The sequence below is a fragment of the Lissotriton helveticus genome, chromosome 1_1 (assembly GCF_964261635.1).
Source record: "Lissotriton helveticus chromosome 1_1, aLisHel1.1, whole genome shotgun sequence".
NCBI lineage: Eukaryota > Metazoa > Chordata > Amphibia > Caudata > Salamandridae > Lissotriton > Lissotriton helveticus.
Window position 1 is genome coordinate 1,101,128,237 of NC_136057.1, and position 288,358 is coordinate 1,101,416,594.

General features: G+C 44.8%; 1 protein-coding gene across 1 annotated transcript; it reads left to right on the top strand.

Annotated features, from left to right (window-relative positions):
* Positions 1 to 70,766: 70,766 nt before the first annotated feature.
* RAB21 (RAB21, member RAS oncogene family) lies at positions 70,767 to 230,811 on the top strand. The gene is made up of 7 exons (XM_078678257.1): positions 70,767 to 71,018; positions 86,670 to 86,729; positions 138,333 to 138,440; positions 148,588 to 148,651; positions 196,387 to 196,441; positions 218,548 to 218,636; positions 228,358 to 230,811. The coding sequence occupies exons 1-7, from the start codon at positions 70,872 to 70,874 to the stop codon at positions 228,495 to 228,497; spliced, it is 663 nt and encodes a 220-aa protein (XP_078534383.1). The 5' UTR covers positions 70,767 to 70,871; the 3' UTR covers positions 228,498 to 230,811.
* The last annotated feature ends 57,547 nt before the right edge of the window (positions 230,812 to 288,358 follow it).

The following is a 288,358-nucleotide window of genomic DNA, read 5'->3' on the forward strand; positions in this document are numbered from 1 at the left end:
TGTTTTGTTGAAATGCACTGTTAGGATAACATGTGTGCATGGGGACATACGTACCTATCCTCTAGCTAGTTTGAATATAATAACAGAAAGGGGTGCACAAGTAACGTGTGAGGTAGGGGTGCTCCTGAGGTTACCTGAAGCCCATATTATTGGGACCGATAATAAGTGTTTCACCACTCTTATGTCAGAAGCCCTACAAAAGAGTAGATCACGAGAAACTAGTAACCATGGTCTCCAGGTAGAAGAACCGTGGGCCACCGACACCAACTTTCGTGCTGCCCAGTTGAACGATGCTTCTTTAACACAAGCCTGGCAGAATGCCCAGGAGAACAAGGACCAAGACAGTTTACACTACCCCTGTTTTGTGGAAAAAAAAGTGCTCCTGTAAAGGTTAGGTGATGCGAATGCTACTCCCCTGAGGTTCCTTGATTTTGACTCCATTTTACATTTGTCATCATTTTATGTTGCCTTTACACAGGCTGCATGATGCACGAAGTGTCTCTGCCCTTTGGACTGCAACGTGTTGAAAACCCCCTCTGTCCTTGTCTTGAAACTCATCTCAGACACCAGCTGGCCTAACTAATTCTTGTCTGGACCACCTAATCCCTGTATCAACTTTCTGTTAGCCTTTAGCATTCTTCTTGTGCTGTATCTTATCTTTTGGCCTTCGCTATTCTCTCCCTGTGTTTTCCTCTTCCACAACCTTTTCCTTTGAAGCACGCAAACATGTTCTGCCATTACTGATTGACCTATAGGTGCTGTCATAGATTGACTTATCCGGTTGGGCAAGAGCACGACTCAAGGGGGATGTTCTGGTTACATGATGCCTTGTTTTCCTATTCGCTAATATTTGGCAGATCTTGTATGACCATATTAGGTATTTTGCGAGTTTGCAAAAGCTAGGACTGCCCCTTTCTTTTATGCTGAGTTTGTAACCCTAAGCATATAAAAGGCCTCTGTGTTCTATACTCTTTAGACTACCTCATTCAGTTGCTACGGCTTCTGTGTGACGTGGCCTCACTTTATTACGTTTAATAAAGATGTATTTTCATGTTTCAGCTTCTGTGCCAAGTTCTTTATTATCAAGTACCCCTGAGAATGAAGATTTAAATTTCTTCAAATGGCGCGGCCAACGCGGGCCTCATCAGAGAAGTGACTTTCTGAAGGAGTGATCTTGTCAGGAGACTGAAATCTACTGAGGAGGACAGGACGGGACTCTACTACTCTGTGCACAAGGATTCTGGAGATTTTTCTGTCTCTGCAGCCCAGTATATTTCTGATCTTCCTGATTTTGATCCTCCACATGATGTCACTCCTGACTGAGAACCTTTTTGGCGTGAGTATTCTAAAAAAGGGACCGTTAGGTCATTTAGAACTTGGCAGTTAGAATTTGGATAACTTTTTGATTGGTAAGAGTAAGGTAGTTTTAGTAACCCTTACTGTAGCTTTGGAATTTTGGAATTTGTATTGACCAACTTTGGATATGTCTTTGATATGCAAATTGCAATTTGTGTAGACAGGCAATGAGGAGATTTTTCTCTATCTGGTTTTGTTGGAACGGTGCACGTATGAAAAGTACATTAAGCACTACTTTGATTATAATACTTGCATATTCAGCAGTATTTTTGGCATGCCTGTTTTCAAGCTCACATTGAAGAATGTGTTGTTTTATGTGAAGTAAATTAGCCGGCTTCCCTAGAAGGAATACCTAAATAGGTTTAGGTATACAAACATATTTCTTCCTTGGTGATACTGTATCCCCAGGGAATTAAAATATGGACATAATACAAAACAAGGATCCTTTGTTCTGTGCAATTTTTTTGATATGTAGAACGATTTTTGGTGTTCTGCTAGCCAAAGCTAGTGAATTGAGTGTATTTTCGCTTCTTGGACATACATCAGTCTGTTGGGCTGTTTTTGAAGTCTTTTGGAACACTATTCAGAAGCGCTTCTTGTAAATATGACTTACAACTAGTATTTGCAAATGGTTTGGTTTAAGTACAGTCTGTGGGCTGTCCTTGGTTTCTGTCCTGAGTATTGATTTTTTTTTGAGTCCTCATATATTGCCACCAGAAATATAACTCTAGAAAGGCTTTCTCCGGGCCACCACTTCAGACTTAATTGTTCCCGCCCTGGAGTAGGCAAGAAACCAACGGAAATCACCCAGAGGTAGGTCATTTCCCATCCCACTCCCGTTTGCGGTGATTCTTGCCCTGCGGGAGGATAGGACCAAAAGAACCTCTGGCATAATCATCGGGCTCGGTTCCGAATTAGCTCTCAGACCATGCTATCAATGGAGACCATACCATACTTGCCTTCTCTCCACCACATAGCAGATCCAAACCACTCACCACCATGATGTTTCTAAGGCAGTCCGCAAATCTCGGAGGACTGGCGGACTTCCACTCCCTACATATTTCTCTTCTAGCAATGACTAAAACGTAAAAGATCAATTGTGTAATATTATCTCTGATATCATAGTCTTGAGGGAGGCCGAAAAGTATTAATCTGGTATTGCATTCAACGGGTAATGATGTTACCTGTTCTAAAAAACTAGCAACCTCCTCCCAGTAAGTTTCCAATATGGGATACTCCGCAAACATATGCCTATCATCAGCTGTTACTGTCTTACATCTGGGACATAGATACTCATCTGCAGATATCTTTGAGAGCTTTGATGGAGTCCAATAAGCCCTATATGCTGTATAAAGATGATTTCTCCTTAAATTGGAGGGCTTAATAACATTCTGTGAGAGAACAAAGGAATCCGTCCATAATTTTACCATTTCCCCCGGGTCCTCAGTTATTAAATCTCCCCAGAGTTTAATTGTTTCTGCTCCCAGATTGTCTTTCTCGTATAACATTGTAGTGTACCAGTGTGATATCTCACCCTTCCAGCCCCCTCCCCTGTTAACATGCTCCAACATTACAATCTCTTTTCTATTTCCCTCGCATTGCTCTTCCCACCATGAGGACAGCTGATAAAACTTAAACCTTGAAATGGCACCTCCTGTAAGGTTGAGAAGAGATTCCCAGCTTAATAGTTCTCCATGATTACACAGGTCACCCCACTGCGAAAAACCTGCAACTTTCAATGGAATAGCTAAACGATCCATTAAGCATTCTGGGGTACCTGGAGAATCCCAAATGGGGGCCAAATAGTGATAATTGGGAATATCAAAAATTCTTCGCATCGCCTGCCATACAGCGAGCGCGGTTTTCAGGACCTTCAGACGAACCTTTTAAAACAAATTCTGGTCTCCAAATTTAAACAAAAAAAAATCTAAGCCTTGTGGCAAGTCTGTGAGCATGGCTTGAAAAAGTTTACCATGGGATGACGAGTCCAATTTATTTGCCAGGAGCCTAAAAATTTTAAACTGAAGAGGATAACAGTAAAAAAGCAAATCTGGTAGATCCAATCCTCCTAGTTTCAAACCCCTCCTCAATTTTCTCCATGCTATTCTAGGGGATTTAGTAGCCCATATGAATGATCCTATCCGACCTTGGAGATTAGCTATATCTTTTTTATCGAAGCCCAGGGGAATTGAATTAAATAAAAAAGTTAACTTTGGTAAAATAATCATCTTAACCAGATTCACTCTGCCATAGATATTAAAAGGCAGAGCGTTCCATCTAGTCAAGAGTTTCTTAACTTCTTTTAATACTATGTTCCAACTTGTCTTCACTACCTCATCCAGGGTTTGAGTAATATGAATCCCCAAATATCTTATTTTTGTTTTCGCCTCTAATATGGGGGACGGGCAATTCCAACACATGATGTCGGTTTTATCTTGATTTATTCCGTACCCTGACACTGTACCAAAATCTTTGGCCAGTTCTATTAAGCGTGGAATAGCCTCATCTGGGTTTGATGTATAAAGTAAAAGATCATCAGCATAAAGTGCCGTTTTAAGCTCCAGATTTCCCAACGCAAATGGTAAGATATTAAGGTCAGATCTTATAGAACAAACAAAAGGCTCTATGTATATTTCAAAGAGAAGAGGCGACAGGGGACAACCCTGTCTTGTTCCTCTTGAAATATATAGCCAATCTGTTAAGCTTCCGTTAACTAAAACTTTAGCTCTAGGTCGTTTGTGCAGAGTCTCAATCCCCTTGATAAATGTGTCCGGGAATCCGAATTTTTCCATAGTTTTCCACAGAAACCTCCAATTTACTTGATCAAAGGCTTTTGCAGCGTCAATCGCCACGATAGCCAGTGGAAGCCCGTTCTTAGTTGCAAAGTCTATGGCCCCAATAACCTGATAAGTTAGTTCATTTAATTGGCGTCCAGGTATAAAACCTCTCTGATCTGAGTGTATGATTGATTTAATTACTTTTGCGAGTCTAGTCGAAAGGATGCCGGAATATATTTTGGAATCTGAATTAAGGAGGGAAATAGGCCTGTATGAAGCTATTCTTTTTGGATCCTTATTAGGTTTTGCCAGTAATATTATTGTTGCCTCAGCCCATGTATCCGGAATGGATGTACGACATTACAACGCATGCTTTTACCACGCATGCTTTTACATCGCGGTTTTTACAACGCATACCATTACAACGCATAGTGCTTTGGGGTGCTGGATAGTGAATAGTTTAATTTACTATTCCAACTCCAGTCCCCGTGGACACTAGGGAAGGTTATTGGATAGTAAATTAACCTATTCCCTATACTAGAGCGCCCCCCAGCGCAATGCGTTGTAATGGTTTGCGTTGTAAAAGCTGCGATGTAAACGCATTGCGTGGTAAAAGTTGCGTTGTAAGTGATGTTTCCCATCCGGAATACATTCCCCCTCTATAAGAATCCTATTAAATAATAAAACAAGTGGGCCTACTACCTCCTCTGCGTTATCCATATAGACTTCGGTTGGCAGCCCATCCGGGCCTGCCGCTTTGTTTCTAGCCATTTTTTTCAGTTGGGTCCTCTCCTCTCCCTCCGTTATAGCTGTAACTAGGTAAAGTTTATCAGATTCACTCAACTGTGGCAGTTCTTTCTCCATCCACCAATTTTCCAATGCATCTTCACTAGGCATATCTTGTTCTTTGTACAGTTCCTCCATAAACCTTCTTGCCTCATCCCTTATTTCGGAGTCCTCTGTTAACTTTGACCCTGTTCCCTCCTGAATTAACAACATAATATTATTTCTGCTTCTCTCTGATCTGGCCTTCCATGCGAGAAGCGAGCCGCATTTTTCCCCATATTCGAAATTACGAAGCTTGCTCACCTCCCACCTATCCATGTTAATTTTATCAGTACGAGCCTTAAAACCTGCCTGTATCTTACCCAGTTCCTTTTCTAATTCCTGGATCTTACCTCTATCATTTAATGCTGCCCGTTTGAGTTGCCGTTCTTTATTTTTAATCTCTTCTAGATCGTGGATGTCTATTTCTTTTCTACATTTTATTATTGAGGCCTTCTGTGACTTAAAGACCCCCCCTTAAGAAGGATTTTAATTGCATCCCATACAATTTGCACTGAGGCTGTCCCAACGTTAAACCGAAAAAATTCAGAAAGACTTTCTTTGATATTCAATTTAACTTTTTCATCTAAGAGCATTGTTCTATCCAGGATCCACCGCCGCATTGTATAGTTAATTTTAAGATTCATTTCCAACTCCACTGCAGAGTGGTCTGACAAACCTATTGGCATATAAGATGCAGACAGTATGTCTGAAAGGAAAGTTTGATCTATCAGGAAAAAATCAATTCTGGAAAATTGTTTATATTTTTTGCTAAAAAAGGAGTACTCTCTAAGATTACCTTGCTTAATTCTCCAGACATCCACTAAAACAAATTCTTTAATAATACTATTTAGTACTGAGATAGACTTATTAGGAGGATTATATTTCACTTTCGAGGTACGGTCTAAATCTTGGTCAAACACTAAGTTAAAGTCTCCACCTAATATGACTGGCGCTGTATACTGTGTCAGGTACTCTTGTAGCTTCTGAAGAAACACTGCGTTATCTTCGTTAGGACCATAGTATACAGTGCAAAGAAAAGTAAAACCTCCAACAGACAGTACTGCTGCCAACCACCTTCCCGACTGGTCAGTACCCCAACTGATCACCCTTATCCCTTTATATGCCCGTACTATGATGGCTACACCTCTATTTGACCCTTTCTGATTAGAGCACAGAACTTCCTGGACCCAAATATATCTAGTAAAGATTTGTGCACACTCCTTTGATTCTAAATGTGTTTCCTGCAGAAGATACAAAGATGCTTCAGAATTCCTTAAAAACTCGCATATTCTCTGTTGTTTTTTCCGGCTTCCCAATTCATTTACATTCCATGATAGGATTCTAGTATTCGATGCCATACATATATTGATAAAATAATGATATTTTAACTAATAATTGCATACACTTGTAGTGGTATTCCAAACCTTTACAACATAAGATTCTGGAAAATTTCAAGCCAGAAAAGAGGGATTGAGGCTACTATGCCTGCACTGGTAACACAGTCCCTAGAGTATGCATATATGTGGGTGCAAAAGGTCTGGGATACAATCCCCTAAATCCCAAGGTTAGAAAACAAGAGATTGTTTTACAAATCAGATTTACAAAAGTGACCCTGCACACCTCAAAAATAGTAAACAAAGCAGTTTAAATGCTATTTATGCATATGATCACAATCACTCCATTAGTTCTCCCAAGAATTCCAAAGTCAAATTTCTTCTGTAAGCAGATTCTTTTATTCAAAGTTGATGTTTAAAACCAATAGCCAACGCGTTTCGTCCGTGGCCGGACTTCTTCAGGGCTACATTTAAAACACAAAGACTGTATATATAAGCATATTTACATCAGGAAAAATATACTCCTTTTCAAAATTATACATACAGTTATTTACAAAATTAGGGCAAGAAAAACCAGACACTTTAAAATAAGCATTATTCAGAAATAGACCATGGATGTATATTTTCCTTATTCTTTTCTCAGGGAGAACAAAATAACATGACTCGTACTAGGCATATATACAGCACACATGTTTCCAAGAATGTATATCCGAAAAAAGTTTTCAAATCAAATTTTGACACTTATTTAGCCCGTTTTAGTTTGGCAAATATGATCAAGAAAAAATGCAGAGAATCATTCAATGAACCATGGTGTATCCACTCAGTCATGGTCAATTAATAAAACAAAAAATACCTTTTTATCGAATTTTCTATTTGGTACTGCTTCACATTGGTCTTCACACTTGAAATTCAAATATCCTGTGAACGGATATTTGAAATCTTTAGTATTTCAGATTATTTCATTGGTAAAGTATTACCACTAACTTGCTTTTCTATCCTACATCATTTTGATGGATCACAAAAGAAAAGAACACAATATTGGGCACTCATTACTAGACATAAACGCATTATCATAGTTAAGTCGATTAACCAAACTGTAAAAGGCCAAAAAGAAAATCATCTTTGATCACTTACTTCAATAAATAAGGAGATCATATATGAAAGATACACCAAGTTTTCAATTTTTCAAATAAGGAATGGCAGTTTGTTAGCCTACAAGAAAAACAGTTTTTAGAAAATATTTACACATACCCATAAACTTTCATATTCTGTTTGCATTGGGTTAAGAGAAATTCTATACATAAGTGATTTTTTTAAAAACCACAACTCATTTTTGATTTATGTCTGTTGTGGCAGTTCCCAAGTTGTCTATCAATGACAAACATATGAGTGGCCGCCATCTTTGAAAGCCATCGTTTGTTTACTATAGCTTGTCAAATAAGTCATGATAACCCTCAGACTCCCCGGTAACAATAGAGAATTTCTGTGCATAACTCCCCCATAACAGGAGAGAATTTCTGTATATAAAGACCAAGACTTATTTGTATTGTATTGTATATCGTTTTGCGTGGAGTCCTGCCAATAAACTCTCCCACTCCCACTTTACAAAGTAATTTGCTGTTAAAATTCCCGAGTTATTGGAATATCAAAAAGGTCGATGGCTGCCATCTTTAGAAACCGACGTTTGTATAATACAAAGCATTAAATAAGTGCCGGTAAAACTCTCCGACTCACTCATAACACAAGAGTTTTTGATCACAGTTCTCAAGTTCTTAGGAACTGACAGAAAAATAGCCGCCATCTTTAAAATCGGCGTTCGTATAACACAAGGTTTCATTTTCAAACACCCCAAAGTATATACCAAAAAATCCATGGCCATTATCTAAGAGACCGACTAGTTTTTAAAACGGGAAGATTTTCGAAGGTCAAGGATTACCCCTGCACGCAAAACTAATATTATGGTTTCCCTTTGGATTACTCACCAATAGTGGAAATTCTGCGTCTCGTATTACATGCGGTCGTCTGGTATAAGATGGGAACCGCGAGAACACGGTATATATACTCTCAATAATGGTTAATGATTGTCAATTAACACCGTTAATTACCAATTGGAAAAAGTCGGAAATAGATGGTATACAAATCTACCCGATAATGGCCGCCATCTTAGATATTATTCAAATGCAGTATTGATTTTATCACCGGAAACCTCAATATTAAACTAAAGAAGCCGCTAGTGACCGCATACAACTATAAGTTGATAGCGAAACATACTTGATTTTAATAGTATCAATGTCACTTTATCGTGTACATATTTTATTCGCGAACTCGCGTAAAAGGCCGACATTTTGGAATGGCCTAACAGATACATGAACGTTTGCAGTAATACTCGCCGCCATCTTCGTTTATGTAATATAGAGTACGAAGATATGTTTCCTAATCTTCTCCTCACAAAAGGAAAAGAAAAGAAAAGAAAATAAAAGTTATATATGCGTTTCACTCTGTTCAACAATACGAACATGGATAAGCGCTCTGTAATTTGTCCATTTCTAGAATAGTTATGTTGTTTACGATGTATATAAACATTCAAAAATGGCCGCCATGTGTTATAGACACAAACGACAGTAAGACAAAAAACCCAAGTTGTAATCAATGGATACTGTCACTAAAGCAGTCGCCATTTTGGGCTAGTAAAGTGAACATAAAGACAGATTGCGTTTCATGAGTTAGTACCCTCGCATCCTAAAAAATTTTTTGTAGAATATAAATTAACAAATTCAGATGCGATAATAAAGGGATATCACGGCTATAACTTCGAACACGCATCCCAGTTTTTACATACAACTATGGAATTTGAATTAGTTTGTTTGAGGATCTTTATGTTAAATATGATTTTATGACAGAATACAGACAGAAACCTCTCAATGAAATGTCCACTTTCAGCTTTTTGATACAGGCATGAGGATTTCAGAAAAAATTATTTTAGAAATTAATCATAAAGTGGCAGCAATCTGAAGCAAATTAGGACACAAGAAAAGGTAATATCATACATTCACTGCACAATCATGAGTGGAGGCTCTAAAAGATAGAGTATCATATTTCTACAAAAAATGATGGAATTCATTATTTATATTTAAGCCCAGATTCAAAGATCTCAGTCTGCATATCCAGCGTGCCTCTAGTTGTCTAAGGCACTTTGTCCTATCTCCACCTCGTTTGCCTGGTGGGACTCTATCGATTGCATGAAATCTAATCTCCTTTTCATTAGGATGATTCTGAGAAATATGTTGTGCCACAGGACTGCGGGTGTCATTATGTCTTATGTCTCTGATATGCTCTTGAATTCGTATTTTCAGGCATCTAATGCTGCTGCCCACATAGATCATCTCGCAAGAGCAAATAATGACATAAACAGCAAAGGTTGTATTGCAATTTATGAAAGAGGTGATCCTATGTTTCTTCGGACTGTTGTAACTATAGTTGACCATCTTATTCATTCCATATTCACATACTGAGCAATTGCCACATACAAAGAAACCCGCCGGTTTCTCAGTTAGCCATGCAGAACCACTCTTCTTTGGTGGATTTACATAACTAGGGCAAAGAATGTTTTTAAATGTTGTCCCCTTCTTGTAGACAACCCTGGGTTTGTCAGAAATAACACCTAAGGGCAATGTGTCCGATTTCAAAACATGCCAATGTCTCCTTAAGATGTTATAGATGTGACTGCTATACATGCCATACTTTGTCACAAATGCACATTGGGTTAGGGAGGTATCTGTGTTCCTTTTGGGTTGTTTGATCAAAGTCTCACAACGTTTCTTTTTTCTAACTTTGCTCTCTGCCTTCACAATGTCATTTTTCGCATAACCCCTTGCCAAAAAATCAGTTTTCATCCTAACAATGGTGTTATCAAAGTTGGCCTCTTCACTGCAATTGCGACGTGCACGTATCATCTCACCATATGGGATGGCCACTATGGTATTTCTCGGATGACAGCTATCAGCGTGCAGTATGCTGTTGCACGCAGTCGGTTTTATATGCATGTCACTTTGAATTGTGCCATCTTTTGCATAAAGTTTTAAGTCAAGGAATACAATTTCCTCTTTAGAATGACTGATGGTCAGTCTGATATTGCGATCATTTCCATTCAAATACTGAAAATAATCACTCAATCCCTCAGGGCTTCCCTTCCAAATTAGGAAAATATCATCAATGTAACGGACGTAAAAGATTATATCGTCCATCCATTTCGTGGCGCCATGGCCCCAGGCATGCTCCATCTCATACAAACCCATGAAAAGGTTTGCATAAGATGGAGCAAACCTGGAACCCATGGCAGTACCCTGCGTCTGTAGATACCAGTCATCCTCATGCAGGAAAACATTGCGTGTCAAAATTAGATCAGCCATAGTCAACAACATCTGAGTATGTTCAAGGTGGCTGGCGTTTTGTTTATAAAGAAAATGCTGTAACGACCTTATCCCATTTCTCAATTCGATGCAGGTGTACAGGCTTACCACGTCCATAGTAACGAACGTGAAAAGCCCATCCTCCCACACTACATCTTCTAATTTGCAGAGAAGTTCCCTGCTATCCTGTAAGTAAGATGGTAGGTTCCGTACGAAAGGCTGGAGAAAAGAATCTACATATTCGGCTAGACGTTCCGTTGGGCCCCCATTGCCCGATATGATGGGTCTTCCGGGAGGGAAGTCGCCGCCCTTATGCACTTTGGGAAGTATATAAATACATGGGAAGCGGGAATTTTCTGTCCTCAAGTATCTGTATTCAGAATCAGATACTAAACCAGATTCCTTCCAATCAACCAATCTCGCATTGATGGCACATTCAATGTCCCTAATTGGATTGGCACGTAGCATGGTATAGCAGGTGGTATCGTTAAGCTGTCTGCGTATTTCATTGGAATAATCTTGGAAATCCATGATAACAATATTCCCGCCCTTGTCAGCCTCACGGACTACCAAGGACGGGTCATCACGTATAGTGTGAAGAAAAAGTTTGTCAGATTTACTTATGTTATAGGAATGTCTGCACCCATGGTTATTTAGGTGCATGTCTTCCAATTTGTAAAGATCTTGTGTAACTCTAACAAAGAAATCATCGATAGCAGTTTTAGGACTAGATGGTATAAATTTTGAACGATTTTTTAAACCACTATCAATTGTAGTGTCTTCATAAATTTCAAGATTTCGCGCATGCATAACTAAATCTCCCACCAGCTCATGTCATCCAATGTCGCAATCGTGTGCGAAACATCAACTTCAGCAATCGTAATTTCAGAGACATTTTTTACATGTTGAACAGGAATGCGGACATCAGGTTGTTCTGCAAAGTATTTTTTTAATTTGAGATTACGTGTAAAACGAAAAAGATCAACATGTACATCATCCAATGCTTGTTTGTCGGTTACACAAAAATTTAAACCTTTTTTCAAAATTGAAATTTCTTGAGCAGTAAACATCCTCGAAGACAAATTGATCACATTTACATCATTCTCTTTATCTCCACACATTTCCCTGTCCATATCATGGTTCACAATCTGATCGCAAGGGCCTATTTGTTGTTTCCCATTTTTGCCTTGGTTGTGGACCTTGTATTTCTTGCCACCCCGCCTGGTTCTTCGTTTTGCCCTCTCTTTTTGTTGTTTCCCAAGCGGTACCTCTGTACCTCTTTTAAAAAATCAGACTCCGGGTTTGGGTTAAGAGTAGATGTACTCGTGCCTTCACCTGGGTCAGTCTCAATTGAGGAGACAGAAGAAACTGAAGTGCTGCTCGATGAAATGCTTAAAGCTCTTGTTTCAGTGATTGCGGTTGTGGTGTTCTTTGTTGCCACATCATCAAATTTACGTGAAAATGTAAAGATGCGTCCTCTTTCATAGTCACTGCGATCTCTGAGTGGATACACCATGGTTCATTGAATGATTCTCTGCATTTTTTCTTGATCATATTTGCCAAACTAAAACGGGCTAAATAAGTGTCAAAATTTGATTTGAAAACTTTTTTCGGATATACATTCTTGGAAACATGTGTGCTGTATATATGCCTAGTACGAGTCATGTTATTTTGTTCTCCCTGAGAAAAGAATAAGGAAAATATACATCCATGGTCTATTTCTGAATAATGCTTATTTTAAAGTGTCTGGTTTTCCTTGCCCTAATTTTGTAAATAACTGTATGTATAATTTTGAAAAGGAGTATATTTTTCCTGATGTAAATATGCTTATATATACATTCTTTGTGTTTTAAATGTAGCCCTGAAGAAGTCCGGCCACGGACGAAACGCGTTGGCTATTGGTTTTAAACATCAACTTTGAATAAAAGAATCTGCTTACAGAAGAAATTTGACTTTGGAATTCTTGGGAGAACTAATGGAGTGATTGTGATCATATGCATAAATAGCATTTAAACTGCTTTGTTTACTATTTTTGAGGTGTGCAGGGTCACTTTTGTAAACATAAGATTCTGGCATATGAGGAATTTTTTTTGTTTTTACCCCCCCCCCCCCCTTGGACCTTCATCTCCCCCCACCCCCTGAGGAACCCTCCCTTCACAATTGGCGTATCCGACGCTCTAGGGAGCTCCCAGCCCAAAGCACATCTAGTTAAAAATTTCCCCGTCTCATTTTGTTCTAATTTTCAATGCTTATACACCTTTACCTATACAACACCTTTAGCTTGTGTCCTTTCCCCCTTTTTTTTCCTCTCTTTTCCCCCTTTTTTTTTGTTTATTTATTTATCTTATTTATTTATATATTTTTTTTTCTTCCTCCCCCCTACTTCCCTTCATCACGTCACATCACCCCTCTGTCTATCGCTTCCCTCTCGCCTAAAGATAAATATATTAGAAATAAGCTTATTACCCTACTGCTTTCTCATCCCCACCAACAATTCATCTACATTGCAATTATACATTCTGTTGTTCCACATTATCTTTAGTAGTGCGGGGAATTTCATTTGGACCTGTGCGCCCAGTGATCGGAGTTCGGGCATCCTAGAACCAAACTCCCGTTGCCTCTACGCGGTCTTCCCCCCCAAATCTGATCTAATTTGATAAGGATTAGCACGGTAATGGAGAGAAGAACGTGCAAGACATCTGCTGAGGATAAGTTCCTTTACCGCATACGTTTGAAAATAAACAAGTATTTTCCTCGGAGCCTTGCGGTCCGGATGCAATCTGAAGGGGTCTCGGTGCACACGCTGTCTGTCTTTTAGTACATCTTCGCGTAGCAGACGGCATACGAAACCCTTAATATCTTCCACTTCTGCGCCCTCTGGAATTTTCAGAATTCGTAAATTATTCCGTCTACTCTGCATTTCCAGCCGTTCCAAGTCCATAACTAGTTTACGGTTTTGAACTTTAAGAGCCTCTATATCCTTAGTGTTCTCCACTGATATTTCTGACAATGAGGCTACCTTTCCCTCTAACACACCTGTACGAGTAGCTATACCCTCAATTTTTGCTTCCAGAATGTCAAATCTGTCATAGAGCCCTCTTTGGTAGTTCTCCGATGTGGCAAATTTCTCCATCAAATCCTCCCTCAGTGAATTGAACAGTTGACCAAGCCTGTCCTCCTCCGCTCCTCCTTCCGCTAAATCTTTGACCTCTCTATTCAAACACGGGTCACTTTGAGTTGTACTAATTGCATAACTAGTGGAGGAGAGGGGGGAATACATGGGGAAATTATGTGAGACTCCAGGGAGGGGTTTGAAGGCGTCAGTAGTACCGGCAATGCTGTGGACAGATCTGTTAGTGTGACCGGGGTTAAATTTTCCCCCTCTACGGCTGGAGTTGGAGTTGAAGAGTTGGAAAGATTAGAGGAAATGGCCCTGTTCCCCACTCCCCCCTCTGCCAATGAGTCAGATGCAGTTGGTGTCAGTGACATTGGTGTTGGTATAATTGGAGCAAGTATACCTGGGGTAACAGTTTGAGATACAGTGGTAGGTGCCACTCTCCTCTCTACTCTCCCCTCTGACACGGAGTTTAAAGCAGGAGTAACTACCATGGCTAGAGGAGCCGGGAGGAAGGTTAAGACAACCGCTGCATCTGCTGTAGCTGCTGTAACTGCTGTAACTACTGTAACTGGAGGGGCAGGGGGAGCAGACGGAGCAAGGGTAGGGGGTCAGGGGGAACTGAAGAAACCAATGTATCTGGCTCCCCACTCTTAGAAGTGGGAGCTAAGTCCTGCTCTGGGTCACATCCTAATCCCTTTGGGATTGTCTGGTCCCCCCCGCTCTCACAAGGTATACTTTCCAGCACAGAATACCTATTCTCCAGCGGCAGAAGGGAGACGGTAGCTAATACAGGTGTAAGTGGGAAGTTGGGGGTTGTCTTTGTTTGGTCGACTTTAGTTTGATCGGGTACAGCTATCTTAGTTGTCTTTGTTTTTGTGTTGGCCTTGGTGTTATCCTTGGTGCCAGCACCAGTATTAGTGGTTATATTGACAACTTTATCCGCAGGCCCCCCATCTTTAACTGCTTGCTCCATAATCTTGAAAAAGCTTTTAAGCGAGGGCGTACTTCTCTGAGCCTGAAACTGCTTATTGCCCCTGACTGCCCCTATTTTCCTGGGACCCCCTCTCTTCCTCTGCTTAGGAGATATCGGTATTGGACCTCTCTTCTCACTTAAATCCCCCGACTCCCAAAGCCCCTGTTTCTTAAGTACCTGTTTGGACCTTAACTGATACCTATTTCTAGTCTCTCCCAAAAGTCCAGCAGCTTCACCAGAAGCTACACTCTCTCTCAAGTTCAATGTTACGTTGGGGGTTGCTACTGTACTGGAGGGCAGGAGGACAAAATCAGTGCCCACAGACACACTTCCAGCTTCAGTATCAGCTTTACCTGACCCCACAGCTTCAGATGATATTGGCTTCAAACCCTCTACCTCTATGCAAGCCCCCCCAGGGACCTCTTACCGACAGTTGTTTTACTTTTCTCAAAAACAGAAAGCCCCCGACACACTGGACCTTTTACGCGCTGTATTAATGCTCCTCTTGACCGCTGCCAATGCCCGATGTAAAACCCACAACTACCACAGCCTCTGCCTCTGCCACTGCTCCAAATGCGGGTCTCCTGCAGCCGGACTCCTGATTTTACTGATCCCACCGACTGTTCCGACTGTGACGGGCAGCTTGAATGGGGAACGCAGCATCTTCCTCCCAAAGCTCTCCACTGCTCGTATTCCTGTGTGAGCCGTGTCAGCATCTCCTGAACCGCGTCTACAGGGTCCTAGTGCCCCGGAGCGTCTCCACAGAATCTCACGAAACGCCGAAGGTGAGAGAAAGAGAAAACCAAAGCACAAGTTTACTCTCCAAGCCTGACACGAAAAAGGGGAAAAGTATTCGTATCCTCACCGTTTAAGGTGTTGATATCCATCTTCTAAACGGGAAAACGACCCTCTGAAACTGCATTGTGCTATCTTGGGCGAGGAGCTCCGCAGCAGCCGTTAGCCTGCCGCCGCCATGTTCCTCGCTGCGTCTAGCACCTGCATTCCAGCCCTGAGTATTGATTTGTGGGTTAAATGTGTGTTTACATGTCTATGTGGTTTTCCCATTAGTGCAACTTCTGTAAGTGAATAGCGATGGCGCTATTCACGAAATAAATGGTTAAAGCGCGCCGTATTGTGTGTCCTGAGTGTTTGACCCCTTTCTGTTTATGTCTGAAATGAGCTCAATGTGTGTTTGCAGTCTTCTTGATGTTTTCAGTCTATTAAGCAAAATGTCTAAATGCTTAAAAACTAAAATTAAAAGTTTACATTCACTAGGAATAAAAAAGCCTCAAAAACGAAAATTTTGTGTTATGTAGAAAAATAAACTTATAGCATTTTCTACATACATTGTATTAGATATTAACGGGCAAACACTTAAGCTGAAGTACATTTTTTGCTAAACTCAGACGCATTGATATGTCTTCATTTGAAAAAGACTGTCACCGTGCTCATGTTAAAATTGAGAGGAGATCTTTTATTGCCACTGAGCAACTAGCTGTTGTCTTTGCAGGTCACAGAATAAACAGAAGTATTTACTCAGCCAGGACTTTGCCCTTAGCTAAACACGGGTGAATCTTTGCATTTCAAAATAGTGTTTTAAAAAGGTTCCAAAACTAAGGTTCATTATTTTGTATTACAGGAAGACATTTCAATTAAGGGTTTTCCTCTCTTTAATTTCAAATTTGTTTTATTGGTTTTAAGGGTAAGAATGACAAGCAAAGCAAGGTAGCAGGTATGTAGTAGGCATATATAGCGAGCGAGACAGACAGGCAAGTCTTCTCTAAGAGTCTTCAGGGAAGCAAATAAACCATGCCCACGCAGAAACGCATTGTCGACATTTTGGTAAAAGTGCCATGCAAGAAAGTCAACCGAACAGAACAATAAGACGAACCCAGCCCCCCACCCTCTTCCCAACAACCCCCCACCCCGACCAGTATGCCATTTATCTGGAGCCTCTGTTAAAGCACGTTCAGAGTGGTATGTTTCAAGGTGTTCAAGTTCGTGGGGGATCTTGTGGCGGACCTGTAAGCCGTAGAATGCGGAGATATTTCGGGCATGTGATTTCGTGAAACTCCCTGGACAGGAGGGACAGAAGCGGTTGCCAGACCTTCTGAAATGAGTCAGCCGTGTGAGTGAGCGTAGCTTGGATACGTTCCATGCCCAACGTGAACCACAGTTTATGCAGCCAGCCAGTGTGGGTGGGTATGGTGGTGGATCCCCAGAGTGACAGGATATGTTGCGACGCTGCTTGCATGGCAATGCCCATCTGTTTGCCCCGGGGAGACCTCAAAGGGAATGTAAGTGGGTTTTCCTCTCTTTAAGCATTTTTGTACGCATATTCTTGGCTCTGTTGCTAAATAAAAATTGTCCTTTTTAGAAAGAAAAATGTGGCGCCAAATTTTGTCATGTTTCAAATTAGGCTTCTGCGCTTAGACTTATAAATGAATGTCATCTAAAATGATAGGCAAGGGATGCAGCTTGATTTTATATGTGAAATTATCAAAAATGATTGGGTTTATTAAGAAAAAGAATGATTAATTATTAAAAATAAGTGCTACAAAATTAGTTTTTACTATTCATGAAGCTGAATGCTCATACTGTGACCTCCTAGCATTATAATTTAATTTAAGTTGTGTTGCACTGCATAACGAGGACATTAGCATATGAAATTTCACTTAGCGCAGGTGTAAATAAATCATTTTTCTAAGGATTTACATGAGATATGTCTAATGTCCAATCTCTGCAATTTGTAAAGAACATTCTGAGGATGATTAATATGTAACACAATTATAGGATATTTATTTTTAAGTGCCTCAAATATCAAAGTCGAATTTGGATAAAATGGACTATTTAAAAAGCATTCTTGCCAATTAGAATAGCTTTAAAGTGCCTTAGGCTTCAGTAAATGCATACATTTAGGTATAATACAACTTTGTTCTCATTTGGGGTTGCTTTTAATGGCTCAGTCAGCCAATGTGCCTGGTGCAGAGGTTTGAGTTTAATATCAGGGTTGAAGGTTTTAACTCCAGCTGGACTTACTGAAACGTTCACCTATTTAAGGTTGATGAGCTGAGTACTGTTGCATAGGGTAGTAGCCACATTTGTTCTAAAGCTGGTATGTTATGTTATTATGTTCTGCGAATTATTCACAGTAACTGTTTTAATAATCTAAGTATAGAAATAAATTATAGCCCCTACCAGGAGTAATATACATAACATGTGTTGTTTTTAAATAGAGTGAATTATTGCAGGTTAGGAGGAATTAGGAAGGCCTTTTGTCTTTGACAAACTTCTTAGTGAGCAAAAGCTGGGGGCTAGCTGCGGAGGCTGGCTCGAGTCGCGCTGAGGTGTTATCTTTAGTTTCCCCGTACACAATGGTAGCAGGCTGTCATGTCGACATCTGTGACCTCGTAAATTAGGGCCTTGTCTCTGCGAAGTTCAGAATGACCTTGCTAAACGGGCCTCTAAAAGGGGGGTTTCTGGTTTCTCTATAAGAAGATCAATACAATAAAGAACTTAATTCCAAAGGAAAAATATGAAAAAAGGGTTTCTTTGAAAGTCCCAACATCATGCTAAATGCTCTGCAGAAAAGATACATTTGTATTTCTGCTCTGAAAAGATAATGTCTGCTAGTTGCTTTTATTCGACAGAAAATGAGGTATTGCATTAAGTTTTAGACAGAAAATAAGACAAAGCTCTTTATTAAAATTTTGAAGGCTACATGCCTAAGTGAGAACGATTTGTCAATTAAGAATTATTTTTCGCAGTGGAAATTGTGGCGCGAAGCTAACATGGAGTGTCAATCAATTTTACTTTTAGAAAGTTAAAATGGCTTAATGTTGCAAGCTCACTGACAAGATGGTAACAGTTAAGTAATGGAAATTTATTTTTGTGTCTGTTAATGTGTATCATGTTTTGTCTTCTGATTACAAGTTATAAAGGATATTTGTTTGTTATGAGAAATGTCTCTCTTTTGTGTGTTGTGTATTATTTTTTTTTTTTTTGCTTCTGCCCACAGATCATTCATGGATTGTTCTAGGTGATTTTCAGGCTGACAAGACACGTGAGTTTGGTTGGTTGAAAAGACATGTGTTTTTGCGTAACTCCTTTGGAAAGGAATGTTCAGGTGGTTTTCATGTATTTGTGTATTTGGTCCTATCATGAATTGTTCTTGATGGTCCTGTATGTCAGAAGTGACACAGTAGATTGTATTGCCAGCCGATCACGACTGACTAGTGATCAGCTGTCAAAAGGAGGGTAAGGAAAGTAAAAGAAAGTGTGAGGAAAGTAAAAGAAAGTGTGTAAAAAAATTTTTTTTTTAAAAGTGTGTACATCACCGCTCATTCACATATGCTATTGTTTTGTCTATGTTTTTTGTGCTTGATATACAGCAAGTATATCTGATGGCTTGACATGTTCGTTTTGTGCGTTTTTATTATATGCATGTTTTTGTTTTATGTTGTTGCTTTAGATACTATTACAATTTCACCTGTGTTGTGAAGGGTTCTACATGACGATGTATATCGCTGCACAACAGTTGGGTGAATTTGCGCTGATACTAAATTTCACAGATATGATATTTTTTCATCCTGTGAGCAAGACAGACAACACTTCATCAGTGTATGTCAAATTTGGCTATAATGGTATTTGAACAAAAATAAAAGAGATATACAGGATCAAAGTGTGTCACCTGCTGTTAGTCACGTTACTGCCCCCTTCCCTTAAAGGAACAGGCAGCCCTAGATTTATGTATCCTGATTGGACATAAGGATAAATTATAGATCTGTGACTCTTGTACATGGTGACCTAATTTCTATATTACATTAGTCAGTTTCGTTCTGCTTCCTAAGTAGTGTATGGCTTTGTACCATAAAGGAAACAAGGTTTCATTTTTTTCCCCTGACAAAGGAACTGGAACAGTAGCTGAGATTACCGTATATGGTGTAGCGGCCAGCGGTAGAGCTAACATTTGTGAACTATTTTGATTTTTGTGTATCACCCCCACTCTTGGTGTTGTGTCACAGGCTTGACTATCACCCAAGTAATTTCTTGTTCTTCCTATAGATTTTTCTTTTGCCGCTTCTCCCCTGATTGATGTCGCATCGTGCCTAGCTATTGGGGATTTTAGCTGTGACCTAGTCCCATTTCTCTTTTCCATATTCCTTTCACCAGTCAGCTTTTATTATTGTTGGTGTATTGTTCAGGTTCACACTTCCAGATTGCAGTAATGTACTAGGAACCCCCATATTATGTATAATTCTCTTTTGTATGACCAGGCTGGTTTTTAAGAATTTTCTTTAGGCCTACTTTGATGTTTTTCAGTCTGACCGTCATGGTAGTGATGGACTGGTTAACTGACTCAATGCTATTATAAGACAAGTTTCCACATTTGATCATTAGCCTGTGTATTGCATAGTGCACCTGATGCACAGTTATTAAAAGGGAGGTATCTACATGTCCCTGATAATGCATATTATGCGATTTTTCTTTTGAGATGTTCTAGATAAGGAATTTAGGAACACCTCGACTTAACCATTGAGAGAAAAAATAAGTTTATCCCATGAGACGATGTCACCATGTGTGAGGACATCCATTCAGATAGAATTACCATGTCGCTATCTACCCTTAGATGGTAGAGGATATGCTCTCACATGGAAAACCAATTGAAGAGGCTAGAGGCACTGTTTTGCCTACTACCTTTGTCTTTGTATTACCTTTGAGAATGACAGTGTGTTCTAGACAAGAATTGTCTCATGGCGTATGGCCACTCCCTCACAGATTGCAGGCCACCTGCTTGCAATCCTCTTGTTAAAAACAAAACTGTTTTTGTACTAAATTGAAGGAAACTAACAACTGTGTCCCATTTCCTACGTCACTAGGTTCTAAGGGATTAAGTCATAATAACCTGCGGACCTTTGATGAAAAGCTAATTCCCATCAATGACAGTCCCAGCACCCAGAAAGCAGCAAGGCTGGACAACGATCGCCAGCGCACCATCGATGGTATCTCTAAAGCATCAAACTTGCTCCATCAGACGGCATTGGACATCACAGAACCAGTTTCAGTGCAAAAGAGCAAAAGAGAAGGATCCCTGTTGCTTCGAGGCTTCAGTTTTTTCACCTGTCATGTGCTGGTAACCTCTGACAGTGTGCAGTCCCTTGAGCCCCTTGGCCTGAGTTTTGGCTACACACCCCTTTTCTTTGCTCCAACGGAAAGGCAGTGCACCGGAGGATCCAAGATTGGCAAAAGGCACTACATTGTGGTACCTATGATTAAATGAAGGAGCAGCCCGAGCATCCTCTGACACTGAAATGCGAGTGTTCGAGCCTGAAAGTGTAATAGTACTTGAGTCTGCATGAGATGATCTGGGCCCATGACTAACGAAGACCACAATAACTGTAGTGCCTGCAGCACAGGAAATATTGGTGCACTGCATTGAGACATTGAGACTTTCAAATTGAGCTGTGAGTGTTTGTCAGGAGGGCACTCCAACGGATACTGAAAAACACTATTTTTATGAAAGGCCTGAATGAAGAGGCCCATGCGGAAGAAAACAACAGAAGCGGATTTGAGGGACAATAGAAGCCTGCCAGAGAGGCTTAGACGGACTTTGGGTATAGTTATGGTTGTACAAGCAGTTACCGTGCGATTGCATAAAATGGGTGTTAGGAGACTGATTCTTGTTGTTTTGCAGGCATTGTTTTAAAGTAGTATTCTGTTTAGTAAAAGCAGAATAAAATCCATTCTCTGTGGAAGAGTATCCCTTTTCATCTGAGAGCATTGATAAGGATCGCCACCGTTTCACCTGAATATATAATAAGTTTCTGAAATACATACGAGCCCTGAAAATGTTTGCTAAATAATTTTAGGATTTGCTTTTGCCTAGGGTTGTGAAAAATAATGATAATCCTATCTGTAATAGTGGTCATTACTTTCTTCTGCTATTCAATGTTGAATGCTTTGTTCTCTTTGTATTCCTGCTGATAGCTTACATATAGCTGCCTTTATGAAATGAGTAGAATGCTCACCTAGCAATGAATTAGGATTTGCCTGTGTAATGGCAAAAGGAGGGGCTGAGGTTCCTTAATTTTGACTCCATTTTACATTTGTCATCATTTTATGTTGCCTTTACACAGGCTGCATGATGCACGAAGTGTCTCTGCCCTTTGGACTGCAACGTGTTGAAAAACCCCTCTGTCCTTGTCTTGAAACTCATCTCAGACACCAGCTGGCCTAACTAATTCTTGTCTGGACCACCTAATCCCTGTATCAACTATCTGTTAGCCTTTAGCATTCTTCTCGTGCTGTATCTTATCTTTTGGCCTTCGCTATTCTCTCCCTGTGTTTTCCTATTCCACAACCTTTTCCTTTGAAGCACGCAAACATGTTCTGCCATTACTGATTGACCTATAGGTGCTGTCATAGATTGACTTATCGGGTTGGGCAAGAGCACGACTCAAGGGGGATGTTCTGGTTACTACCTCATTCAGTTGCTACGGCTTCTGTGTGACGTGGCCTCACTTAATTAAGTTTAATAAAGATGTCTTTTCATATTTCAGCTTCTGTGCCAAGTTCTTTATTATCAAGTACCCCTGAGAATGAAGATTTAAATTTCTTCACCCCAGTTGATTGTACCCACAGCATTTCGTGACCAAGTCATGTTTTATGCACATGCACACCTATTGGCAGGTCACTCTGGGGCTAAAAAAACCACTCATTCTATCACCCAACATTTCTATTGGCTGGTGTATACACACAAGTAAAGAAGTATTGCCATGAGTGCCAGATTTGCCAAAAACGCAATCCTTACATTCCGCCAAAAGTTCCTCTTGTCCCCCTTCCTATTATAGGAAAGCCTTTTGAAAGGATCGGCGTAGACATAATAGGACCTCTCCCTAAGTCCCATCGGGGTTACCTGTACGTTATGGTTGTCGTGGACTACGCTACCCGTTATCCTGAGGCGTTTCCCCTACGAGCAGCCACGACCAACGCCATTTCCCAAAAACTGATCGAGCTGTTAGCTAGAATGGGTTTCCCCAAGGGCCTTATAACCGACCAGGGAACCCCGTTTGTTTCTCGTCTTATGAAACAAGTCTGTGCCCTCTTAAACGTTAAACACCTGCGTACCTCGGTTTACCACCCGCAAACCGATGGGTTAGTCGAACGCTATAATGGCCTGCTAAAGACCAGCTTACAAATGTTGCTAACAGGAGACGGAAAACAATGGGACCAATTGCTTCCATTAGCCCTATTCGTCTTAAGAAGCCAATACCAGAGCAGTTTGGGGGCCTCACCCTTCGAGCTCCTTTTTGGAAGGAAACCCCGTACTCTATTGGAGATCACTAGAGACAGTTGGGAAAAGGAAGGGTCCCAGGACGCCCAGGAACTATTGGATTATTCTCAACAACTGAGGAGCCGTTTGCATAAACTAAGAACTCTGTCCTATGAAACCCTGGAGAAAGCCCAAATAAAACAGAAAACCTTCTACGACAAAGGTAAAAAGTGGAGAGAATTGTCCATAGGCGATTGGGCCCTTGTTCTTCTCCCCACTTCTACCCACAAACTCCGCAAGGAGTGGTAGGGACCATTCCCCGTGACAAGAAAAATAGGAAGAACCACCTATGCTCTAAAACTATCTCCCACCAGAACCCAGATATTCCACATTAATATACTGAAGAAGTGGCTGGGTCCCCCACCCCGGACACCTGTCTCTGTATCCCTGGCCACGACAACCCCACATACCGTAGATCAAACGGTGGTGAACCCTGATCTTCCTGAAACAAGGAAGAACTGTTGAACCTGCTTTTAAAACATCAGTCTATATTCTCTGATCAACCCGGCAGGACGACATTAGCTAGGCACTGTATCCCCACCCCAGACGGTGTCACTGTAAAACAAAAACCCTACCGGGTTCCAGAGGCCCGCAGGTTGTTACTGAGGACAGAGGTAAAAAAAATGTTGGAAGCAGGCTTTATAGTGCCCTCTAAAAGTAACTGGTCGTCCCCGGTGGTCCTGGTGCCAAAACCCGATGGGAGTACTAGGTTTTGCATCGACTTTCGGGCCGTCAACAAGGTGTCCAAACAAGACGGGTACCCATTACCGAGGGTAGATGAGCTGATTGAGCGCCTTGGTGAGGCTCAATAGATAACAACTATTGATCTCACCAAGGGCTATTGGCAGGTGCCACTTTCCCCCAAGATCAAGAAAAAACAGCCTTCACAACACCTGAAGGTCTGTTTCACTTCACAGTATTGCCGTTCGGCTTACATGGAGCTCCCGCAACGTTTCAACGTCTTATGGACTCTCTCCTTGCTCCCTATACCCAGTTCGCGGCTGCTTATTTGGACGACATTGTCGTTCATAGCCCTAACTGGGAGACACACCTACATCACCTCGATCAGATATTGACGGCCCTGGAAAATTCGGGATTACACATTAACTCCAAGAAATCCCGAATAGCCTTTACACGGGTTAAATACCTAGGGTACGTCCTGGGTAATGGTCAGTTATACCCCCAACAAGAAAAAGTGAAAGCCATTCAGTCACAAACCTTTCCAGCCACTAGAAGGGATCTCCGCGCTTTTCTCGGCATTGTCAGTTACTACCGCCGTTTTATACCTCACTTTGCATCAGTCTCTGCCCCATTAACAGACTTACTAAAGAAAACAGCTAGTTCCTCACACTTTAGAAAGCCTTCCCCTCAGGCCTGTGCAGCTTTCCAAACCCTTAAGGATGTCCTGTCCTCCGCACCTGTCTTGGTGACCCCTGACTTTCACAAACCTTTCTATTTACAAAGCGATGCATCAGGTGTTGGACTAGGGGCTGTGTTATCACAACTAGTCAAAGAAGGCAGGGAAAAACCCATCTTATACCTAAGTAGGAAACTGTTCCCTCGAGAGGCGGCATACCCGACAATAGAAAAAGAGTGCCTTGTGGTGAAATGGAGTATTGAGAAGCTCCGGTATTACCTAGATGGCCGCCATTTCACACTGTTTACCGACCATGCCCCCTTGACGTGGCTGCAACAGAACAAAAGCCGGAACGATCGCATTCTGCGTTGGTTCCTTTCACTCCAGCCATACGACTTCGAAGTTCCTCATAGGAAGGGATCCAACCAAACGAATGATGACTTTCTTTCATGTTATCCTCTTTCCCCCGAACGGGAAAAGCCAGGGGGGGAGGATGTGTCACGGGGTCAAGACATGCCCCGTAACGGACTCTCAATCTCGCTTTCAGGACTGGTCCGGGCCCTTTAAGGATGGCCTGGACTTCCCAGACTGGAACTCCACCCGTCTGATGGCGGAGTCCGCAAGCCTATCAGATTTGGGCACAGGGAGGACAAAGGCGGACCCGGAAGACGCGGAGTTGTGGATGGCGCGGCACGAGTTGGAGCAGGGAAGCCGAAGCTGACGAGAAGCCAACCACCTTGGAGGACTGGACGTGGAGGACGCCGGAGGAGGGAGATCCGCCCGTGGAGCAACGGCACAAGAAGAAGCTGAAGTCGGGGAACCGGTATCCGACCTCTGGACCGAGAGAGCGATCCGGAGGCGTTATCCCAGGAGAAGCCAGGAGGCCAACGTACCCACGCATCGCCCAGCCACGCGCAGGAAGAAACGTGGCTACACCAGGTACAGGAACGCTTGCGTACGTTACTGAGTTTTAAACGAGCAGGGACCAGGTAACTGAGGGAGGAGGGAGGAACTTGGCCGGGCACTGCGGTCTATTGAGCACAGCACCCTGCACATTCCGGGTTATACTCACTCTCCGGCATCTGGTGACGGTCTTTTGCCTTCCTCACGAGTGTTACCCTCACTCCCTTTTCCCATGCCATGAGAGATATCAAGCTGTGAACTAACGGCCACGTTTCTTTTCCTTTTGTTTTGGGTTCGGGCGAGACGGGCCGAAGAGGAGGACTACGCCAGCCCGAGAACGGAAGCCAACCCCCCTCCCGCAAGGACCATTGTCCTATGGATACAATTTGAAAATCGGACATTCTTTGACTTTGTAGAAACCACTCAAGAAAACAGTTATACCACACTTCAGTGTTGGCTCCTTCCCTCCTTGTGAACCCTTAAGGTTACAAATATCATCCAGCATGATGATGTCAGAATTAGGAAGTGACCACGTCCATGCTGTTACCTGTGTGCTGAGAGTGAGGAGGAGGAAGCAGACTGTTGGAGAGCAGCATACTTGGAAACTATGGAACTTTAAAACCGATGCAGTTGCTTCAGAAACACCACAGAAGGAGCACAAAAGGAAAAGGAAATTTTGTGAAAAGGAGTTGGAGATACTGATAGAAGAAGTGGTGAGGAGTCATGAAAAACTGTTTAGGAAAAAGTCACTGCAGGTCCCAGAGCTGGAAAAACGAAAATTGTGGCTGGGAATGCAAAGAAATATAAATGTGTTGGGAGTTTCACGGCGCAACATTTCGGATTTGCGCAAAAGGTTGTGACCTGCGGAGTCGTGCCAAAGAAAGGGTTGCTGAAAGGCTTGCTAAAGCCCAAAAAACAGGAGGCGGGCCATGCACCCAACCATCACCCACAGCCATGGAGGACCTTGTGGAGTCCACCCTGCAGCCGGAGGACTGCGTAAGTCTGATTTGGCTTATTGTAGGACATAGTATTCCAGACCATGTTTTACTTGTAACACACAAATGCATTATGGGAATTGCAGTCAGCAAGTCCACAATGGAAGGCTGGTGGGTAGCAAAACAGAATAGTTTCATTCAATTGTGACAGGCAAGTCAGTCTCCACATACTGCGTATATAAAAAAATACATTCTTTAACAATACAATGGACAAAAGTGAAAACATGGCCAAATATGCTAACTAGTTATGCACTGTTCCATTTCACAGATACACGTGAGCAGGAGTCAGAGGACAGTGAATGACATGCAGCCCCAGAGAGTGAGTCTCAGACAGGAGAAGACATAGCAGTCTCACCAGCACCCATCAACACCAGCTTCAAAAAGACGCAGGATCATAGTGGCCCCATTACCTGCACTTGAAACAGGGGAATGGAACAACCTGAGCCTACAACAACACAGCCTGTGAATACACCCATAGCAAGACCACATGTACAGCTGCAACTTAGGAACATGGGAATCAGGAAACGCAGGGCAGCTGCAATGATGAGTGCTGAAGAAGGCGAGAGTTCCACATCCTACGCTGGTCTAGAGAATGCCATGTTAAGGGTACAGCTCCTGCAAGTAAAACACATGCGGTTAATGCAGGCAAAACTTTCAACTCTTGCAAGCAACATGGGGGAGATGAGTGACAGTATCAAGCATCTCACAACAGCTGTGCAGGAATGTCGCAGGGAAAGCAATGAACAATTTGGTTAGATGACTGTTGAACTCAGGGACCTATGCAAAGTGTTGAAAGATGATCAGGTGTCTCATCGCAAAATACACCACCTCTTTCTTGGACGCTTGTATGGGTACACTAGGGCCATCAACCAGCTTAGCACAACAACTGCACAACCATCCCGACGTGCAATAGGCATGCAGTTGGAAATTACCCATGGCTGCAGAGATGTCACCAGGGGACTGATCCAAGTCAGAAATGTTGTGGAGCAGATGCAAACCAATTCTGTTGCTGTCTATAATGGCATGGGTCGGGGGATAGTGAGGATGCCTCCAGCCGCTGTAGCAGCTTGGCACCAGTGACAGAAAGCAGGAGGCGCAGCACATGAAATACACCAGCATCAGAGAGCCCTCGAAGGGATGTGCCTGAGCACCCAGAACGGGCAATGGGAGTGCGAGGATGCAGGAAATAGTGTGGACATGTCCAAGTGATTCGTTTTTGGTGAAGCAACCAGAAACTATATTTGTCTGGACTGATGTAAAGTACCATGACAAACATTTATGTCTACCCATCATAATGTTTAGGCCTCACATGTGTGCACTAATACTACTGTTTGATTTTGGGTTAAATAAATCTAGTTGTCAAAGTAACAATGTTGTGTTGGATTTGATAAATACCCACCTCAAAAATAATTCCGTGTAATATCTGCACGTCGCTGTCTTCCTTCAGTTGCCCTTGATGCACTTCCTGCTTGTTGTGGTTGTAATGTCTCCTCATCCTCGTCAGGTTCACTATCCGATAGTTCAAATGGTACGCCTCTGCCAGTCGCTAAGTTATGCAACATGGCACAAGTGGTGACTATTTTACAACAGGTGTCTGGCCTGTAGTGCAATGCGCCACCTGTTTTATGTAGGCAGCGAAATTGACTTTTCAGCAGTCCAAAGGTCCTCTCAATCACATTGTGCGGTGTCCTGTGTGCTGCATTGAACCGTTGTTCACTTGGTGTACCTGGATTCAGGTATGGTGTTAAGATGAATGGGCGCACAGCATATGCACTGTCACCTATGGAAAAACAGTTATTAGTCACTGCTATGTCTCACACGGAAATGATTATCTGCATGAGAGAGTGACATGTGTTTCCCAAGCAGAAATCCTTCACAAAATTCACCCCCAAGGAGACGTGTATATATGCTGCTGTGCCTGAAGATCTAGGAATCATGCGTACTCCCTGGGTATCTTGCCACTATGTCTGTGAAGATGTCCTTAGAATTGCATATTACTTGTATGTTCAGTGAATAATAACACTTCCTATTCCTGAAAATGTACTCATTCACTGAGGGGGGTATATAGCTACATGTGTCCCAACTATGCAAGCAATTACATGGGGGATGTTGGCTATCTGGTAAAAGTACATTTTAGTTTCAAGCAATTCCTGTGGGGGTATTTGGGAATCTTATGTGGTGGTGCATCTTCAGCAACATAGCGTCCAGAAACGCGTTAAAGAAACGCAATAGTGAACTTTGGAATACACCCCTAGCTGCAGCTATTACCCCTGGAATCTACCTGACGCTAGGAGGTGCAGGGAACACAGGACCTGCACATGGGTGGGAATGTCATGTGTCCTGCAAGTCTGACACTGCAGTAGTGGATCTAATTCTACAATCAGATATTGTATCATTGCTACATTTAATCTATACTTGTCATAGATTTCCTCCTCTGTCTGCCCCAACAGAGTACCGTGCACTCTGAAAATGCGCTCCTGCGTCTTCCTTCTCCTCTGTGCTGCTGCTCTGAGCCGCATCCTCCTCGTCATGACGTAGAGCGCTGCTATTGTGAAGCATTCTGGGGCCTTCTGGGCCTGCTTAAATACTTTCCCAAATATTTTCCAACCGATTTGATTGTTTTCACCTGGTTACCACCTAGTTTGATTTGGTGGTATTTGCGAATGCAAAATTGCGATTCCTTAACTATTCGTAATTTGCGATTTTGAATGCAAAGCTTTGCGACTTTGAAATAGCGATTCGCAAATAAGGATTTGCAATTTTGGCTATCGCAAAATAGGTAATCGCAAAAAATTGCGAATTCCTGAAAGATTCTGCGAATTTTGCTTGATGCATTGCTTATTGTTATTTTGCAATCGCAAAAACCCGTTTTTTGCGAATTGCACAGTTTAAGATCACAAAATAGTTTGATGCATCTGGCCCTTACTTCTTAGCAGAGAGGCTCTAAATGCTTGCATGAATACTCTGTTCTCTAATTCTACAGGCAGACTGCAGTTCATGTGATTTAGTGATGGTTGGCCCCAGTCAAGGAGTTCATGTCTGGGTCTCTGAGATGACACACTATGGAATTAATCACTGGCAGCTAGCTTGCGGATGGTCGGACAGGCTGTGCTGCTTCTGCGGTTTAGATTTCTTTGCCAGGTGGAGTTGGTGACTTTATCTGGCCAAGCAAGCACATTTACAGAGCTCAAAACCAGAGGTTTGCTTTGCGCTAGAAACTTAGCGGTGGCACCCTTGACCAGGTCGCCTTCCCGGATCTCACAAACTCAGGCCACACAATTTCACGTTTATGAAAGAATTGAGGCTGCAGTTTATTAGGCAATGTTTAACTTATAAGCGATCCGTCAACTATCATTTCTTTCTTTATCCAACAAGCCTGTGCCTGCCTTACCATAGCCACAAGCACTGTGCCCTACAGTCAGTGCCGGCAAGTCAGTCCAGGTGACCTATCACCTTGGGTGTAACCATTCCCTCCTGTTCCGGTCAAGAGTCTGCTTTCAGCCCAGCTGGATGTCCCTCCATTGCCAGCATAACCATACCTTTCCTTTCTGGAAAGCTTCTGCTTCTAGCCCAACAGGTTGACCTTTCCCTTACAGTGCAATCACACATTACATTTCCTTCCGGATAAGCGTCTGCTTCGAACCCAGCCAAGTGACCTTTCTCTTCCGGTTTAACCAACCTTTTCTCTTCCTGGCAAACGTCTTCTTCCAGCCTGCCAGTTTACCATTCACTTCCGGTGTATCTATTTGTTTGCCTCAGCGCAAGTGTCTGTTTCCAGCCCATGAATGGATTGATATCCTGGGTGAAAGTCTTCACCCTTCCTTGCAAGGCGATCCAGTCACCTGTCCACTACTTCTTCTGGGCCACAGGCTCTACCCTTGATTGTTTCCTTTTGGTTCAACCCATAAGGCCATTGTGGTAACCTGACAGTACACCCTGGGTCCTGGCCATCACCTGTTTGTGGCCTGTTCTCCTCCGGAAACCTACCAGGTGTCTGATACCAAAAAGACCTCCTGTAAGTCTCCTATGCCACTGCAACAGATATTCCTTGGTGTACCCAACCTCTACTCCTGCCTTCTCTGAGGGTAGGTGGGTCTCCACTGAAGAATCCCCAGGAGAAAGGAGGCCTCTGCCAGGCGCCTGCAGTTAAATACCTTCCACCCAAGGCCAAATTCCTATCAGTAAATTTATGACTGGGCTGAACCCAATATTCAGCCCAGTCCCATGCCACTGCTCACTAACTTCCCTACCTTCCTATATCCCTCTCACTACCCCTGCCCAGTCCGGGTTCCGTCGAACTAAGGTGCACAGTGGCGGCTTCCCCCCACCTGGACGCCCTCCTGGATCCCACAAACTCAGTCCACATAATTTCCCATTTATTGAAGCATTGAGGCCACAGTTTATTTGGCAATTTTTTACCTACAAGCAATCCGTCAACCACCATTTCTTTCTTTATCCAACAAGCCTGTGCCTGCCTTACCATAGCCACAAGCACTGTGCCCTACATTCAGAGCTTGTAAGTCAGCCCAGGTGACCTATCACCTGTGGGTAACCATTTCCCCCTGTTCTGGGCAAGCGTCTATTCCAGCCCAGCCGGATGACTCTCCACTTGCAGTATAACCATACCTTTCCTTTTGGGTAAGCGTCTGCTTACAACCCAACCGTGTAACCTTTCACTTCTGGTGCACCTAGACATTACATTTCTTTCCAGGTAAGCGTCTGCTCACAACCCAGCTGGGTGACCCTTCACTTCGGTGTAACCAACCTTTTCTTTTCCAGGCAAGTGTCTGCTCCCAGCCTGCTGGGTGACCATTCATTTCCGGTGTAACTATTCATTTCTTCAGGGCAAACGTCTGCTTCCAGCCCATGAATAGATTGATATCCTTAGTGAAAGTCTCCACCCTTCCTTGCAAGGTGACTTGGTCACCTGTCCACTACGTCTTCAGGGCCACAGGCTCTGCCCTTGAATGTTTCCTTCTGGTTCAACCCATATTGCCATTGTGGTAGCCTGCCAGTACCCCCTGGGTTCTGACCCTCACCTGTTTGCAGCAGGTTCCCCTCTGACAACCTGCCATTTTTGCTTAGGATCGCATTGTGAATAATACCATGCCTTGCTGGGAGCTTCCGCTGATGGCAAGGCCCCCCCCACCATTGGTGCGCCTCAATTCATTCAATCTACCCACAACCCCTTGCATTCAATGTCGCCTTTGTGTTCTATAAAAATACATCCATTCCAATATCCGACCCATCTGGACCCCATCTGGACTGTAATAGTCTGGTTGTCGCAAATTAATTAAGCTGTGCTTAATCACACCTAAGCGCGCCCAAACATGAATTTGGCCATGAGGCTGTTTAGTCTCATTCTTGACAACTTTATACTCCCTGGAAATCGATCCCCTACCCAGGACCTCCTGGGACTGATCTCTGACCATACAACTTCTGTTACAGCCATGGTCCTGGCCAACTCAGTGAGGGATTCCTTCTTAATCTGTAACAAGAAGCCCCTACCCTTAACTGGGAGGTCATTTCCACCCAAGTGGATGATCAACACATCTGGGTTTCTTTCCCAAGTTCGGCATGCCTGAATGACACCTTCCAATTTCCTTTGCAACCTTTGCTTCCCAAACCATTCCACCCTTGTGGGTTGAAAATGGAATGCTGTATTCCCACCATTGTTCCCAGCTCTTTCTGCGGCCCTGGACACATAAGAGTGCTCGATGACTCACACGGTTTGGCCATCTGTGGAGTAGAAAACAAAATACAGAAAGAGGGTAAAGAATGAGCCCATCGTAATGACTTTATTACACTTGTCAAGCATAACATTTCAGCATACATCATTGTGCCAACTTAAAGTCATTCTCTGAACCTCGATCCTAGTTGCCCATTCCTTGACGTTTGTTTGTGTGTATATATACCTGAAACCTATCAGATGGGGTCCCACGATTTTCTTAATTGCATTTGCAGACAGTCCTTCCTGGAAGGCTGTTACGGCTGCCCCAATATGAAATTAATGTGTAGTAAAGTGATGCCCTCCGAGCCCTGCTATCTCGACTTCTGCTGTCAACTCCTTTTTTAAACTGATATATTGTCAAAGGTGTCCCATCTTTGTGGGTGAGTAGTTATGCCTCACCTTCGCCCCTACCCATGCCAGGAGCCTAACCGGGCAATATGGGCTGTACCCTTCCTTCGTATTCAGTGTACTAATCTGTCCTCTGCCCATTTGATCTGTATTAGATTGTCTGACTCATAAGGCAACATTGCGCTGACCCAATCGGATATCCTTTACCAAAAGGCCCCTGCTGCTTTTGTCACCCTTGGCGCTGGCTACCAGCTCGATATCCTGGAAAGCCCAAAAAAAGGCAAGTGAAAAAAGCTGAATTAAATAGCGTAGTCTCGAAGTATGAGTGGCACACTAAGGGCAGGTAGGGTCCTCCAAACACTTCAACTTTGCATTGTATGCTTTTGCCGCCAGATGCTGTAAGACCCAATACCTGGATTGCCTTTGACCCCTGGCCCACACCACCAATGCCTCATAATCCTCTGCTGGCACTAGAGAGGACAGATGCAATGTCTGCAAAAGTCTCCATTCAACGCTGATACCGTTGCTGTGTTCCAACAGCTGGAGCCTTCTCCACCATGCTCTGTAATTGGAGTTCTAGCGCATTAGTTGCCAGAACTTCGCCTTGAAGGGCACCATCTCCTCTTCTGCCTCCACCCACTCTGCCTGGAACTTCTCCCACTGCAAGCGAAAAAGAGCATAAGCTACTTTATTCTAAACCTCCTGCACATGCTTTGCCCTAACTTTATACTGTCCTGGAGACATGTGCACACCAGATGCCTTAACAAGCCCAATACAGTGGGGCATGATGCCGCTCTTTTTTTGTTTTAATTCAACAACACATTACATTTCCTTCCAGGTAAGCGTCTGGTTCTAATCCAGCTGGGAGACCTTTCACTTCCAGCATAAACATTCTTTTCCCCAGGTGAAAGAGGGCCCCTTTCCAGGCAGCTGCGGTTAAATATCTTCCACCCCAAGGCCAAATTCCTACTGGTAAATTTATGATTGGGCTGATCCCAATGTCCAACTCCACTACCTAGTAACTTCACTGCCTTCCTCTGGCCCTCTCCTTACTCCTGCCCAGTCCAGGCTCCACTCCCTGGGGGTGATCTCTACTAAGGCCCATGGTCCAGCCATATCCCCAACCCTTCAGGAAGGTGGGGGGCAAAATCACGAGATGATAAGCTAAATATTTGGCACATGAATGGCTCAAGTATCATCGTGTGAATATGATACTCCTTCTTGAACATATGTGTCTCACTTCATGAATTTAAATTGCTGCTCTGACGTTTTAAATCTTAACTTCCGCTTGTGGAATGACCTTCTGACAGTGACTTGATAGAACCTGAACATGTCAGTCTTTCATGGACATTGTTCTATGTAGAGCATGGGTACTCACAAACATTCTCCCGGGGGCAGCAAAATTTGGTCCTTGGTGTGACCGAGTGGTGCACTGAAGCCAGCGGGGAAGGGGGGATGTAAAGTGTGTGGGGAAGCAAAGCATGTATATCTACTGGCTGAATTCAATTGCACAATGTGAAACCAGAAAACCTGGGATGAATCCAGCTTCTCCATTTCACCAAATTGTGTCACCTGGGCAATTGTTCTATTTCAAATTCCCTCCTTTTTCTTCATCATCACATATAAAAGTTCCTTGAAATACATGACTTCAGTATGCAAGCTGTACACAACCATCTCCTGTGCTTGGATGTATTCACTAATGTCATTGTTGTCAGGGTGGGAGGAGGTGGGGGTAGAAGCATGAACGTGTCTAAATTCATGCTTGAAAACCATCACTTAAAAACATACTTCTGTTCTGAATGCACTGCTATATTTTGATTTACTAAGGTGAAATGGTTCTACAGGTCAATGAAATACACTTTATGAATTTTGAAAAGACTATCATATTTTACATGTTTGCTGTCTTTAAAAATGAAGGTGTTCCTAAAGTTAAGGGCCTAGTTACTTCCTTTTTAGGGCTCGCACTGCGACGCAATCGCGAAAGCGATTGTCGCAGTGGAGTCCTATTGTAATCATTCTGGCTTTCAAGGACTAACGAGGTTTGGGACAACAGACTGGCACGCGCACGCATGCAGCCTGCCAGAATCGGATCAGGTCGCGCGCTCCGATTCCGGCAGGCTCTTCAGTCACCATGAATCACGCACGCACACAGAGACACACACACGAGCGCACACATACAGACACACACCACACGTCCCCAGACCCCCCCCGCCGCCGCCCCCGCCCACACACACATGAGCACACACATACAGACACACACCACACGTCCCCAGCCCCCCCCGCCGCCGCCGCTCCCGCCCACACACACACGCACACAGAGAGACCCCCCAACTAACCTCACTCACCGCATCGCCGGACTGCAGCCTCCGTGGGGCTCTCCCTCGGACATGAGAGCCCCGCGTCACCACTCCTCTGGCCAGGCACTCCGTGTGCGCGTGCGCGGGCTTCTGAAGACGGAAGTCCCGCCCCGCACCAGATTTCAGTTTCGCTCTTCTCTGTAGTTCAAAACTGGCCCCGTCCAACAGCCGCCTCTACAATCACAAGCCGCCCTAGGGTAACGAGGATCACAACCCCTACCCCTCCAGACGAAAATGAGGAGGAAGAAGAGGACGAGAACGACGAAGACGAGGAAGATGTGGGTGTAGAGGAAGTGTCAAACTGGAGCCAGCCGCCCTCAGGCGTAAGATTTAAACTATTGAGCGCGGGCGAAGCCAGTTGTGGAGCACAATTGTGCAGCTCCGCAATTACCCGACAGCGTCTCAATCCTGGCATGCATCTCCGGTCTACCGAGGTAATAGTACAGTCTCCTTGCTATGCCTGCCATCCCGAGCAAGGCTGCGTCCCTGTCCACCTCTAAGCTCGCAGGTGTCTCTGCCACCCCCAGGTGCTCAGTTGCCCCCAATGCCCACGCCCCGAGGGCCCTCCGCATATCATTCCGAAGCGGCGGGGCACTCTGGGGCCCGGGCACTCACTGTCCTCACCGAGCCTGAGTCCAGCCTTCCCTACAGCTGAAAGCCCCCAGAGCTGGCAGCGGGTCGTGCAGGCCGCGCCATGAAAGTCTGGCTGAGAAACACCCCCCCCCCCCACCCCCTTCCTTTGTAATTAGACTCCTTGCGGCCTTTTCTTCGGCTGCCAAACGGATGGCCCTTTGACATCGTACCCATAATGCGACTCCAGCATTGATGCTCTTTACCGGAGCACCCATAGCGCACGCCAGGACCATATCCATTTTCTGGTACTTCGATGACATTTATAAATCTGCCCAGGATCACAAGATGCTGTTCAGGCTAACAACACCCCCCCTCCTTCCCCCAACTTTGTAATTAGACCCCTTCCTTCTTACCCTTGGGCACCCGACTCAGCTATTGCTGCACTTTTCTTTAACACGTGCCTGCCCCTCCGCCCCCCCCCCCTCTGTGCCTCCACCTCCCCCCACTGTCGGCCAACCAAGCCCCATGCTTGTGCAAGCACTGCGCTGCTGCCTGGCCCCGCTCCCTTTCCTCGGGCAGAACTGCGCTGTGCTACCAAGAGATTCTCGCAGACGGGCTCCTGCCCCTGTGGGATGCCCGCCCTGTGCGACCCCCGCATCAGGCCCGGCCCCCCAGCGCCATCCTCTCCCACAAAGCACTACCTTGCTCCCTAACATACTATCCATCCTAAGGGCCGAGGACATGAAGACTGGGCATCTAACGGTGCACAAGGGACACCAGCTGCTCGCTTCATCCTCTCCTTATGTGCGGGTTCGAGCCACTAACTCGCTCTGTGAGGGAATTTAGACTGGGCCTCGCACCGCTTTCCAGGGACACCAGTGTCTCCTTCCTCTCGTGCGAGTTACTACCCGACCACCAGTCACTTCAAGAGCGGAGGACTGACTACCTTCCCACTCGTCCCACCGGCCTATCCCATCTTGTGCCTGCGCGCTGCCCACCTCCCTGCATGCCCTCAATACCCCCGGTCCATCAGCCTACTCTGTCGGTTGCCCAAGCATCTTTTCTATTCTCGCTCCCTTGTTAACAGCGCCTCCCAACAGGCTAAATTATGCTGTTAGAAAAGGCAGATTATGCGTCACATTTGGTGACAGTATTGGGACTGAGGGACCGCTTTTGGCGCGTTGCGTTTGCGGAAAAGGCTGCTGTATTGAAAGAAAGCAAAGGCCAGATACACTGCAACCCAGCTTTAAGAGTCGCCGGCTCCGCATGCGGTAAATAACAATACGCGTCTTACACGTCCGTGCATTAATAGGCTTAGAGACAATAATGTGAGCAGCGGCCGGGGTGCTGTGCCTGCGCTAATCTAAAGCCGGGGTGTGAGGGCAGCCCCAGTGCGTGTGGCCACCTAGAAATGCCTGATGCATGAGGGCACTGAGGAGATGCTGGTGCGCGTGGGCACCGAGGCTTCAGAAGTACTTGGGGGCACCAAGGCAACATAGTATATGTTTTGAGGCAACGCTAGGGCACATGGGCAAGTCCACGGGGGCACCGGGGCAGACTCAGTGTATGAGGGCTCCGAGGCAACGCAGGCACACGGTCACCGAGGATGCATCGGAGTATGTGGCCAGAGCTAGTTAGTGCTGGAGGGCACCGAGGCCAGTCTCAGTACATAAGGCACAGAGCATAATGGTGCCGAGATAACCCCACTGCATGAGGGCACAGGGGCAGCGCCAGTGTGCGAAGTCTCAGAGACAGCGCAGTGCCAGGGCCGTAGCGCATTGTATTCGTGTTTCATCCACCTCTTTCTTTTTTCTGGCAAACACAGTGCGTACAGTGCGGACTGCTCTGTCCTCCTGCTGCATCCAGGTCCTATCTCGTACAGCCCTAGTGAGTGCACTTCCGTTTCTGCTCACAGGGAGGCACATTGACTGCAGTCCTGCCCTGACAACCAACGTGTCTCTGTGCAAACCGTGCTGCACGAGGCAATGCTTCCGACACTGGCCCCCTGTGCCCAGGCAAGGACCAGCTCTGGTGCTGTGGCGCCTCCGAGAGGTGGTAATACACATCAGTGGTAGTGCACTGGGACACTCGGCTTCCTCGAGCAGCCAGCGCCTCCCACTCCACAACGTGCTGCCTGGCGCAGTCCTGCTCACACGAGCCCATCCAGCTGTTGTGCTGTGGTACCTCCAGGATGTGGGCATGAACACCAGGGGCAGTGCACTAGTCCAACCAAGGGGTAGCTGCACACTTGCCCGTACAGCACTGGTGCCAGGAGGGGTCCTCCTCTCCAGAGGGGGCAGCGGGTTCCGTTTGAGGCATGTGTTCCGAGAGGTCATTTAATGATTTCCCATTACAGCTGCAGAAACAACTCTCGCAGCGTGAGTGGCACACATTCAGCGCAGCCCAAGTTTAGACCAGGCAGGCAGGGGTTTCCCTTTATAACCGGCCCCTTCACGCAGGCGATGACACTGTTCGCCCACAATTTTCTGTCACGTCCAGGACTAAGGTTCCAAGGCCTCCAGTCTGTCCTGCAACACTTACTTGTTTTTTTAGAGGAAACACTGAAGGATTAAAGCAAGAGTAATTACTGGGCTTTCAGCTATGAAGGTGCATCATAACTGAAAGAATTGGCTCAGCAACCACGCTGAGGAAGGAGCGACCTTAGTAGCAAAGAGCTCTCCAACACCCCTGGCAGCACACTGCAGCTATTGCAACAGAGCAGGGCTGTCCCAGACAGGGCCCGCTGTACGAAAGCATCGATAGTTCGAATTTCGCATACAAATGGACTACTTTATGTACTGCAAAATTGCGGAGGGTGGGAATCAAAGTTCCTGAGATGTGTGTGCAATTAATCAGCTCCTGTGTATTACTCTTTACCTTCTGTCTTTGTACACCTCACAAGAGAGCTGCCAGTAAGTCACATGCAATCCCTGCTACACCCTCACACACCCTCACGCTCACATACCCCCAACACTCACACACCCTCACCCTCCCTCACCCCCCTCACACCCCCTTTCCCTCACACCCCCTTTCCCTCACACCCCGTCACCCTCACACCCCGTCACCCTCACACCCCGTCACCCTCACACCCCATCACCTGCACACCCCGTCACCCTCACACCCCCTCACCCTCAAACACCCTCACCCTCAAACACCCTCACCTTCACACACCCTCACCTTCACACACCCTCACTCCCTCTCGAACTCACACACCCTTACTCACCCTTACACCCTCGCCCTTACACCCTCACACGCCCACCCCCTCCCTCACACACCCCCTCACCCTCACACACCCCCGCACCCTCTCGCCCCCACATCCTCACACCGCCTCACCCTCCCTTACACCCCCTCTCACCTTCACACACCATCTCTCACCCTCACACACCCTCTCTCACCCTCACTCACTCACCCTCACTCACTCACTCACACTCACCCTCACCAGCATAGCATCACAAAACATAGCATAGCATAACAAAACACAGCATAGCATAACAAAACACAACATAGCATAACAAAAAAAACACAGGATAGCAAAAGATAGCATATCCTAATTATTCCCAACTCTCCTTATTATTAAGCAACATCTGAGAGTTTGCAAATCATCTTTATACACTAATTCAGAGTTTTCGAAAAAATGTATGCAATGCATTGTCATTCACAATGCCAATAACTCAAACTTTAATGCTGCGAGACCTATTGCATTGTAAATGCTTGTGTTTAACTGCAATTAGCCTCTAAATAAGTGCTTGCTGTATATTTAACTTTTTTTAATGTTAGTGCTAAGTCGAGTAAACAGCAGCCCAGTGCTGTTGCTGCTCAGGGGGCCGCATGTAAAAGACAGGAGGGCCACAAGCGGCCCCCTGGCCGTACTGTCAGTATCAATGATGTGGGGCAATGCTATAATCTATTAAACTGTCAACTAGGAATCTTTTTACGTAGTACACACCCTGAACTGATTGAAGGTGCCCTCAGATTTAATCAGTGGCGGCTGGCAGGAAACCGGGGGATATATATATTTTAAAAAACACTTACTTCCTCACGACTGCCTCAGTTTCTCCTCCGTTGCTGCTTCACTGTCAAGTCCTAGAAGCACACAGGCTCTCCTAAGCCAATCACAATGCTGTAATGTAGCGTTGTGATTGGTCTGAGCGCCGTGATTCGGTGCTCAGATGGCGACAGGGAGCCTGGGCATTTTCTCCACCCAGGTTGTTTATTACAGCTTGGTGGAGAACATGCTAAGTGCGCATGACTGCTTGGCCAGCCCAATAAAGCCGGGCAAACTGGCATGCGCACTTAAGTGCATGAACCACTCCTCCCCCTGTGGCACCAGCCCCGCCCCGCCCTAACCCAGACCCGTAGCTCCGAAAAATAAAATGACCATAACTATGTTATTATAACTTTATTTTTCCTGCTCTGAGAGCAGTGGGGTGACGCTCCTCCAACTTAGCGGAAGAACCGCCCCTGGATTTATTTCTCCATCAAAATGATACACAGTAAAATAAAGTGAATTGGTAAGATCACTCGATTTGGTCAAGGGGGAGCCACGTTTTGAACCCCGGTTTATGCTTACACACTGTGTATATTATTCACTGGGAGAATACTCCCTTCTCCCTTCCTTTTACCAACAAAGTACAGTGTTTGTATACAATTATTTTTTTACTTCCACTAGTGCACTATGTTTAATAAATACAAGTATCCTGTGGTAATTTAGTCAGACCAGATGTGAGAGTCCATGTGTTTTCCAGCTCTCTTCGTTGTGTGCTTTTCAGCCCCTCCGCATTGCTCTCGTACCCCACCCAACTTTTACTCTCCTCATGTTGCTTCTTCCCATGCCATCTGTGTTGCTTTTCCCCGGCCCATCGAGTTGCTTCACCTGCTCCCGCAACTTGCTCATCCTATATATTTATTGGAATTGTTTTTGCACTCATTCAAAATGTACTGATTTGTCATGGATTGATAAATAAACAAGCATTTGCAATGCAACAGGTCTCGCATTAGGAAAGTTTGAGCTATTGGTATTGTAAATGACAATTTTTTTATTTATGTGTTGGTTTTGAAAATAGCGAAATTAATAGCTTTGTCATTTACGGTAAACAGACATAATATCGATTCCAAAATATCGACTGAACATAATATCGAGTTAAAAATATAGACTAGACAAAATATCGACCAGACATAATATAGACTACAAAAATATCGAGTTATATCGATATTAATACCCAAAATATCGAATCAAAAATATAGGCTAGACATAATATCGACTAGATAGAATATAGACCAAAAAAAAATCGAAAATAAGGTACGTTTTTAATAATTTGTAATAATTGTGTAATATAAATCTGTAGCGGGTTGTGGGTTTATAGGGGAATAGGGTGGGAAGTAATTTAAATATAATTAATTAATTATGTAAATTAATAATAATTGCTAATTAATTATTAATTGGTAATTAATTAAAATATAATTGGTAATTAATAATAATTGATTAATTGATAAATAATTAATTTTTAGTAAATTATTTTCTGTAGCGGGTTGTGGGTTTATAGGGGAATAGGGTGGGAAGTAATTTAATTATAATTAATTAATTATGTAAATTAATAATCATTTTTTTAATAATAATTATTTGGTAATTAATTAAAATATAATTGGTAATTAATAATAATTGATTAATTGATAAATAATTAATATTTAGTAAATTATTTTTGTAGTGGGTTGTGAGTTTATAGGGGGATAGGGTGGGAAGTAATTTAATAATAATTAATTAATTATGTAAATTAAAATAAATTGTTAATTAATTAATAATTGTCCGTTAAATAAAAAATGTTATTGTTTATTTTTTTTATTTTTTTTGGGGTGTTCAAACTGCTTTTATTGGAAATTACAGACAGTACACAGCTTTCTGTGCCTACAACCCGGAGGCCGGCAGCATGAAATGCATCAGAGTGAAAAAGACATAATGGTAAGAACACAGCTGTGGAACTGACATCCCGGGGGCTCGGTAGCGTCAATACTGTATCATGCCAGGTATGAGCAGCAGCTAGTACTTAAAGCAAGCATTTCTGGATGTGCTGCAGCAGAACAGGTTTTTGTAAGGTTCGTGTACTTGTAGGTCAGTGAAACAGTTCACAACTTTAGAACAGAACTATAGGGGTGCACGGCCATACCCGGGGGTAGAGTCCTAGGGCATATTCGTAACAGCAATCATCGAGAATCTACTAAAGCAATGCAATGACAAGTGAGAGTAACAACGGGATCTGGTTACCTGAAGGCAGGAAATGACGTGAAGCGCCAATGGGTTGTGTCGGGCCTGAAACTAAAGGTGTATGGAAGTGTTAGGTCAACGGAAAGTGCATGTTTATCGTGGATCCAATGGCAATATCCGTGTATGCAACGTCAGTGGATAGTCTGCGGGAGGGTGGTATGCATATATACTACCAGTGTGGCAATGAGTGAGGCAGTGTGTCAGCGATATTAGCTAAGAAATGCCGCGTCCATCTGTGGATAGCAGTCGGAAGCCCCTGTCGTCTTCGAATTAGTTAATCATCCACAGGTTCTCCCGCAGGGACATCGTCGTCATCTGGCTGGGCAAGCAGATAACCGACCAGCGGGCTCCAGATATCTTTGGGATGGCTAGAGATCGGTAACAGCTCAGTAAAGGTGAGGTTCTGTTCCTGACAATAAGTTAAGTCCGATAGCCACTCCTTGAACTTGGGGGCTCTGCCCCTGCCCCAGCGGCATGCCACTCGACGTTTCGCCAAGAGCAAGGCCACGTCCACAAATTTCCTGCAGGCTTATGAGACTTGGGCTGTGTGTCCGAGTAAGACAATGATCAGTTCCGCAGCAATGGTTCCGCAGTCATCGCTGTGAGGGCATCTGTCACTTGTTGCCAGTACAGACGAACCGGGGGACAAGCCCAAGCCAGGTGAAGGAAGTCCGCATGTTCAGCATGACAGCGCTCGCAGCGGTCATCGTCAGTCAGATGAAACCGGTGTTTCTTCACCGGGGTATAGTATAACTGGTGTAAGAATTTGTAGTGTAGTAACTTGAACCTGCTACTGGCTGATATCCGGGCCGTTAGGGCGCAGCAAGATTGCCAATGGTCATCAGTGAGGTCTGTATCCAGATCAGCACTCCAGCGCGCCCGGGCCCCTGTCTCGGGCAGCGTGGCAACAGACCTGAGCTGGCGATCGAGTCCAGCAACCAGATGCTTTCCTTCCCGCGAGCATAATAAGAAGTGGAGGGGAAGGAAAATCTCAGGTTCCATTGGGAACTCGGGCAAGATGTCCTTCATGCCCTGACGCAGGCGCAGGTAATAGAAGACATCTGGTGGGGTGTGAGCGTGGGAGGCAAAAAAAACATCAGCAGTTTTAAATGTGCCGTTTACAAAGAGCTCCCCCCAAGATGTGAGCCGCAGACGGTCACAGAGCAGTCGAAAGCCTCGCTCTTGTAGAAGGGGAAGGGAAGGATGAAACGTCAGCAGCAGTTTGGGGGAGTATGGCAGGGAGCAGGACAGCCTCTTCGCCATGCGGCGCCACGCATCTAGAGTGCAGGAGACAGAGGTATTTGGTGTCTGTATCAGTGCCTCCGGGCAGAGGAGCAGGCCATTAAGGGGAATAGGATGTACAATCCAGTCCTCCACCGCCAGTTGTGGCATGAAGGGCGTCGGGACTAGCCAGTGATATCCATACTGCGCTTGTGCGCACAGATAATAGGCCTCAAAGTCAGGGACATCAAAGCCTCCGACCCCATAGGGTAAGATCAGAGTGGACCACCTCAACCTCGGATTCTTACCCCCCAGAATAGTCGACAGAGCTCTGATTTCAGAGTTTTGAAGAAGAACGCCCCTGGATAGTACGGTATGTTGAGGAAGAGATATAAGTACTGTGGCAGAACCACCATCTTGATAAGGGATGCTCGACCAGCCATGGAGAGCGGAAGAGCAATCCAGCGGTCAACCATGGCTGTAAGTTTTGTAATGGCCACCCCGTAATTAGCCCGGAGCGTTTCATCTTTATCGCGCGAGATTTGGATACCCAGGTAACGAAGATCCGTCCGACACCATTCGAGTGGGTAGTCAAGGGGGAAGTCTTGCACCGCGTCAGTCAGAGGGAAGAATTGTGATTTGAACCAATTTATGTAGATCCCGGACATTCTACCAAATATCACAAATTCTCGTAGTAACGGATTAAGGTGGATGTCCGGGTGTTTAACATAAAGGGTGATGTCGTCGGCATATAATGACACATCTATTTGGCGCTGCAGGCATTGTACCGCGCCCGCTCGGTGCAGCTGACGTATTCTGCAGGCTAGGGGCTCAACTGCGATGGCAAAAAGGAGGGGGGATAGAGGGCACCCCTGACGCGTGCCTCTGGTGATGGCGATGGAGTGAGAAAGCCGGCCATTAATAAGAATCTTCGCAGTAGGTTGTGTGTAGAGTAATTGGATCCAGGAAATAAAAAGCTTGGGAAACCCCATACGTGCCAGGACAGAGAACAGATAGGGCCATTCGACAGAGTCGAATGCCTTGGTGGCGTCTAGGAAGACGGCCGCTACTGGCAGGTCGGGGTGAACCGTGCGGAGCAGGGAAAAAAAGGTGCGAAGGTTGTGCGAAGTAGAACGACCGGGGATGAATCCGGCCTGATCAGGAAGGACGATCCTAGTCATAAGGAGGGACAGCCGGGTGGCCAGGACCTTTGCTAGGATTTTAACGTCGCAGTTCAAAAGGGAGAGTGGGCGGTACGAACCGCAGGAGCCAGGGTCTTTGCCCGGTTTCAGGAGTGAGGTAATGACTACCTCTCGCATAGAGCACGGGAGGAGGCCGTCGGCTAACGATTCCTCGTATACCTCGCGGAGGACAGGAGCCATGATGTCGATGTAGGCTTTATAGAACTCTGCGGGTATGCCATCTAGGCCTGGTGCCTTACCATTTTGCAGGACATGATGGCCTCACGGATCTCGTCAGTTTCGAAGGGAGCGGCCAGGAAAGCCCTGTCGCCATCACTGAGCCAGCACAACGCTATATCTCCAAGGAAATCCGAATATGGTACTTCATCCGATGTAGCAGAGGTGTAAAGTGCATGATAGTGAGATGTGAAAGCCTCTGGGATTGCATCAGAGTCTCTGAGAACGTGACCATGATCATCAGTGATTTCTAGGACAGTGTTGTGGTCTTGTGAAGGCTGTGTAAGGACCGCTAGTGCCCTCCCTGGCCTGTCCCCCTCGCAATATTTTCTGGCCTGCCAATGTTTCCCTCGAAATTTCACCTCTCTGTTAGCTTCGTCTTCATATTTCGACAACTTGTCCCTGAATTCCGCATGTAGTTCTGGGCCACCGCCCTCAGCCATGCGGAGCTCCAGCGCCTTAAGCTCTTTGTGTAGCGAATGAATACTGGTTCGTATGTCCCGTAGGACCCCAAAACTCTTGGACATACAGTACCCCCTTATGGTGACTTTGAAGGCCTCCCAGATGCATTCGACTGAATCCACAGACCCCTTGTTCCTGGGGAAGAAGGCGGCAATTTCATCCCCCAGTTCCACTCGGAACAGGCTATCTAATAGTGCCGCCGGTTGTAATCTCCAACCCGGTCTAGGGTTGTCCCATCCAGGGATGCGTGTATGCAAAAGTACTGGGCTGTGATCAGAGTATGTTCGCGGTAGGTGTGATACCCCCAGAACCTCCGAGGCGACCCCCCTCGAGATGAGAAAGTAGTCCAGCCGTGACCATGTGCCTGTGTGTGAGGTGAAGTGTGTACCTTCTCTCCGAGATGAATGTAGGTGTCTCCATATATCCACTAGGCCACCCTCAGCCATGACGCCCTCTAGAGCCTCTCTGGCTCCCAGTTTGTAATGGGGTGTTCCGTCTGATCGATCTAAGTGAGGCGTAAACGCTAAGTTAAAGTCTCCCCCCCATATGACATGGCGGGACCCCACATCCACGACCTTGCCCCATAATGTGGTGAAAAAGGAAGGCACATCTGAGTTGGGGGCATAGCAGTTTACAAATGTAATAGTATCGTGGCCCATGCGTCCCCATAGCAGTGCATAGCGACCCTCACCATCCAGTAGTTCTCCGGAGCTGCTATTCTAGCTGCCTCCCTTTCATCTTCACTTTCCCCCATTTTACTGGCAGAAAGGTTTTTGTTTGCAGATCAAGTTTCAAGGAAACAAAGATTAGGTGCACAATCTTTTGGAACACTGTATCCTTCAACGTTGAATAAACCAAAAACTATACATAGAAATCTCTTCCTACTAAGTTCCGGCAGATTTTTAACCTTTTACCCACTCCAGACGTCTTTTGGAGTATTTACGGGAGAAAGGGTCTGTGTGATAAAGCACGACTGAGTTACTCTAACGTCTTGCGTTAGATTTATCGCCTTACCAAACGTTGGGCGCCATGTAGTGTAGTTCCTATAGTCCCAATAGGCTCTGCGCATTGGAATAATATCTTCAGTAGTGTAGACGTAGGACTGAGGTTACCTAGGTGTCTACTGACTATATTAGACTTAAGTTTTTTGCCAGCTAGCTCAGAGTTCACTAGAAACTTTCTCGAATAAGCGAGGAGGAGTTTAAACACCCTGGATAGACAAGAAGGGATACAGGCCCAGATGTAGGTAAAAAATATTTACCGATTCTTAATTACCGAATTTTACCGATTCGGTAATTAAGAATCGGTAAATATGAAGGGTGGACATGTAGGTCCATCCAGATGTGCATTTTACCGATTCGGTAAAAATCGGTATTTACCGAATCGGTAAATACCGACCGGTAATGCTCCATTCATTCCTATGGGCTTTGAAGCCCATAGGAATGAATGGGGCATTACCGGTCGGTATTTACCGAATCGGTAAATACCGATTTTGACAAGGGTGCAGGGGGTGTCACTTTGACACCCTCTAGCACCCCCAAAAAAGGGTCGGGGGCCATATGGCAGGCATACCTGCCCTAAGGGCAGGTCTGCCTGTCATATGGCACAGGTGTGCATGCACACATGTGCATGCACACCTGAATCGGTATTTCACCATCAAATTGAATTTGATGGTAAAATACCGATTTCTTAGGCCTTGTGGGACTCATAAGAGTCCCACCTACATATCAATTTTAACGAATCTGTAAAAATACCGGTCGGTAAATATACCGACCGGTATATTTACAGAATCGGTAAAATTACCGATCGGTAAATTTACCGAATGGTAAATTTACCGATTCTGCCCCCTACATCTCAAAATCCTTTTACCGGTCGGTAACGGCCGAATTCGGCCGTTACCGACCGGTAAAACCCTACCTACATCTGGCCCTTAGTTTCTGACAACCATAAAACATGACAACTTTGCTCTCCCTGAATAAGAGTGTATCTCTAGAGTCATGTGAAAACAAAAGACAGCTATTTCACTCAGTCAATAAGTGCGTACTTAGTTTCACCAGATTGCAGAGAAAAAGAGAGACGGGCGTTTTCAATAAAAGGTATTATTTATTGAGCAGTCTCTTTCCTCATACAAGAGAAATGAATTGCTACAATTGCAATACTTATAGTAAAGTAAAGTGCATACAGTAAAAGCAGGAGTATGAAATAATACTGTAAAAGCATTGATATGGTTTCTTAGCCATATGATACTTTAAAATGGATAAAATAGATACATACATATATACATTGACTAATCGTACTCAACTGGTGCTTCTAACTACGCCTACCCCTGTGTACCTGACCTAAGCCTAATACGTGGGAAGGAGTAAGTAAGTAGCAGTTTAAGTTAAGTTTGTTTTGCCAAGAATCTGACTCAAGAATTCTATGTAAGGGTTTAGTCAGTTCAGTACCCGGGTATTAGAAGGCAGGAGGGCTGGTATCTCTCTCTCAGGACTCGATATCCCAGTCACCCGCAAGGGTAGGCTGGAAACGCCGGAGATGGATTTTCTCGGCAGGAGAAAAGACAGCGTCTTTCTCAGCGCGTCAAAAGGGAGGGGCAGCGTCCGTGGGCTCTCGCATCAGCTGGGCTCTTCGGAAGTAGATAGCTGCTCTGCTCCAGGATTACCACCGTGTCGTTTGCTTAAGGCAACGTTGGTATATTTATACCTGAAAGGTGCCGGGTTTGACGTAAGGCTGGACATAAGACGTCAATAAAGATGTCACTAAGAACTGGTCGTTCTTACAGTGTTTTACATGAGTTCTTGGACGAAATCAAAACAACAGTAGCGGGGATTTCCCAGGTTGCTGGAGGCTTGGATTTGCTTAAGAACTCTGTGTGCTTTCTAGGGGGCTGGAGGAATAGGCTTGCTTAATTTGACAGCATGCGCTATGACTGAATTATGAAAAGGGTTTCTATGCCGTTGTAGGGATATTATTGTTATTTATAACCAGACAAAGGCAAAGAATAGGAATATTGATTCAGGTACCTAGATAAACACACTACATTTTATTCTCACAGCACAATATAATTTCCTATCTCACCTTTGTGCACCTTGCAATCCTTTTCTTCCACAGTATTCTCTGCCTAATTGGGGAAAGAGAAGCCGCCAGCAGCTTGGGTTTAATGTCCAAGTGACCCACCTGGCAGCCGCTTGGGTAGATAACTCTCAAGCCCCTTGCACAATGTCAGCAGTGAAATGCCTGTTGTAGTGGTGACCCGAGCAGCAAGACCAACATGGACACGAGGCCGGATGATTGCTGGCACAGGACACTTCGCTGAGGACACACACTCTATAAATAAATAAATAGGATACTGCTGTAGATTCTGCTCAGAGCAACAGGCAGTACCTTCAATTATCCCAGATGCCATGCCCGGCCTCAGACTGCATGCAGTAACTAGAAGACTGCCTCACTGCATACCTTCAAACCATGAAAGTTCTTTTTTTTTGGTAAATCTTTTTTTTATTAACAATGTGCAAGAGACCGTTCAGTTCAATACAGCATTCATGAGGCATATTTGGAGATATCACAATAGTGAACCATATCATCAGTAATTGGGAACAGCAAGGCCAATCAACCATCTTCATCCCTCTCACTCCTCCAAAGTCGCCCCTGAGTTTCTGTATTTCTGCCAGGGCCCCCACACTTTCTCCCATTTCTTGGTTCATTCTCAGCTTTTGTATACAGTTTCTCTGGTACCAGTCAAGGTCCTCCTCCCACTCCTCCCACTGCGGGGGTATCTGCGCTCCCCATCCCCGAGAAATATTCTGTTTCGCCACTCCCACTGCCAGAGATAGCCACATTTCCGTTTATCTGGACAAGTCAGTGTCCCCTTTGATCATTAGCAGAAGCCACTTAGGCTTTAACTAAACCGTCTCCCCCACCACCCTAGACATTACATCAGTGACCCTCGTCCAGAAGGGGAGGATCTCTGGACACTCCTACAATGTGTGAAAGAAAGTGCCCTCCTGTTGACAACACCTCAAACATAGCGCAGAGGGGCTCTTGCCCCATGTAAAAAGATGTGTACGGGGTAGTATCTGCGGGGAAGGATTTTCAGTTTCACCAGTTGGAACCTTGCGCGGATCGCGATTTCCCTAGGACTCTGTATCGCATCTTGCCAGTCCTCTTCATACCTTTCTCTAAGATCTTTGGCCCAGGTCGACCTAAGCGTGGTCAAGGGGTCGGGTAGGTTGTTTATTAGTTTACGATCGATCGTGGACATGGGTTTTGCCAAAATGGGGTCCAATAACAACCTGTTTTCCATTGAGAATACTCCCGAATGTACGTATCACTGGGTATGTGTGACCTAAGGGCGTGTAGGAGTCGCATATGATGATAGAACCATGAAAGTTCTTGAAGGAACAGGGTTGGGTCAGTCATCTATTTGATTAAGTCCTTGAGTTGGGATGTAGGTGAGATGCAGGTGGTTGGATCTCAGGCTACACCCTGGGGGCATCGTTGCAGGGATCGGTGAGGGAGCGTGCGCTAGGAGTTATTCTGGAGTATGGATTGCTGAGTCTTCTTCTCTGTGTGCAGTTGGGCTTGGTGACCATGATTCGTCATTTTACTCCTTTCTGTCCCTGCCCAGGCTACCCCTTTCTGCCTCGCAGGGTCGTTTGCTCAGCAGTTGACAGTACTTTCTTGAGCCATGACACCTTCCTGGTTACTACTTCTCTTCCTTTTTGGTCTGTGAACATGGTTCCTTGTCGGTTTACGATTGTCCATGACCATTTATCATAATGCGTCTTGAACTTTGAGCCTGGGCGTCTATCCTTTACAATTACTTTGTCGCCTTGTCAGAGGTGAAAGTCCCTTTGTCTTGGAAGAGTGTTACGGTTGTTGTTGATGGCTCTTAGTCTTGCGGTATGCCATGTTGGTACTGTGGGGGAAAACTCCCTAAATGCTTCTTCCTAACATGAGACCTGCTGGTGTGCACTTCGTAACACAGTGAGGTGTGTTGTGGTAGGCCATAGGAAATTGTGGTATTCCCATTCTGGGTCTTCCTGTTGACCAAGGCTGATCATGAATGCTTTCGTCATGGTGCGCTGGAACCTCTCTATATCTCCGTTGGTTTGTGGCCATTGAGGGGTTATTAGGCGATGCGTGATGTGAAGGCTACAAGTGAAGTCCTGAAAGTCATTCCCTTGAAACGGGGCTCCATTATCCAATCTGATGGTTGTTGGCAGGCCAAACATAGCAAACATTTTCTCCAGAGCTGCCTTCAAGTGGCAGAAGGCGGTAGACCTCACCGTTCAGCTACTGAAAATGTGGAATAGCCATCCATGGGAACAAGGGCTTATCTGCCATCCAGGAAATTCCAGAAGGCATTGCTGACAAGTTTCCACGGCTCTGAACAATAGTTATGACGGGTGCAGGATGGTCTCCTGTGCTGTTGCATTGACATGCTCAGACGTGAGTCCGGTGCTCTCCAGGCCACTGGAATCAAGCTATCCTGGCTGATGACGGCTGATAGCCAGAAACCGGTCCTAGGATGCTTGGTTCCGGTCAAGGAAAGACATGGCTTGGCAGTTCGAGCTGGACTGTTCCCATGAGGCACAGGGTCAAGACTGATTTGCATATGGCCATGTCTGAACTGGGGTGGTCTGGTGAGAAAAATAACGATGGATTGAACCCAGATCTGTGACTGGGGGTGAATGTCCTGCCATTGTGCAACATTCCGTCCATCAATTGTTGTTTTTGCAGTTGCATTGACATGACATGCATTGAGCCACTCACGTGTCCATGTGAGTGTCCATTCCAGGAACCACAGTTTTCCCTGTAATTTGGCTTTAGTTTTTGTTGCAGCTTGGTGGGCTAACTCAACCACTATGTCTTGCAGACTCATAGGGATTACAATCCTCTATTCTCGAAGGATTAGTCCTTCTTCAGTCACTCTCAGTTCTGTTCGAACTCGCCGTAGCTGGTTGAGGTCTTAATGAGCACAGTGTTCCAAATGTCAAGACCCTGCCAAGAAGGACACCTACTTGTTCTGCTTTATAGCGTTAACTGCCTTAGAGAGATGCTCATGTTGACTTTTGCCTCGATAAAGTCTTGGAGCAACAGTGCCCTTGGCCACGCTGTTCTCGAAACAAACTGTACATAGTGCTCTGTGTCTCTTGTTTGTTGGCCTGCAGATGTGGCATGGAGCTGAGGATGTCTGGAGAAGAAATCCACAGGGTTTCCTGATCCTGGCCTGTAGAACACATCAAACTGGTATTGCTGGAGCTGTATGACTCATTTTTTTTATGTAGGCTGTGGGTGGTGGGATATGCCCCATAATAAGTGTCTAGAGGCTTGTGGTCCATGACCACTCTGAATCCTCTTGGTATCATGTATAGATGAAAGTCGTTACAGCCCCATTTGATGGCTAGGGCTTCCTTTTCAGTTTGAGCGTAGCATGTTTCAACAGCTGACACGGCCCTGCTGGCAAACGTTATGGGAACTTATCGGTCTGGGTGCTGATTTTGCATAAGTACTGCCCCGAGCCCGTGGGACTGGCGTCGACTACAAGTTCAGTCTCCATGGAGAGTTGAAGGACAGAACTGAGTGAGTGTATCATTCGTTGTCTTATGGTTCAAATACGTTCATAGATTCTGTTGTCTAAAATTTAAGGGATGATTTTTTATTCTTTGAAATTAAACATGGTTTAAAAAGGTGAACTAAAGTCATATAGTATTAAGAGAAAGACACCAAAGAATGTGCACGGTCAGCCATGGCAGTTGTAGGGCACCATAAAAGAATTCCACCCCAGAAGGTATGGCGATCGATAAACCCTACCTAAAAGAAAGACAAAGGAATTTTTTCAATGTGTATAAGGTAAGGTAGAGTGTGAACAGCACAGGAATCAAATGCATTATTCATATAATAGTACAGTTGTTTTAGTATGAGGTTCCAAGGTATAGCATTGTAGTAGGATGCAAGCATTATTATTAATTAATATACAAGTAGGACATTTGCAGACAGAGTCCAATGGATATACATATAAGTTCAGGGTTTAGCACAGTAACATAATACAAATATCCAAACATATATTGAAAGGTGACGGAAAATACATACAAGATCAGGCAGACGGCAGAGGTCAGGGATGTATTGAGGTCAAGATGAAATCACCAAAGGGATCAAAAGAAGCAAATAAAATAAAGGGAATATGTTAGACCAGGAGTACCGAGGACGGATATCTCATGATGGAAGCGTGCCCGTGAATCCCATGGTAGTTGCAGTATAATAGTGCAGGGTGATGAGCAGGACCAATTGAGTCGAAATAGTAGTTTTTACCCCTACACTATCCAATACTTACCCCACTATTACCCTAAAAGTATCATAAGTTGTAATGGTATGGGTTGTAATAGTAGTTTTTTTAAAAATGCGTTGTAATGGAATGCGTTGTAAAATCATGCAATGTAATGGTCGTTGTGATGCAAAAACCACGGTGTAAAGGCATGCGTTATAATTGTTTGCGTTGTAACATCATATAGTCCTGTATTCTAAGCCACTGCTCTGTGCACCTCTCTACTCTGCAACACTCTACCCTGCACCACTTTTCTCCTTGCCAGTTCACTCTATGCCACTGTACACTGAGGCACTTTACTCTACTCTGCACCACTTAACTCTATGCCACTCTAATACACTCTATACCAGTGCATTCTACACTGCACTCTGCATCTCTCCACATACCTTTAATCCATTTTGCACCACTACACACCACTCTACCTCTGCAACCCTGTACTACTCAACGCTAGCTACCCTGCACCACTCCACAATCTACTTTATGCCACTGCACACTGTGCCAATCTACTCTACGTCACTGCGCTCTACACCACTTTACTGTACATCATTTCACTCTAGGCTACTCCACTCTGTGATACTCCACTCTACTCCACGTTATGCCACTTCACTCAACAACACTACTTCACTCTACGATGTTCTTCTCAACTCTCTCTATGCCACTTTACTCTACACTCTTCTACGACAGACTGCTCCACTATTCCACTCTTCACTGCTCCTCTCTATGCCACTTCACTCTATGACAGCCCATGCCACTCCTCTCTACAACACTGTACTCCACTACACTATACCCCACTCTATGTCATTCCACTCTCCTACACTACCCCACTCTATGCCACTCCATGACAATCTACTCTGCTCAGCGCCACTCTACTCTATGCCACTTCAATGAAGGTGACAGGGTCCTGGTCAAGCAGAAACTAAAGCGGAAAACAGACACTCCATTTGCTGTCGATCCTTTGAGGGTTGTGACGTGTGAAGGACAAATGGTGACGTTGCATCGTCCCAGAAAGTCCATCACATGGTACTTGTCCCACTTTAAGCAACTCCATCGACGTTCGTCAGTTCCTGCAATTATGAATGAGGCGATCCTGCCTAACAGTCCAGATCAAGCCTCAGAACCTGTGCCATGATTGTGAGTGACTCTTGGCTATGCAACGGTTTAGCAGCAGCCCACTTGTATACCTTTGCATTTGACGGGTTGAGACTTGGCAAGCAGCCAAACCTACATGTGCCTGTCATTCCTTGGTCGATACCATCATTGCACATCCATCTTCTTCACTGGGGCTTGATTATGATATTGGAGAGCCTTTGTAGGATGATCTTGATGGCGATCAACTTTGTCTAGTTTCTACCTGTCATAACTGATGTTGCTTTTTGGCTTTGTGGGTGTGGCAAGAATGCATTTGAAACCTTCTGGTGCCCATTTTCTCTTCTCGCTGTGCCGTATTTGGTTTCTCTTTCACTTTGTAAACCGTTAGAAAGTAGTTTCCTTTCCCACAAATTTGCACATCTGTCCTATGGCTGGACATTTGCTTTCAGGGGGAAATGAAAACTGACATTAGAAACACAACTTTTTCTACCTTTGAGACGTCGACTTGCATGCATCTACCTTGTGCATGATTTTCATGAACGGCGATGGATTAAACCCAGATCTGTTGACTGGGTGTTAGTGTTTGATTGGTTCAGATGCTCCGTCCATCACCACCCCCTTTTGTACCGCTTTGTCGCCATAAGTTGGCAGGGTATGCTCAGACGTGAGTCCCTTGCTCACTTTGCCACTGGATTCAAGCAAGCCTGGCTGAAGACGGCTGGAATGCCAGAAACCGGTCCTAGGAAGCTTGATTCCGGTCCAGGAAAGGCATGGCTTGGCAGTTCGGGCTGGACTGTTCCCATGAGGCACAGGGTCAGACTGATTTGCATATGGCCATGTCTGAACTGGGGTGGCAGAGTGGGCTAAAGAACGGTGATGGATTAAACCCAGATCTGTTGACTGGGTGTTAGTGTTTGAATGGTTCAGATGCTCCGTCCATCACCCCCCCCCCCTTTTGTACTGCTTTTCATGACCAACACTTCATTTTTTGCTGTTCCAGCTTCCATATCAGCAGCTTGTCAATCTGCTCTTTCATTGGCCCTTGCAGCCATTATTAGTACTTTCTCAAAACTGAGCATCTCTCTCAACATGCCTCTTCTGAAAGAGTGTGAAAGACAGCCATAGATGACTCTTAGGTGTATGGCTTTGATAGAGCAAGCTTCGCATCGCGACTTGCTCGAGTCAAGAACCTCGCCTGTGTGTAATCAATTAATAGAATTTGTACGTCTTATTAATCTTTTATTTTTATATTCAAACGAGGTAGAGGAAGCTTCCGTACGTGTATTTCTAATACAACTAATCCATGTCTCTAAAACATGGACGCCGCTTGGAAAATTTGCTTCTGCGCATGCGTCAGTCACACTCACGTGACCTGACGTAGTTATAAATTTGGTGGGAAAGGGTGCGCATGCGTAATACACAGCTTTCGTGAATAACGTGGTGATGCTCTTGTGACAGTGTATATGTTGCTAACATTTAAACTGCATAGTATATTTTTATAATGATAAGTTTGAAGTACAAGACCAATGATGTGTTTTTCATACCATCACTTCTATGTATTAATTTGTTTTCGCTTACTTTTCATGTATCCTCGACTCGGAGGGGTGCTGGGCTGGGGAGTCCATCTTGGAGGGTATTTCTGTGCAGAATCTAGAAGCAGCCATTGGCATTGAACTCAGGCCAAAGAAGGTTGATGCCAGAGCCACCCTGGGAAAGAGCACCTTCACCCAGCAGAAGCATCATGATTATGTTCTATTGTAACGAAATGAATTCTTTCCATTGTATTCTGTGCGGCTTTCTCATGGGAACCCCAATTTTGCTAGGCGGTGCCCAGAGATGTAAATTAGGCCTCCAAATAGTCTATTCTGATTGGTGTGTTACCCAAAGCCTACCTTAGGACCAATCCAAATTGAGGGATTCTGACACTTTGCAACATTGGGGGGTGGTACACCGTCCCAAAACAGTATATCTACCTTGGGTTCACCTAGGGAAATTGTCCGACTTGTCTGGTTTAGCTGACCTGTCACTGACCCAACGCACTCAATAGGTGACTGAAGATACAGAGAGCTGCGGAGCACTCTGTCCGAAATTTGACCATAGACTAAGGTTTTACTAAACCTTAAAGTGCTGGCGGAGCACTTTGCTGGGAGTTCGCTGACCCAATCGGGGTCTTGATCGATAGCTGCAGAGAGGGTGGAGCGCAGGCGTTGCTTCCGAACTGCGGGTGCTGGTCCTGTCCTGAGGGTCCTGTCCGAGAGGTCCTGTCCTGATTCCTAATCTGAGGGTTTCCTGTCCTGTCCTGGGTGTCCATTCTGCACCTGCTGTCCATTGAGGGGTATCCTTCCTTGAGGGTTTCCTGTCCTTAACTGACCCGTGGCCAGGGTTTTGGTTTCCACACCAGTCTAGGTAAATATCACTCTGAAAGCTCTGAACCTTGCACCTTTCTGAATTTCTGTCTTTTGCTTCAATAAAGACATACCTTTGCATATGTTAATTTTCCATGCTTTCTCCCGCAACCATTGAATCATAAAGTCATTTGCATTTATTTCATAACGCGTTCCTATGTTACCCTACTTGTTAGAAATAATATTTTGCATTGCAGTTTGTCATTTCCTGATATGGTCTAGAACCTCCTTACTTGAACTGTCTAAAGAACTTTTGCCTTAAAGCATAGCGTGTCCTTCTCCATAGACTCTCCTATAGTTATATAAATGCCCCGAACTCATGTCTCATTAGCTTGAAATAATTCTAGAATACTAGTCTTGATCAAAGCCTATCCCATCTTTAGTGATTCATCTTAAACGTTCTAATTCCTGATCCTTCATTTAAGGGTGTCCTGGTTCCATTAGTTTATAAATGGTTGCACTGACTTATTTGCTATTCAGCTATGTACTTTCTGTTATTCTAATTATCGATTGCTTAATTACTGTGAATTTGATGATTTCTGAATTTTACTAAATTAGATAAAGACTTTAAAACTTCCAGTTGTCCGTGGTCATTTTACAAAGGTATTGAATGATATTTGTTGGGTTTGTATTTTGCTGCCTTTCCTTTTACAGCTAGCTCCCTGATCCATTGTGGTCGTAGGTACCCGCATCGGTGGATGGTAAGTCGGGTACGCTGAAGAATAACGAAAGGAACTCCCAAATTATTGATAGTAGACCGTGAGGTCATCTGATCAATGTATATGGTGATTTGAAATATATGGGCCCGAAGCCGGAAGCGGCGAAATTATTGGTCGGGTGACCCGCGCGCTCTATCAGTAATTTTCTGGTAGCAGAGTTATGGTTAGGGAATAGTTAAAGGTTAGGTAGGACTAGTTAAGCTAGTCAAGTCGGTAGCTGCTAAACACTATTGCTGCTATAAGAGCGGCCATTTCGGGGGACTTGATCACTCTCTTGAGAACGCGCTGTTTTTGAAATTTATGAATTGTTTGAAAATTATTATTCTTGTTCTTATATTGTTCTATGTATTAATCCATGCGTATGTAAACCGTTTTGTTAAATGTTGTTGGAACTCCCCGGGGAATTGAATGGCAAGTGGTGAATAGAATCCATTTGCCTTGAGGTCGCAGGCTCAAGGAAAGTTAGGTGCAGGTTAGGAAGAACCGGAAGCACTAACTAGGGCTTTTCTGAATACATGTGTGAATAAATGTTAGTAACGAGGTTCATTGGCAAAATTCTCATAGTGGCGTAACCTAATAAGGGTCACATCGGAAGAGTAGCAGGTTCATAGGAGCTTGGGTGAAAGCAAAGGGGTCCGCTGGGAAACCTTAGACTCGGATATATCCCGGAAAGAGTGGATGGGTCTAGGGAAGTAACAGGTTCACTGATGCTAGAGTGAAGGGTAGGCGGAAGAGATCTACCCGTAGTGTGTGAAAAGTAAATGGAAGTAGTTTACTTGCAGTAAAACAACTCTTTCCTGTCTAGACACTTGAGCACTGTGGCGAATGTGTATTCGTTGTAAAATAACCAAGTACTAAGCACTTTTAGAAAGAAAGAAAGTTTCCGTTACCTTGCGAAGGGAGGGAGTCAGTCGCGAAGCGTCTCTGACGTCACTCTGTGCCGCGCTGGGATTGGTAGAAACAGCGGGCGGGTAGCGGGGCTGGAATTGTGAAGGAGGGGTGAGCGCCGAAAGCGTGAGAACTGTCTCGCGAAAAGGCCGCGCACCCATTGGCCGAAATTATTTGAACGCGTGCACCCCATTGGTCGCACGGAAGTGCAAGACGCATTCTGATTGGAGGTAATTTGTAAACAAAGTTAAGCGTAGAAATCGTATGTGGCACTCGTATACTCCAGAGACTAGACCCGATCCAAAAAACCAAGGGTTTGAAAGGGATCAGTGGAAGGCTAATAGATACGATATTATGTACGGAACTAAGAGAAAAATGTCCCTTGTAAATAAGGTAAAGAATTACTTCAAAAAGGACAAGCCGATTAAAACTAGAGAGGGCATTGTTATTCCACCACCAAATACTCCTGCCTCTTTCATGATGTTTGACAGAGGGTACAATACATGTGTATGGTTAGAAAATTGGGTGAAATACACAAAAGACGACGGAATAATGGCCTTTCCGTTAGAAGGTACTTTTAATGGTAGGATCCTATTCAATTTAAGAACCCGAATGAATGAATTACATCCCAGACCGAGACTAACGCAGTATGAGGCATTAGAGGAATGGGAGATTGAGGCTTTCCAAAGAGAAAAGCCTCGAATGGATAAAGGGCTGACTAAGTATTACCCAAAACTGAGACAAGAAACCCGAGACAAAAAGATGAAACAATGGAGACAGAGCATGATTGTTGAGGGACTGTTTCCCATTATGCCAGCAGAAGATCCTCCTGGGGGGGGGGAAAAGAACAGAAAAGACCAAACATTGGGGGCCCCTGGGAGAATCAGATGACGAATTATTAGATGATATATGCATGAGAAGTCCGCCTCCTTATAATGAGGGACACCGACCTTCGAGTGCAGGAGATATTCCCCGGAGACCCCTACAAAGGGAAGAGGTCAGGTCCGCAAGTGTAGGAGGGGATTATCTAATTCCTCCTTATACTGAGAATCTAGGACCCATAGAAACCCGAAGTATTTACCCCAGGAGACCTGTAGGTGGGGAAATGGGATATTCACGTGAAGGAGATTTTTGCCCTCGTCCCCCTTACGGAGGTGAGGTCCTTAAGTTCAGGAATGCCATTATTACAGCCACGGGATGAAGAAGATCCGAGAATCCTAGGCACAGGAAGTTTGTTTCAGAAACCTAATTATGGCGGAGGACCGAGTGAGACACATCCCACTGCCCCGAGTTATGCTCCCATTCTAACCCCGCAGGTGTTACATTGAAACACTTTGGACAGGTTATTAGCAGAAAAGGAACGAGAAGCGTTAGGAAATCAGAGAGCGGAAATAATACAGAAAATGTCACAGCTAAATGCAAGTCCTGAAGCTTTGACGATCCCAGTAACTATCGGACCGGTGGTTCCGTTGTATGGGGACCGTCAAGGAAGTCCGAAACCTCCCGTAATTACTCCTGTCATTGCACCGACCAGACCAGAACCCTTAATTATAGATGACCAGACAAGTGAGTGCGAGTCGGAGGTCTCGCTACTAGATCTGCCCGTTAGAAATACAGGGAAAAGGATACAGAAAAGACATAATCCTTTTAATGCGAGGGAAATTCAAATGGAATCGACCTCAGTTACTAAGAGTGTCACATTGGTGACTCCTGAAGAAATCGAAAGATGGAGTCAAGAATTTGAAAAACAAGCGTCCCCAACGAAACCTTTAGATCTCTACAAGCTGAGAATAGAAATAGAGGAATTGATGGCAGGAAACGTAGGATTAGACCGATTAAATACCTACTCTGAAGACGAAATGCTGTTTATCTGCAAGAGTCTCACCCGAAGTACCAGAGTACTTCATGAAAAACTGACACGGCTGCTAGCATGGGAATAGATATTTCAAGATCGAAACCGCTGCGAAAACCATACAGGGCAGATTTCTCAGACAAAGATTTGGAAAACTTGAATATGTCGGGGAAGAAAGCACAGGTCAAAGAACTATTGACAGTATTGGAAAAATGGGGAGATGTGGAAAGGTGGAAAGCCAGATGGGCCAAGAAAAAGGATGAGGCCAGGTCTAGGCAGGCAACTCCCGAATTCTTGCTAAAAGAAGCTGAAAAACCAGAACAGTTATGCCCTATGCGCGAAGTACCAGGTGGAAAGTATGTGCACGTTCCATGGTCCAGACAGGATATTGTGTCCTTTACTAACGATTTCCCAAAATTGCGCGAAAAGCTAGTTGACTGGTATAGGCAGGTGGAAAGGTTCGTAAAGGTACAAAAATGTCTGTGGAAAGACCTGGATGGGTTTTTCGACATTGTGGTCCCGGTAGATCTATGGACCGAGTGTAAAATAGCCATAGCTTGGCCTAGTGAGGAATACCCGAGAGATGACAAAACAGGGGAACCATCGAAAGAAGTGATGAGAAAATATGAGCAAGTAATTCAGCATCTGAAACTAAAAGTGCCAGCAAAGGAAACTGATTGGACCAAGATAGACAGAACCACGCAGGAAAAAGACGAGACAGTGCACTCCTTTTATGAAAGGCTGTTGCAGGTGTTCAAAACATACAGTGGTATAGATAACATCGAGATGAATGATATGACACATTTTATTTACAGGTTTGTAAATGGTTTAAGACCCGAAATTTGTCAGTGGATAAAAGATAACAAAATCTGTTGGCATACAAAAAAGATGGATGAGGTCCTACGGTACGCAAAGTACTGTGAGGACGAGATGGCAGAAAAGAAAAAGGCTCTCAAGGAGAAGGTTATGTGGGCTCAAGTGAAGCTCGCAGAACAACAGGAAAAACAATTGAATAAAATGGCCAAAACTACTCAGAACCAAGGTCCTGGGGGTGGGGGAGGAGGAAAGCCCCGGCCCAAAATGAGCAGGGAGGAGGCTAAGAAGAAATTTCCCTGCCACCAGTGCGGAGAAATTGGACACTGGCGAGACGAGTGTCCCTATTTGCCGGATGATAACTCCAAAACACCTGATTTAACTCCACAGACGCAGAATGAAAGACCAAGAAAGACCCAACAACAGGTAAAAACGATTCAGTTGCCCCGAGCACCAAAACAAGTATTTAAGCGAAAATCCACGCAGGGTGATGACATAGAGGTCTGGGAAAGTAATGAGAACAGAAATACAGCAACTTCGCAGTATTTACTAAATGATACCTTCCTTTGTGATGACCAGTACTGACGGGGCCTGAGAGGGGAGGACGAGGAGTGCGTACTTGGCGCCTCCTTGCCGGTAGACCAGTCCGGGCCATACATTGAAGGAAAGGTTGACGGAAATGATGTCACTTTTCTGTTGGACACTGGCGCTACCCGTTCTACTGTGAGAACAGTGGACGTTCCAAACCTACCCCTCTCGGGAGAAGCAATCCAAGTAGTGGGGGTATCTAATCAACTGATTAGTACTCCTGTTACCGAGCCCATGGAGATCTCAATTGGAAACTTTAAAGAAATGCATAGATTTGTCGTTTGTGACACCAGTCCAGTGAACTTACTGGGACGTGATTTGCTGTGCAAAATGAACTGTACCATCTTTTGCACACCAAAGGGTGTTGAAATTCAGACCCCAGATGAAGATGGCATTTATAAATTGATGTTAATCAGACCTGACTCAGAAATTAAGCGGATGACTATGCAGGATTTGCCCAAAGAACTCCAAGAAACAGTGAAGCCAGAGGTATGGGATTTTACCGGAAAAGATGTAGGATTAATGAAAAACGTAGACCCCATACAGATAGCCATCAAGGACAATGCAGTATACCCTAATACTAAACCTTACCGAATGAATGCAGAAGTGAGAGCAGGTGTTGCCCTGGAAATACAAAAATTGTTAGAAGGAAACATCATACAGGAAGTAATGAGTAGCCCATGCAACTCACCGATTATGGGCATCAAAAAGCCTAGTGGCAAGTACAGAGTAGTGCAGGACCTAAGAAAGGTAAACAAGATAGTGGTTCCCTGCTGCCCTATTGTCCCGAACCCAGCAGTGATTCTGTACCAGATTCCCTGGGATGCTGAGTGGTTCACTGTGATAGACCTGTGTCATGCATTCTTTTCCATTCCCTTGCATCCAGACAGCAAATTTCTTTTCTCATTTGCTTTCAACAGTCATGTGTATGTCTGGAACAGGGTCCCCCAGGGGTACACAGAGAGCCCCTCTATCTTTAATCAGATCTTGAAAAAATGCTTGGAAACTTTGGTCTTACCTGGAAATTCTGTTTTGGTGCAATACATTGATGACCTCTTGGTGGCGTCCAAAAGTCATAAGGATTGTGTGATTGACACCATTGCCCTACTGAATCACCTGAGTGAGAAGGGACATAAAGTGGCCCCTGAAAAATTACAGTTCTGTGCAAAATCAGTGAAATATCTGGGGCACCAGATAGAGAAAGGCATCAGGAAAGTAACATCAGAAAGAGTGAGAATAATTCAAAAGATGCAGTTACCCCGTACTCAGAAAGAAATCAGAATGTTCCTTGGAGTGATAGGATACTGCAGGCAATGGATTGTGGGATTTGCAGTCCTAGCTAGGCCCTTGATAAAAATGACCAAGAGAGGAACACCAGATATTGTAGAATGGGATGATGAAAGCTTAACAGCCTTCACAAAATTGCGAGATTGTCTGTGTACAGCCCCTGCGTTGGGAATGCCAGACTATTCCAAGGAATTTGCCCTGTTCTGTGACACTCGCGATAATTGCGCGTTGTCCGTCCTAACCCAAGAACATGGCACAACCAGAAGGCCAGTGGCATATTTCTCTGCCACCCTGGATCCAGTGGCTGCTGGATTACCGGGATGTCTGAAAGCAGTAGCTGCTACTTGCACAAGTTTAGAGCAGAGTGAATCCATTGTCATGGGACATCCTGTAACTGTGTATGTTCCACATGGAGTGGTAATTTTGCTAACGAGAACGAAAACTCAGTATCTCACCCCTAGTCGGCTGACTAAATACGAGAGGATTCTCGTGGGTGCTGCAAATATAACGATTGTCAGGTGCAACATTCTGAACCCCGCCACTCTGCTTCCCAACTCAATGGATATGGAAGATGGGGAGGAAAACGAGCATAACTGCCTTGATTTAACAGAATTCTGCACAAAGCCACGCCCAGACATTAAAGAAACACCTTTGCCTAAACATGACATGGAATTGTTTGTGGATGGTTCATGCCTAAGACATGAACAAGGAGGCCTGAGTGCTGCCTATGCGGTAGTCTCCTTAACTAAAATTGTAGAAGCAGGTTATTTATTTGAAGTAAAGTCTGCACAAGTAGCCGAATTGATCGCTATGATAAAAGCTTGCAAAATTGGGAAAAATGTACGCCTAACAGTGTATACTGACAGTCAGTACTGTTTTGGAGTTGTGCATGACTTTGGCCAATTATGGCTACAGAGGGAGTTCCTGACTTCATCAGGTACCCCTATTCGAAATGGAAAAGTTGTTCAAGACCTTTTAGAGGCAATCCAATTACCAAAGGAATTGGCAGTGGTCAAGTGTGTTGCCCATAAGAAGGACTTTGACCCTGTATCTTTGGGAAATGATTTTGCTGATCGAGTGGCACAATTATGCGCCAGGGATCGATTGATCATAAATCCAAAACGGGGGGGGCCTGGAAACAGCTGCCAACTTCGAGTGTTTGAAGAAGTGCCTACATGGGATGAAGTGAGAGAATGGCAGCAGGCGGCACCATGGCAAGAGAGAGAGAAGTGGAAGGAAGAAGGGTGTAGACCCAGACGTGAGGATGGTGTCATCTTGGGCCCAAATGGTATGCCTGTGTTACCCAGACACTTGCTTGGCACAATGGCAAGATTGATACATGAGGGATCACACATTGGTAGGGACGCCATGATTCTGGTATTCCAACAGACTTGGTATAGCAAAAAGTTCAGGAAAGTAGCAGAGTCCCTCTGCCAGAGGTGCCTGTCATGTCAACAGATGAACCCAGGCAGGAGAACAATGGTGGAACTAGGGAAAATTGGGAGGTCAGGGGGTCCCTTTGTGAGAATACAGGTTGATTTCATCACCATGCCACGTTGTGAGGGGAAGCGTTATGTCCTTGTCATTGTCTGCCTATTTTCAAAGTGGGTGGAAGCTTTCCCTACTCCCCAAAATGACGCACTGACAGTAGCCAAGTGTTTACTGAAAGAACTGATACCTAGATTCGGGGTTCCAGTCACTATTGAATCAGATAGAGGCCGACATTTTCAGAATGATGTGATCGACCAACTCTGTAAGGCATTTGGGATCTCGCAAAAACTCCACTGTGCATATCATCCAGAGGCTTCTGGAGTGGTGGAACAAATAAACGGGACTATCAAAACAAGACTAGCGAAATTGTGTGATGCATCTGGCATGACCTGGGTAAAGGCCCTGCCTCTGGTTCTGATGGGACTCCGAAGTATTCCAGACCGAAAGACAGGCCTGAGCCCCCATGAAATCCTGATGGGAAGAGTGATGAGACAAGCATGGGTACCAGGAAGCAAATTGTTGAGTATTACTGATGATTTGGTGCTTGAATACTGTAAGAGATTAGGTGACCAAGTACGTTATATCTCTCGCCAGATCGGAGAAGACGCCGTCACCAATCCAACGACTCCTCTTCACAAACTGGTTCCAGGGGACTGGGTCAAAATAAAGAAGCATACTCGGTCGAGCTGCCTGGCACCAAGGTGGGGACCGAAGCGCCAAGTGATCCTGGTAACAACCACAGCAGTGAAGTGTGCAGGTGTTCCCCATTGGATTCACGCCAGCCATACCCAGAAGGTATTACCAGACGAGGAGCCTGGAGAATGAGGCCGTCCAGTAGAGGGGCCTGCAGAAGCCAGACCAGAAGTAGCTGACGACGTACAGCCCAGTACCAGTCAAGCTGAGGGGTCCGCAGACGTTGGTCCAGGAGTAGTTGATGACGAGCTACCAAGAGTCCAGCCTGCTGAAGGGTTCCCAGAAGTTGGTCCAGAAGTAGCTGATGACGAGCTGCCAAGCATATGGCCAGATGAGTGGATACCATTGATTGACCTCACCGAAGACCCAATCAGAACAAGAGAGCGAATTTGTGAAGGTAGAGAGTGGAATAGAGAGGAAAAGCAAGGCACAGGCGAAGAACCTCAGGCTATTGAGAGTCACGTCAAAACTGAGGAAGAAGAAGGTCAGACAGGGACTGAGCAAGTAATTGATACACCTCCACTGACTCCTGATGTCGAAAAGGGACAGACTAGACATAGTGTAATAATTCGAGCAGAAGAAAGTCAAGAGAACGAAGTGCTCGAACAGGATCAGACAGGGTTAGAAGAACGTGTTCAGGAAACAGAAACAGAGACATTTGAAAAGCAAAAGCAAAACTCTTCTGAACAAGGCCAGATTAGTAACCAGGCAAAAGAAATAGATGCAAGTCCTGGAACTAGTGAGATAGGAAGGGAAGAAGAAGCAGAATTGCCACAAACTAATGAAAATAAAAGGGCAAAAGACGAGAACGAAGTCTCAGTGCCAACTAAAAGACTTAAGAAAAGAAAGCATATTGAGCCCGGATTCATAAAGAAATTGAGACTGAGGATAAAAACGGTAGAAGAAAAACGTGCAGAAGAAAGGAGAAGTGCTCGCATAGCAGAGCAACCAGAAGACACTTCCAAAAGAAGGAGTGATCGAATAAAAAGACAAAACAAAAAGTACAAGTCTCCTGAATGGACGCTCGTTTTGGAAGAATTTGAGGATCTTGATATAACTGACGAAAGCGATGGAGAACCAGTCGCTGAGTACTCTGCCGAAGAAGAAGACGAGCCACCGTGAATTTGCACAAAGTAAGCTACTCGTGTAAAGACACAAAGAGGGGTCGAGAAACTTCTTCTGAGCCAAAATGTCTGATTCAAACGTGAATGGTAGACCTAGTCGCAGTTGTTGCAAAACATGCTGCAAGGTATGTGTATGTAGTATAATTATAGTGATATTAGTTTGGATAGGACTAACAGTTTTCATTCCTTTTGCGGTGAGCAAAAATACTAATGTTGACCCTACTGAGATTGTAAATACTGACAATGAAGAACTGACAACTCAGAGTGTAGCAAGACATGAGAAAGCACTCAGACAAACAAAACGAGACCTAGAAGCATCAGATGAGGGAGGACTACATTATCATGGAGTTAAGAATAAGACACATTTAAATGTTTTCGCAAACTTGTTAATACACTATGTAGAGACTATGGAAATCGAAGATTGCTATGTCTGCATGAAGCTACCTACCTCTGTGGCTGAAGGCGTGACATACCATCACCTGCCCCTGACATATGGAATATCCTGTAGCATTTTAGCAAGCTTATTTTACAAAAGAGGACCGTTACAGTACTATTACTCTAACAATGACGTGATCTTTTCTGAACTTCCTATACGTGGGAACCTGAATCCTGTACATACCAAAAGTGACGTTACTCGCTACATGGGCGAATACTTTCTGACTATAGGTAATATAGATATAGGTGACGCACACAGAGATAACTTGACCTGCTCTTTGCGTGAGCAGGAAAAGATTTTCCTGAACATGGCAGAGAAGAGGAGAATAAAAATAAAAAGAAAGGCAGATGACGAAAAACAGAAAACGCCAAAATGGGCTGAGGACATGGAGGGCACCTCAAAGGGTGAGGCGGGACCTGCTCTGTTGCTGGATTTTGAAAGGAAGGGAAAGCTATGTCTTCACCACGAGAAGACTAGCTATTATAATAACATTTTCATTGGTTCCAGTGAATGTGAACATAATTACAAGGTAATTGGAGGATGGGGTTTCAAAAATGGGTCAGAGCCTGTGTTTCCTGGAATTTATTATATATGTGGGGACAAGGCTTATTTCAAATTGCCGGATCACTGGTATGGAAGCTGCTATTTTGGCATTGTCTTCCCGAAAATATACCATGTGAATAAAGTTGCTGGAAGCGATGAAAATACTAATGGCTTAGTGCGTAGTAAAAGAGAAAGCGTAGGTGAAATAATGGGTAGTATTTTCAGTGCACTGATACCTGGAGTGGGAGTGGTTCTGAACACTCACAGAATTTGCAAATTATCCACCATAGTGGATGTGTTGTCTACTGACACAGCTCATGGATTTCTGCTGGTCAATACCGAAAGGGTTGCGATCAGATCAATGGTTTTGCAGAACAGACTTGCTCTTGACACCTTATTAGCAAAAGAGGGCGGAGTCTGCCGGATGTTGAAGGCGCAACATTGTTGCACTTATATTCCGGACAAAAGTGTGCAGCTCAAAAGATATGTGAAAAACATTACTAATTTGGAAAGAGAACTCAAACCACTCGAGGTTGACAGTGCCTGGAAGAGACTGGTAGATGGTCTCTCAAATGTAGGTCATTGGCTTGCTAGCTTAGGTAAAAGCTTATTGTTCAAGGTACTGATGCCAATTGGAATTATAGGTCTTATCCTATTTTTCATATTTGTCTGTTGCAAGTGTCGTAAACACACCAGAAAGCATCAAGTGAATGCCAGAGGAGTGAAACGAAGTGTGGATGAGCTTGAATTAGAGGAAATGAATAATCAGATATACAAAAAGGTGAAAAATTCTCACCCTACCAAAAATGAGAAAGAGAAACTGAATCGCTTGTTGGAAGAGATAGAGATGTATAAAGTGTGAAGAAGTTGGCATCTGGTTCCATTATTTTTGTGATGATAGTAAATATCATCAAAGAGGGGATTGATAGAGCAAGCTTCGCATCGCGACTTGCTCGAGTCAAGAACCTCACCTGTGTGTAATCAATTAATAGAATTTGTACGTCTTACTAATCTTTTATTTTTATATTCAAACGAGGTAGAGGAAGCTTGCGTACGTGTATTTCTAATACAACTAATCCATGTCTCTAAAACATGGACGCCGCTTGGAAAATTTGCTTCTGCGCATGCGTCAGTCACACTCACGTGACCTGACGTAGTTATAAATTTGGTGGGAAAGGGTGCGCATGCGTAATACACAGCTTTCGTGAATAACGTGGTGATGCTCTTGTGACAGTGTATATGTTGCTAACATTTAAACTGCATAGTATATTTTTATAATGATAAGTTTGAAGTACAAGACCAATGATGTGTTTTTCATACCATCACTTCTATGTATTAATTTGTTTTCGCTTACTTTTCATGTATCCTCGACTCGGAGGGGTGCTGGGCTGGGGAGTCCATCTTGGAGGGTATTTCTGCGCAGAATCTAGAAGCAGCCATTGGCATTGAACTCAGGCCAAAGAAGGTTGATGCCAGAGCCACCCTGGGAAAGAGCACCTTCACCCAGCAGAAGCATCATGATTATGTTCTATTGTATCGAAATGTATTCTTTCCATTGTATTCTGTGCGGCTTTCTCATGGGAACCCCAATTTTGCTAGGCGGTGCCCAGAGATGTAAATTAGGACTCCAAATAGTCTATTCTGATTGGTGTGTTACCCAAAGCCTACCTTAGGACCAATCCAAATTGAGGGATTCTGACACTTTGCAACATTGGGGGGTGGTACACCGTCCCAAAACAGTATATCTACCCTGGGTTCACCTAGGGAAATTGTCCGACTTGTCTGGTTTAGCTGACCTGTCACTGACCCAACGCACTCAATAGGTGACTGAAGATACAGAGAGCTGCGGAGCACTCTGTCCGAAATTTGACCATAGACTAAGGTTTTACTAAACCTTAAAGTGCTGGCGGAGCACTTTGCTGGGAGTTCGCTGACCCAATCGGGGTCTTGATCGATAGCTGCAGAGAGGGTGGAGCGCAGGCGTTGCTTCCGAACTGCGGGTGCTGGTCCTGTCCTGAGGGTCCTGTCCGAGAGGTCCTGTCCTGATTCCTAATCTGAGGGTTTCCTGTCCTGTCCTGGGTGTCCATTCTGCACCTGCTGTCCATTGAGGGGTATCCTTCCTTGAGGGTTTCCTGTCCTTAACTGACCCGTGGCCAGGGTTTTGGTTTCCACACCAGTCTAGGTAAATATCACTCTGAAAGCTCTGAACCTTGCACCTTTCTGAATTTCTGTCTTTTGCTTCAATAAAGACATACCTTTGCATATGTTAATTTTCCATGCTTTCTCCCGCAACCATTGAATCATAAAGTCATTTGCATTTATTTCATAACGCGTTCCTATGTTACCCTACTTGTTAGAAATAATATTTTGCATTGCAGTTTGTCATTTCCTGATATGGTCTAGAACCTCCTTACTTGAACTGTCTAAAGAACTTTTGCCTTAAAGCATAGCGTGTCCTTCTCCATAGACTCTCCTATAGTTATATAAATGCCCCGAACTCATGTCTCATTAGCTTGAAATAATTCTAGAATACTAGTCTTGATCAAAGCCTATCCCATCTTTAGTGATTCATCTTAAACGTTCTAATTCCTGATCCTTCATTTAAGGGTGTCCTGGTTCCATTAGTTTATAAATGGTTGCACTGACTTATTTGCTATTCAGCTATGTACTTTCTGTTATTCTAATTATCGATTGCTTAATTACTGTGAATTTGATGATTTCTGAATTTTACTAAATTAGATAAAGACTTTAAAACTTCCAGTTGTCCGTGGTCATTTTACAAAGGTATTGAATGATATTTGTTGGGTTTGTATTTTGCTGCCTTTCCTTTTACAGCTAGCTCCCTGATCCATTGTGGTCGTAGGTACCCGCATCGGTGGATGGTAAGTCGGGTACGCTGAAGAATAACGAAAGGAACTCCCAAATTATTGATCGTAGACCGTGAGGTCATCTGATCAATGTATATGGTGATTTGAAATATATGGGCCCGAAGCCGGAAGCGGCAAAATTATTGGTCGGGTGACCCGCGCGCTCTATCAGCTTCTTCATCATTAAATTCACTAAACTTACAGTGTTTTATAAGCATATCAAAGTTCATCCATTGTTTCACCAGCTTGCTGTCTCGTTTGATTGAAAACGTACCTTTCTCAGTCTACAATTGGCATTGGATTGAACTTGGAACCCAATGCTTCTTTGATCTGACGGTACAATATTGCATCAGTCTGTTAGATTTTCTACGGCACTTATTTTACTCCATCACCAGCAAGGTTCTTTATATACTTAATGATTATCTTATCATCTACTTCATCTAAGGCACCTATAAAGTCATCAAATGTCTCAATCCATGCAGTCCACCTGGCGCCAATATTGTGCTTCTTGGCAGTGTAGAGCGGCGGATGTGATTTCAGAAACACAGCTGCATCCTACTGTGCACTCCCTTCTGTAGCCATTGAAAATATTCACTATTTTGATGGCTTTCGTTGCACAGGAGGCCACTTGCCGTTGTGCGCACATCATCCTCTCAACTTTGCCTGGGTCCTCACACCTGATTCGAGGTTGTGGGGCACTTCCCTCGCTCATGCTGGTAAGTATGTTTGTACTTTCATACCGGGTTATCACTGTGTTTAGCCTTTGATTTGCATGGATGATGGTTCTGTGTTATGGCGCGACACAATATTTCTTCTTTCAGCCTTTTCAATTGATTCTGGTGGGTTTTTCGAATGCGCTCTTCCACAGGGCCTTCAACTTCTTCGAGGGCCATTTATGGGCTAAAGTGGAGCTTCGACTCCACACACACCAACTGCTTCTCATCGATTTGGGTGCATGTGGCACGCACAAGCAGTTTGCTGTTTCACTGCAAACTATCAGGGAGAGAAGTTTTGTTTCTTCGAGGCACGTATCCCCTGCTCATCGCCAATTGTAGCGATCTAACAAGCTTGGGAGAATGCAAATGAACACGTCCAACACGGAGCTCTGTTGACAGACATCTTTAATACTCAGCATACAATCACACATTAACCTCTGATTATATCACAAACGTTAATAACCACACCTTAACACCTCCCAGCAAGTTACGTAATTCCTCTGGTGAGTCTGCCTTGAACCACAAGGGCCGTAGCGCAGTCCCACAACACTATATTCACTGTTCTTTGCATTCAACTGGAATAATGGTATACATGGACCCAGAGAGTCCACCATCAACTGTACCTCCTTCCCATTTACATTGAAATCAGATTTAGGTCAATTTCTTCTGCCCAACGTCTCTTTATCCTCACCTACACTCCAGATTCTGTTCTCATGTTCCACTAAGTCAATGCCCTCATCTACAATTTGCTACTTTAGCTCTGCCTGTCTGTGTACACACTACTGCAAAGTGTCCTGTGCTACCACATTTCCTACATACGCATAGTATGTTCCTCTGGTCTTGCCATACAATTACAGGCCATGTGAGTGGAGAGCTTGGGACAATTACAGAAACTCAAAACGAAACATAGCACTGAAAAGTAATTAATATGAAACTATGGAGCGGGCCCTCTAGCACTTGAGGACCCCAAGACTAGCTTAAAGCGTCACTCTCAACAGCCTTCATGGCCTCTCTTCGGCCGCACTTCTGTCACCCCTGGAGTGCTTTTCACCCGCTTCGTGCAGTCATCAAATCACTGTCTCTTTATTTCTCCCGCTACGAGAATACCACAAACCTTCCAACCCACCAGCAATCACACAATACAGCAAATAGAGGGCTCTGGGCATGCGCAGTTCCGAGCGTTGACGCTGGTCACGTGACGGGGACGTCTCAGCAGGTCGCTTCCTGTGATGGGAACCAGTCGCTGCTCTGTGCTGTCAGATCCCAGGAAGCGGCGCGCGAGATGACGATGGCGGCGGCTGGCGGAGTCGGGAACAAGGCTTTCTCCTTCAAAGTGGTGCTGCTCGGGGAGGGCTGCGTGGGCAAAACCTCCTTAGTGCTGCGGTACTGCGAGAACAAGTTCAATGACAAGCACATCACCACACTGCAGGTGAGCTGAGCTGAGCGTGGGCCGTGCCCACTGGTGCGAAGGACTCCAGCTCCCCCCCGCCCCTCCTCTAGGGCTGTCAAAACAACTGAGTGCCCTTCCAGCCGTGGCCACTCAGACACTACTTGTTAAACTGTTACACCACTTCCGGTTCTTGTAAGACCTTCTGCCCTATTTACAAGTGCGGAGTATGTGTAATTAAGAGCGAGCACCTCTGGACAAGAGAGGAGGCTTATATTAATGCCAACTAGGGTGCGGTTACTAGGTATATATTGATTGTCCAATAAAAAGGTAATCTGTTTCTCTAGATAGAAGCTAAAGTGATTGAGGGCTGTCAAGTGAAGAGAAGGCCTTGTAGCTCCAGATGATGCGGAGTAAATCATTCGTGGGTATCAGTAAGTGTCACTTAAGGGTGACAACAGAGTTTGGTGTAATCGAAAGGGGAACGCGGTCATGTTTGCTGTAAAGGAGATTAGGCGAAGAACGAGATGCTGACATGTGTTTAGTATAAGACCATGGCGTTCTTCAAAGGGTGTATTAATCAGTGCTTGGAATGAGAAAAGTAAGTGCAGGTACTTCCCATCTCAGCGCACCGGTCTGCTACTGAGAAGTGCTGGTACTCTCTAAGTCAAAGTCTTGCACCCTTGCTGACAAGTTCATTTACTTTTTGTTTCCAATTAAGAAAAAGTTAAAGTACTCCGTACCAGACAATGCATGTCCATTTAAAAGCATTGATATTAATGATAATAGTGCTGGAAATGGAACGTATGGACTCCGTTAACCTCCTTTTTTAAGTTGAGTGACAGAAAAGAGGTAGGGAATGGGGAGGCTTAGCCTTTATGAAGTCAGTGTCGTGAGTAGAAGCAGAATAATATGGTCTTCCGGTGCATAAGCATTCTTTTTACAAACTCCGCCGTCCGAAGCATTAGACAAGGAAAAACATGAGTAATGTTGTTCTAGGTTACTTTGCCACTAACCGGGTGCAGTTTAATATATTTTAGGCAAATGATATTATAAAGAGATGTATGTGTATCCAGCACGTCTCGGTGTAATGTTGGTACGATGGTTTAGGTAGTGAAGGCATCCCTGCAGCTATTTCTTTGTAATCTCTGGTCAGACGTTTGAATCGTCATAAGAAGCTTAGAAGGTTAATGTACCTGCTGCAGAGTGTTGCGTGTAAGGTAAATCGCATAGTTGCTTTTTATGTAGCATAGCGTAGTGTGTTAATAATAAATATGTTTATTAAATGGCACAAAATAATTTTTTATTGTGTACAGGACTCCATAATTAGTAAATTAGCACTGGTTTGACCGTTTCACTGATAAATACATCGATCTACTTATCTTAAATGGTTACAGAGCTTGAGAAAGTCCAAAACACTTTCATATTGCCATTTAACTTTTGTTAATGTCGTTTTGCTTGCCCTGAATGGATACGTCTGGCGAGAAAACAGTGCCCGAAGAGCTAATTTCAAACTGCTCCACAATTAAAACTTTTGCTATTTGTTTATGAAGTGAAATACTTGTTTGTGGGCAGCGAGCTGGAGAGCAAGTAAGTCTTACATGCTCTCTCTAAGCCAGAGGTCTTCAAACTTTTTGATGCCGAGTCTCCCCTGTCAAAAATGTAGGCGTAAAGACCCCCTCCTGACAAAAATGTCTAGAACTTTGTCTTCCTCATCGTTGCCAACTATTGAAAACCATAAAGGCCCCCAATTCCAACAGCAAATCATGTTTACATTGAGGAAATAAATTAAACAGTGTTTAGCAAACCAAAGGTCAGTGAGCTTGGGGCGTGGTCAAAGGTGTGGCCAAAAACGAGCTTCATTTTTGAGGCTTTGGCGTAGGGCAGTGCCGCAAGTCTTCTTTCTCCGCTGCCCTATGCCTATGTGAAAGGACAGGAATGCACATTTATGAAATATGGTCCACTCCTGTCCTTTCCCCCTGCATTGGCGCACAAATTGTTGCCTAGCGCCAACATATGCAGAATTGTTTTCGTGCAGGAAGGGGCACCTTCCTGCACAAAAACAATACATGAAAAGAGGAAAAAACAAGGAGAAATTAAAACATTTCTCCTCGTTACGCTAGCTGTGGGGAGGCATAAGGTTTTGGTGCTGCCCCAGGTTTACTTGGTTTTGCAAATCTGGGATAGCGTCAAAATCCATGGGTGTTGCTTGGTAACACCCAACTTGACATTGAGCAAGGCAATGCAGCGACTTGTGCTGCTTTTTCTTACTCCATATTTATGAGGCAATCCAAAGCCACGCAAGGTGACTTTGCCTCAGCTCATAGATATGACTGAAATGCTTGTGTCGTTAAAGCTTCAAAAATAGTGATGCTCTGGTGGATCAAACTTCTCATAAATCAGGCCCAAAATATTTTTTTTGTTTTTTAGGTCTTTCATCACCGTGTAGCTACATGTAAAATAATGGGTAGCTTAAATTAAAAATAAATTTAAAAAGTTGTTACGCAGTGGGAAATGCACTATGTAGTACAATATGAAACCTCTATTATTTAATGCACTGCAGAGGTCTGTGTGAAACCAGAGAGCCACAGAATAAATTTGGTTGATGCATTGGAGAATAGTGACTTGTGTATTTTTAGTGCTATGAGGTCATAGCCTGTGACAGAAAGCACTGTGAATGTGTACATCATTATTTTATACTTGCATTACACACATTATAAGATAGACTGCTACAAACTGTGCAAATAGTTTTAGGATAAAATGGAGCTTTCAAAATGTAGATTTGAGTAATATCAGACCATAAGTAATGCTTTTTATTTTGCAAACCTGTCTCTAACCACCTCTTCAGGGGTACTAAGCGATATGTAAATACAGTTATTATTAAAAGCACGCAATTTGGATCCCAGTTTTTAACCTCAATGTAAAAAAAAAACCAAAAAACACATCTGTGCCATCACAATGCTTGGGGTGATTAGAGCAATTAAAGCCAGAACCCCTCCCAAGCATCCTTTACATTTGCAGATTAACTCCTAGTGCACATTTGCATTTCATTCAGGCAAACAGGCACTTTGACTTGAAGGCTTGTTTGAAGAATTGGTTTACCTGTCTGCTGGGCCTAATTGTTTTACAGCACATGATACTCAATTAACTTCAGATCAAGCATTTTAAGGATGGAATGAAGGGTCCGGGAGGTTGTATTTGTACAAAAGGAAGAGCACATGTTTTGTACTCCAGGCAGAAGTTAGACCTGGAAATGCACGACCCCTTCCTAGGACTCCACGTTCTCCCTGGAGCTTGCACCCCACAGATTGAAGACCTCTGCTCTAGGCTGATAATCACATACACACAAAACTATTAAAGAGTGTGAGCTTTGCCGCATATATCCCAGTGTTGACACGGTGCACTGGAACAATTCACTGGGACCAAATGCACTGGGGTTTGACTCAAGAAAACTTTTAAAATCAGAATCCATCTGATTTCCACTCTATTCCAATAGTGAATAACAGGACAAAATGTCATAAAAGTAACGGATGGAAGTCCACTGGATTGCTTTTAGTTCTTGTTACTAAGAAGTAGATAAAGAAAGAAGAGCATGTAAACATAGTTGACAAAATAATAAACATTTGAAGCTCTTTCCTCCTACCCTAATCTTGTAATTAGATTGGCTTTTAACGTTCTGTATTTTAATAGATCTTCTCTTGCAGATTTCTCCAGGTTCCACCTCCTTGGAAACGGAGGTGAAGGGAGATGAGGAAAATGAGTGAAATGCCTATTGTATTACTTCTGGCAATTAAACTCTTTACAGTTAAGCCTTTTGCCCAACTGAATAGCATCAGCATTATACTCGCATTAAAAAATAACGCACTAGTCCTACCACAGCTTTTCAAAGTTAAGTCATGAAGTGAAAAACAATGTTTCTAAACTTGCAAATAAGTTTTGTACTCAACTCCTTTCTTCTAGGTTTGCCGAATTAGTACCTTTTGGTGAGGAGAGGATGGGAGAAGAAAACAAACTCCACAGGATAGTGGCTTATTTATGGGTACAGATATGCTAACTATAGGAAGTTTAGTCATGGTGTATGTCTGTCTCTTTACTTTGCATTATGGGGTACTCGCACCACATCTCCTTAAATGTGGATAACACCATGTTGCTTGGCTTTACACTCACTCTCTCTGCTTCTTATGTTGCATTTGCTGGTAGGCCTTAGCACTCTTTAGTAAAACGTCAACACCCCATATAGACTGTTGCTTTCACCCTTTGGCAGGCTTACTAGCTTCAGTGGGGTCCTGGCCCCCATGCAGCAACTGCATGAAAAGGGCTGCTGTGCAAGTTTCTCCATTCTGTTAGCACAGTGGGAAGAACCAGACACCCTGCTGTCGGGATACCACTACCTTCTTTCTGTAAATGTCAATTTGACATCTCTAGACTAATCATGACTTTTCTTCCTCAGGCCTGCACCAGTGGATCTTCTCTGTAGTCCATTTGTGAGCCACCACAACTGTGCCAAATGCATCGTGTGCTAGAGCATTCAGAAGAGATGTCTAATTGGTGTCACTCACCTTATTGAATTGCCCTGTAGCTCTATTGTGCCATTAGAATTGTGCACCAAATATACGTAAATCAATTGTCGTTGAGCCTGAGCTTCTAGCTTGCTTCTATTCTGTAAAGTATCACAATCAACTCTAGACTTGCGTCGTTCTTACTGAATCTCGTTTATGAGTTGCTTGAGTCGCAATTGCAAGCTGAGATCAGAGCTCTTTTGTGCATATGACTCTTGCTTAGGGTGATTCACTTTGATTTTTTATAAATGAAAGGCGAAGTGAGTCTTCATGACAACATTGTCTCATTTGAGCTTGATGACTTTGATGGATGCTCACATGAGTGAGACGTACAAGCACAGTGAAGAGGGTTATGATGGAAATAGCAAGGTTAAGATGAAACGATTGCAGTAGCAAGGTCAACATGAAGGTGATGAGGATAAAGTGTGAAATGATGGTTGACATATGTAGAGACGATGATGATGGGAGGGCCAAGTGGTTGATGTTAGCAAAGTACAGTTGGAATGATGTTGACTGTGAATTTATACATGGGGATGACTAACGTAAACTGTGTCATGTGATAATGACAGCATCAAGTGAGGGATGACAATTATGTTGGGTCACGTGGGGTGTTATATTTTTGTGTGATGGAGAGCCATAGAGTGTTATGTCAAAGTTCTGATAACCGATTATGGACTAGGTCATGCTGGGGAAGATTATTGTGGTGGTTAGAAATGCTTGGTTTTATTATTAATTAGCAACCTAAATTGGTTATAATACCAACTATGGTAAATTAGGAGCTGGCAGTTGTGTGGATCGTATTGGGAAGAAATGACTAATGTCCCTCTGTGTTCTGGTTAGGGAACCTAATCAGGTAGTCATCCCAATGACTACATAAAACACCTTTAAGCCCGGCTGATGAAATGAGCACCAGGCCCTTTGTTGATATCCTTTTTTTTTTTTTTACCGTAATTTTAGAAAAGGGGTGACCAGATTTCTGTACAAGCGTCTGGAGGAGAATTCTCGTTTGGGCAGTCAACAGTCAGGGTTTCGACCACATAGCAGTATGGACCCTGCGTAGCTGGACATTTGTGAGAGTATGCTCTAGATGGAGGAGCAGCACTCTTAGTATTCTCTTCTGCGTTTGACATTGCGAAACAAACATTCAATCTGTAATTGTCACAGCTGTTACCATTTTACACGATCACAGTATATGTGGTTATACCAGAAACCACAATCTTTAGGGTTCAGTTGTTCATTGTACAATTCTCATGTATAATGTCATGGTCTCACAATAAATATTACGCGCATCAGACAACATCCCCATTTCATTAGTAATGTCATGTAGGACTCACTGTTATCCCATTTCTTCATTAGGTATCCCTTCAACAGGTCCATATATTTTTCTTAGTTCTTTGGGCTTCTTTCTCTTGTGTGTTCGCCCCCTTAAACTCTTCGCAGGCATACACTAGTCCTTTCCCTTCTCCTCCTCCACGCAACCCCATGGTTTAAGTCCAATCTATCCAACTGAACCACACTATTGCCTAAGTCATAGTGTTCACTCCTGTGTTGGCACTGATGTATGGAATCAGCAGATTTAGTGAGTCATATAGCAGCTGGACTTTGGATAGTTCAATTATCAATCTCCCCAAGGAAGAGATTTTGGCCTTATGAGTTATGCTAACATTATATCTGCCTATTCTCTTCATTACAGTCTTGGCTGTCTGAAGAGCACGGAGTCACTGTTGCTCAAGCAATTCTGGGCTTAGGATTGGACTACTGTGGTACTATCTGGGTAGGCATCTTCAATTATATTATAAGTCGACCATAGAGGTCTCAGAGCTTTATGACTAGGGTAGCAGCCTATTTCAGCTGTCACGATCGTTTGATTTCAACTCTGCAGAAGCAGATTGGCTTCTATTAGCCAACAAATTATATTACAAGCCTAAATTGTGAATTAACATTATGTCCTCCAGGACAGCCTTAACAGCCGGTGAACCAGGTATGAACTCCGTGTTCCTAGTAGAACAGTGAGATTCCCAGGAAATGGTTATTATACATGCTGCTTACCTTGTAGGGAAACTACAAAATGTCATATAGATGCTCCAGTTCAAGAGTGTGCTGAAAACACATCTTTACTATTCCCTTACTGCTGGTCAGTGGGCCAGCATTGCTTCAATCTTTTGTTGTAAGTAGTGTTTGTATACCCACGGATTTTGGTGCCTTACATTTGCTAGTTAACTTGACTTGTGGATGACTGTGGAAGCAGAGCTGGGAATAACGAGTGTGCATGAAATAAAAAGGCAAATGTCCCGTTGTCCTGGACATAGAGAAAAAAAAATAGTAAGGTACAACTTAAGCAGAAATGGGGATCATGTTCGGTATGGAAGAGTCTCGACAGTACCCAATCACGAATCTGAGAGACACAACATCTTGCTTTTGCATTCGCCCATTTCCACCACTTGCTTCTCTTAAATAACACACGGTGTATCACTGGAAAAGATCTAGACGAAATAGCATTTAAAAGTGATACAGACCAGCTTTTTAGGATTGGACTGTTTCTACAATTAGTAAAATGATTGTAACATGTAACCCTAACCTATTTGCAATTCAGATTTGTTTCCAAGTTTTTTTAAATAGATAAGGCAGTCAGTCTGAACTAAGTTGGTGGGGTGGAACATGGTGACATACTGTCACTTTTAGGAGTGTCTAAAAAGGTTTTTATGTGCACTGTTTTTAAAATGTATTTTTTGTTATACCTAAAATAGGGGTTCTCAGTGGACTAAAGAACTAAAAGAGGTCCCAAAACTATTACTGTACATGTTGCTGGTACATTACAGAGCATTACAACAGAATATCTATTGACTGCAGGTCTGCATGTTTTTACTGCGTTGTATTTTTGAGAGGTTCTATTTGGAATAGATTTACTGGGTTAATAAAATTAGTCTAGTACAACCTTTTTTTTATGTGCACCAATTCGACGGGGGGCATTCCTGAAACCAATCGCTAGGCATCACAAGATTCGTTTGACAGTAAACGGGAGTGTTCTCGTTCAGTCAATGAATCTTTGTTTAACAGCTCTGTAACACGAAAACAATTACCTTGGTGGAGTAGCTACATTTTCGTGTTCAAAATATATTATTATACTTGTTTGCTTTACCAACAAAAACGTATTGGCATTGTACAAGCTCAAATATACAACTCTTTGAATACCTTCACCACCATATTCATTATTGGGAGTCGGTTGTACAAAAGTAGAGAGGCAGATAAAAAGAAGCACAGATGTGCGTGTTTTGCACATAACATGTGACCCTGCCTCCACGTCATATTTTATCCCTTGTGACTGGCCTGTTTTTTTTAGAATACTGACAATGGCAAACATGATAGTGGGCTGTGAAAAAGGCTGGCATTCCTTACATGTAGCAGAGTACGTAAAGGGTAAGAGGCAGACTGCAAGAGGTCAAGTTTTGTGGGACCTGCTGGATCAAGATACATTTTATTGCTATTTTTTTGTTTTTTGTAGTGGCTTTACTGTAGTCAAGCTCCGAGTTGATGGCTATGATTACAATAGCACCACGTAATATGGATTTCTAAAACCCCAACCAATTTGTTATCTTCTCTAATGGAGTGTACACGTACTTTTTACTCCGTTTCTTAATTAACTCTTATCTTAAAGTTTTATGTCTTTGTCCCTATATATCTTTTGTTTTTACTTTTCACAGGTCATTGTTACTACCTTATGTACAAAATACGAAAGCTAAAATCTATGCTGGATTCAGTAAACTAAACTTCACTTTACAGTTGTTGTCTTATTGCTGTATTGGCTTTCCACAAAACAAGCACTGGCAAAGTCAGAAGATCACATCTTTGCGACTTATTGGCTTGGCCAATAGTTTTTAACCATGTTGCACAGCATCTGCTGTGCAGCATAGCTAAGGTGAAAAAAAAAGGAAAATGTTGCCCCTTTAGTTAACATATTGCAGTAAATGTACGCACTACAGATACAAGAAACACCTTTGCTTAATTAACACTTTATCAAGAGGGTAAGATATTTAAGTATAAAATAATTTGAAACTATTTTGATGTATCAGACCTTTCTTGAGTCGGGCTTGATTTTCGGCATCATTCCTCAGTGTTTGTAATCATCCGACTTCTGCTCCAATTGTAACCTTTTTATGTACTCTCTGCAGAACTTGTGAGATTTTCAGGCTCTGAATAGGATTTGAAGAATGTTCTTACCTACCCCTATGAAATTACTGCCCTGAAGTTCATTCCCTAAAAGCTGTTATCCCAATTTACTGTAATGTGTCCTGCTGTTGTCTGATGAGGTGTTGCATAGGAATTATTAGGACCCTTTTGTTGAGAAAATAAATATCTTGCTATTCTCTACTATTTAAATTCCACAAGCTTTTACAAAGGCAAGAAACGCTCATTCGCAGAAATGAGATATTGGACTGTGACATTACTGAAGCAACCCATTTGAATAAATCTTTCTGCAGTCCTTAAGTAGATACATCATTCGTTACATATTCTTCTTGTAGAATCCTGTTAGGATCCTAGCATCGGGCTTCCCTTCTTTGATAAGAATATATAGAAGTTTGTTGACTCTAATATGGAACTTAGCCTAGCATTGTAAGCACTACATTATTCCATCAAAAAGATCCCAGCAAGCTGAAGTATCAGTTTCTACCAAAGCATGCTTTTTAGGACCATTCTTGATACCTTCCACAACCTGAACACCTCCTTTCCTCATCATCATGACGTTAAGCTGCTATAACTGCTTCAGGCATTGGCACTACAAATAAGGACTACTGGCAAGAAGCCCTAGACTTTGGGGTCCGAAGGTTGGATGTTAAGTATTTCTATACACCCATTTGGATTAACTAGAGCTGCTGTCAAAGATGAATACCATCAATTAGGAGATTTAATGAAGTTGAGGAGGTGACTACACTGAATGGCCACAGCTTAGTGACATTCCTGAAGATGTTAAAGAGAACCATTGACTTGAAAATATCACCAGGAGCTTTGTGGCTAATTTTCTTCCTGGTGAACTGGACACTAAGATGCACTGGTCATCTCCCTTCTTGGTTGTGTCTGGCACCCTCTAAGAATAAGGTGTTTGTTACAGCTCGGAAAAAGATAGCCAAGTCATTTTGAGGGATACACATACTGTTGTTTTAATTGAATATCGGGATCCCAACACTTCATTATAACCCATCTCTACACTAACTCATTCAATGCTAATGTGAATGTTAATAAAAATGCATTCAAACTTAAACAACTCATAAGTGAGAGACGAAGGTGTACCACAAGTGTTTGAATTTGGGTCCTCTCTCTTTTTTTTTTTACCACCTCAGAAATTTTTATTTGTAAGTAGGAGGGAATAATCTTGGGTTCTTAAATTATTCAGCAAAAGAACAGATTGGCTATGTTTAGAAACAAATTTGACAGTCATTAAGGATTCATCTCAGTTGTGGTATGTCACTCAAGATTATGTGCTTTCATTAAACTAATTCCATGTCCTTTTTGTTGACTCAACAGAATTATTCTTCCAGCAGAAAATGATAGATTGTAGAACTCATTTGAGAGTGTCTGATTTTAAAGGGCAGACTGAAAGGTCATGTAATATTTCTTCTGAATGAAGAGTTAATAAGACGAACCTCCAATGATTCGAAGAATAATATACATGGGCCGCTTTCTATTGGCAAGAATGAAGTACAGCTTCTGCTGCAGACTGTCTATAAAATCAAAGAAGACCTATTATTATTATTCAGATCAGTACCACACAATTCCTCAACATAAACTGAGGGAGCCAGGAATAAAGTTATCCTCTGTCAGCTCTATAACCTAACTTGTTTTTTAGGTTTCGCCTGGCGTTGCAGCTCACATGCGCTGCTCGCTCTGCGAGGGCTTCTTGGAATCAATACGGTTTCAGAAGTCGAGTTTGCGCTCCGTCCCTAATTTCCATTGGCGTGCGTCATTTGGTGTCTTTAATTATGCTAAACGGAGTGTGATGATTGTCCTGGAGGCTTTTTAGTCCCTCCTGGTTACCACCCTGTCCTCTTTTGGCACGCCCGCCCGGACTGGATCTTTAACTATTGTGTACCGTTTAACTTATTTTAATTATACGATACGCTTGGGGCTTGGGCTGATATGTACGCACAGAAGTCAAGGACATGCACTTGGAGCTTATGCCGATTGTTATGTGGGTTGGCTTTGCCAGAATTGAAACCCGCAACACGGCCGTTCTCTAGCGTGAATAAATACGTCCTCGAGTTTTATAACTCACTAGCCCGCCTTTCCTTTTGTTGTGCACGTTTTGTGTGTGAGTGTGCCCCAAACCATTCGTGCCCGGAGGCTGCTCTGGAGAGCCCAGTGCGCCCGCCGGCGGTAAGTGCTGCCTGCCTGCATGCCTCGTCTCTGCTGTGCTGTGTCGGCTTTCCGACTAATTCTGTGTAATTTTTCAATATCGGAGCACCATTATATTTTATGTTTTTAATAGGCAGCGCAGCACATACACCATGCAGTGCTGCTTACTAAAAGCATAAAGTATTACAAAAATAAAGTTTAACGCGCCGCGCCTTTCTCTTACACGGCGCCGCTCACCAAACTCCTTTTGGGCTCTCTGCAAGCCCCGCCTAACCTCACTCCAAACAAAGGTGCTGCTCGTCAAACTTTACTTTTTCAGAAAATTTTATTCTTTTAATAAGCAGCGCTGCACAGGCACCATGCTGCCTGCTTACTTAAAGTATAAAATATTGAAAAAAAATTGGTGAGCCGCGCCTATTTCTTTAGCAGGCGATCGGGACGGGACAGCAGAGCAGCGTTAGCAGGGCGGGGTTGGAGGGGGCTCGGAAGGGGAGGCAAGGGCTGGGTTGGGTCGGAGCCGAAGACATGAGTAGTTACTACATGGGGAATGCATGATGCTGCTTCAGTTGTATTTTTGCACTTAGTCACACACGTTGTTAAATGATCAATGTATACCGCTTATTATTGTGTGTCTGCGGTTGCTTCACCCACTGTGGTTTTGGCGCACAGTACTCTATTTTTATAATATTTTATGCTTTCTGTTTCTATCCAAGCAAACACAACAAACCGCCTTTTTACCAGTACCACTTAGTTTAGTTACTTACTGCCTGTCCCTTTATTTCTCTGCAGTCGGAGAGAGTGTGTATGTGTTAAAACAAAATGTGCACTTGCCAGGGAAGGTCAAAAATCACTAGAGACAAATAGAATGCAGTGCGGTTTCGTGCAGTTTTTAAAGAGGAATCTGCATATTTAAATTAATTGAACACATCATGGACGGTGTCTGCCACCTATAACGTCCGTATCCTTTTCCCCCCAACCACCCCTCCATGCAGCTCTTGGGTGGGCAAAACTGCGCTCGGAGTCGTGTGTTTAAGTAATTGAGGTATTCAGGATATTTATAGCTGTTTTGACAACCCCAAAGAGGCCCCCTTCTCTCTCTCTCCCCCTCGAAAAGTTGTCCTACAGCCGTGCCGGACCTGTGAAGTGCCTGTCGGTTTGCCACACTGCGATGAAGGGGCCTCTCTGCTCTCCAACTTGCTTTATGTTTTGCTTCCGAATAAGGGGTGAATATTCCTCTGCAGCTATAGAGCCCCCGTATTCTTCCCCTGGGATGGATTTGCAATTCATATTGCGCCAAAATGGATAAGGCGTCGCAGGCCGTGTTTAATGGACATATCACCCCTCTAATTGATCGCTTTGTGCGAGGCTGCCTTTGAGAGCCCCAAACCCCCTTGGCCACCCCCGCGGAGAGCCCCAAGCCTCTGTGCTGAGGAAGGGTCCGATCACTTTCAGCCTGAATGGAGCATGATGGGGGGCCTGGGTGGTGAGGGGCAACAACACTCGGGGAATTCTCAGATTACAGGTATTGGCACACATTTTGTTTACACTTTTGGTCCTCCCGTCGGTCCCCAGAACGGGATTTTGGATTTCCAATGAGGCCTTTTCTGTGACTGTGCAGTAACAGATCTGTGCGCTTTAACTACAATGGCCGACCGGGCACATAACAACACACCCAGCCAGCCACATAACACCGTGCCTGCCAGCAGCGCCAGCGAGAACCCTCCCTTGTAGAAGAATACCTTTTTGAACTCCTTCCATTGATAATGTCTTGCAAGCGTGATGCCATATAATTTTCTCTTTTTGCCATGTTTGATATGGATGCCATTTGCTTTAATGTTATACTTACCGTACTAATACAATGCCAATAGCTCAAACTCGTATAAATGCAATTCAATAGGTCTGGCATTTACAAGGTTTGAAGCTACTGGCATTGTAAATGACAATGCCTTTTATTTATGTTTAAAAAAAAAAACAAAAAAAAAACATTGTCATTTACAATGTCAATTGCTCAAAATAATGTAAATGCGAGACCTATTGCATTGGAAATGCTTGTTTATATATCCCATTAGATTAAGTCTAACAAATCAATTTATCGAAACAGAAGCTGTTAAATAAAAACACCAACTTTCATCGGTCCCTTCAATCAAATTTCAACTAGTTGTCTGAGATGAATGAATGAACAAATCGGAAATCTCTTGTACACCCAGTGCCTCCTGCTGATTGTCCACAGTTATTTTACTGTTGTGTTTACAATGGTCGTTAGTGTAGTCTCTATCTGTTTACAGCAGGGTTTTGTTTTTTTCTACCCATCTAACCCTCTCCTCAATGTTTTCAGTTTTTTGCAGAAAAGGTTTGTATTATTTTAATCTTAGCTGATCAGTTCTTCTATCTTTCTTCCTTGTGTTTGGCATCACCCAACAGTTTACATAGTGTCACGTGGTGTTTCTACCAACACAGCTTGGTTGGTCAATATTCTTTGCACAACGTAATACATTACAAGATCTATGGAATGTAGTGCATGTACAACTCTCTAGATATAAATGAGGAAGAATGCATTGTATTCTCACTGTGTATTGAGAAGTCCTTTTACACAATGTGATGACAAATTGTTTCAGGCTTTTCATGTACAACTTTGTTCCTACCAATTTGAGTTGGATATAGCTATATTGTACTAAATAGTCTGCAACTGTTAGAACAGGCACTGGTCAGGGTTTCCCCTGCCACCCTTTTTGTTGGCTCTAGGGATGGGACGTTTATTTGGACAGTATGTCAAGGATATGGCTACAGCATTGAGGAATTCAGATGGGTACCACTATGCATATGGCCTTCCAATAGGCAGATGGCTCCTTGGTGTTTCTTGGAGAACCCACCACATCTGTGGAATGCCCTACGTAAATTCGGATGTCTCTCTGAACGCCACACTAATTGGTCGAAATCTAGCTTATTTCGATTAGAATTGTGGGTGCCAATGAAGATTCCCTTCTTCCAAGCAATTGGTAACCAATGGGAAATCACAGTTTTTAAATACTTGTGTATTTGAGTGACTCACAATTGTGATATTAAGGTGTCCATTGTTCACATACTGGAAGGTGTTTCCTCTGTATGATACAGCGAGTAGAACTGCTCAAAATTGTGGTGCTACCCAGGTGATTATGAGATTTCCAGGAGAAAATTCTGCTTCATCCCCATAGGCTTTTTCCATGAATTTGACATGGTTGTGACATATCTTATAAGGAGAGATGCTCCCCACAGAATAAGGTTTGCTATCTTAAATTGTCTTATGAATATGGAGGGCTAGCTGCGATAGATATGAAATATTATTACATGGCTGCTCATCTGCAACAACTTCCTGACTCTGCATACAGCCTAATAGGAAATAGATACTATAAGAGGGATTTCTATGTGTACCTGGCCTCTGTGTCCGACAAGGGAGTATCATATCAAGTGTCATTAATGTTGCAGATTTGGGATAGGATGTGCCAGACAATTCTAGAAAAAAACACCCTTGTGGGGACATGCAGGTAATATCCTGAGATTAATCCAAAAACCTGGTTAAACAAAGGTTATGTGAATATGGTTGGTGTATATCAATATAAAATGCTATTCATAATCAAAAAGCCAAGGGCACAATTTGGTGTGAGAGCAGGACATTTCCTGCTGTATTTCACATTGCCAAAAAAAAACTTGTACGACTTGGGATGTTTTCGCAGGCAGGTCCCCGAAACCTAAATACACTCTTGAAAGTCATAGAACTGGCACTGTATAGCAACCTATTGTCTGCTATATACAGGGCCATCTGCATGGCTCGTTCGCGGCAACAACTCTGTGTGCTAGTGATAAATAGAGTCGGGACTAAAGAGGACAACTTGTAGACACTGTATCCAAAAAATAGCTTTAGAATATATTAAAATGTTTTCAAGTAATGCTCAATTTTGCCTAATACACGTTACATATCTTTACAGAACTTACCATACAACTGTTATTCCACAAAAAATATTACCAGCTCTCTAGGGGAATGTATTGAATACCAATATGATATTGAATCATATGATTTTGGCATGCGCAGTAGTCCAATGTTTTTGGGAGTGTTGATGGTTTTCCTTAAACTAATGTTTGTGAGGGTCATGATGAATAATAAATATTGTGGACTAGGCTTACACACATATCACAAACAAAAGTTCATGCAATAACGAATGGTGTCCCTCTGCAGGACAATGGAAAAATAACCAATGTCATTCATTGGTAACAAGGTAGAGGTCCTGTTTTTGCCAAGTGGTATAATTATATACGTGAATTGCTGCTGGATGAGGATAAGCGTATGTATACTGTGATCATTAATACCAAACTGGAAAGAGACTTGAATAGTTGGTGAGAAATTCTGGCAAGTCTACAAGATCACATAATCAAACTCCAAGATACTACTTACCTACACACCACGTAGTTAATGTACTCCTTATTCCCTGGTAAGACAGGGTCATGGAAATGTTATTGTGTACGTGATTTCTGTGGATTCTACCTTTCTGCACTGACCGTTGATTAATTTTGTATATACCAGCCAGGTGTATTATTCATGTAAAATACCCATGAAAAAGGAATAAATTGGTATGTGGCCACTATAGCTTGCTAGAAGTTTGATTGTGGGAATATTCTGAGACCTCTAAATGCATTTTTCCTGGCATTAAATATTGTTTAGTCCATTTTATCGTTTGAGATTCAGTGGTACAACAGCAATCTGCCCTATGTTTCTTGACCTGTTGCTCACATGAATTATTTTCCTTTTCTTTAGGCATCCTTTCTAACAAAAAAGTTAAACATTGGAGGAAAAAGAGTGAACCTTGCAATATGGGTATGTCTTTTCTATTAATCTATTTCATTGGGTTTCTCTGATACAGATTGTTGGATTCGAAAAACAAAGTGCTTAATTTTCTTGCAGATGAAGTTGAGATCCATATTGATCATTTTGATTGGTATCATTTTGCACCACGGTATATTCATTAATATTTGAGAACAGCTGGCATGTAGAGAGTTAAAACGAATTAAAACAAGTAGTTCTACTGGTTGAAGTGTCACATAAAGGCCAATGTCTCAGTTTAAGATAATTATCTTGCAAGCAGTTAGGACTGATGTCCATCCTGAAGGACTCAACAGTGTCATGTGGACTGTCATCTGGTAGCTCTACTGAATAAGCATAGCCCTGGAAAATGTTGAGGAGAGATTTGTTTTTTAATGCACATAAACCTATTTCTTTCTTTTTTTTTATTAGTAAAAAGGTAGTCCATCAAACCTCTAATCTGATTCTAATAGAGGTAGCTACATTGGAAGCTGCCAAAGACTTTCGTTGTTTATTTCTTAAAATAGAAGCAAATGGAAATATAGGTAGAGACAAAAAGCTGCACTATATCTACAAATCTCCATCTCATCTTACAAATGTGCATTGCTGTTGCAGTTGATTGTAAGTTAATTTTTACTCTATGAAATTAGAATCTATTTATGCTGGACTCTATCTGTTTTCTTGTTTTTGGTATAAGACATTCTTATTTTTCTTTATCTTTAGAATACTTTAAGCGTTGGTTGAGTTTTTAAGCTTACTTTTAGATTAACTTTATTTCCTGTATAATAAATCGCCTTTGCTATTTATGTAGTGGAAAAATACATTTGAGAAGGATCTCAGAGTTCTGTATCTCCTGTACTTTCCTAATAGCTTTACTTTTGAGGAATGTCCAGTTTGCTATAAAGTGCCATGAGGTCTTTTGATTAGCTTTAACCTGCATAGACACAAAGCTTTCAGCGACCACCTTTGATGCCTCCTTCTTCCCCTTTCCCTAAACCTTAACTTTGGAGAGTTAAAGCGAAAGAATTTGCATTACCACCGTTTCAAATCATCTAGAGCAGGTGTCTCCAACCAGTTGATCACAAACTACCAGTAGCTCACAGGTGCCTTCAGAGTAATTCACAGCCTTAAGTTCATTTTTAAATAAGCACAGGGTCACATTTTCCTTTCAAAATTAATTCTGTGTTTATTTTGTTGGAGTCAGATTTATGACCCAGGGCACATAGGTGAAGTACTGAAGCACTGAGGTATTTAAATCTTAAATAAATGTCTTTGCCAAGTCCATATTGGAGCATGAGAACAAACTGATGTTTCTAAATGCTTTGAAATGTGAGAAAATTAAGAGTTAACTTAAAGGTTAAGTTACCTCTTCATTTAAAAAAAACAAATTGATACTCCACTTTTTTGGGTTTTTCAAGCAAACAAAAATTCACAACAGTTCATGGTGATGGGCCCCCTCTGTTTTCATTTTAATTTTATCGCATTTCAAAGAGTTGGATGTACAAACAGCTCTTGCTCCCAGTGTGCCATATTTATTGCCGATAAATACTGCCATTATTTTGAAATGGGAGCAATTTTAACTGGATACAAATATTTCTATGAAACATTCAGTCAATGTTTTTACCCACTTTAAAATAAGCCAATTATGTCTTAACTTATTAACATCACTTTAAATTCCTTCCATTTAAACAAATGGCTGTATTTTTCTGTTATAATTATGACACCATGTCTACAGGCTACTGGTTGCAAGATGCCTGCTGTTTGTAAACGCAACAATTTGAAATGGGTGAAAATTGAAATGAGTTTTATGGGATCCATATAAGCGAAAAGTTTACTCTTCAGTTGAATTTCCAGCCCATTTCAAAGTATTGCATTTACACACAGCAGGCATCTTCCTCCCATTGGCTGATAGACACAGTGTCATATTTATAACTGAAAAAAGCAATTTCTTTAAATAGGAGAAATTTAAAGTGCAGAAAAATGTTCCATATTAGGAAAATGTTTTGTAGAGCATTTTTCTGCACTTTAAATGTCTCCCTTAAAAAAAAACTGTTATGTTTGTGTTATACATGTAAAAGTGCTACTTATGGTGAAAGTATGTCCTGTCTCACAAGTATGTACAACACAGGCTCTCGTTCACCCATTCATACAAACACATATTCATACATCTCCAAAGACGGCGTTCTCACTGACACCTGATAGCCCTGTCATAGTGCCCCTTGTAAAAATATTTTGTTCAAACCCTAGTCTTTGGTTCTATGGACAATAGGCTTAGATTAGGTGAAACTGGGCATGTGGGTGTCTGGTAACATTGTGTGAGTGGCTTGACCATCATTACCTCACAATGATTTTCACTGATCAGAAGTAGCTCTCACCTCAGAAAAAGGTTGGAAACCCCAGATATAGAGGCAGATGCAACCCAATCGGAGGCCTTTCAAGTATTAACCATCATGACGAGCGTTTACAAAAAAAAAAAACGCTGCCCTTGCAAGAACATGGATTTTACCAATGTTGTTGTCCAGCAGATCCATGTTCTTCTTTCCTGCAATATCGATCACAAGCCCTTAAAGTTGATGTAAAGCTGGTCATTGCATTTTTCAAAAGACAACACTACTTGATTTGTCGCAGGAAGTGATTCACCAAGATCTGTTTACATTTACTTCTGTGTCGATTCATCCAATACTAAACTGTATTCCACCTCAATAGGAAACACTTGGAAGGGCAGGCTTTGATAACCACCCAAAGCAGAGCTCATATTGGAGAAGAACTTTAGAACCAACAGGAATATTGTGCTTTTATTTCTCCAACTGAAATAAATGTTATGGGAATACCTTGTGGACAATAGAACAGGCTTTACAATAGTTTCTTGAGGAAAGTGCTATCAAATTGAACCTCTTCTGTGATGCTCCACAAGCCTAATCTGCCATGAGATTTGTGACTTATGAGCATATTTGCTGCAAAGTCACTGGTACCATTCGTTATGGTATCCAACCAGTTTATCGGTGCCACAGTAGATGTTGTTGTGAATCCATCGTTTTCAGCTTCTGTGGCTGAGGCCAATAGACCTGAACCAAATATTAATAATCTGTTTTGTTTTTGTTGAAAATCACTCCCTATGGGATGGTGTCTAAAGAGACACAATGAAAGTAAATAACAATACTGTTAAAAATAATTGGATATTACCTATACATTATTATTTGATAGTACACACTTAGATTAAATAATATTCTAGGCATCACTGAAGGGCACCCAAAATATGCTACCACCATTCATGTATTCTTCAGCTTTACAGGCACCAGGAACACCTTAAATCTCATTTCCATCAGAAAAGCCTACTGATAGGATGATGAGTGCAGCAACCAACCTTGGCAGGGAAACCATGTTGGTGTCGACACAGGTCAAGTGGAATGGGATTCACACTCCACTTATACTCAAGCATTTTGTGCACGATTCGGGTACAGGTTGTCAATTACATCATAGCCACTTGTCATTGTATGTTGTGGTTTGATATCACTGGTCTTCCTCTTCGAATTTGGGGCCCTCTGTAAGGCTTTTGGGTGGTGGTGAAACATGGGCGAGATAGAAAAAGCAAATGTGTCCTAGAGTGCTCTCCGTTTCCTTTTCTAAGATGCGGCTACTACCTCTCCTTTTTATAGCTCCAGTATGAGGATAACCCTTGACCCCAGGCCATAATGTTACAGGAAAGCTTTACTTCAACCACACTCCTCTCCTTTGATGAATAATGCGAATATAACTTTGGAATCCTTTCCCCTTTAAAAAGCTGATGTGGTACCGCTTAGGACTTCATCTGCCTCAACTTATTTCAGTATGCACTAGTCCGTTGGAAAATGAGTGAGAACAAAGAAGGTGATGCTAGCAAAGGTGGCGATTTTACAGTCCAGTTCATGCAGGGCCCTTCGAATTCTGTTGAGCACCTGAGCCCCGGTCACAGAGCAAATGGACAATTATCGGAGTACCAAAAAAAACAACTAAAGATAAATGATTAATATCTTTTTATGATGAGTGACTGGGCTCTGTTCTATCTTCTGTCTCCAACCGTAGAACCCCAAAAGCTCTCTTTTCAAAATAAAAAATAGGTGCTGAGCAACCACCCTTTTCTCATGAGCAAAAGCTTTTCTCTACTCTTGAATATTTGACTGGTCGAAGACATTTAGTTAAGTTTCCCCACCTTTATTTTCCTCTCTGTTGACGAAAGGATTGTCCTGCTGATACTGGTGTTACCAGTGGTGGTTCACCCATCTCCCTCAACTGTTAGAACACAGGAGACTGCATACAGTTTAAACCTTTTATTTACAGCACAACCACTGAAAGTGCCATTGGCATCCTACTTTCTGAATTCCTTCAACATGGATAGTTAAACCTGGCACCAGACTGCATGGCTATTGTAATGGAAGATCAGATGCTTTTTGTTATAGCATCACATTCATTCAGAAAAAAAGTGTTTTACTTTTGTTGTGTGGGGAACTCCACTGACTACTTTGTTTTTGAAAGAAACAGCATTTCCTTTTTCCCGTATTTGGGAAAGCCTAGCTTAAAGTTCTGTTTAACAAACAATTGTGTAGCAGCTGTTACAGCTTACTGAAGGAACCTTTATGGAATTTGTATTTACTTTACAGTAACAAAACGTTTTTCTGAACCAAAATCTTATGTCTGCTTAGGAATTTAACATTGTTCTGTCTCGATCAATGGGTTTGTTCTATGAGCCCTTGCATACTCAATGTTGCAGGATAAATATTTGAAAATTACTTTTGTAATTGCTATCTGCACACAGCGTTAGCGGGAGCCAGTCCCGTTCTTCTGTGAGTCTTTTGTGTATTCTAATGGAGCTAGATCTTTAAAATAAACCATTCAGCTTTTTTTCTTAGTGTTACATTATTTGGATGTGAATCAGTGTTCCCTACCTTATACCAGACTCTTGTGCCTTTGGGAGGAAGGTAGGCTCCTACCCTACCTCCATTATTGTTACACATATGCAGGGCCCTAAATGGAATATTCGTCTTTGCAGGGCACTGTTGAAACACATTCAGAGGACATTGATGTAGGCCAGTATGCTTGTTCTACCCAAACCGTAAATAAACTCTGTTCTCACATTTCTCTCAGACCAATCATCCCACTTATCATTGAGGCAAAAAAGAATTAAGGCACTTGCAAAACATTTCCATGAGGCTCTGACATGATTAGTACATCCATTCTAGTCAGGAGTTGTCTGAAACTGGCTTGTAATAACACACTTCATCTTATTTCAAGGGAATTTCATACACTGTGTGTATCCTGTCCCTCATGGAAAGTATGTGATCAAGGAACCTGCCTAGATAAACATCTGAGTTCTTCAAGGGAAACATTGGTAGCGGACCCTTCAGCACCTTTGACTCTTATGAAAAGGTGCACTTGGTTACTTGACTCGGATAGGAAAGGCTGAACAGGATGGCTACGTTTGTAAATAGTTTTAAGGAAACTCACCAGACATTTGGAATCGCTTTAACAAGTTTTGCGGAGAACTATTTCTACCCTATGTGGCTTATTCAACAGTTTTTTGTGCCAGTAACAATTATTCGAAACACAATTCCAGATGAGTGTTTCAGGTGATGTATAGGCAAGGATTCTCATTAGACCTGCCAGCGATGACTCTTTTCGCCTTCTTGTATCGCCATCTTCATACATTTTCTCGTTCTCTCTCGGTTTATCTCTTTATGCTGCGCTTTCTCCCTTTCTGTCTTTTCTTCAATATTCCCTGCCATTCCACCAAGTCTTTCCATCCCATGTATGCAATGGATCCCTTTATCTTCCACTTACCCACACGGCCCCTCTGTCCTGGGTGTACATTTCTCTGCCTCTGAAATTTCTCCTCTTTGACATCAGTGTTTTCTTTTTCTCATCAGACTCTGCTCTCTCACCTTCCATTTATTTTCCTCTGCATTAAATCTCCTCTCCCCATCTCCTGTGTCTGGTCCTTTATCCATTTGTCCTATCGTAATCCTGTTTCTTCTATCCAGCACATTTCTCCGCAGTCTTTCACCTGCTTCTTTCACTTGCTCCCTCCTTCCCCTTGTGTTCTTGGAACACTGTACATTACTGAAGGTTAATGAAAGAATTTTGAAAGGTTTGAATCACGCTGTCTACCAACTGTGACTCCCACCTCCACTCCACTTATATGAACTGCTGAATCCTCTATTTTTCTTCCCCATCTTGCGTATTCCATTGGTGTAATAGCTGGGTGTCCAATTGCTTTACATTCTATCTGACAGAGCAATTGTCTTTTAACTATATAACACTGCATTCAGTGGATGGAAGCTTAGATGAAATAATCAATTTCTAGACGCATGTTTTGCTGGATTTAGTAGGGTAGCACAAGTTTAGCTTGAGCAATGCCTATTGTACCTTAAGTGGTATCACTATTTTATCCAAAATATACAAGGCTCTCACTCAAGTACTTGTGTATCATTTCACAAATCACTTCTTTGTGGATCTTGAGTCATGAGTAGACGCATTATGTGGCAAGGCAGCCTTGCACACTTTCTTTCATTTTTTTTTAAATCTCGAAGATAGCCGGTTTAGTAGTGATCATTGTACAAGAGATTACCTAGTAGGAATAAACAGCTGCTGCAGACACCTTTGAGCAGCCTACAGATCACACTGTTGTAAGCTTGAAATTTTAATAAGCCTTTTCCTCATTTGGTGGTTGACCTTTGTACCTCTGGGGTGTGTAGTAACACTGTTGTTTCAGTGCCATGAGATGGTTCAGTTTGTGCTGTGTAGAACATAAACAGCCATTATTATTGCATCAACCGACTCTATTACCATAGGTTACAACTAAGTAATTTGTGGTTCCTGGTTGAACTTGGATAGGTCTTGAAAATGAGAAACGGATATTAGATAAAGTATACTATGCTAGAAAAATTTGAAAATCTGTAAGTTGTTAACCTGTTTGCTGGTTGTATGTAGAGGAAATGCTGCACTGGATTTTTTATTTTATTTGTTTTTCTATTCTTCTCTGACCATCATTGTGTTGAAGTGGGCTTCAATCCACCATGTAGAGAATACAATCAGAAAACCAAGAGTTCTCCGTCACACACTGACCGTTTAGTATAATAAGTGTCTTGGGGTTTGTCTGCTTCTATTTAGTGAGCCTAGATTTCAACTTTCGTGTACTAAGTTCAGGATGCTCAGGTATATGTTAAAATCACTACATTCAACCGTATCTCCAAGTTGACTCCAATAGTATGCTAAAATAATTTATCAACCTCTAAAACTGGCATCTCTCTTGGGAATCGAAAAGTGGGACTCTTGTACTTCTACTGTCTCATCAAATTCCTACCCCAAAGTTTAAGAGTGTTCCAAATCCTGGCACTAAACTGTAAGATTGCTCCATCATGAGTAGTTCACATACAATCTGATTTATCATAGATCCTTTTTACATGGGCAACAAAATTGGCTGATTAAGAATCACATCAAACAGAGAGTGTGTGTTGTTTTACTTAAAGCTGGCTACAGGGAGGTTTAGCGTTGTACTACAGTTCATATCATTATCACAATTTCTAAACTGAGTGGGGCCTTGAGCCAGCCCCCCCCCCCCCCCCCTCTCAGCCTTGCTTGTTTGAAGCATTTTGGATCAGCTTACAGTGTTATTGTGCATGTTTAAATTTTGCAGTGTTGATTGGCAAAGGTTGCTGCAAAGTGAAACTATACATTATTTTGTTTCATATTTGTCAGTCAAGTCAACTCTGCAACTAGATGGACCTACAAAACCACCAATACAGCACTTACTATCCACCGCTCTAAAACAAAACAACTAGCACTGGACATTGGGAAATATTCAAACGATTCTGTAAATTGAGCATCAGTTGATGCATCTGTAATGGCCACTCCCTAATGCAAACCTATAAACCTCCATTGAACTTCCAGTTGACAAATATTCCAGTTGCCCTGGCAGCATATTCCAGTTGCCCTGGCAGCTTAGCTTACGCTCTCTCGGAATTATACTCTTTTGCCCAAAATGTCTAAGTAGATTACCGATTGCTGCCCTGCCATCTGTCTCTAACCACCTTCTCCTGCCTCATGTTACTTTCCAATCCCTCTCATACTCCTTCCCTCCTTTCGCACTATAGCATATTCATAACTCCACTGTTAATTGTAGTGAGCAGTTATTACTCCCTGAAGTGATCACTGCATCATCAACTTGGGCCTCAAACCTCTCATCACGCCCACTCCCCATCAGCCTGCTACGTGATTACACTGACCAGACTTTGGATCAAATCTAAACCTAAATGCATTTTGGGTAGTAAGGTTGTAAGAACAACTTATGACTGTCAGTCAATTCCAGTAATAGCTGCCTGAGTTTTTTCAGAGTTGTTCCCCTCCGAATCCTCACAAAACTGACAACCGCATCGGAAAGTGGGTTGGCTCAACCTGGATGTAAAGCTACAAAAAGCAGAACGCTTAAATGACTGTGGAGAAAAATAGTAAAACACTTTGCTTTAACATGAAAAACTAACTACAGCAACAGTACAGACTATATATGTGCATGTAGATATTGTAGCATTATATAGCGTTTACTGTGTGTGAAGCTGAAGTGCTTGGCTTCATGGATACATGCTATGCAATGTAGGCGTGTGCTTTGGAAAGCGGTGTATTAGTATTGAACCCATGTGGAAAGTGTTATGTGCATGATGACCACAGTTACCGTTTAATGGGACGCTGCTTGTGGCATTGTGATGAATGAAAGGAGCGTGAGGGCTAGACAATCGATTCATGTTTTGTCTGATGCTGGTAGCAATAATAAGCTCTGCTCGCTCCTTTTTGCAGTTATTATAAAGGAGCTCCTAGCCCTATTTTAATATTCGTTGCTGCATTAATGTCAACCATGTTGCTATCTTATGAGGCTGGATGGATATTAGGAGGAAAGAAGTGAGTTTGAAAGACGTGCATGGATGGGCTGTGATAAAAGCCTCCGGTGTCAGACTGTGTTAGTTCTCTGCTGGCCTGCATCGTTTGACAGATCTTTTATAGTATGCTTGTCCAGTTGTTGTAGGGTGGTTAGGTGCTGCGCTCTGAGATGAACACTGGCTCATAGAGTTGTTCTGAAATCATTCCATCGGATGTCTTCCTATTCTAGGATGGGATTGGTGTTTATCAGGTAGGCATGTCTTCCGTTACAAACGCCTAATGAGACCCCCGGTTATTTAACTGTGCAGTAGACCAGGAGAAGCGTAGTTGCTCTAACGTTTGAGAGATGTAAAGACTGTAGCCAGCAATGGTTATTATCTATTGGATTATGATGTTCCAGGCTGTTGGACTGTCCATTGTAAGTTTCTTGGGAAAAGCCAGGTTGTTACGTCTGCTCTGAAACTTTGGTGGATCTTTGCCGGTAGAGAGTTTTTAAAAGTTTTGCTACTTGTACTGGAAGAGAAGAGAAGATCTGCATATTCTTTTTTTTTTTGTTAGGCAATATTTGATGTGAGGAGGTTTATTTTGAGTGGAGATGTCTATTTTGTTTGTACTGTTGACATCTTATTTGATGGTATAGTGGTCCTTTTCCTTGGCAGACTCTTGGTACTATGCATAGTGCTTTGAACATTTATAGTCTTCCTACCGGTAGCCTGTGGAGTTCTCGTAGGATTGGTGATGTGTTCCCTGGAATGTAGGCCGATGGAAGGTCTTGCTGTAGTATTCAGAGTTTGTATTTTATATATAAGGATTCAGAGGGTGCCAAGATGGATGTCACTGGCATATTCAAGTTTGTATATCATGAGTGTGAGATTGACCTGCAACTTTTGTTGGTGTACAAAGTGCTGGAAGATCCGACGCATGTTTCCCATGATGTGGAAGGTGTTTCCTGTGACATCAGTGACGTATGGTACCAGGAATAAGTTTGAGTCTATGATTATTCCTATGTTTCTCACCTCACTTGAAGTGGTTGGATGGGCTTTGGGTTCGTTTGTCAACATGTCTATAGAATGATCTTTGTGCCGTTGTTCATAGGTTGATCTTTGTGCCATTCTCCCCCGGCCATGATCTCAGTTTTTGCTGTGGTAAGCTTCAGGTCATTATTCATCATCTATTTATCTATGGTGCAGAGGCAGTCATCCATTCCAGATTTGTGTTGCTCTGTTGGGCTGTCCATTTTAGAATGATTTCAGTATCACTTGCCTAGTTACAGCATAAGTGATTGAAAGATTTGATTTGGCCCAGTAAAGACGTTTGGTAGATGTTGAAAAAGAAAAGAGTATATCACAGTGAAGGGTATGGGGAGCTGATGTGTAAAGAGTCAGGAAAACTAAGCTTTTTTCTATCCTAGGGATAGGAGGCAATCCATTTTAGTCAATTTCCCTGTATTTGAAGTTGACTGATCCTTTGTAAAAAAAAAGTATGATGATGGACTTTATTAAAATGTGGTTGATAGAAGGTGTAGTAGTGCTGCAACCCCATTTTAGTACACTCGGTTTTAGATCACCCCATATAGATATCCAAGAATATTCTGTGTGCCTATATAATATGAAACAACTTTTCTGATTTGACCGATTATTAGTTTCAGTGAAGGTGGAGAGTCGTGTAAAGACTGGTCTTTCAAATAGTTTACCCAAGAAGTCAAGGAGACTCGAGTTCTCGCACTTAGGGTTGCAGAATTATGCAAGGATCTTATGGAGTTATTTCGATTTGATAGGCAGTTGACTTCCATGATATGAATGGAGTAGTGGTGTCTTTTGGTGGTATCAAAGCTCCGAGAACTCATTATGCAGAGTACATTTAGATGTTTTATACAACACTGAGAAGCATCAAAATCATCTCTGAAGTCTGTAACCTCTCACCTAGCGAAAGAGTCCACATAATTATGCTTCCTATATTCTGCATAAAGCATTTCCCCCATTCACCCACTATGTAGGTATCTCTCAAGAGTTCATGATCACCCCATACTTTTTGAATGTTTATCTGTCCATACTTGCACAAATAGACATGTCTGAATTTAGACCGTGCTTGCGGGCAATAAGTACTTTGATACTACAAAGTCACCTGATGCTCCTCAAAAACATATTCTAACTTTCAGAGCGGGGCACAAAATTTGACCCCACTGCCATCAGACGTAAGGAAATTTGACAGCCCCCAAACAGAACCTAGGCATGATTATGGATTTCAGCCTGTTTCTCAAACCACATTGTAACTTGGTGGTCAAAATGTGTTCTTCACCTTGAGAATAATATGCAAGATATTTCCTTGCATGGGGCTTTTCCACAGGGATCAAGTCTCTATAGCGCTAGTATTTTCATGCCTCAACTATGTCAGTGGGTTTTATACATAAATAAAGGAAAGTTGCCTTTACTGCAGAAATGTTTGAGTTCCTGCATCATCTCCTAGGTAATGCTACTGTTAGTATGCAAATGTCCGCTGCATGGTATAAAAGCTTGAAATACTGCGGTCATTGATCCCACTGTATGTGAAACTGAGATCCTGACTTTTTATTGGCCTAGCTAGTACACTAATCTAGCGTCTGTGCTAAGGCCTAGGCCTGAACATGGGAATGCCAAAGTCCAGAATCTGTTCTGTGACCTGGAGCGGCATACCAAGTGGGCCTTCTTTTGTCGACTTGGGACTACTGTCCATGTCTGGGTTTGTTGACCTGAATTGATAGTGGCAGTGTACTGATTTTTGTAAATTAGCCGTCCCTAGCAGATCCTTGTTTTTGGGTACTGGAGCAGTGCAAAATACTTGCCCTTCTCACTTCCATGTAACACTCAAACCCATGTGATGACCCTCTGAGAGTCAAATGAGTATAGACCTGTTGGATGTATGGCACTCACATGGCAGCTCGATTTCGTTAGAGGAGAATATTTGATGGAACCAGTGGGACCCATTTTGGATTGCCCCTAGTTTAGCATGGCACAAGTGGACAGTGGTTACAGCTTCCCAAAACCGTGAAATTGTATTGCCTGCATTCCTGTTGCTAGATCTGTGGAGGCTCAGACACTAAAGTGAGTGAGGATAAATACCAGGTTGCTACTAGCAACCTTTGTAGCTAGGGATTTGCTGATTAGATTTTCATAAACACGGCCTTTTGGTGTATGGTAGGGGAGAGGGAGGAGTCGACAGATCCCTGAGGACGGTCTCTAGGGAGATCCTGTCCCTGATTGCTTCTTGAGGAAGGAAGGCTGATGGCAACCAGGTTCAGAGACTTGACCCATCATTGTGCCCATGTTTCAGATATGTCTCCTTGGAAACTGCATTATTGCTATGAGAGCCATCACCTTGCTCTAAGGCTGTGTCTATGCTGCAGCCAGAAACTGACGTTTGAAAATAATCCAAACTGGTAACAGGACCTCAGGCAATGGAGCCACATCCATTGTCAGTGAAATTAGCATATAAGTGACAGCAGCAACCACACTGGTAACTAGTTCCAAGTTCTTCTTGACTAAGGAAGGGATGCTCTGCATATTACTCTAAAGGTTCATCTGCTTCTTGCGTTACAGCCTGTCTCTGAGGTGATGGGAGATCACCTGAAGTCTGTTCGACTTGCTTGTGTCTGCCTGGTACCAAAAGTCCTGATTGCCTGCCTGCTCTGAGAGGCAAGGAGAGCATCTAGCCCTAAAGGGACATGCTGTTCAGTAGTAGAAGCCCAGCAGTGTTGTAGCTTGAGGAACATCCAGAAGCCGACTGCCATCGTGAGTGAAGCCAGTGCTGACTGAGTTGTTCGTGACAATTTGGTCTCCCAGAAAGTGATTCATATGGTGATCTGCTGTCTCTGCTGACGTGGAAGAACTGCCCCAAGGCCTGCAGGTCACAGCTGTAAAAGACAAGCACTCGCTGATCATGCCTGCCAATGCCGATCACCTATGCGGCACGAGCCAGGCACAAGGTTGCCATCCTTGGTCCAAGAACTGTCATCTCCACTAAAGTGGAAAACCTGCCCCAAAGCAGCAACTGCTGAAGGCTATCGCCGGTGAGATCACTGCAGCAGCACAAGCGGTCCCATGACCCAGACTGCAATCCTGAAGAGTGCACTGTCCAGCTCTGCAACCGCCCAGTCTCAAAATAGTAGTAGATCATGAGGCCTGAACTCGAAAGACTGTGACTGTGTCGTTTAATCACAAATATAACCATGACTTTAGAAAGTGAACATTTTGTCCGTGTGAAATCTTTGACTCCAGAGCTATTTGAACAAACGTTATGAATGTCAAAGTGATAACTTCATAGTGTACGCATGACTGTGCCTAATCTTAGCTTACATCCATATCTCTAAGAACTCGCCTTAGCTATTGAGGGGACACCCTAGAGTGGGAGAAGGCACCCCAGAGGGTGTAGTGTTTAACTAAGAATATGTAGGATAGATCTTATAACCTGTAACTATACCTCCATCTAATTGTTTAGTAATTAATTTGCTGTGATAATAAAATATTTATTTTCTTACACTAAGTACAAGCTCTGAGTTAGATCGTGATAATATCAGAAGAATAGGTATAATACCCTATTTCATCCCTCTTCTATTGTATCACTAATTACCCATGTACTTAATTTGTCAAGCATAACCCCCCCCACACACACATACACTCATTACACCCATAAAACTTATCTTACGAGTTATCCACGAAGCGGACCCTTCAGGACGTGAATGTTTTGTTGACCCTATAACATTGTGGATAGCATAACAATGACCCTACAGACACAGCAGCCAACAAAACGAAATCATACTCTGACAAAAGCCATCAACCTACAAGGCAGAATAGTTGGCTGAAATGTTGGGGTTTGCAGGACCTCGATACCTTCACCGAATATATATATATATATATATATATATATATATATATATATATATATATATATATATATATATATATATTCCACAGATTGCAGTTACCCAATTTGAGTGAGACCACACGAGAGGAACATCTCCGTTATTTTATTGACTGCCTGCTGACATACAAACTCAGCTGCTTTCTCTCGTAAATTAGTCTGCTGGACGCGTTTCGGGACCAAGTCCCTTCTTCGGCAGCATAAAGTTCAATGAAGATCGCAGCGCTTTGCCACGCCACTACCTGCTTTAGTGCCTGCCTCCTGGGCGTGGCACCGCATCGCCTTCTGGATACTGTAGTGCGCAGCTTGATCCCCCCATGTGGGTGCGCTAAGCAGTCTTCTGAATCAAAACATAAAATCCCAAGTGGGTCGAGATACAGTCCTGCTGCACTTGTATGCCCCGCTCTGTGTTGGTCAATCCGGACGGGCGGGCCTCCTACTGCCAAGGTGCCAGCTCCGCTCTCGTTCCCAAACCGCAAACGCCGCTTTGGCGCTGACTGGGAGCCAATTGCTGTGGCGGGTCTCACTGCACGACCGAGGCCAGCCGTTACTATTCCACAGATTGCAGTTACCCAATTTGAGTGAGACCACACGAGAGGAACATCTCCGTTATTTTATTGACTGCCTGCTGACATACAAACTCAGCTGCTTTCTCTCGTAAATTAGTCTGCTGGACGCGTTTCGGGACCAAGTCCCTTCTTCGGCAGCATAAAGTTCAATGAAGATCGCAGCGCTTTGCCACGCCACTACCTGCTTTAGTGCCTGCCTCCTGGGCGTGGCACCGCATCGCCTTCTGGATACTGTAGTGCGCAGCTTGATCCCCCATGTGGGTGCGCTACGCAGTCTTCTGAATCAAAACATAAAATCCCAAGTGGGTCGAGATACAGTCCTGCTGCACTTGTATGCCCCGCTCTGTGTTGGTCAATACGGACGGGCGGGCCTCCTACTGCCAAGGTGCCAGCTCCGCTCTCGTTCCCAAACCGCAAACGCCGCTTTGGCGCTGACTGGGAGCCAATTGCTGTGGCGGGTCTCACTGCACGACCGAGGCCAGCCGTTACTATTCCACAGATTGCAGTTACCCAATTTGAGTGAGACCACACGAGAGGAACATCTCCGTTATTTTATTGACTGCCTGCTGACATACAAACTCAGCTGCTTTCTCTCGTAAATTAGTCTGCTGTACGCGTTTCGGGACCAAGTCCCTTCTTCGGCAGCATAAAGTTCAATGAAGATCGCAGCGCTTTGCCACGCCACTACCTGCTTTAGTGCCTGCCTGCTGGGCGTGGCACCGCATCGCCTTCTGGATACTGTAGTGCGCAGCTTGATCCCCCATGTGGGTGCGCTAAGCAGTCTTCTGAATCAAAACATAAAATCCCAAGTGGGTCGAGATACAGTCCTGCTGCACTTGTATGCCCCGCTCTGTGTTGGTCAATCCGGACGGGCGGGCCTCCTACTGCCAAGGTGCCAGCTCCGCTCTCGTTCCCAAACCGCAAACGCCGCTTTGGCGCTGACTGGGAGCCAATTGCTGTGGCGGGTCTCACTGCACGACCGAGGCCAGCCGTTACTATTCCACAGATTGCAGTTACCCAATTTGAGTGAGACCACACGAGAGGAACATCTCCGTTATTTTATTGACTGCCTGCTGACATACAAACTCAGCTGCTTTCTCTCGTAAATTAGTCTGCTGGACGCGTTTCGGGACCAAGTCCCTTCTTCGGCAGCATAAAGTTCAATGAAGATCGCAGCGCTTTGCCACGCCACTACCTGCTTTAGTGCCTGCCTCCTGGGCGTGGCACCGCATCGCCTTCTGGATACTGTAGTGCGCAGCTTGATCCCCCATGTGGGTGCGCTAAGCAGTCTTCTGAATCAAAACATAAAATCCCAAGTGGGTCGAGATACAGTCCTGCTGCACTTGTATGCCCCGCTCTGTGTTGGTCAATCCGGACGGGCGGGCCTCCTACTGCCAAGGTGCCAGCTCCGCTCTCGTTCCCAAACCGCAAACGCCGCTTTGGCGCTGACTGGGAGCCAATTGCTGTGGCGGGTCTCACTGCACGACCGAGGCCAGCCGTTACTATTCCACAGATTGCAGTTACCCAATTTGAGTGAGACCACACGAGAGGAACATCTCCGTTATTTTATTGACTGCCTGCTGACATACAAACTCAGCTGCTTTCTCTCGTAAATTAGTCTGCTGGATGCGTTTCGGGACCAAGTCCCTTCTTCGGCAGCATAAAGTTCAATGAAGATCGCAGCGCTTTGCCACGCCACTACCTGCTTTAGTGCCTGCCTCCTGGGCGTGGCACCGCATCGCCTTCTGGATACTGTAGTGCGCAGCTTGATCCCCCATGTGGGTGCGCTAAGCAGTCTTCTGAATCAAAACATAAAATCCCAAGTGGGTCGAGATACAGTCCTGCTGCACTTGTATGCCCCGCTCTGTGTTGGTCAATCCGGACGGGCGGGCCTCCTACTGCCAAGGTGCCAGCTCCGCTCTCGTTCCCAAACCGCAAACGCCGCTTTGGCGCTGACTGGGAGCCAATTGCTGTGGCGGGTCTCACTGCACGACCGAGGCCAGCCGTTACTATTCCACAGATTGCAGTTACCCAATTTGAGTGAGACCACACGAGAGGAACATCTCCGTTATTTTATTGACTGCCTGCTGACATACAAACTCAGCTGCTTTCTCTCGTAAATTAGTCTGCTGGACGCGTTTCAGGACCAAGTCCCTTCTTCGGCCCCATCAAACCCTAACGGGGATTTTATTAATTTGGACATTTGAAATGGCGCGCTCACTGTAGCAAGACTATGCGCACTACAACATCCAGGATGCCGGGCGGCGGGCTCCGCCCTACTCGGCAGGTGTTATTAATCAAGTGCGCATTTGAACAGCTCTTTCAGAGATCCAGTAACAATGCCACTGAAGAAGAGAGTTTTTACTCTTGAAACGCGTCTGGCAACAGATCTTGTTTGATGAAGCCTCAGCAAGCCGCCTACCAGCATGCTGCCATGCCTTATTGTGAACATGTTTGCTCCCTGTGGCCGCCCTCGCAATGGGTGTTCCTGCTTTGTTGGATATATATATATATATATATATATATATATATATATATATATATATATATATATATATATATATATATATATATATTACCTACTGGCGGTCGCCAGTAGGTATATATAGTTAGGATTTTTTCTCTATGGGTTTTTTGAAAATTCTATGTCTAATAACTTTGGCGTTTGTGGACGGAATTGGCTGAAATTTTCAGGAAAATGGCACATTTTGTTTCTGAGCAGCCCTTGAAAATTTGGGGGGGGTTCGTCCAGTGGGGGCCGAGAAAAAAGGGGGGTCCCAAAACGTGTTTTTAACATTGAGTTTTCCATAGGGCGGTTGGCCTCACTTTTAGCCCGAACGGCTGAATGGATTTGCACGAAACTTGGCAAAATTGTAGGGACTGGTAGCCCGATGTGCCTTTTGTAGGTCTCAATATATGTGCTCCAGTGGATTTTGAGAAATTAACGTTTAAAAAAAGATATATATCTGTAACAGCGGACCGGTTAGCGCTCTGGTTCGCGGACTTTTCGCGCAACGGAGCTTTGTGAAGCGAAGCTGATTGGTTCTCCGGCGTCTGTCAACATTCCAAACAGTCCGTAGCGGCCGCCATCTTGTCTCTCGGTAGGATCGAGAGACAAGAGGAGGTCAAAACAAAGGGGGAAATAACTATAAGGGGGCATAGTAGATCCTCGCTGACCCCCTAGGTTTGATGTGGAGGTTTTAAAAGGGCCCCGCGGGGCAAAAAAAAATAATAAAAATAATAATTGAACGGCTGAATGGATTTGCACGAAACTTGGCAAAATATTAGGGACTGGTAGCCCGATGTGCCTTTGCTAGGTCTCAATATATGTGCTCCAGTGGATTTTGAGAAATTAACGTTCAAAAAAAGATATATATCTGTAACAGCGCTCCGCTTCGCGTAACAGAGGTTTGCGAAGCTGATTGGTCATTCTGTCACTGGGCTATAGTTGGGCTACATCTGGCTGATATTTGGGCTACATTTGTTTTTTTGTGTGTCTGGCGGCCATCTTTGGGCTACATTGGGCTACATTGGGCTTCATTGGGCTACATTCGGCTAATTAGCAAATAGCTCATCGCAAACTAGGAATGGTAAAGAATCGCTATTTATTCCTTAAAGTTCGCTATTTAGGAAATGCAAATAACTTTGATGATACATATGGCGGTTCATCTCTAACAAGATAAGAAGCATAGGGATAGATTTATGATGACTGGCGCATCACCAGGGATGTGTTAGTCATTCTGTGCCGCTGTTCCGTCACCTATGGTGTGCTGCATTTACAATGCGGCGCATCATGGGGCAAAAACAGCACAGATGCGTGATGTATCTGTGCCGTAAAGGTGGCGCATTGCTGGAGTTGTATCGCAAGTGTGATGAAGGTCCAGCAAGGGTCGGGGGTGCCCCTGTCGCAGGGTTTCTGTTCTCACACAGAACTGTGGACAGAGGATTGGAACCTCGGCGAATTAGGGTGTCCCAAAACTCACGTTAGTAATCAAAAACTATTTAGCAAGCTAGGTACAGTGTCACATTGGATATAACAAACTCTCAATGTTTAGACAATCCAGAATATGAACTTATAGTACCTCAGGATACGTGGAACTCATGAACAGTCGGTCGTTATATATTTCTTAGAAACCAGAACATGGAGTTAAGAAGAACACATGTGTATTTGAAATGTTTATTTACTAATGCCGTCTTCTCAGGCGTAGTACCTTAGATAATAAAAGTACACATATTATCAGTAGCAAAATTACCAGCATAGTTACTAGTACATAAAAAGTGAATGGTGATAGTATGTTAACATGCTGTAAATGAATAAGAGTTAGCAACACTTATAAGCAGCCGCGGGCCGTGGAGGGAGTTACGGTGAGGCAGGGAGGCGGGGAGGGGGAGAAGCAGGGTGGAGAATACAAGTACACATATTATCAGTAGCAAAATTACCAGCATAGTTACTAGTACATAAAAAGCGAATGGTGACAGTATGTTAACATGCTGTAAATGAATAAGAGTTAGCAACACTTATAAGCAGCCGCGGGCCGTGGAGGGAGTTACGGTGGGGCAGGGAGGCGGGGAGGGGGAGGGGCAAGGTAGAGAGGGCTCCACCCTGCTTCTCCCCCTCCCCGCCTCCCTGCCTCACCGTAACTCCCTCCACGGCCCGCGGCTGCTTATATCTCACCCTCCCTAATACACATATTATTATATTATTTGCTAAGAAGGTCTCTTTGTGTTGGTTTAGGGCGTGCCCATACTTTAGTGTCTTAGATTTGAAGGAATCACATCAGCATACACCAGCTCTCTCTTCATGTGAACCGCATCAAGTGTTGTGTATGTGTGTTCGGCAAAGCAATATAAAACCCGCCTCATGCCCAGAATTGGCAGAAGTTGCACTTATGTTATGAGTATGAAGTCGTGGAGATCAGACCTCATAACAATTCTGTATCGTGTTGTTCTTGAAACTTTAGCACTCGCTGTACAGATATAGTTTAACAAGTAAAGCAGATAGTAGACCAATAACATATTATTCTCATGTAAACCACGATGAACTACTAGGTGGAAAGCTAAAGCAACAACTAAGTGTCGTGTGCAGAAGTTGCAAAAAAGGAAAAATGGCGTTTAAACCGGTAATGAGCCCATGCTAACTTAACACGGTGTAAAGATATCCAGGACCTAGATGACACCTCCTCATGATCCGGAAACGAACTGAATAAGATAATAGAAGTGCCATCTCATGAGAGCAGATTGCAAGTTTATATGTGGACGGTCCGCAAGGTAAAGCATTAAAAACTAGGAAAATTCAATGCTAAAGAAAAATAAAACAGCCAAGTACTTTATCGAGTCTTAAGCCAATAGGCAAGGTAAATAATAAAAACTTGACAAATAAGTCAATGAATTGTCAATGAAATGCTAGTACTCAGCATATGAAACATGAAAAAGGTCTATGACATAACTGTGTATGCAAAATAAGCTGCAACAGCCTCCAATAGGAAGTCACCGTCTTCATCCGAAAACAGTTCAGCCATCCAATTTAAAAGCGGAAAAGAACATACGTGCTCTCCCAGCACCGGATCCTCTATCACCATCAGAGGACAGCTCGGTGGGTTTTCAAGAAAGCTCTGTTCCAAGAAAGACTGTGCTGCCGCCAGTAAATTCCAGGGACCAAGTAGTCCATGCATCAATGCCACAGCCATAATCCTTTCGCCAGGACAAATCAACTCGTGAGTAATGATAGGAGTCATCAGCTGATTAAAGTCGACGTCAGGAGAAACCGGTCCGCAGAGACACAAATCAATGGCCCAATCGAAATCACAGGTCAGGCAGTGAAATACAGGCTGGACACAGGTGAAGTAGGAGAACCGAAAAGATAATCCATATGCCGTGCTTAATATCGCCAACGGCATTGTGCCATAATATTCTAGCATGCGATTGCGGAACAGTGTCAGCAGCTGCAGGGTCGGAGGTTGCATAGGAGGGACATCCATATTTAAAAATGTAAAAAAGCACAAGAGCGTCCGCTGGTAATGCAAGTAAAAATGCAATCCACGAACCAGAGTGGAGAAAATGGAATGAAAGGGAGCAGGGATGACTCCAAAGATTTTCTCAAATGAAGTCACGAGACCACTGGTAACAACTTTAAAAAAGTGTGCCAGGGATTTTGTGGAGGATGCGTTAAAGATAGTCGGAAACATGTTGCTGAAATTGAAAGGCAAACCTGTGTACGGGTGTTCGCTATGTGAAGTACGAAAGTTTCACGGGCCGAACTCAAGGCCACCTCTCTCTGAGACAAAAGAGCTCTTATTCTTGTCATGCCGTTGAAACGTGTCCCAAGGTTGGTATTTGTGGCCAGATTGAAAACTCCCTATGTTCATGTGTGGGAGGAAATAGAACATTTCTGCAGCAAATAACCCGTTCACTTACTGTTACGATAAAAGGAATACTTTTAATTAACTCAGAACAATCTTCATTATTGAGCATCAAATAACTACCATTTTCCAACAACTTGAACGTGGGGATGATAGCAGGAACTGGCGTGCCTTGCAACACGCAAGCCATATTTGGTCGGTGTTTGTTGCATGAATCGTGTAACTGTATGTGCCTACACATTAGTGAATGATCTGGCGTCTCAGTGCATTCCTCTCCATTCAGATAAACTTCTTGATCATCTTTGAAACATCTGTATGTGTATGGAAGCGACCAGACCTCATGAACAAAAGCACTACCTAAAGGTTCATAAAGACCTATTGGTATATATTTCATACAATTTGAAAACTTATATAAAGCAAAAGGCAGCGTTATTAAACCGTGGATAAGGCATGTTGCCAAAAAACCCGCAATCCTCTGCTGATGATGTCACTGAGCATGTCATGAATGATGTAATATGTGACATCATCAGTAGTGGATTATGGGTAATAGTATCTCTAGTTTACTCCCCTATAGGTGTCTTTCTTTTAACATAAGTGTGTGTTTCCTTCCCTTATACTTACTGTTTTTGGTTCGCTTCCAGTTCGCGTACCAGCGAGCGAACTAGGAAGCGAACTAAGAGAAATAGAGGTTGGCACAGTTCCAAATATTGTACCAATTTTTTAATAACGGGGAGGTAGTTCTGAAAAGAACTTTTTTTTTTTATTTTTCTGAACATTTTTTTACTGTTTTTGAATTTTTCGGAACAGTTTTATATTTTTTGGGGTTTTTCTTGGAGGGGGCAATGAAAACGATTCATTGTAAAGGGCTCAACAGGAGCAACAAAACAAAAAAAAGAAGTATTTATTATTTTGGGCGTTTCGGACAAACTTGCATATGATAGTCAATAGCTCTGTTGATCAGAGTGATGCTTCTTTCTCCGTAGGAAATGAATCCATCGCAAAATACGCAGGTGTGTTTTACTTCACCAAATCTCATTTGTATATTTGGCACCATCTCCCTGCCCTCTGGTCCCGTTACTTCCGGTACAACAGATCTTCTGGCCATAATAGGGAGATTATCTAGGTCGTTCCGAAACTGTGCAGCACTGTAGTTGTTAGGATGCCACCTAGTCATATGGCGATGCATTGTGTAGTTTCCGAAACTGTATTTTTTGTCGGTCCCTCTGGACAGTCTATCTTGACATATAAGGCAAGTTACGTATCTTGCATTTACTTTTTTCTGACCTTTGGGAATTTTAAAAAATTGCCAAATGAAGTTTTCTTTCCGGTGAGACGTCTTGGGCTGCTCAGGCAAAAACTGCCTCTCTTCGTGCTCGTCCTCCTGTTCCTCTTCTTCTTCTTCTTGTTGAATTACAACTTGAGCAGGTGGTCCACTCTTCCTTGGATGTGGTGGAGGTGGTGGGGAAGCACCAGCTGAAGCTACTAAAGAAGCCATTGCTCAGTGATCACAAAGGGTCTTTCTCTCACAATGATGAAAGTCAGAGTGAGGAAAGAAGGAGGGATTTTCATCATTTGGGAAAAACAAGAGTTCTCAACCAATCAAAAGTGTTCATTTTAGATTATATGACCTAGTCTTACATCATTAGGAAACCAAAAGTGAAATGAACCAATGAAAAGTGTTATTACCAAGTCACATGACTTGCTGTGTTTACGTTAAGCGCTTTGCAGGGCCTCCCTGTTTGCTTCCAGAAACCTGCGCTTTGGCACTCGCTTCGCGTACCAGTTCGCTAACGTAGCACGTCATATGACGTATCAAGCGACAACGTGGAACGTCATGCGGACGGGAGGCGTCACGATGTTGTTTTCTAACGCGGCACTTGCGGTAAAGAAACGTTTACCGGCTCGCGGTCTATTTCGCGGCATCAAGGTCAGCTAACGGGAAGCTTCCTGATTCGCGAAGCGGGAACGAAGAAAAAAAAATATTTTAAAAAAAAAATATTCATAAACATATAAAATATATTTTTGGATTTAAAGAAGAATACATTTTACAGCTACAGATATTAGCTGTTAAAAAACCAATGAAATTCACAGAAAAAACCATAGGTTATAGACCATATATAGTTAGGAATTAGCATTTACAAAACCTTGAAAATTCACTGAAAAAACCATAGGTTATAGACCATATATAGTTAGGAAATAGCATTTAGAAAACCTTATTTTACTCACACAAAACCATTGAAATTCCATATATAGTTAGTTGCACTAACTATATATCGCGCACCTGCAATCCACTGCTGATGATGTCACATATTACATCATTCATGACATGGTCAGTGACATCACTGATATCACTGATGACATCACTGATGACATCTCAAATGACATCACTGATGACATCACTGATGACAACATCCAGTGACTGTATGCTTCTGTAAAGTTAAAATATGTCTTACATATTGAAGAATGAGTGGATGTATAAGTGTCTGGATGAAGGATTTAGTAGGTGCATGACTGACTGTATAAGTGAGTGATTAAATGTGTCTCACTGAGTGCATGGGTTAGTGACTAAACTGTTTTAAATTGTGCATCATTGTGTCTGTTGTTTTGTAATCTGATGCATGTGTTGATCATTAGCTATATGACTAACTATATGGGTTATTGATTAGTTGCCCAAGTATTTGTATGGGAGACTGAGTGTGTGTGTGGGTGTCTGGGAGGTGTATGACTCTGTGCATAGATGTGTGAGCAGTTGATTCACTAGATGTATGGGTTCAAAAGTGCATGTGGAAACATCTATATGGGCGGTTGACTGTGTGCATGAGTGTATTGGTGAGTGAATGGATATCTCAGTGCTACATGTCAAAGTAAGTACATATGTAAAACACAGTACATGTGATAGTTGACATATATAAATAACTGTGCATAAGAGCCAGTGAATGTGTGAGTGGCTGTATGGATTATTGTGAACTTGTATCAGGGATTGTATAACAGAGTAAATATGTGTTATTATATGTTCCAATAAGTAAGGTGTGTATAACTATATAGTTGAGGAAATCGAGGTGTGATTGATTCTTTGCAAGACTGACTAGGTGTGTGAGTAACTCCATGGATGAGTGACAGTCTGTGAGTGTCTGTTTACACTGAGTGTATCTAAGGTTATATTAGAGTCTGAAGAGGTTCATTGTATCATCACATGAATGATGTCATCAGTGATGTGATCAGTGATGTCATTTGAGATGTCATCAGTGATGTCATCAGTGATGTCACTGACCATGTCATGAATGATGTAATATGTGACATCATCAGCAGTGGATTGCAGGTGCGCGATATATAGTTAGTGCAACTAACTATATATGGAATTTCAATGGTTTTGTGTGAGTAAAATAAGGTTTTCTAAATGCTATTTCCTAACTATATATGGTCTATAACCTATGGTTTTTTCAGTGAATATATATATATATATATATATATATATATATATATATATATATATATATTATTTTTTTTTAAATCTTGTCCGAAGAGTCCAAAATAAGCAATAATTGAACTATTCCTGTAAGTAATGTTGCTCTCTCCTATTTTTCTCAATGCATTGTATCAAGAGCTCCTTCTCTAGAGATTGATCCCACACTGGATGAACAGCACCTGGGTGCAACCCGATGATGAAGCCTGTCACTCTAGTAAGTGAGGGTCACTTAATCAGAAGGATTGTCTTTTACTTACCGTTTTCTCACAAAACCCAAAGCTTTGGCTGGTTTTGATTGGTCTTGTAACTTTCATTGTGTGTTTTTCAAGTAAAATCCAGTATTTGTAAAGCGTGTACAGTCACCAGAAGGCATCCTGGCGCTGGGGGCCGTCGGGAAGATTAAGCAAGCTATTGCCCAGAGTCGCATGGTGATGGGCTGGCCTGCCGCCGGGATCAAACCGTGAGCCCCAGATTCCAGCGCCAGTCGCCCTGGCCGCGGCGCCACAGTAGGAGTAGCCAGTAGTCTTGGAGGGTTTTCGCATATCTACAGAAGACTTATATGTACACACTCTCCCACTCTGGTTTTTACGATGCAATATATCTGCCAGCTCAAGCTGATGCTTTATATTTTGTATGGATTGTGAGGCCACTGACCGACATCTGACTGAAGAGGTGGAGTTATCCATTGTGAGATCTAGAATAGTGTTAAAATTGCCCCCACATTGTAGAACAGAGTTCAGTTTGCATAAATGCTGTGGTCATGCCTTATATGACTTTGGGTTGTATGTTTTAAAAAAATGTTGCACATTTGTTACTCAAGTGCCTACAGTTTACCAACCAGAGAACGTTCATGAAAGAGTTCCGGAGTTATCCCAGTGATATGGCGATGCTTTGCAAATGGAGGGAATAACTAGGGTGACAACGAAGAGGAAGATTCTAACTCAGGGGCTCTAGAATGCACTGATTTTTTTTCCTGAGTCATGTAACATTAGGAGATAGGAACTCCAAATGCTTGAGAACCTACGTACGCTGGACTGTGACGCTTCTGTGTGGTTCTTGATCAAACTCTGAGTCTGCGAGTCATTTTTTTCTAAACTCGGCACAGCTAGAGACAACACGGATGACTTGCTTCAACCATAGTTGGGTAGAGTTTCCCGATTTGTCCCAAGACTGAGACATTTAGGTGTTCGCATCAGTCGACATTAAGTTTTTATTTTCTACTGTGATCATTTTCGAGTATTCGAGGGTAAAACAATGGGTGAGGACACAGTGTATTTTTATTGCTATATCTCTGTGCCTGATGCTTGTGTGTTACTTTCGACTCTAAATAAATTTAAACCTAAGCGGACGATTGGGTACTTTTCATCTTGGCCTTTGTTATAAATCTTTCACATTGATGCCATTTTAAACACATTTCACCAAGTTCTCGTGGTAAAAATCAGCTTAAGGCCATTTATATGAGACAGTTTTGTGTGTCACCGTATGTAGTGAGGGGGATCCAATGTGGATACCAGCTTGCAGTTGAAAAGTGGCAGTGATCCAGGAAACTCTCTGACTTACGCACCAGTGTTTACTCATATCCACATGCAGACAATTCGACCTATGATGTAATTGTGTATTTATTGCAAACACAGCTATAACTGTTGCACTTCAGAATCATGCCCCTGATGAGCAGAAGAGTCAGGTTAGTTTATTCGTCCTCAGTGCGCAACTATTAACAACAAGCATCGGCAGGTTTGCATTAATTTAAAACATTTTTAAAAAATGTTAAAGGTTTGACGTGACCGTCCTCTTCGTTTTGTAGGTAGGTGCACGCAGTCAATTTTTTTCTTCTTGTATATCGATCTGAGTTGGATAGGAAAATTAAACACAAAATGAAGCACACACTTTTTAGGTCAAGCCTGGGCAGCACATGTGCAGCTCTGCAAGGCATACGTCGGCTCTTTCAGCGCTCTTCCTCTTCCCCTTTTGGTCTTCATTTTCCATCTGAGACATAAGAACATTTAACCTTCCCGCCATGACCTTTGCAAGCAGCTTGTAGTCTGCGTTTAGCAAGGAAATGGTGCTATACAAAGCTACTTTTTTGGGGGATTTCCCAGGCTTTGGAATTAACGTTATAATTGCCTCTTTACAAGATTCAGACAGGGCAGTATCTGTCAAAAATATTGGGTTGAAAAGTTGCCTTAAAATAGGATTTATAGTACCAGCCAAGGCTTTATACACCTCAAGTGGAAGGCCATCTGGCCCTTAAGCCTTCCCCCGCTTACCACCCTTTATCACCTCTTCAAGCTCCTCTGCCCAGATCTCCTCATTTAGTACCTCCATTGTCTCTTCGGGAACAGGATGTATGTGCTCCAGCCATGGCAACACAACCTCCTCTTTTATGACCAAATCTTCTTTATATACTTTCTCAAAGTGCCTAAAAAAAGACAAACTAATCCCTTGGCTGTCACTCAGCACTGTCCCTGTCTCTTCACAGCTGATCTCTTTTATAAAGTTTCTGACTTGATCACTCTTCGCCTTCCATGCTAATAATTTACTGCATCCTTCGCCGTACTCAAAATGTGCCAACTGGCTGGCCTCCCACCTCTTTCGGACACGATCACTTATAACTCCCAACAAACCAGCCTTTAGCTTCATAATTTCGGCCAGCTCCCTCTCGCCTTCCTCCGATCCTCCTAAATTGCTCAATTCACCTTCCAACTTCTGGATCTGTTCTTCTAATTCCAACACTTTTCCAAAGTAAGCTCGCCTTTTACTTGCAGCTAAAGTTCCTAGTCTTCCCCTTAAATAAGCTTTATAAGCATCCCACACCGTCCCAATCGTGGCTGAGCCCAAATTACTCTCAAAAAATTCTTTGGTCTCTTTTCTTAAAATCTCAACAGCCTGATCCTCCAATAAAATTGTGCAGTCTAGCGTCCATCTAGAGCTTACACTCCCTTCTCCTAACCTCAAATGAAGGTGAATAGCTGAATGATCAGACAGGTGAACACCTATGTGTTTAACTTCCACTACAGCGTCCTATGGAACCCTGTCAATTAAGAAATAATCAATTCGATATTATAACAAAAAGTATACACATAAATAAGTGGAACCATGTTGCGACCCTGCCATGCACCTCCATATGTCACAAAGACCCCACTGGGCCTTCAACATTCGTACCCTATCTGACATTTTGAGATTAAACACAGCTCTACTGTGCTGGGATCTATCTAATTTATGGTCCAAGACTGTGTTAAAATCTCCTGCCTTAATAATCTGATCCGGGAAACCTAAAAGCTCATTTACCAACACATCCAATGGACCTGTTTCGTCCTGATTCGGTCCATAGTACCCCACCAGAGTATAAGTCTGACCAAAGATTTTTAACTTTGCTAAAAGCCATCTTCCTGCTATATTTGAGACACTTCTTTTGATTGAAATATTTGTTCCTTGCTTAACCAGTAATACTACTCGTATCGTAACCATTTTCTGCTTCGTATAAACAGCATGTTCAACCCACCTCTGCGATTTAAAATACTTCCTACTTTCTTCTTCTGTAAGATGTGTCTCTAGCAAGATAATAATTTGTGCTGGGCAGTCTTTCACATATTGCATTATCCTATCTCTCCTACTCTTCACCCGGAGCCCATTTACATTCCAAGCTCAAACTTGTATCTTGTTTGCCCTATTCCTAGACATCCCCTAAAAAGCCGGCATTGCTGACTGATTTGGTGTAAAAACAAGACATTTGAGGTATTTATTTGTTTTTTTCCCTTATGCTCCCCACCCTGTGCTCCCCACAACCCACCCATCCCCCCACCCTTGGAAAACCCTAACCAACTTCCCATGGCAAAAGCCCTATGGGAGAATCTCAAGGCGTGCAAACTGAGGTTAACCAAATAAATACACAGTGGAGCAACTGAAAGGGACCTTATTAATGAACCTCCGATTGGAGCTCCTCAATAAATTTGTCAACCTCCTCCACAAATCGGTAAGCATGCATTTTGTTGTTTAACATCACTTTAAGTAAAGCTGGAAATTTCAATTGAACTGAAGCTCCCAACTTTCTCAAAGGGTCCATCGTTTTCTCCAACTCCCATTGTCTGTTAGATGTTACTACTGAGAGATCCGATCTTATTTCAACTTTTGCTCCATCCAGATCTAACGACTTAATGTTCAGGGACTTAGCCAGGATCTTTTCTTTTAAGGAATACGAGAGAAAATCAACTAAGATTCTCCTAGGCTTAGGTCTATTTACGTTTAACCTGAACAGGTCTCTATGGATCCTTTGAATGTCTCTGGCAATTTCTTCTTCGGATTCCTCCAGCTGAATCTCCCTTTTGAGCAGTTGAACCACAAAACTCTTGATATCACTGCCTTCCTTGCCCTCAGGGAGTCTTAAAATGTTTGTTATTTCTCCTCTGGAAATTCTCCAACCACTCCACTCTTTCATCCGGATCTCTCCCCCTTGCCTTCAGGTCTTCTATCTCTTTTCTGTTTACTTGCGCCACTTCTTTAAGGTCTCTTACTTCTGCTTCTAAAGCCCTTCCACTTAAATAATTTATCTTCTTCTCCAAAACCTTGCAAGCAGACTTTATTTCTCTCTGATTCAGCTCTGAGGTTTCAAATCTGTTACGAATCTAAAGCGTGAGAGAGGCAAACAAGCTACGATTGGGGGATTCCCGTTCTCAGGGTTTATAACAACATTACCCATCTCTTTCTGCAGAACCCTAGAATTTTCCCAAGGCATTTGCTCAAGCTGGCTCGCTTTACTATTTCAGGATCCCCCCCTGTATGTCTGGGGGAGACTGACTTAAATAGCCCGTAATGGTGTTTGAGGAAACTTCCCCCTCCGTAGAGTCCTCCACTCCCCCCATCTCTGAGGCCAACACCTGAAAGCGGTTCCAGCTCGAATGCTCTGTCCATTCCACCAGATTTGGACCTCCACTTATAATCCCATCTCCTACTGATTGTTGTTAAGTGGGGTGAGACTCAGTTGCCGCCATAGCAGGATTTCCCCTTAACACTAGGGTTTTTAGTATTCCTTTAAAGTAAGTCCTTGGAGAGGGGGTCACTTTGATCTTCTGCTCGGTACTACCTCTTTTTAGATTTTTCTTCTGAACTGTAGCTTCATTACTTAAAACTCCTCCCCTAGGTTTTACTTTCTTTACTTCTTTCCTTCTCACCCTCCGCTCTTTAGCACCTTTAGCAGTATTCTCCTGTAGCTCGGGGATTTCTAACCTTCTCACCTTACCCACACTCCTCAACGCGTATCTGGAGATTCCCTTTGCAATAGGTTTTAAATCAGTATAATTGCCCCTTCCCCACCTTCTGCGCTTGCTTTGTAAAATGCGGCTCATTATTCCTCACCATTAATCCTCAAGTCTGGGGCCTCTGTGGATGAAGACACCACTGGTGCATGTAGTTTCACCTCTGTTATGCCAGATCCAAAGTATTCTTGTGATAGCTTGCTGTCATCAAACCCCCTCTTGCAACTCCCCACTTCTGCAAGCTCCTCCACCGTTTCCTCGGAAGAGAACCCTTGCAGCTGCTCCGCGCAGCTCCAGAGCTGCTCTCCGCCACGGCTGCTCTGCCGTGGTTGCTTTCTCCCCAGGCTACCTCCACCTCCAGTTGTAAGGAACTAATGAGCTGCTCTCCCCCACCTGGCGGCCCGGAAGAACAACTGCACCGCACCAAGGATCTGTGCTTCCCTGAGCATAACCGTCCAACACACAGTAAGATTCGCGCAACACCTACCAGATTCCACTCGCTACTTGCTGCTGTCTTAATTATGGTCCCATTCTTGACTGCAATCAGTCGTGGCTCCGATCTCCACGTCAAACGCCCGCTGCACGCCTCCCAGTTCACCCGCGACCTGCCTCTAGCCGGCTGCCATGTTTTCCCGAACTCGTATGAGTGTTATGGCTCTTATGTTCTCTTTCAGTGAAGAGAAATTGGGCAGCTAAGCGAAATCGCATTTAAAAAAGGCCTTACTGCGTTGTGTTTACTACACTGAACACGAAGGCATCCACACAGCTTTACTTTGACTTCTGAGTCCTTGAGATATTTGTGCTCACCACTTGTTGTCGCGAGGAAATTTCAGTCTTTTCTTGAGCTTCTGTAAAAGCAGAAAATTAATTGACTCCTATATTCTTATGTCCTGATGCCATGTGTAATTGTGCGCTTTCTGGTGTTCTGTAAAAGCAGCTGCAAATGTGTAGAGAAAAGCTGTAGTTTGAGCCTCTGATCACGGTGCTAGCACCAGGGACACCCAAAGTGATCATGTCTCTGAGAGATCCCCATAAATTGTAACGGTCTAAACACTTATGGAGGTAAGTTTTCCTGATATATTCATTTTACAGTACTCTATAGAAGTGCCTGTTGTTACTTGCCGTCCGCCCCCGTGGCCTCTTGTGTTGTATTACTGGAAATACCCGCCGACCCTATGTGGTCGTGGGCGCTTATTCCAGTACATCCGAAGTGTTTTAAATGGACATTGGCAGGGAGTGGACTTTGTTTTAGTATGCATTCTGCCATCTAATGGCCAACCTTTAATTTAATATATCTCATTCCACAGCTCCTGGGATTTTTAAGATGCTTTTACATATCACTCAGGCGGCCCCTGTGGTGTTGCTGATGGACAACATAATATTATAGCTACAAAAACATTCAAAACCTTTATTTACATATTTATAGAGGGCTTCTTAAAGACAAATGTTTATCAAAAACGGCTGATGTGCATCTTCCTCGAAAATGTTAACGTAAGATAAGGTTGGTCACATTTGCATCGCTGGCGCTTTCATGGCGATGTTTTCCTGTCCTACCGCAGCCCCAGAGTTACGTTGGGCCTAAGACTTTTAAAAGTAATGCTAGAATATGTCATTTAATGCAGAGATTGTGTGTACAGCAATAGCAGCTTTTTACATTTAGCATATCCACCCAAGCACCCTTTGTGATGTTAGTTGTATATGCCTATAATAAAATTACCTTGTCTTTTGGGAATCTCTCTGATATGAATCTAGACTCTTATAGCATGCATATTTGTGCTTGGCTTTAGCTCGGTACAATCCATGCAACCATTAATCCTTTCGCAGCAGATGTTGTAAATCATATGCCAGGCTCACTGACTTCTGGGGGTGGAGGGGACAAACCCTGTTAATTTTTAAATGTCCTCGCGGGCGCAAAGCCTGGATGAAGGACAACCATAGAAGTCTTGAAAGTGAAGCCCGGTGATAAGCATGCTGTTTTTGTGTAACTGAGACACGTGAGAAAAGGATTGAATTTAATTGCAACCGTTTTTTTTCCAGAACAGATACTAAATCGCTAATGTTGGGCTAGCTATCAGTCATGCTCTGTAAGTGCAGATATTCAAATTCAAATTAAGCTTTATTTCGATTTAAGTTGCAAATCATAAAAGCATACAATAAACAGTTATATGCAATAAAAACGTACATTGTAATAAAAAGCAGAGTATTTACAAGTTAAAAATATGAGGCCAACCTCATTGGTATTAGTCCAGTAATTTGATAACATTCTATTTAAAGAAAATAAAGAGTAAAACTTTTTCCATTGCAACTTATTGTCGCTTAATTAAGACAATTAATAGCATACAAAAGAAATAAGTTAAAAACTTTCCGTATTTATAATAATATAAGTAAAAAAACGGACTTTTGTGGAATATTCAGTCTAGGTTCATACGATGACGGACAATATACTTAAGAAAACTAACTGTTATGAGGACCATCCGCTCTCCCTCCAACCGCTGCAAAAAAAGTAATGCCGGGCGACATTGTCTATAGCCAATTTGCCGTAGCAGTGGAACAAGCCATTTTTTCCTAAAATCATTATAGTATTTACAGAAAAGAATTGTGTGCATAGTAGATTGCATAGAGGTGTCGTCACAAGCACAAAACGGGAGATCTTTAGCCCAGTTGTTTCGAGTAGGGAGTGCAACCAGTCGATTGAAAAAGATTCATCCTGAACCTTACCAAAAGATAACGCTCTTAACTCGTAATGTTATATGTAAGGTACGGCTGTATAGTGGCTACCGTTTGTATCATCAGGCTGTGCACAACTGATGGTTTCATAACCTCATTCATCAGTCTCAGTTCTTCAAGATGAGCAAGACATCAGTCTCAGTTCTTCAAGATGAGCAAGACATTTCGCCTTTAGTGCCTTCCTCGGTACCTCACGAATTAAGGAGGGATTAAGATAATATTTGTCCCAACCCAAATCGTGAAAGAACCTTCTAATATACCACAACCACCTAGATTTGTGCGCGTTGTCCATGGCTAAGCAATCGGAAAGAATAGACTGTGTCAGAGTTGCTTTGTCCGATGTCCAAATTCTGCGCCATAATAAGAGGGGTTCAACTTTCGCTAAGTCCGTCACGTGTGAAAGTCCCAGCTCTGCGTGAAAGGCAAAGGTACCCGTGCTCCTAGGACCCGCGAGAAGGTACCTCAGAAAGAAGTTTTTCACCCTCTGTATACTGTCCGTGGCCACAAAACCCCAGAGACCCGCCCGTACAGGGCCACAGAGAGGCATTTAGCTTTATAGATCGTGATGATTTCAGGGGGAGCTCTCTTACCCAACTTCCTGGAAAAGTTAAAAAGGGCTGTAGTAGTCTTTATAAAGAGGAGTTTTCTAGTTTCTACTGCCGGTTTCCAGGATAGTTTGTGATCTATCATTATGCCCAGATACGGGTATTTCTGTGTGGTCGCTAGTTTTTCCTGCTTCAGATAGATGTCCCTCATTTTACATTTATGACCGGTACCTGCCCTCATGACAAAGGTTTTACTGATATTAATGTTTAGGTCAAGGCCTGCCATAAATGTGGAATATCTATTCAAACTCTTTTGGAGTTCAAGGGGGGTACGGGCTAGTATAACGGTGTCGTCTGCGTAGAGTAACGCGGGTATTGGGCAGTTATCCACCACTGGAAGGTCCTGGCAGCCCTTGATCATCTCTCTTTCCAGTCCGTTGGTATATAATGTAAAGAGGAAGGGGGCCAGGACACAACCTTGCCTAACCCCTTTTTCTACTGCGAACTCCGCCGTTAACTCACCTCCCACCCAGTAACGCACCCTTGCTGTAGCATTTGAATAGAGTTCCCTCAGAAACTTGACCAAGTTCGATGGTGCACCCATGTCCACAAGTAGTGTCCAAAGTTTGGAAAGGGAGACACAATCGAACGCAGACGATAAGTCCACATAAACCATATACAGGTCTCCTCTTTTGATGTGAATGTACTTATCTATCAAGAGTGACCGGTTTAAAGCCTGATCAATGGTCCCCAATCTCTGTCGAAACCCGTACTGCAGATCTGAAATAATCCTACCATCGTCCGCCCAGTCTTGCAATTGCTCGAGAATGACTCGACCCGCCACCTTTCCAAGGGAGTCTAGAAGAGAGATTGGGCGATAGCAGGTTACCGACCCCCGATCCCCTTTTTTAAAGATGGGAACTAGTACAGATTTGGACCATGATTCCATAAGGCCTATAGTACATGTTGCATTCAGGACTCTGGTTAGAAGAGGGGTCCAGAGGTCCATCTGGGCTTTAAAGAGATCAATGGGGACACCATCTGGACCCGGTGCCTTCCCATTTTTACTTGCTCTCAGAGCCAGAGCAACCTGCTCCAGTGAGAACTGTAGGTCAATGGGGTAGGGGCTATCTGAATTGTCTCGGGGATTGGAGTTCTGGGGGTTGGGGTCCTGAGGGTTGACAGCCTCTGGACCAACCGCAAAAATCCTGGAGAAGTGGTGGACCCAATCCTTTTCCTCTATTTCTACCTCTAATTTTGGATGGTCAGTGTTATCAACTAGGAAAGGGGACTTGACCACTTGCCAGAAAGCAACAGAGTTTTTATGGGTACAGCTTTTATGGAGTTGGGCCCAGAGTTGATTATTTAACTCTTCTTTCCTGCTCTTTAATACGGAGTTGTATATTTTCCTAAGACTTGTTATCTCGTGTGGTATCCTGACTGATTTCCTTAGAGCAGTTTTTAGTTTTGAATAAGCAACTCTGTAAGTGCAGATCTTCAGAGTAGCACTTCATTAATGGGTTTTAAATGCACTGCTTAATCGTGTATCTTTCTCCACGGTACATTCCTCAGTAAAGTTGTTTGTCATCTTATTATGTTAAGCAAATCTTGCCCGACACTGTTCCTTCAGGCTGTTCAATACTCTAGTGATGCAGTTGTGCACAAAATGTTATAGTTCTGTTAACTTGCATCGAGGCACCTGTCTTTCTGTCTGCGATAAAATCTTTGTAATGTGTCCATAAATGTTTTCTGAGGCTCGCATGTATTCCTGAATCCTATTGCATGCCCAGTGTGGAGTAATTGTATAGCTCTTCAATCCCTGGTGGCACAACATGCAGGATAATGTGCTGCATGGCTAAACACGAATAAGTTCTCAAAAGCGAGACCTATTGTCTGTGCCAATGCATGTTTTTATAGCGGATAGGGAGCTGGAGCAACACTAGGAAGAATCCTCTGGGGACAGAGAAGCACCGGGGGGGGGGGGGGAGGGGGCGAACACCATAGCACCATAGGAGAGGATGCAAAAGCCACAGTGGGGAGGGCTGGAGAGGATGAAAGCAGCAAGAGGATTAGGGGAAAGCAACACAAAGGGCATGTGTGGGAGGAAATAATGTGTAGAAGCAAACAATAGTGAAAAAGGGAAGGAGCAAAGATAACCAGTCAGAGAACAACATAGAGTGCAGGGTGAGAGACGTAAACGAGGGAGACGGCTCAAAAACAACACACTCAAACGGAGTGCTTAACAAAAAAGATACAAGTGGTGCTTCAAAAACAGAATGTGGAAGCAGTGATGCCAGCCAGTGAAAGCGATGGTGAAGAGGCAATGCTCCATGAGAGAAACACTTACAAGACTGACAAGTCAATAGATCGAAGAGAAGTACGCAAATGAGGAGGACCAGGAAAGCCAACCAATGGTAATCAACGGATGAATGCCAAACCTCGTTGCGTTTTTGGTAAGACACAGTATGCCTCATAACAGATAGCTCATGCACTGTCTATTAGGTTTGACCTAAAAATGGCACTGTTTCAGTAGTTTATCCTTCCTGCAAGAAGTGATCTGTCTCTGGATCTAAGATCACATGAGTTATCTGCTTCCTTGTAATCCTGTTTGAGTTAGAGATGGAAAGGTGCATACCTACTTTCTTACAGTTTCATAATTCGAGTGAAATGGGTTGGTGTGGCAAACGTTTTATTGTATGTACAGTGTGTCTCGGCTCCATGTCCGGTAATGTCAAATTCGAGCTCGGCGAGAAACGCATAAGCTGCAGGCTCTGTTTGGTGCTTCATCCTTTGTGACCCAGGCAAGATGTATGTGAGGGATGATCCAGCTGAAGGAATGGCCCCGGATAAGCTGTCAGGGGTATTTGTTTAACTTTTCGAACACCCGTTTGATAAAGTTTCGTTGAAATAATCCAGTTTTTGAGTCTTAAGAGTCTTTAAAACGAGCACAGTGTGCACTGCACAGATCCAGCTTAACCGCTGCTGGGAAGAGGATTCTGTTTTTTTACATTTCTGTAACTTCGATTTTGGGGAAGGACTCAATGTCCGTTCCACACGTTGTGAAATAACGTTTAACGTCTCTGGTTACGGAAACAAGCTGTATGAACTGCTGCAAGCAAGATTTACTGTGCCGCCGTTTGTAACCGTAGCAAATGACCGTTGGCGTATTTTTTCAACCAGATGCATCGAAGAGAACATTATCTGAAAAAAGCAAATGCAGAAACCTTACAGTTTGGAGCAGGCACCTGTATTTGTAGTTATTAATTCTAGCACCTTTAACTAGAATGCTATGCATAACAATGAGAACCGCGGTGCATAAAAAAACACAAGAATAATAATAAAAGGTTCGGTTGATCGCATCAAGGTTTCTTAGATAACTTTAATCTGCTGATTTTGCTGTGCTTTAAACCTATATAAGGTTGTTCTCCTTCCGTGGACAGAAAACTCATTCTACAGTTCAAGCACTAATTCAATTGAATGCAAGAGGGACGAAGCACAAGGTCTCGGAATGTATAAAAGAAGTAGTGATAGGGCGAAGAGTTTGAGAGCCAGTGTTTTATGAAAGAGCCAGTTAGTGAACACATTTAAACCCAATACTGACAAAGTGAGACTTCAATTGAAGAAGCACAGGTAGCCGGTAAAGTATAGCAACATGCGTGCGGTATGCGGAAGCGAGAGTAACACGATCACATGAGTTTTTATTAATTATTTAGATTGGATCAGTGCTACATTTGGGAGACCAACTAAAGCATGGCAACATGAAGGCGAGATGGAATGAGTTTTTCATCCAAGTTTGCTCGTTTGCCCATTGCATTTTATACGCACAGAATGCCCTTTAAATTGTTATGAAATGTGAATTGGCATTCCTGTTCTGGTTGGGTGAGCTAGTTAATGTTGCACTTTGATATGTTTTCTTCTGTGCACCAAAGTGTATAATGTATTTTTATATTGACCCCTGCTCTCATTTTGATATCAATAACGCTTCTATTTATTTATGCTCGCTAAAAATAAAAAAGGTTGGAAAAAAAATGGAATGAGTTTATACCAAAAATTTCAATGAAGACAAAAGAAGAATCGATCTGATTTTACAGATGTTGGCTTTAGAAACGGGAAATGTAGAGAAGAAAGTAGTACGAAACATGTCCTGCATACTTATGCCATCTAGTGTTGGGTCACGATTTCTGCAAGTTATTTTTCTTCAAAGAAGTGTCACAAGGTAAAGTGACTCCTCCTCTTGGTGATATTGCGCATGGGCTCGACTCCTCTGCCATATTGTTTTCTTTCAACCCATCTGATTTGAACATGTTCTTCGGTGCTCCGGTTAAAGACCACTTTGGGGCTCCTTTCGGTTCGTTGTTAACCTCTATACCCTTCTGTATTGGTTTTGTTCATTTTCCACCATGGTCTTTTGACAACAGGATTGCTTCTGTTTTTAATTCGACGTTCTCCAATCGCAGCCTTCGGATCTTGCCCATTTGGGCCTTGTGTCTCTACCCATTGGCTGCTAATGGTCCGAACTCCATCTCGATTCTGTCCCAACTGCCACGTAGAATCCCAGCATATAGACCTCCATCAGGTTGGCAACCTGTCTCTCTCTCCCACCCACAACAAAGAAAACTGTGAGGCCTATCTTTTCGATCAAAGAAAACATTGCGGGACCGTCAGGCGTGTCTGAAAGAGATGCAGCGAAAATATCTGGAAGACACCCAACATTTTTGGCCAACACAATGTCAAACAGGCGGAGGAAGAACTGCACAAAGCTTTGGCAGAAGAGGAAGAGGCCCTTTCCATAACGGACTCGGGATCCAAACCTGAAATGGTTGGGTCTACAGATGCAGTACTTACCTCCGGACAGCACACAGTGAGTACCCATGTCCCTGTCCAACTTACTGAGACTTTTGGTTCCGACTGAAATTACGGCTCCCGGACCACCACTTCTGCCAGGGCATGGTAGGCACCAGAACCGACTACGAAGGAGAGACTCAATCTGAAGCATAAGAAGATGCACATTCAACCTCCTACTGGTCGAATTTTGGGAAAGACTGTGCAATCAGCGCCTGCTTCATTGAAGCATCAGCTTTCTTTTGAGAAGGCCATCAATCTACCCGCATCTCCTAAGAAACAGAAAAAGGATAGTGCATCCAGTCTTTTACAGGCACCTTTGCCCGCTCCTCCACCCCCACCTTCATCACTTCACTCTTTTAATGATATAAGAGACATTACTCCACAGGGCTACTCACAATCTGACACTAGGGATCCGGGGAGGAGATGACGATGATCAGCAGCCCATAGATCCATGGGACAGCTATGACATTAACCTCCTCCTCCAGGGGATAATGACCCAAACCTTTACGAAGCTAAGCCATCACCCCCGGATGATTCAACCTCCTTCCATTAACTTATAGCTAAGGTAGCTGCATATCTCTGCACCAGATCTCCTTGCAAAGGAAAGAGGCCATCAAATTGGCCAGGAGGGTAAATTGATTTCAAACAACTCTATCAGATGTGCCCTCGACTCAGTGGACACCTCTTCCAGGAGCATATAAACAAGTATAGTGCTGCGTGGACACACTTTGCTATGGATATCTGGCTTTAAGCCAGAGGTTCAGCAAACGCTCCTGAATGTCTCTTTTGATCAACAACATCTGTTTGGTCCCCAAGTGGATCAAATATTTGAAAAAATTAACAAAGACAAAGAGGTTGCATATCAATGTGGGTGCTTCAGTCAGACCCCCACTATTTGTGGTTCCTTTGAGCGCCCCCCCCCCCATACAAACAGTTGCATAAAGAAACAATTGATGGATGGAATGCTGAGCAGTGCAAACATTCACCCCCAATCACAAGGATCTGGGTTTATACCATCGTTCTTTTGCTCACCACGCCACCCCAGTTTGGACCCAGCCATATGCAAATCAGTCTTGACCATGTTCCTTATGGAAATAGTCAAGCCCAAACTGCCAAGCTAGGTCCTCCCTGGACCGGAAACAAGCATCCTGTGACCAGTTTCAGGGTATCAGCCATCATCAACCAGTCTAGCTTGAATCCAGTGGCACAGTGAGCACGGGACCCACGTCTGGTCTTACCCTTCCCACTTTGGGCGACAAATGCAATAAGAAACGATGCATGGATGCTTGTTACCAGTCCAGGGTGGACCAGAGCTGGCAGTTCGGGCTGGTCTGTTCCTACTGGGTGCAGAGTCCAGACTGATTTGCGTATGGCTGGGTTCAAACTGGAATGGCATAGGGAGCAAAAAAACGATAGATTTAGGCACAGATCTCTGTACTTGGGTGAATGTATGAGATTGTTCTGCATTGTGTCCCTCAACTGTTCTTTTTGCATTTGTCACCCTGAGTTGGATGGGTATGCCCAGATATATTGGTCCCGTGCTCTCCATGCCACTGGAGCCAAGTTAACCTGGCTGATGAGAGGTGAAACCCCGAAACCCATCCGAGGATGCTTATTTCCAGTCCAGGGAGGACCTGAGCTGGTAATTCGGGCTGGACTATTCCCATTGGGCACAGGGTCAAGACTGATTTGCATATGGCTGGGTTCAAACTGAAATGGCATATGGAGCACAAAAACGATAAATGTAGGCCCTGATCTCTGTACTGGGGTGGATGTATGACACTGTTCTGCATTCTGTCCATCAATTGTTCTTTTTCCACATACAAACAGGGCACAAAAATAACACCATCAGATGCCTCTGCCTCTTCCTATAGGCAGCAACGTCGCACCTTCCCATCAAGGGGATATATAACTGACTAACATATCCACCACTCAAATTACTTCATATTTCACTATACTAATTTTCAACACTAATCCTTTATGGGTTCCGGAGAAGCCTGCTACTCCCCAGAAAAGCGCTTCAAAACCTCATCAGGGGTAACGGGCGCTATAAGAATGCAAACCTTCTTTCCCTCCACTATCCTTCTCACTCCAAATAACTGACTGATATCCACCACTCAAATTAATTTCATATTTCACCATACTAATTTACCACTAATCCTTTATGGGTTTCCCGAGTAGCGTGCTACTCACCAAAAAAAGCACTTCAACACCCCATCAGAGGTTAGAAGCGCTATATAAATACACTCCTTCTATCCTCTTCTATCCTTCTGCTATCCATCCAAATCCAAATAACTGACTAACATATCCACCACTTAAAATGTACTTGCATGTTTCACTATACTAATTCAACACTAATCCTCTGTGGGTCCCGGAGTAGCATGCTGCTTGCTGAAAAAATGCTTTGATGCCTCGTCAGGTGTAGTAAGCGCTATACAAATACAATTACAATACAATACAAAGAGTGGGCATGGTAGCAGTGTATTGCACCGGCCGAGTTGGAGCAAAGGCAAAATGCTGCTTCTGCTTGGCGGGAGCCCAAAGTTGATGTGGCGATACAGGGGCTGTCTGCAGGGAGTCAGCAGGGCCACAGGGGTCTTGTGGACTCTCTCCCCCCCACCCCCCAGCCCACAATGAAAAACAGAGTGGGTGTCCTGGTAAGAAAGACTGGGACACGCCAAAAAGAAGAAAGAAACTGTCCAAAACTGAAATAATGAATAATAAATGAGTGACAGGAGCCACTCATTTATTATTTTTTGCTCCTGATTTTGTGTTGCCAATTTGTGCAGGGGTACCAAAAACATGTTACACAAATGTTGTGTGGGGCTACAGGGAGTGCAGCAACCCCCCAGAAATAATTTCTCAAAAGTAACCCTGTTTTTCCTAGGGTGTATACAGTTACCGCATACAAAGTTTATGGGGTTTCAAAGCATTCCCAGAGCTGGAACCTTTGCTGTTCAGCTGAGGATTGTAGGGACCCCTTTTTGGTCACATGTGGCTTAAGGAGTGTAAAAGAGAGACTTTGACATTGTTTATTGTTGTTAACAAAGCCAAAAGGTTTGTCTCCATATTTATCATGTTCTGGCTAAGGTTTCTGCTTTCCCCTACCTAGGAGTGTTATTCGATGACCCTCTACAGTTGAGAGCCCTCTTAGATGGGAAGCGCAGCGAGCTGAATAAGTCCGCTGGGGCCATCACCAGCTTTGCCAGTAGACTGGGTTCATGGGCTCCGGAGGCTACCTTTAAACTGTATAAATCCAAGATTATTGCAAAAGTTGTATATGGCGGTGAGGTGTGGGAGTATATCCCTTCTCATAGTTTACAGATGGAGAAAAATATGTTTTTACGGCGGATCCTGCGAGTTCCCCAAGGTACACCAGCCTGGTCTGTTCATGAAGAGCTAGGGGTGGATTATCTGGTAGATAAAGTGGCAATTGAACCATTTCTTTGCTGGATAAAGACCTGGTACTGTGAAGATAAGGGTTTAAACTGCTTGATTTTAGCGGACAGTTTCGCCATGGATCAGGGCCGGTGACTTTACATTACGAAAACTGCACAGGCCATGGGTAGGCCAGACCTTTTCTTTGCACATATCACTTTATGCCCTGGGGATTTGAACATTACAAAAGAGGTATACTACACAGTTTTTGCTGCTCAGCGCTAATATATTAGAGCTTAGTAAACCTTCAGTGAGGGCTTATGTAATACTAAAGTCAGTGCTAGGTATGGAACCATACCATAGTGCACTTTCTAGCGCCCACAATTGATTTTTAATTCTGCGCCTTATATTTAACTAACTCTACCATCTTTTAGCCTCACAAGTGTTTTCTTTTTTCCGCATCCCAGATAGCCCCCTGTGGCTGAGATCTTAGATCTCTACAGGACACGCTCAAAGTGGCACTTATGAATTTACAGTTGCTTTTAAACCTGTGTACCCTTCTTGTTGTGATCAGTTTTCTGCGGGCAGCTAACCGATCTAGGTTATCAAGAATTGAATGAATCCCTATTGCTTTGTATTTATGAGGTTAACATTGGTGGGATGGGGTATATAACCATAGATTTGTGAGGTTCTTAGTATCTTGCTATGTCTTAACTTGTTGTGTAGTTATTCTGTTTGTACAGATTTTATGATTGTTTTACTTATCTTTTTATGGATGTGTTGTCATTCGAATAAAGAGTTTTATTATATATATATATATATATATATATCAGCAAAAGAATGGTGCAGTACGAGGAGTACATCGCGGCGCCCCACCAAGCAAAGGTATTCTCCACCTGGTGTGTATCTGCGCGAGGGGAGAGAGGAGGCGGCGGCATCACGCTGCCTGATAAGGGCTCGAATGAAGGTATTGGCCGGACCATCATATCCAGGACCCCTGAGGTGGAAGGCAGGAAGCGCCGAGAAATTGGGGACATTAATTTGGGTCTGTGTCCCATACACCTGTACGCGGGACTTCGTGGACTGCAACGTCCATCATGCAGTGCTCCTGGGAGGTGTAGCGCAATCAACATACTCACCTGTGGGAGGAGGAGTCGAGGGACTGCTCTTAAGGGAGTGGTCTCTGGAGCCCACGAAAGTTCATTTGCCTGTGGGATTTCACTGATGACGGCCATTGCGGCCAGAAACGCGTCTGCCACAGCTTTTCACAGACTACAGGAGTGCGTTTTAATTTAACCAAATAAATCCTTCATTTGAGCCCGGAGCATGTGTCCCGCTGATTTCTTCCTGAGGTCAGCATTGGTGGTGTGTGTAGCCGGCTCTCTGCTGATACCGGCAAGGGGCACGCCCTCTCGGTCTGGAGCTCCGCGAGATCAGCAAAAGAATGGTGCAGTACGAGGAGTACATTGCGGCGCCCCCCAAGCAGAGGTATTCTCCACCTGGTGTGTATCTGCGCGAGAGGAGAGAGGAGGCGGCGGTGGCATCACGCTGCCTGATAAGGGCTCGAATGAAGGTATTGGCCGGACCATCACACCCAGGATCCCTGAGGTGGAAGGCAGGAAGCGCCGAGAAATTGGGGACATTAATTTGGGTCTGTGTCCCATACACCTGTATGCGGGACCTCGTGGACTCCAACATCCATCATGCAGTGCTCCTGGGAGGTGTAGCGCAATCAACATACTCACCTGCGGTAGGAGGAGTCGAGGGACTGCTCTTAAGGGAGTGGTCTCTGGAGCCCATGAAAGTTCATTTGCCTGTGGGACCGGTACTGATGACGGCCATTGCGGCCAGAAACGCGTCTGCCACAGCGTTTCACAGGCTACAGGAGTGCGTTTTAATTTAACCAAATAAATCCTTCATTTGAGCCCGGAGCATGTGTCCCGCTGATTTCTTCCTGAGGTCAGCATTGGATATATATATATCTATATATATCTATATCTATATCTATATCTATATATATCTATATATCAAAAAAAGAAGAGAATTCTGGGTAGTTCCCAAGTTTAGGTGGAAGGCAGCTCCTGTATAGAGCACCCTCAACACCAGCGACACTCTAAATTTGCTCACCTCAAATGTCTGCTTTTCTATCAAGGTTTTTAAGCATAGGATTAGCACAGTGCTATCCACGACGAGATAGAAAAGGACAAAGTGTTTATATAGTCTTTCGTCTTGATCACGGCGTGATCAAGATGAAAGTCGAAGTGCGTTGCTGTGCAGTCATTAAATATATCATCTGCCTATAAAACTTTATAAATAAAAAGAAACTGCCCAAGGTGTCCGTGAGGTTTCTGTAAACAGAAATTATTGGCGTATTGGTATTGCGCAGGGCTAACGGTGCCCTGTTCATGGACCGCCCTGTGAGACGGCCTCTATCAGCACCGGACTTTGCTCATATATATATATAAATATATATATTACCTACTGGCCATTGCCAGTAAGTAGTCGTAGTTACAACCTAGTTTACATAGGAAAAGCATTTTTTGATTTGCTTATAACTTTGGCGTCATTTAACGATTCTTTATGACATTTTCCAAAAAGTTGCACTTTGTAGGTCAGCTCCTATCTTGAAAGTTTGGGGGTGATTCATCAAGCGGGGGCTGAGAAAAAAGGGGGGTCCCAAAACGCGTATACCCCATGTTAATTTCCATGGGAAAGTTTGCGTGGGTCAGAAAGCGACCTTTTTTTTTTATAAATGGTGTAAATCCGTTCAGTAGTTGCTGAGAAATTAGAAAAATAAAAGTTTCTATATCTGGGTGGAACCTAAGTCTTGTGCACGTGCTTCATTGTGATTGCCTGCCAACACTCCAAACCAGGCAGTGTTGGTAGCCATCTTGTGGCTCGGTAGAAGCGAGTTGCTAGAAAACAGAGAGACAAAGGTAGAAAACAAGAGAAGGGGGCAGAGTGGAAACACCCTGACCCCCTTGGCCTGGTCAGGCGGTCAGAAGGACCCCCAGGGCCCGAAAATAAACCACAAAAAAAAGCGTAATTCACGCTGGGGTCGTGGGTTCTCTCGTTTCATTTTGATAAGATCCTGGGGTGGGCTAGGTCCTGGGCGTATTTCTTAAAAAAATAAGAGCGGGTGTTCGCTGGGGCACCGCAGTCTCAGGGCTTCACTTATGTTGGGAGGGGTTTCAGTAGGCTGTGGAAATTATATATGGAAAAGAACAATGCGCCGTATTGTGGCCTTCCTTTATTATAATGCGGAATAATGTTTACTTATTATGCAGTGTTCACTGTTATAATGGATAGAGTCACTTTGTTACAGGAAATGTATTAATATGTGGGAGGGCGTGTTCGGTATCTGTGCGCAAAACAAAATTAACGTTGAATTGGCTATGGTGTTCCAACAACAAGCTTAAAGTTTATTGGCTGCGAACCATCGAAAGTAGAAGTGTTTCCTGCCATTCACGTCCCCTACGCAGAGTAGCAAGGACATCTAATTGGCTCACATGTTGTAAGGAGGAGCTTCCAGAGCTTCATGTTGATTGGTTGCGACTATTGAAAGTGGAATTGTTGCCAGGCATTCACCTCCCCTCCGCGGAGTAGGAGGGACAGCTGACTGGCTGACGTGTTCTACGAATGACTTTCCCAAGCTTAATGTTCATTGGCTGTGAAGCATTAAAAGTAGAAGTGTTGGCAGCCATTCCTTCCTCCTCTGCGGAACAACATGGACATTTTATTGCCCAAAGTGTTCCGAGTACAAATTTGCTTCTTATTGGGTGGGAACGGTTCACTGTTGTCAGGCATTTTGTGACGCACTTTCAAAGGAGTATGGGAAAACAAAGTAGTAGAGGGCAGGAACACTATTAACTCTTATAGTGGTCACAAGGTGGTGGAAAGGGATTGTGAAGGTAAAAATAGTTTTTTAAATATTTTAAGGACCATTCATATAATTTCCATGAGGTGTGCAAATCATGGCGGAAAAACAAGAGTGTCTTGCGGTCTTCTTTTTATCAAGTTTGAGGGTGGGATACTTCCCAGGAGCGCTATTTACTTATAATGTGGTGTTTACTTTTCTGACAGGGAGTTGTGGTTGCGCAGCAAAAATTTCAGTCTAGGTTTCAAACAGTTTTTATTTAGTAATTACAAATGAACTTTCTTCGGAAACTGGCGCTGTATATATTAAAGGGGTGACAAATAAAATGGAATTTCATAAAATATCACTTAAGCGTGCCCACACCCTCCTTTTTTCTGCTATAGTTTGTAAAAGTCTTGCCCCATATTCTTGATAATATGAGAGGGCATCAGTTACTTTTAGATAAAGTAGAAAAGAAGTGCTACAACAAACACTCCCGCACTACATCGCCTGAGGTCAGAAGAACAAGTCAAAAATAGTTAAACACAAATAACTTCATAGTACATAGAAATGTATGCATTATCATTTTTCTAATTTGTATTCTGTACAATTTGGGGACGTTCTGTCGTAGTGCCTAGAGGTTGTGCTAACAAATCACGTACTCATGTAAGAATATTTAGGATAGTACTATTATAATATACAGCAAAGGTCCTATATATTCTATAGGGAGAAGGTGAATAGGAACCACAACTGAGAAAAATAGAACTAAAAAAATAACATTCAGAAATGTAGGGTTTATCAAATGTTTAAGGTAAGAAAGTATGTATGAAAGCTATATTTTTTTAGACAGCAATTTCGTAAAATATGCTCACTGAAAAAATATCTGATCCGGTACGTTATAGAGCTTAGTAAGCTGTATTTCAATTGGCGCAGACAAATCTCCAATTCCTCTTCTTTAACAATAGGACAGTCTATTACAATATAACGAGTGACACCATTGTTAAAGTAAAAAGAAAAGGAAAATAATACAACAGAAGTTCAATAACAAAATACTTTCGAGCCGTGAATATTTTCAGAGCTTCTTTTCTCCGGGACTTCGAAATGTTTGATCTTCGTGGCGACTGGTCATAAATTCCTCTCAGATCTTTATTGTCTGTGAAAATTATAATATACATATTCACAGTATATGATCAAAAGGGGGGAACAGACTAAAAACCTGAAGCTGGTGACGTTGCTTATATATCTTTACTCTTTGCGCCGAATGATCTTAAACTCCTCTGAGATCACCATGACTGTTCATATTATAATATACATATTGACAGTATATGATCCCCAGGGGAAAACAGACTAACAACTAGAAGCTGGTGACGCTAATTATACATTTTTAGGGTTTGTGCTGACGGGTCACCAACACCTCTGAACTGAAGTACAGTGTCAATATTATAATATAGAAAGTCACAATATATAAGCTCAAGGAGCAATGTTTGCTGTCTGTTTCTGAAAACAAGCTGCTGACATTACAGAAAAAAGGCAAAAACATGCAATAACACCTTTTCTAGATATAAATGTTTAAATATGGACACATAGCTACGTATTCTAATATCTACTATGCCATAATCAAACAACTTACAACTCTGGAATATGTTTAGGTGCCGCAAAACAAGGATCCGACTCTAGAAAAGGGAACCTGCATCACAGAATGCACACGGATAAATAACTCGTGAAAACGAAACTAATCGAACAACGGTCATGGTTTATATACTTTTTGGTTATTGAGTAGTCTATGGAATGAAGATGCGGCTCTGCCCATTTAGATGTCTCGTTTTATAGTTTACACGTGCTGACGTTTTAACTGTTTAACTTGTGCACGTGTTGGAAAAAGTTACAAAATGTGAAGCTGTAAAGGTTTCGATTTCTATCGTAACACATATAAGGTCCACCATATGTACATACGTTGGAGAGTTTAAAAACTGTTATCCGGAAAAACGGTGTCATTTGCATTCTCATGATTAAAAACATCTAAATAGAAGACATATACAAAAATATCGTTCACAATAGAAGAAAAAAAATATGTGCTAATATTTGTCATCGGTATGCTGTTAAATTAAAAAAAATAACAGCATTTGTAAAGTGTACAGCTATCCCAGGAAAGGTGTGCTGGCGCTCAGGGGAAAGATTAAGCAAGGTGTTGCCCACAATGAGATAGTGGTGGGCTAACATGCTGCTGGAGCCGGGAATCGAAGTGTGAATGCTGTTGTTCGAAGTCAGGTATTATAGTTGCTGTGTCACACTTTTACACACTTATATGTTAATTACTGCTAATTAAGATGGCTGATGTACATCAAAGATTTTATGACGGACATAGGTCATCCTGAATTATTTTATGACCCATTAAAGATGAACAATATCTCCAGGAAGGTTTTAAGAAAACTATGCATGGCACACCTGGAAGAACTTAGATATGGAAGTGAAGCCCACAATTCGTTGGTTCGCCAAAATCAGATGATTCTTTCATCTGTAGAAATTCAACCGTATCTGACTTATTGCGGAACTGGTTATGATAGATTTGTATTGGTTCGCTTTAGATTCTTTTTACCATCTAGTTTCTTTCCCCATAACAAATGATTGGTCGAAAAATCTAGGACCTTGCCCTTGTGATGGGGTAGCACCTCAAACGACAATTCATATTTTTTTATTTTGTACATTTTACGGGGATCACAGAAAAAGGTGGATCCTTCCCATTTTAAAAATTTGGGGTTTGAGGCAATGTCGCCTGGCCTATTTTGCTCTCCAATTATTGGAGAATGAATGTTATGCAAGAAATAAGGCATTACTTTTAAAAGCTGTAATTCAATCTAGGAAACATGATTTTTAGGAATTTATATGAATTGTACAAACTGTTTTTAAAATGTAATTTTTATATGGAAAAAGTTATTTAAAGGATATATGTGGAAACGAAATAAGAATATAATATGATGGGCAATACCTCTTAGTGAATACTTTCAAATAAGTGTATTGTATATCTGTGTATCATGCATTTTTATTCTAAAAAGAAAACCAAATAAAGTGATTTTGATTTGAAAGTTCTAAACATTGTTAAATTATAAATAGGGCTCCCTGTTTTCTGTTTTTACTGCTTTTTAAAGATAAATACAGACAGAAAATCATTTATTTTCCTCTCTGTATTCATTTTGAAATGTGGATAAAAACTGAAATCGGGTTATTTTTTGAGCGATTCTAAATGCTTTCATTCATGACTACCAGGCCAAATAGGTATGTAGTTCTAAAAGTAAAAGGGTTAAAACAATGTTAGTAAAGAGCCTTAAACAGCAATATATATCCTTGTGTAAGAAAACATGCACATTTTAATATCAAGGTTGTGCATATTATATCATCTGAGAGTGTTTATATGACTGAAAACGACCAGTCCTTCAGGCATGAGTGCATATTTATCAGACAAATAAATGTGGAATTATACTCATTTTAGACTCATTTTTTCAGAAAACCCAAAATATATATGGGTAAATACAGATACAATTATTTAAAAAAAATATGGATAAATACAGACAGAATTGCCCAAAAAGTAAATACCATAAAACCGGAATCAATAATTAAAAGTTATAAAAGACTACTGTTAAGTTAGTTTTCACCATAAAAAGTATACAAGTCTTTTTAAAATGTACTTAAAAAACATTATAGGTTATAGGGACATTGTAGTTAGAAATTCGCATTTAAAAAACCTTTAAAATAATCTGAAAAAACCATAGGTTTTACAGAAGTTATAGTTAGAAATTTGCATTTAAAACATTACAAATTCACTGAAAAACAACATAGGTTTCAGGGGCGTTATAGTTAGCTGGACATTTCACTCGTACAAAACCATAGAAATTCCACCGTTATAGTTAGTTCAGCTAACTATAACTCGCACCCCCGCAATACCCTGCTCATGACTTCACATATTATGACATCATTCATGGCATGGTCAGTGACATCACTGATGACATCTCAAATGACATCACTGCGGTGAGGACGGCATGAGCCATCTGCGTAATGGCAGTCTTGTATTATCTTTGCTATTTGTTTCTACATGCGGTGAAAACGAATAAAAAAATTTTTTTTTTTTTTAAATCACTGCGGTGAGGATGTATTTTAAATATGTGTACAACAAAGGGAAAGGGAGGAAGGCACAACGGAAGGTCTTTCTATGTGCCAGGTTTGGCGAAATAACCACTCGTACAAAGGAGTGATAGGTCCAGCCCTGGTATTCGCCAGAAATATCAAGTTCAAGAAGGGTACCAGGCCGGTCCTAGAAGAGTGCGTATAAGGTCGGTGTCATGTTAGGGATGCTGTAGGACAATGTGGGGTACCTACAAACGGGCATCAATTTTGTTGGATGTAATGGCCTCACACACCCTTGCGAGTGTCATGCTTCATCATCGGCAATGCTCCTCGTTGGGTCGGCGGTGCAATACCCAACGGGCAACACCTCATAGAGGGGCTCTTTAGCGGAGATCTTTTTTCCAACTGCCGTATGGGTGAAGTGCGGGTGTGGGGCCAGGGAAGAGTAGACGTGACAGTGATTAAAATGGAATCAAGGGTGCCAGGATCAAGTTTATTCTAGAGGTCCCTTGGCTCCAATTAAAATTGGACTAGGACTAGACTTGTAGGGAAATAATGTACCCTAGTACAAGGCTAACCTGATATGTGACTGGGTCAACATGTTTCTCGCCTATGTGTCAGTTTGACTGGCGTCTTCTCAATCAGACCTACCCCTCGCCGCCGGACTGTGGGATTTTGAAACCTGAATACTATGAGGTTCACACGCTGTTCTACCCGCCAGGCACTGATGTTGTAGCATACCATTACCTGATAGGAACACAGAGTTCAACACAGGTACACGACTCCTTTCCATCTGATTTTGACATTGCAAAATAGAGGAATAGTCATTCTGTAGATAGTTTCCTTTTAACCAACATGGTTAGACACTGGTCCTGACGAATCGCCAGTCAAACTGACACATAGGCGAGAAACATGTTGACCCAGTCACATATCAAGTTAGCCTTGTACTAGGGTACATTATTTCCCTACAAGTCTAGTCCTAGTCCAATTTTTAATTGGAGCCAAGGGACCTCTAGAATAAACTTGATCCTGGCACCCTTGATTCCATTTTAATCACTGTCACGTCTACTCTTCCCTGGCCCCACACCCGCACTTCACCCATATGCCAGTTGGAAAAAGATCTCCGCTAAAGAGCCCCTCTATGAGGTGTTGCCCGTTGGGTATTGCACCGCCGACCCAACGAGGAGCATTGCCGATGATGAAGCATGACACTCGCAAGGGTGTGTGAGGCCATTACATCCAACAAAATGGATGCCCGTTTGTAGGTACCCCACATTGTCCTACAGCATCCCTAACCTGACACCGACCTTATACTCACTCTTCTAGGAACGCCTGGTACCCTTCTTGAATTTGTATTTTAAATATACCAATTGGGTTAGCTGTTTTACTGCATTTTAAGGAGCGAGAACAAAAACTTTAGCACTGGTTAGCAATGGTAAGGTGCACAGATTCCTAAAGCCAACAAAAATAAATTCAGCAAACAGTAAGAGGAGGAAGGGAAAGGGTTTGGGGGTGACCCTGCAGATAGGGACATTAATCTAAATATCATGTAGTGAAATGCACAAAAATCTCCCCCCCCCCCCCCCCCCCCCACTATTAAAACCTTCATGTCTTTAAGTCCGTCCTATATTGGGATTCCAACTTCAAAAAGAGGTTCTTCCTGTCACCTTCCCTTTAGTTTCTCACAATTCCTTGTATTCCAAAGTATGTGACCTTTGTCCATTCAGCACTCTGCTGTTGCTCAAAATGTCGGGCCGCAGGATACAGAGTTTATCGATTTTTGATGGATGTTAAATACTCTTGAATACCTTTTTGTTTTTACAGGGAAAGATGTGCTTCCAATATATATCTTGTTACAGGGACACATTATAATCTAGGTCTTGCTTTTTCAAGATTGCTCACCTTCTCCTACGAATTGATCGATTAGAATTTGTATATCAATTCATAATATCTTGTACAATCTAGCTCTAAATGGTCTAATATTTTATTAAATGTTTTAATTTTGGTATTCATTTATGCAGGTTGTCTAATAGCAATGATTGTACTGCGAACCAGCATGCGATTCCTTCATGAGCTCTGTTTTTGACCTTCTGTTGTCTTTTAAATTAATTGTAAAATTGGTTGTAGGATGTTGTGTATTTAAAAAATCACTGAGTAGCTTGGGGTAAGTCTGACAACATGTGCTCCCATCTCAGCGGGTGTGGCATTACCCCATTCTGGCCTTGTCTAGCAACACATAAACAACTTCAGATGTACAGAAGAACAATAGTCATTTGAGTGTCCCAGAGGCGTTTTTTTAGCATAAATTATCATCTACTGTATGCATGTACTTTTCTTACTGGTAAATATTATAAAAAGCTACATTTTCATAATCCTTTTTTTGTATTAAAATGTTTTTGGAAAAAGTACTGGTTTTCTTTTAGTTATGGATTTATTTTTTGGATTGGAATGATGAATATGGGTAAATAGAGCCAAACGCCTAGCCAGTAGTTACAGTAAAGTAATTATGTAACTAGTGAGCTTGTATCTGAATTATTGAGCTTGGCAGTCTACATATACAAAAAGCCATGTTTGGTTGGGGGGGTAAGTGGGGTGGCGCGAGTGTGAAGATGAGCTGATCATTTTGGGATAAATTATTTTAATTTTGTACTATGTTAAAGTGCCCATGTGCTTTTTTGCCAATTACTTTGTGCTCTTCTCAGGACACGGCTGGTCAAGAACGTTTCCACGCACTCGGCCCAATCTACTACAGAGACTCAAATGGAGCCATTTTAGTGTATGATGTCACAGACGAAGATTCTTTTCAGAAGGTAGGACAGTGATTTATTACTCTGATTGGACGCATGAACTGATGGGCTGTGTGCAGCCCCAGTAAAGTCACATCTTTCTGACATACTCTGAAACATCACCTTGAAGTCAATAGCTTTGTAAGGTTTACATTGAACAGATGTGGAATTTAAATGTATTTGTCAATATATATGGTTCTCAGTGACTTGTGGTCAATATTACCGCAGCATTAGTTGCGAGTCTGGGCCATTCTCTTTATCATATTATTTTATTGATCAATATCTGTTTGCTGCTGTTGGCATTTCATTGTCGTTGGAGCAGCTGCTACTCTTGAAGCACCTGGAAGCTGTGGAATCCCTGGTATCAGTATAGATATTTTACCATTTTACATGAGATGTTATACTGTTGTGTTCTCTTTTTCACTGCTCCCATTAACAATTGGGATTGTTGCCAGTTTGGCAAGCACAAGCAACTGGCTGTACATCTTGAAGACACATACTTGACCAGAGTACTACATTTGTTTGTACCCTACTCCTCCCTCACAGTATCCTGTGGTCCTACCATCTCCCCATATTGTGTCTGTCCTAACGTAGGTCCTTATTCTCTTTTTAATTGACGAGAGGCTTGCACAAGCACCATAGTGAACTATTTAACTGTTGAGAGTATCTGTTTCAGTTACTTTGTTTATGCCTCCTCATGGGGAATTTATTTTGCCAATAAACAGTGTCTTTTTGTTATGTGCCTTTTTAACGTGACTTGACTTATGCCTGACTTGATTTTATGTAAGCCCTAGGTAGAAATTAAGGCTGGCATAGTAAGCCGCATTATTTTGAGATGTGTGAACAGGTCTCTAAGTATACGTCAATGGGGCAGTGAGGAGGTGAATGTACGCCTGCATTGTGTGGCGGTGAACTCTCCCTGGTCATTCCTGGCAAGTCCCGGGCAAGAATTGTTCCCATGTAGAAATCTCTCTCCAACTTGTTTATCCTTTATGCTTTGTAGAGACACTGATCTATGTTTTGTAGCATCCATTAGTAGATAAACCTAGGTATTTTCTCACAGCTGCCCTTAATTCCCCTTTCTTTTTCTGTGCACCCAGCCATTCCTCCGTATAGGATTGTGTAGCTGATATAATCCATTAAAGATTGGTAAGCACTATGATATCCATCTTGAAAATGATCTGGTAATCATTAGGTGCATTCCTAAGCCCCCGACATTGTGCAAAACACCACCCGCTGTGACAGGATAAAATGGGCAGCATGAACAACTCAAAAAAAGTTTTAGTCGCCAACATCCAGCAGGAAGTCTAAAATGAGCACATTTGAAAAGGGACCATGACTGTATAAGGATTTAGCTTTACCTAGCACATCATTGACTACAGCTCTGAAAGGTACTGAGGTCATCCACATTCGCTTAGTCTAAGATGGTGTGGGAGCACCCCGCTGACCTCTCAGCCTGGGTTCACCTCTGGCTTGCTGGGAAATGTAGTTTTTCTTCAAGTGTTCAAGTGTTTCGCTAGAGTTAGCGCAGGAAGTACTGATCTCTAGACACAGCGTGTGTTTCTGGTTTCTTTACCGTCTTCAGTAGAGAATACAGCCAATATAAAAGGTTTGCTGAGGGCTGCCAAAATGTTCATCAGGATAAGTGCCTCTCATGGCATACGGGTGCTTCAGCCACGAGCTCGTCAGCCCAAGCCCTCACAGGAGCGCTTTTAAATAGTCAAAGATGGTGTGGGAGCACCCCGCTGACCTCTCAGCCTGGGTTCACCTCTGGCTTGCTGGGAAATGTAGTTTTTCTTCAAGTGTTCAAGTGTTTCGCTAGAGTTAGCGCAGGAAGTACTGATCTCTAGACACAGCGTGTTTCTGGTTTCTTTACCGTCTTCAGTAGAGAATACAGCCAATATAAAAGGTTTGCTGAGGGCTGCCAAAATGTTCATCAGGATAAGTGCCTCTCATGGCATACGGGTGCTTCAGCCACGAGCTCGTCAGCCCAAGCCCTCACAGGAGCGCTTTTAAATAGTCAAAGATGGTGTGGGAGCACCCCGCTGACCTCTCAGCCTGGGTTCACCTCTGGCTTGCTGGGAAATGTAGTTTTTCTTCAAGTGTTCAAGTGTTTCGCTAGAGTTAGCGCAGGAAGTACTGATCTCTAGACACAGCGTGTGTTTCTGGTTTCTTTACCGTCTTCAGTAGAGAATACAGCCAATATAAAAGGTTTGCTGAGGGCTGCCAAAATGTTCATCAGGATAAGTGCCTCTCATGGCATACGGGTGCTTCAGCCACGAGCTCGTCAGCCCAAGCCCTCACAAGAGCGCTTTTAAATAGTCAAAGATGGTGTGGGAGCACCCCGTTCACCTCTGGCTTGCTGGGAAATGTAGTTTTTCTTCAAGTGTTCAAGTGTTTCGCTAGAGTTAGCGCAGGAAGTACTGATCTCTAGACACACTCTAGGAGGTGAACCCAGGCTGAGAGGTCAGCGGGGTGCTCCCACACCATCTTTGACTATCTAAAAGAGCTCCTGTGAGGGCTTGGGCTGACGAGCTCGTGGCTGAAGCACCCGTATGCCATGAGAGGCACTTAACCTGATGAACATTTTGGCAGCCCTCAGCAAACCTTTTATATTGGCTGTGTTCTCTACTGAAGACGGTAAAGAAACCAGAAACACACGCTGTGTCTAGAGATCAGTACTTCCTGCGCTAACTCTAGCGAAACACTTGAACACTTGAAGAAAAACTACATTTCCCAGCAAGCCAGAGGTGAACCCAGGCTGAGAGGTCAGCGGGGTGCTCCCACACCATCTTTGACTATTTAAAAGCGCTCCTGTGAGGGCTTGGGCTGACGAGCTCGTGGCTGAAGCACCCGTATGCCATGAGAGGCACTTATCCTGATGAACATTTTGGCAGCCCTCAGCAAACCTTTTATATTGGCTGTATTCTCTACTGAAGACGGTAAAGAAACCAGAAACACACGCTGTGTCTAGAGATCAGTACTTCCTGCGCTAACTCTAGCGAACACTTGAACACTTGAAGAAAAACTACATTTCCCAGCAAGCCAGAGGTGAACCCAGGCTGAGAGGTCAGCGGGGTGCTCCCACACCATCTTTGACATTCGCTTAGTCTGGTAAAAACCATGGCAGACAAAGTACATGGCCTGACAGTCTTTAATATCAGATTGAGTCCCACAGATGAGTTGGCCTATCAACAACTTGAAATGCTCACGGTCCGTGAATGAAGAGGAAGATATCACAATGAGACATGGAAATGGAAAGTATTTAACAACTCACATTTGGATGCACCTGTCACTAAGGTCTGTCTTCGTAATGCACTTTGTGCAGAGCATGTCTGCTCGAGCAGAGTGAGGATCAAGAAGAGAAGAATGTTCTGTTACGAGTTGGATAGACAGGACACAGTCGGTGACATACTGACCTACTCGAGCATTCCAGTGCGCACCACAACAAGTGAGATCTTGTTTTAACACATATGCACATTTCCTTATTGGAAAGAAGGTAACCAATGATGAGAAGTGGGTCACTGGCGAGTACCAGTCAGGTTTCCCCCTTGGTGTTGCTACCGTGAGGGGCCTTCATTCCTTCTCACATTTTTTCTGTGATGAAAGGTCTGTGGATGGTAGTCTATTTCTTTTTCTTTTAGAAATAGGATACACTGCAGCCTGATGACCAACTTATTAAATTAGTTCATGTAAAATGATGTCTTAAAATTATTTGACACTTTTGGGCTGTTACTTGCAAAGTATTTATGGTGTATCAGTGTAGGGACAGCCAATTATTGATAGTAAATCCGTTGAGTGGGGGGGCTGGCTGTTCTGGTATTCCCTTTTAAACTCCCATTGTATTGAAGACTCATAACCTAGCCAGGCCAGACAGACCAGGAGCCCCCTCATAACCCCAGAAAAAGTGGAAGTGAACATGACAGAAGTTTTGCATGCTGATTAGAGAGGTGCTGTGTTTTCCATAGCTTGGGAGGGAGGGGACAGTGGTGAGGGAGGGATTGGGGGGGGGGGAGTTTGCAGGCTTCTAAGGACTTTGTACCAAGAAGAGAGTTGGGGGTGGTACACACAGTGACTCTGTAATAACATGAATTGAGCACGACATCCTGGACTGGGGCCAGAGTAAGAGTTTAATTATATTTAGTTATTTTTGTCAGAGGACACACTTTGGAGCAAGGAGGGCATGAGAAAAGGGGTTCAAGTCAAGAAAATCCCATATGTTTGATATACAAGTGAGTACGACAGATAGAAGTTGAGTTGTAAGTAGTATTTTAACTGGAAACCATGGAAAACCACAAGCATACAACACACACAATGGTTAAGTTAAGCCTTAATGTAAAAGGACCCAACGCATCAGCTAAGCGTTTGGCTATTTTTATTTACTTAAAAACACATGAGAGCTAAATGCCTCCTCCTGGAGGCCCAGTTTTGTTTCCCCCGAAGGAACAGGCGGAAGTCTAAATGTTTTCGCAGACAGCACTTTTCATAAGGTCAGAGTAAAAATGCAGGGGTAGCCGTTCTGTGCTAACAAAATGCTCCCTGTATTATTAAAAAAGCAGTAGGAGTCATTCAAGGAGGTCACTATATCTAATCGTGGAGCTAGAGGGTCACATTCATACAGTAGTGTCCATATACACCTGCAATGAGAAGCAAGAGGATGCCCTATGGTGGCTAGAAATACATTTATACTGGAAATAGCAGAGGGAGAAATGGTGATGGGGTGACCTAAATGCTATATGGAGTCCTCAAGGTACAGATCCGGTGGATGACTGGGCAGTATCCACACTCGATCCCAGACCTGTGCTGGATGCAAACCATGGGACTAAAAGATTTTTAGAGGTTCGCTCACCCAGCTACAGTAGACTATTCCTACTCTGCAGCACATCACCCATGTACCAGAATAGACCATGTGCTACGGTCTAATAAGGTGGTCGGATAAAGTCCTACCATGGCCCGGTTTCAGTGACGGGCCCTTGGGTGCCTTCATCTGTAGACATTGGACATGGAGGCTAAATGGCCATTTACCTAGGCGCACAGTTTTAAAGAGTGATATCAAAGAGACCATTGAGAATTATATGAGAGACAAAGATACTGGGGTTATGCCCATCGGAACATAACGGGGTACACTAAATGGGGTCTTTACGGAAATATTTATAGAAAGAGCTGCTATATTTTAATGGCTAAAAGAGGGGAAAAGAATGACTTTAAGTAATAGTGTTACGAAATCAAGTGAAAGCCCTTGATCTCAATAAAGCAGAATATATCTTGTCACACAAAACAAACATTCTAACCATCCACACCCATTACTGCCAACCCAGACTTTGTCATAGGCTGTGAGAAAGGAAGCTCAAAGGAATAGCGGGAGAGAAAGTTCCTAGTGGCAGGAGCCTCAAATCCTTTGAGGAACGCAAGAGAAAATTTGCCTTGAAGTATTTGAGAGGGTTATATATTTCCAGATACACCTGGAAATATCTTGATACCTGAGTGGCATCCGGGAATTTAAAATCTTTGAAAAGTGGATGCTCAAAATGGACCTGAATAAACACTTAGTCTGATTTAGATCTTGGCGGATGGGTTACTCTGTCACAATAATGATTGATATTCCACCTACTGAAATATAAATTCCATTGGATATAATGGCATTTATATTTCGGCGGATGGGATATCTGTGACCGTTGTGATGGAACAAGCTATCCACCAAGATCTAAATCAGGCCCTAATTCTCCTCCATTTATAAGCTACTAATCGCACACAAGCAGTTAGAGAAGACAGTAGGCTAAAAGTAATGAGAAAGAGAACTGCGCAAGGGATTCACAGATTGAGGCTGGCATGGACTATACTGCAGAATATACAAAGCTGGCCACTACTCTAAGGGAAGGGAATCTCTATATAAACCAACACTATACAGATATCTATACAGGGATCGAACGTCCATCTAGATGCATGAGTGGGACAAGAGGAGGTCTAAGAATTCTAAGAGGAGATGAATTAATGAAGGTACATTAGTACACCTCCTATGGAATTGCAATAGGCTAATTAATTCCCATGAGAATGTTTAACGGCAGTAAAAGAAATGTTCCAGATTGCATTCTGCAGAGAAAGTGGAGTGATCTATTGGGCATAGCAAACCCTGGCAAGAGGTCATACTGGTCCATAATGTTCCAGATTGCATTCTGCAGAGAAAGTGGAGTGATCTATTGGGCATAGCATACCCTGGCAAGAGGTCATACTGGTCCCTGAGCGGTGGACAGAGGAACATGGCATTGGAAGCGGCAAAGCAAGTGATTCTTGCAGTGGGATGCAACGAGAGAGTTTCAGCAAAGTATAATCACATTTTTAGAGTATGGGACTTTTTTGGCAATGGAAAAATGACTTGCTGTAGAATTCAATGAGAAGACAGAAGACCTAGACTGGACCCGAGTTTTAGGTCTTGCATGCACAGCGCATGCTCTGTTGCTTCAAGATGTATTGATGACTACAAGGGGCTTAGGGCCTGCCCATTTCTCACCATTCGTTGCTTCATTGCCACTCTTTTTCACTGTCTTCTAATTGTCCAGTACTTGCCAATGTCCCTTCCTGTTCTTTCCTTTGGAGCATATTAATGATTGATTTAAGTTTGATTAGTGTCCTTCTACTACCTTGGTCTTGGAGTTTATGTGTTTGTGTGTGTACCTGTGCGCAGTTGTGTGTCCTCACACAGGTTACTTTGTGTTAATGTGTACTTGTGTGTGCATACGTGCGTTGCCTTCACATATCCAAAGGAAGAAAAGGTGCCCCACTGGTGGTGTACCCTTAGAAGATCCGGACGTAGGCCATAGTTGTTGTTGGTTTCGCCTGCATAGCTGACGCTTTAGGCTCCATCACAGCTAGCGCTTGTGTAGGTCTTCAACACTCTCTGCTCTAGTACATATCCCTTCCTTGCATGTATCGCACTGTTTGGGCACCTGGGCACTCCCCTCCCTCATCCCCCCCTCCTCACATTTATAAGGATAGGAAAGCCTCCGCATTCTCATATGTGCAGCACAATAATTCGAGTCTCTTACCATCCCCGTCGGACTCCCTCGGAATGCTTGCAGCCAGCAATGACGATGTATCATGTACATGTCTTTGAAATCCTTTTATCGGCAAGTCAAGCTGTAATCCAATCTCTGCAGGCTCTATGCTCTCTGCCATGCACATCTTCTGCCCCGTAGCTTCTCTCACCCAGCGCCTACACAAAGCCCTACTAATCTAGTGCTAACATAACTCCTGCCTCCCAGTGGCAACACACACCACTTGCTTGTGACCCTTCAGCAACATACAGCTCCTGTAGCCCAGCGCCTACACCCAGCTCCTGTAGCCCAGCGCCTACACCCAGCTCCTGTAGCCCAGCGCCTACACCCACCTCCTGTAGCCCAGCACCTACACCCACCTCCTTTAGCCCAGCACCTACACCCAGCTCCTGTAGCCCAGCGCCTACACCCAGCTCCTGTAGCCCAGCGCCTACACCCAGCTCCTGTAGCCCAGCACCTACACCCAGCTCCTGTTGCCCAGCACCTACACCCAGCTCCTGTTAATCGGGGTCAACATTCAAGTCTCTTGTTATCCTTCGTCAAAAAACAACTTCTGTGTTACCCAGCGCACCACCTTCTCGTGTAACATGGGGCCAACACAGTTCATGTCGCCTTGCATCAGTATTGAACGCTTGTCCCCTAGTGCAACACACACCTCTTGTATCCATCTGTGACCAGCACACAGCTCTTGTCACCCTGCGTCAACATACAGCTAATGTAGCCCAGCGCATACACCCAGCTCCTGTAGCCCAGCACCTACACCCAGCTCCTGTAGCCCAGCACCTACACCCAGCTCCTGTAGCCCAGCACCTACACCCAGCTCCTGTAGCCCAGCACCTACACCCAGCTCCTGTAGCCCAGCACCCAGCTCCTGTAGCCCAGCACCTACACCCACCTCCTGTAGCCCAGCACCTACACCCAGCTCCTGTTGCCCAGCACCTACACCCAGCTCTTGTTAGTCAGGGTCAACATTCAAGTCTCTTGTTATCCTTCGTCAAAACACAACTTCTGTGTTACCCAGCGCACCACCTTCTCGTGTAACATGGGGCCAACACAGTTCTTGTCGCCTTGCATCAGTATTGAACGCTTGTCCTCTAGTGCAATACACAGCTCTTGTTGACAATGTCTTCCAAGCTCCTACACATAACTCCTGTCACCCAACTTGTCTCAACCCACCGCTCCTACTCACAGTACCTTCTAATCATTCACTCTATGCAATGTAGCATGCTTCTCCTGAAGGGAAGTGCGTCAGCAGCCCACATAGGGATAGTAAGCGCCTTATAAATGTTACAATACAATACCTGTCAAAAGTCCAGCCCCACACCTCTTGATCACGTCCTCCAAATCATCACTCATTATCTCATGCTTAGATTCCCCTCTTTAAGTTCCTATCCCACATATATTTGCCAATGGTCCCTGTCACGTGGCTCCTGCCACACAGTTACTGCCCTACATCACCTGCACACATTTCCTGCCCCACAACTTCTGTCAACATAGCTCGGCATGCAGCTTCTTTCAATTGATACCTAATAACCCAACTCCTGGAACTTAGTCCCAGATATAAATCTCCTGCCAAATTCCCTACCCCACTATTTTGTGTTTTTTTAAACAGATTTTATTGGCATTTTTTTTCCAACATTGGTCCATATACACATGCTTAATCATCAATTGAATATACCGTAGTGATTCCACACTATGTTCATTACTTATGTTACAGTGGTTCAGGTTGCCTTTATCAGCCGCTTCTTAGCATTAGTAATTTCGAAGGAACCCATTCCTGACACTGTTATCTACCCGACTTCTGTTTAAGAACTGCCCGCCCCCCCCCCCACTACTCATTAACTCCCCTCTCCCCACCCCCGCGCCGCTGTCAAGTACGAAACCTATGAATCTCTGATGTGTGTGCATGGTCTGGGTCGTCCTCTACCGTGGCCAGGTGTGTTGGGCTGCGTTTTCCTCTCCAGGGCTGCTGGTCTCCCTACCCTTCTATGCCTGTCCCAGAGTTACTACATTACAGCTCCAGCCACCAGCATCAACCCATAGCACCAGCCGTCCAGCCGCTGCTCGCTGTGATTTAGCAACTGTTTTCTTTATTCTCCTCGTCTGTGGTAGCAGATGCGATAACACCAACCCTACTATGGGCATAGGTTTCAAGGATGGCCCGAATACATACTATCCCCGATATGCTAGACACTTTTCATGCTAAAAATCTCGATACTTGGCATCCACCCAATATTATGTATATTTCTTGCATTCAGTTCCCAAAGCCTCCATTATGACGAGCCTGTCATATAAACTGTTTAAAATCACTTAGTCATAATCTTTATGTTGGTCCCTCTCTAGCAACAAAACGTCAAAGCTAATTTTGTCAGGTGAATACTCTAGAATTTCGAAACCTTACATAATGAGCTATTTCATTCCACCAGTGCAAGACACCATTATTTACAAGCTTTCAAAAAGGCAAATACTTGTTGAAGACATCTTCTGTGCACTATTACCGGCCACTCCTTGCTCTTTTCCTAATAGTTCTACACGTCCTGCATCTTTCTGATCTAAAGCTGCATATTTTCTGGAAGACCTTCATAAAAAATGTTCTTATGGCTTGGGTCAGCAGTTATTTTCCGTACTCTTAGTCCCTGCTCTCCCTTTTTCACAACACTCACTAAGCTGTCCCCTCTGAGGCATATGCCCTGCTAGTAAATATTGCATGTCAGAACTGGGTGGGAAAGTTGTTGAAATATAGATCAAGCGTAACACCCGGGCAGGTGGGCAAAGGGGCTGATGTTCCCATGGACACTTTTTAAAGTGAAAGTGTTCTTGTTGAGTTGCTCGGCTGAAGTTTCAGACAACTTCCTATTTATGATGGAGTAAGTATGAGAACGGATGTAAAAGTAATTTCCTTTTTTTTTTATTCTCTTAAGTGTACTTAGACATGTTTTTCCTCTACCCGTTCATCTTTTCGGAAGCCAAGAGGTCTTCATCCTACTAAACTTTCTTCGGTGTCTTTTTAGTGGCGATAGGGAGGGCTGTGGTGTATTTTTAATCTATATGTGTGTATATGTTTCAGTAGACTTTAAAACCTTACTCTAATGTGCATTCATTTCCACTCTTGACTGCAGGTAAAAAACTGGGTGAAGGAGTTAAGAAAAATGTTGGGAAATGAAATCTGCTTATGTATAGTTGGTAAGTCTTGTGAGTGTGTGTACGTAAATGTCAATTTCTGCTGCTAGTTCACCAAAACAATGTTTGATTTAAAAGTAAGAATGTCATTAAAATACATTTGCAACTATTTCAATTTTTTGTATTTGTAAAAGGAGTTTTTTATACCCAAGTGGATGGAGTGGTGTCCCAGTGTTTGGCTCTTCTTGGCTACTATGATATTCAGCCGTTGTTGAATGTCATTGTACTAAAGCTGGCTTAATTATTGAGAGGACACCAAATGCAGGCTAGGTCTCTTATCTTAAGGAAAACCTCAAAAGTGCTGTTTATTTTAATGTTAACTTCCAGTTAGGTTGCCTTCGTTTATAATTTGCCTGTAAAATTTAGAATGAGTAAAGAGTGGCTCACTTGCCGACACCTCTGATAGACATTTCTAAGGTAGGTACGTTAGTGACAAATTCATTGAAAATGTGTGTAAGCCCAGTTTGTGGGTGTCACCTGATGAGCAGTTAGGTCAAGTAGATAATTCAAGTTACTAGACCTGCAAGCCTGGTTGTAATATTTTTAAGATTTTTCGAAGCCTGATTACTGAAGATATCATCCTTGACACTGTTACAAAAATTAAAATTACTACATAATCCCTTACATCATTAATATAAAAAAGAAAATTGGTAGTAATGGGCCTACAGTGATTTTTGGCCTAAACTTACTATGTGTACATGTGTCGGTGGCTAGGATGAACAAAGGGTACGTGTTGGAACCAGCACTCTCTGGTTGGCTGAAGGGATGCCCCCAGCCAGGTAGTACCTACCGCTCCCGTCAAGGGTGGGTGATTACACTTGCTGTATAACCTGTGCTCACCATTGGGTAGCTTGGCACTGAGCTGTCAGGCTTTCCTCAGAGGCAGTGTGTAAGCAGAGGCACACAGTCCCTCTTTATAAGTACACAGAGCGTCGCAAAAGAGACTTCACACAGGATGTATGTAAATAACATTTATTTTCAACACATATTGAATCATTGTAACTTGATTGTCATATACTTTCGGGAATAAAACACATTTGGAAATATTACTAGCAGTACTATGCCCACCGTATTGTTATGTGAATCACAGGCGATGCGCTGACTATCACTACCATTCACATACTCACTCCGCACCGCCACACCATGCGTCAGGTACCTGCCCAGTCCGTACAGAACACTCTCGCACACATACGCACTCAGCACCCTAATGCGGTGCTACTGGTACCCAGCAGGTCAATGGAGAACACCCTGCAGACTCTGTGGTCTCAACCTCCCTCCACCCTCTGGTTCGCCCTGATTGTCTTATACCCCCGGATGGAAAATAACCAGCCGGCCTCCCGGATACTAAGCCACACATGGCCAAAGTCACACTTTGTCTGGGTCCTTGGGATGCAGGTAGGGATAAGTAGCAAGTTTTAATTAGGAGGTAGGCATAAACAAGGGGAGTTTAGCAGCCACTCAGGACGTTCACCCATAGGTATCCAAACACAATGGAGTCACGCAGTGTCTTGACCCGCTTCCAAATTGTCTTGGAAGCATTCCTTCAAACCAGTCAATCTCTTGGGCTACTACCTGGCGCCAAGATGTCTTCAGGAGGGGCAAAGTGTGGAGAGAGCAGTTGGCCCGCCGCGATGATGGTCAAAAGGGAACATCTGATGAATGGGGAGTAACACAGGAGAGGATGTCGAGAGGAGGAGGCCCTCCTAAGTGCTAATGCCCAGGCAATCAAGGCACAGGGTCTGATGCGTGTTGGTATGTGTCACACTAAACACTTCAGGTCTACTACAGGAAGAGTTATAAATTCCGTACCTCCCTGGAAATGAGGCTCAACGTCTGGTGCATGATGATACAAGTTGCACCAGACCAGACCGAGGCCCTAGCACCTTAGGTGCAAGTGGGTGCACACCACCCTGCCTGGATCTGCTGGGCACAGTTGCCCCCTTACGGAAGCATTGCCGGCCTGACCCTGGTATGAGACACCAGGGATGCGGGTATGCCCTCACCAGCCCGCAATGGTAGGCCGGGCACCTATACAATATGCACTAGGTGTCAGGGCGTATCCTCAAGCCTGCAATGGCATGTGTATCTACCCAGCCTTCACCCTACCACCTTCTCCATGCCCCCTTCAGGGCTTCCCTGGGGTAGTGTCCTCATGGTATGGAACAATCCACTCCGGGTCGGCTGAGGTGAAAGTGATGCCAACTTAGACAGGGGTGCAATGGTGCTGCACCGGTCAATACAGGGTTGACAGGCTATCCGGTGGGTGGCACACTCCGTGCCACGTCCCACTACTAGCCAGTGCCGTACTCACCCGGGTATGTGGTATACACGTTTATGAGGCGCATGAAGGTATGGCACCTAAACCCATTACGTGCACACTCTTGCCCAACACGGGCTAGACGGCCTTGCGCACCTACCTTACAGTACAATGGGAAGGTGCCCAGATTGCTAAGGAGTGAGTTGGCACAGAGTAGGTGGAAAAGCAAAAAGTTTTGGGGTGAATTCCTCAAAGAAGGGCCATGTTCACAGTATGCTCCAGAGCCAAGTATGGTAATGCATTGCAAGAGTTACTGTTCCATAATTTACCTACCAGCAAAAGATTCAAATGCAAGCAGTTCCTGCATATTAAAAAATGTAAAGGTTAACACACCTGGAATTGGTTTCAAATGTGCTTTTCAAAGTAGGGTTTGGTTTAAAAGCAAGGCCTGTTGCAAAAAATAGTGAGAAAAGTGAACATTCTATTTAAACTGCATTATTCACCTGTGAATGTCTAGCCACATGCCCATGTTAAATATGTCGTTCAGTTATGCATGCAAATTATATGTAAAGTGCAGTTTTATGAGTTTTGGATATTTGCATGGTGAACGTCTGTGAAGATTTTGTGATATGGTACATGCTTAAAGGTTAACAAAAATAGGGCTAACCCAGTTAGAGATGTTTGAACTCACAATGTGATTGAAGCACAATTCTAAAATTGTCCACCATTGTAATAATTTCAGCACATTGTCTAATGTATTTTATCAAATTACAGCAAATCTGAAGATGTCCTAATCAGTGGTTAATGCATACCTGTTAACCTCTTGACTCGAAGTTGTTGGTCATGTGAAGTCTCTAAGAGGGTGATCACTTTAAGGTGAATAGAGAGCAGCCATGTTTTTGGACTGTGTTCAAGGTTTAAAAAGTGGGTGACTCCATTAAAGTGTATGGAGTCATTTTGTTTGTTAGACTTGTGAATTCAAGTAAAAAGACTGTCATCCACCATATGAAAGACTGTGTCATCCACCATATGTGAGCCGGCAGATATGCTGTGTTAACGGCATGTGGCTAAAGTTTTGATCTATCGACGCTTGATTAGTGCTAGACAATTGGGCACATGTGTAACTTGTTGAATTACTTCCAGTTCACAAAGCCTAGAGCACGCTGTCATAACCATTGGATATTGTCATTAGTGATATAATTATTGATGTAATTTAACATGTGTGAAGTAATATGTGAGGTCAGAAACAGTGTTTGACGATTGTAAGAAAGTTATTTTACTAAAATATGATTGGCAAATTTCAATGTGTTTTCGGTTTTTAAACTTTCAACACCTATAATATATATGTGTATCGGTATAAAATAAAATGAGGGATTTATAAAGCGCTACAAAAACCCGAAGGTGTCTAGGCGCTAGATAGACCAGTAGGCAGAAGTCGTATTATGAAGGTTTGTTAATAGAGCCAGGTTTTTAAACGCTTCATGAATTAAAACAAGTTGGATTCATTTTTTAGAGGAGTGGGTAGAGCGTTCCAAAGTTTGGCAGTGGTGTAAGCAAAACGTTTGCCTCCTCATTTTACTTTATGCATCTTGGGCATGGACAAGTTGCCTCTGTCTGATGATATCCGTGATCTGACCGTAATATAAGGTTTTAAGAATTGCGACAATTGCCAAGGACCCTTGCTGCGTGTAGCCTTGAATGCAATACATAGAGCTTTGAACTGAATGCGTTTGCTGATTTGCAACCCATGTAGCTCTGCGAGAGCCTTGGAGGCTGAATCAAAGAGGGTGAGCTCGAGCAGGATTAGTAGCGGCATTCTGAGTGATCTGAAGTTTATGTATACTGCGCTTGCTTGCGCTAGTGAGAAGGGCGTTGCAATAGTTCAGCCTAGAACCAATTAAAGCTGTGACTACTGTTTTCCTGAGCTCAAATAGGATAAACGGAAGTACTTTTTTTCCAAGGATTTTAAGAAAGAAAAAGCAAGCTGCTGGGGTGTAATTATTCTGGGATTAAAAGGAAAGCTTGGAGTCGAAGAGAACTCCAAGATTCTTTACCTTCTTGGCTGGTGTTGGGGGAGGGCCCATGTGATTTGGCCACCAGCTGTCTGACCAGATGATTGGCGTGTTGCCAAAAAGCATAACTTCCGTTTCTGATGTGTTAAGTTTTAAACAGTTAACTTGCATCCACTTCCCTATGTGTCTCATGCAGTCTTTGAGTCGAGATTCAATATCCGTGGGCTAGCTGTTGATGGACACAATAATTTGTGTGGCATCTGCATAGGACACCAATGTAAATCCGAGGGTTCTTATCAGCTTGGCCAAGGGGGTGAAAGGTTAAAAAGGGTGGGGCTCAATGAAGTTTGTGTGTATATATATTAAAAAAAATTCTCAATGAAAAATGTTAGTGTTATTAATAATGTCATAGAACATGTCATGAGTCATGTAATATGTGGGGTAGTTCGCAGCGCCTGGAGAGTGTGCGAGTTATAGTTACCTTAGGGCATGAGCTATAGTTTCTTGAGATAACTAAAACTAGTGAATTTCAGTAGTTTTTTGCTGCATTTTTTAACTGTCATTTTCTTTTAGCTATAACGCCAGATCATCAATAATTTTAATCATGTGTATATTTTTATAATACACACAATGCAATGTTTATTACTATTGATTACTTAAAACTATTTAATAAAGTTGTATTAAACTACTTGTCTTTAACATTTTCTTATTTTTAAAATTATATGTCTCAATCTTCCTTTTAACATTTTTTAGCCCAAAAAATACAATTATATAACAACCACAAGAGAGCCTTGCGCATACAAAGCAACAATGGCACCAGCCCCTGGAGGGAGCTGCACTCCCAGCTTTAAAACAAAAGCTCCAGTTTGGAAAATGCTTTAAAAATATATGCTAAGTTCTCTTAGGGCCATGGTTTAAATGACCCCAGAGACTTTTTATGTTTCCTTTTCTTATGTTGCTGCCGGCTGCACAACTCCGCATAGCCCACCCCTCACACAACATTAAAAATAATTGGTTGTGGGGGCGTGGCCAACCGCTGAGAGACATGGCCGCTTCCTAAGGCGGCTCCGACCAAGTGCGCCCGTCCCGGAGTAAATCCGACCACTTATCCGATTCTCAACGGGTTTTCAACGTCACTGCAGCATTGGAACACGCCGCGGATCGATTGAGCCGTGAGACCGCTGATTCTGACTAGCGGATCCGGCTCTCGGTCCGATGACGCACACCGCGGCCCGGTGGAGCTGCTGCTCGGATCACGCCTGAACGTCACCCGCAACGCCGCTGGAGGCCCCATCCCGGGCGGGAGTGTTACCCGGAGAAGGCCGAGTTCCTTTTACAATGAGAAAGGGGCCGGGGACTACCTGAATACTGAGTGGCGGCCCGAGGTGAAAGTTGTACAGCGCGGTGCCCGCCTGAATCCTGTGAAACACCGCTGCTTCCCTCAACGCTGGGCGGGGCTCATGCTGCGTAGCAAGATCGTCGCGGACCAACGCAGCGCTCACTTGCGTGCCGAATGTTGTGGACACCTGAAGGTGAGGGCACTTGCCTACACGGAGGAAGAATTAACGCTGGCCGTGTAGCTGCCCTGGGTGGGGGGGTGGCCCATAGATTTCCTGTTGGGCCCCAAAGCGGGGTAGTGCATCGACTGCTCCGAGATTGCTTGAACCGGCCCTACTCACTACCTACTGTTTGGGGCGAAAGAAGAGAGGAGGACCTCTGTTGTTCCTCGGAACCCGGACCCGCGGGCGGACTAACTGGCTGATCGCTGCTCCTTCCCGCAACCGTCGCGGGGTGCAGAGGCGGTCATCATTGGACACGGGGCAAACAAAGGGTATGCCCCCCCCTGAGGTGGCGAAATATGCGACGGAGAAGCCTCGCCACCGGTTTGGGCTCTGAACCCACTATAGTGACATTGCGAGCTGTGGCCCAGTTGCCACTACAATTTCTGCACACCTGTTGTGCCCCGTCCCTTGCGCACAGTTGGGGTGTTCTCCTGCGGCTTGGAGGAGGATTTACCACCTTGTCCTCGTGGGTCTGATTTAAAGGCCTGCCAACATTGCCTGTTCCTAGACGGCTCATCAATACAATAGGAGTCAAAGGGGGAAACAAAGGTGAGGCCGCCCCCCACTCACAACATTATAAACCACAAAAGGCCTCAATTACACCTAATCCTAACAGGAATGACAATACAAGGGTTTTCAATAACCTTCTCAATTCCCTTCAGTGTGATTACTTACACTACTCCGATTTGTCATGGTGTGTCAATAACTACTTTTAAAACAACCATCCAGGCTAGGTTCCACCTCCCACCAGAAAAAAATGTGTGAGGGGGAGAGAGAGCACCTCACGGTAGAAACACCAAAGGGGTTGCTGACTGGTACTCGCCTGCTTACCCACTTATCATCATCGGCCACTCTCTCTCTTTGTGTGGAGAAAAAAGAAAGAAAAGTATATGCTCTCTTTTAAAAGAACCATAACATCAATATAGTGAAAAGTGCTAGTAAGTAAAGCGACCGTGCTTACTATTTACTGTAAGTGCCCATTGAACCCCTGTGAGAACCAGTGAACATAATTCTCACCATTAAAAACCGGTAAGACTTGCTGGCCAACCAATTTTATTCAATGCTGCAAGCCTTCCCAATTAAAAATGGTTCCCATCAAACCATAATCAATTCAATGTTGCCAACATGTTTCGTTGCTACACCATCTCGCAACTTCATCAGGGCTAATAGGTGTTCAAATTCTCAGTCTTCACTTAAGAATCGCCTAAAACCTGTGATGGCATCAAAAAACAAGAATAAGCCAGTTGTGAGTATCCATCTGCCTTCCACAAAACCATGATGAATTCCAATGTTATTGAAGCACACAGTTTACCGCAATTACTGTACATATTCTTTACCTGGCGATTGCGGAGCCACGGCGTGCCTGCAACCGTCTCCAACTTGAACACTGTGTCTTTAGATCACGTGTCCTCTGGAAGACTATCCACTGTCTAGCCCCCTGTAAAAATATATAAAAAGCATAAAAAAGCGTCACAAGTTATTTACTTATTTTACTTTGTCGTCCGAACCGCTCACCCTCAGCGCGTAGTGTGCACTCGTGTTAGTGTCTCATGATGTTATACTACTTCTATTAAGCAAGAACCACTGTGCTTGTCTTTTGGTACAGAGCCCAGTCCCCAAAATTATTCTACATAGGCTCTCCATCTGACAACATAACCACGAGGCCCTCCCGGCAATGCCTACTTGTCCGCATCCGCCTTTCAATTGTGCAACACATACCTATCTGTCTCAACGTCAACAGCCTCCTTACCCGTGCCGCGTCCCACGGCATGTTTGAAGCTCCGACAGTGAGCTCACGCTGCTGTGTGGTTTTACAATCCTCTCAGCCCCGCCCTGTAACCACGTCACCCTCCAAGGTCACAACACTGCAAGTGTATCCATGGCAGCCATCTTAAAACAGGAAAGATGCACATGCTGCCCCAGTGTAAAGTTTCTAATTCAGAAGCAACACATTAACAATGTGATGCCACGCGACCCTAAAATAATCGCTGAATGTGTAACGGCGACCTATTCTACACAATACTCATCCTCAAGTTAGTGTTTAATTTAATATATATGTTCCTACATTTCAATCCATGTTTTTGAAAGAAGAGTATTGTTTAGAGAAAGACCACTCAGCAAAGCCACTTTTCGTTACTGTTTCACTAAATTGCTGGTATCATTCTCACATCACTCCAAATTGTATATATGTAAATTCTGTGTACCAAATTCACTTTTTCATTTCCATTTCGTTATCTTGTCATCTTTAATGTTGGGCGCAGCTCGCTGCCCACAATGACGTTGCAAGTGCACCGGTCACCTCGCCACCGTCTTTCTAACAAAGTCATCGTGCCCAAAACAAATACAAAGGAAGGAACGGGATAAACAAGGGGTATAAAAACCTATAGGTGCACATCAACCTTAAATATAAACCCACAAGTCCTCCCAACCCCAGTGCATATGTGTGCTCCCTAGATGACTAGATCTAACCTCATCATAACTCAAAGGAGGTCTAGCTACAGACTTAGCTCTATTTTAATGACATGGGGGTTAAATTAATCCCCACAGATCTCATTACTGCTCTAATACCTGGGCCTACCCATTTCAACACTTGCTGATCTTGTTCCACTCAATGAAATTATTCGATCCCTCCCGATCTGCTCGCTCAGAAAAAATCCATTTAGCCTCTTTCCTTGCTAGTATAGTTTCAACGTTGTGTGTTTCACCCAACACCTTCTCAAGGACAGTCCATCTCAGGTCCCTGAGATCATTTCCTTTCTCAATAAAGTGTTGCACTAAGTGTGTATTTAATTTTTTTGCCTTTATTGTGCTTAGATGCTCTTGTATGCGCACTTTTACTTTACGTGAAGTCAGACCAATATAATGCAACACCCTACTGCAAGCCAGTCTATAGATAACATTAGACGTGTTGCAATTGCTAAACCTGTTCAAGAACCAAGTTTTACCATCATACAGGGTTACATTCTTGGTCACTTGTGTAAGATAGCAAACCGAGCATCCTCCACATGGATAGTGACCTACTGGGAGGGAAGTTGACTGTGATGTCGTGGAAGTACAAGTATGGACTAACTTGTCCTTAAGATTAGGCGCTCTTTTGAACGCAAAACGTGGCGGTGTCCTCTTACTCGTAGCAGTGTCGAGAATGGACCAATGTTTTCTTACAATCTGTCTCATCTTGTTGGAGAGAGGATCGAAAATAGTTACCACAGGAAGACAATCTTTCCTCTCCTTGATGTTCCTCTCCAACAAAGCTTCATGTGGAGTACTCCAGGCTCGCTTACGGGCTTGCTTGATAACTCTCATGGGATATTCCCTCTTCTTCAGTTTCATCACCAACTCTTCCGACTGTTCCATAAATGTACCAGTCGTGGAGTAATTGCGCCGATAGCGCAAAAACTGGCCCACCGGGAGATTATCCCTTAGGGCTCTGGAATGAAACAAACGATATTAGAGGAGGGAATTTCTGTCCGTTGTCTTATGATGGACATTAGTAGCTAACCTTTGATCCACAGCAGTAATGTCCACATCTAGATATACAGCAGATGTGTTGCTGATAGTCCACGTAAATCGTAGACACTCATCAGCCTGATTCAACCTAGTCAGGAATGTCTTGAGATGGTCCTCTGTACCTGTCCAGATACAGAGGACATCATCAATATACCTCTGCCATAAGGAAATATTTTCCTTAAAGGGGTGTGAGGTGTGATGGATCACATTCTCTTGGAACTGGCCCACATAAATGCAGGCCAGAATCGGGGTGAATGTGACCCCCATTAAAGTACCCGACACCTGCAAATACAGTTGGTTATTGTATTAAAAAAAGTTCCTTGTGAGTGCCAGTTCGATACATTGCAGGACAAACGACTGGGGCGTGTCATAAAACCATTCGAGTGCCCACAGAGTACACGCTGCTGCCACCAGCGTGGCGTCCTGGGGGATGCTGGTATACAATGATTCAATATCAATACTCACCAGCAGTTGGTTCTTAAGTTCAAACTCAACGTCCTTCAGAATGTTCAGTATATCAGTCGTGTCCTGCACATACGAGTGTTGTGTGATTACTGCCTCCCTCAAGACAAAATGTCCGCAAATTGGGACAGCGGCTCCAACACAGATTGGATGCCCGAAACAATCGGGCGCCCTGGTGGCGGACGCTGATGCTTATGAATCTTAGGCAAGATGTAAAATGCCGGAACACACGGTTTCATATTAATAATGAAATCCACCTCTTTAGATGTTATCCACTTCTTCCCTACTGCGTCCGCCACCATGCTCTTTATCATTTCAAGGAGGTCTGGAGTGGGATCCCGCGTCAATGAATGGTAATTAGTGCGAACCCCCAACAGTCTCAACACTTCCGCTTCATAATCACAAGTATTGAGCACAACTACGGCTCCGCCTTTATCGGCTTTTTTTATCGTGACAAGCTTGTTATCTTGCAACGATTTAACAGCCAACCAATCGGTTTTGCTCATGTTGTTTAAATGTGTTTGCTCATGAGTCTGTTCCAGGACTTCAATATCATGTAATACTCGCGCTTCAAACACAGCCACCTCAGGGCCCAATGAAGAGTTCGGAGGGCAGAAACTTGAAGGACGGTGTAGATTTGTGGCAAAAACAGAAGGGGAAACTTTTTCTGCAAAGAATTTATGTAGCTTAATCTTCCTCATCATCTCAAACAGCTCAATTCTGCACGTAAAGGTATCATGCGGGTAGGAACAAAGCCAAGTCCTTTATTTAAAACTCTCAGTTCAGTAGCTGTCAATTCATAAGATAAATTGACAACTATGTCATTAGTGCAGCTGAGCTGTTGACAGCTCCCATAATCTAAGACTGGTAGGTCCTGCCTCTGCTGCGTGTAATGCAAGGGGAGTATGTTTGCCATGTTGGTTGGAAATGGGCCCTGCCCCTGCCTCTCTGGGCCGGACCCCCTCCCCCTCATTGGACTCTCTGAGTTTACCCTAAAAAAACCTTCAGAAGTACCCCTAAATCTTCGTCAGTTCTTATTTCAGGTGCAAAATGGACCCTATTTTGATTAGATGTGGATGGTCGTTCAGAAGGCTCTTCCTCTTCACTACCGGTGTTATTAAATGCCCAATTGTTTGGTGTGCGCCTCTGCTGTCTTTGACCCCCCCTCCCTGTTGAAAATACTGACCCCTTCTTTGAAAGTTTTGCTGATGTGGCTGTTCTACAGGTGTGTCATAGTATTGATCCTCGACATAAGGAAACGCCCATTCATATGAAAAGCGGTCTAGATTTTTCTGGAGACCCTTGATTTTTTGATTGACCATATAGGTTTTATAGTCCAGTAAATCACCCTGGATCTGTGCCAATTGCTCTTTGGCATCTATAAGTGCCGTGTCACTCTTTAGGGACTCTTCCAAATCAAGAATCTCCTTGAGCAACTCTTCGCTTAATCTCTTTGCGGTATTTATAATTAGCAAACACAACAATGATGGACAGAATGTGGATCAATGTCACACATTCACCCCAGTCCAAAGATCTGGGCCCAAATCCATCGTTTTTCCACTCCACACCACCCTGGGTTAGACAATGGCGATATGCAAATCAGCGCTGACCCTGTGCCCCATGGGAACAGTCCAGTCCGAACTACAAAAGCCATGTCCTTCCCAGAACGGAAACAAGCATCCGAGGACCGGCCCGGTTTCGAGGTAACACCTCTCATCAGCCCGGCTAGCTTGATTCCAGTGGTGTGGAGTGCCTGGGACTCACGTCTGAGCATCCCCAGTACACTTAGAGCGGTAATTGCAAACACAACAATGATGGACAGAATGTGGATCAATGTCACACATTCACCCCAGTCCAAAGATCTGGGCCCAAATCCATCGTTTTTCCACTCCACACCACCCTGGGTTAGACAATGGCGATATGCAAATCAGCGCTGACCCTGTGCCCCATGGGAACAGTCCAGTCCGAACTACAAAAGCCATGTCCTTTCCAGAACGGAAACAAGCATCCGTGGACCGGCCCGGTTTCGAGGTAACACCTCTCTTCAGCCCGGCTAGCTTGATTCCAGTGGTGTGGAGTGCCTGGGACTCACGTCTGAGCATCCCCAGTACACTTAGAGCGGTAACTGCAAACACAACAATGATGGACAGAATGTGGATCAATGTCACACATTCACCCCAGTCCAAAGATCTGGGCCCAAATCCATCGTTTTTCCACTCCACACCACCCTGGGTTAGACAATGGCGATATGCAAATCAGCGCTGACCCTGTGCCCCATGGGAACAGTCCAGTCCGAACTACAAAAGCCATGTCCTTCCCAGAACGGAAACAAGCATCCGAGGACCGGCCCGGTTTCGAGGTAACACCTCTCATCAGCCCGGCTAGCTTGATTCCAGTGGTGTGGAGTGCCTGGGACTCACGTCTGAGCATCCCCAGTACACTTATGTGTGACATTGATCCACATTCTGTCCATCATTGTTGTGTTTGCAATTACCGCTCTAAGTGTACTGGGGATGCTCAGACGTGAGTCCCAGGCACTCCACACCACTGGAATCAAGCTAGCCGGGCTGATGAGAGGTGTTACCTCGAAACCGGGCCGGTCCTCGGATGCTTGTTTCCGTTCTGGGAAGGACATGGCTTTTGTAGTTCGGACTGGACTGTTCCCATGGGGCACAGGGTCAGCGCTGATTTGCATATCGCCATTGTCTAACCCAGGGTGGTGTGGAGTGGAAAAACGATGGATTTGGGCCCAGATCTTTGGACTGGGGTGAATGTGTGACATTGATCCACATTCTGTCCATCATTGTTGTGTTTGCAGTTACCGCTCTAAGTGTACTGGGGATGCTCAGACGTGAGTCCCAGGCACTCCACACCACTGGAATCAAGCTAGCCGGGCTGAAGAGAGGTGTTACCTCGAAACCGGGCCGGTCCACGGATGCTTGTTTCCGTTCTGGGAAGGACATGGCTTTTGTAGTTCGGACTGGACTGTTCCCATGGGGCACAGGGTCAGCGCTGATTTGCATATCGCCATTGTCTAACCCAGGGTGGTGTGGAGTGGAAAAACGATGGATTTGGGCCCAGATCTTTGGACTGGGGTGAATGTGTGACATTGATCCACATTCTGTCCATCATTGTTGTGTTTGCAGTTACCGCTCTAAGTGTACTGGGGATGCTCAGACGTGAGTCCCAGGCACTCCACACCACTGGAATCAAGCTAGCCGGGCCGAAGAGAGGTGTTACCTCGAAACCGGGCCGGTCCTCGGATGCTTGTTTCCGTTCTGGGAAGGACATGGCTTTTGTAGTTCGGACTGGACTGTTCCCATGGGGCACAGGGTCAGCGCTGATTTGCATATCGCCATTGTCTAACCCAGGGTGGTGTGGAGTGGAAAAACGATGGATTTGGGCCCAGATCTTTGGACTGGGGTGAATGTGTGACATTGATCCACATTCTGTCCATCATTGTTGTGTTTGTATTTATAATTAGGGCTCCCGGTTTTATGGTATTTTTTTTTTTTTATTTCCGTCTATCTATCCACATTTATTTTTGGGCCATGTTATCTGTATTTATCCATATTTATTTTGTGTTTTGCGTATAAATGTAGTTGTAAAACTGTACATTTCCATTTTTATTTAAATGATAGACGCGCAGACATACTTTGATGTCTGTCGTGTTTTAGCAATTTAAGATGCCAAATATTACATAACAGTCCATCCACCAGCACATATTAGCATTATACCATATATGTTAGTTGACAAATGCAGTTATTTAAAGAAATGTCATTCCGATTTTCAATTTCCCACTCTGTCCATCTGCTCAGCTGTTGGGCTAAATTCAGGAAAGACAGCACGAAGAGTCACTGAAAGGAAGCAGATTTTCTGCATTTATCCATTTTTAAAATAAATGCAGACAGAAAACACATTGTTTTCTGTCTGTATTTATCTGTAAAAATCCGGAAAACAGGGAGCCTTATTTATAATCAAAATCAACCAATCCCGGGAGCACTTATTAGCTCTAAAGCTCCAGTCCACCCGGAAATGTTTGTCCTCCAAAAAGATTTTCGGTTCCAATCTCACTAATAGACTCGGAGGGGAGGCTCCTGCACGTAAATATTCGGTCATAAGGGCCCCATGGAGAGCTACATGTATCTGGCGTTTTTTAAGATGGTTGTTTTAAAAGTAGTTATTGACACACCGTGACAAATCGCAGTAGTGTAAGTAATCGCACTCAAGGGAATTGAGAAGGTTATTGAAAACCCTTATATTGTCATTCCTGTTATGATTAGGTGTAATTGAGGTGAGGCCTTTTGTTGTTTCGAACCAAGATGACTGGGCCATGGCTGGAGGTCGTGGCACAAAAACGGTGGTCCAGGCCAAGCAGCGTAAATTTACATGGGACAAGTCCCCTGGTGCAAGCCCGAAGGCGGGAGCGGCCGCAATGGAGCAGCTGCAGTCTGGAGGAGAGGCGAGAGAGCCTACATTGCAGGATAGTCTCACTGCCATTACGACTATCCGTACGTTGTTGGAGTCACGGATTGACTTTGTGTCCTCTGAAGTCTCCCTTATTCGGGCTGATATGCACTCTATGAACACACAACTGAAGGAAATGGAAGTTAAAGCGAGCTTCTTGGTCGAAGATACCTCTGAACTGCAGCGCAGGATGGATGACCTTCAGGCCCACACTAATAAACTAGAAGCGCAGCTGGAAGATTGTGAAGGACGCTCTTGACACAACAATGTCCGCATACTGGGGGTCCCGTACAGGGCTGAGTGGCCGGCAGCGGACCTGTTCGTAGAGGAACTGATCACCACTTAACTCAAACCAAGCGGTCTCTCCAACTTCTCCTCTGTGGAACAAGTGTATCGGGTGCCAGGCACCAGGCTAAAACCGGATGCCCCTCCACGGCCTTTGCTGGCTTGGATTTTTAACTTCAGAGATAGGGACATCATCCTTCAATCAGCCAGATCCAGATCGACGCCCCCACTAAACTTCCGGAACAGTTAAGTCACCTTTTTTCCGGACTTCACCCTTAAAGTGCAGAGACAGCGCTGCAGCTTCCTTGATGTCAAAAAGGCGCTTCACAAGAAGGATCTGAAATACGCCATGCTCTTCCCAGCCAAGTTGAGGGTGGAATCGAACAGGAAAGCCTGGTTCTTCATCACCTGGAGGAGGCCTGGGACTGGTTGGGTGGTTGGCGCACTGTGGGCCGGAAGGGTAATCGTGCCCGAGGAGCAAGGGGCAAGAATGGCGCTGACGAATCAGACCGCAGCACACTGCCTGGAGAACTGGAAGTGGCGAACAGAGGGTCTTAATAACAGGTCTTTATGCTATTCTCTTTGTGGGCTGCGGAACTTTCCACTAACCGCTGGACTGAGATGCGGTCAGGACCCTCTCATTGAACGGACTGCTATTGATCGATGATTCCCAGATTTTATTGTGATGGACATAATGTGTTTTGGTATTGAATAGTGCCTAATGATTATCTTGGCCTAAAATGTGTGTTTACCAGTTGCTTAAGTATCCGGGACGGGTGCCCGGTTGGTTACACGCACCCATAAGTTTGAGGGGTGGGCGATAGGCACTGCAAGTTTGGGTGCGCGGGAGGTTCTCACACAGCCATGTAGGGAAGGGGTTTCAGGTTAACGTTTTCTGGGCTCTTGCGGGGTTTGGGGGGGGGGAGTTGTTTTAATTTGTATTGTTGTTTCTTTGTTCTTCAGGTATGACACATTTGACTGGCTTCATGTAATGACAGTTACAGGTCCGTGCTTTTGGTATATCTGTTTGTGATGGGGAAATGGTTTACGGGAGTGTCTCCTCCTGGGGGCCCTTTTGGGTGGTTCCCACCGCAACTGAGCGTACTCCTAAACAGAAGTGATGGGCACGATGACTAGACAGGAGCTTAAGTTGCTGTCGTGGAATGTCAATGGACTGGGAGATGAGATTAAGCGGGCTTATTTGTCCAATTTTTAAAACAACACTCCCCGGACGTTGTCCTTCTACAGGAGGCCCACCTGCTTGGGAATGTATGCAAGACCCTGTCGCGATGACGTTTCCAGTTGGTGGCACACTTGGCCTTCGGTTATGGTTCCCGGGGAGTGGGTATACTGGTCCGAAAAATTATTCCCCATGACTGTTGACTCGGTCCGCACTGACGTCCTGGGTAGATTAGTGGCTGTCTCCGGGACCTGGGAGAGGCGCACACTCAATCTTTTCTGTCTACATACCGCTGAGACTGCACACTTAGGCCTTCATAGATCCTGGGGATCTCCTTTTGGACTTACCGGATGGCAGATTGTTGATCGGGTGCGATTTCAATCCCTTGACCGATGGCCATGTCGCCCTCCTGCAGGCCGATCCACAGCTATCTGGGAGCCAAGGGCCTGCTGGATGTTTGGAAGGGACTGTACCTTGCCGATCTACAATACACCTACTTCTCTGGCCCTCATCGCAGTATAGCCCGTATAGACTATGTGTTGACACTAGCAGATCAACTACATACCGTCAGGGATATGCAGCACCTGGCTAGGGGGATCTCCAATCATTCACCCATACAGTGTCGCCTAGAGGTGGGCGAGCCCTCAGTTGGCCGTTTTGCCCCGATTAACTCCTGGTACCTCACGACTCCCCACATCAGGGACAAGGTCTTGAGTGAGTCGGACCTTTACTTTCAGGAAAACGAAGGGTCGGTTGACTCAATGAATACGCTTTGGGAGGCCTACAAGGTCGGTATACGGGGGCGGTCTTGTCCCAGATCAATGGACAACGTAGAGAGAAGGGAGCAGACATGACTCGCTTAGAGGGGGTAGTCTTAGAATTGGAGAATGCAGTCCGGATACAGGACTCGGCGGATTTGCGTCAGAAACTGCGTATAAAAGTCGAGGAGTTCTCCGACCTGGCTACGGAGGCTGCCAAGACGCACTATAGGGCCACGCTCAGCAGAATCTACAACGTAGGGGATAAGGCTGGCTAATTACTGGCTTGGCTAGATCGCAGAGATAGGGCTCAGCGCGTCGTGGTTGAGAAAGAAAGACGCTCATTCCCGCCTCACTGCACCCCAAGATATAGCAGATGCATTTGGCCAATACTATCAGATGCTTTACACATCCCACATGCCGCATACGGAGGAAGAGGCTTCCTCGCTTTTACGTGATGTCTCGATGCCGTCACTCACCGAGGAGGAGTGTTCTGACCTGAATCTCTACTTCACAGTCCCAGAGGTTGAAAAAGCCATCTAAGATTTGCGTGGGGGGGAAAGCATCGGGCCCTAACTGTCTGCCCATCGAGTTGTTCAAGCTCACGGCGGGCAAGACTGCACCCTATCTCGCTGAAATGTACCGCAAAAGTAAAAAAAGAGTGTGTCCTTCCTGGGGATCAAAGACTCGCCATGGTTGTTGTCATTCATAAGGTGGGTAAGCCAGCCAACAGATGTTCCTCCTATAGGCCTATCTTGTTGCTTAACTGCGAGGCGAAAATCCTAGCGAAGGTTCTTGCTACTCGCCTGCTCAGGGTCCTTACCCGCTTGGTCTTTCTGGACCAATCGGGATTTATTCCTGCTAGAAATACCTCCCTCAACTTGCGCAGGCTCCACGGAGTGCTGTGCCTGGTTGACATAATCAAAGAAGACGCTGTTGTGGAATCCCGCGATGCTGCTTCAGCATTCGACTCCATCGAAGAGCCCTACATGTTCGCATTTCTTCATAAACTGGGTTTTGGCCTCGAATTTGTCAATTAGGTGCGGCTTCTATACCTTCAACCGCTTGCCCAAGTGGTCGTCAACAATAGAAAGTCTCCCATTTTAGTTCTCGGCAGGGGTGCCATACAGGGTTGCCCCCTGTCTCCGCTTCTCTTCGCCTTGGTCCGTGAGCCTTTGGCAACATGGGTCCGTCAGGACCCCGTCATAAGGGGCCTTAAATCGAAGTCCGGGTAGGAGGACCGCATCTCGCTATATGCGGATGATATCTTGCACTATTTGGCCTCCATGGCTGCATCCTTTAATGTGATCCTGGAGATATTTCATGTGTTTGGTAGGTAGGATATTTGATAAATTGGTCTAAATCGGTGCTCTATGTCCTTTACGACAAACTGCCTTCACTCCCTCTGGGCTGCCAATTGGTGGAGGCAGCAGGGGGCTTTAATTATTTGGGGATCTGGGTCTCCAAATATCTTTCTAGATTTTACAATTGTAATCTCCTGCTGCCTCTGGTGCGTCTTATATCAGATGTCCAACACTGGAAATCGCTTCCGTTGACCCTTTCGGGGGGCGCTGCCCTATTCAAAATGATGTCCCTTCCCAGATTCTTATATGCGTAACAGAACACTCCAGTTCCTGACTGTATCGTTCGAGATTTGCTGTGGGAGGGTAAACCACCTTGTATTGCAACACACAAACTTACGCTAGGGTGGTTTGATGGGGGCATCGGACTTCCGGATATTAGGAAGTACTATTGGGCAACGCAACTCGCAGCAATCAACCAATATATGTACAGGCCGCAGGATGACCCGGCCTATCAGATTGACAGGTGGCTCCTCCCGGGTGGCGGCTTCGAGGGTGCTTTATATGTACGGTCTTTGAAGCCTGCTCGGACTGGTCCGACCGGACACTCAGTGCATGTGTGGAGGGTGGCTACCAAGAGCTTGGGATGAGAAGGAAAACTCACACATGCCACACCACTTTGGCACAGCGAGCAATTAGGTAAACTGATCCATTTGAAGGGCTTTGATAGATGGGACCTCATAGGTATCTCCAAGGTGGGTGATTTATGGTAGTCGGGTCAAGTGGTCCCTTTTCCCCGGTTGCAGCAAGAATACGATCTAACCCAGTCTGAATATTTCAGATATCTCCAAATTAGGCATGCTGTGCTTCCCAAGGGTAGTGAACTCCCTGAATCCTCCCCACTTGAAGACAGAATTTTGGACGGAGACCTACCGGAGAAAGCCATATCACTCATTTACAAAAAGCTCATCAACAACGCGACGGAATCCCTGACCCGCTCGAGAGCCAAATGGGACCACGATGTGGCGGGTTTGGATGATGTGATGTCATGAGTGATGTCACTGACCATGTTATGAGTGAAGTAATATGTGACGTCATCAGCGTTGCATTGCGGGCGCGCAAGTTATAGTTAGCTGAACTAACTATAACGGAGGAATGTCAATGGTTTTGTACGAGTGAAATGTCCAGCTAACTATAACACCCCTGAAACCTATGGTTTTTTGTTAATTTCTAAGTTTTTTTAAATGCTAATTCCTAACTATAACGTGCCTGAAACCTATGTTTTTTTAAGTGGATTTCATAGGTTTTTTAAATGCTAGTTTCTAACTATGCCTACAGAGGTAGGACATGTGAAGAAAGAAGAAAAAACGCACAGAAAGAAAAAAAAGAAATGCAGAAAGAAGTAACAGAAGTCCTCAAAGACAAAGAAGGAAAACGTGCAGAAAGAACAAACCGAGGAGCAGAAAGAAGCCTTGTTGCAAAATCATACTGTACCCTCAACTTTTTCAGACGGGTACTGGTGGTAACTGAGTCTGACTAACCAGTCCTCGAGCCAGAGCTGTTAAAAGACACTTAGAATACAGTGAAAACACCTACTTACACTAGGGAACGCTATGCGTTGCGGTACCCCTGTGATTACCATGGCCTCCTTAGTACATAATAGGGCAGGGGGAACTACCTCTTAAAAAGCACCACAGGGCACGTTTGCACACTAGTGAAGGGAGGTGGGGCCTGAGGTGACATGTGTGCAAACATGCCCTGTGCCCGTTTTAAATTGGGGGATAAAGTCCCCTTGAATCCTGAGAGTCCCTAGGGTCAAACTAGCCCACTAGATACCTCCAGTAAGCGCTGTTGCAGAAAGGTGTTAAGAGGGGCACAGCCTGGACCACCTCTCTGCAACGCAGCGCAGTGGCGCTTACTGGAAGCACCTGGTGGGCTAGTTGGCCCTCAGGGGCCCTCAGGATTGAAGGGGAATTATTTCCCCAACTTAAAACACACCACAGGGCGTGTTTGCACACGTCACCTCAGGCCCCACCCCCTCCCTTCACCACTGTGTAAATGCGCCCTGTTGCCATTTTAATTTGGGAAACTAAGTCCCCTTGAATCCTGAGGGTCCCTAGGGTCAAACTAGCCCACTAGGTACCCCCAGTAAGCGCCACAGAGCTGCTTTGCAGAGTGGTGTAAAAAGGGGCGTGTCCTCAGAACACCTCTCTGCAACGCTGCTCGCTGGCGCATACTGAAGGTACCTGGTGGACTTATATGTCTCAAAGCAAGCCCTGTGGTGCGTTTTAAGTTGGGGAATTAATTTCCCAACTTAAAACACGCCACAGGGCATGTTTGCACACATGTCACCTCAAACCCTGCCCCCTCTCTTCACAACTGTGCAAACGTGCCCCGTGGTGCATTTTAAGTTGAGGGATTAACTCCCCTTGAATACTGGGGGTCCCTGGGGTGCAATTAGCCCACCAGGTACCTCCATTAAGCGCCACAGACCTGCATTTTAGAGATGTGTAAAAAGGGGCGTGGCCTCGTAACGCCTCTCTGCAACACAGCTCCCTGGCGCATACTGGAGGTTTCTGTTTGGCTAGTTGGCCCCCAGGGACCCCCAGTATTCAGGGAGAATTGGTTCCCCATCAACGCGCCAGGGGACGTGTTTGCAGAGTGCTGCAGGAAGGAGGCGGGGCCTCTGGCGCGATGCTGGTCTTTTTAATTTTTTTAAGGAGGGGAGCTGTGTGGCACCCCTTCTTTTCCTAATTTATTGGCCGTGGGGACCCCATCCCCAGGGCCTGAACCCAATTTTCCAATTTTTTATTTTATTTGGAAGGGGCCCGCGTGGCCCCCCCTCCCGAGGCCATTATCGGCCCCGGGGACCCCATCCCCTGGGGCATGGCCTTTTTTTGTTATTTAATTTAATTGGAGGGGGCTCCATGGCCACCCTCCTCAGGCCATTTATGGCCCCGGGGACCCCATCCCCCGGGGCTGGCCTTTCCTTTATTTATTTTTTAAACATTTTCTAATGGTGGAAGGGGGCCCGCATGGCCCCCCTCAAGGGCCTCTTATGGCCCCGGGGGCCCCAGGGCTGGCCCTATCCATTGGGGACCGAGGTGGGGTCCCCAATCCCCCTTCGGTCCCGCCAGCTCCCTTCCTCATGCGGGAGCCGGCATTGCTTTTCCAAACGGGGAGCTGCTAAGATGCAACTCCCCGTGTGGAAAAGCAATCTGCGTCGGTATTTGGAAGAGAGAGCAGGTTTCCTGCTCTCTCTTCGAAATACCAACGCAGAGTTTGCTATGGTAGGGCGGAGCCGCGAGGCTCCTGCCCTGCCATAGCAAACTGCAGTGTCCCTGGGGTGGGCACCCTGGGACACTGCAGGAGACGGCCCTGTGGGGTGGCGGTCCCCAGGGCCATGACAGGGCTCCAGGAGGGTGGGCCGCGCCCCCCCCCTCCCCGGGGCTTGGGAGTCCGTCACGGACACCCAATTCTATTATTTGGAGCCCGGGGAGGTGGCGGTCCCCGGGGCGTGTGGGGGGGAAGTTTCAAGCCCCCCCACACAGGTTTTTTTTTGTATTTTTAAAAAGCAAAACAAGTCTCCGGGGCTGCGGGGGGAGGGGAGGCTGTGAGCACCCCGCAAACATTTTAGTTAAGCCCCGGGGGGGTGGCAGTCCCCGGGGCTTGGGGGGGCATTTGAGCCCCCCCACCCATTTCATTCTTAAGCCCCAGGGGTGGCGGTCCCTGGTGCTGGGGGGGGCTGTGAGCCCTCCCGCACATATTTTTGCAAAGCACCGGGGGTTAGTGGTCCCCGGGGTTCTACCGAGGCACAAGATGGCTGCCAACACTTCCTGGTTTGAAGTGTTGACAGCATGCAGCTCGTGATCGGGCGGGTGCGCGGTATGCTCTGCGGCCATAGATAGATTTTAATTTTCATTTTCTCAGCAACTACTGAACGGATGTACACCATTTAACAACAAGCATTGAAAATGCAATAGGTCTCGCAATAGAAGAGTTTGACATTTTTCGTTTTGCAAATGGATGAGTGGCGTTGCGTGGATGAGTGGCGTTGCGTGGATGAGTGGCGTTGCGTGGGTGAGTGGCGTTGCATGTGTGAGTGGCGTTGCGTGTGTGTGTGGCGGTGCGTGTGTGTGTGGCGTTGCGTGTGTGTGTGGCGTTGCGTGGGTGAGTGGCGTTGCGTGGGTGAGTGGCGTTGCGTGTGTGGCGTTGCATGTGTGTGTGGCGTTGCGTGGGTGAGTGGCGTTGCGTGGGTGAGTGGCGTTGCGTGGGTGAGTGGCGTTGCGTGGGTGAGTGGCGTTGCGTGGGTGAGTGGCGTTGCGTGGGTGAGTGGCGTTGCGTGGGTGAGTGGCGTTGCGTGGGTGAGTGGCGTTGCGTGGGTGAGTGGCGTTGCGTGGGTGAGTGGCGTTGCGTGGGTGAGTGGCGTTGCGTGGGTGAGTGGCGTTGCGTGGGTGAGTGGCGTTGCGTGTGTGAGTGGCGTTGCGTGTGTGAGTGGCGTTGCGTGTGTGAGTGGCGTTGCGTGTGTGAGTGGCGTTGCGTGTGTGAGTGGCGTTGCGTGTGTGTGTGGCGTTGCGTGTGTGTGTGGCGTTGCGTGTGTGTGTGGCGTTGCGTGTGTGTGTGGCGTTGCGTGTGTGTGTGGCGTTGCGTGTGTGTGTGGCGTTGCGTGTGTGAGTGGCGTTGCGTGTGTGAGTGGCGTTGCGTGTGTGAGTGGCGTTGCGTGTGTGAGTGGCGTTGCGTGTGTGAGTGGCGTTGCGTGTGTGAGTGGCGTTGCGTGGCTGAGTGGCGTTGCGTGGCTGAGTGGCGTTGCGTGGCGTTGCGTGGCTGAGTGGCGTTGCGTGGCTGAGTGGCGTTGCGTGGCTGAGTGGCGTTGCGTGGCTGAGTGGCGTTGCGTGGCTGAGTGGCGTTGCGTGGCTGAGTGGCGTTGCGTGGCTGAGTGGCGTTGCGTGGGTGAGTGGCGTTGCGTGGGTGAGTGGCGTTGCGTGGGTGAGTGGCGTTGCGTGGGTGAGTGGCGTTGCATGTGTGAGTGGCGTTGCGTGTGTGAGTGGCGTTGCGTGTGTGAGTGGCGTTGCATGTGTGTGTGGCGTTGCATGTGTGTGTGGCGTTGCGTGTGTGTGGCGTTGCGTGTGGCGTTGCGTGTGTGGCGTTGCGTGTGTGGCGTTGCGTGTGTGGCGTTGCGTGTGTGTGTGGCGTTGCGTGTGTGTGTGGCGTTGCGTGTGTGAGTGGCGTTGCGTGTGTGAGTGGCGTTGCGTGTGTGAGTGGCGTTGCGTGTGTGAGTGGCGTTGCGTGTGTGAGTGGCGTTGCGTGGCTGAGTGGCGTTGCGTGGCTGAGTGGCGTTGCGTGGGTGTGTGGCGTTGCATGTGTGTGTGGCGTTGCATGTGTGTGTGGCGTTGCGTGTGTGTGGCGTTGCGTGTGTGTGGCGTTGCGTGTGTGTGGCGTTGCGTGTGTGTGTGGCGTTGCGTGTGTGAGTGGCGTTGCGTGTGTGAGTGGCGTTGCGTGTGTGAGTGGCGTTGCGTGTGTGAGTGGCGTTGCGTGTGTGAGTGGCGTTGCGTGTGTGAGTGGCGTTGCGTGTGTGAGTGGCGTTGCGTGTGTGAGTGGCGTTGCGTGGCTGAGTGGCGTTGCGTGGGTGAGTGGCGTTGCGTGTGTGAGTGGCGTTGCGTGTGTGAGTGGCGTTGCATGTGTGAGTGGCGTTGCATGTGTGAGTGGCGTTGCATGTGTGAGTGGCGTTGCGTGTGTGTGTGGCGTTGCGTGTGTGTGTGGCGTTGCGTGTGTGTGGCGTTGCGTGTGTGTGTGGCGTTGCGTGTGTGTGTGGCGTTGCGTGGGTGAGTGGCGTTGCGTGGGTGAGTGGCGTTGCGTGGGTGAGTGGCGTTGCGTGGGTGAGTGGCGTTGCGTGGGTGAGTGAATGGTTAGCTGTTGCTTATGCGACGTATAGCACTTAATACTAAAGTAGGCAGACCTTCTTAGCCTTTGTGAGAATAATAGCAAAATAAAAATAAAAACCAGATCAAGTCAAGGACGCAAACGGCACCATGCTATTGTTTATTTACTCAGATGATTTGCATAAAAATGTAACTTGTGAGCACGTTTCTCTAACTCTCCAATAATCCCATTACAACACTTTGTACAAATGAGATTGGGACTCATCCTTCCGAAGTCGAGAAAAATGTGCAACGCTGTGTTGTAGTTAATTTTTTTAATTAACAAAATGCAAATAATGTGGAGAGATTTCAAGTGATTCAGGAATGGGCGCCCTTGTAAAGAGAAAGTACGGCCGGCCTGGGCAGTGATAGGGGAGGAGGGAGGAGAAATGCGAGTCACGGCAGCAGCAGCCTTTGATGTGCCTGCCGGCCGGCCGTGAATAATTAGGGGGTGAGAAATGCGCTCGGAGGGCTGCCTTTGATGTGGTAATGCGAGGCAGGCAGGCAGGCGGCTGGTGGCATTGTGCACGCGCTTTTTAGGGCTTGCGCAAGCGCAATGACCTAAAAAGCACATGCACTTGAAGGAATCGCCAGTGGAATCGCCAGTGGTGGATAAACACTGGATAAGCCCCTATAGAGCTTCGCCAGCTATGCGCTGAAGCGCATCAGCAGGCGAGCCCTAAAAAGGGATCTTTCTAAACCAAGGGCTAACTTTTTCCCAAATTTGGTGTAATTCCGTTCAGCAGTTCGGCCTGTAGCTGTGTCTAAATTTTCCTATGGGAAATTGCATGGGGAAAACACGTTTTTGGACCCCCTTTCTTTCTCGGTCCCCGCTTGCCAAATCACCCCGCAACTTTCAAGATCGCAGTGGACAGGAGGGGGCCACTAGTTTTGAAAATTTCACGAAGATACGTCGACCGGCGCCAAAGTTATTGGGAATAGAATGTTGCGATTTTCCTTTGGATAATAGGTCCTAACTATAACTACCTACTGGCGACCGCCAGTAGGTAATATCTCCATCTCTATATATCTCCATCTCCCAAAAAAACCCAAAGATTACAGGGACTTTATAGTTAGGCACTGATTTCAATTGTACAAAACCATGTGCTAACTAGAACTTAAGCCCTCGCCATGGACTGCTTCTGACCTCACATATTACATCATTCATTACATCATTGCAAATGTATAAATAATGCAAAATAACCATTCTGTAAGCACCAGAAATGATCATAACAGATTTAAGAAAAATTTTATTTATAAAGTGCCCATGCAAAGCATATTGTTTGACTCCATATGTTAAGGTACCTTCAAAATAGCAAAAATGATGGATCATGGATAAATAGAATTCTTGATCATTTGTCGTTATTTTACTTGGATTTACTCAGAAGTGTAATGAGTTGAGGACAAAGGAACATACAGAATTGCGCTTAGCATGGATATAAAAAAAAAAGGTCAGTACGCAATATGTGTTGCATACTGTTTTAACATTCGTATATAGTGCGTTAGTGTTGAGAAACATTCCACTTCTGTAAGGGGAATCGGTCATGTTTGCTTCTGTTATTTTCGTAGACCCTGGTTATGGACTGGAAGAGTACAGGGGCCCCTTGAGCTGGAACGCAAAACTCCAGCGGTGGTCCTGCGGCAGCCTCCATCTCATAATTTGTTTATTACCATCCATCCTCGGCACCATCCAGTTGCACCCTAGCATGTCCTGCTTTCAGCAAAAACTATTATTTTCCTTTCTCGTAAAAAAAAAAAAATGATTAAGTAATCCTGCTTTTTTGCTCGATTTATTATGGATAAGGTTGGGTGGATAGAAATCAAGTGCCCTAACAGAATCCGTGCTCCTTGCAAGTTGGCATTCTTCAAGTTTGTTTCAGTGCTAATGACAGGAAGAAATATTCATGTCTGTGGGTTGGCTGAGAAGAGAACCTGGATACCTTGCATAGGCGTGCCATATCACATTCCTGCTCGGTGCTGGGACCCTTACTCCATCCATTTTACTTCTTATAATTAAGACCTGATGTACTACTTTTCAAACAGATTAGCGCCGGCGGTCTTTAACACCCAGCGGTGATTGAAGCAACTTGTTAGCCTTTCCCTCCCAATCCCCAAGCAGTGAACAGCAACATTTACAGACATCAAAATATGCAAGGAACACACAAAATTGTGCAATGCCATTAAATAGCAAAAACCTCTACATAGATCCCCAACATATTACAAAACAGGCACACAAACACTGCTACAAAACAGCAAAAAAGAGAAAGATGTGATAATTACCAGCAAGTATTGCCCCTTTCAACAACCATGTGCAATGTGCCTGCATCCTTTTTTTTACTCTGGGTAGTATACTAGAACGGGGCGACAGCAATACAGCGCACACAGTGCCATAGCCTCTAGACATATGACCCAAACTGATGCTCGCCGGGCTCCCCCTGACCTACCGCTAACCAGCCTCTTGTGATTAATTCAGAATGTCCTTCCAAGTATAAGCCCTAGACCCTGCATTGCTTTTTTATTATTATTTCTAGATTTCTGCAACCCACCTATATATAGTTTCACCAATGGGTTTTTTGTTATCAGGCTATGAGTTAAGGTCTGTGTTAAAGGGACACCCAGTGCCTGCCTGCACGAGCTGTTGGTCAGGCTGCACTTTAAAGTATTAAAATGGTGAGGTACGGACCTTAAGTCTTTCCAACAGCTCCAGCTGGATTTCCAGATGCCTAAGACTCAATTCTATAAATATCTTCAGTTTAAACATGCAGTTCTTCCCAGTGTTACTGGTTTGGAGTCTCTTCCGGACTTCAGCCCCATTGAAGCTAAATTGTTTATGGGGGATTATCTGGAAGAAACACATAGTGATATATTCCTTACCTTAGAATTACCCCCAGACGTCAGACTGGATCCGGAAAGTTTTCGTCAGCAGTACCCCATGGCGTCGTTGTGCGCTTCCGCGTGCATCGTTCCAGAAAAGGGGGTGGTGATGAACAGAGTGTCTGAATTAAGCAGACCACTCTTACCCAGTCCAAAGATCAGGGCTTGATCCATCACCGTTATTTAGCTCACTGCCCCATCCCAGCTCAGAACCTGGCTATATGCAAATTAGTCTGTCCCTGGCCCAGTGCATCATGGGAACAGGGCAGACCAAGCTACCAAGCCAATTCTTCACCAGAAAGGAGACAAGCTTCCGGGGACCGGTTTCTGGCATTTCAGCCGTCGTCGGCCCGGCTTGCTTGAATCCTGATGGAGCAGTGAGCAAGGGACTCATGTCTGAGTATACCCTGCCACACCTATAGTGGCCAAAAACGATTCAGAAAAGGGGGTGGTGATGAACAGAGTGTCTGAATTAAGCAGACCACTCTTACCCAGTCCAAAGATCAGGGCTTGATCCATCACCGTTATTTAGCTCACTGCCCCATCCCAGCTCAGAACCTGGCTATATGCAAATTAGTCTGTCCCTGGCCCAGTGCATCATGGGAACAGGGCAGACCAAGCTACCAAGCCAATTCTTCACCAGAAAGGAGACAAGCTTCCGGGGACCGGTTTCTGGCATTTCAGCCGTCGTCGGCCCGGCTTGCTTGAATCCTGATGGAGCAGTGAGCAAGGGACTCATGTCTGAGTATACCCTGCCACACCTATAGTGGCCAAAAACGATTCAGAAAAGGGGGTGGAGCTGGAGCTACTTAGATGCGCCCACATGCGCGAGCGTCAGTTCTTTCTTTTTCCGCACCAGCAAGCGCAGATCCGGGAAGAGCAAGTACCCCCTGTCACTTTTTGACTGAGTTTTTTCGAGGCCTTATGTCTCGATTCTTTTGAGTCATTCGACTCCTGGTGTCGTAGGGATGCCCAGCTTTAAGAACTGTGGGGACCGTCACCGTACGATGTCGGTTGCGGTCCCACACCGCGTGTGTCTCTACTGCCTGGGGTGTGACCACAACTCCAAGCCCTGGTGCCGCAGGACCCCTGGATCCGGGCTCGGATCCCAGGCGACACCGGTTGACCTCATAACACCTCCTCCGGTGTCGACCCCTCCTCTGACGTCGTCCGGTGCTACCGGCGACATCGGACCCAATATCAGCCCTGAACCGGACACGGCGCCAGAGTGGCGTCACTCGACGCCGATCCCAACGCCAATGGGGCCTTTTTACCCCTATGTCCGTCCTCCCTTATTTTCAGCCTTTTTCACAGACTTCGGGCAAAGGGGAGGACTTGGAGGGGTCTGAGGACTCTTTCACACAACAGTGTGATTATGATCCGGGCTGGACTAAGGATTTGGGGGATGCCAGTGGTCTTGACACCTCACCTGACCTTGGCATGCTGTCCCCTCCTACCGTGGCGACAGAGGAGGGAGCCAGTTACGCAGTGGTGTTGCGTAGGGCGGCCGAGGCCCTCCACCTCGAACTCCCTACAGTGACTGTCAGGACTAACTTCCTGACACAAGTACTTCAGCCGGCGGCAACCTCTTCGGAGCCCTTGCTGCCTTTTAAAGACGGACTTTCGGACGTTCTGTTGGGCACTTGGTCCAGGCCCAACATAGGGGCTCTTGTGGACAGGAACGTGGCCTGATGCCATCGCCTGGCTCCGGACGACCCCCTCTTTCACGCCCAACACCCCACTCCCGAGAGCTTGGTTGTCCAGGCCTCTGCTTGCACAAAGCGCATTCCCTTCCGCACTTCCTGATAGGGAATCCAAGAAGCTGGAGCAGCTTGGCAAGAAGCTGTTTTCATCTGCCAGCTTAGGGCTGCGCTTGGTGAACACTGCATGCCTCTTGGGCTGTTATTCCCACTCTGTGTGGGATACAGTTGTGTTGGTGCTGCCCAACTGTCCAGAGGAGGCATGGACAGTACTCTCCAAAGCAATAGCAGCTGGGAGAGACAAAGCTAAGTTCACCATTTGTTGTGGGCTTGATACAGCCGACTCGCTAGGCAGAACGATTTTCACAACGGTGGCGCTTTGGTGCCACGCCTGGCTGAGGACAACTGGCTTCCCAGGGGATGTCCAGAACACTCTGATGGACATGCCCTTTGATGGCATTCGCCTCTTTGGCAATAAGGCAGATAGTACGTTGGAGCGCTTTAAGGACTCGTGGGCTACAGCCAAGCCCGTGGGCCTGTCGGCCACTCGCCCTCCTCCGCCTTCTGCTTTTCGCTCCTTTCGTGGCCAAAGAAGGGGTGCCCAGCACGTTCGTTCCAGAGCCACAGGCCTGCACAGCAACATCCTCAGCGCGGCTGTGGACATGGGAACCACCGAGGCGGTTCTAGGGGCCAGCGGGCGAGTCAGTCCACCTCCACCCACGCAGCATCTACTGCAAAGCCTTCCTAGTCCGAACTTTCAGGCCCATCAAACACCAGTAGGCGGCAGAATTCGCCATCATCTCCCTCACTGGTGCAACATCACATCAGACAAGTGGGTGCTGCAAATTGTCTGAAGGGGCTACTCCCTCCCCTTCAAGACCACCCCTCCAGCCATGCCACCTCAGTACCACCTCATGTTGGGGAACCATCTTGCGCTTCTTCAGCAGGAAGTCGTGCCCCTCTTGGCCAAGGGGGCCATCTAGCGCGTTCGTGGGCCAGGAGTAGGTCGTGGTTGTTATTCCCACTACTTTCTGGTCCCCAAGAAGGACAAGGGCCTGCGTCCTATCTTGGACCTCAGGAACGTCAACCGCTTCCTCCGGAAGGAGAAATTGGAAGATGTTGACGCTAGCTCAGGTCTTGTCTGCCCTCGACCCTGGAGACTGGATGGTAGCGTTGGACTTGCAGGATGCATATTTCCACATCCCCGTCCTGCCGGCTTTACCTGCGGTCCACGGGAGGCCACGAGCACTTTCGAGTTTACCGTGCTCCCCTTCGACCATACCAGCGACCCTCGGGTGTTCACGAAAGTGATGGCGGTGGTCTCCGCTCATCTGCTCAGATCAGGGGTTCCAGTCTTCCCCTATCTCGATGACTTGTTGTGTAATGCAGGCTCGCCCCAGGCAGTTGTCTCCCACCTCCAGACTACGGCCGATCTCCTGCATTTGCTGGGGTTCTCCATCAACGTGCTGGTCGCACCTGATTCTCTCTCAGAAGCTCCTCTTCATCCGAGCAGTTCTGGACTCGGCGCAGTTTCGGGTTTATCCTCCCGAGCAGCGAGTCCAGGATATTAAGGCTATGATTCCGATCTTTCAGCCTCTATACCGGGTTTCGGTCAGGATGACCCTCCAGCTACTGGGCCTGATGGCCTCCTGCATCCTGCTAGTGGGTCATGCCAAATGGCATATTCAGGCTCTGCAGTGGGACCTGAAGTTCCAGTGGGCACAGCATCAGGGCAACCTGTCCAATCATGTCCAGATCTCGGAGGGCACTGCACGACAATTGCCGTGGTGGCTCACGGATCGCTATTGGGTCAATGGCAGATCCCTCTCCCTTCCCCAACCGGAACACACAGTTGTGATGGACGCGTCCTTTCTGGGGTGGGGCGGCCACATGGGAGAGGCGGAGATCAGAGGACTCTAGTTTCCGGCAGAGTCCCAGCTCCATATCAACCTTCTGGAGCTTTGGGCGATCCGACTTGCACTTAAGGCATTCCTTCCCTCTGTCATGGGGAAAGTAGTGCAGGTGTTCACAGACAACACCACCGCCATGTGGTACTGCAACAAACAGGGCTGGGTGGGGTCGTGGACCCTATGTCAGGAGGCTCTGCGCTTCTGGACATGGCTGGAACATCAGGGCATTTCCCTGGTAGTTCAACACCTGGCAGGTTCTTTGAACGCGAGGGTGGACGAACTCAGCTGCAGGTGCATGATGGATCACAAATGGCATCTGAACTCGGACGTTGCTCAAGGTCTCTTTCCGCAGTGGGGAGAGCCTTTGTTAGATCTATTCGCCACCGAAGAGAACACGAAATATCATCAATTCTGCACGTTGGAATTTCCAAGGCGGCACTCGCTACGCGCCACTTTTCGTCGCGAGTGGAGTTGCGATTTACTATACACTTTTCCGCCTAAACCACTTCTACCCAGAGTGCTGAAGAAGATCAAGCACGACTGGGCCCAAGTCATTCTTGTGGCTCCGGACTGGGCTCGAAGAGTATGGTATCCTGAGCTACTCAGCATGGCAATCGATCCCCTGATCTGACTGCCTCTTCAGGAGGATCTTCTGTCGCAGCAACAGGGGACGGTCCTCCACCCGAACTTGTCCAGCCTCCACCTCCTTGCGTGGAGATTGAGCGGCGTCAGTTGATGTCTTTTGACATGCCTCCCGAAGTTTGTAATGTAATCTTGGCAGCCAGGCGTCCCTCCACTAAGACGGTATACGCCTGCAGGTGGAATACATTTGTGGCATGGTGCACAGCAAAGGCTGTGGATCCCCTTTCTGCCCTTCTTTCAGAGGTCCTTCTATTCCTCCTTTCTTTGGCCCAGCAGGGCTCTGCTGTGGGCACTATCTCTCGGCCATTTTGAGGTACTGGGTTTTTAAGAACCGGCACAGAACCGGTAACCCAGCGGTGCCAGGGGATCAACACCCAGAGACCTCGGGTTCTCCTGAGTCAGACCTACAGAAAGTTCAGAGTCTTCTAGGTGAAGTCAAAGATTAGTTTATTGGCTGCAACCAAGGTAACAGGGTCCTAGAAGTACAACACGGTCATATTCTCAGGAGACTGCACACTTTCACGAAGTCAGGCTTCTCTTCTTATACATAATTTTCAGCCTTGGGCAAAACATTCCTTGGATTCGTGGTATTTCATTTATAGTTACTGATTACAAAAGAAAAGCAGAGTCATGATGACATGTACATATTTCACGTCGTGCTGCCCATAACAAATCATCCGGCAAGGCCCAACATTTCATCAGATATCGCTGGACCCCTAATAAAAACGGTCACCTCCCCATCATAAAGCAAGTGAAGAAAAGGAGTGGAGAAAAGATGTGAGCGAGATATGGCAGGTGTGCGCGCTGAAATGGTTTTATGGCTGGTTGAGCCTAGATGCTATCTTGCTCGGCCACTGGGAGGGAACTGACCTAACGAGTTCGGCCTGGGGCAATGGTTCTAACTTGTACTGGGGTCAGGGAGAAGTCGATTAAGGAGTATGTGTCCTTGTGGAATCAAATTCAACTGGATTAAGGCCTATGTAAAGGGCAACATGTAGCTAAGGGTTTAGAATGTAAATGGCGATTTCGAGGTGAATTCTTCACTCGAATAGGCCGAAAATACATGTACTTGATGTACTCGTCATTCTCGGTCTTTTAATACCAAATTCGTCCTATTTCGACGAAGTTTTTATTCTCGAGTCCAGTATCATTATATAAATCCAGATTTTTCAGAACCACAGACCCTCCTCTTGCCCTTACATAGGCAATTAATCTATCCTCCTGTTAATCTGAGTCCAGATCTATATTCCTAAAGTCATTGAGATGTTGCTGCAACATCATTCTAGTGCTGAGTTCATTTCTTGACACAGGCTTCCTTACACATGATGTAGCACAGAGGCCACATATTGCAGGAGCACACTGTATGCATAGACAGAACAGGAAAAGAATGGCTAAGACCATCCCAATGACCATCAGAATTTTCCATCCCCAGGCAGATATCAGTTCCCAGAACCATCCCATTAACGACCAAGCTCCTTTATCCACATGAATAGATTCGGAAATCTTATGTAGTTTGGAGATGGCCCTGTACACTGTCGGAGCATTATCTGGAATAAAAATGCAACAACTGGACTGGATCAATTTGCATACTCCACCTCGGTCCGCAAGTATTACATCCAAAGCGACCCGGTTCTGAAGGGTCATAAGTCGATCCGACTGGAGCTCAGCAGTCAGGTTACTAAGGGCACCAGCAGTTTCAGTCACGGTGGATTCAACTACCCTTGTCAATTGCCTTATGTTTCTGCTGTTAGCCATGGCTCCCCAGAACGGCAGAAAACCCATTGCAAAGTCACCAAATTCTTGACCTGCAGTGTCTTCTTTACTCAAAACACCTCTAACTACCCTTGTCCGATGGTAATCCGCCGCTGCTGTGTAGGTGGGAGGTAACAGGAATGAAACAAAACATGAGCCCGAGAAGTCAGGGGGCAACCATGTATAGGCTCTATCATGGCAGATGAAATAAGTACCCTTAGCGGCTAAAAAGGCAGGGGAAGTCTGAGATCCAAAAACATACGTTTCTGTACAGACACTCTTCCCTAGCTGAGCTCTGGGATTCTTGCCAATACCTTGCAGACACAGGTGACCTTGATGGGGTACGATCCAGATAGGGGACGATCTTTTGGCTTGCTGTTTCTCACTTAATGTAGTGCCATATCCGGTCACATTCCAACCTACATATGCAAGTATTTATTTATTTATTTATTTATTTATTTTATTTGTGTGTTTGTACCGCGCTAGGATCACCTCCCGAAGGAGTATCTCCGCGCCTTTGGCAGCCAAAAAAGCAACTAGCGGACCCTAACCATAAGCATAGATCAATTTTGAAAAAGGAATGTCTTTAATTGCTTCCTAAAAGGAAGGTGGTCCTTACACTGTCTCAGAAACAGTGGGAGGCTGTTCCACAAGGTTGGACCAGCAACCGTAAGAGATCTTCCCCCTTGTCTCACTTTTCTAAATTTTGGAATCTGTAACAATGCCTGCTCACTGGATCTCAAAGAGCGTGTCGGTGTGTACCAGGAGAATTTATTAATCAAATATGCTGGACCATTTCCCTGTAGACACTTATGCATTGTACAGCAGATCTTAAACTTCACCCTCTGTTTGATGGATAACCAATGTAACTTCTCCAGAAGGGGTTTAGAGGGGGTACGAGAGGGCTGGTTCAGGACCAGACGGGCAGCAGTATTCTGGACCACCTGGAGTCTAGAGATTACCGCTTCATTTGTTGACAACAGCAGCCCATTGCAGTAATCCAAACGACTCAATACTAGGGCCTGCACCAAAGTTCTCCTAGTAGAGTCTGGTAGTAAAGGGAATACCTTTCGTAGCATCCCGATGATATGGAAGCAGGAGCCCACCACTTGATTGCTATGATGTTTTAATGAAAGCTCCTGATCAAATCGGACGCCAAGGTTTTTCACTACCTGCTTGGGCTCTGGAGCCGGGCCAAGATCTTGAAGAAGTATCTCATCATCCGGGGTATCTTCTTAAGAAGTTACTTCCTTGATCATGTCAACTATACCTTTGACTAGGGCGCTAGTCTTGAGGTTGTCTTTTATAGAACGTAGGGGTTGGATTTCTCGTGCATATATGAACATTGTCCTATATGCCCATACTGACCCATTGTGACTAAATGGCAGGACCAAATAGGGGATACCTCTATCCGTGGTGTGGGGCATGAGACCACACACCCAACAGTTAGTTGTGTTCATTACAAGTTGGTGTTGGTGTAATAACTGAACGAAGGAGTTATTAATGAACTCTAATCTCCTATTTGATTCGTGGTCAGGCAGAGGGTGGAAAGAATGAGAGGAAACAGTAGGAGGAGGTAGGGGTGATGTAGTGGGCGCAAATGTCACATGAAAAGAGAATAAAACATAGCTTATCAAAAAGACCATTACGCTGAATAGCATAAAAATACACATTATTATAAAAAATTTCTTCGTCATTGTTTTAAAAAGTCTCTGCTTAAAGTTCACTTGTTTGGCAGGCCTCTCCACATCAGGAAACTCCATCCTCTCTAAGGTGCTGCCCGCGGTGGTAGGTTGTCTCTGCTAAAGGATGCTTCCGTCAGTCTAGGGCAGCTCCCTTGGACCAACCGGAACCAGCGACCTAACGTCGTCAGCTGCACCCAAAAGTCTTTAATCAACCGCAACCCTAGCAGCGGAACCCGGATGGCGGTTCGAAAAAAACAAAAATAAGCAAGTTACCTAGATGGGAGAATCTGCACTTTCAAAAATAGGATTTGGGGAAGCACACATTTTTTATTAGTCCACAGGTTTTTCTCTCGGATCATAAAAAAAAATCACTTTTACTTTAGTCTGTTTTTCTTGGACGTAAATTGTAGCGTCTTTTCCCGGGTATTGTCTGGTCCAAAAATAGTAGTTCAGGTTCCACAGAGTTCAATTGTTCTGGTGGTGGCACAGTTTCTTGAAAAATGTTCTCACTTTCACAATCAGGATTAGCTTCTTTTACACGTTCATAAGTTGTGCGCTCTGAGTCAGTGCCTCCTTTCCGGACCCATTGGTCATGTGGCAGAGGGAAGGGTATCTTCTTACAATGGATCCCGTGGACCCAATTGGCCTTCCCCTCCACCCTAACAGCCGACCTTGTAGACCGGAGGACGAGGTGAGGCCCGGTCCATCTGGGCTGGTCGTTTCTTGTTCTTTGAAAGTTGCGGACAAGTACCCAGGAACCGGGGTCAATGGAGTGACCCGGTGTCTCAGAGACCGGAGGCAAGGTGTTGTGGACCTGTTGATATAAAACACGCAATTTAGCCGTCAATTCATACAAATAGTCAAGCAAAATGGGGTGTTGCAGCTCGCTAAACTTTGTGGGCCTAGGCACTCCCCATATGTTGGCTGGCCGACCAAAGATTATTTCATAGGGGCTGAGTTTCACTCGCGAATGCACAGTCATTCTGGTGGATAGGAGTGCTAAGGGTAGAGCGTCAGGCCATTTAAGACCTGTGCTCGCTTGGATTTTGGCCAATTTAAGTTTAAGCGTGCCATTGTAGCATTCCACTAATCCAGCTGATTGGGGGTGATTTGCAGCGTGGAACTTCTGCCTAATGCCTAGCCCTTCACACACTCTTCATCACACAACCCGCAAATTCACTTCCGTTGTCAGACCAGACCATTCTAGGCATTCCGAACCTGGGAAAGAACTCTTTCACAAGGGCTTTCGCTGTGGACAAGGCAGTATTGTCCCTTAGGGGATAGGCTTCTACCCATCTTGAGAAGGCACAAACAACCACGAGCACGTATTTTAAGTTGTTGCACCTCTCCATGTGTATGAAATCTAGCTGCAAAACCTCGAACGGATACGTAGGAGGTGCAAAATGACCAGCTGGAGTTGGGGTTCCCCTACCAGGATTGTGCTTCAGACATACCATGCAATTCTTGACAACATTCTCTGCACACTTGGGAATCCCTGAATTCTTCCACACTGGGGCCAACAACTCGCAAATCCCTTTCGCGCTGATATGGGCCATCCCATGAGCCATTGTAACCACTGCAGGCACATATGCATCGGGTAACAACCATCTCTGTTGCTCTGTCGATTCAATCCAACAACCATTTGCATCCATTCTCCCTGTACTTTCTCTCCACATGCTTAACTCTTTCTCCGTGGCCTCAGCTTGGATGGACTTCACACTTTCTATCGTGTCTTCACATATTCCAACATCAGCAGTCCATCTTTCTGGGCTCGCAACATACATTCGGCTCATCATATTCTTTGCCGTTTCCTTAGCAGTTTCATCAGCAAATGCGTTTCCACGACCAACATCATCAGTCACTTTCTTGTGAGCACTACATTTCACGATCGCTACTTTCAGGGGCAACGTCAGTGATTCAAGAAGCTCATTCACCAACTGACCATGCTGAATCTTAGCTCCATGCGAAGTCAGGAACCCACGTTCTCTCCACAATCGTCCAAAACTGTGAGCCACTCCAAAAGCATACTGGCTGTCGGTATAGACAGTCACTTTCATTCCTTTAGATAACACACATGCTCTCGTCAGTGCCACGAGTTCAGCGGCTTGAGCTGAACCATGTGGTATTCGCGCAGTTTCAATGACTGTGTGCAAAGTTGTGACAGCATATGCTGTAGTCACGTTACCATTTGGGAGTTTAAAGCATGAACCATCCACCCATAATGTACCATCACATTCAGCAAGAGGAGTGTCGAACAAATCAACTCTCCCTTTCGTCTCTTCCTCTGTTCTGAGGAAACAATCGTGCTGTTCTGAAGCATCCGATTCCTCTGCAATTGGTAACAATGTGGCTAGGTTCAAGGTACTGCACCTTTTTATGTGCACATGGCTCGCTAGTAGCGTCAATTCATAACTGGACAGTCGAGCACTAGTTAAGTGCTGTGTCTTGGTCCTATTTAACAATGTGTCTACTGCATGCGGGACCATCACGATTAGTGTATTATTCATTACTAGACCAGCAGACTGTCGAATGGAAACAGCTGCTGCTGCTGTGGCCCTTAAACAGCTTGGCAATGCTCGTGCTACCGGATCCAGAGTTGACGAAAAATAGGCGCATGGCCGCTGTCTATCTCCGTGTAACTGAGTCAGCACAGACAATGCACAGCCCTCCTTCTCGTGGACATATAATGTGAAAGGCTTACTGTAGTTGGGGTTACCTAACACAGGGGCCGAACATAATGCTGTGCGTAATTCGAGAAAACTTTTCTGACACTCATCAGACCAAGGAATGGGATTGGGTGTATTGTTACACGTTAGTGCCAACAAGGGTTTGGCTAATAACGAAAAATTTGGAATCCACTGTCTACAGTACGATGTAATGCCCCAAGAAAGCGCGTACTTCTCTCTGCGTTCTTGGCACATTCAATTTTGCTATTGCCTGAATTCTTTCTGGGGTCAGTTTCCTTCCCTCCTTCGATAAGAGATGACCTAAGTAGGTCACTTCTTGTCGGCAATACTGAAGCTTGGAAAGTGACACCTTGTGATGCAGATCACATAGATGACGCAGTAATGTCAACGTGGCCATTTTACAAATTTCCTCAGTATCCGCAGCGATGAGCAAATCGTCCACGTACTGTACGAGAGTGGCACCTTTGGGCAGAACCAATGTGTCAAGTTGTGTTTTCAGAGCTTGTCTGTATATTGAGGGGCTTTCACGGTAGCCTTGAGGAGCGCGTTTAAAGCGGAAGCTGCGACCTCCTAAACTAAAGGAAAAAATATCCCTGCTTTCCTCAGCGATCGGGATACTGAAGAAAGCATTCTTCAGGTCAATCACCGAAAACCAGGAGGCAGATGCTGGAATCATAGTCAATAATGTTGTAATGTCGGGGACGACAGGGAATTGTGGTACAACAATTTTATTCACCTCTCTAAGGTCAATCACGAATCTGTACACAGGTGGCTGAGAAGGGTCAGTTCGTTTTAAAACAGGCAGAACAGGACTATTGCAAACATTGCCTCGTGTTTCTTCAATTACGTCTTTTTCAATCAACTCGTAAACAATCGCTAGCAAAGCTTTTTCGCCCTCATTGGATATTCTGTATTGGGGAATTCGTGGCATTCTGATATTCGACTTCAATGTTACAACATATGGTGGAATTTCTAAAAGACCTACATCATTCGGACCAGTAGCCCAAAGAATATCTGGGAGAAGTGCCAATTCTGCTGGAAGTGCATTTCTCGACAAATACATGGGAGAAACCACTTTCTTACCTAAAGTAAGTTGTACTCCTGAGGGAGAACAGTACAAAGTCGCATACAATCTTTTTAGCAAATCTAATCCTAGCAAATTTTCACCACAACCTGCTGTCAAAATAAGGGGTGCTTCGAATTCACAAGGACCAACAGAAAGAGATAAAGGGTCAGAAATCGGATTTCTAACCGGGGCGCCAGAAAAACCTACGGAAACGTTCATTTCGCCAGACAAAGGTGCGCCAGGGAGTTTGGAGTGCATAATAGAACTCTTTGTAGCACCAGTATCCAACAGAAAAGGTTCTGACACACCCGATGTAATCACCTCAACGTAAGGTCCACTCTGATCTACTGGAACTGAAACGACTCCCTCTCTTTGTCTAAGGCTGTCCTAGCAATCATTATTCTCCCACTGCTCATTTTCTGTGTAATACTCATCAACGTAGTATTGAGCTGTCCTGTCAGATACGTTATTTTGCTGGTCAAACCTGTTCATAGAGTTTTGTGGTGGAAGGGGACGTGCGTCCTGAGGGGCGTTTCCACGCCCTCTACCTCTAGGCGCTTGCTGACTGCCACGACCTCTTACGCCAGAAATTCCATTTGCACGTTGTGGAAGGGCAGGACAGTTATATTTGTAATGACCCTCTTGTTTGCAATATAAACACTGGTTGGGACCTACACGGTGTTGAGTGTAATCGAATCTTTGCAAGTTTCTCTGATATTGTTGAGGCTGCTGAAAAGTATTCTGGTAGTGACTCTGACCATTATTATTTTGATTACCACCACCACGTGGCGGATAGGCTTGCTGTAGCAAAACCTTTGTTTTGAGTTCTCTAGTTTTCTTTTCTACTTTGTCTTTCTCATCTTTGTCTCTATTCTCGTAGTACTGTGCGGTAGCTAATATCTGGGCCGAAGATGAGACTGCCCAAGAACTTTCCGAATCTTTTAATTTCCTACACAAATCTGGAAGCAGATTGTGCAGAAATTTATCGACAAACAATCTCTGACCACCTTCCGTGGTCATATCTTGACCGCTGTGGTCCATGAATGTTTCTTCAAAAGTGGTGAAGAAATCTGAAACAGTTTCTTCTTTCTTTTGCTTGCATGCAGATAACTTATCCCAATTTACGCGTATTGCAGGCATTATCGTTTTCATGTAATCTACTATTCTACCAGGTAGTTCCGCTATCAGAGGCTCAGGCTTGGCACCACCAACTTGTCGTGCATCTGCAGCAGTAATATTAGCCCACGTGTCACCTAATTCCTGGTCATGATCTACATGACGAATCTTACCCCATAAAGTGGGGGAACAACGTTCCCGAAAAACATATCGATATCGGCCAAATTCATTATACATGACCCAGCAGTTTGAGACAATTCTTTATAGTACCCTGCAGGATTTTTACGCGGATCTGGTAGTGTTTGTTTGTGTGCTAAAACTTCGGCTCGCTTCCATGGGACATGTACCCATACGCGGTGAAAGTGGGGCAGGACAGGTGGGACAGCTGTCGCGTCACCCTCTCTCCACTGTGGGGGAACTTCTCTCATAGGGTATTGTCGTGCCTTTTTCCTACTAGATGCACTGGATTCCGATGGCGATCCAGAACTGCTTCCCTTACTTCGATATGATAATAGCATTTCAACTGCCTTTTCCACATCGGGACCTACAATCATACCCTCTCCAAACTTAAATCGTACACGACACATCTCTTGCGGGATGCATTCTTGATCATTGTCTTCTAAATCCTCGCCAAGAAAGACACACATCTGTTCGAAAACATATCTCTGTGTCGCTGCTTCCCATTGGGGGAAGACTTCCATGACAGACTGTACATCATATTTTGCAGTGTCCATGACCCATTTCCGAGCTAAACTATTCAGGGAATCTCTCTCTTGATAATCAGGCAGTTGACTTCGCAACTGTCTTCTTCCTATGTTAGGGGTCGTAGCAGGCGACCCGAAAAGAGGTAAAAGAAGATTAGTAACAGTGCTGGCCATTTTCTGCCGAATGGAAGGTGAGACTGAAGGACAAACAGATGAAAAAACGGGGTGAGATAAGGCGGGGGTAGAGATGGCAGAAGAGGTATCAGGAACAATAGATGTGGTACTAGGCAAAATCATGGAGGGGGCATTAGGAGATGTAGAAAGTACAGTAGGCAAAATCGTAGAAAACACAGGTGAAACAGAAGTGGTCGGTGGGCCTGGAGGAGGCTGCACCGAAGAAGTAGGAGCCAGCTGAAGAACAGCTGGTGGGTGCTGTGGAAGAGCCGGGGGCGCAGCTTGTGCAACTAAAGGTTGCGGGGGTGCTGTGGCATTCTGCGCATAGGGGGGTGGTGAAGTTAATAATTGCGACATTAATGGGTCTTTTTCACGCTCTTTTGCTGTCCCTTGATGAAGAGACGGCAAAACTGGATAACACTCATCTATTGCCATTTTACGTTGCCTGTGCAACTGCTCATTTATCTGCTCTTCCTCATTATCTTTAAACTGCACAGCAGCTTGCATTACTGAAAGTCCCCCTTCTCTCTTATTTTTCTTAGCTAATTTAATTTCTTTTTGTCTGGCTTCTTTGCGCCATAGCGGAAAGAGTCAAACATCGCCGGCCGGGCTTTCTTTTTGAAGAGTTTAACTTCAAGGTTGTCTAAGATTTCAGAATCAAAGCTACCATATTGGGGCCATTTTAAAACACCATCTTTCCTAGTGTATTTAATCCATACTTCGTTGTAAACGATGGGGCCTACCCCATGTTTAACGTATAGTTCGTAAGTCGGAGTTCCAACTGGAGGAACCGGACATGAGTCCTCCAATCGGGAGTCCCTATTATTACTACCAAGACAAAACCAATTCCCAAGTCTAAGACTAGGCATCCTCGCTCTCTAGTCTAGTTCCAAAACTTCAAAGGATTTATCGATTACGATATTTCTCGTGAATACACGAGTCCTTCGGTTATGGTGCTTGCAAGAACCAATAAAAACCTTTTGTATCTCCAAGATACCACAAAGTAAGTCCAACTAAGGACTGGGAGACGCTCCACTTATACTTAACTGAAAAATATCGATGGCGTCACCAGAAGACTCGTCTCAGCGTTTCGCTCTACCGAAAACTTCAAGGGTCCAACATCAGGGCGATAGCCAGGGCAGCAGTCCTTGTAGCCGTCGGGAAGCGGGGAACCTCGCAGCAAAGACCTTCGGACCACGTCGACATGCAGGGGTCGATGAGGTGGTGGGCCCTCCTCCGGAATTTCCACACGAAGCTCCTCACGATCTTCAGGCTGACTGGTACCACTGGAATCGCCCCAAACGCTGGGCGCCAATTGAGGTACTGGGTTTTTAAGAGCCGGCACAGAACCGGTAACCCAGCGGTGCCAGGGGATCAACACCCAGAGACCTCGAGTTCTCCTGAGTCAGACCTACAGAAACTTCAGAGTCTTCTAGGTGAAGTCAAAGATTAGTTTATTGGCTGCAACCAAGGTAACAGGGTCCTAGAAGTACAACACGGGTATATTCTCAGGAGACTGCACACTTTCACGAAGTCAGGCTTCTCTTCTTATACATAATTTTCAGCCTTGGGCAAAACATTCCTTGGATTCGTGGTATTTCATTTATAGTTACTGATTACAAAAGAAAAGCAGAGTCATGATGACATGTACATATTTCACGTCGTGCTGCCCATAACAAATCATCCGGCAAGGCCCAACATTTCATCAGATATCGCTGGACCCCTAATAAAAACGGTCACCTCCCCATCATAAAGCAAGTGAAGAAAAGGAGTGGAGAAAAGATGTGAGCGAGATATGGCAGGTGTGCGCGCTGAAATGGTTTTATGGCTGGTTGAGCCTAGATGCTATCTTGCTCGGCCACTGGGAGGGAACTGACCTAACGAGTTCGGCCTGGGGCAATGGTTCTAACTTGTACTGGGGTCAGGGAGAAGTCGATTAAGGAGTATGTGTCCTTGTGGAATCAAATTCAACTGGATTAAGGCCTATGTAAAGGGCAACATGTAGCTAAGGGTTTAGAATGTAAATGGCGATTTCGAGGTGAATTCTTCACTCGAATAGGCCGAAAATACATGTACTTGATGTACTCGTCATTCTCGGTCTTTTAATACCAAATTCGTCCTATTTCGACGAAGTTTTTATTCTCGAGTCCAGTATCATTATATGAATCCAGATTTTTCAGAACCACAATTTCAGCCTCTTTACAGCTTCCAGATCAGCCTTCCCTTTTCAAGTCCCCTGTTGTAAATAGATTCTTAAAAGGCATTACTCATCTTTTCCCTCCTGTTACTTTCATAATTCCTCAGTGGGACTTGAACCTGGTTCTGACATATCTGATGTGTGCTCCCTTTGAGCCACTTCACAACTGTCCTCTTCGTCTTCTTACTTTAAAGACCTCTTTCCTGGTGGCTATCACCTCTGCTAGAAGAGTGAGTGAGCTCCAGGCTCTTTCTTCAAAACCTCCTTTTCTCTCTGTCCATCCGGTCAAAGTTGTTCTAAGGAGTCGTCCATCTTGTCTGCCAACGGTTGTCACTGCCTTTCACATCGAGCAGACCATCACTTTTCCCACCTTCTTTCCACCTCCTCATCCCTCACACCTTCTTTCCGCCTCCTTATCCCTCAAAAGAGGAAGAGAGGCTCAACCGTCTGGACCCAAAACGTGTGCTCTCTTTCTATCTCAACCGCACACAACAGTTGCGGGTGGATGACCAGCTCTTTGTTGGCTACGTGGGTGCCAAGAAAGGTCGGGCTGTGCACAAGCAAACCATCTCTTGCTGGGTTGTTCTGTGCATTAAGGCATGTTATTCTGTGGCTAAAAAGGAGCCTCCAGTGGGGCTATGCACCCATTCTACCAGGGCGACAGCAGCCACTACTGCTTGGAGACGGGGAGTTCCCTTGCATGACACCTGTCAGGCAGCTACGTAGGCCTCGCTGCACACGTTTACCAAACATTACTGCCTGGACAGCCAAGTCCGGAGAGACGGCTTCTTTGGCCGTTCTGTTTTTCAGTACTTCCTGGTGTGATCTTGGTTCGCCGACCCACCACCGGGGTTGGTATTGCTGGGGTATCTATTCTAAGGTAAGCAATCTATTGCTGCGTGTTTCTTTCAGTTGCACAAGTTACTTACCTTTGGTAACAATATATCTGTAAGAAACAGTAGTGATAAATTCCTTAACGCCCCACCCATCCTCCCGTTTCTGCGAACTGATATCTAGGGTAAGGCCATCCCTTTAAGGGCCCTCGTTTCATGGTACGAGTGGTCAGTTTCTTGCATGACTCTGTGTTCCTGTCGTGAAAGTCGTGTACAGAACTGGTGCCCGCGCGCGTCTAAGTAGCTCCAGCAACGTCATCTCTGCACCAACGACGCACGTGGAGCCGCACGACGACGCCTACCGACACACAAGGGTACTGCTGACGAAAACTTTCAGAATCCAGTCTGACGCCTGGGGGTAATTCTAAGGTTAGGAATCTGTCCCTACTGTTTCTTACAGATATATCGTTACCGAAGGTAAGTAACTTGTACTACAGGACCATAAAATTTCCCAGATCTGTCTCTAGCCCCACTTCGCTCGATAGACTTAGGACAGCATGGGAGGGGGACCTTGGTCCATTGGAGGAAGAAGACTGGATGAAGGCACTGGCCTCTCCCCGGGAGTCTGCAATAGGATTGATTCAATTTAACTATTTACACCGGGTATATTATACCAGAGTCAGAATGTGGAAGGCAGTCCTGTGGCGTCTCCACTTTGCTTGCGATGTATTCAGGAGGACCCTACCCTCTTACATACAGTATGGCAGTGTAGTGTGATTGTGAGGTTCTGGCGGGAAGTGGTGGCCTGCCTGGCGGAGGTCTTGGGGTGGGAGCTCTCCTATTCACCCAAATTAGGACTGTTGTATATAATCGAGGGAGTGGGGGCAATATCTACAAGCACCACTTGATGTTATTAGGATTTACACTAGCTAAACAAGACATTGCACGGAATAAGAAGGCGGAAACATCGCCCTCTTTACCAGCATGGAAGAATGGGCTGGACTTTAACATGAGGCTTGAGCTCCCTATCTTTAGGGCACGGGAGTGCCCACAAAAGCATGTAAAGACATGGAAAAGGTGGGCGGAGTATAGAGGTCTTCCCCTGGAACCTGTTTCTACTGAAGATGAGACGATTCGGGGATAGGGCGCCATAATGCGGTGCTGGATATCAATGGTGCAGGGGATTTGTCAATGATGCAGTGGGAGTGGAGGGATTGCATAAGATATGGTGCAATGACGGTGCATGGGGGGTGATCTTTGTTGTATATTCCTATGTTCTTTTGTAAATTATATTTCTTAAAAGTCAACACAACTTTCGTATTGTAAAATGTAGCAGTTGGTCTCGGGGTTACAGAGCTCTGCATGATATTTGACGATTGACACAATATATATATTTTTAAAATATATATATTAAAATGTCCCCTGGCCAAAGATTTTCAGATAATTGTGGTAGTTTAGCATCACGACTTCATTTAACCAGTTACACTTACTTTAGTATTTTTCCCCCATGCCCTTGGGACCTGGCCCTCCTGGGGGCCTGAAATACAATCAAGCACAGAAGACCGCGCTTGTGGGTTTTTTTTTCTTCAATTTTGCTGTGGATTCGAGAATCTGTTGTGAAGTCAAAGAAAAATTGGGGGGCGAAATTGTTTATGCCTTGGAGGGCTCTGGGTGCCCCCTTTTTTTACTCTGCCCCTACTTGACGCTTATCCCCCGAAACTTTCCATGCACAATAAAACACAGCAGGGCACTTTTTGGGGGTAAATTTCATGAAGATTGGTCAAACAGCGCAAAAGTTATAGGCAAGTCAAAAAAAAAATTTCCGATGGAAACTAGGTCCTAACTAGAATGGGAAACAGCCATTACAACGAGGTTTTTACTTGGTTGTGCATCTATCGCACATTTTTTAGCAAGCATATTTTTACCGCGAATGTGCATTTACAGCGCATGCCATTACCATGCATTTAAGGTAAATTGAGGGGGCATGGGGGTGTCTCCCCCTACAAAAATATATATATTTTTTCATCTCAAAAACAATGCGTGGTACTAGCATGCGTTATAAATGAATATTCGCAGTAAAAAGATGCGTGCGAAAAAATGTCCGGCTAAGGCACACGATGTATTTACATGTGTTGTACCATCGTACAACCACTATAATTACCAACTGGTGGCTGCTACTGGCGAAACTGCTGTCATTCACTTCAGCTGCTGTCTGGGTGATTCATCAAACGGGGGCAGAGAATAAAGGGGGGCTCCCAAAACGCGTTTTCCCCATGCAATTGCCCATAGGAATTATAGACACGACTGCATCCCGAAAGTTAGATCTTGGTGCAGAAAGAGAACTTTCTTTAATTTGCTGTAAATCTGTTTTGTAATTTTAGAGTTATTAAAGGAAAAAGATTTATGTATATCAAGAGACGTGGATCAACCATAGTGGATCTGCGCGACAACAGCAGTGCTATTGTTGGCTGGGCAGAACCTGATAGGAAAGTTGCAGCCGTCATTTTGTCAATTGGGCCACAGTTCCTGGGGGAACTCGCCATGCACTGCTGGGTACCCCACATATTACATCACTGTAACATTTGCTGTAAAAGTATTGATGAGAAAACTGTACATGACAGGGGTTGAGTTATAGTTACCTTAAGCTACGAGTTATAGTTACTTGAGATAAATATAACTGCTGAATTTCTATGGTTTTGTGTGTGTAAAATCTAAATCTAAATATAACGTCCCTGTAACATTTGTTTTTTTAGTGAATATGTGTGAATATATATATCAAATTCCAAGTTTGCAAATAAGCAAAACCGCGCACTCAAGGATTATCAGTCACCAAGTTTAATTTCCGGATAACGCTACGCGTTTCGACACCCCACGGTGTCTTGATCACACGATAACCTCTCCCATCTTCCCAGCATGTTAAATACACTAATTTATGATGAGCACTAAGGGCATGCAGTAAGCTGTTACCTGAGGTTTCCTTCCTATGGAGTTTGGAAATGAGGTGGCCATTCGCTACTTCTATAACTGTGTCGAGAAATTCCACACAGCTTTTGCAATTGGTCACTCTGTGGACAATGGTTTTCCATGGTGATTAGATGGCTGGGTATTACATTGTTATTACCTGCCTTGGTTGCTTTTCTGTCGACTAAATTAATTTATACAATGTATTTACATATTTTTCGAATATTAATTAATGCAGTGAGATACATTCCCATGCCCACCTTATTGGCAATGTAGTGCTCTGTTTATATACATAGTAACGAGTACCAGTCTAAGATGGCCGACTGTTTTCATGTATTAATTTACTTGTCGCATACCTCATTTATGTTTACTACTTCTGACTCGTGCTGTGTATTTAACATGCTGGGAAGATGGGAGAGGTTATCGTTTGATCAAGACACCGTGAGGTGTCGAAACGCTTAGCGTTATCCGGAAATTAAACTTGGTGACTGATAATCCTTGAGTGCGCGGTTTTGCTTATTTGCAAACTTGGAATTTGATTTGAAATTGAGTCGGCTTCGGGTTTGCCGTTCTACCGCACCACCTGACTACGGGAGGAGGTACCCGGAAGGACCCAGTGTGCTGTGTGTGTGTGTGTGTGTGTATGTATATATATATATATATATATATATATATATATCACACACACACACAAAATATAATGGGGAGATTATATGCAAATATATATTATCTGAAAGAACTACAGTTAAAAAGTAAGTTAATCATGTCTCAGGCTCAAACGTGTAAATCCATAGCAATTTGCCAGTTTTGGTTATCATCACAAACCCAACACTTGCGGAACTTGCACCACCCACCATGTTGTTGCGGACACCAAGAGTGTTTGGCTTTGTGCATGGTGGTTGGATGTTGAGGCTGGTGTTTAGTCACTCTCTCTCAAACCTACTGTGGGTGCACAACTCACTTCTAAAAATTTAAATCTTGACAGCAAATTTGCTGTGTAATTCTATTCCTGATTGTACTTACGATGTAGTGACTTCCTCTGTAGTGGCTGCTGTGTAATGACTACCAATGTAACTCTATGCCATGTAAGGGCCTACATCTGTATATGACTGTGCTTAAATCAGGCTAAGGTACAGGTCAAATTATACCTCACAAGTAGTTTCCTGCGTAAAGGGAATCTTCCTCCCAGAAAAGGTGAGAGGCGAAGAGTTACTTTGAGAGTCCTTACTTCTCTTACGGAAAGGAAGGATGACCAGGAGTAGTGAAAAAGTGTTTAAGGCATTATCAGTATAAAAAACGAAGCACACACTCCAAAGCTTTTCATTGTTAAAACGTCTAATCTATTGGCTTTGCCAATGTTTTTTTCATAGTATTTACTCTGTTCACTTCCTCTTCAAATCCACTTTCTGCTGTATGACTTAACGTCGATCAAATTACTTTTTTGGGTATCCAGTCCTCAGAACGCATTTTGATTTTGTCATACCCTTTAAAATCAGTCCTCGTTTGTTAATCTTAATAGTGAAGTAATAATAAGTAGTTGAAGTACATGAGTAGTGTTATTGTTTATAATATTTTGTATCCTGAACACGTTCTCCTCGTCTGCAAAAGATAGTTTTACCTGCTTGTGAATTTGCTATCTGCATTTCATAAACCGTGCAAATGCTTTGTAAAAATCACCAGCACACAGAGCTGTTAATGTGACAATTGATATGTTTGTGTTTGAAATAGGAAACAAAATAGACCTGGAAAAGGAAAGGCATGTATCTGTACAAGAAGCAGAAACGTAAGTTTTACATTCTAATAAACAGAATATCAAAACGGTTTGCACTTGCCTTTTCATAAAACGTTACCATCTGTGATACTTGAATGTATAATAAATGATCCATGTTGCACTGTCCAAGTTTACAATTAAACATGTAAAAATGTCATATTATATTAGATGTCACCCCTAGCATCATCACTAATGTGAGATGTTGTTGATGTGTTAACTTTACTCTGTTTATAGAGTTCTTGGTTGTCTTGGAGACTAAAAAAAAAACAATTCACATGGCTCGTTTCAGTTGACTATTTTAGTAGTCATCCTATACCTCAGCATTTGCTAGTGCTCGACAACAATGGACTGCCCATGCCCTCACAGAATTTATATCTTTTTAACTAATAGGTTTTAATACACAATCGTTAAATATCGACTCATATTGAAACAAAGAAATAATAAAATATCAATAGTGATATAATGGATCCTGTCAATGGTAGGGTGATATGTAATGTCGCCAGCGAGGTCTCGGTGTCCTGTGCAGTGTCCTCTCCCACATAATTTGAGGCTCTGAGAAGTCTCTTTGAGTGGCGAGCTATGGTTTTATGGTTGGGAGTGAGTTATGGTTTATCTAAACATGATAGGACATTTTCAAGGGGAGGGTTATGTTTCACAAACATAAGTTCATTGTGACTCTGTTTTAAGAGAACTTATGAGGTTTCTTTGAAAATGTGTTCATTTTTTATGAGCAGGAGAAATATCAACTTACCCATGGCACGGCGAAACTATGGTATGTGCTTCCTATGGACATTAGAGCTGCGAACTCTCTTGCTTCATTTAGAAAAGGCCTTAAAACATGGCTATTTCAGAACTAGTTCCCTTCATATCTCCGGGCTTACGTTACGGTTCAGCGCCAAGACACCTCCGGGTATTCGTGCACTTAAGTTATATTAACATGACATATCCCTTAGAGTTTTCAATTAGTATTTTATGATATACTGCATACACATTTCATGCAACCAACTTCCATAGAGCACTGCCTCTGGCCCTGTTGCCTTCAGCCCAACCCCACTGCCTTCCACCATCTGCAGCGGGCTCTGCGTGCACATTTTGCAGAACCACATGTACCATTGAACCAAGAGCGCTTTGGGCTTTGTTTTCCACTGATCCAGCTGCACACTGCCTTTGGCTGTGCGCTGTGGCCTCTAGGTACTGTGCAAAGGGAGCACTGTGAACAACACTCGCCCGCACAAAGTCTTTGCCAACCACAGTTGTACTCTGCCATTTTTTCAATTTCATTTTTAGCTAAAAACTGAGTTAAAAAAAAATCTGGACATTTGCCCACATTCACAGATTGCAAACCCAAATTCAGATCCACATATCTTAAATGAAAAAATGCATCTTTTTTATTTTTGAGTCACTAACTGCCTCTGCTAGACTCACTTTCTCACCCCCGTCCACTTTAAACCATCTTCCCTGTGGTCAGGGGGTTCCCCGACAGCAGCCTTGACTCCCTTTGTCTGTTATATCAGGACGCAGGACTCATTTCTTGTAACGGTTGCAGCAACAGCTGTTTAGTTGCTTCCAGTCAATCCTACTGTGCGGAACCTTGAATCATCCAAGGATCCACTGAACCTGCATGAAACTAAGGGAAAATATGCTCCATATTCCAATTATATTTATTTATTTTTTAAATATATTATTCTCAGAGGATTTAAGGATCCTTTGTCTGATTAACTCCTTGCAACCTGGCTGACACCCTTTTCTACCACAAATATGTCAAACTACTGAAAGGATTTCAACCAAACTACTCAGAGGCACTCTTTTGGATAAAGTTCGTGTTTTATGCAAAGTTTGACTGAATTCTGTTCAGCATTGTTTGCTGTAACAGCAAGGATTTTTTTTTTTGGGGGGGGGGCTTGAAATGGAAAGTGCAACTTTTGTTCCACAGCCCTGTGTGTCACTTGCTATTGCCCTCAGCCGACCCTAAACTGCCACAGCCCCCCATCCTCTGATTCTTAGCTTAAGTGAGACATTACAAATTCCTGCAAAGGCCATTTACTAACTTCTTGTAACAGCAAAGATTTGCAATTTGGCCACTTGCACATCTTTGGTTTTGGTTGGATAGCTGTGAACACAGGACACTCCTACATTTACTTTTTTGCATATTTTTCCATTTTTCATTGACTTTCTTATGCAGTGCTTTTTTGGATTTGTTTTCAGTAGAATATTTTTCATGTCTGCCTAACTCTTAAATCCCTTTCTCTGTTTATTTTGTTTTCTTAGGAATTGTTGTCATTTTGCTTGGAGGTGGTGTGGATCTTTTCATTTTTCTATTGCTTTAACTGTATTTCTGTAAATGCAGTCTGTTACACACAATACCTTACTTATTTTCCATGGGGGCTGCCGTGTTGCCCAGGATAAGCTAACCAATTTGAGCCATGTTTTTTACCTTTTGAAAGCAGTTTACCTCCACTGAGTGCCCTGTACTGTGGACAGAATATGGCTTCACACTTAACTCTTGTCAAATATTTGGCTCACTAGTGTCTGCCACTTGATACATTTTGGGCAATTAAACCATCCACCCCTGTAAGTAGGAATTAGAAAGCCTGATATGTTAAAGACCTACCCTCTGCAAAAGGAATCCCACACAACGTCAATCACTGTGACTTCAAAATTCCAGTCAGCTGTCCCAGATGCTTGATCTTATGCTACATATGCAAGATTCTGTCATAAATTATTACATTTCTGACTGATTTTGAAATGATGTTTTGAATTTCTTATGACTAAATCAGTGGTTGAATGACAAGAAGTAGCCTTCGTATGGCATACCTCCCCATTTCAAACCATATAAGATTTTAAATTGAGTTTCTATTAGTTGGGTGGGAGGGGAGGGAGGGAAATCCTCCTGTATTAAGGAGTTTGACTTAAATATAACTAAGATACCAAGTCACCAGTATGGGAATTTTTCCCTAGCCTAGGAGCCCAGTTGCCTGTTTCCACAAGCCCTGCATTAACCTTAACTCTGATTTATCTTCTAGTTTAACCTAGCTAGGGTCATTAAATCTGTTTACACTTGTGATAAGCATAATCATTTTATATTGTTTGTTTTTAACTCTAGTCCTACTCTCCACATTAGCACTATTAGAAGAGATATGATTGGGGACTGAAGTGCCTTCCTATATTGACTATGCCACACTTATTAATAAAACCATGAGTGTAAAGCAACCTATTTAACTTAGTTAATTTCTGCAGAAGGACCTGTTTTAACTATGAAACCTACAGCTGAGTGGTCTTTCTCTGGAGCTCTGATTTTTAGCCCCACCTTGTCACTCCATGCAATTCACTCGCTCGCCTATGGATATCCCTGTCCCATACTTTGTTCAGTATTCTGTATATTGTTATGCTATTTAAAGATATTTTTGGACATATTAATTGTCTCAGTGAGAAAGACAGTCTACATTCTCTGGTTACATCTAAATTGGATTGTGCTAACTCACATTTTCTTAGTCTTCCTCAGTGTTTGGTTAATGTTGTTTCATCTAGTGCAAAATACCGTAGCTAGGCTGATTTTGAATATACCACATCATCGACATGTAACACCACATTTCAGATCCCTATGTTGGCTCCCGATGAGCAAGAGAATTTAGTTTAAACGCTTAATCCTTACATATCAGGCTTGTCATGGTGTGGGTCCCAAGTATCTGATTGAATGTTTAAATCATTATTGTCCCATCTGGGATTTGAGATTGTCAATTGCATAACTTCACAATCCCTAAGATCAAGCGGGTTGAGGAAAGGTGAGCATTCCTTTGCCCACCTGGGTGCAAAACATTGGGTGGTAATTTACCTTTCATTTTAGGTGGTATTGACAATGAGATTTGCCTAAACAATTGAAAACCTTTCTCTTCATATCCGCTTAACCAATGCTCTCACTGCTCCTACGTATGTAGTGTTGGGATGCCTGTTTTGGGTAGTGGTTGCACTTTACTAGTGACTCATTCATTCATTGGGGCCCAAGTCCGTGGATCGGTCTCGGCACGCACGCAGCCAGGACTCCATCAGACTGAAGAGTAAGAAGGGTAACAAAGAAAAGACAGCAGGTGCTTTCCATCTGTGCACCCTGGATCTGGAACAACATTCCCAATCCATCAGGACCACCACAGCACTGCTCTTCTAGGAAAGAGCAGAAGACTCCGCTCTTTAAAGAACACACCTCAAAATACATTACCTGTTCACAGCCTAGCTTCCGCTCCTATTGTGCCTTTGCTAGTACCCCTTAGAAAATGGCAGTAGTTAGCCCATTATGTCAATACTGTGAGGCATGTTTTCCCTCTTCCACTGTAGTACAGTGTGACTACAACGCCATTTTGTACTTAACTGAGATTTATGAGCAACTCGGAGTTAACTAAACTGGATCTTGTGCATTTGGTGTTCAGGCCATTGTGATATTTCATCAGCATTTACCTATTTTTAGGGTCCAGTCTGCGAGTGCATGCTCTAGCGCATGCATCTAGCTTGCGAGACACTGTTGCATACATAAAAAAGCTTGGAGCCCACCCATTGCTACCATTTGTTGTCTTCTGTGCCCTTCGTCTTTGCAGCTATCTTTATTGGCCAGTGCTGACCAAACGTCATTTCTGATCCTTTCTCTGGAGCAGGGACTAACCACTAATTGATTAAAGTTAATCAGTACCTGAATCACGTCGGAAGCAGCGGACAGGCACTATTTCTCTCAAATCTCACTGTCTGCTGGTCCCTCTGTAGCGCTTGCTTTTTCCAGTTGAATTCTTCCTTTGCTGCTGTTCCTTGCATCCGTCTGTCCCATCCCCTCCTGCATTTAGTTGTTTTCAGTGTTGTTCTCTCGACTCATGTACTTCTCACTCCCTGCAATCCACCTGCCCTTCCTTCTCTGTTGCTCTCTTCACTACTTAGAACACCCATGCTCCCTGCGCCCTTGTTTCCGTCTTTACACCTGCAGCCCATTTGCCCAGAGAAACTGTCTCCTTGTGTGCTTCCCTAGCCAGGACAAACCCCAGTTCCCCTATGCTAGGTATTTGGTGGTGTGCCTTACATTGCTTATTTCTTAAGCCATCTACCAGGACACTGCTGCATGCAAAGGAGGTGCGACGTGCAGTGCTTAATATGAGCCAATGGATTCCGGTGCTCAGCACCGACACTTAATCATCAGCACTGCCGCTTTTCATGAGCACCAGTTAAAGACACATTCATTTATGGTAGGCATGGAGAGATTAAGTGATTTGCCAAGGATGTTGAGCCGATGCCGAGACCCTAACCTGGTTGCCCAGCTCCAAAGTTGACAGCTGTGGCCATTACCCCTCATCCTATCACCACTTTCACGGTTAGTAGTTGGTTCTGTTTTAGTCGACACTAACAGGAGAGATGGGCTGGTGCAAGCTGCCTCCTGACGAGAGCCCCAGTAATTCTGGGTGGCTGGACATTTGTGTCTCCCTGCAGATTCCAGAACTTTCCATCACAGAAATGTGAGGATTTTTCATTTTACAATTTTTGTGGTTTACAAGGGATTCTGGGTAACAGAACCTAGTGAAAGCCACTCAAGTCACCCCATCCTGGATTCCCCTGGTTGTCTAGTGTTTAAAAATGTATAGGTTTGCTAGGATTCCATAGGTGGTGGCTGAGCTAGGGTCCAAATCCACAGCTAGGCACATCTCCATAAAAAGGTCAGCCCCCACCCCATGTATAAAAAAAAAAATCCCTGGTGCCTAGTGGGCTCTCTGCCCCCTCCACAAAGCAGGGATCCACTAGGGAGGGGAGATTCTACCCTTTCCAATGATAGCTCGGTGGGGGGATGAGAGGGGGAGCCCCACGAGCAGTGAAACTGAAACTAAATTCAATTTCAATGTATTGACCTCAGCACGCGATCATCATTACACTGGGAAAAAACAATACAAAGGTTGGTTGGGGAAGCGCTTCCCCACCTCCAGAGGCCAAAAAAAGGAAATCATTCAGTGCGCTCCTACACATGATGGAATGGTTCCATCATGAGCACGAGCACACAAGCGCTGGTGCTTATGACAGAACCATTCCGTCATGAGCACTGAAAGGGTTAAATAGTGCTTATTATCCACTACATCCCGCTGTACACTGCTTTTAACTTTCTATCTGTCCCCGCCCTTCCCATCTCTGTCGAGGGCTCCTCTCCATGCCTCGTATCTGTGCCTATGCCTTCCTAAGCATCTCTGTGCAGATTTTGCCAATTTATTTCCGGGACACTGCCTGTTCAGGCCCCCTACTCTGCTTATCCGTCCTTGCACACTGCTTCCCTTCCTTCTCGGAAAATTGTGGCATATTTGTTTCCTTGTATTGCGCACACACAGCAGTTTTCTGTTCCTTCTAGGTGGTAATTTGACATACAAAGCAACCGCAGTTGCAATGGATTTGTGCCAGACTGGTTAGTTTGGGTTACCATGAGAGATCGATTTAGGGCAGGGTTACAATGGTCAGGACCTTGTCTTTCTGCTACTGTGGTTGCGCAGTTGTTGTTGCCTTGACGTTATTTAGGAGGGGTTTATGAGAATTTAGTTAAACAGGTTGTTCGACAAGCTGTGGCCACCACGAAGACTCTCTGGTCACACCTTTGTTTTGGGGTAACCAGGCGATGCTCTAATGCTGAGCCTCGGTTGCATGGTAGGATATATTGTGCTTTTTTTTCTCGCTTATATTTGTGGCCAGTACCTTTGATAAATCTGTTGCGAAAGAAGTGTAGATTATTGTGTTCTACTGTGCTATTGTTTTAGGCCAAAAAAATGTAGGACCCTTACTGTGCCTGCTCTCTCCTTGCCAAAAGCGCTCTTTACTTGCTTGCATGACACACCAAGCCCTTCTCTGTCCTTTTACTGTATTTGGTCCTTCCCTGCTGCATCCTTGCACAATGACTACATCCTTTACTCTACACTGTCTGTCCATCAGTCCTCATACTAGGTCTGCGCTCTACTGCACACTCCCTGCATACACTGGCTCTCTCCCTCTGCTAGGAGGAAAGGACCATTATTTGATTAACAGAAAATTAACTGAGCAGAACAATTCTGGTTCTGAGAAGGTAAGGATAAACCTAGAGACCATTGACTTTGTGTAGTAAAACCCGACATGGAATGTACAAGCTTGTGAGGGTTGCACATCTGATTGTGGACACTGTGGAGAGGTGAGTCTGCTCTCTTCTAGGGGTTCTCTGGTCTACTCTAGTATCTCTTGAACAGTGTAACAAGATTTCATAACCTCCATCAACTCACATCTACCTCTGATTTATCTCGACTTCCCCTCTGTTTTCCATACCCCTCAATACCTCTCTGCTGACCAGCCACCTCAGGCTCTCTAACCGCAGTGCTCTGTTGCTGGGCCCAACGAGATATTAGCATTTTGGGAAGGATGCTTCATCCACAGACTAACCTCACCCCATTCATCTTGTTCCTTCTTTTAGTCCCCGTGGGCCTTTTCTCCCATGTCTCCTGCCTACTCGCCCCCTTATTTCTTTCAAGTCACTTAAAGCTAGTATCAGTGATATTCAAATAAGCAACATAGCATTCTCTCAAATGTATGGTTATCAAGAACTTTCTGAAGCAAAGATCCGCTCAGACACCTATTGGCCATGTCAAAGCTAACCTCTTTATTAAGCCTCCTTTGATGCTGTATCCATCAATTGATAAGTGGTTTTGTATGGAGACTCAGGAGCTATTTATTGGTTTTAGTGTTTGACCACTGTTAACATGTCATGTTACTTGCCATATCACCTCTGTTTATACATCGGTGCTCGATGCTTTTGCAGATTTACATCCTTCCCAGGGATCCGTGTGCGTTCAGCTTGGATTCAAGAGTCAGAAAGTACCAGTGGGAAGATGCTTCATTGAGAGTAGAAAGAATTACAAATCGGCACATAATATTAAACTGCAGCCAATTCTTGAGCACATCAGCAGCTGAAAATGCGATTGCACATATTAGATCTACTGCAATTCAACCACGGGGTGGAAAAAACAAGTGTGCATTATGATGGCTAGACTATTGTAAAACTGTCCACAACTGACTGAACGAAAATAATAAATTAAGTGTAGAAAACACAGAATAACATCCTTGTAGTGGAAAAAAATTCTTAAAGCCAGACCTTACTCCAGTCCACCCCAATCCAGTCTGCCTCACTCCAATCCGCCCCACTCCCGTCCACCCCATCAATCCAACCCGGATACCTCAGCCAACACCAATCCACTCCCCTCAGTCCAAACTACCCCACTCCAGTCCATCCCACTCTAGTGCAGCCCTGTCCAATGCACTCATCCAATCCATCCTGCCCCCACTCCAGTTCACCCCACCCCACCCCAATTCACCCCACCACACCCCAATTCACCCCACTACATTCCAATCCTGCCCTACTCCACCCCAACCCACCTCACATCAATATAATCCGCCCCACTCCGATCTAATCTACCCCACTCCAATCTGCCCCACTCTAAACCAATGCAACCTACCCCAATCCACCCCACTTCCCAATCCACCCGACTCCAATTCAACTTCTCAATCCAATCTACCCCATATCAGTCCATCCCACCAAAGTCCACCCCACCGCAATCCACTCCACCGCAGTCCACTTCACCCGCTGCAATCCAATCCACTCCTCCCCACCTCAATTCTATCCTCCCCACCTCAATTCTATCCTCCCCACCTCAATTCTATCCACCCCAATCCAATCCACCCCTGTCCAATCCACCCCACACAATTCAATTCACTCCACAGTCCACCACACTTCCCAATCCACCCTCCTCCAATTCACCCCTTCAGTCCAATCTACTCCACCTCACTCCACATCAGTCCACCCCACACCAACCCAAACCACCCACTCTGCAGCCCTCCATCCCACTCCAACCCAATCCACCCCACTCCAACCCAATCCACCCCACCCCAATCATATCCACCCCACCGCACCCCAATCCTATCCACCCCACCCCAATTCTATCCACCCTACCCCAATCCTATGCTCCCTGCCCCAATCCTATCCACCCCACCCACCCCAGTTCAATCAGCCCCACTCAAACCAGTCTACCCCACTCCTACCCCAATCCAGTCCACCCCAATCCGCCCCAATTCACTTCGCCCCACTCCAATCCACCCCACTCTCCATTCCAATTCACTCCAATCCACCCCACCCCAATCCAATCCAATCCAATCCACCCCACCCCAATCCAATCCAATCCACCCCACCCCACATCACTCCAATCCACCTCGCTCCACTTAAATCACCACAATTAACCCTACCCCACTCCTGCCCTGGCGGGTCCCCATCACCACCCTGCAAAAAAGTAAAGCATACCATGTTTAACAATAGGTGTATCATTCTATATTGCTGAGGCCTTGATTCGAGGCAATTCCATTTAGATGTTGGTTCTTATGTCTCTGTTTCACTTGTGTTCTTAGGAATTGGGTTGTAGGTTGATTATCCGCAAAGACATGAGGTTTGCCATTCTAGTAGAATCATAGACTTGCAGGGTACAAGATTGCATATTTAATATTCAGTTCCCGTAGCTGCTTCTTGATGGGTGCAAATTTCCGGCGAGCTGCCTGCACCACCTGTGTATGATCCGTATAAAAGGACAGTTTGTTAAGTTCATGCGTGATTTCAGTTTCTTCTCTGGCTAAGGCAAGTATAGTGTATAGTTGAGTAATGTAGCCAGAATTGGGAGTGGTGGAGCGGTCCTGAGGTGCAGTGGGCCCTTTTCACCACATATTGGGTAGACTATTTATCTTGGCCAAAGATAGTCACAAGCAAATGTTCTACATACTCCTCCCGTTTCCTCCTCGCTGTCGTTTCCGGGAGTCCCAAAACACAAATGTTACACCTTCAACATCTTATCTCTGAATCTTCGTTTTTCCTTTCAACTGTTTGAAGTTCATTTGCTATGCTTTTACAGACCTCCGTTACTCTATGTTAGGTGTCTTCGGTGTCGGAAATCCGGTACTCAGTTGCCGATAGCCATTCATCATGTCCTTCCAGCTTTTCCTTAAGCGTAGTCGAAGCGCAGCTTAAGAGCATCGATCTCCTCATTGACCTTCTCATCGATCATGGCCAAACTCCCTTGCATCGATTTTAAGTGTCTTCACTTAATAATAATCTTTTTTTAAATAAAAGCAGTGTCTTCATCCCCTCAACAGTGTTAGGCACTGCAAGTGAGTCTGTTGCCATGGTAGGATCAGGAGTCCTGTGTTTCTCATGGGAGCGGGCTGCCTTTTTAGATTTAAATTGTAGTCTGCCCTGTCTAAGGTCTGCCTTGCAAGTAGACATTGTCTGGTATAATTCAGGGTCGTAGCCAGTGAGAGGGGTAGGATGTGCACCGTAGTCTGTGTAAGTGGCTTATAGCTGCAGCTTGCATGCCCTACAAGGATGGCCTGGTTCACATAGGAGTGCATTCGGTTTATCTGTCATAGACGATGAGCAGCACATAGGTAACCACGCCAACCATCATTACCGGAGAAGCTTGTTGTCCCCTCACCGCAATGATCTCTCTGAGAGCGCTTGGTAGTGCCAGGATAGCGTAGGATTGCAATTTACTAGTATATGTGGTCGCTGGTCAGCAAATTCAATTTGGGCAGCCCAAAGATCACAGAGATACATTTTCATAGCATCAGAGAATTGTGGTGTGATTAATATGGGAGTCACCAGTCTCTAAGGGCTTCAGCATCGTGTCTTAACTGATTGCACAATGAGAGTTCCCAGTAGTATGTCCAGAAATGAATTGTGAAGGCCTCATCTGTTGCATGCAGCGGCTCCTCCCCTCCCCCTCACCCACCGCCGGTCCTACCTCAACTCCAGGAGGGAGTAGAGGTGCGTCACCGCTGGCCATCACTGGCGCCTGCCCACTGCCACCCAAGCTGCAGCTTGCCCCTCTTCAAGCAGCCGGGGCACGCAAGGCCAGGAACTTTATGACGTAGGCAGCTGGCGTGTCTTCCTCCAGCGTCCCTTGCTCCAGTACCACATGTAGATGCAGCAGGGGTTGCCGGGCAGGAGTTGGTAGATTTAAGCTAAAAGGATCTGAAAGAGACACGTTAGTGATAGATTCCTTACCTAAGAATATCCCCAGGCGTCAGACTGGATCCAGAAACTTTTGCGTAGCAATACCCCTGCGCATCGGTAGGCGTCGTCCGCGGCTCCGCGTCCGTCGTCCGCGTCGTTAGCGCCGGAATGACGTAGCCGGAGTACTTAGACGCCGCCCTCGCGCGCTGACGTCAGTTCTTCTTTTTTCCGCGCCAGCTAGCGCAGATCCGGAGAAGCTCTACCCTTTGTCACTTTTTGACTAAACTTTTTTGATCTTTTGATCTGTTTTTCTCGAGTCGCTCGACTCCTACGTTGCCGGTAGGGATGCCCGGGTTCAAACCCTGCTCCAAGTGTAGCCGACTGATGTCGGTTACCGACCCCCATCGCCGGTATCTTCAGTGTCTAGGCCTCGACCACGATGACCGAACCTGTCCTGACTGCCGGGCCCTGACGTCTAAGGCTAAGCAGGAGCGGTCCCGCAAGCGGCTTGAGCTCCGGCAGTCGGCCCGCGCCGTTCAAGGTCCCGGTCCCACAGGAGGTCGCGGGGTCGGAGCCCTCGTAGTTCCGAGAGTCGGCAACGGTCTTCGGGATCCAGGTCCCCAGGTAAGAGGCATGAGAGGTCGGAAAGGCGTCATCGTTCTTCCGACCCACCCCTACGTTCGTGTGATGCGGCGGGCGGTTCGGGTTACACCACCCATGCGGCTCCGACGGAGTGGCGGGCGTCGTAACCTGCCCCATACCTTCCGGTCCCTGGGCACGATGCGATGCCAGAGGAGATAGAGCGGTACCTCATGGCCATGAGGTCTCTCCCTCCTCTGCCGGGCTCCGTGGAGCCTTCGGGCCCAGTGGTCCCGGCTGGGGGGCCTAGCGGGTCGGGTGCTTCGGCTCCGACGCCGTCGGGTGCTTCGGCCTCGGCGCCGCCGGCGACTTCGGTCCCAGCGCCGCAGGCCCTCACTGGATCCGGTTCCGGATTCAGGTCGTCGCCGGTCGACCTCACAGACACCGGCCCCTAGGGTGTCGCCCCCGGCGACGCCGTCCCCGATCCTGCCCTTGATTCGGGTCTGGTGCCAGAGCGGCGCCGCTCTCGACGTCGTATGGAGACTTTTACTTCCACGAACCGGCCCCATTCTTTGAACCTGAATTTCAGGTGATGGGTGACGAGGGAGATTGGGAGGGGTCTGTGGACCCTCTGGCATAGGAGTGCCAGTCTCAACAGGTCTGGACATGTGAGCTTGGGGATGCCAGTGGACTGGACACTTCGCCAGACACTGGTTTTGTCTCCCCTCCAACCGTGGCTACGGAGGAGGGGGCTGCCTACAGTGTAGTGTTGACGCGGGCGGCCAAGGCATTGGGCCTAGAGCTCCCCGTCGCGCCCGTGAGGACTAACCTCCTCACTGAGGTCCTTAAACCGCAGGCATGCTCGGCTAAGCCTCTGCTGCCGTTTAATGAGGCCTTGTGTGACGTTCTTTGGGCACTTGGTCCAAGCGCGCTACAGGTCAGCCTGTAGATAGGAACGTGGCCAGACGCTACCGCCCGGCTCCGGACGACCCTTGCTTCTTTTCCACCCACCCCACCCCCGAGAGCCTGGTTATCCAGGCCTCTACTTCCCAGACCGCATTCCCAACGGCTCTGCCCGATCGGGAATCCAAGAGGTACGAGCAATTCGGTAAGAAGGTATTCTCGTCCCTGAGTTTGGGACTGCGGTCAGTCAATACCGCATGCCTCTTGGGCCGCTACACCCACACTCTGTGGGACACAGTCGCGGACGTGCTGCCACAATGTCTGGAGGAGGCCCGGACTAAACTCGCCCAAGCCCTTGCGGAGGGTCGAGATACAGCACGCTATTCCATCCGGTGTGGGCTGGATACCATGGACTCACTGGGCAGAGCGATGGCAACGACGGTGGAGGTTCGACACCACGCCTGGTTGAGGACTGCCAACTTTTCGGCTGATGTCCAGGCCACCCTTCTGGACATGCCGTTTGATGGCCGTCGTCTCTTTGGCGACAAGGCAGACCATGCGCTTGAGCGTTTTTAAGGACTCCAGGGCTACTGCCAAGTCCTTGGGCCTCTCGGCCCCACGCCTGCAAACGGGTGCCTTTCGCTCCTTTCGTGTCCAAGGAAGGGGCGCTCCCACACGTGCTGCCAGCCACGTACCGCAGACTAATACACAGCCCTGTGGCGGCCGTGGAAAACGCCGGGGCGGCGGTCGGGGACAACGGCGAGGCCAGTCCACACCTTCCCCTGCAGCATTCGCCTCAAAACCCTCCTAGTCCGTGCTTTCAGGCCATATGACGCCAGTGGGGGGCAGGGTTCGCCATCACCACTTCCACTGGCGCACTGTCAAGTCGGACATGTGGGTGCTGCAAATCGTCCGAAGGGGCTACTCCCTCCCCTTCGAGGCGACCCCTCCAGCCATGCCACCGCAATACCACCGCGTGTCGGGGGATCACTTGCAACTTCTGCAAGAGGAAGTTACGGCCCACTTGGCCAAGGGGGCCATCGAGCGCGTTCCTGGGCCGAAAGTAGGGTGTGGTTGTTACTCCCACTACTTTCTGGGACCCAAGAAGGGCAAAAGGGGGCCTGCGCCCTATCTTGGACCTACGGAACCTCAACGGCTTCCTCCGGAAGGAGAAGTTCAAAATGCTGACATTGGCTCAGGTCTGAGCAGCCCTGGACCCAGGAGACTGGATGGTAGCGTTGGACTTGCAGGATGCTTATTTCCACTTCCCCGTCCTGCAGGCCCACCGGCGCTATCTGCGGTTCACGGTAGGCCACAAGCACTTTCAGTTTACCAGCCCCCCACGGGTGTTCACGAAAGTGATGGCGGTGGTCGCAGCTCATCTGCACAGGTTAGGTGTTTCAGTCTTCCCCTACCTCGACGACTGGTTGTTGAAGGCGGACTCGCCCCAGACAGTCGTCGGCCACCTCCAGACAACGGCGGACCACCTGCACCAGCTGGGGTTTTCCATCAACGTGCCGAAGTCACACCTGTGCCCCTCTCAGAATCTCCTCTTCATCGGAGCGGTCCTCGACTCGGCGCAGTTTCGGGTTTATCCTCCCGAACAGCGGATCCGGGATATTCAGGCTCTGATTCCAATCTTTCAGCCTTTATCCCGTGTCTCGGTCAGGTTGACGCTGCGCCTTCTGGGGCTGATGGCCTCCTGCATCCTTCTGGTGCATCACGCCAGGTGGCGGATGCGAGCTCTGCAGTGGGACCTGAAGTTTCAGTGGGCCCAGCATCAGGGCAACCTGTCCGACCATGTCATGATCTCGGAGGGCACTGTGAGACAGCTGCAGTGGTGGCTCATGGACCGGGATTGGGTCAGCAGCAGATCCCTCTCCCTTCCCCATCCGGAGCACGTAGTTGTGACGGACGCGTTCCTCCTGGGCTGTGGTGGCCACATGGGAGAGGCGGAGATCAGAGGCCTCTGGTCTCTGGCGGAGTCCCGGCTCCATAGCAACCTTCTGGAGCTGCGGGCGATTTGTCTAGCACTGAAGGCATTCCTCTCCTCAGTCCGGGGGAGTGTAGTGCAGGTGTTCACGGACAACACCACCGCCATGTGGTACTGCAACAAACAGGGTGGGGTGGGGTCGTGGACCCTCTGCCAGGAGGCTCTGCGCCTCTGGCAGTGGCTGGAACATCAGGGGGTGACCCTGGTGGTTCAACACCTGGCAGGTCCTCTGAACGCCAAGGCGGACGAGCTCAGCCGAAGGTGCATGATGGATCACGAATGGCGTCTGAACTCCGACGTGGCGCAAGGCCTCTTTCTGCAGTGGGGAGAGCCTTGGTTAGATCCATTCGCCACCGAAAAGAACGCGCAATGTCATCAGTTTTGCGCGTTGGAATTTCCAAGGCGGCACTCGCTCGGGGACGCTTTTCGTCACGAGTGGAGTTGCGGTCTGTTGTACGCCTTTCCGCCTACACCATTTCTGCCCAGAGTGCTGAAGAAAATCAAGCGCAACCGGGCCCAAGTCATCCTTGTGGCTCCGAACTGGGCGCGAAGGTACTGGTATCCCGAGCTACTCAGTATGTCAGTCGATCCCCCAATTCGTCTGCCTCTTCAGGAGGACCTTCTGTCGCAGCAGCAGGGGACGGTCCTCCACCCGAACCTGTCCAGTCTCCACCTCCATGCTTGGAGATTGAGCGGCGGCAGTTGTGGCCATTTGACTTGCCTCCTGAAGTCTGTACTGTTATTCTGGCAGCCAGGCGTCCCTCCACAAAGTCGGTATACGCCTGCAGGTGGAACAGATTTGTGGCATGGTGCACAGCAAAGGCTGTGGATCCTCTCAATGCCCCTCTTTCTGAGGTTCTCCTCTTCCTTCTTTCTCTTGCCCAGCAGGGCTCTGCTCTGGGCAGTATCAAGGGCTACCTTTTTGCCCTTTCCGCCTTCTTAAGGCTGCCTGATCAGCCTTCTTTGTTGATGTCCCCGATTGTTAACAGATTCTTGAAGGGCATCACTCATATGTTCCCTCCTGTTCCTTTCGTGATGCCCCAGTGGGACTTGAACCTGGTTCTAACTTTCCTGATGTGCGCTCCCTTTGAGCCGCTTCATAACTGTCCTCTCCGTCTTCTTACGCTTAAGACTGCTTTCCTGGTTGCCATCACCTCTGCCAGGAGAGGGAGTGAGCTCCAGGCTCTTTCCTCTAAACCTCCTTTCCTTTCTGTCCATCCGGACAAGGTTGTGTTGCGGACAAAACCCTCTTTCCTGCCCAAGGTAGTCACAGCCTTCCACATCGGGCTGTCCATCACCTTGCTCACCTTCTTTCTGCCTCCGCATCCCTCGAAAGAGGAAGAGAGGCTCCACCGTCTGGACCCAAGACGTGTGCTCTCTTACTATCTGGATCGCACACGCCAGTTCCGGGTGGATGACCAACTCTTTGTTGGTTACGTGGGCGCTAAGAAAGGACGGGCGTGCCCGAAAAAATGGTCGAGAATATGGGAGAAATTGAATATATACCGAGGGAACATATGTGAACCCCCGCCAGATCTGTTGGACATTGATACAAGCCCGTAGGGCGGGCTGGAAACCACACTGTATGTATGAAGATGTCATATTCGAAGGTAGGAGAAGAACCAAAACAACAGTTAATGATAAATTGTTGATGTAGCCATATCATTAAAAACTGACATCTGATGCATATACATATGAAGTTTATGTAGCGATATGCAAGCATTGAATGTTTTCCATTTTATACGATTACAATGATTATGTTATGTAATGATAAATATAATGTTGAGTAAGGATCCACGCGACGTACGAAATTGAAGGACTATTGTAACTGAAGAGATAACCACAGATACATGTATTGTTACCTGCTAAAATGCCAATAAAACTGTTTTACAAAAAAAAAAAGGACGGGCGGTGCACAAGCGGACCTCGGTGGATCGTATTGTGCATCCAGGCGTGTTACTCTTTGGCTAAAAAGGAACCTCCTGTTGGGCTGAGGGCCCACTCCACTTGGGCCACGGCGACTACTACTACCCTGGGCCGAGGAGTCCCCTTGCAGGACATTTGTCAGGCAGCTACGTGGGCCTCGCTGCACACGTTCGCAAGACACTACTGCCTGGACAGCCAAGTCCGGAGGGATGGCTTTTTTGGCCGTTCCGTCCTCCAGGACTTTCTGGTGTGATTATTGGTTCGCAGACCCACCACCGGGGTTGGTATTGCTGGGGTATCTATTCTAAGGTAAGGAATCTATCACTAACGTGTCTCTTTCAGATGCACAAGTTACTACTTGTGTAACGATATATCTGTAAGAGACATTAGTTGATGATAGATTCCTTACCGACCCACCCATCCTCCCCATTCTACGAACCGATATCTAGGGTTAAGGTCATCCCCTTTCAGGGCCCTAGTTTCATGGCCCCAGTGTTGGTTCTATCATGGCTCTGCTTATCTGGCGCGGAAAAGCTGTGTATAAGAACTGACGTCAGTGCGCGAGGGTGGGGTCTAAGTACTCCGGCGACGTCATTCCAGCGCTAACGACGCCGACGACGGACGCGGAGCCGTGGACGACGCCTACCGACGCGCAGGGGTATTGCTACACAAAAGTTTCTGGATCCAGTCTGACGCCTGGGGATATTCTAAGGTAAGGAATCTATCACTAGCTAATGTCTCTTACAGATATATCGTTACACAAGTAGTAACTTGTGCATCACCATCTGTGCACTGTATGAGGTGTGGGCAGCAGCCTATTTTCCCACGAGGCTGCCAGAGCTCTATTACAATGCGGACATCTTTTCTGTAGTCCAAGCCATTACTCCAAGATCTGCCCCTCTTCTAGCAAAAAAAGTAGATGATGCTCTTTCCTGAGATAGCACTTAAAGACTTGTGATTGCTAAACAGAGATAACATGTATGACAAAAACTGTTAAAGCATTGTTCTATATATTATTTGTGATTAAATCATCAAAAATAAAATTCAAACATCACCTCATGAAAATTACAGGGCTGTACTTTTTGGTCTTATTTAAGTTTTGCTTTTAAAAATAATTTATAGCATGATTTGAGTAGGTTTTAAATTGTTGATGCTGTATTGACTAGGTACTTCTTTTCACTTGCTGTAAATCGGCAGCCCATTTCCCCTCAATGAAGGCCTGCTGTACTCATACTCCAATGGTTTGAACATAAAAGAAATTTCCAATGTGCGCAAACTAACATTAACCATTATGACACAATTCCTTTAGGAAGCTCCAGCACCAGATGATTGAACAATTCCATGCACGATTTGAGCGGCAGCAAACTAAGGGATTGTATTTACTGCCTTACCCACAGCACAAACTCATGGAGTCGCACATTTTAGGTTAAAATCTTGAATGACCAGGAAGACTAACTATTTCTGTGGCTTTAGAAGAATAAGGCTAATTGCATCGTTTCACTTGACAATGATTCTACTCGTAGTGCCTTCATTTTGAGGAAAGCACTCCACCTCTTAAAACATCTTCTGACGGAAATCCACCATCTTTGTTTGGGGACGGGAGTCTTATTAGGAGGCCTCTAAATCATCTGACAGACTGTGTAGTCTGCCATTGTAGCCTTGTTAGGTGCATCACAAAGAAACCAACAGCCTCAATGATCCAGACAAATGCAACAGTCCTCAGTGCATCTACTTCCAAGACCCGTCAACGCTGCCCTTCTCTTCAATGGAAGATGGATGCTACTGGGTTTCTGGCCATCCTTTTTACAATAGACATTTTGACGAATTCTGTGATAATCACGTTATCAGAATCCATCAGTTCTCAGGATTCTTTTTCCTAATTGACAACCTTCATAAAATGATGCAACCCTCCTACAGTTACTCTCCTCCAACTAGTTGTTAACGTTGTAAAAGAAAACATGCCGGGCCCAAAGTTTTGCTCAGAAGCCTGCAGCTGGCACTATCAAAGATCGGTTTGCCGCAATTCAAGGCTGCATAGTCTTGATTCCACCGTGTGCCTCTTTAAATTCATCACGATACCAAAGGGGATGATGGACGGAGCGTTTGAGCAAATCAAACACTCTCCCCCAGTCAACTGATCTGGGTTTAATCCATCATCATTCTTTAGCTCACTCCACCACCCCAGTTCAGACATGGCCATATGCAAATCAGTCTGACCCTGTGCCTCATGGGAACAGTCCAGCCCGAACTGCCAAGCCATGTCTTCCCTGGACCGGAAACAAGCATCCTGGGACCGGTTTTGGGTTCATAACCCTCATCAGCCAGGCTATCTTGTTAAATGCTATGTTAAAAGTTTATTTGGAGAGCGCACAGCTACTCAATTGAGTGTCCTGGCGCTGAAGCAGGATGAAGGCTTAGCCCGGAGGGGAAGCCAAGCTCTGGGGTTTACAGCTGAAACAGCCAAGTTTTTAGAGTTCCTGAACACCAGGAGATCCTGAGTTAACCTTAGATCGACTGGTAGATTGTTCCACAACTTTGCTGCTTGCACCTGGAAGGAACGACCCCCGATACGTGCCCGAAAGTATCTGGGGGACCAAGCCAGTTGCAGTGCTGCTGCCCTAAGTGCACGGTGTGGATGATAAAATTGGACTCTTTTGTAATGTACCCAGCTCCTAAACCGTGGAGAGCCTTGATTGAATCCAGTGGCAGAGTGAGCAAGGGACCCACTTCTGGGCATACCCTGCCAACTTAGGGCGAACAAAGCGATAACAAAGGGGATGATGGACAGAGCGTTTGAGCAAATCAAACACTCGCCCCCAGTCAACTGATCTGGGTTTAATCCATCATCATTCTTTAGCTCACTCCACCATCCCAGTTCAGACAGGCCATATGCAAATCAGTCTGACCCTGTGCCTCATGGGAACAGTCCAGCTGAACTGCCAAGCCATGTCTTCCCTGGACCGGAAACAAGCATTCTGGGACCGGTTTCAAATTCATAACCCTCATCAGCCAGGCTATCTTGAATCCAGTGGCAGAGTGAGCAAGGGACCCACATCTGGGCATACCCTGCCAACTAAGGGCGAACAAAGCGATACCAAAGGGGATGATGGATGGAGCGTTTGAGCAAATCAAACACTCGCCCCCAGTCAACTGATCTGGGTTTAATCCACCATCATTCTTTAGCTCACTCTGTTGTACAGCATTTTAGGGCCCTAGTGTAATTTTCCCGATTCATGCCCTTCTATAGGTATAAATCACCTTGTCCTTATATAGGCATAGAAATCATAACCATATTTAGACATAGCCCATGCAGTCCAAATACAGGCATGGATACTTCCACTAGTTCCGAAAAGCCGCAGCGATTTCTTGGAAAACTCAGCTTCAGCAGTTAGGGACTTCCCCTTGCTTGAATATTGATTTGTCCAAGAACTCATGGAGTTTTCAAATAACTGCGACTCTTTGATGACGTTCTTATGTGCACCTTTACGTCAAACTTGGCACCTTCAAATTATAAATATGCCCACACTTGCCCTAGCAAACACACGGTGGTTTGGAGCAGTTCGACTATCTACTTGCCCGACGCATCTTGCTACAGCAAGTGCCGAAGGAAGCCGACCCTCCAGCAGGTGCACTGAGAGAGATGCTGTCTTTTCTCTTGCCGAGAAATCCAGCTCCAGTGTTTCAAAGCTCCCCTCGCGGGGTTTTGTGAAATCGAGCCGAAGACAAAAGAGATACCAGACCTCCTTCATTCTAAACCAAGGTACGGAGCTGATTAGACCCTAAGAGAAATCTTGGATAGATTCTTGGTAAAAGAATACTAAACTTATGCTACACCACACTTACTCCTTCCCTTGTACTAGACTTAGGTTAGGTTCATCGGGGTAGACGTATTTTAGAAGCACCAGTTGAGTACTTTTAGTCTTTATTTATATATGTATGTATGTTATGGCTTAGAAACCATACCATGCTTTTACAGTATTATTTTATAATACTCTTCTTGCTGTATGCATTATACTTTACAGCCAGTATTATGATTGTATCAGTTCATTTCTTCTGCATGAGAAAGAAGACTGTGCAATAAATACTTTTATTGAAAACACCCGTCTCTCTATTTCTCTGCACCTCTGATGAAACGAAGCATGCACGATTGACTGAGTAAAATATCTATCTATTGTTTCCACGACTCTGAAGATACGTTTTATCTTGGGGAAACAAAGTTGTCATGTTTATGCGGGTGTCAGAAACTAATCCCTTCTTGTTTATTCGAGAAAGTTTCTAGTGACCTCTGAGCTAACTGGCACTCACAATTAAGTCTAATATATTCGATAGAGACCTAGTCGACCGAAGTCCTACGTCACATCTATAGGATATATTATTCCAATGCGCAGAGCCTATTGGGAATATAGGAACTACACTACTACTCCACCACCCCAGTTCAGACATGGCCATATGCAAATCAGTCTGACCCTGTGCCTCATGGGAACAGTCCAGACCGAACTGCCAAGCCAGGTCTTCCCTGGACTGGAAACCAGCATCCTGGGACCGGTTTTGCCAATGTACAACATTCCGTGCATCATCTTGTGTGTTTTGCTGTTCGCCCTATGTGGGAAGGGTATGCCCAGACGTGGGTCCCGCGCTCACTATGCCACTAGAGTCAAGCTATCCTGGCTGATGACGGCTGATAACCAGAAACCAGGCCTAGGATGCTTGATTCCGGTCAAGGGAAGACATGGCTTGGCAGTTCGGGCTGGACTGTTCCCATGAGGCACAGGGTCAAGGCTGATTTGCATATGACCGTGTCTGAACTGGGGTGTCGTGGTGAACAAAATAACAATGGATTAAACCCAGATCTGTGACTGGGGGTGAATGTTTTGCCAATGTGCAACATTCCGTCCATCATCTTGTGTGTTTTGTTTTTAAATTCATCATCAGGCACTCCTTGCCCTTTTATCTTCTTGAATTGTTGTATTTCATCCCTGCTTTCTCCTTGTCAAGGGTTTTCCATCTTTCTCTTCCTTTCGTTCTCCTGATGTATTTTTTTACTCTTTTGTTCTTGGGTCGAAGTCTAAAGACGAAAAACTAGTGCCAGTGTGCCCCACCTGTAACCACCAGATCAAATGAAGCACTGCCTCCAACATTTAGAACATTTGTAAGGTGCATAACAGCCACTTCTGTATCAACCTCAGCAGGCACCACCACATCCAGCTCCAGTACAAATCCTAGACTAGTTCAGCCTCATCAGCCACCACCACACACTCCAGTTATTCATCGACCTCTGCCACCACAACTCTGTCATTGCTCAGATTTGGTAAAAGTTTGCTTAAACTGACAGCAATATAGAGGAAAAATAGCTTCCCGACCCACTGCAAACTACAACGAGTGAATAAGACTACTGTGTGCCATCCAAAGATGGTGCACCCACACGCTCACACATAGAATCCCTGTCAAATAGAAATTCCTGCTCCCACTCCTTAAAAGAGAGGGCATCGAAGCAATTCAACGTAGTGCTAAATATCACTGAGACAGATTGCTTTCTGTTGATCTTTAAGAAGGAATTTTGATTATATGCAGCAGTTCACAAATTGTTACCCAGAGAATTTTCTATAGTGTCTTTATGCAGTAAACCAGTATTCTTACTAAATGTGATGTTTTTGATTGAATACATTTACATTATAATTAATAGTTTCTGATTGCCAACAGGTATGCAGAATCTGTGGGAGCAAAGCACTATCACACTTCAGCCAAACAGAATAAAGGAATTGAAGAACTCTTCCTTGACCTTTGCAAAAGTAGGTAAACGTTGTGTGTTTTAGTTACTTGCTTTTGATTGAAAATCACAAAACCTACCATCCACCAACACCCACGGACAACACTGATGGAGATGAGCTTGTCTGTTCAATGCCTAAATAGAAACAATGATGAAGGACAGCTTGAAAAGCAAGAGGCAACGATTTGGGGAACTTTATATTCACAAAGAAACAGGGTTTTATGTTTACAGGGAATACTTGCGCTCTGCTTAGTTTATGACTACCTGTCTGGTTAACATTCCGTAGTTGGTGGTGCCACAGGAAAAGGGAAACCCTCTGAACCCTCCACAAGGTATTGTAAACAATACCTAGAAATTATGTAAACCATTTCCTATGCACACACAATATCAATTTAAGTACAGAGTATTATGAGCATGCATCCATTTGGTTTAGTCCTAGAAATTAATCTTTCACTTCTTCTTGTGTGAGCAATTTTTGTCTTTTATTGCTCAAGTGATCTTACGCCAGCCGACACGTGTTTAAACGATTTGGGGAACATTTCAGTCCTGTGCATGAAACAGTGACTGTACAATAAGCAGTGGACTTAAATAATTAATTCTCAGAAGAATAGATAGTGGTACAAAGTCTTCTGAGACAAAACATTATCAACATTTGGTGGCGCAAGGGGGCAACCCACACAATTATGCAGATGTTCTCTAAATTTCTAGCGAAATGGAGATGTCATAATCCAGTTAAGGCAGAAATTTGGTGACTGCAGAGAAAGTACCAGGACTGGGGAGGAAAGAATTCATCTGATCAATTTGAGTTGATAAAAATAGAACCTGTGTACATCTGAAATTTGAGATTCCATCGAGATTCCAGTTTAAAACCAAGATTCTTGATTTCTTCTGCGGGTGTATCACATACGCCTTTATCCCAAGACAAACGTGCATGTCCCCCATGACCTTCACAGGCAAAGCCTTGACTTTAATTTGATCCATTGACTGCCCTCCATTCTCAGTTCCCCTCATGCAGGGTTGAAATACTTGAATAATAATGGTTCCAACAAACCCTGATCCCCATTCTAGTTTTAGAAGAATCCGTGGCATTTGTGTACAGATGAAGAACAAATGAGTGAAGCCATAATTTCAACATAAATATTTAAAAGGCAGTGAACAGAGGTGATCAGTCAGCATTTTTAGAAGGGCATGACAGTAACAATGTTACCAGCCTCTCCAATTTAACTACAACAGACCATTTTAGTTGTCATGCTCTCTGAAAAACAGTTATTGAATTCCACAATCTATCTTCCTGAGCCCTACGTGATATAGCAATACAGAGTTAAAACTGCCACTCCTTCAGTGGGGAATAATGCTATGTCCTCTCCTAACATAACCATTTTGGAAAAGTGAGATGAACAAATCTTTTGTGTTGTAAAAGATGGATTAAAAAATATAATTGACCAAATGGTCGAGGTGCAGGTAATTTGAGAGTTGCAGGATATTGCAAAATAAAACAAACCAACGGAAATGTTTAGTCGCCTAAATGACCACCAATCTGCCCATCACCGCATCCGGTTAGGCATGCTATTAAACCTCTTTAAACTGGAAAAATCTCATAGACTTGACTGATTCGGTTCACCACTCCGCCCCTTACACCCCCAACCCCCACCAACACACCCTTATCCTTTTTTTTTTTTTATGGCTTTCCGACTAGTAAATATGCATTTATATTTTCACATTTTTAACTTGACTACATCTATTTTGAATTTTCCTCAGGTCGTTGAATGAGTCGGACGTTATTCTCCTGCACAGATTGGGGAAATACCTTTTTGCTTATACACTAATTAACATTGAATCTAAGTACCATCTGGGCTAAAAGATTGGGGTTAGTAATGTAGGACATTTTACACCAAGGTCAGTTACAATTTATTAGGAAAACAGGGGGAATTCATCAATTTCCTACAGGTAGTAGACCTTATCCAGTTCACCAAAGATAGATTTGACCACCACTTGCAGGTTAGCTGAAAAGGATACTGAATAGAATTTCGACAGTGTTCACAGAATGGGATTGTGTGATTATTTATATTCTAAAGTAATGTCTTTGTGTTGCTCTACCATTAAATATCAATATTAAAAGCACTTAACAAGGGTGTCTTCTGTGTCATTAACTTTTTAATGTGGCTTCATCCTTGGAACACTTTGTAGAAAAATAACATAAAGGGAGATCAGGTAGGGGCACAAGAATGCAAATAAGCGTTTGTCTTTCACTGGTAACTTAATTTCTCTGCATCCATCTTTGGAACCATTAACAAGAATTGGTGAATTATCGAGTTATTTAATGAATTGCTCTAAATCAATATTAATGTCCATTTCAAGAATGCGCAATAAATAAGATACAGCCTCCTATTTTGTTGGGAGTCTCAAGAGACTAAATACCGGATTCGACATTGAGCAGATGTCAAGATAATATAATTTAACCAGATTTCCAGACCTAATTGGTCTAGATATATCTGAATAACGTGAGCTGAGCTTCAGTCATTAGACCAGAATCAATATAGTAAATATTAATCTGCTGCGCAGAATTTATTTTATGTCCTGAACGCTTTATATTTGTCTTATAGCAATTTTGGTAACGGGGCATAGGAATAGTCACTTTTACGTTTTTGTTAGCAGCCCAGCAGTTAAGCTATTATTCTCAAGTAGTAAACTTAAGATTCCAGTTGTTAAGGCTATATTTCGTTTCCATGGTATTGGGAATTACCATTGGGCCCTTATTCTGCTAATTTCTGTCCACGCTAGAATATGAAAAGCATAATTGCATGCACGTAGCACCAACAGCCATTGAGTGTCTTCCATTAGCATTCCTTTGGACTGTTGATAGATAGAGTAAGAGGTGGATTTGCTGAATACCCTCTGAAAAGGTATCACATATAGGTCTCAGGCAAGCTTGAAATTTGTCTTGAAAGTTAGATTTCTTAAAATGTCATTAAACTAAGGAGTAGTAGTCTTTAACGACCCTTATTAATCCAAAAAGGAATTCATCGTATTAGTCAACTTGTTCAAGATCACACCGTTGTTGCCATCAGTATGTTACATAAATCATACTTGTGGCCTACAAATGAGCTGTGCAGTTATCTTGGACTAAAATGAGCAGTAGTGTTATTAATTGATCTAGTTAAGTGTCATACTTCTAAGTCGAAAAACCTACTTTGCTCTAAAGAAAAACATTTCCTGCATGATCTTCTAAGCTTTACAGATATAATTCTTATGTAATCTGTAGTCTCCATATATCAAAAAGTGATGGGGGAAAAGAGTTTAAATAGGAACACACAGAAGACCTTTGGTTGGGTAATAGGAGGAGAGTTCTAAATGGTAGCACAAATACCAATTACCTCTGAAGATATCAAAGCTTGGATTCAAAGAATTCTCACCTTGTTGGAGATTAAAATCATATTACACAAGTCTATCTCACATCTTGTTGGAGTGTAAAGTGTCAGCCAGTCTTTGGCAGACTGTATGGGAGACACTCATTTGTCGTAGGTGAGAACATTGCAACACCTTCTGTGGTCCTGTTGTCCCCTTTCCCCAAGCCCTACCTGTCTACAGTCGCAACCGATGCTAGCATCAACTACCACTTTAGGACAAACCTCATTTTTGTTTGGTGTTCCATCAAAACTTGGCTCTGCTGTTCTCCCTCAGTGTGCTTCTGTGCATTCATTGGCTGTGTTTCCTGGTATTACAACTCTGGATCTGCAACTTTCTGCTGCTAAACCTCCTTCGGATTGTCCTTGTGAAATAGCAGCTGCTCTTAGATAAAGTTTTAAACTGAAACTAAAGTAAGGTAGTCTCAACAGTTTCAATCTCCAATTATGGGGTTTATTTTTTCCCATATTACTCATCCATAGTTAGTGATTTGATGATTTAACATGTCAAGTGAGTTTTGTTAAGTTACTAACTGTTCTCCGGGGATAAATTCCAGCACTGATTGAAGAGCCTTGTTTATTTTTCTTCTTAATGCTTGCTCAAGTTGAAATGTCCCATGTTCCTTAACTCAAAGGAGTGTCTTTAGCTTATAGATTGAGGAGCGGATACAGCTCTTCGTCCAGCAATTTTAGATAATCCGAACCATCAACATGAATGGGAATGGGAACCTCCATTAAGGACAGACAGTTGCTGTTCCGAAGTTATTTTCAAGTCTTTCCAGACAACTTTGCTTCAATAATTGTTTTTTCATTATGCAGCATTGTTTTGGGACTCTCCAGATTATTGTGTTTTGTTCTAAGGTTCCGTCTCAAATCTATTCTGTCCATTCAGGAAGGTGTATCCGTTTCCCTATATCGGAGAAGCAGCAAGGTTAATGGCTTGCTCCTTCTGCTTATTCCCTCTGCATCTGAAAAGTCATTGAATATCTGCAGCGTCCACAGCAGTTAAGCGCTCAGATAATCAGAGAGTAACCTCATGCAGAGTGCACCAGGCAAGTCAGACAGGGTTGTCTCATCCGGTGGAAGAAACTACAGTTTCCTCTGATGATGATGTCCTTTTGTATAGAACCCAGATGGAGCAACACTAAAGAATGAAACTTTTGTATCTGATAGAGACTACTAGCCGCAGATTCCTTAACGTAGAATTACCCCCAGGCGTGAGACTGAATCCGGAAAACTTTTTGCCACAGCATCCATGCCTGCCTGGGGTGGCACTTATGTGACCTTGCTGACGTCCCGTACGCGGACGACGCCTGGACGGAGTCGCATGATGCTGTCCTCCCGGCACGCAGGGGTGCTGTGGCAAAAAGTTTTCCGGATCCAGTCTCACGCCTGGGGATAATTGTACGTTAAGGAATCTGCGGCTAGAATTGTCTCTACCAGATACATCGTTACCTAAGGTAAGTAACTCGTACTTTAAGAGATAATTTCACACATCAGTCTTTTGTGATCTTCACTGTGGTAAGTAATACCAAACTGCTTCTTGTCTCGCAGAAAGGAAAGGGATTCATGTCCAAAAAAGGAATCCTAAAGCCAAAATCACCTACATGGGCAAAAACGAAAACACAGGGCACTCTTATGTAAGACCTTTTGAAGGTGTGCCCGAAGTTAATGAATTTAGATTTGAGCTCCAGGAACCAAGGTGTGAATATGGCATTTTCAATCAATAGAATGATGACTGTGTAGACGTCATCCTTGTGTCTTGAAATAGATGAGGAGATTGCAGATAAGCAGTTACGTTCTAATGACATAAAGGACTTTGCAGACTCTCAATGGGCATTGGATAAATTCAATATGCAGCTGCTGCCTTCTTGGTTTCCGGCATTCTTCCTTTTTGAGACCCTAAAAACAACTACGGTAACAATTAGTGATGTCCCTATGAAACCGAGTTTAATGTACAGTAGCTTGTCTTGGTTTGGTGATGTATTTTGCCACATAATGCTCTTGGACCCAGGAACGAAAAATGAAGCACCTGAATAAGATAAACCTTGATTGGTGAGCTTATCTACCTTAGGTTCCAAAGAAATGCACCTTATTTATTTCCTTTCGTTGTATCCCTTGTCCAATTGCTTGTATGCAAGATGTTCCTGATTTGTACGGTGTAATTTTACACCAAATGAGAGATAGCACCTGGATTGTCAAAGTGTATGGAATGGTCAACAGGGAAGTGTCTGAACAGCAGACAGCCATATTAAACTGTGGCTAAACAAGCTCTGGGTGCTCATCCCTGTAATTTATAGTATGCTGTAATTATTGATGAATATGTGCCACGAGAGTTTGTGTAATCTAGTATAAACTACCAAGTATTATATTTCAAACTTGCATTCTTTCTTTGTGACTAATTTCTGGAGTGCACTGGACAGTAAAAGTCAGCTGAAATGGATATAATATCACATTAGTGGAGAACTTGTGAAGTTGTTTGAGTGTGTTCAGGTCCACCGACTTTGGATGGGTCAGACAGTGTATAAAGTTCTTGTAAATCTGTGTAATACCACTAGGAGCACTGAAATATCTGGAAATGTAGAGTGAGCATGAAGTGCAACTACGGTTGTAATTCAAATATAAAAACCACACAAATTCACTGTCAACTTCACTTAAATTGCTAAGGTAGCAATACAAAATTGCCTTTCTTAGATCTTTTTAACGCTCTTTTAATCTCTTTGACTGAGTCCTTTCAGGGCGCACCATATTGTTTTACATTAAGCCCCTCTTCCAATCCCTCTCTGGGACTCTGGAGAGGTTTATCCATCCTGGAGTAACCAGGGATAATGATAAATGCACTGAAGTTTGCGCCCAGCTTCTCCGATCACATTCACCCAAGCCGTGCAGGTAAGGCACATTTCTCACTTCCGTTTAATGTCTAAGCGGGAGCCTGTGAAGAAATGCATTAGTGTGGTCTCATTCACAGGTCCCCTTTTCCACAGTTACTGTTTAGAGGTAATTGGCTCAGCGGTGCCTCAAAGAATGAGCCACAGTGAAGAAGGGGAGGTTGTATAATGTTTGGCTCTTACTCTAGCAGATATGAGCCAAATTCAAAGGAGTATTTGCCTGTTTCAGGGCCAAACTAAAAATCAAAAAGGTCCTGGCTAGGGCATATGGAAGGAAAAGTGGATTTAACAGGCTCAGGTTAAACCAACTGGTCTGTTCTTTCTACAAGACATGCTCTGACAACATTAGAGTTCGATTAGTGTACAGAGACAAGAGTGACAATGGCATGCACACACACATTATGAACTAACGCACAGGCACCGTACATACATGCATCATACAAGCAGGGCATACATGGGTTCTTGCATATGTATGCATGGATGCACCTGTGTCCACCACCTGTACTGTCCGTGTATGCTTGCTCTGTCATTTCGTTCTCTTTGTGCATATGTGACTATCTGCTCGCTGTGTGTATTTTCTCCGTACATGCATATATATATTTTTTGTGTTGTTGGTCTCTATATTCACCATTGGGAATGCTAGACCTTTTAGCTTTGCTAGTGCTTGTTAATATGTGGCCCTTTTCCCGTCAAACAACTGTTGGGGGATGTGCTTTCCTCCTTGTACTAGTTGAACTCAAGCACTGCAGTTGATATGATTGATCACAATACTCTCTTTAGGTGTCTCACTATAGGACCCTCTTTCCTATTCACCTCTGGTTTAGTCAGCTGTCAACAGCAAATAAGACTGGACAGCGGGTGGCTTGCAGTGGAAACTGTGCGTATCATCTCTTTTTAACAGCTGCCTCTGCTCGCTTTTCGGAAAACCCCAAAACCTATTCCATTAACTGTACTCCCACAACATACATCTTTATCCTTATATCAACAGCAGCACGGTCAGCTTGAACGTCTGAAAGCTGTCCATTCTGTATTACAATACAAATACTTGTTCAAAAATAGAACTGTTCTTCCAATTCAAATGAAACGTTGGAGCATGGACAATTCTTCTACTCTCTCCCATCTTATGACAATTCATCGCACGAGGCCCTTTAAAATGGGGAGAAGCTTGATTACTTTGAGGATTATTTTTTTAAATATCCATTTCATTTATGTATTCATCAACCTACATATGCTGATTGAATATGGATCAAACGGAACAAACACCCCATTCATCAACTGTGCACAACTACAGTGTGAGTGTGATATCGTGACTAATGTTAAATCAGTGATTCCAAGTTAGGATTACTGCAAAGTTCTGAGTTCCATTATTTAGGCTCAGCCTCCCAAACAGAATCACATTATGTCGGGTCTGGGCTTAGTTAAAGCCTAACAGTATCAAAATGTTCACACCATGTCCCCTAGATCGCTGTGTGCTCTTTGTGTCAACCCGTTGACTTATATACCATTCTGCGAATGAGCAGTACTCCATACCCCTCCCCCATTCCAAAACTGGGAGAGCATCTTTGGAGCGCCAGTGCCATGCTCGATCTCTTTTTGCTACTGTACATCCATTACCCACTAGTAACCTATGCCCCTGTGTGGCTGTCCAATCCTGGGAACACACACACAGCAACACCATTTTTGGACCTCTGTCGATTGGGAAGACAACCATTGCTTCTCGCATGTTAAAAATGGATGTACGTTGTTACAACGCATGCTTTTACTACGCATGCCTTTACAACGCAGGATTTACAATGCAAGTCGTTACAACGACTTGCGTTGGGGGGTGCTGGATAGTGAATAGTTTAATTTACTATTCCATCTCCAGTCCCCGTGGATAGTAGAGAAGGTGTTGGATAGTAAATTAAACTATTAACTATCCTGGAGCGCCCCCCAGCGCAATTTGTTGTAATGACTTTCCTGGAAAAACCTGCGTTGTAAAGGCACTGCGTGGTAAAAATTGCGTCGTAAAGGATGTTTCCCGTTAAAAATCATTGGACCACTATCTCTGTAAGATGGGCATTCCCAGATCATACTGGATGAGGTCCTGCTTTCTGGTTTACATCGCAAACAGGAGAGACCCCGGCCACATCTCATTTTCAGTAATTTATTGGGCATAAAGTATATCCTATGGCAATACTTGAAATGAATAAGGCATAGTCAGGTGGGGGAATTACCAGTAGTCTGGCTGCCATTTTCGCTGCAACCCATTCCTTCTCCAGTAGATCTCCCAGATCATGCTTCCATTTCTCCCTGAGGACCACCTAGGGATCTGGTACATTTATTATCAGGGCTTTGTATAGTAGTGAAACTCCCTCATCTGTAATATTTTCCGTAGTGAGCTTAGACTCTTAAGGGGTTGAAGTTCAAGAGGAAGTTCATCCTATCTTTGGAACCTCCAGTGTGTGCCTTAGTTGCAAGTAGACGAAGTATTGTGATTGTCTGAAGCCAAGACATGTTTTCTTGGCTATCTCAATTCTGTTCTAAGCACATAACCCACTTTGCTGTGAAACCTCTGGAAGCCATTTGCTGTGCCATAGTGGTATGTCCCTTGTCGGTTTTCATCCGAACCCATCCATCTCCTCACTGATTGCCATCAATCCAAGGGTATGGCCGTTAAACATCCAATCGTTGATAGGGATCAGTTAGAGAACCCAGTGGTACAGCTGTATGCCCACGAAGCATAGTCCACCAGAAAGGCCAATTTTATGCACTCCTGTGAGCCATTCTTGGAAGGCTTCCTGCACATATGTAGCTAATCTGCGTGGGTTGGGTTGCCGAGAACAATAGCGGGGAGCCCTGTAAGAGTAGGTTTGTAGAATGTTTTGTAATTGGGGGAGAGCTATCATTTTAAATGGGGCCACCCACCCTAGCATGTTTAGTGGGAGCTTACTCCATGCAGACGTGTGGTCCCTAATATGCTGGGTTAGAAGAGCAACTTTCAGGTCTCAACTCTTTTACTAAAGCCTCAATATTGTCATTCGAGGGTTGCCAAAACTTCCCTGCCTTACTTTAAGGATGTTTTTTTAATGTTGAACCGCTTCTCATTGATAGAAACTGTATGCATAATGTGACTGTATGTTAGAGATTTGATTGACTTAAATACATTCTGACTACGAGGCATGTTACCTTTTTGATTACCTTTCTAACAACCGTGTGATCTGGCTCAGGAAAGAGCATTAAAGTCTCCTCTCCCGTCCTAAAGTGATATTTTCGGACGTTGGGGAGAACCGTTATCCTCAGCTATGTGACTGTCAAGATAAACTCCGAACAAACTCTTAAAGACCTAAGCAATTCACGCGCCTACAAATTCCAGCAGTTTTAGTATATTAGCCAAATGTCTTGTTCCCGTAGTGACCTTTATATTGAAAAGCTGCGGTCTAAAGTGTGCTATTCGAATTTTCCTTTTCAGGAATGATTGAAACAGCCCAGGCAGATGAACGAGCTAAAGGCAACGGTTCCAGTCAGTCGGGGACTTCTCGGCGAGGGGTACAGATCATCGACGACGACGCGCAGGTGCAGAGCAGTGGCGGCTGCTGCTCTTCCGGATAACTCTATAAACTGCGGCTCATTGTCCCCCCTTGAAGACTGCCATATTCCAAGTCGCATATTCTTTAACCAGTGGAGTGAAATGAGTTCAAATATTTTAAAATAATCACATAACACAGCGGAGACCTTATGTGCTAAACTAGTGGATTCTGTGACCAGAGAATTGGCGTTTTCTACAGATAATAGAGCAACTACCAATGGCCTTTTTACATTTTTTTTTTTCTTTATTAAGGAATAATATGCATGTAGACAAGACCTACTTAAAAGCTTCATTTATATTCTTTTAAATCAGATCGTTATTATTTAATAACTTATATACGTTATTGTTGGAGTGGTATACGTTTTGCAGCTCTTTGTATTTTGTGGTCTACTAAATTGTATCACTTCTAAAATATAAACAGATTTTTTTTTTAATTAGCAGAGACGTTAAGTACTATTTTTGCAATATTTGCACAGGCCCAGATCCATGAAATACTTTGATAAACTCTATACTCGTCTTGTATGCTGACCTGGTAAAATGCCATTTTTGAATTACATATTAAATATTTGATCTGCCTTTTACTAGTGTGAGTTAGAATAAGTACAGAAGTGTCTTCAACTGTAAATGAATAGCAGTTGGTACAACTACTGTTTTCCGTCACTGGTCAGTACCTACTTGTCTGTTTCACCAAAATACATTCCTTAAACTGAAGTTTGGGGAACTAGGATTCTTCTGTTCACTTGCTCTGTTAATTTAGTGCGTCTCCTTTTTAACTTGCCATTTTCTCCTGTGAAAGCACTTGGAAAGACAGCGATTCTGTTCCAAAACCACACTTCGACCCCAGTTGTATATTTACTAGTTGCCAAGAAATGCGAATGAGCACAGCTATATCTGCTGACACATTTAAATTGTGATGCAAACACCTCTCAAGTCTTTTCACTTTGGATTGTGAGGCACCTCAAGTATTGGCTTTGAACATGGGGTTCTTCACACTTGATAGCCCCTAAAACTCTCTCCATTGAGAATCATTTGTTGCCACTTATTCGTTATAGAATAAAATCTTCCTTTGAAGAAAATGTATGTCTGTATCTTTCAGTCTTGGTATGAAGATATGTAGTCTTAAAGTTCCCATTACCTCCCAAATTCTGAACAGTGGCTGCTTTGAAGATTGTTTTTCCAGTTTTGACTTATTAATCCACTGCAGGCTTGTGTTCAGCTAACTTTTGTTGCAAGATGTACAAGATATTCTAACACCTGGACGCAGTTGAGTGTGAGGTATACACTGTGTGAGCTACTTTATATAGAGCATTTAATTGAAAAGTAAAACAACGTTACGTTTAAGGTAAACAAAAAAAAGTATTGTATACAATTTGATATTTAAAGCTAATTAACAGTGACTGAAATCTTAAAAATGTTCCTGTACATTGGCATTGCTGAATCTGTCCTGCATGAAAGCGGTAAATGTTAAATCAGACTATATTCATTTTACTTTTACTTTTTTCTTTTAACTAGCCTAACATTATGTACTACAAACTGACACATTACCCTTGTCACTGGTTAGTGAACCCATCTAAAACCACTCCTATATTTTTTTTTTTTTTTTTGCAGCCCACATTTTATGCTATGGCTTAATGATTCAGTGGTCCCGCCTATTAGGTAAACACACTGTGCTTCTCTGTTTATGTGCCACACTAACTATAGAAAGGCAAATATTGTGACTGTGTGACAAGGGTCCTCCGCCAATCAAAGGGGAAGATGTCTACAGGGTTCTTGCACATGAAACAGAGTTGAAGACCTTCAGCGGACCCAAGCACCCTCCCTCGGTAGGCAAGGTGGAAGACCTAGCAGATGAGTGCACTTGTTGAAGGTGAAGGCCTATGAAGGGGGCTTCTTGAAGAGGTTGAGGGGAGGCTTGAAACAGACATCTTTATTAGGTATGCGGGTTGGGACGCACAGAACCGAAAAACGGCTTGGTGTGTTTTGTGTTGTGAGACAAACACAGCACATTAGTGTATACAGTTGTGGCTTGGGATGTTGCATTTGTAGTTTAATGTTTCACATCGGAATATCTTCATTGAAACGCCTTGTCAAATGTGACTTTGTTTCAAGTATGTTATAAACCATTTGTTATTTTGGCTGCAGTATTTTATCACATACCCTCTACTTATGGGCCACACATACCCTCTACTTATACCAAGTTTTTCCTATTACGATATCCCTAATGTAAATTAAACGGTTGGTTCTTATACCGCTTTGGGAGGCCGGATATTTATAGCAGCAAAAAAGTAACGTAAAATGTGGTAACATAACATTAAATTCAAAAGTGATTCCATTGAAGTAGTTGTCTTCTCCTCATTATTCGTGTTCATGTGCTAAAAAGCTGTCATATATTTTATTAAACTGCTAATACATTTTAAGGTTAGGCTAGTTCCCTTGCTTTAACGATTGATTGCAGCAAATGTGCTTGAAAATTAAGTGTGCCATTAAATCCGCATAACACTACACACCTATATTTTTTTACTTTAAACTGTCTTTCCTGTACTTTGGGGATTACCTGTTGTGCTCTTATGTCACCATAGGGCCGCTTCAAAGATCTAAGGATAAATAAAGAAACTGGAAAATAAATTATAATATCTCTGGCTAAAAACGGACGTTTTGTCACCAGGCTGCAAGTTCATGTCTTGTAAATGGTGGGTATGGTCTGCTCAGGCTCATTTAGACTGCAAACCTGGCATGTATTTGTACCTAGGAGATGAAGGATTAGTGAAAATTACTGCGTGATTTTGAACTACCATGAGGTCAATATCTGGGTGAATGAGCCTTCTTGATGGCTAGTTGGGGCACACCATCTTTGAATAATAAGACAGTACTAATGTTTTATGGGCTTGGAATAAGGTTTGGTGTGTGGACTGTGTAAATTATGTGTTTACCACTTGATTATCTGTGGACTTGGAAGTAAAAAGTCAGAGCAACCTGCTTATAGAGAATTGTATACAAGTTCTGTTATTATTCTGGATTAACTGTGAGGTTAATCTAGTAGGGGCTGTTGTTAGGGGTGTCGCTTTTTTTTAATCAAGAATGCTATTGATTAGTTTTGTTTGGGTAAATTCCAGTGAGTGGAGAGTTGATGACTGTAGTGTGGCCCTGTTCACTGACCCTCGATTTGCTCCTGTGATGCACAGTGTGAGACCTAGTGTTTTTTTAGAGACTGGGCAATATGCCTGGATTTTCTGCTAGTTTAATCCACAGGGACCTGGTCTTAAAGAGCAGGTTGTTCCAGGTCTGCATGGTAATAATTGCTGGGTAAAGTACAACAACATGGCAGGTTCGTTGGTGTTCTTAGCCTGGGCATCCAGGTAAGGATGGCTCCCTTTGACAACTGACTCGGTTAAACCAATCTCATTGTATCAAACATTGTATATTTTCTTGCCTTCCACTTCAGTGAGGAAAGAGAGGGTGTGCACCAGACATTTGAACTTACTTAGGGCAGGGGTTTTTGCATGTAGGTCAAGCTTGTAGTTTTTTTTTATATTGGGTACACATCTGTCAAGAAGGCAGGGACACAGATTGGGTGGGAGAAGGTCAGGGATGGCTATGATGGAGCTATGGTTCAGACCATCCTGGATATTTGCTATCAAATCACCATACCAAGGCTGTTGAGTTGCTGAGGCTTGTCGGAACATTACACTGCTCCCTGGATGTCCAGTGCTTGCATGCTTCACCCAGGAGGAGATTCCTTGCTTTTTTCAACTGATTGCCTTCTTTGTTCCCTACTGTGAATCACTATCCCCATTGCTCTCCTCGTTCCCATGCCTGTTAGGGTTTGTAGTCTGGGACTTCTCTGTCTGCACTTGTTTTAGCTCCTCCAGTGCTTCAGAGTATTGCAAGTTGTTACTAATGTCCAAGAAGGGGTTGCTTCCCCCACCCTAGATCAAGAGTCTTGCACTCTACTATGAGTTTGCTGCTTTACCCAGTTCTCTGCACAAACTCTGCTCTGCCGGCAGCAGATTTATTTTGAGGTAGCGTGCTCCAACAGCTTCTCGCATGGATCTTTAGAGTTGACTGAGGTTTATGCTCAAGAAGTTGAGGAGGTTGGGAGTCAGGTTGGGAGAAGGGATGATCAAATTTGGCACTTTGAATATGGCTAGTTAAGTGGGACATCAGGGAAGAGGCAGTTGCTACCAAGTCACCACTGGGGAAACTAAAAGTTGATTCTTTGTAACACTCAAAAGCACTAAAGAGAGAAGTCCTCCTCTGCCATTCAGGCTGACACCATCACTTCTTGTCCTGCCCATCGTGCATCAGCGGTAGGATTGCCCCAAGAATTTGGAGACCTTTTGGAGGTTGATGACTCTACCATCGAACCAGCGAGGACTTGCTTGGTGTTCTCTCGGGAGCTGAAGGGCAGTTGGAGAGTTTTAAGGTGTTTGGAGGACATGTGTAGACACGGGTTCTCTGGGTAAACCAGAGGTTTTCAACACTTCACTCTTGATTCCATCACCACTTTCTGAAAAGCTATTTAAATGGTATCAAGGTAGTTGGGCTGATGGCATGGGAGTATGAATGCGACACAGTCTAATATTTTACACCGGTTACATGAATAGTTCACATTGGGTGTGGCTGTGGAAGGGAGGCTGATGTGGGAGACTGGGGTTGGACAGTGGAACTTCCTTTGTGATCTGGATCTGATAGTGACATCTAGCTGCAGATTCCTCATCTTAGAATCCTCGCCAGACCGGATCTGGAAATGTTTTTTAACAGTACCTCTACGCATCAGAAGAGGGCTTTTAGCAATGTTGGCTCTCGAATGTTACGTCAACAGAGTCCATTTAAGCCCTCCCCCGACGCACTGACATCAGTTCCTTCTTTTCCACGTGAGAAACGTGGATCTGCACTGCAGTACCCAGGGCCGTTTTTCGGCCTACTTGACATTGTTTTTCGTTTATTTATTTGAAAAGTTTTATAAAGCGCGAACATGACACTCGCGTGTATCAGAGCGCTGTACACAGAGGTAAAAGCATGAAATAAACTCAGTACAGTTGAGGTCAACATTGTAAAACATCAAGGAGTAAACAATCCTGATCAAGTACCCGGTAGTGGGCCCGCTAGTTAAGTTTCTCATATAGTGCAATACATTTCCTGTAACATTCAGCAAAACAATCATAGAGTGGCTCGTCACCGCATAGTAAAGTAAATGACAAATCGGTAATCGGCCCAAGAAGTATTCTTCTAGTATAGTCCCGGAAAGGGCCCTAGAGTAAAATAACAATTTACCATCCAATCAAAATAAGTAAAGAAATATCTGTTGGGATAAATGTCAAATCTGTCAGCAAGGGGACTTGAAGCAGAGTATGTGATGATGCAGTTAATGTTCTCTCAGAAAAAGCCATTTGGCCTGTTTCTTTTTTATTTTTGTATAAATCTTTTTTTATTTATGGAAATCAAGGCATGACATAAAGAGAAGCCATGTTACACGTACAATGGCAATAGTAGTTACTTTACAAATGGTACTCGAGACATATTGATCACGAAACAATGACAGTTCCCATTGAAACACATTCATATCCCAGTTACATTGTCTTCTCTCGATCTTGGAGGTCCACATATCTCTCCCCTGTGAGTGTTCCTTGGTCCCCAAACTTGCGTCCATTTATTCGGGCACTCCCTGGCTTCGTAAATGGACTTTTTGGTGACCATGCACCAGTCCATATCTCTACCCCAATCCTCGATACTTGGTTGACTCTGAGCCCTCCGCAATCTCGCAATGTTGCGTTTTGCCACCATCCGCCCCAAAGTAACCCATATTCGCTCCTTGGAAGTTAAGTCGGTGGGGCCCCAGACGTTTAGGAGGGCCAGTTTAATGTTACAATCTATCTGTTGACCCAACACTTCTTCCATAAGGTTTGCCACCACCTCCCAATACCAATGGGAAGTCGCACATTGCCAAAATCTGTGAACAAAGGTTCCCTCCTGCCCACACCGCCACGCACAGCAAACCATAAGTGACCCAGACAGATAGGACCTGTGGAGAAGCTTCAGCTATACTAATCTAACCCTTAAAGGGATGGCCACCTCGCGGGTGGAGGCCCCCACCTGCCACTCGTCATCGTCCAAACCCACCATGTCATGGTGCCATTTAGCCCTCAGGTGAGTTAGGTGATCGGCTGTGTTGTTAATCAGTTTTTTGTAAATGAGTGATATGGCTTTCTTCGGCAAGTCGCCATCTAGAACTCCATCCTCAAGTGGGGTGGACTTGGGAAGTTCACTACCTTTGGGGAGAACCGCAAGTAAGGTATGTCTGGTTTGGAGATACCTGAAATGTTCCGGGTGCGCCAGCTCGTATTCCTGCTGCAGCCAAGGAAAAGGGACCACCCCACCTGATTTCCTTAAGTCACCCACCGTGGATATACCTATGAGGTCCCAGCGATCAAAGCCCCTCAAAAGAATCAGTCTGTGCCCTACCAGACACCGCATTTCTAGTAGGGCCAGTCAGGGCAGGCTTAAACGACAGCACATAAAGGGCCCCATCAAAGTTACCTCCCGGGAGGAGCCATCTGTCGTTCTGCAAGGCCAGGTCGCCCTGCTGCCTATACATACACTGGTTAATCGCCGCTAGATGTGATGCCCCATAGTACTTCCGTATGTCTGGAAGTCCAATGCCCCCATCAAACCACCCCAACGTGAGCTTGTGTTGCGCAATACGAGGTGGCTTCCTCTCCCACAGCAGGTCCTGTGTGATACAATTGATTTCTTTAAAGTACGAGGGTGCTACAGGATGCGGAATATTGTGCAGAGCATATACGAACCTGGGAAGGGACATCATTTTGAACAGGGCCGCCCGCCCCAAGAGAGACAACGGAAGCAATTTCCAATGTAGGACGTCTCCTTTAAAAAGCACAGAGGTGGCAGGAGATTGCAATCATAAAATCTGGAGGGATCCTTAGAGACCCAGATCCCCAGTTATTTGAAGCCAACAGTAGCTTCCGCCAGTTGATAACCCCAAGGGAATGAAGGTCCCTTTCTATAGAGGACATATAGCACTAATTTGGTCCAGTTTATAGAATAGCCAGCATATCTACCAAACACGTGGAATATGTCCAGGACCACATTGAGGGAAGCAGCCGGGGATGCCAGATAGAGCAAAATGTCATCTGCATACAGCGATATGCGGTCTTCCCATCCAGATGCCCATTTGAGACCCCTTATGGCGGGGTCATTACGGACCCACATTTCCAGAGGCTCGAGGGCCAGAGCAAAGAGAAGCGAGTACAAGGGTCATCCCTGCCTGGTGCCCCTGCTGAGAATGAAAACAGGAGATTTCCTGTTAACCACTACTTGGGCGAGCGGCTGTTGGTAGAGAAGCCGGACCCAACTTGTGAACTCAGGCCAAAGCCCAATTTGTGAAGGACAGCAAACATATAGGGACACTCGATGGTGTCAAATGCTGAAGCAGCATCAAGGGAGACCACAACAGTGTCTTCTCTAATTGTATCGGCACGGCACAGTACCCCGTGGAGCCTACGGAAGTTGAGGGGAAGTGTTTCTCGCAGAGTATAAACCCCGATTGGTCTGGATGGACCAAGCGGGTAATGACCCCAAGCAGGCGAGAGGCAAGAACCTTAGCCAGGATTTTCGCTTCGCAATTGAGCAACAAGATAGGTCTGTAGGAGGAACATTTATTACTCAGCTTACCCGCTTTGTGAATGACTACGATATTAGCAAGCCTCTGATCCTTGGATAGGATTCCCCCCTCTTACTTTCACGAAACATTTCGGTGAGATCGGGTGCTGTCTCGCCCGCAGTAAGGTTAAACAATTCAATGGGCAAACGGTTAAAGCCTTATGCCTTCCCACCGTGTAAGTCGCAAATGGCTTTCTCGACCTCTGTAGCTGTGATGTCTAGATCGAGTTCCGAACGCTCCTCATCAGTGAGCGAGGGCAATGAAATATCCTGCAAAAGTGAGGAAGCCTCCTCCTCTGTGTGTCGTGTGTGAGACGTATAGAGTGACTGCTAATATTGGTTGAAGGCATTCGCTATGTCCTGCGGGGCAGCGAGGCGGGAGTGGGAGTGAGAGTCTGTCTCTATCTCAACCACAACGCGATAGGCCTGATGTCTACGATCCAGCCAAGCTAACGTGTTGCCAGCCTTATGTTGAGACTTGGCAGCCTCAGTTGCCAAGTCGGTATATTCCTTGACTTTAATACGCAATCTCTGCCGCTCTTCCTCCCTGAGTCACTTAACCGAAGGGTTTCCTCTAAGTGTAGAATTACTCCCTCCAAGCGAGTCATATCTGCACACTTCTCTTTTCGCTGTCCCGAGATCTGGACCAAAGCCAACCCCCTTTAAGGCTACCCAGAGCGGCGTTGTCAAGTCAACCATCCCATCGTTCTCCTGGAAGTAAAGGTCGGACTCACTTAAGATCGTATCTTGATTTGGAGAGTCATAAGATACCAGGGGTTGATTGGGGCTGTACGGCCAACCGTGGGTTTCCCCACCTCCAGGCGACATAGTATAGGTGAGTGTTCAGAGAGTCCCCTAGCCAAATGCTGTATATCCTTCACACTGCCAATTTGGTATGCGGGCGTCAAAACATAATCTATATGGTACATACTGCGGTGTGCACCGGAGTAGAAGGTGTATTGCTGCTCGGCCGGGTGCAGTCTCCTCTAGATATCCACCAGGCCCATCGCCTCAAGAAAGCTGTGGATACGCGTGCTGGAGGGCGGCAAGGCCCTCTGGGGTCAACGATCGAGGGAGTCAGATGATGGTATTGAAATCGCCTCCGATCAACACTCTGCCTTCCGGCAAGGCTAGGAGGAGATCCCCAAGGTCTGCAAAGCAAAGGCTTGAGTGTGCAAATCCGGCGGCACATAGAAAGGAGATTAAGTGTGCACCCCTCCCAGGTCCCGAAGGCAGCAACAAACCTACCCAGGGCGTCGGTGCAAACGCGGTTAATTGTCATGGGGAATGATTTTCGAACCATAATGCCTACACCCCGGGAGCCAGAACCAAAAGCCGAGTGCTCCACCAGTTGGAAACCCCATCGCGACATGGCCTTGCAAGCGTTCCCAAGCAAGTGCATCTCTTGTAAGAGTACTACATCGGGGAGTGTCTTTTTAAAAACTGGAGCACTATACCCCGCTTGATCTGGTCTCCCAGCTCGTTGACATTCCACGATAACAGCTTGAGCCCCTGTCTAGTTGTCGTGCCCATCGTGCCTTGTTACGTGTTCACTCAGTTGTAGGGGGAGCCTCCCAAGAACACCCCAAAGGGGGGGACGTAGACTACTGTCCCTTTATAAACCGAAATACCAAAAGCATGTAACCAGTGATTGCCTTTCCGTGAAGCAAGTCATATTTGTCATACCTGGGAAACACAGAACAATACAAACTAAAACATCCTCCCATGCAATAAAAATAACTCAAAGCACTGAATGAGGTACCTGACGGAGAAGTGCTGTGAACAGGATGTCCACCCTCCCAACTCACAAATGGCCCAACAAAAATAAAAAAGAACGAACAAAAACCCCTGCTCCCCATAACAGCGTTGTGGGCAAACCTATACCCCTATCACTTGTTCCCAGAGGAGAGGGAAAGCTGCAAAATAGTATCATTCAGCATGTGTCCCTGACACCCCACTTTATATGCATAGTTACGTCTCTGTTGTCTTCATCATCCGCAGTTGGCGAACCCAGGCAACCAACACATTTTAGGCGTAGCACCCAGAGTACAGTATCCATAATGAGTTCCCAAGTGTGGATCGCAGTTGAAAACGTTCCAGGGTCACACTACTCCTCCGTTTGACTCTGACCCGGTAAGGCACCTGTAACAGCTGCATCGGTATTTGCGAGTCTTTGACGATCATCCGTCTGTGGCTGACGACCCGTCCCTCGCCGATCCTTGTTGTTCCGCTCTTCCACCGTGTGCCATCCCTTCCGCTTCGACACGCAACTTTGCGGGGAACAGCATTGCATACTTTATCTCTTTCCCTCACAGAGCTCGTTTTACCTCTAGAAAGCTGCGGCATTGTTTTTGAACCCATACTGTAAAGTCAGGAAAGAAAGTGATTGTGCTGTTCTCAATTGTGACTGGCCGGCTTACTCTTGCTGAGTGTAATATGACATCTCGATCTCTAAAGTTGAACACCCGCGCCAGAAGGGGGTGGGGCGGTGCTCCTGGTTTTGGTCTGCCACCTGGTGCGCCCGTTCAATCGAGAAATAGTTAGATAGTCCCTTAGGTTGGAGATGTTATAGCACAAGATTCTCAACAAAGAGATTGGCTGCCTGCCCCTCTTCCCGTTCAGGTACATCCAAAATGCGCATGTTGTTGCGGTGCATGGGCCTCCATACTCATCGAGCTGATGTGCCAACAGATCCTGGTTGACCTGCAGCTCTAACTAGGCGCTTGAGAAGATCAGAGTCAGTCACTCGGTCCTTGGTCATAGATTCCTCCTCAGAGAGACGCTCATTCTTCTTATGCATATCTGCCCTAATCAGGGAGACCTCGGCCACAACGGTGTCAATGCGGCCCTCTAGGAACGTGCGCACCGTGGTGATGGCAGCTAGTATATCCTGCAACGTAAGCTTTGGTGGGCCTCCCACTTCCTTGGGAGAGGTCTTTGTGTCCCCTTGCCCCTTCTGTCAGGCATATTTTTCCATCGTCTGGAGCGCGTTGCGGCCACTCGCCATTCTGCATTTGGCGCTTAACCGCAGCCGGGCGAAGAGGAGGGGTCTAGCCAGCTACTCACAGCCGCCTGCGGACGGGGCCAACCCCGAACCGACCTGTTGGGTTTCGCCAGTCAGATTGCGCCAGGTGCAGCGGTTAGTGCAGCACGCCTGCAAGAGAAGGGGTGTCGGGCAGTAGTAGAGCCTCAGTGTCCCTGGTGCTCAAATCAGTTACGCCCTGTGCACGCGCTGAAATGGTGGAAACAATGGTGTCACTTGGTTGTGTCACCGGTGCAGCATCTCTGTGACTGCTTGCGGCGGGAAAGTCTTAAGAGAATGCCCCAGTGTCTATTTCCTAGGCCGCGAGGCGAGTTAGAGTCACAGTTCGTCTTCTTTTAGGACAGAGGGAAAATGATGGGCTCTGCGTACCCGGGCGAAGAAAGTGCAGGGGTCACTACTCCTCTGCATTGAAGATCATACCTGGCGGATGGTAGGCGGGCAGCAGGTGGAATCCGGCCACTCCCATCAATATGAGGAGCAGTCAGGAGCTGTAATTCCCACAGGAGCCACGCAAAAGTCGGGCCGCCACCACCCCAAGCGCCGCAACCGCAGGGAACTCTTGGTCACCAACCGAGCTCAGCTGTGTAGTAATCGCGTTGGGGCCCAGGGCCGGTGCGAAGTTACGCAAGGCAACAGGTAAGCTCCTGAGCACGCCCCACCAGACTCCTGCAGGCCGGCGACTTACCGCAGAGGCCGGTGGCCGATAGGCCCAGAGGTGCGCCGCCCACCGATACTCAAGTCGCCGGGGACTCCACCGCCGATCCGGTGGGATCGGGTTCCAGCTCTAGGTACACGGAAGCGGCCACCCAGGAAACGGCAAACTGGGGACGCGCCTCGGCCGCAAATCAACAAAGTCGGGTGTCGCGCGCCCTCCAGGCAGCACCATTGGGCCTCGGCACGCACAGTCCCGGCCCTGCTCTGGATCAGCGGTTGTGCTCAGTTGACAAGGTCCAAAAGCGGCTGGACAACTCTCCTCTGCTCCGCAGGCACTCCATGGCAGTTACAGGTATTTTCCTCTGGGGCAACAATGGAATTGACTGATATTTAGGAGTTGTGAGAGAGAGCTCTACTAGTGAGCAGCCATTTCTCTCTGCAGTTGGCCACGCCCTCCATTTGGCCTGTTTCTTGAAAGAGGCAGGGCAAGGATTGGCTCTAATCACCATAGGAAGAGCGTTCCAAATTATAGGTGCAGGCCGGAGAAAGCACGTTTGTACGTACTTATCTTTTTTATTTTAGGAGGTTTCAAGAGTAGTGTGGACGTATTTCTTAAATTCTGACCGGAGCCAGAAAGAACAAGATTGTTCGCCAGATAGGTCTGAGTGTTGAAATGCAGGGCTTTATGCGTGAGGCAAGCTATTCGTTGACGAAGCAGTGTGCCCTTTTTTCCTACCCTTCTTCACTGTCCTCTGGGTTCAAGCCTTATGAGTCCTGTGGATGACAAATGTTCACCACTGACATCACTCGGTTTGCATGTGGTACTTGGGTGAGCACCATGACTCTGAAGAGTGCGACTCCTGTTGCCAGCTCCGACCCGAGCACACAGGGAAAGACGCATGAAGCTCCTCGTTGTGCGGATGTCAGTCATCGAAGTCTTCTTGTCGTCCTCCGTCCCCTACATGCTGTACGGACCGACTGTTCATCTCCACGAGGACACCATTCTTATTCGGCTTCCAGAGGTACGTCTTGGCGTCGGCGGTCAAATCTGCGGCTCCTCTTGCCATCGTTGCCTCCCACTGGTCCATACTGTTTTGTGGAAGTGTCGGACATAGGTATGCCGGGTCTCCCCACCGATCCTGAGGCCAGGACGTCTTTCACCTAGATGAGGCAATAGTCTCACTTTCTTAATTCTAATCTTGGGTCATCACCTCCCTATGGAGTGCTCTCGGGCCCCAGGGAAGTGCATGAGATCGTGCCTGTGACCCCGCCGGCATGTTCTCCCCCCAGCTTTAGGTCTGCCTCCTGTGTACAGCCTCCCACCTTTGGCTACTGCTTCTGGTCTGCCGACTCCAATGTCGTCGCCAGGCTCATGTCTGCCGGCTCCCATAGTGGTGCCGTCAACGCCAATTGACGCGCCTTCTGACATCGACTGTTTACGGTGTCTGAGGCGGAACTGATAGAGTTGACTCAGACTCCCTTCCTCTGGTTTTTCCTTCTGACTACTATTGTTGTGGAACTACTACAAACGGTTTGGTGTATTCCCCTCCCTTTTTGAGCACGGTCCACCCCCTACGCAGTCTAGCTGGTTACTTGACTTGGGTGATGCCAGTGGCTTGGAATCTTCTCAAGCCTTGTGTGTCCTCCTGGTTTAGCTATGGAGGCGAGTTCCACCCTGGTGGACATGCTCAACCAAGTTTCAGTTGTACTGGATTAACAACTTCCTTCTGTAGAATTGTCAACAGACCCTTTAATTGGCGTTCTACAACCTGACCAATCGGACATTGAGCCTGTACTTCCTATTAGTGACTGTCTTCGATATCCTGGTGGGTGCGTGAGCTAAACCTGAAACATGCCTCCATGTGGATCGCTTTATTTCTCAGAGGCATCGCCCACCCCAGGGTATCTCTCCTATCTTCCTAGACATCCCTCTACTAGGATCTGTGTGGTTCTGGCTGTTTTCACCACCCAAAATATTGATTTTGTCCCTCCAAAAAGAGAGGAAAGAAAACTTGATGCTTGTGGTAGGCATATTTTCTCCTCTTCTAGCTCTGTCCTGCATTCTTTGAACATTTATTGTGTCCTTGCATGCTTCCCCCACACCTTGTGGGACTCAGTGGAACGCCTCCTACCCTCCCTTCCGGAAGAAGCCCAGAATGCTCTTGTTCTCATGGTACGAGATGGGCAACAAGCTGCCACTCTTAGCATCCACTGTGGTATGGATACCATCAATTCTGTTGGTCAGGCTCTGGCCTCTTCCAGAGCTCTACGTCCGCGTGCATGGTTTCGTACTTCCAGGTTTTTGGAGGCTGTGCAGACTACTGTAATGGACATGCATTTTGATGCCGCCTCTCTTTTTTATGCGCATGCCAACTGCTTTATACCGGTTCAAAGATAGTCATGGGGGTACGGAGTCTTAACTCTGTTGTTCTAGGGTTGTTGTGGCTAATTTGTTTCCCCTGGTTTTGACTATTGTCCACCTTCATAGGGCGGAGTACTCTCTCCCTTCCAGGGTTAGACCCCGTTTGGTGTTTCTGCTTTCTGCAGGTACTTTTCTTCTCATGTATGCTGTTTGTGACACATTTAACTTCCAGCCCTCTGGAACATATCTTGCTTTGCAGTCTTGTGGAAGTCTGTTCCTACAACTTATTTTTGCTGCGCGATTTTCCTACCAGAATTTTTACTCTGTGGTGGGTTTACTGTTTGTGGTGGGATGCACTATAGTCTTGTTTCGGGGGCCTTATTTTGTATGCCTTAGAGGCATTTTGTGAGCTATTTATGCTCTTAGTATCCCTTATAGGGACTTTGATGTTGGCTTCTCTGCCCCCTCCATTTGGGCTGCACTGGTACCACAGACAGGCACACTCTTGGCCAGGTTAACTTCCGTTCTGGTCTTCGACCCTCTTCGGTGTGGACCTTATCTTTGTTCTGTTTTACTCTGTGGGCCACATGGCTTTTCTCCTACTCCTATTGGTTCGGGCCTGGGTTCCACTATTCCACCTCCCTAATGCCCTTGTGGTATCTGCATCTTTTTGACGTATTGTTTCAAATTTTGCGTGGGCACTGCTTACTTGTTTAAACCCTTTTACTCTTTAGGTGTTCTGCCTCCTATTTGGGGTACGGCCACTGCCTCCTGGGTAGGGGGGGAGGGGGGAAGGGGGGTTATCCAGATCTACCATCACACCCTGGGGTAGCTGTTGTGTCTGCTGTTCTTTCAGTTCTCTTCACATAGGACACCAGTCCCCTTGATTGTTTGGATCCTTTTCTGGTATCCTTCTTTGACAGGAGTCTAGGTTTCCCTTTCTTTCCTGTGTCTTTTCCCGCCTTCATGGCATCCCTGTTTCTATGGGAGAGGTTCCATTTAACCCCCCTCTTTGGTGGGTGTATTTTATTACTCCTTGTTGGGGCATATCCTATCTTCCTCAAGTTTCCATGAAGCATTGGCCGGGTGTCTTACCTGCTTCTCCTGCTTCCATCAGTTGTACAATGTGTGATTGTCATAATCAACTATCTGTTGCCTTTAGTTTCCGCCAGCCCTCCATGTCCCCTGGTGACCTTCTTCTTCCCCTTCTTCTTCCTCCCCTTCTTCTTCTGCCCCTTCTTCTCTTTCATGCTGGACTTTCTATATACTGCTTATTCTTTGCTTTTCCTGCTACCACCTGTTTGCATCCTTCCTCATTTGGAGACATTGGTTTTTGGACAGTTGTCCTTGTTTTCCGGTAGTGGGCGATGGCTTCCACTTCAAACTCTTATGTGGCACTGTGTTGAGGGTTCCCAACTTTGTCTTTCTGTCTCTATCTCAGCTTCTGTCGTAAACTCATCTTATACGATGGTAGGATGTATTATCTCTGTCCTTCCTTGGTTGCCTCTGTTCTTGGAGTGTCCCTTGTTCCTCCACTATTCGTCCTCCTGCTCATGGGCAGAGGACGTGGCTTACCTTTGGAGTAGTGGATATATTTTTGATATACCCTGTGTGACCGGTGTGTCTACTGCGAAATTCTCCGTTTTTTATTTACCTATTTATCCTTATATACATTATCTTTGGGTGTCCCTGCATGTATATACCTCTCTTGAATCTCTTGTAGATGTCTTTTACTTCAGGTATATAGATGTGTGTGTTTTGCCCATATGGCTGTCGTGCTTTCTATATGGTATACATCACTGCATTTTACCTACACCCTTCTTGGTGATCTACTTGTCAATTTCCATACTTCTCTTCAATGAGCGTCTCTGTTTCATACTTCGGAGGATGCCCTCTATAACTTGAAGGTTCTCAATGTACGAGAAGTTTCCTTACTGTTCTTGCTGTTTTCCTAGCAATGTTCTTCTGCATTCATTGCTCTCTTTCTCCATCATTGGAGATTTATTTTTTTAACTCTGTTTCTCAGAATTGGTAGGTGCTCTTATTCGTTGTATGTGTTGTTCGACTGAGCACGCTTTGCATGCTCCTTCCATTGGTTTTGAGCCTGGACTCTATGGATTAGTGCCCTTTGTCCCTTTGCAGTCCTCGATCTTAGGTTGCATCATCCTTTGAGGCTGTCTCCTTATTAATGGTGCTGTACCGTGTTACTCATGGTCTTATAGCTTTCTGCTCCCTACGGTCTTCCCATAGTCCTTCTTGGAGATTAGTCCTTTCGGTGAGCATCTTGCTTCACCCTTTCTATCTTTGGACCGTCTTCTCCTATTTGGGGATCTTTGGTGAGGTCAATTTGCAGCCCCTCCTCCAATGATGTTATTGCTAGGGTATTTGATACTAAGATAAGGAATCTGCGACTAGAGGTCTCTAGCAGATGCACAAGCTACTTACCTTCGGTAACGCTTTATCTGGTAGAGACAGGATCTAGCCGCAGATTCCTTATCGACCCGCCCATATTCCACGCTCTTCAAACTGAGGGCCCGGTTATCTCCAAGATCCCCTCTTTGCATACTACTACAGTTCTTTCAATCTGTGCTTGTTGATTCAAGTTTTTTCCCTTTTTCGCACACTGTTCCAGAGACTGTTATTCTAAGTGCGTCCGCGTTGTTGCCGCCAAAATAGTCCCAAAAGAAACTGATGTTAGAACGTTGGGGACACAACATCGCTATGGAGTTGCTCAGCGCCCTCTACCGATGCATAGAGGTATTTCTAAAACCATTTGCGGATGCAGTCTAGTGCCTGGGTAGGATTCTAAAATGAGGAATCTGCTGCTAGATCCTGCCTCTACCAGATAAGGCGTTACCGATGGCAAGTAACTTGTTCATTGTGCAGCACAATTTGACCTCCATTGCCTCTCATTGCATGTTATGAGATGGCTCAGGTTCGCACCCAGAATATCTCTTTTTCACCGAAACAACATAATAGCGAGCTACAAATCATGCTTTATTCATTAAGGTTAGTTTTCTGGTCCGGTTGTGATGATTCCAAAACTGAAATGGTGCACTACACTTGCCTAACCTGTCTACTTTGCTTCTCCTACAGGACTGACACTCCCCCTCCAGCAGCTTGTTCTTAAAATCAGGCATGCATATACAGCAGCTATCGTTTAAAGAATATATTTTTTGGATGCGCATATTTCCCAAACCTGCTACTCTCCACATCATCTCTTTCAGAACTTCAGTCATACTCCTTATCACACACATTGAACACACGAATAGACCATAGTTGGGCTTTCAACAGACATCAAATAGTACAGCACTATTACACTCTGACCTACAAGGGTCATACCTAAAGGACAAGCGATCAGCTTATAGTATTCTGTTCATAGAACTGAATTCAAAACCCAATAAATCATTTAATACGTCACACCACAAAAGGATGATTTAGTGTGATTTAATATTGCATCACAGAAAGAATCCATCAAAACATAGGAATATAAACTTAATCAACATTGGTATGCATTAGTGCTCAGAGAAAAAGGGAAGGGAGTGAGTGCTCAGGGAGAGTGGAGTGATTGTGCGTAGGATTGGAAAGGCAATGTGGTTCGAATACATCCAAATAATCGAGCACCAATCCGGTCTTCAACTAGACGAAACAATATACAAAATAAACATGTCTCTGTTGCCCATGCTTGATATAGATATGCTGTCAATGTTTTGAACCCTGTAATCAGAAAGGTTTATTATGGAGTCTTCATCAGCAGTGCGGAGGGGGAGGGAGGGCGGGAGGAGCACCTAAAAAGAAATTATCTACAATTAGGTGACGTTCATAAAGGAACACTACTACAGTGACAAAATAATTAATCTGTGGTAATTACCATGAAGTACAGCGCAAAGAATATGGCTGTATTTTCAAAAATGTGGGCATGGTTGGCTCCTAAACAGAAAGTCAGAGACGAAGCAAAGGGTCACCCAATCGCCCATAGATGCGATTATATAACGGTTGTGGATGAGGCTAACTTGCACAAGGAAAACAATGCCAGTTTACGTGAGAGGTGGGTGCCGAAAGTACACCCTGTAGTCAGGTAACGGTTGATGAGTAACCTACAGAGTACAACCAAGTATTTGCAATGCAATTGGTCTCGCCTTTGGGACCATATATGTATTTAGCTATGCAGCACATTAACCTGGGTGCTGAAAGATCTACTTTTCTTTAATATGGAAGGAAAGTAAGCACCAAACTGCGTGACACGCCAAGTATGGGAACACATGGAGAGAAATATTGCCTTTCAGCGAGAAATGGCATAGTCCAAAGCTCTGTTTTTAATATAAAATCAGGGACTTCGGCGGTCGCATCACTGAAAATACAAGATTTGAAAAAAAATATTATTGTTTGTGGTGCTCATGGAAAACAATTTCTATGAACTGGAATCTAGAGAATGCTAAAGTGAGTCTGTTATTTTACTGGCCTCTGCTGGTCGATTTCTATCAAGAAAGGTAAATAGAGGCAGTTGCCACAATAATTTTAAAAACAATTAAAGTCCCTAAGCAGAAAGCGATGCTGGTATTTTACTAAGCTCTCCTGGTCGTTTTACTAAGCTCTCCTGGTCGTTTTCTATTAAAACAGTTAAATAGAGGCAGTTGAACAGAAAAAAAAGTCCCTAAGCGGAAACAGACCAGTCCTAGGGCTGATCTCCAGAGCCCACAAAGTACATACACATATAAGTATATACTAAAGTATATACAAGAGGTCTCGAATGCTTGACCTAAAAAGGGGGAAGGTTTCAGGCCAAAGTCTGGTGTACAAAGTCAAATCTCTATATCGGACCCAAGATTAAAAACAAACTCAAAGTTAAGATTGAAAATTAAAAATTAAAAGGGCATCAGCACTAATGTTTTGAGCGTTAAGCGCTGAATGTATTCACTCAAAAAGCATTAAAAGAAACGGAGCCAGTGACTTCTTTGCGCTTTATTACGAGAACCCAACATTAGTAGCGTTGGGCATATCAAATAACAACTCCATGGAAGTGTCCTGCACTGCTGCACGTTGTGATTATAATGCTAACCTAATCGGGTAATAATTCTTGATTTAGTTTTGGACTGTAATGTGCTAACAATCTTTGAGGGGCATTTATATTCTTCGTGCCAGGTCTTTCATTTTACTGATGCACAACAATGCAGGTAAAATGCGGGGCTCTTCTGCAGAGTTGTTACTTGATATGCCGTTTTTTTAGGTCGAGCGCGAAGCAGCGAAGCACCTATTGCCGGCGTGTTTGGGGGAATGTGAGACAGCGTTCAGGCACGAGCCTCGCTGTCTCAGATTCCTCCTCGAGGGCGCGCACGGCGCCGTGCCCCTCTCGTGCCTCATTCCCATGCGCAAACACACTCCACACTCACGCGCACATACACAGCCACACGCATACACAGGCACACACACACTGCATACACACACGCAGACCCACGCGCGCACACACAGACACACGCACAGGCACATTCGAACAGACACACGCGCGTACCCCCCCCCCCCCCCCCCTCGCACTTTCGGCGTGTTCCGTGTCTCCTCTGCAGCGCTGGTCGGGCACTCACCGGGCTGTTGCTGGGGATCGGGCTCCTCTCTGCGGCAGTCTCGTCTCGTCGCGGCACCAGGGGGCAGGACTTCACTTCCGGGGCTCCCTCCAGCACCTGGGAGCCCCGCAACACTCTGGCTGTTTTGCTGTTGGCAGCCCCGGGACTCTCCTCAACTCATGGGAGCCCCGGGCTGCGGAGAGGCCATCAGTCGGCCGGCTTCACTTCTTCCTCGGCGGCGGCGGGCGGGACTTCCTGCCGGATTGCAGGCCCCGCCCCCATCTCGGCCAAAAGTGCCTGACTTCCGGTTTTCACGGAGCAGGGCTGCGGCGGTGATTTCTTTCGGGGGCAAGAGGGGTAGGCACCTCGAATTAAAATATAATTATATATGCGAGGTGGGCACTCGCAAGGGACCTAAAAACGGGTCCCGTAAATAATTAGATAAAGTGCACTCGAGGCACTCGGGGCAAATGCCCGGTGGGCACCGGCCGGGTAACAAAGCGCTCTCAAGCGTACAAGCATTTGCAATGCAATAGGTCTCGCATTTATGCGAGTTTTAGCCATTTGCATTGTAAATGACAATGCCTTTTATTTATGTTTTAAAAACAAAAATAAAAGGCGTTGTTATTTGCAATGTCAATAGCTCAAACTTGCGCAAATGCGAGACCTATTGCATTGCAAATGCTTGTTTAATCTTGGGTCCAATATAGAGATTTGACTTTGTACACCAGACTTTGGCCTGAAACCTTACACCTTTTTTGTACTCTGTTGGGTACTGTGGGCGATTGGTTGACCCTTCTCTCTGATCTTTTCTTTGTCTCGGACTTTCTGTTTAGGAATCAACCAGGCCCACATTTTTGAAAATACAGCCAGATTCTTCGCACTGTACGTAATGATAATTACCACAGATTAATTATTTTTTCACTGTAGTAGTGTTCCTTTATCAACGTCACCTAATTTTAGATAATTTGTTTTTAGGTGCTCCTCCCCCTCCCGCACTTTTTCTTTGAGTCCTGATGAAGACCCCATAATAAGGACGAAGCAGCCTTTATGATTACAGGGGTCAAAACGTTGACTGCATATCCATATCAAGCATGGGCAACAGAGACCTGTTTATCTGGGCCTAGATTGTTATGTTTATTTTGTATGTTGTATTGTTTCGTCTAGTTGAAGACCGGATTGGTTCTAAATTATTTGGATGAATTCGAACCACATTGCCTTTCCATTCCTATGCACAATCACTCAACTCTCCCTGAGCATTCACTCCCTTCCCTTTTTCTCTGAGCCTAATGCATACCAATGTTGATTAAGTTCATATTCATGTTTTGATTGACTCTTTCTGTGATGCAATATTAAATCATCGTTTTGTGTTGACGTTTTAAATGATTTATTGGGTTTTGAATTCAGTTCTATGAACATAATACTATAAGCAGCTAGCCACTGTGACCATTTTTCTTGTACCATTGTCTACCTAGGTCCAGTGGTCATACGGGTTACCTCATTTTGAATACTCTAAAGGACAAGCTAGACAGAAATCGTTATGCATGGTTCAAAAGCCCCTTAATTTTCAAAGCAGGCTAATCTACAACAGTACTGTGATATTATAAAAGTACTCGGACAGACAAAAATACTAAAACTAAATTCACCATCATGCAAACAATATTGCATTGTACAACATTGTTCTGTGGGCTGCATATAAGCACCACCTAGGCTCGCTTACATCAGTTCTTCTCTTTCCATATCCTCAGATGAGCATCCAGAGCTATACTTATGTCTCCGATATCTTGTTTTTTTCTAAAATGTGTTTATTTTACCAGGGTGCAAGGGAAATGTGACTTCTCCTAAAATGACAAGATTTAAACCTTATAGGAACTGAACAGATGTCTGTCACAGACCCCCGTAAGGTATGCTTGGGGTTGGAACACAACTCCAGGGCCTGTGACAACTGCACCCAGATGAAACCAAAGGTGAAACTGGACTGTAAAGTGAAACTCTTCGTCGACAAACATCTGAAGACTTTGCAATGCAGTAGGTCCATGTTAAAGGTTATGTTCTGTTCCAACAGCAGATCCTCGTTGTTTTTGACGTCTTGGTCAGTCGACAGAAAAGCACAAGAAATCCAACCATAATCTGCCCCTTACTGCGACTGTCGAACTCCAGAGAGCATGAGTGGATCAACAAGCCATACAGTCTTGCCTCCAAACTTCTGAAGAGCCGTTTCAGAGTTTGGTCCCAATGCAACCCAAGTTTCCAGGTCCGTCAGCGATGTTGCATTAAATCAAGGCCTTTGGCCCCAATGATCTGCAGAAGCCTCCAGCTGGTGGGTTTGTCATCGTCACTGCCTGTGCCTCCTGAACCTGCTTTGGGTTCTCCGCTAACTTTGGTGCCAACTTCAGTTTCCCGCAACTCCCTGTGTCGGTTCCCTTAACATCAACGCTGGAAAAGGATCAGCCGTTTATAGTGGTTTCCAGCTCCGAGACCGCCTTAGCTCAACATAGGCTGCATTCTGATCCTACCAGAGTGCACCCCATACCCAAGCCTTCTCACTCCAATACACTGCATTAATCACACAGGAGAGCTCATGAATATAGCAGCTGTTTGGCTTTGATGACTATGATGAATGGGATGAAGGTATCCCACAGTATGAGGATGATTGGTGTGCAGAATTATGGGTTGCCAGTGGTCTAGACATCTCCCCAGGCTCTGCACTTGTCTCTCCTTCTGGTCCTGCCACAGAGTATAGTGTTTCTTTTGTGATCGGCATGCGTCGGGCTGCTGAGGTCCCTTACCAGCATTTCCCTACCATAGAAGTGAATACTAATATCCTCAATGAGGTTCTCCTGCCTGACCTGGCAACTACTGAACATTTCATGCCATTCAACGAGGCCCCCATAATACCCTTTTGGGCACTTGGGATGAGGAATCTGCGGTAAGAGTAGCCACTAGAAAGCATGTTACAGAAGGTAACCTGTTTGTCTGAATTGTGATGGATAAATAGAAAATGCCACGCTTGAGCCAAGCAATTGGCAGCTGACCCCTAGTCTAGAGAAAAGTGGGTAAGTATTTAGTGGACATACATCCATGCTATTAAAACACCACAAAGTGCTTCCAAAATCGAACTCTCTTTACTTTCACACGAAGTCATCCAAACCTTTTGATACTTAACAGTGAACAAAATCCTTACTAACAACGCATAGTAAAGCACCCAAAAACAACACCCACTATGCAAAAATGCTCGATTGGTGGCCTTCCAAGATCATGATGAAATGGGGCCCAAAAAAGAAAATGCACTCCAATGCCATTAGTAAACTGGTAGGTGCCATGAAAATGCAAACAGCATAACAAAGCATAATACAGCATTTGCATGTTGCTTTTTGGACTAGTTTCGCCTGATGTCCAATATATTAGTTATGTTAAATGCTTTTTGTAAAGCACTCGTATGCCAAATCATTTTTAGAGTGAAGAAAGCAGCTGAAGTAACAGCATTTACTTGGTCAGTGTAAGAAAGTTTGTTGTTCAGTAGTACTCCTAAGTTACTAACGTACCCAACAGGAGTCCGGGAGGCACCAAGCTTGACAGGACGTCCAGAACGATGGCTGGGCTCCAAACACCATCACCTCCATTTTTGGAGACGTTCAATTTCAGGCACTTTTTTTTACCATCCAGTTACCTACTGCTCTCAGGCATTCACAGAATTTTTCAATGACCGCACTGTCCTCTGATGCAAGTGTGACAAGAATATGTCGTCAGCGTCCAACTTTATTTCAAAGCTGAATTATCAAATGAGTTCAGCAAGAGGGATGATATGAATATTGAACAGAAGTGGGCTGATCGATGACCTTTGGGCAAGCTCACAAGGTAGGTAGAAGGAGTGGGAGGAAAATCCCTCCAGTATGACTGATTGTACTCGTCCAGATAGGAACGAATTTAGTAGCTTCCAAGCAGATCCGGTGACCCAGATTCCGCTAAAGCGCTCCATCAGCAGCGCATGGTTCACCACGTCGAAGGCTGCAAGATCAGAGTGGCCCAGCCACCCATGTCCAGAGACTGTCTGATCTCCTCCGTGGCCTTGAAAAGTGCGGTTTTCGTACTAAGCCCAGCATGGAAGCCGAAATGTGTGGCATCAAGGAGATTGTTACTGTTGATGTACTCTCCCAGTTGTATGTTAAAGGCCTTTTCAAATATTTTTACTGGTTGAGGAAGGCAAGATGTAGACCGGTAGATATTTGGATCATCGCGATTGAGGGGTTTTTGATCAATGGCAGTACAACAGCTTTCTTTGAAGTCGAAGGGAACGAACGTGTTGTACTCATAAGCTTGAAGATGTCTGACAACTTAGGTCCGATAACATTAGCTGCTAAAATGAGCAGTCCATGCTTTAAGAAGCTTAATTACTTACGTATGAGTAGGGGGTACAAAAAGGCTAAATTCAGTGTTCAAGTTAGATACCTTGGGGGAGAGGTGCTTGGGATAGATGAAAAGGTGTTGAAAACATCCTCTACCTTCAGATGAAAGACGTTGGCCACTGAGTAGCAAGTAGCATCTTAGTAATGAGCCTGGATAATAATCATCCAAGTCCACCAAATCTGGATGTGGTGGAGGCCATGGTCTATATTTAGTACACATTTGACAAAAGAAGCTTGTGGCTGTTGTCCATCTTCAGTACACCAGTCGTTTAAGCATGAGTGTGGTTGTAGGCATCATGCTCTGTATTTTCCATACAAATCTTTCAAATACAAGTTTTAGCAACTGTCCATTCATCCTGTTAAACATACAGACACCAACCCACCCCAAAATATAGATTACAGCCATTATCTGTGGTCCATTGTAGTTGTACAAGCCAAGCCATTAAAAATTGGCTCATCACTTTATGGTCACCACATGAGAAATATGTATTACGATCTTCTAGCCATGGTCCATGTTAATCACGCTTTTGATGTCCAAGCATGGATTGTAGCATTACATGAATTGTGTGAGACCTTAGTTTGCGTTCTGTTTGCTGTACAGAGAACCCAAACACTGTCTTGGGTATTGCCTGTGCTAATAAGAATGGTCCCGCCAACATTAACAGTATCTGATAAAGACTTCTAGCTGCAGATTCCAAACCTTAAAATATCCCCCAGTTGTCGGATTGGATCCAGAAATGTTTGAGCTGTCCCTATGCAAGCCAGTAAGGGGCATTGTTAGGCTCTACATATGGTGTATTTTGCACTGGAAGTGATGTGTGTGGTGCCTATACAGGTGCCACCCCAGTACCTCTGTTCCTTCTTTTCCGGGCCATGAGCATTGATCCGTGCTCCCACATCTATTTTTTGCCAGAACTTTTTCAACTGTTTTATTGAATTCGATAAGTGTGCCTTTTTGCCCACCTGTGTTTTTGGACTATGTCCCCAAAGAAATCGGCCAATATCAAGCTTTATGGTGCCTGTCACAAGCAGATGTCTGTGAAAGACCTCCACTTGATGTGTCTTTGGTTCCTGGAACGGGAGCACGACTCTACGACCTGCACGGATTGCAGGACCATGAATCTTAAGGCCATCCAGGAGTGGGCTATGAATCTTCTGTCAACTTACCACGCTAATCCACACCGCTCGAGGTCCTGTTAAAGAGTGATGTCCCAGGAGGGCAGAGTCGCTCGCACTAGTCACTGTCGCAATCCTGGACTTCTTTAGCTAAGTTCCATGAGATGAACCCCAAGAAGTCAAAGCCCTCTCGATTTCTCTGCATTGGTCCCATTCATAGAATGATGCACAGGAACAATGCCACAAATCAAGGGCCCGCTCCCAGGCCGTCCTTCTGGAGTCTGCGCCAAACATTGGGTCTGCTCCACACTGCTCTGTGTTCCTGGAGCTGGAACAACCCTAAAACCATACTCTGAGAAGGTTATGTGGCCAGGAGCTTCATTGTTGGGTGCTCTAAGAAGTATGGAGAGCCTTTTGGTCCCATAGGTTCCGCAGAGACTACGACTGGGGCTCCACTGACAGGTCTGCTGTCCCCGCCAGTGGGACTCTCAGGACATGTTGGTGAATCTGATTCGGCCCTGACCAGGACTCCGTGACCTTCTCCAGGGACTGTTTCGGTGGTGCAACTCCCTGTGGCACCAAACCAATTGTGATTCCTGACTCTGATATGGAGCTGGATCGGCATTGACCAGGCCCACAAGGCCTGAATTGACTATGGAGCCCTTTTTCACAGAAGGACACTTTGAGGAACACCAATGGAGGGCGTCTGAGGATTCCTATGGGTATTCTTACCCCCTAGCAGAGTTCCTGGTGGACAACACCTTCTGTGAAGACATGGCACTGGTCAGGACCCATCACAAACTCTGGCCTTCTCTGTCTCCTCCCACAGTGGTTACAGAGGAGGGGACTTTCTTTGCAATGGTGGTCTGAAGGCCGGATGACATCCTGGCCCTTCAGCTGCTCAGAGAAGAGGTCTAGACCATTGTCTTGACAGAGGTGCTTCAGCCTGGGGTACCCTCTCAGAGCAGTCCGAAGTATGTGGGGTAGACAGTTTTGACAAATGCTAAAAGTTGTTAGATTAGAGTAAATCTCTAGTAAGTAATGCGTTCATAGTGTGGTAAGTTGGAATTTTTAGCATGATTGAGTTTTTCCTATAAGTTGATAGCCTTGAAAAAATCCCAACCTATTGTAAAGACAGCCAGGCCACCGCTTGGTCGTTGGGGATCACCATGGACTGCAACAGCTGCGTTCTGCCTTCCTCTCCTTTCGTGGTTTCCCCTTAGCCACAATGGCCAGCAGGCACCACAGACCTTTCGTGGATCCCACAAGCCATGAGGAACGAGTGCCAGATGTTTACCCAATCTGTTCCCTCACCCACCCACGGCAGCTGAAACCTCAAAGCCACTTTAATTTATCACCATGAGCACCCGATTAGTGGCAGGATAGTGCACCACCTGTTCCAATGGTGGGAGATCACTTCGGCCAAAAGTGTGGTTTAGGTTGCCCAGCTGAGCTATTTCCAACACACCCCACCACCTTTGCCACCTCCCAGCGGTTGGCTGACGGAGGTCCACCTTTGGCCACAATAGCAAGTGCTTCCTGACAGAAGAGCAAAAGGAGCTATCAAGAGTGCCAGCATCAGAAGTAGGTTGTGGTTGCAATTCCCAAGACTTTCTAATGCTGATAAAGGATGAAGGCCTCCATCCTGTACTCTATCTTCTAAATCACTTGCTAATAAAGAAACATGTCAAGATGTTCACTTTTACTCTGGTAAAATTGGCCTTCGTCACTGGAGACTGGATGGTAACGCTGGACTTACAGGACACTTACTTCCATATCCCCATCCCAAAGACCTTACCTACGGTTCATAATAGGCCAAGTTCATTGTCTGTTTTCTGTGCTTCACTTTTGCCTTACCAGCACGAAACGGGTGTTCACCAAGTTGATGGCATGGCAAGTTGCAGCATGCCTGCAAATGTCAGGGGTTCCAGTCTTCCCCTACCCGACCTCCTGCATTTGCTGGGGTTCACTATCAACATGCCAAAGTCACACTTGACTCTCTCGCAGACGCTCTTTTATTTTAGTTATTCTGGATACAGCGCAATTATGAGCTTGACCTCCAGAGCATGAAGTCCAGGATATTTGCCCCAGGATATTTGGGCAATGATTTAATTGTCGGTGAGACTGACTCTGAGGCTGCTTCTGCATCCTGCTTGTAAAACATGCCCATTGGCATATGCAGGCTCTGCAGTAGGATCTGAAGTCCTAGTGGGCACAGCATCGGGGGAATCTTTCTGACCTGATCCGAACTTCCAAAGAACTTGCAAAGAACTGCAGTGGTAGTTAACGGAACGCGATTGGATCAGTGTCAGATCCTTCTCTCTTCCTCACCCAGAACTCATTGTAATGACAGACGTGATGCTGCCATCTGGGAGAGGTGGAGATCAGAAGACTCTCAAACTGAAAGCCACTCGCCTAGCATTAGAAAACTTTCTTCCTTCCATCAAGTGAAGGCTGGTCCAGGTTTTCAAGGGCACACCACCGCCATGTGCTATTGCAACAAGCAGGGTTGTGGACCCTGGGTCAAGAAGCCCTGTATTTCTGGACATGGCTGGAACATCAGAGCATTTTCCTAGTGTCTCATCATCTGTCAAGCTATCTGAATGCCAGCAAAGACAAACGCAACTGTGGATGCCTCGTGGATCACAAATGGTGCCTCCATCCGGAGGTGCTGCAAGGTCTCTTCAGAGATTAATTAATTAATTAATTAATTATGTGCTTATATAGCGCTGGAATCACTCCCGAAGGGGTACCTCCGCGCTTCGACCGCTGCGAAACCCTTCCTGGCTTCCCTGAGAGATGGTCCCTTAATGGGTATCTCCAGGGTGAGACCAGGCATCCCCGGCGGTCTGGTGGGGCCGTTAGTGAAGATGAGGCAAGCTAGTGCCCAGAGTTGCCGAGTGTGATCGCTGATCAGAGTGGGCACCGAGGCGAGAGAATTATCGAGTCCGCTGACCCTGGTCCAGAAACCTGCCGCGTCGGGAATCGAACCCTGGTCCCGGGCCGTCCTCTGCTCTCGGGTCTGCCGCCTCTAACCAGTGAGCCACACTACTCCACTCTTAGGGAGAACCTTGGTTAGATCTATCGGCTACCACCTAGAACACACAATGTCAGCTCTTCTGTGCACTGGGGTTTCCAAGGCAGCTCTCGCAGATCAAGATCAACTAGGCCCATTTCATCTTAGTGGCTAAGGATTTGTCAAGGAGAGTCTGGTAACCCTGAACTCCTGAGCATGAGCATTTGTCCTTGTTTCAAGCTGCCCATTCTGGAGGTTCTCCTGTCGCAGCAACAGGGCAGGTTCCTGCACCTGAACCTGCACACTCTCCATTTACATGCATGAAGATTGACCAGCGACAGTTGAGGATATTTATTCTTCCTGCCTCCCCAAAACCCTCCCCCCAAAGTATGTGATGTCATCTGGGGAGCCTGGCACCCCTCCACAAAAAGGATTTACACCTGCCAATGGGACAGATATGTGGCTTGGTGTGCCATCAAATCTGTGAATCCTCTGTCTTCACCTTTGTCTGAAGTCCTCATGTTTGCCTTCTTCGTTGCCCAACAAGGCCTTGCCTTGGCTACAGTTAAAGGGTACCATTGTGGCATTTCAGCCTTCCTGCCGTTGCTGGATCAACCCTCCCTGTCCCAGTCACCTGTTGCGACTCATTTCCTGCAAGGATTAAAGCACGTTTCCCCCAACACCTTTCTACACCCTCCAATGGGACCTAAATTTAGTTCTCGCCTTCCTCGTCTGCTCGCCTTTCGAGCCCTTACATAGTTGCCCTTTAAAACTGCTTATTATCAAAACAGTCTTCCTTGTGCCCCAGGAAGGTTAGCAAACCAAAAGTGGTCATACCTTTTCAGGTCGAGGAGAATATCACACTGTCTACTTTATTTGGCCCCACCTCATCCTACCAGAGAAGAGGAGAGAGTTAACTGCCCAGATCCAAAAAGAGCATAGTCATTGTACATTGTTTGTTCTAAATATTTCTGTATGGCCGATCAACTCTTGGATTTTTGGGTGCAGAGTAAGGGAGGCTTGCATAAAATAATCATCTACAGATGGATTATCCTCAATATAAAATTCTCCAACGCAGTGACAAAAAAGCAACTCTGAGGGCTTGAGAGCTCATTCCATGATAGCTCATTCCACCACAGCTAAGGCTGCAACCTCTGCACTAGCTAGAGGAGTCCCAGTTCTGGACATTTTTAAGGCAGCTACATGGGCATCGCTACACATGTTTGCATGCACTACTGCCTAGGCCATCAGGACCAATAAGATGGGCATTTCGTCTTTTTTGACTTTTTAGTGTAAACAATTTGCAGACCAACCTCAAGGTAGAGATGGCTTTGGTATCTATTCTAAGGTATAAATTCTGCAGTTAGAAGTCTCTATCAGATGAATACGTTATTTATCTTCAGTAATGCTTTATCTGGCGGAAACTCTAGCTGCAGATTCCTTTCCGACCCGCCCTCCTCTTTGTCTGTCCTGCAAACTGTATTCTAACATCACAGAGATCCTTTAGGAACCTGACTTTAGCACACTTGTCATTCTACCTCAGTTTGGCTCCGTGCGTCCTTGTGGGAAAAGTCATGAACTGAGGTCAGCCCACCATTATACAGTTCCTACAAACATGATTACTCCCACAAGTTGTGAACATTTCCACCATGTAGGTTCTCCAAACCCAGGTCACGTGTTTAGGCTGCATTCCTTATTTATCATAAGGGTTCTCCAGTAATGGATCATGGCCGCAGGCTGCATTCTGTGTTCGGAAAACTGATGTGAGAAGCAAGCATCGTGATATTAATCGGTGTTCTGTGTGTTGCACAGACTGCAATCATTATCCAACGTTTCTTTAACAAAATGTTTATTGTTAAAAAAAAATCAATAAAGCAAACAGAAAATGCAGTAAACAATACACTGCTATACCATGGTTCAGTCCAGTGAGGACAATAGGTCTTCATAGTATTCCCTCCTAAGGACCCCTCTCCCCCTTCCTCTCCCACCCAATCAACGTTCGCAGGTGCAACGGGCTTATTAACAGTGAACCGACATTTGGGATTGTAATAGGTTTACAAGGGTTGCCTCTATACGTTCCATCTTACCCATATTTCTGCCCACTTTTGAGGACAGCACCTCCCCTTGTAAACTACTCTCCCAGCGATCATACACCAGCCCATATCGCTTTTCCAGTCTCTTAATTGTGGCAGTTGCTCTGCTCCTCACAAACAGGCAATGTTACACTGTGCTACTAACCGCTCCAATGTAAACCAGATTTGTTCCATTTTGGTTAAATCTGAAACGTCCCAGATATTGGAAAGACACAACTTAACTCCAAATTACCCACACTGATATTGTTCATAAATGCAACTAGATTTCCCCAGTAGGATTGCACTGCGTGTCACTCCCGTACGGTATGAAAAAAGGTGCCCACAGTTCCTACGACAGTGTGGATCTGTGGCCTTGTCCGTTTTTACTAGCATTGTGCAGGAGTAGTAGGATCTATTTTAAATGTTTAGCTATATCAAATGGAACCTGGATTTAATGGTCACTTCCCTAGGGGATGTCAAGGCCTGAGGCCATTCATCGTCCTCAAGACTTACAAGATCTTTCTCCCATTGTTCCCTTAGATGTAGCATGGTGAGTTGTTAATGAATTGAATGAGATAGCTTTATAGCGCATGTAAGTATCGAGTAATCTGTCTTCTAGTGCAGAGGCCTCAACGAGTGTTACCTGCTGGAATGGCCTCCTGCAGGGCAAGTCATATCTGTATATAAAGGTAGGTTTCAGTGGGTGCTAGCTAATGCTCGGCTTGTAGGTCTGCGAACGGAACAACGGTCCCCCACCCTCGACAAGCCAAAAAGATCCCATTTGTCAAAATCAGTCTGTGTCCCCAGGGTGCCTAGACTTGCCAAGTGCCACAAGGGGGTGGTTTGTGTTATTTTATCTCCATCCGAGGGCTCACAGGGTTGTGTGCCAGGTATGCAGTGTAGAGGCAGTCGGGCCTGTATATGTCTTACTGCGCCCTCTCCAATGCAGAGCTCTAAGAGAGCCTCTCGGGTGCATTATATATCTGTCCGTATGACATACTAGTTCAGACATAGGGAGGTGTATCCAATGATTAACCGCCGTTAATTATGCCGCCCAGTAATATTTTGGGATATATGGAAGGGAGATACCACCATCATACCAACTTTTAGCCAGTTTTTAAAGGGCTTTCTGCAGGGGAGCTCCGTCCTAAACCAATATACGCACCTTGGATTCAATATCCCTGAAGAACGAGGGCAGAATTGGGTAGGGGTGTTGTGTAGTATAAAAGGAATTGGGGCACTGCCATCATTTTGAAGAGGGCTGCCCTGCCAACCAGGGATAGGGTCAGCACCCTCCAGTGCGGAGTATCATGTTTAAGACGTGTAGGAGGCAGTAAAAAGTTATTAGCGTATATTCCGAGATAACAGAATCTATCCCGGACCATCTTGGCCTCACAGTCCCAGGGCATCTATGGCATCTCTGCCCTAAGGACGTAAATTAGGCACTTTCTCCAGTTAATATTGTATCCAGAGTAGTTACCAAATAGGGCAAAGGCATGATCCTATTAGGTGTGGATGTTGAATCGGAGGCATAAAGAAGGATGTCATCAGCGTAAAGAGACATTATGTCCTCCCAATCATCTGTCCACCGGAGCCCTTGAACCATTGTATTCTGCCTGAACCAGGCTGCCAGGAGCCCCAAGATGAACGCAAATATTAAGGGTGAAAGTGGACATCCCTCTTGGGTGCCACAACTGAGTCGGAAGGGAGGAGATACCGCCATTGACCGTCATCTGGGAAAATAGGTCCGAGTAAAGAAGTCTTCGCTAATCCGAGCGCTGAGGGCTAAAGCCTATTCTATGTAGAACCTCAAACATATATAGCCACTCTACCATGTCCAAGGCCATCTTCTCATCCAGTGACACTACTAGGGCACTTTCCTGCAGATCCACAATGCAGCCCAACACGCCATGCAGATGGCGGAAGTTACAAGCGGTATTTTGATCTGGCATGAAGCAGGATTGATAAGTGTGAACAAGTGTTGTAATAACATTAACTAGGTTAAAGGCCAAACTTTGCCAAGGATTTTGACTTTGGCATTCAATAGTGAAATCGGCCTGTAGGATGAACAGTCTTCAGAGGGTCTGCCGTCTTTGTGGAGGACAACTATGTTGGGCAGCCTCGGGTAATCGGGTAGTATACCCATATCATGACTTTCCTTGAACATACAAAACAGGTAGGGAGCTATTTTTATAGCCGTTAATTTGTAGAGTTCTATGGGAATCCTGTTATCCTGGCGCCTTACCTGAGGGTACGTCCGGGATTGGTCGCACTATCACCTCTGTCATTATTTATTCTTCTAAGAGGTTCCCATCAGCAGTTGACCGGCTTGGTAGTGGAATATCACCCAGCAGTTCGTGGAGGCTTCCTCCAGGGCAGGAGCCACCGTAAAGCATAAATGGGCATAGTACTCCGAGAAATCCCTTGGTACCTCTTGTTTCCCCTCTTACTGCTCTCCGCTGCTGGTCTGTATTTCCTGGACCCAAAGGTTAGCCTTCTCATGGCTGTCAAGCCATTCGATTAGATTCCCTGCTCTCATAGAGATGATGTTGAGTCATCCAGTGACTATTCCTGGCAGCATTAAATGCCATGTTGCTGTATTCCCTTTGCTCTAGGTGTAGCATGTGTTGTATGTCAGGATACAGCTGAGTGACCAGTTTGGCCTCCAGTTCAGTAATTTGGTACTCTATTGTCTCCGTCTATGCCCTGAGATGAGTGAGAGGCTTTCTTCCTTATGACTCTTTTATAGGCCTCCCAGAGGGTTTGTGCTGAGTCCACGGGGAGCTCATTTTCAGTGAAATAATTGTCAGTAGTTTCTTGGAGATGCTCCCGAATGCGGGGTACCTTAAAACACTTGGGGTTGAGGGTGATTGCATGGAGAGGTTGTTGGGGAGGCATGCCATACACCGCCCATAGTGGTCAGGGATGCCTCTTGCTAAGTGCAGAGTTCATGGAAATGGGGATGTATTGCACCAATGTGTAGACACAATCAATTCGGGAGAGACTCTTGTGTGCCGCTGAGTAGAATGTGTATCTCTGCGCAGTAGGGTTGTAGGAGTGCCACACATCATGAGGCTAAACGCTGCAAGGAGGCCGGCCAGTGGAAGACTAGTAGTGGGTGTCAGTCTGGGTTGGTCAAACTTCTCAGCTCGTCACCCAGTGGGACATTAAAGTCGCCTCCCACCAACAAAAAGCCATCTTTCAGACGGAGAAGCAATGTACGCAAGTCAGAGAATAAAGCATTGAGGAGGCGTGGAGGCATGTAGGCGGATATTATGCATAGTGCACAATAATAAACTGTGTAGCAGTTAGACCATAGATTTTTGATAAAATTACGCAACCAATACTGCTATGATACAAACATATATTTTTTTTATTTCTTTTCTTTTCTACTTATAAATTATTTCAAGTATTGTAAAAAACATACATACATATAATCAATTATCATTTCCATAAAATACACATCCTAAATCCTTCTCTGTACATATTTAAACCACAAGTTACTGTAAGGTATGGTATACCTGTGAAGTACAAATGTCTTCAACTAGTAAACAAAAACAGTCACAGTTATTACAATATATCTAAATGATGTTCAATTAGACACAAAATGTATGTCCATGTCAGATAAACTGATCACAGTTGTTGATTATCAGACACCATATCTGTACTGATTTTGAGAAGACACAGATTACAGATCTTTACTATCACTATATTACTGTTCCAGGAGAGCAACCTAAGAAGTGAGTACGATGTTGGGCTAGCCATGATCAAGAGCCGCTGTAAAGGGGGGTGAGTGCAGGAGGGGATGGTCCCTCAGGGGGAGAAGTGTGAGCATTAGTAGCAGTGTGTGAATTAAACTAAAACAAAATATAACTATTGCATAAACAGGTACAACAAACCCAATACAAACCCCCCTCCCTGCATGGTAAATCTGCTGAGCCCTTGTTGTCCCATAACATCATGCTAACTATAGGTGGCTAAGGCCTGCACCAAGCAGTCACCTATTCATATCCACAGTAAAAGGAATTATTTTACCAAAGAGTGTCTCTTCACACAGTTAGCAATTGGTGTTCCCTGCATCTGTATTACGAGAACAGGATCTCTATCAGCCATTTCTGCCAATGGCACACCTTGGGTGAACGAGTTTAAGGGTTCGTCTATCAAGCTGGTGTCAGTCATCTAAAGCTGCAAGTACTGTAGTTGTGGATTTTCAGGAGTCAAGAGTCTGGTTCCTGATGAGTTTTTGATTGCTGCCGCCAGAGTTCAGTTTTGTCCTGGTTCTCTGGAATGTCGATGTTTCGCTAGAACCTCCCACCACTCTCTAACCAGTCCCTTGCATCGGTAGGCTCAGTGAAATACCATGTCTTGCCATCTGCCACTATTCTTAGTTTAGCTGGGAAGAGCACTGAGTATTTTATGTCACATTGTCATAAGATTTTCTTGGCTTCCAAAAAGCTATGTTGCTGTTTTTGAACCTTTAACATAAAGTCGGGGAAACAAGTAACAGTGGCATTGTCATAAGTTACTGATGGAGCACTGCGAGCCACCTGCAAGATAACACCTTGGCCTCGACAGGTGAATATACGCGCTATTGGAGTACAGGGAGGTGCACCTGGTTTGTGTGGAGTGCTTGGGATTCGCTGGGCCCATTCAACTGAGAAATAATTTGAAAGGGCTATAGGTTGCCGTACCTTGAGCATTAGATCCTCTACTAAAAGGCCCACCGCTGTCCTCTTGTGTCTCTGAGACGCCAATAAGATGAAGAATATTGCACCTTGAACGGCCTTCACTGTCCTCCACACGATTCTCCAAGGTCCGGATCTTCACACGTAGATTGTTGATTTGGGATTATAGGGTTGTGTTTTCTGTCTGCAGCAAGGCAAGCGAGTCCTCCACTTCTGACATCCTGGCCCCCATTTTCCAGAGATCTGCTCTAAACAGTGTAACTGACCTTTGTATTCACTTTATCAATTTTATGCTCATGCATTGCTTTCATAATATTATGTAGTGTCAGTGATTCTGCCTCTGAGGACGTTGGATTAGTCTGAGGTTGAGTTCCTTGGGTCTCTGTAGAGGAGGCAATGTCTTTAAGCACAGCGTATTTGTTAAGCTCGGTTTGATGTATAGAGCGATTCCCTTTACCACCGGTCATGGTTGCGTAATGTAAGGCAGCTGTGGACAAATACAGTGCTTTGTGGTGAATGCAACCAGGGGACAGAGGGGGGTTTGGTGTGGTAGTCGCCGCCTGCCACGAGGTGGCTTGTAGTGCTGTGTGGTTTCGGATTTCCACTTGACCCCCTTGGGTCCACAAGGCTGGGAATCTCAATAGGTTAGGGGGTCTGCCACACTGTGAACTGGTAGCAAAATGGGCAGTAACAGTGGAAGGTCACTTCCAAAGCTCCTCAACCCTGAAGGGTAGATGACTGTGACTGGGTGGAGCACTGGGGTCTAGGCAGTTTGTGAGACTCAGGTGCCTAGTCTGGCTGTCAACAATGACCCCTACCCACTAGGCTCACACCGAGGCCCTCGGTGCTGGAGATACTTCTCTCTGCATGTTTATGCAGCGGGCCACTGGGGTCGCATATCGAAGTGTGGGGAAGGTATGCTGATGTTTGATGTTTGTGGTTTTTTGTATAGCGCTCTGTCACTCCAGGGAGCATCCTGGCGCTTTATCTTCATTGCTGACCCGTAGTATGATGTTATTAGACGAAGGTCTGTAGGGAGTGTGTTCCAGGCCTTGGCCCCAAGAAATGCCAATGATTTTCCTCCCTTGGTGGTGAGTTTAAACTTGGGGACAATAATCAGATTGGCTGTGGCTGATCTGAGTTCTCTTGAGGGATAATACCTGTGGAATCTATCATTTAGGTATTTTGGGCCCCGTTTGTGGAAACACCTAAATGTGATCACAATGATTTAAAAAAAGATCCGCTTCTGAATAGGAAGCCAATGCAGCTTATTCAGGGCAGCTGATGCTGATGATCTTCTGGGCAACCTTAGGACCAACCTCGCTGCCGCGTTTTGAATAGTCTGTAGTTTATGTAAGGTAGATTTTGTTACTCCCGCATACAGACTATTACAGTAGTCAATTTTGGATGTTATTAAGGCAACTGCTACTGTTCGGCTGGCGGGCAATGGTAGATAGTCAAAGAATTTGCGTAGCCCTTTCATGATGTTAAAGCAGGCAGCTGCTATTTCTTTGGATTGTTGCTTAAAAGAAAGCAAGTTATCAAATTTTATGCCCAAATTACGAGTGGCATTGATGGTGTCTGGGGGAGCTTCCGCATCGGGTGGCCAACAGGTAAGTGGGGAAAATAAGTTATTTTTTCCAAATGGTATGATCTCTGTCTTTACAGAGTTACATTTCAGATGGTTTTCGTGCATCCACTTAAAGGTTGCCGTCAGACACTCTTTTAGGTCTCGTTCTGCTTTGGCTATATCTTTGTCCAGAATCAGGACCAATTGGGTGTCGTCGGCGTATGCGACCGTATTCACATTGAAGGACGCAATAAGACTGATCAGGGGAGCCATGTACAAATTAAATAAGGTAGGGCTCAGACTGGAGCCCTGAGGTACCCCTGAGCCAATCTCCTTCTCCTTTGAATAGAATTGTCCTAACCTGACGATTTGTTTTCTGTTTAACAAAAAGTTTGTAAACCAGTTCAACACGGTGCCCCCTATACCTGCCTCTGCTAGGCGATGTAATAATATGGTATGGGACACCGTGTCGAATGCTGCCGATAAGTCGAGGAGGACAAGAACAGCCCTGCCCCCCTGGTCTAGTGCAGTTCTTATGGTTTCTGTTGTAAATAACAGAGCTGATTCAGTAGAGTGTTTAGCTCTGAAACCGGCCTGGTTTGGATGTAGGATGTTATTTGTTTCCAGGAACGTTGTTAACTGCCTGTTGACCAGGGTTTCAGTGCATTTGCACAGTGCAGGGAGTTGGGAGATCGGTCGTAAGTTAGTTAAGACAGATGGGTTATGTAAAGTCTTTTTTTGTAATGGCTTTACAATGGCTGTTTTCCACGCATTGGGGACTTCTCCAGATTGAAGTGAGGCGTTGATGATGTCATTTATCATGGGGCTTACGTCCTCTTTAATAACCTGGATTAGTGAGGGAGGGCAGGGGTCAAGTGGCGATCCAGATTTGATTTTTGATAGAACTTTCAAAGTGTCTGCTTTCTCAATCGGGTCAAAAGTATTCCATCTAGGTGTTATCCCATGGTTATTCTCCTGTACATTATGTTCTTTGTTATCCATAATTGCAGGGAAGTTTTTGGTAATGTTTACAATTTTTTGTTCAAAGTAGTCTGCAATATCATTGCAGAAACTTTGTGATGGTGGTATCTCGTGAGATAGTATTTTTGGGTTTCTGAAACTTGTGACTATACGGAAAATTTCTTTTTGGTCATTCTGTGAAGTTTCTATTTTGTTGGTAAAATACGTTGTTTTAGTTTTTTTTATAAGTGCGTGGTAGTTCTGCCTGGCAGTTTTAAAGTTGACCTGATCTTCCTCGTCATATTTTTTGCGCCATTTGCGTTCGAGTCTACGAACAGTGCGTCGTGTGTCTTTTAGTTCTTCTGTGAACCAGGGAGCTGATGTTTTTCCCTGTTTCGATGTGAATTTTTTTATTGTTTCTTCCTGACGTTATTTTCTCACCTATGGTTGTCATCCATTTATCATAGTTCAGATTGTCAATGGTAACATTTCCTACTGTCTCTGGTTTATTTTCTCTAACCCAGTCTTGTAAGTTCGGGTGTTCAATGATTTTGGTCCAGCACGGGGTTGGCTTCTCATCTCTGCATTTATCTAGTTTTGACATTTTCATTTCTTCCGTTTTGAGATAAAAAGTAATAAAATTATGATCTGTCCACGTTTGGGGTAGGGGGGTAGAGACATGTATTGACTTCAAATTTGTACAGATACAATCCAACACATGGCCCGCTTTATGTGTGGGCTCCTTTGTAAGAATTGTGAGCCCCAACACATGCATGATGTCTTTAAAATGTAGTGCGTTTGTATCATTTGCGCAGTCGAGATGGAGATTTAAGTCTCCCATTAACCCCTTCGGGGCTGATGACGAGCTGGGCTCGTCATGGCGTAGCCTCCTCGCACGCTCATGACGAGCCCAGCTCGTCATGAGCCCCACCCTCGGGGGAAGCGCCAGCGCTCCCCCCGAGTCAGCCCGATTTTTTTAGTTTCTGCGGGGATGGCAAGGGAAGACCTTCCCCTGCCTCCCCCCGCCCTCCCCGCCCGCGTCATCAATGACGTCAGCGCGCGAGGCGCGCTGACGTCACCGGAGGCTCCATTTGTTTACCGACGCGCAGGGAAGCCATTTGCTTCCTGCGCGTCGGATGGTAAACAGGTTAGTTTTGCGGCTGGGGCGGGGGAGATTTCAGTATTGGTTCTAAGGAGGGAAAGGAAAGGCTTTTCCTTTCCCTCGGTGGCATTTAGAGGTTTCCTGCTGCACGATCGTGCGATCGTGCAGCAGGAATGTTAGGGATTTTTTTTTTTTTTTCATGGATGATCAATTTCGTAGTTCGGGGAGCGGCCCCTTGGGGAAGGGTCGCTCCCCTTGTTGGGGGAACATTATCTATGAAGTCTTCTCTTTGCTGCAATGTTGTTGAAAGGCCGTTTTTTCTACAAAAATGCCGATGGGGGTCATTTATAAAGTAAAATAATAGTGCTCATTGTAATGAAGGATGCAAGTGCCTCTGTCCTTCATTACTTATACTGATGTGTGTTTCTGAAGTGGCTAAAAAACACACCTGTGCTGCCTAGGCAAAGCTCACTAGTGTTTTTGGCCTGATGAATGTTTTTTTTTTGTGTGCTGCTTTTCAAACACATGCTTTGTCTCCAGTGACCATGTGTGTGTTACTATGCCATGTGCGAAGGGGTCCCTTGAGTGAGCTGTCCATCATAGTGGGAAGCTCACAAATGTTTTTGGGCTGTTGATTGTTACCTGAATTTGTGCTGCAACTCTAGCGCCATCTTTGTCTCCATTGACCATGGGTGCGTTACTATGCAACTGCACAAATGTGCGCAGGGGTCCCTTGAGTGGGCTGTCCATCATAGTGGGAAGCTCACAAATTTTTTTGTGTTGATGATTGTTTTCCTGAGTTTGTGCCGCAACTCGAGCGCCATCTTTGTCTCCAGTGTCCATGTGTGCGTTACTATGCAATTGCACAGATGTGCGCAGGGGTCCCTTGTGTGAGCTGTCCATCATAGTGTTTGGGGTATGCACGAAACATGTCGACGATAGGAGTTGATAGGTACATCTGGACACATTACGTTTAGGGCAGCCTATCTTTCCACCCCGTTTATTACCACCTAGAGGCAAGAATAAAGTTTATTGTAAACCTACTGGGCAGGTATTTCACACATCACATAGTCCACTCCTCAAATACACATGCACCACACATAGTCTAATAAAGTGCTCCTACGTAACTTTCGCAAGTCGCAGCACGCCCCAGCCCGTAGAGGACTGGGATGGCCCCAATGATGAAGCATGTCACCGTGGGGCAACCCTGGTGAGTGAGGGGACACCTAAAAGAGGAGCATTTCTCCCCTTTTTTGTACACAATACCATATTTTCACAATCGACCCCAGTGTGTGTTGGTTGTTATCTGAATAAACTAGCAACGCTCTTAGGTATCTGGAAGCAGAGACCATTTGTTCATCATAGTGGGAAGTTCACAAATGTTTTTGGGCTGATGATTGCTTTCCTGAGTTTGTGCTGCAACTCGAGCCCCATCTTTGTCTCCAGTGTCCATGTGTGCGTTACTATGCAATTGCACAGATGTGCGCAGGGGTCCCTTGTGTGAGCTGTGAATCATAGTGGGAAGGTCACAAATGTTTTTGGGCTGATGAATGTTTTTCTGAATTTGTGCTGCAACTCGAGCGCTTGCTTTGTCTCCAGTGTCCGTGTGTGTTACTATGCCATCGCACCAATGTGTGCACAGGTCCCTTGAGTGAGCTGTCCATCATAGTGGGTAAATTTAGGAAAGATGGTGCACTCCGCTAGTTGGTGGGCGTTGCCAATAGGGGATCTTCTGTGTGAGTTCACATGCCTCTTATGTGTATAAATGGTCAGAGACTGTTGAGAGCAGCAGATGGGGAGAAAGAAGCTCCTGGTCATAGGAACTGTTTTAGGATTGCGCTTGTGAAAATCAAGGATGCAAGTGCCTCTGTCCAGCATCGCAGTTAACCACAGTAATTCTGTTGTCCCCCTCCCCATGAGAATCCCTGATGATGTCAGCGCGCACAGCACGCGCCAACATCTTCAGGGATTCCCAGGCGGTCGGGAAGCCATTTGCTTCCTGCGCCTGGAGGTGTTAGGTTGGTTTTGAGATATTTGGGGGGGTTTGCAAAGAGGCTTCAGGGGAGAGGTAAGTGATTTTCCTCTCTTCTGATGTCTCTTTGCAGGGCATTTCTGGCTCACGGTCGCGCACAGCATTGCGATTGTGCGGTGGAAATGCCCTCACTAGCACCAGGGATTTTATTTTAGATTGTAGGAAGTGACCCATTGTGCAAGGGTCGCTTTCAGGTGGGTCGGATTTTAAATTTAGATGTTCTGGCCCCCCCCCCCCGGTGGGCAAATCAACCCGTACTTTTGTCCGTTTTGCCCTTTTTGATGGCCCATCTGTGTGGATGTGATTTTGGGGGTACATTTGTGTATTGTTTATTCATTTGTTATGTTGTTTGTGAAATGTAGTATTAAATTATTTTTTTTCTTCTTTGTTTTTGATCCAGGCTTTTGCTGTTTGTATTGGTGTAGGTTGTGGTTCGGTTAATGCTGGTTTTGCAGCTTGTGTAGTTGCATGTGCTTGGTAAGTAAATGTTTTTTGTACTATTTTTCCTAGATAAATGTGTTGTTATGAAAAGTGAAGTTATTGCTGTTTGTGTGGCTTTGTGTTTCTTGATTGTTAACTTTTTTTTTGTATTGCTGCTTGATGTGTACTTTGTCTAATCTATACTTGTTTTTTTTTCTTTCCAGTGGGATTTCCTTTCTTTTTGCTGTGTTTCAGCAGAGTAGGTGCTGGTGAGTCTTCTTATATTTGGTTAGATTTGAATTGTTTTTGAGTGTATTGATTTTTGTGTGAAGACTCTACCTTGTTTACTTCTTCCTTTGCACAGTGTAGGTTGTTGTTCACTTGTGTGTGTAGTCTTCTTGATTTGTAAGGATAATGGCTGCTCGCAGGATTACTGCTAAGCAGGTTGTTAGTTTGCTTTTTGAGTCTTCCTCTGACCATGGTCCAGACACTGACTCCGATTCGGAGCTTGAGTTAGGTGCAGAAGATTCAGGCAGTGAGTTTTCTCTTCGCATGGTATCATCGGATGATGATTCTTCTTCTAGTGCTGATGAAGTGCCTGTGGTAGAGAGGGACATTGATGTGCCGGTAGAGAGGGAAGAGCCATGTGAGCGGCAGCCTAGGTCCTCAAGGTTTCCCTTTTTTTCTCGTCAGGAACAGGCAAGTGTGGTAAAGGCTGCGCCCAAAAGGTTTCACATTGCTGTGGTGCGCCAAAGGTTATCTGGTGCTGCTAGTCTTCCTGTTGTTGAGCAGCATGAGGCATCTGGTGCTGCTAGTCTTTCTGTTGTTGTTGAGCAGCAAGTGGCATCTGGGGATGCGAGTTCTTCTGTTGATGTTGAGATGCAAGAGGCAGCTGGGGATGTGAGTTCGTCTGTTGGTGAAGAGATGCAAAATGTATCTGGGGATGCTAGTATTCCTGTTGGTGTAGTGAGGCAAGAGGCATCTGGGGATGCTAGTGTTCCCGTTGATGTAGTGCAGCAAGAGGCATCTGGCCTGCAGGCTAGGGTGGCTTCTTCTCCTCATGTTAGTGATGACGTCTGGGTTGCCCCTGGCATGGTGCAGCCGGAATTGCCAGACTTCACTGGTGTTCCAGGGTGTAGAGTGGATACTGACAATTTTTTGCCAATTCAATATTTTCAATTGTTTTTTGACGATGAGTTTTTGCAGGAGATTGTGGAGCAAACTAATTTGTATGCAGAGCAGTATTTGAGGGACCACAGTGCCAGCCTTAAGCCCCATTCCAGAGCTACCCATTGGTCTCCCACATATGTTGAAGAGATGAAGAAGTTTTTGGGATTAACTTTTTTGATGGGCTTGCTAAGGAAGCCATCAATGTCTTCTTATTGGTCCACTAGTCCCTTGATGGCAACATCTATATTTCCAGCACTTATGACTCGTGATCGATATATGCTTCTTCTTCGCATGATGCATTTTGTTGATAATGATTTAGCGTTGCCACGCGATCACCCTGATTGTGACCGTCTTTTTAAGATTCGGCCTGTCCTTGATCACTTTGTTGATCGTTTTCCTGAGATGTTTGCACCTGGAAGAGAAATAGCTGTGGACGAGTCTTTGGTGTTGTTCAAGGGCCGCTTGGTTTTTAGGCAATACATTCCTAGTAAGAGGGCACGCTATGGCATCAAACTGTATATGCTGTGTGACAGTGAGACTGGATATGTTTATAATTTCAGGGTGTACACCGGTAAGGATTCCAGCATTAACACTTCTGCTTGTCCGTCCACTTTTGGAGTGACTGAGAAAATTGTGTGGGAACTAGGTAGACGATTATTTAACAAAGGCCACCATTTATATGTAGATAACTTCTACACTAGTGTGCGTTTGTTCAAGGAGTTGGCCAAAGTGGGCACTGTTGCATGTGGCACGATGCGCAGTAACCGGAAAGGTTTTCCAATAGAACTTGTTTGCAAAAGGCTTGTGCGGGGACAGTCTACTGCATTGCGATGTGGGAAGCTTCTAGCTGTGAAGTTTTCAGACAGGAGAGATGTTTACATGCTGACTACTATCCATGACGAAAGCACTGAAGCTCTGCCAGTTCGGGGTGAGACTGCTGAAGTGCGTAAACCTGTGTGCATTTTAGACTATAATAGGCACATGGGTGGTGTTGACAGAGTAGATCAGAGGTTGGAACCTTATGCTGCTCTTCGAAAGGCTTACGTTTGGTACAAGAAGTTGGCTATCCATCTTTTCCACTTGGCATCCTTTAATGCTTTTGTTGTTTTCCAGAAATCTTGTCCTGAGTCAAAGATGCCTTTTGTTAAGTTTCAGGAGACTATAATAGGCAGCCTTGTACTAGTGGAACAGGCAAGTGTGCCAAGATTTGGAGTGGTGGAGGAAGTGGCTAGACTGAAAGATCGCCACTTTCCAGAATACATTCCTCCCACAACTGCAAAAGACAAACCCACTAAAAGATGTAGAGTCTGTTGGCGAAGAGAAGTGCGGAGGGAGTCTCGTATGCACTGTCCTGACTGTCCTTCAAATCCTGGATTGTGTGTGCCAGCTTGTTTTAAATCGTACCACACACAAAAGAAGTTTTGGGAGTTTCATTGAGCTTGTAAGTGTACTGTCTGGTTTGTTTTCTGTAATATTTTTTTGTTTGCTTTTAGGTTTGCATTAGTGCAAAGCATTTAGGTTTTGAATTTGTGTTAGCAGATTTGTAGGTTTCTACATTTGATTTGTGGTATTTCTTTAAAAAATTCTAATTTTGATGGTGGTGTGTGCAGGATTGTGCTTGGATTGTTGGTGTGCGTGGACAGGCGCTTGGCTGGTGGTGTGCGTGGTCTGGTGCTTGGCTGGAATAGTGCATGGATTGGAGTTGTGCTGGGGGGGTTAGTGGATTTTTGCTTGGCTGGCGGAGTGTATGGTTAGGTGCTTGGCTGGCGGTGTGAGTGGAGTGGTGCTTGCCTGGCGGTGTGTGTGGAGTGGTGCTTGGCTGGCGGCGTGTGTGGAGTGGTGCTTGGATGGTGTTGTGTTTGTGGAGTGGCGCTTGGCTGGTGGTGTGCGTGGAGTGATGCTTGGCTGGTGGTGTGTGTGGAGTGGTAGTTGGCTGTCGGTGTGCGCTGAGTGGTGTTTGGCTGGCAGTGTGCATGGTCTGGTGCTTGGATGGTGGTGTGGGTGGACTGGCGCTCGGCAGGCGGTGTGTGAGTAGTTACTTTCTGTTGGTCACTACACACACTGCTAGTTGAGTGACACTCCACACAGTCCATCATTTTGTGTAGTTGCAGTGTCAGAAATGTGGGCGTGTGAAAGTGATGGGCCCTTGAATGGCGCTGTTTGCTGGTGTGAGTGTTGAAATGTGATGGGTCCGCGGCTGGCGGTGTGAATGTTTTGTATGTGTCACGCGTACGAAAGGTGTATGAATGGCCTGTAAAGAGGTTGGTGCCTTGACGTGGCTTTACAGCTCACGAGCTGCGAGTCAGTGGTTCAGTTTATCATACTTTCAATTATACGCAGTGTATTTCATTTTTGATGAAATTACTTGCGTATCCAATTGTATGTACTGAATCATTACTCACCCTCGTGCCAAATCCAACCAGTATGTGTGTGTGCTTGCGGATTAGATGGGTGTGCAGTAATAATTGTTTTTTTTCTAATTTCTGCAGTAGGGTGTACCTTGCCCCTTATTGTGATTGTTGTTATGTGTTGCTTTTCCATTCGGATGGTGTCAATGGTCTGGTTTGTATCAGGTATGAAAGGTGCGTGAATGGCCTGTAAAACGGTTGGTGCCTTGTCGTGGCTTTACAGCTCACGAGTTGCGAGTCACTGGTTCAGTTTTTATGCATTTATTTATTGACAGAGCATTTCATTTTTTTGAAATATCTTGTTAATAAAATTTTATGTACTGAACCATCACTCGCCCTCGTGCCAAATCCAACCTGTATGTGTGTGTCTTTGAGGAATAGATAGCCGTGCTTGAATGTTTGACTTTTGAGTAACTCTGTTAAGGTGTGGTATCCTTTTACTTGGGAGAACAAGGGGAGCGCAGGGTGGTAGGACTTTTTTGCCGGCACGGCGATCCCACGCCAAAATGTTTGGAAAAGTGCTATTTTTACCTATTTTTAAGGTTTGCAAGGAGTTCTGGGTAGGAAAACATTGGTGGACCCACACATGCCATACCTCCCTGGACTCTCCCGGGTGTCTAGTTTTCAGAACTGTTTGGGTTTGCTACTTTCCAAAGAATACCACCCATCCCGGGCCAAAAACTCAGGTGCCTCCCCCCCAAAAAATCAAAGTTATATTGCTTCAGGGTATTTTATATTCACCACTGTTAGATTTGGACCTTTTCCTGTTGCAGCCACTATGGCTACCCACGCAAGTGAGGTACCGTTTTTATCGGGAGACCTGGGGGAATGCTGGGTGGGAGGTAATTTGTGTGAGCCCAGTGATGCCACGCTTTCCCAGACTACAACGTGTGAAAAAATTGATTTTTTTCTGCTAAAATTGAGGTTTGCAAGGGATTCTGGGTAAAGGAACGTTGGCGGATCCACGCAAGCCATACCTCCTTGGAAGCGCCCGGGTGTCTACTTTTCAGAAATGTGTGGGTTTCGTAGGTTTCCATAGATGGCTGTCTCGCACGGGGCCAGAAACCCAGGTAACCCCTAAGTCCACCAGCTTTTGCAAGAGGGGTTACCTGGGTTTTTGGCCCCGTGCGAGACAGCCATCTAGGGAAACCTACCAATCCCACACATTTCTGAAAAGTAGACAACCGGGGGCTTCCAAGGAGGTATGGCTTGCGTGGATCCTCCAACGTTCCTTTACCCAGAATCCCTTGCAAACCTCATTTTTTGCATGGTAAAAAATCAGTTTTTTCACACGTTTTAGTGTGGGAAAGCGTGGCATCACTGGGCACACACAAATTACCTCCCACCCAGCGTTCCCCAAGGTCTCCCGATAAAAATGGTACCTCACTTGCGTGGGTAGGCATAGCGGCTGCTTTAGGAAAAGGCCCAATTCATACTGTGGAGACAAAAACTTTACCTTTAGCCAAATAATCTTATTTTTTGAGGGGGTCACCTGAGCTTTTGGCCCGGGGCTTGGCAGGCATCTTTGGAAACTACCAAACCCAAACAGTTCTGAGAACTAGACACCCAGGGGAGTCCAGGGTGGTATGGCATGCGTGGGTCCCCCAATGTTTTCCTACCCAGAAACCCCTGCAAACCTGAAATTTTGGTCAAAAAACCCACTTTTCCATACTTTTTTGGGTGGGATCTCGCTGCCGGAACAAATGTCCTACCACCCAGTGTTTCCCTTGTTCTCCCGAGTAAAATGATACCTCACTTGTGTGGGTGGGCCAAAGGCATGTGACTTAGGCTGGGGTGCTTAATTTGTAAAACGTAAATATGAGTAAAAACTACTTTTTTCAAAATTCATTTTTGGCGTATTCTGCTTTGGGGCACCCACACAAGTGAGGTATCCTTTTACTCGGGAGAACAAGGGGAACGCAGGGTGGTATGACTTTTTTGCCGACCCGGCGATCCCACGCCAAAAAGTTTGGAAAAGTGCAATTTTTACCTAATTTTAAGGTTTGCAGAGAGTTCTGGGTAGGAAAACATTGGGGGACCCATGCATGCCATACCTCCCTGGAGTCCCCCGGGTGTCTAGTTTTCAGAACTGTTTGGGTTTGCTACTTTGCAAAGAATACCACCGAGCCCCGGGCCACAAACTCAGATGCCCCCCCCCCAAAATCAAGGTAGTTTTGCAATAAGGTAATGTAAATTCACCACCGTACAATTTGAACCGTTTCCTGTTGCAGCCACTATGTTTACCCACGCAAGTGAGGTACCGTTTTTTTCGGGAGACCTGGGGGCACGCTGGGTGGGTGGAAATTTGTTGATCCACGCAGATTCCAGAACTTTCCACCACAGAAATGTGAGGAAAATGTGTTTTTTTGGTCAAATTTTTATGTTTGCAAGGGATTCTGGGTAACAAAACCTGGGGGTAGGCAGGCGAGTCACCCCATCCTGAATTCCCCTGGGTGTCTAGTTTTCAAAAATGTATAGGTTTGCTAGGTTTCCCTAGGTGCTGGCAGAGCTACGGCGCAAAAACAAAAGGTAGTCTTTTTGTCCGAATCGTGCTAAATTTCACTGGGAAATTGAGGTGCGACCATGCTGCGTTTTGCGCTGTTTCATGTCGCAGCCACTATGCCTACCCACGCAAGTGAGGTACCGTTTTTTTCGGGAGACCTGGGGGCACGCTGGGTGGGTGGAAATTTGTTGATCCACGCAGATTCCAGAACTTTCCACCACAGAAATGTGAGGAAAATGTGTTTTTTTGGTCAAATTTTTATGTTTGCAAGGGATTCTGGGTAACAAAACCTGGGGGTAGGCAGGCGAGTCACCCCATCCTGAATTCCCCTGGGTGTCTAGTTTTCAAAAATGTATAGGTTTGCTAGGTTTCCCTAGGTGCTGGCAGAGCTACGGCGCAAAAACAAAAGGTAGTCTTTTTGTCCGAATCGTGCTAAATTTCACTGGGAAATTGAGGTGCGACCATGCTGCGTTTTGCGCTGTTTCATGTCGCAGCCACTATGCCTACCCACGCAAGTGAGGTACCGTTTTTTTCGGGAGACCTGGGGGCACGCTGGGTGGGTGGAAATTTGTTGATCCACGCAGATTCCAGAACTTTCCACCACAGAAATGTGAGGAAAATGTGTTTTTTTGGTCAAATTTTTATGTTTGCAAGGGATTCTGGGTAACAAAACCTGGGGGTAGGCAGGCGAGTCACCCCATCCTGAATTCCCCTGGGTGTCTAGTTTTCAAAAATGTATAGGTTTGCTAGGTTTCCCTAGGTGCTGGCAGAGCTACGGCGCAAAAACAAAAGGTAGTCTTTTTGTCCGAATCGTGCTAAATTTCACTGGGAAATTGAGGTGCGACCATGCTGCGTTTTGCGCTGTTTCATGTCGCAGCCACTATGCCTACCCACGCAAGTGAGGTACCGTTTTTTTCGGGAGACCTGGGGGCACGCTGGGTGGGTGGAAATTTGTTGATCCACGCAGATTCCAGAACTTTCCACCACAGAAATGTGAGGAAAATGTGTTTTTTTGGTCAAATTTTTATGTTTGCAAGGGATTCTGGGTAACAAAACCTGGGGGTAGGCAGGCGAGTCACCCCATCCTGAATTCCCCTGGGTGTCTAGTTTTCAAAAATGTATAGGTTTGCTAGGTTTCCCTAGGTGCTGGCAGAGCTACGGCGCAAAAACAAAAGGTAGTCTTTTTGTCCGAATCGTGCTAAATTTCACTGGGAAATTGAGGTGCGACTATGCTGCGTTTTGCGCTGTTTCATGTCGCAGCCACTATGCCTACCCACGCAAGTGAGGTACCGTTTTTTTCGGGAGACCTGGGGGCACGCTGGGTGGGTGGAAATTTGTTGATCCACGCAGATTCCAGAACTTTCCACCACAGAAATGTGAGGAAAATGTGTTTTTTTTGTCAAATTTTTATGTTTGCAAGGGATTCTGGGTAACAAAACCTGGGGGTAGGCAGGCGAGTCACCACATCCTGAATTCCCCTGGGTGTCTAGTTTTCAAAAATGTATAGGTTTGCTAGGTTTCCCTAGGTGCTGGCAGAGCTACGGCGCAAAAACAAAAGGTAGTCTTTTTGTCCGAATCGTGCTAAATTTCACTGGGAAATTGAGGTGCGACCATGCTGCGTTTTGCGCTGTTTCATGTCGCAGCCACTATGCCTACCCACGCAAGTGAGGTACCGTTTTTTTCGGGAGACCTGGGGGCACGCTGGGTGGGTGGAAATTTGTTGATCCACGCAGATTCCAGAACTTTCCACCACAGAAATGTGAGGAAAATGTGTTTTTTTGGTCAAATTTTTATGTTTGCAAGGGATTCTGGGTAACAAAACCTGGGGGTAGGCAGGCGAGTCACCCCATCCTGAATTCCCCTGGGTGTCTAGTTTTCAAAAATGTATAGGTTTGCTAGGTTTCCCTAGGTGCTGGCAGAGCTACGGCGCAAAAACAAAAGGTAGTCTTTTTGTCCGAATCGTGCTAAATTTCACTGGGAAATTGAGGTGCGACCATGCTGCGTTTTGCGCTGTTTCATGTCGCAGCCACTATGCCTACCCACGCAAGTGAGGTACCGTTTTTTTCGGGAGACCTGGGGGCACGCTGGGTGGGTGGAAATTTGTTGATCCACGCAGATTCCAGAACTTACCACCACAGAAATGTGAGGAAAATGTGTTTTTTTGGTCAAATTTTTATGTTTGCAAGGGATTCTGGGTAACAAAACCTGGGGATAGGCAGGCGAGTCACCCCATCCTGAATTTCCCTGGGTGTCTAGTTTTCAAAAATGTATAGGTTTGCTAGGTTTCCCTAGATGCTGGCAGAGCTACGGCGCAAAAACAAAAGGTAGTCTTTTTGTCCGAATCGTGCTAAATTTCACTGGGAAATTGAGGTGCGACCATGCTGCGTTTTGCGCTGTTTCATGTCGCAGCCACTATGCCTACCCACGCAAGTGAGGTACCGTTTTTTTCGGGAGACCTGGGGGCACGCTGGGTGGGTGGAAATTTGTTGATCCACGCAGATTCCAGAACTTTCCACCACAGAAATGTGAGGAAAATGTGTTTATTTTGTGAAAAACTTAGCTTTGCAAGGGATTCTGGGTAACAAAACCTGGTGGTAGGCAGTCGAGTCACCCCATCCTGAATTCCCCTGGGTGTCTACTTTTCAAAAATGTATAGGTTTGCAAGGTTTCCCTAGGTGCCGGCAGAGCTAGGGTGCAAAAACTACAGGTAGGCACTTTGCCAAAAAAGGGTCAATTTGTAACTGCTAAATTTAGGTGTGACCACGTTGCATTTTCCGCCGTTTCCTGTCGCAGGCACAAGGCCGACCCACACAAGTGAGGTACCGTTTTTATCGGGACACTTGGGGTAATTCAGATTTGTAAATCAACTGTTATTACCAATTGAGCTTTCATGCATTTCTCCCTTTGAATGAAAGACATTGAGTAAAAAAAAAATCTTTATGAAAAATGACCAATAATTCTCATGCTAGTATGAGTATTCCCAACTTTGAAAATGTGCAATTATATACTGTTTCTGAAGTCTATAATTTGTACCCAATTCAGAAATACATAGGTGTCTTTCATACAGATTATTCCATGTATACATTTTCCAAGACAAAGTGCACTATACCCAGTAAATGAAAAAATACCATTGCAAGTTGCTGCTCAGTTTTTGGATCTGGGTTCGTCGGGTTCTTGGTGAAACTACAAGTCCTATATATCCCCACAACCAGGAAGGTCTAACGGATGTAACGGTATATTGCTTTCCAAGAGCTGTCAAAATTAGAAAAAGTTATAGGTGAAAACGTTGAGACAAAAGGCTGTTTTTTTCAACAAAATTTCAAATATTCCAATATCTAACTGTTAGTTTCTATAACGAAACCTTCATGGATTTAGACAAATGACCCCTTTCTGAATTCAGAATTTTGTCTACTTTTCGAAAATGTAAAGCTTTCCAGGATCCATTATTGCTTTCAAACTCATTTCTACCATTAACTGGAAGGAGGTGGAAAGCTCTAAAAATAGCAAAAATAGGCTATGTCCCAGAAAAATGCCAAAACTGAGTGAAAAATTTCGGTTCTCTGACAAAAGTCTGTCATTCCCTGAAAGCTGAGAAAATGGATATTTCAGCCCCACAAACCTTTTTGTGATACCATTTTCAGGGAAACACCCAGAGGCTTTCATTTGCAGCCCGTTTTTCCCATTTTTCTGAAAAAAACAAAAAAATCACTATATTTTGCTAAATTTCTGGGCCCCCTCCAAGGGAATCCACAAACCCAGGGCGCCTTTAGAATCCACATGATGTTGGAAGAAAAGGACGCAAATTTGGCGTGGATACCTTATGTGGTCAAAAAGTTACAAGGGCCTAAGCGCGCACTACTCCAAAACGCCAAAAAAAGCCTCAGCACAGGAGGGGAAAAGGCCTAGCAGCGAAGGGGTTAAGGTGAAGTTAGCGGCCTTGAGTGTCATATTTGTAAGTGCTTCTCCTAGACTTTCTAAAAAGTGGCTGCCTTGTCCTGGTGGGTGGTAGATTAGTGCCCCTGAAAAGGTAAAAGAGTCGTGTGCTTTTACATTAAAAGCTAAACATTCCGCATCTTTTATTTCCGGTAATTCTTGAATATTGCATGAGAGAGTTTCTCTATGAATAATAGCGATCCCTCCCCCCCTTTGTATGGTTCTATCCATTCTCTGTATCGTGTATCCAAGTGGGAGTGCACATACAATATCGGGGTTTGACCAATTTTTTAACCATGTTTCCGTGACCATAAGACAGTCCAAATTGTTATCTATGATCAGATCGTAAATATGTAGGGCATTTTTACACATAGAGCGTGCATTGATTAATCCTCCCTTAATAGATTTATAAGTAAATTTCGGGGTATATTTTACATAGGTTTGTAATGTTTGTTTACACGTGATACATGACATTGGTCCTAGCCAGCTGTCTACTGATATTGATGTATGCAATAGTCTAGAGGAGAACCTCTGGTCACTGTGCATAGTTCCTGTTGTCTATTCCCCACAACTGGAAATGCAGTTAAAGGCTGTTAGGAGGAGCCGGATCTCACCCACTGTGCATGGAATTTACCTCTGGACATGGTGTCAGTTGCTAGCACGCTGTCATGATGAACACTGGGCAATCTCCTGACAATGTGAGCAGTAGATGGCCCGAGGATCTGAGAGAGGCCTGCTAACCCGGCGTCTCCGTATGAAGCACAGCTGGAGTTCCAATTGGTGCAGTCGCTGAGCCGAGTGTGGGGGGAGAGACAGAGGAAGCACCACTTGTAGTGGGAGTGTCTGATAGCCACAGTAGAAGGAGAGCGGTGAACGCCTCATTGGTCGAAGAAAGGCTTGTCCTCTCGGTGCAGCTCCAGGTATTGCGGCTGTAGTTGAGTTGGGGTGGGGCAGAGACAGAGAAAGTATCGCTCGCAGCAGGTGTGTGGAGCCCACATTAGTGCGATCGGACACAGGGAATTGGAGCACTGCAGTCGTCTGGGCACACTGATGGTCCCAGCAGGGTTCTCCGGCTGTCACTCTTCCCCCTTCCCCCTCCCACCCCCCCTCTTCACGATTATTCAACCACAACTCCTTACCAAGGAGCTGCAGTGCAGGGGGATTACTGCATACTATCACCAGTTACTCCCCTGGTAGAGGAGACAGTTCTTCACTCAGACATTGCACAGACTCTCACCCAGCCGCCAGTCATACACTAAAGGCCTCAGCTGCATCTCGCCTCGTAGGCCTCGTGACTATGTGCAGTACAGAGGGGCCGCAGGACAGTCAGAACAGCTCTCCGGCTTTCTTTTGGGGCTTAATCTCTGGTTAAGGGTGTATGCGCTCCTGGGTACGGATACATGTGGTTGATTAGTGAGGATTTAGCCAGTGGATGGCAAGAGCTGCTTTAGGAAGAAGTTATCTTACTCGGTAGTTGGCCATGCCCCCCCCTCATGGTCCAAAGTTGCATTCAATTTATGCATTAAGTGCTAATCCAGCCTTACATCTACATGAGCAGTGGGGGGCATGCATGGTACCAGTGTAAGGAAACTGGCTATTTGCAAACCTCCCTTCTTTTTGTGCCCCATTTGAATCCCAATGCTGATGATTTTGACTCTGAAAGAGCACTAGAGCCTGCTAACAAGGCCCCAGTGCCAATGCTCTCTCCTTAAAATTTGATGAATCTGAATTGGTAAGCCCAATTGGCAAGGAATTTAACCCCCTTATAAGTCCCTGGTAATGAATACCAATGAAACCTAAGGCATGAGACTTAAAGGGGTCACCAGGACCTGCAAGGCACTGATTGTGCCAACCTGAATGACCCAAGTAAAGAGATGACAGCAGTTCTGCCATTGCAGACTGCAGGAGCAGTGCAAACTGCTCAAACTCAACTTTACCCTCAACATGAGTGGCAAGGTCACAGCAGTATTTTTAATATATGCCAGTCACCCCCTAAGGTTGGCCTCCTGCACCCAGGAGCCAGGGTGAATTATATTATAGGTGTGGACATATAAGTGCAAGCGTATATGTCCCTATAGCTGCCTTCTTCCATTAGGGGCCACTTTAAGTGTTCAGGGAGTCATACGGGCACTTCTAGGTTGCCAGCTCTATTATGGTCCCACTGAAAAGTGTCATGTTTGTTATCAAATAATTTCGATTATCAAACCTGGCCTTTTTCTAAAGTCTAATTTACTGTGACATGAATCCAGGTGGCTACCTTACAGGTTGCCCCAGCCTTTCCTGTGCCCTGACTGACAGCCTACAGCTGCCGCTCCCCTGGCAGGATGGCCAGTGAAGTGGCACATCAAGGTGGTGCGCTTCAGAGCCTTTGCGGCCTCTGATATGCTAGCAGGCTTCCTCCCAGAGTAGGAAAAAGCCAACCCCCCACCCTAGGCACATTTGCAACTTGGGCACGTGGGAAAATTAGGTAGCAGTGAGTCATACACCCCCAGAAGGCTAGCCATTTTTATAAGTGGCAGAATAGAGGCTTCTGGGTGAGAAAAGGTGCCACCCTCCACAGGAAATGGTCAATTCAGGGGCTAATTAGCCGCTGGGGCAAGTATTCCATTGGCTACTAACTCCCAACCCCTAGGTCTACGATTTAAGGGGCTTCCCTGGCACCATAACCTCAGATCTGCTTGACTTGTGACCAATAACAAAGAAGAGACCATGACTGCAACTTTAGGACCTGCTCAAAGGAAAGGTGCAATAATCTACACATGTGGCAATCATCCTGCAACTGCACATCCACGACTCGTCCTGGACCAGAGATCGGCTCAGAAAGAATAAAGGAACCTCTCTGAAAGACAAAGGCAACTCTAGAAATCCCTTGGACTACAGGTACTCCTCCCCTGCAACCCACAGGCAAATTGCACTCCTGGAACCAAAGAATCACTGGCCTCCAACCCTACTGAGGGATCACCCAAAAGTAAATGGTCTAGTGCATTGTGGGACACATAGTCCTGACATCCAGCAAGTAACCAAAAGCTGCATTTGCTACTACCCAGGCTTTTTGGAGGTCAGCGGGCTACCACTGCCTTTGTTCAACGTTGTGCCTTGAAGAAATCCTGCAGCATTTTCAACCCACTTCCTCAGTGCCCCCATTGTCAAGATTATGCACCCCTTTCCTCACCAGCACCGTCCAAGCAGCAGAACCAGCACCTGTGGCTCCAGCGTTCAGCACCAGGGTCAACTAGGAATAATCTGCACCGGGCCCTACATGCCAGGTAAAATTCAACTGACTTTCGGAGCCTGGTCCCGAGACCTGCATCACCTTACCCCCAGGTGGTTTCCACTGGACTCCACCTGCTAGTGACTGAGTGTCATAAGTTTGGTTTCCCATTGACTGCAACATTATTGCTTTTCATAAGTTTTTTTGTTTGTTTAATAAATGTTTATTTTATTGGTAATTTTAAAGAGAAAAATTATACATATGTCATACAGAATAGCATGAAACACAGAAGAACATGGAGTCTAAAACATACGTATAAAAGAGAAGTAAGTATGGAAAAGGAAAAGGAGGAAAGAGAAAAGACAGAAGGGGAAAGAAGAAAGAAAAGGAAAGAAGAAAGGAAAAAAGATGGAAGAAAAGGAAAAGTGAGAAGCCGGAGGAATAAAACAAATGTGGGATTAAGGGTGTAGATATCATATAGGAGAGTTGGAAGAAAGATATGTAGTAAAGGGGAGCCAGAGAAGATCAGATTTAATTTTTAGGGGAATAGAGGAGGAAGAAACAATAGCGATCCTATGTTCATCACAAATGAAATTCCACCATGTATGTATAGATAAATTGGAGTTATCCTTCCAACACGCAAAATGACTTCAAATGCGATAGCAATAAATAGGTCCAACAGTCTAGCAGAAGAAGATACAATATCAACATCATCTGATAGGGAACCTAGAAAAACATTCAATAGGGATAATGGGGCAGAACAGGAGAACATTGGCATGCAAATATTCCAAACATCATTCCAAAATGACAGAACCGGTAGGCAATCATATAACTGATGTTTAAGTGAACCTAGCTCTTTAGAGCATGACCAACACAACGGTGAGGAGGTAGGGGAGAACTTGTTAATACTAACAGGAGTAAGAACAACTCTATTATAAATGAAAAACAAAGATTGAGTAATACGAGCAGAAAGTGAAGTTTTAAACAGTTTGGACCATAAACGATCCGACAATGAGACCGGGAGGGAGATGGCAATATCATGTTCCCAAGCAGTCTCTACTTTTGATTTAAGGCGCTCCGTAACATTTGACAACAAAATGGTATAAACAAGAGCAGCCTTAGGCTGTTGAGTTGAAAATAACGGGTACAGTTGAGTGGAGGGTGTTGAAATAGGAAAGGTATCAGGAAGCGAAAGAGAAGTTAAGTGTGATTGAATGGCAGACGTTATAATATAATATTCATTAAGAGACGAAGAGGAAAGGTGATACACATTTTGCAGTACATTGAAAGGAATAATATCATTACCATCAAAGAATTGATGTACAAACAAAATATCCTTCTCCTTCCAATATTTAAAGTAAAACGATTTGCCTTTATATTTGAGGAATTTGTAATACCACACAACTGAGGATAATAAGCGTTGGAGAGGAGAGAGGTTAGAAGAGAATGCATTGTACAGCAATGTTTGCGAGTATTTCAGAATAGGGAATTTAGTTAGAAACGAGCAGTTTGTCATAAATACAATATGCTGGAACGAAAAACCTTTTAAAAGGGAACGCTCTAAAAGAACCCATTTAGGCACAGGATTATCCCTGAAATTATAAGCTAGGGAGAAGGACTGTTTAATCAAGAAGGCAGAATGATAGGATTTAAAATTGGGGAAACGAACGCTTCCCTCATTTTTAGGGCGAGTTAGTTTGTGTAATCCAATACGAGGGTGTTTGTCATTCCACAAAAATTTTGTACATAACAAGTTAATACGAGAAAAATATGAATGAGGGATTTTGAAAGGTAGCATAGAAACAGTGTAAAGAATGTGGGGAGTAACCATCATTTTAATCGTGTCTAGCCTACCCCACCAAGAAAGAAATAAGGGTGACCAAATTTGAAGGAGAGATTGGAGTTTCTTTAACAGAGAGTCAAAGGTAAATTTAAGTGTGTCAACTAAAGAGGATGAGAACCATATACCAAGGTACTTGAGTTTGGAAGGACACCATGTAAAATCAGTGGCACTAAACATGTACTGATAGCAGGCTGCATTCAGAGGCAAAACTTCCGTTTTGGATAAATTGAGCTTATAGCCCGGTATGGAGGAATACAAGCGTACTTCATCCAAAAAGTGTGGGAGGGAAGACAGAGGGTCAGCCATATACACCAGTACATCATCTGCATACGCAGATAATGTAATCTCCGTAGAGGGTAGTTTGAAGCCAACAATATTGGGATTGGAGCGAATACGTTCTAAAAAGGGTTCCAAACATAAAATAAATAGTAAAGGGGAAAGAGGACAGCCTTGCCCGGTACCCCTAGATAGGGAGAAGGGCTTAGAAAATTGATTATTAACAAAAATGCTGGCTGTGGGAGATGAATATAGAAGCTTAACCAGGGAAATGAAAGAGGGACCAAAACCAAACCATTTGAGGGTATGGAACATGAATTGCCAATTAATGCGGTCAAACGCTTTTTCCGCGTCTAAGGACAAAGCTGCCATTGGGGTTTTAGATTTTTACTATGAGCAATGACATTGGAAAACATACGGGCATTGTCAGCAGCAAGTCTACCCCTCACAAACCCAACCTGGTCCGTTTTAATTAGATAGGGAATAACGGAGTCAAGGCGTGTAGCCAGAATTTTAGCAAAGATTTTGCAGTCATAATTAATCAATGAAATAGGACGGAAATTTTTGCATTGTGAATGGTCTTTGTCAGGTTTAGGAATTATGATGATGAGGGCGTCGCGAAAAGAGCCAGAAGCCTTAGTGTCTGCAATAAAGGAATTAAACAATTGCAAAAGTTTTGGAGCAAAAAAGGCATGAGAGGCAGAGTAAAACTCAACAGGCAGGCCATCAGGGCCTGGCGCTTTCGATCTCTTAAGCGAAGCGATGGCCCGAGTTATTTCCTGGAGAGTAATCTCCCTCTCAAGTAGTGCAAATTCATCAGTAAGGGAAGGAGGTGAGGGAAGGTTGTTAAAAAAGGAAGATAAGTTAATCTCAGATGGTTGTGTATCATCAGTATAAAGAGATTTATAATATTGGTGAAACACATCAGCGATGTCTTCGTCTGATAAAACCAGTTGATTGATCAAATCATTATGTATAGGGCCTATACTTTTACGTTCTGACTTAATTTTTAAGTAATTAGCCAACATTTTCCCCGCTTCATTTTGACCACCATGGAATTTGGACTTGCTTTTAATAAGGGTATTGCAGGCTTCATTAGTGAGAATTTTTTTAGGTCAGATTTAGCATGGATTAAATCCTGAAGGGCAGACTGGGATTTGGAAGTGAAGTAAGAATGTTCCAGCTCTTTAATTTTCAGAAGTTGATCCTCATATTTCCTCCTGTTAAGCCTCTTTTTCTTGGATACATATGATATAGTAAAGGCCCTAAGTGCAGCTTTAAAAGCATCCCAATTATTAGGAATAGAGGTGTCTGAAGGGTCATTAATTTCAAAGAATTCAGTAAAAAATCCTTCAATTTCTTTCATAAAGACAGTATCAGATAAAAGAAATGAATTAAACTTCCAGCGACTAAATTTAGACGAAATGAGGGAGAGGTCTAAGGAAGTATAAACAGGAGCATGGTCGGATATAAATATGGAACCAATCACAGATTTCTGAATAGAGGGAAGTAGAGATTTACTGACCATAATGTAATCAATTCTGGAACGGATATGGTGAGCATTAGAAAAAAAAGTATATGCAAGTACATCAGGGTTACATAGTTTCCATGAGTCAAATAAAGGACGAGAGGCGATGGCAGATTGAAAACTCTTATGAGATTTGTCAGGTTGAAACTTACTGGAGGATAATCTATCTGAAAAAGGGTCTAGCCATTGGTTAAAATCACCCGCAATTACAAAGTCTGGGCAATCAATGGATGAAATGAGGACTTTAATATCTTTCCAAAATTTGGGATCCGGGCTGACCGGGCCATAAATATTAAGTAAAACCAAAGTTTTATTTTGGATTACAACCTTCGCCAAAGCACAACGTCCTTCATCATCATTTTGGGAGGAAATAATTTGAACATTTAACGCTTTATGAAATAAAATAGCAACCCCCCCTTTTTTTACTAACAGCAAGAGAGAACACTACTTGCCCCACCCACTGCCGCTTCAACTTAAGAGATTCAACATCAGAACAATGCCTTTCCTGAAGAAAAACAACTTGCGAATTAAGTTTAGACAAATGAGACAATACCTTTTGTGGCGGGATCAATGGAAACAAGTACTCGGGGGGTGCTGGTAAAGCAGGCTTTATTGTTTTTAACAATCGCTTGCGCTGCAGGAGGTTTCTGTAATAGGGCAGTGGAGGTTCTGTGACTCGACGAACTGGGGAGCTCTTCTCCTTCCTGCAGTCACCCGCGGGTTTTCCTCTCTCCCGTGGACTTCTGGGTGCTGTAGTCGCGTCCGTCTTGCTAGTCGGTCTCGGGACGCATGGAAAAGAGAAGAGAACACAGACTCAGGCAAAGGCTCTGGGTCACTGAGGGTGTTCAGGGAAAGGGGGCGAGGATAGGCACTCGTGCACAAAGGTAATAACGAAGTGTCGGGGTGAAGTAGGGAAGGGGTTCAGTGAGAGGATACCGGAGGCGGGTGCACTACGGAGGTTTAAAACCTCTTCTACCCGCCCAGCCCACGATACGGTTCCGTACCTGGGTTAGCCACACTTCCCTTGAAGTGTGGCTGGGCGCTGCGTCGTGTCGTTGGCCTCCTGGCTCTGCAACAGCTGGGCTCGCCGCCTCCTCCGCTCTTTCTTCCGCCTCGCTCTCGTCACCGGTTCTGCTACCTCTGCTCAGTACGTCTCCGTCCTCCCTGTTCGAGTCCACGACACCTCCGGGTGATGAACACACCTTCTCTTCCACTGGCTCGGCTTTTAGTTCCGGGGTCCCAGCTGACCAGGGGGCGTGGACTAGATCGTCCTCTGTCTAGTTAAAGAAACAGCGTCCCTCCTCGTCCTGAGAGCTGGATGTGTCCCAAGGCGCTGCCCCATTCCAGACCACGGGCTGCTGCAGGGATGAAAAAGAGGGGTTCATACATGGAGGGGGTTTCGGAAGAGAGGCGAGTCGCCCCAAGGAGAGCAGCCCCGCCCCCTGGTCACACCTTTTGACGCTTGACTGGATGACCGAGACCTCGAACGTTCCACGACACAAAGTTACACATGATGATAGGAGGGGAGGATGGGTGACAAATGGAGTAGACACACTGCAAGGAGGTAACTAAAAAAAGGGAGACAGCAAGTAATCAATAAACGTGAGGGTAAAACTCTCAACAAACTCATAACACTGAAGTACAATGCGACAAAAACAAAAAGGATAACAACACCCAAATCAAAAAAAAAATAGAAACATGAGTTACAGATGACTGGATAAACAAACCATTGAGAGAGAGAGAACAGCTAGAGTAATACAAAAAAAAGGAGAACAAGCAAAAAAGCCAGATATAGAGAAAAAAAGGGATAGTAAAGATACAGGGAGAAAAGAAAAAAAACGTAAACAGATCAAGGCATAAGAGCCTTATCAGAGAAGAGAAGAACAACCAAGACAACAGGGGTGGAGATACACCAAGGAGGGGACACATCCCCACGAGCTGCCAAAGAACAGACAGGTATAGAAGAAAAAAGGATGGAGAGACGGAACCTCAAGAAAATAAGCATTGATGAGGCAAAAGAGTCTAGAGAAACCAATGTAAAGGTAGAAAAAGGCTACAGTGATGGATCATAAGAAAAGGAACACTAGTCAGCAGAGTCCATGGAGGAGGAGGAGACACTCTGTAAATATGTAGTGAGCTTTTGTGGATCGTCGAAGGAGTGGGTACGGCGATCATGCGTGATCTTGCAGAAACAAGGATGCAGAATACCATACTGGATGTTCAACTGTCTCATGAGAGGACGGAGATTCAGGAATTCCTTGCGTCTGGCATTCGTGGCTGTTGAGAGATCCTGTGAGATAAAGATGTTGTGACCAGACCATTGGAGACGCCTTTTA

Bases quoted from the DNA above. Each gene is read 5' to 3' on its own strand.
- RAB21 (XM_078678257.1), top strand. From the start codon at position 70,872: ATGACGATGGCGGCGGCTGGCGGAGTCGGGAACAAGGCTTTCTCCTTC. The intron at 86,730-138,332 runs GTATGTCTTTTC...TGCTCTTCTCAG, and splicing joins GAGTGAACCTTGCAATATGG to GACACGGCTGGTCAAGAACG. The intron at 138,441-148,587 runs GTAGGACAGTGA...TCTTGACTGCAG, and splicing joins ACGAAGATTCTTTTCAGAAG to GTAAAAAACTGGGTGAAGGA.